Source organism: Chlorocebus sabaeus, chromosome 17, assembly GCF_047675955.1.
Source record: "Chlorocebus sabaeus isolate Y175 chromosome 17, mChlSab1.0.hap1, whole genome shotgun sequence".
In the NCBI taxonomy this organism is placed as follows: Eukaryota; Metazoa; Chordata; class Mammalia; order Primates; family Cercopithecidae; genus Chlorocebus; species Chlorocebus sabaeus.
In genome coordinates, this window is record NC_132920.1 from 320719 (window position 1) to 609076 (window position 288358).

The following is a 288358-nucleotide window of genomic DNA, read 5'->3' on the forward strand; positions in this document are numbered from 1 at the left end:
TTTTCTGTTCCTGTGTTTGCTGAGAATGATGGCTTCCAACTTCATCCACTTCCCTGCAAAGAAGGTGATCTCATTCTTTTTTATGGCTGCATAATATTCCATGGTGTATATGTGCCACATTTTCTTTATCGTGTCTATCTGATGGGTTTTTGGGTTGGTTCCAAGTCTTTGATATTGTGAACAGTGCTGCAATAAACACATGTGTGCATGTATCTTTATATTAGAATGATGTACACTCCTTTGGTTATATACCCAGTAATGGGATTGCTGGGTCAAACGGTATTTCTGGTTCTAGATCCTTGAGGAATTACCACACTGTCTTCCACCATCGTTGAACTAATTTACATTCCCACCAATGGTGTAAAAGCATTTGTATTTCTCCACAGCCTCGCCATCATCTATTGTTTCCTGATTTTTTAATAATCACCATTCTGATTGGCATGAAATGGTATCTCATTGTGGTTTTGATTTGCATTTCTCTAATGATCTGTGATAATGAGCTTTTCTTCATATGTTTTTGGCTGCATAAATGTCATCTTTTGAGAAGTGTCTGTTCATGTCCTTTGCCCACTTTTTGATGGCATTTTTTTTTTTTTTCTTAAAAACTTAAGTTCCTTGTAGATTCTGGATATTAGACCTTTGACAGACGGGTAGATTGCAATAACTTTCTGCCGTTCTGTAGGTTGCCTCTTCACTCTGATGATAGTTTCTTCTGCTGTGGAGAAGCTCTTTAATTTAATTAGATCCCATTTGTCAGTTTTGGTATTTGTTGCAATTGCTTTTGGCGTTTCAGTCATGAAGTCTTTCCCATGCCTATGTCCTGAATGCAACTAAAAATAAGAAAAATTCCTTTGATTATATATTTTCATTTTTACAATTTACAGTGTTCTTTGGTGTGTGTGTAGATACTGTTAAAATAACTTCCATGTAGTATTACATTCTAATGTAGGTCTGCTGTAATTCTCTCGGCCTCTGTTTGCTGAAAATAAATGGTCACGGGTTGAATGTATCTAAAGAAATCTGTATTTTATCTCATCTTTGAAAGATACATTTATTTGGTGTAGAATTCTAGGTAAGCAGTTTTTCTCTCAGTATACTATTCCCTTTTATCCACAGGAGATGCATTCTAAGACCCCGAGTAGATTCCTGCGAATGTGACTATTGCTGAATCCTATATAAACTAGTTTTGTATATACACGTGTGTGTGTGTGTGTGTGTATATACACATATATACGTGTATACACACACATATATATGTATATGTACATATGTATATATACACATACGTATATATGTAAACCAAAAAGTGAGCAAGGTAGATCTCAATCAGTTTAGTGGTTTATTTTGCAAAGGTTGAGGCTGCACCTAGTGGGGAAAACATAAGTTACAGTAGGGTCTGTGGGCTGTGCTTTCTCCAAAGAGAGTTTTGAGGACTTCAGTATTTAAGGGCAAAAAGCAAATCGAAGAAAGGGGAAAAAGGGCCATGAAGCAAGTGGTTCCATTCTTGTGAGGCTTTGTTTAGGACTGAGTGAGTCTACGTTTTACACATGAAAAGGAGAGGGTAGAGGAAATAATTAGGTACTTGCCTTGCACGCAGTAAATCTACATTTTTCATAAGACAAAGTAAGCATGTGAAATTACAGCAGTATTTTTGGGAACAAAAGGAAGGCAGTTTTTGCATGACCCAGTCCTCAAGCTTAGCTTTTCCCTTTGGTGTAGTGGCTGAGATTTTATTTTCCCTTCACACATGCACACCTATGATAAAGTTTAATTTTTAACCTTGGCAGAGTGACAGAGTAACAGCAATACCTCATAATAAAATAGAACAATTACATGATTGTGGCCTTTCTCTTTTACCCTCTCTTCTCAAAATATCCTTTTGTACTATACTCACCCTTCTCGTGATGAACAAAGGCTGGAGTGGGACGGCAAGAGATTTCATCACACTAGTCAGAATGGCATGCAATTTAAATCTTATAGGTTGTTTCTGGAATATTCCATGTAATATTTTCAGACTCTGATTGACTGCCAGACAGGGAAACCCCTACCGAACAAGTTTCACTCTATTGTCTTTGACATAATTTTAGATAAGAAATAATCTGCAACTCTATATATAATGTTTCTTTTTCTACAGCTGCCTTTTAAGATTTTTTTGTATATTTTTGCAAAATACTAGTTGGACTGTGTGCCATATGTGTGTGTGTGTGTTTATCGTGTGTGTGTATAAGTGAATTTGTATTATTGCCTATGGTTCTTAGAGTCTCTCAGATCTGTGGTTTGTTGTAGTTCATTAATTTTGGAAAATTTTCTGCTACTGTCTCTTCAAATACCTTCACTTCATTTTGTCTCTCTTCTTTTGGAGGTCCAAATAAGGATACGTTCGACCGTTTGATATTGTTCCACATTTCTAGGATGCTGTGTTCAGTTCCTGCCATCCGCCAACCCCTGGTCTTCTCTTTGATTTCCTTTGGATAGTTTCTACTGACTTCTTTACTACATTATATCCATTCTGCTAAAAGCTCATTGAAGGAATTCTTTGTATTTGTGACTATTTTTATTTCTAACATTTCCTTTCAACTCTTTTTCATTGTCTCCAACTTTCTGCTAAAATTTTCTACCTGTCCATACATGTTGTTCACTTTTTCCACTAGGTTCTTTCATAGATTAGTCATAGTTGTTTCAAAGTCCTATCTGACACTTCTAACATTTGGTCATCTGTGTGTGTGGTCTGTTGATTGCTTGATTTCTTGAAAATGTTTTTTTTTTTTTTTTTCTTAACTCTTCATTGTGTCTCGATTTTTGACTGAATGGCACAGATGTGTAGAAAAGAATTTACCGAGGTAAATACCATATACATTTGGAAATATGCAGGCTCTTCATTAGGATGGAGGGTAGAGTAAACTGAGTCAGCAGTGGAGCTGGGTTTGTTTTTTGCTTTCATTACCTTCAGTGGCCGTAAGACCCTCTAGAAGTGGGCTTCTGTCGATTTTGCTTGGTGGGAGCTCAGGTGGTAGAGAGTCCCATGCTCACCTTTCAGCAGTCTCTGGAGCCTCCCTCCGCCGCGTAGAGGGGCCTATATTTATGCTTGTTCCGCTCTCCTGAGTAGACTGATGTTGTTACTCAATGTTAGGCTCACATCAAGCCTCATATTAGTGATGCTGGGGACTTTTCAGTTCTCCAGGTCCAGCCTCAGTCTCAGGCGGGATCGATGCACCTGGGTCCTGAGAGTGGGGTCATTTCGTGTACTTTGCTCTCTCACTACTGCCTCTATTGATGTTCCAGGACCCATCTTTATTAAGGATTTAGTTAGCCCTTAGGATCACAGACTCTCAGAGCTGTTTTTAATAGTAGTTTCAGCTTTATTCACATTTAAAACTTGTATATATTCAATATGTCCAATGTGATGTTTTGATATACGTATGTTGTGAAATGAGTTCCACAATCAAGTTGGTTAACACATCCATCAGCTCACATGGTTACTCTTGTGGTGAGAATACTTAAGATCTACTCTCATAAAGAATTTCGAGTGTACAATTCGCTATTGTTAACTATGGTCACCATGCTGTACATTAGGTTTCGAGTATACAATTCACTATTGTTAACTACGGTCTCCATGCTGTACATTATTAGGTCTCCAGAATTTCTCATAACTGCAATTTGTATCCTTTGACCAATATCTACCCCTTTCCTCCACCCAACCTCAACCCATGGTAATCACCCTTCTTCTCTGTTTCTGAGTTTGACTTTAAGATTCCACACATCAGTGAACATGTGGAATTTGTCTTTCTCTTCCTGAGCCTGGCTTGTTTCACTTGGCATGACATCCTCAAGGTTAATCCATGTTGTTGCAAATGGTAGAATTTCCTTCTTTCTATGGCTGAATAGTATTCCATTGTGTAGATATACCACAGTCTCATTCCTCATTCACCCGTTGATGCACATTTGCGCTGTTTCCACATCCTGGCTGTTGTGGATAGTGCTGTAGTCAATATGAGAGTGCAGGCACCACTTAGAGATAGTAATCTATCTCCTTGGATAGATACCCAGTAGTGGGATTGTCAGATCAGATGGTGGTTCTATTTTTAATTTTTTTAGGAACCTCTATACTGTTCTCCATAATGGCTAAAGCAATTTTCATTCCCACCAACAGCGTACAAAGGTTCCTGAAGAAGAACTCCAAGGTCCAACCATTTACCCAAATTCTCTATTTGTCTGGCCTGTGTATTCATATCTCCCAGAGATAATGGGATTCTCCAACATTCAGGGCAGCCTATTTTGTCTCTGGGCAGCTCTGATTGCCAGAAGATCTCTCTCATGTTAAGTTTCAATTGGTCCTTTCATAATTTTCACTCATTAAACCTATCTCTTTAGGCTAAATGTAAGCTTATAACATGTTCTAATGACAGCTCTTAGAATATTAGAAGACAAATATTACTCACCCATATATTAATTTAAAAAGCTATTGAGTGTCAGTGTGCCAGATACTAGAATAGAAACCAGGGAGTCAGAGATGGAAAAAGCATAGTCTTGCTTTCCTGGATCTCAAAGTCTAGTTGTAAAAGCCCATAACTGCAATGCAATGTGGTAAGAGTAATGGCATACATTTTCAAAGAGCGTTTTGGGGACATGAAGAAAAGCATCTATTTGTGGAGACAAAAAAAAAGTTAGCAATGGCTGTCTGAGAGAGCTGAAACTTACGGAGAGGTCAAATTAGTCACATATACGAGAGAGGAAGGACATTCCAGGCAATCAACATTATTAGCAAAGGGTTGGAGGTGTGCATCATGGAAACCACAAAAATCCAGGTATGGATTCTGGTACGTAAAGGAAGCAGTGGTGAAAACTAAAGCAGGCAAGGTAGCCGAGAAGCACATCCTGCAGGGCTCTGTCTGCTGTATCCGGTGTGCAGTCAGAGCACTGGAAAGTCTTGGTGGAAGAGTAGCACAGGGTGTGGGATCCAGGATCCGGACGTAGAAATACAAATCGCACTGTGCCGCGGAGGTTGCGTCTGGGTCGGAAAAGGGTGGTGGGAAGCAGGGAGGCTGGTAGGTTTTCTGGTGGGAGATGGCCAGGGCTTGCATTAGCCAGGGCAGTGATGATGAAGTAGCCGCCCATTGGACAGATTGCTCCAGGGTGAAGTTGGTGATGGGTGGTGGTTGGCCAGGTGGAAGGTGTGAGGGAGAAGAACACAGGGGAACGGCCCAGTTTGTGGATTATGTGCTGGGTGGACAGCAGTGTACTCCCTGACACAGACAGCGCAGGGGAGCCCTGACTGAGGGGCAGGTGGTGAAATCTGCTTTGAGCCCAACGACTTTGAGATCCAGAAATGACACCAGTGGTGCTTAGCAGGCAGCTGGGCAGCTGAATTTGAAGTCTGAGAGAAGAAGGGGTCAAGGCATCTTAGTGGCCGCCCCACCGTACAGGCACAGTGAGTGGGGGGCGTAAGCAGACGAGTGATTTCTGGGGGAAAGCCTGGCGATTGTTGGAATTTATGGGCTGTATGGAGGAAAAGCAGCCTAAGAAGGAGATGGAAAGAGGAGGAGGAAGCGCTCAAAGGGAAACAGGAAGGTGTGGTTTCACTGAAGCCACGGACGGGGCAAGAGGAATCTCAGGAAGCAGGAAAGCCATGGGCTTCACGCTGAAGATGTCAATAGCCTTGCTTGCCAGACCTCTCACTAAAATGCTGACCCAGAGATAAAGTCTCACCACACCAGCAGCAAAGGCCTGCAGGGAACGTAATGCCCGAGGCAAGGAGAATGTGGTGATGGCCCGAGGCGGGAGGACAAGGTGGTGGCCCAGAGGCGGGAGGACGCGGTGGTGGCCCAGAGGCGGGAGGACGCGGTGGTGGCCCGAGGCGGGAGGACGCGGTGGTGGCCCGAGGCGGGAGGACGCGGTGGTGGCCCAGAGGCGGGAGGACGCGGTGGTGGCCCGAGGCGGGAGGACGCGGGAGAGACGCCCACTCAGCCTTCCACTTTGCTTTCCAGGCAGAGAAGTGCTGCCACCGTCTCTGGCACACGTGTCCAGTCCTAGCGCCCAGGCAGGCAGACAGATTTCCCTCCTTCATGGGGGAGTATGACGCCTGCAGCCACATCTCAGCTCTTCCTCCTTCCTTTTCTGCATTTAGGAAAAGGGTCCACTCCTAGGAAACAGCCATGCAGAATGGGGATGTGTGGGGGCTTTCACGTCTAGCAATTTTTTCCAAGAAAACAATGAGAGTGAATAGATATGAAGCACTAAGGAGTCCATTCATCACAAGGCCGTTCTCCAACAAGGAAAATGGGCAACAATCGACATTCCCAAAGGTAGGCAAAGGCCACGCCCTGCGGCCCAGTGCAGCCACTGAACCAAAGGTAGGCAAAGGCCACGCCCTGCGGCCCAGTGCAGCCACTGAACCAAAGGTAGGCAAAGGCCACGCCCTGCGGCCCAGTGCAGCCACTACAATGAACATCTTCATACTGTTAATAAGACAAGATGGTCATATTTTAAAGGTGGTTGCTACATGTTATGTATTATTAATTCCTCAACATAATCCATTTAATACACAAGCACAGAAGAGTCTGGAAGACTATACAGTAAAATGTTAATAGTGGTTGTCTCTAGGTAGTAGGACTATAAGAATTTTTTCTTTTTTTTGGCTTATCTTTATTTTAGCATTTTCTTCAACATTTACCAAAACTACTTGGGTTATGAAAAATGATTCAAAGGACCAATCAAAATGTCCAGAAGCCTCATTAGATAAGATCTGAAAAGGTGGATATGATCCGGCAGCTGGAAGCCACTGGTCATCTTAGTGAGGAGACTCATTAGTGAGCAGGGGGTGGAACTCAGGGGATTTCGAAACCAGTGGTAGGTGGTGACTGTGTGTGGGAGGTGTCTAATCCTTTTTATTTTTATTTACTTTAAGTTTTAGTTTATTATTATTATTTTTTGAGACAGAGTTTCTCTCTTGTTGCCCAGTCTAGAGTGCAGTGGCACGACCTCGGCTCACTGCAACCTCCGCCTCCTGGGTTCAAGTGATCCTCCTGCCTCAGCCTCTGGAGTAGCTGGGACTACAGGCCTGTGCCACCAAGCCCAGCTAATTTTTTTATTTTTAGCAGAGACAGGATTTCATCATGTTGGCCAGGCTACTCATGAACGCCTGACCTCAGGAAATCCACCTGCCTCAGCCTCCCAAAGTGCTGGGATTCCAGGCATGAGCCACCACACCCGGCCTCTAATCCTTTTTAAAACAAACTTAACTGAGGAGAGAATGGGCTAAACTCATCAGCGACTGGGGTGGTCAAGCTGCCCCTAATGCTTGTGCACCCCTAAAGCTGGGTTCGGAGGTTGGGCGGTGTCTAAGGATAAAGAAGATGAAGATTGAGCCGTGGCCTGAAGACAGAGGTGACGGCTGCTGTGGACACAGTGGGGGCAGTGCAGGAAGCAGGCTGGCCTGGACTTAAACACCCAGCTGGAAGCTGATGGGATCCAGGAATCCCAGGCAACATCCCAGCAGGAATCCATCCGATGGTACCCACAGGCTTGGAGAATTCAGCAATGGTTTAAAAAGGTGGCCGTTTACAGAGGTGAGAGAAAGTCCTGTGGAAACACAAGACGCAGCACGGGGGGCTGCAGGCTGCAGAGACCCTCCCACCTGAGGGCCTGGAGGAGGAAAATCAAGGGCAGACTCCCATCCAGTGCAGAGGGTACTGAAAGGACAGGTGGCCTTCCAACCAGGGGCACGGCTGCTCCCACCACCTGCCTCCTCCTCTTTCTCCTTTCTCCTGGCAGGTTCCTGTCGTTCACAGGCATCCAGGAGCCAGAGTGCTGGGTGCTGGTTCCCAGCACCCATTGTTGGCTGGTTTGCCAAGGCAGAGCTCCGAGCTCCCGGAGCCCAGTTTAGGATTCAGGACTGAAAACTGGGGTTGGTGATCTGGTATTGATGAGACCCAGGAATTTGGATCTTATATTGCTTGGTGGGACTTCAAAGGCATTCGAATGGCAAGGACTGGGGTAGAAAATGTGACAGTAACCTGTGGAAATCTAAGTCTAGTATCCTCTCAAGGAAGGAAGTGAGGCAAGCTTGGCGGTTTATGGAGAAGAGAGGAGGGCTTCTGTGTTTTACAAACTGCAGGAGTTGGCTGGGCTCACAGTCTATCACGTGCGTGGTGGGCACATGGCCAGACTCCATGTGCCCTGGACTTCCGTGTGGTCTTCAGTGTGGGGGCATGGGGCTGAGCTCGGCTGAAGGAATGTGAGCGGGAAGACCGTGTCCTGACCTGGCCCTCCCCAGGGAAGTCCTCCCGTGCAAGCCTCAGGTTTCCCATTTCCAGCTGAGGACTAGGTGGAGAGTGTGCCACAGGCCAGCCCGGCGTGGAGCCCTGGGAGGAAGGAGCTGCTACTGAAAGGAGAGCCTCCCAGGAGCGACCTGACCAGGAACACCACACCACGCTGGACTTCTATGGGAGCAGGTTATAAGCTTGTATTGTGTCAAAGTCACCACAATTTTCATGCTGGTAGAATAGTTGGACTTTCCTTCAGAATGGCATTCTTCCTGGGTCAGGTGAAGGGGACAGTGAGGAAAGGGCCGGATCCGAGAAGCCCCGTTGGAAGGCATGGGCAGGATAGGAGGCTGGCCAGGGAGGAGGCGCGGGATGGAGGCAAAATAATTCAAGGTTTGAGGGTGAGTGGGGGATCTTTGAAGGAGAATGCTATTCATGGCAACAGGAAAATGAGGAGTGAAATGAATCTGGGGCTGAAGAGCTTGACTTTGTCATTTGAGGCCACCACGTTCTGGCTGGCCACGCAGATAGCAGGCGGCATTTGCAGATGAGACCGAGGAGGTTAATTTGGTCTAACCTGTGTTCACTGCTTCCTGAGGACAACGAGTTCAGCGAGGCACAAACAGTTCTCTGAGCCACAGGGACATGCCTGTGGTCAGGAGATGGTGGGAAGGAATCAGAACGACACTCGGGCCTGCGCCAGCAGTCAGGGACCCGCTAGACACGGTGCGGCCACATGCTGGTTGTGGACCAACCCTCCGTTTCTGACTACCAGGGCACTTCACATACGGGAGGCAGGCAATACTAGTTGTTGGAAAAAATGGATGAAAAAAGGAATAGAAAAGAATCTGTTTCCTCAGAGGTTTTTTGAGATATTCCCTCTGGTAAAATTCGGACTCAGGGCACGAGGGCCGTCTGTACGTGGGAAACACACATCACCTGTCCTCAAGTCCGGAGATCCTGGTCCCACTGGAGACTGTCACACCAGGGACAGCGAAGAAGGATGAGGGCTCTGGGTGGGTTTAGTCGCACAACTGACACTGGCGAATGGGAACGGGGCACGCTCTTTTTGGCGAGGTTCCTAGAGCTAACTGGAGACCGGACCAGCCAATGTGCAGCTCTGACGGCCGCTCCAACCACTTCCCTGCTCTCATGCCTGCTCCAGACTGTCTGTGGCAAGGGCAAGCGCTGTGTAGGTGTTACTGGAACTTCTGACGGGTCTAGAAAATGGCCCTCAGGTTCCTCCCCAACTATTTATTTTGAAATAATTTCAGACTTAGAGAAGAGTTGCAAAGTCAGTACAGAGAGAGTCCATATACCCCTTCAGCTAGTTTCCCCAATGTTAACATTTTATAGAAACAGTACAATTAAGAAAACGATGACATCAACACTACTAAAATACAGACTTTTATTCAGATCTGAATGAAATTAAAATGGAAGCAATTCTTGCGCCACTGGGAGGGAGCCAGGCATTATCACAGCGGCCGGCAAGTGTGTCGGGCACCGAGCCTTCCTTGGGGACCACGGCGGCTTTCAGCTCCTGAAACTCCAGCTGCAGCTAAGCAGGGCGGAGGGAGAAGCAGAGGGGCTTGGTCCACCACACGCAATGGAGCCTGTAGCCGTTCAGGAAGGATAGGGTAGGCACAGGGAGTGCCCACCAGACACCTCTGTCCCCACCCCTCGCTCGGGTCCCCGCCCCGAGGGTGAAAGTGCCAGCACACAGTTCTATTGTGGCTTCTTGTGGGAAGGGACCAGCTGCCTGATACAGAGAGAGATAATGGTTGTGGGACACTTTACAGTTTACAAACTTTTTCACAAAATGACTAATGGGTGTCCGAATCCGAGCCTGGTAACCATAGGTTGGTGACAGAGCTGGGAGGAGCCTTGGGATGCCTGGCTTCTGCTCCAACTGCAGAGGGGAGGACAGCAGCTTCTGTTTGTCCTACCTGGCCGGTGGATGTTCCAACTCCAATCTCCAAGGCACCCTGCTCGTTGGTAAAACTCACTTCTGAATAAACAGAAATGTGATGGTCTGCTCTTCACTGTGCCTTTCCATTAGAGTATTAGGTAGCTGTAGTCCCAGCACTTTGGGAGGCCAATGGGGGTGGATCACTTGAGGTCAGGAGTTCGAGACCAGCCTGGCCAACATGGTGAAACCCTGTCTATTAAAAATACAAAAATTAGGCAGGCGTGGTAGTGCACACCTGTAATCCCAGCTACTAGGGAGGCTGAGGCAGGAGAATCACTTGAACCCAGGAGGCAGAGGTTGCTGTGAGCGGAGATCGCACCACTGCACTCCAGCCTGGGTGACAGAGCGAGACTCCGTCTCAAGAAAAAAAAAAAAAAGGGAGTATCAGGTAGGAGGCAAGGAAATTGGAGGCTTTACATCCAGCTGAGCTGGAGCAGACCAGTCCAAAGAGAAGGAGAAATTTTGTTTTGAGCCAAGAAGGAGGGCTTAGGCCTGGTTTTAGAATGTGGAATTTTAGTTTCTTACATTGACCTAAGGCCACGTGCTTGGAGACATTGACTTGGAGCATTTCATAAATTCTGCAATGCTTAGGAAGTTCCGAATGTCTAATGACTTTTCGGTCACTTGTTTTTTGTGTGTTCTTTAAATGAGTATCTTCATGTTTTAAAACATCCAAAATTACTTGAGTTTCATTTGCAAGATGAGTTATCAAAGATATTGTCTATTTTTATGAATAAACACTTTTTTTTAAATGAAAGCATTTATAGGATTTTCTTACAAATGAAAGGGTGTTGAGGGTTCCTGAAATGAAGTGTAACAGGGTCTCATTAGGGCCTGGCCTTGGTGAAGCCTGCAGGGAGTCTCTGTCTCTCTCTCTCCCCCTCCTCTCTCTCCGCCTCCTCTCTCTTTCCCTCCTCTCTCTCTTTTTCCCTCTCTCTCCCTCCTCTCTCTGTCTCTCTCTCTCTTTCTCTGTCTCTCTGTCTCTCTCTCTGTCTCTCTCTCTGTCTCTGTCTCTTTGTCTCTGTCTCCCTCCTCTCTCTCTCTCCTCTCTGTCTCTCTCTCTCTGTCTCTCTCTCTCCCTCCTCTCTCTGTCTCCCTGTCTCTGTCTGTCTCTCTCTCTGTTTCTCTCCCTGTCTCTGTCTCTCTGTATCTCCCTCCTCTCTCTATCTCCCTCCTCTCTCTCTCCCTCCTCTCTCTGTCTCTCTCCTTCTTCTCTCTCCCTCCTCTCTCTCTCTGTCGTGTGAAGGTCACAACATGGCCTCTGTAGAGGCTTCTCTCACAGGATCTGCCAGTGGGACATGGAAACTTTGGGGCCTGGGAGAGCAGTTTCATGGTGGCTCCCCTTATCAATAAGGGGATGTGCTTCCCAGGGGATGCCTGAAACCATGGAGAGTCCTAAACCCAGTCGCTGTCAATCAGGACACGTGTCTGTTCATGTTTTCCACCCATACATGTAATGCCATCTCCTTCTTAACGGAGCACTTACCGGGCACTGTGGCCATAACTTTTGCAGTTTGAGATGAGATAGCAACACGAGCACAAATTTCCTTTTCCTTCCTCACAGTTTCATGAATAGATTTGTTTTTACTGTAGATCTTAGCAACTTCAGCTTACACATTTTTTTTTTTTCTTTTGAGACAGGGTCTGGCTCTGTCGCCCAGGCTGGAGTGCACTGGAGCAATGAAGGCTCGTTGTAGCCTTGACCTGTGGGCCTCAATCATCCTCCAGCCTCAACCCCTGTACCTGGGACTACAGGCACACCGCCTTGCCTGGATACTTTTTGTGTTTCTGGTAGACACAGGGTTTTGCTGCGTTGCCCAGACTAGTCTCAAACTCCTGGGCTCAAGTGATCTGTCCACCTCAGCCTCCCAAAGCGCTGGGATGACAGTCGTGAGCCACTGCACCTGGCAGTTTTTGATTATTTTCTTAGTCAAGAACGTTCACCTTTTCACGTAAAGGAAGCACTTGATGGCCTCTCTCTGGCAATTTGAATTGCCAGCATCGCCACTCTCGCACCTCGGCGCCATTATTGCGGAAAAGACGGGTTCCTTGAACACAAGCACGGCCACCTGGAGAATCGGCCTCAAAAGGGACAGGGCTCCTCAGTGGCTGAGGGGCAGGGAGCACCTCCCTCGTGGATCCCCTGGGCAAAGCGATGAATCACATCCCAGCGCAAGATCTCATTATACTACTCAGAGCTGTACACCATTTAAAACCCAGGAATTACGTATTTCTAGAATTTTCCACTTAATAGATTTGGACCACAGTTAAGCGCGGGTCACTGAAACCGTGGAAAGTGAAAGCAGGGATAAGGGGGACTGCTGCAGATGCATTTCCTCTGGGTGTCAAGCAGCACCCCTCTCCCCCTGCCCCGCCAGGTGCCAAGGCTGGGCGGTGGCCTCCATATCGATGGGGGAGGGAGCGGCCAAACCACCCGCCTGTCCCTGTGGGGCGGCCAGCTCAAGGGCGGTGCACAGCCAGGGCGGCCTTCCACTGCTGGGGGTTTAACTGCACAGAGTCCTGACACAAAGACAGGGCAGGTGATGCTTACTGAACCGTGATTTTTAACAACAGTATCTTAGCCCTGGTGGGAGAGCCCTGGGGGGTGGGAGAGCGGGAGTGGGAAGGGGTGGGAGAGCCCCGGGGGGTGGAGACCGCGGGGGGGGGAGGGGGGCTCGAGGCTGCAGGTGGGCTTGCACACTCCCAGAGGCTGCCCCACCCCCAGCAATGGGGATGTCTGGGCTGCCAGTACCGCAGTTGCTGCTTATAAAAAGGAAACTTTAGTGTATGGTATTTTCCTGAATAGTGAGAAAAAAAACCCTGATAGCTTACACTAGAAAATCTCTTCCACACCTTAAAGAAATCCCTGAGGGTGGGGTGTGGGGGAGGGACACTCCCCTGCCTGATGCTTCCGTCTGCCTAGCCTGACAGATGCTTTGGTTATGTAGTTTCCAGTCACCGGCTGTGGCATTCTCTGCAACACTTTATTGTCCTGATTGTTCCCAGGCACACCTCTTAGCACCTCGCCCACTGCCGTGTGCTCAACAAGCCAGGCTTCACCTCTGCCTACCTGCCTCCACGTCCTCGTCTTCAGTGAGCTGCGCTGTCCCTGTCCCGCCAGGGGCCGTCTTTCCACCGTCGGGAGCCCGTCCTCAGTCCCATGCAGCCAGGCCCAGGCAGTGGGGTGGGTGGCAGAGAATCGCCCTGCTCTCTGTAGAATCTACACCTGAAGCCTGGTTGGAGACGCTTGGTTGCAGCCTTGGTCTAAGACTTGACCATGGAACTTAATAAAACAATTGAAGATCCTTGCACAGGAAGAAATCAAGCCGCCAGGTCCTAGTGTCAGGATTCACTGTCTTCCACATTCAACGTCTCCTGCGTCCAAGCTCGAAGCGGGAGTGCTGGGAGGCGACAAGCATGGGCCATGGCGCAGCTTTTCAGGGCCGACGTCGGGCAGGTGCTCAGACCTTCAGGGGGGATTCTCTAAAGCAATGTGACTCCACTTCTCCGGGGTTCACACGCTGGTTCTGAGGGCATTGCTGAAAATTCAGTAAATAGATAAACTCCCAGACGGAGTGTTCTGATGTCCAGGTGGCAGAGTTCTCATCTACTCTGAGGATGTGTAATTTAGCAGAACTCTCATCTACTGAGGATGTGTAATTCGCCGACATAAACGTAATGCTGCCATCCTGTTGCAGGAGTGCAGCCCAAATGCCACCTTGTTTCGAGTCTATGTACATCTCCAGGCAGCTTTAAAAACAAGGCCATTTTTCTCTCACAGGCCCAATACCATCCCCACACCTACCAACACTAACTTCTAAATCTCATCCAATACCCGGACCATGTTTAGGAGACCTCTGAATATCTTCAGGGTGATGTCTGCACAGTTGGTTTACCAACTATTGCATATTGAAATAAATTACATCGAGGGCAGAATTCATTTGGATGTATAAGTTTTTTTTTTTTAGATGGAGTCTCACTCTGTTGTCCAGGCTTTAGTGCAGGGCTTGAGCTCAGCTCACTGCAACCTCTGCCTCCCAGGCTCAAGCGATTCTCTTGCCTCACCCTCCTGAGTAGTTGGGATTACAGGTGTGCACCACCACACCCAGCTAATTTTTGTATTTTTAGTAGAGACAGGTTTCACTATGTTGGTCAGGCTGGTCTCGAACTCCTGACCTCAGATGATCTGCTTGCCTCGGCCTCTCAAAGTGCTGGGATTACAGGCGTGAGGAACCGCGTCCGGCTGGACGTGTAAGTTTTGGAATGAGTTTAAAACAAGACTCTCCGGAAAAAACCACTCCCTCTCTTTAGGGCAAGGCCCCGGCGTTTCCCGCCCATAGGTGGGCATTTACTTAGCACTCTGGAGCAAGAAGCTGGTCCCAGGAGACCTTTCCTGAGAAGACTGGCAGGAGCCGTGAGATTTCCTGAGGTCACACACTGTCTTCATCCCCACGACCAGCGGCGTTGGCACTGGGACTCGGTGCGTCTTGGTTTCCTTGCCTTCTGGCCACGAGCTTGTTTGTGATGATAAGTAATGCACTAAATGTCTCCTAACCTCAGCTTTCTCCTTAGTAAAATCCAGATGTAAAAATATTAATTCTGCTCACTTCACAGGAACTCAACAATCTTATACACGAAGGTTCTTGGAAAAGCACCGCATTCTATGCCTGTGAAAGGCGATGTCAGGTTTAGCAGGAACGGTTAAATATAGGCACACTTGTGCAGACACGTGGGGCAGGAGTTGAGGGCATCAGTGTGCATGATGATATCTGTTTTGTTATTGGCACAGCTGAATAATTAGCTTGTTACATAACAGCACATAGACATCACACCCCTGGTGTCTCCGTGAAGGCAGTATTTCTCTCATCAATACTAGGCGGCATATGAAGATACAGGGGCAGCGGGTAGAGAAACTGGTGTGTAGGATTTCCTTCTAAAACCTCTAGGACACGGGTTGGTTAAATGGCTAAGTTTGAAGACATTTTCTAAATAGCAAACTGTGATGTGTCTCTTTCCTTTTGCTTTTGGCCAGAGCCTCTCTCCCGGCTCCCTCCTGCAGCCCTGTCTTCTATGACCTGCCCTCAGCCCTGGTCCACCTCGTGGTTCTGTCCTAACCTCGTCTCATCCACCTTCTCCTGGCTTCAGTTAACATCTACAACCCCACCGTGGTTTCTTGCTGTCCTCACAGCCATGGGGGTCTCTGAGTAGCACACCTGGCACGTCCAATTTCTTCACACCCAAACAAGTCTCAGGGAGTGGGGAAAATAATCAAACTCATTCCATATTTGTCAGTCTAGCTTTCTTTGGTTAAATGCTTCCCACCTCTTTTGTGATAATAGATTTGCCCATGGCAAGTAAGCTGAGGGCCGAGAACAGCCCTTTCACTGCTTGGTGCCTGCACCTCGGCTTGGCGTGGAGCGCGTGGGGCACCCCTCGTTCCCCCAGCGAGCCTGCACACCCCCGAGAGCAGAACTACATGCGCTTCAGCTCCCCAGCCTCCTAGGCCTGGGACTTGCCCGCGCCCCGGGGCTGCTCTGTTCCCACTGTGGAGTGCCGCAGACTTGAGCATGTGCTTCTGCTGTGAGGCCCACTTTGACAGTGGGCTCCCACTCAGGAGTCTGCTGTGCAGACCAGTGCTAACTCTAGGCACGGTGTGAGGGGGACGGGTGCTGAGCACGACTCCGCGTTCCAATCTGAGTTCTGTCTCTACCTAGTTACGTGACCTTGGGCATTATTTGGCCTGTTCACTGCCGTTTCCGCCTGTGTAAAATGGGGATGGTTATGCAGATCTGAAAAGCTGTGGTGAGAGTAGCTGCTAATCCATGTAAACGAGGGACAGTGTCTGACAGTGCATGCCCAGTGTCCTCACATGCCCACAGGCACCGTGACCCAGCCTGGGAAGCGCAGATGCTGAAGCTGTTAGCCGTGGCATGCAAGCCTCGGTGCACCTCGGACCACCCAGAGTCAGGGATAAGTGCAGACTCCTGGGTCCCCATCCCAGGCTCGCTGTTACTTGACTGTGAGTCCAGCGGGTCACTCCAATGCACTGTAAGGCGGCAGAGCCACTCCTCAGACAAAATTAAGGATTATCCCCTCCACACACACACACACACAACTAAAAAGCAAGGCAAAACGCAAGTCGCCAAGGCACTCTTCCGTCACTGTCTTCCTCGGCGAGCCTGTGGAGAAGCTGTGGGGAGGCTGGCTCTGCACAGGTGTGGGCAGGGCATGGGCGCTGGGCTCCCGCATGGCGGGGACACCATCATTTGTGTGTCGGCCACAGCAGCAGTTTTATTCTCCAACAGTGGCATTTTCCAAACGTCTGATTAGGAACCTACATTTTCAAAACCTACTTGTCATTCAAAATGTCATCGTGGATAATATATAATCCATCAGCCTGTATACACAATGGGATTTCATATTGTGACTTGGTGTGTGAAACCTAGGATAATACACCTGAAAAAACTCTGTATCTTAGTGTGCCCACTCTCAAAATAATTTTGTTCTTTTCTGATGAGGATGTGTGTAAGTGTGTGTGAGTGACTGACAGGACTCAGGGCGCTGGGGGAGGGCTGGCTCCGTGCTGTTTCCTGTGTGGTCAGGATGGCAGTGAGAACTTGTGACGTTGCCAGAGGCTTTCTCTCTGGATGCTGCACGTCCCCCCCATCCTCCAGCTGAGGTCCCGGTCCCCAGGCTACTGTGTTCAGGAACTGTTTTATTATAGAAATGCCTTAATTTTCAAAAGCGGGTATAGGCTTACTTGTTTCCCTCCGTCTTTCTAATGTTTCTTCTGTATCTCCTCTTTTTCTCCTTTGATAGGATGTGACTGGGAAAAAGAAACAGAACCACAGGAACATCGGTGATCCACGCTTTCTCTAAAGAGGGCATCAAGGCTTCAAGAGTTAGAGGGAAACAATGGGCAGGAGAGGAAAGAGGAAAGAAAAAAAAGGGAGGATATGGTCACCTTTTTTGAAGCTCTGATTAGGGCTCCATAAATCCACGTGCTGCCTGTGAAAAGAAGGGGGCAGAGGGACAGTCAGCGAGTGTGCTTTTGACATGAGACAGAGTGGAGGGGCCAGTCACGCACGCGTTTGTCTCAGGTGAGGGAGAAATGACGTCCAGTCCGCCTCTGTCCTGATCCTGTGAAGGTAAGCGGTGAATTCACGTTGTCAGGGTGAAATTCAGCAGAACATTGTTTTGGGATAAAGACCTTGGGGCCCACAGGGAGGTACCTTGTGAGAAAATTGTGAGGGGGCCTCCTAGGGAGGTACGTGGCCTTCTATCTTTGCAGCTATCTACTTAGGGACAAAACAGGAGGCAGTTAACCCAAGGTTAACTTTTCCCAGTAACTTTATGAGTTTGGGGTCCCAAGATTTTGATTTTCAGTTCGCATGTTCTCAAAGAACCAGCTATTGGCCTTACTGATTTGACCATCTCCATTGCATCTTTGTGTTCTGTTTCATTGGTTTTTATTAGTTCTTTCCCTCTACCTTCTTTGAGCTTATTCTTTTTTTGAGTTTCATGCATAGCTCATGTTCAATCTCTTTTCCTCTTTAATACAGGCACTTAAACTCTACATTTACCTTGATGTGTTTCTTTAGCTGCATCCCACATTTTGATATAAAATTTTTCATTACTGTTCACATATCAATTTCTCTAATGTTTGTAATAGTTTCTTTTTTGACCTGTGTGGTTTTCAGAAGTCTGTTTTAAAACGTCCAGATGTCAGCCAGGCATGGCTCGCACCTGTAATCCAGCCACTTTGGGAGGCTGAGGCAGGAGGATTGCTTGAAGCCAAGTTCAAGACCAGTCTGGGCAACATAGTGAGACTCCATTTCTACAACAAATAAAAAATAAAATAATTTCCAAACATATGCAGGGTTTTAAAAGTTATCTTCTTGTTACTAATGTCTAATATAATTTTACTGTGGTCAGAGAATTCGATACTAATTTTTTATTTCTTGAGACTTGTTTGTGGCTAGAATGTGGTCAATCTTCCAACTAAAGTCAGAAGGTTCTACAAATTTCTGCCAGATTAATTAATCTTGCTAACTGTGCTTTTCAAATTTTCTATACATTTGATAATTATTTTGACTGCTTAACTCATCAATATTGAGAAAAGTGTGTTAAAAATCTAGTATGATTACGGATTGCAAATCCCAATAATTAAAAAATTATATATATTGAAGTTATTAATATATTATTTACTTTTTTTTCTTTTGGAGACGGAGTTTTGCTCCTTTTGCCCAAGCTGGAGTGCAATGGCATGATCTCAGCTCACTGCAACCTCTGCCTGCTGGGTTCAAGTGATTCTCCTGCCTCAGCCTCCCAAGTAGCTGGAACTACAAGCACCTGTCACCACACCTGGCTAATTCTTTTGTTTTTAATAGAGACAGGGTTTCAGCATGTTGGCCAGGTTGGTCTCGAACTCCTGACCTCAGGTGATCCTAATGCCTCAGCCTCCCAAAGTGCTGGGATTACAGGCTTGAGCCACTGCGCCCGACCTGAAGTTATTAATATATTATTAAATGTACCTAAGTTTAGAATCAGTTTATCTTCCTGGCAAATTATTACTTCCATCATTACACAATAGCCTTAATATATTCCTAAATAAAATGTTGCCATATTTTGTGTGATATCAACTTAGCACCATTAACTTTCTTTTCATGAATATTTCTCTAGCAAACATTTTTCTTGGTGGTGGGAGTGGGGTAGGGCTGGCATTCTTTTGCTTTCAATTTTTGACTCCTTTAATTTAGGATCCAGAAATAGCATGTATTTAGAAATACCATATAGATGAATTTTTTGGGGGGTGGGATCTAATCTGAGGATCTATTTTATCTGAAAACATTAGTTCATTGCTATTATTGTGCTAATCCATTAGAAAATATTTTTACCCTCTTAGTTTGAATTTTCTATTCACTGTCCTTTTTGTGTGCTTCACCAATCCCCCTTCCATGTTAGTTACTCCTACTGATTTTTTATTTTAATTCTTCACCAATATACACTGCTTTGAAAGTTTTCTAGTCTACATCTATTCTTTTTTAAAAATTAAAACACAGTATTTCATTTTAAAATAATTTGACATAAAAATGTTTCAAAAATAGAATGAAGAATTCCCATATTCCTTCTCTCTCGGCTTCTCCAAATATTAATATTTCAAATAGCCGCAACACAATGATTGAAAGCAGGAAATTAACTTTGATATAATATTATGAGCCGATTTACAGATCTTATCAAAATTTCACCAGTTGGCTCACTGACGTCCTTTTTCTGGTTCGAGATCCAATCCAGGACCACACGTTGCATTTAATTGTCATGTCTCCAATCTGGGGTATTTCCTCAAGTCTCTATCTTCTGTGACCTTGATAATTCTGAAGCGTATTGGTTGGGTATTTTGTAGAATGTGCCTCAATCTGTGTAGCGTTTTTTGGGATTAAATTCAAGTTATGAGCATCACTTCTCTGGTATTTTTGCCAAAAATGTAAGTTAACACTGCTTGTTCTAGAAGAGTGAAATATCAGCAAATTGGAGATGTCTCAGGTCCAATCTGCTTTTTCCTTCAGTACTAGGCTCACCACATCCTGTCCTCCTATTCACACTTCCTAATTCATGGCAGGAGGAGACTTAGATCCAGGATGCCTGACAGCTTCAAGAGGTAGTCCTAGACTGTGATGGCCACAGGTCAAGAGCAGACCTGCGACAGCTGCCGGGTGCGGCAGAGTGTGCCGACTCTCCAGACCTGGTCTGGAGAGCATCTCATTATGTCCAGCACTGCCTACAGGGAACAAGGGGCTTCTTTACTCCCTTTGAAGTGTAGGGTTTTAGTGTCGTGCTTCCTCCTGAACCTTAAAACCATTTTCTTAACTGTCACTTTAAGAATCCAAGTAACTTCAAGAAAGAAACCTGATTTAAAGACAGCTAAGGGGTAAATCAAGGATGGGCCCTAATGGCAGTCTTACCAGAACTTATTTTCATCAGGAAACAATTTGGCTTTGCTGAGTGTCTGATTAAGTCTTAAAAATAATGCAGATGGCCAGGTGTGGTGGCTCATACCTGTAATTCCAGCACTCTGGGAGGCCGAGGTGGGTGGATCACGAGGTCAGGAGTTCGAGACCAGCCTGGACAACATGGTGAAACCCCATCTCTACTAAAAATACAAAAATTAGCCAGGCGTGGTGCCACACGCCTGTAGTCCCAGATACTCGGGAGGCTGAGGCAGGAGAATTGCTTGAACTCAGGAAGCAAAGGTTGCAGTGAGCTGAGGTAGCGCCACCATACTCCAGCCTGGGTGACAGAGCAAGACTTTGTCTCAAAAAAAAAAAAGAAAAAAAAAAAAAAAAGACAACTCATGTGGGGAAACAGACCCACAGAACAAGGACAATTATTATCCAAAGGCCTCAGGAGACAGTCAAACAGATAACAAGCTTGGGACCTGTAACTTCTGGTTTGCAGAGTCTGAAACTCTTGCTTGATGCAGAACAACCCTGTTTCTGTGAGTTGTATCTGTGCCCATGGGATCCATTCCTCAAGTGTTAAAACAGAATGCAAAGTAATTGATGTTACAGACTGTGAAAATAAGTAGTTGGAGAAGTGATCACAGCCTTTAAGGCTTCATGTACTCATATGCTCAGCATGTTTACTAAGCAATGGCCAGAACACGCTTATTTTTAAAAATTCCATGATTACTCCTCTTCTACTTCTACAAGTACCATTTTAGAGCACTTTGTGTATCATGTAAGTCCAACCACCCTTATTACACACAAGGAAACAGATGCAGCCAAAGGCCACGTGACTTTGTCAGCACTGCACAGAGCTGATGACAACTGAAAGGAGAAACCAGCGCAGTGTCTTTCGATCTCATTTTCTCTATTGCTTATGCATTTTTCTATTTCCATGACTTCTGCCCTTTCCTTTATGATTTCTTTCATTCTGCTAACTTGCGGTGGGGGTTGAATTTGTTCTTCTTTGTTAAGATCTTAAGATGGAACCTTAGATCACTGAATGTAGATCTGTTTTATTTTCTAACATAGCATAAAATATTACAAATCGTTTCCTCTAAGCACCCTATAGCTGCATCCCTTAGATTTTGATATGTTTTATTTAACTTCATTCAGTTCAAATATTTTCTAATTTCTCTGTTGTTTTCCTCTTTGATTCCTGGGGTATTTGGAAGTGCACTGTTTAACTTCCAAATATTTAGGGCTTTTCTTGATATTTTATTGTTATTGATTTTCAGCTTAATTCCACTGTGGTCAGAGAACTAACTGCATAATTTGAAAATTTTAATTTTCTTCGAGATTTGTTTCATGACAGAGCATATCAATCATTATTCAGATCTTCTATGTCTTTGATGATTTTCTTCATCTAGTTCTATCAACTGCTAAGAGGAGCTCAAAACTTGCAATCTGAGAATGATGAAACTGCCTAGTTTTCCTTCAATCCTGTCAATTTTGTCTTACATATTTTAATGATCTGCATGGTTTGTTATTAGATACATACGTGATTGTTATATCTTTCTGAATGACCATTTTATAGTTATGAAAAGTCCTTATCTGTTATGATGTTTTATCTTAAAATCTCCATTACCTTATATCAACATAGCAACTCCAGCCTTCTTTATGCTATTTCCATAGTGTATTTTTTTTTCCATCCAGTTCCTTTCAACCTATCTGTGCCATTTTAAAATATAAAGTTCATCTCTTGTATACAGCATATAGTTGGGCCATGCTTCTTTATTCATCCTGAGAACCTCTGCCTTTTAATTGAAATTCTTAATCCATTAATGTTTAATGAAATTATTGCTATGGCTGTGTTTGGACATATCATTCTGTTGTTTTCTATCTGTTCTCTGTTCTCCCTTTTATGCCTTTTTAAAATTACACGACTATTTTAAAAACAATTATAATTTTCGGATTGGCTTTTTAGCTCTACGCCTCCACATTATTGTTTCAGTGATTGTTCTGGGGACTACAACATAAATCCTTAACTTTTCAGTCCCGTTACATTTAATATATTACCACTGCATGTAAAATGTAGAAATCATGCAACAATATAGGTCCATTTCCCCCTTTCCCTTATTTTACATCTGTATAGGCTATGAACGCACAGGATGATGCTATAGTACTTTAAACAGTCATATGTAAGTACCTCGTGCCAACTGATTGAGCGGCTGGAGCTCACAGTCATATATATTATCAAACCTTCGAGAAAAAAAAGCAAAAAGAAAGAATTCTGTATTTACCCATCGGTTTATCATCTCTATTGCTCTTCATTGCTTTTTGAGGATCTGCACTTCCATCAGATACCATTTCCTTTTCGTTTGAAGAACTTCGTTTAGCATTTCTTATAGTGCAGGTCTGCTGACAACAAACTCTCTTAGTTTTCTTTTATCTAAAAATGTCTTTATTTACCTGAAAGAATATCTTCACTTAGAAGGGAAGAACTCTGGATTGACAGCTTTTTTCTTCCATCACTTTAAAGATGCCTATTTCACTGTCTCTGGCCTCCATAATTTCTGATTTTAAGCCAGAAGTTGAGTCCAGTGTTGTTCTCCGGTATGTAGTAGGTGGTTGTTCAACTGCTGCTAACTAGACCTGTTTTTTAGCTTTGGCTTTAACAGTTTGTGGCAGTGTGGCATTTTTTGTCTTTATCTTTTTTGCTGTTTGTTGAGCATCATGTTTCTGTAAATTTGCATCTGCCATAAATTTGGGAAATCGCCAGCCATTATTTCTTCAAATATTTCCTCCTGCCTGATCCTCTCTTTGCTTGCCTTGTAGGACCACCATTATCCATGTGTTAAGACCACTTGACTATATCGAACAAGTCTCTGCAAAACTTGCCCAAACATTTCCCTCTCTATTCTTCATACTGAATAATATCCACTGATTTATCTTCAAGTTCCTCAGTTATCATCACTGTGCTATTTAAGCCCAGTCAGTAGTTTTCTTTTATTTCAGAAATTATGTTTTGGTTCTAAATTTTTCATTTTAAAAATTGTTTCTATGTCTCTGCTGCTATTTCCTATGAAATTGTTGCTAACATATTTTATTTTACTTCATTGTGGATAATTAGTTATAAGTGCATTAAAACCTTTGATAATTCAAACGTTTAGACAATCTCAGGGTTGGACTCAGTTGATTTTCTATTCTCTTGAAAATGTGTTCCATCTTCCTTGTTCTTCATACCTCAGGTAATTTTGGATTTTATCCTTGACATTATGAAGAACAAATTGTGGATAAACTGGATCCTGTTTTCTTTTCTTTTCTTTTTTATTTAGCAAGTAATTATCTGGCTTGGACTTGAACTGCAAACTCTGTTTTCTCCAGTGTTTCTTGAGTGGTAGCTTTAATCTCAGTTAAAATCTTTGTCTTCAGCCTAAGTTGGCTCATGCAAGTGTTCAGGGGCCAGCCAGTGATTTTTTTATTTTTATTTTTTAGTTTACTAAATGCCCTGTTTATTCTGTGAACAAGGCTCAGAAATGTAGACAGAATTTGTAGGTTGAGAAATCTGTGTAGTTGTGACTTCACAACTATACTTCACAAAAGCAGTAATGACAGCAGCTTCTGAACACATTAACCTAGCATTGTTTGGTTTAAAGCGAACACAGTGAGAATAGTTCCTAGTGGTATCTAAGTGATCATCACAGTTTGCTGCTCTAGTCTTTTTTTTTTTTTTTTTTTTTTTTTTTTTGCTGCTCTAGTCTTTAAGAACGAGTGGAGTCTTCACTTGAGCCACCACCTCCTTGCTGCTCAGGGCTTCAACAATCACAAGTGCAAACGCGAAGCTGGTCCCAGGCCCCGGGCTCATAAGAATCAGGTCATCCTTTTCTACATAATTCTCATAGTAGGTGTAATTACCTCCATTCATCATTTTTGTCTTCAGCAAGCAGTAACTTCAAAAGTAAAGTAACTTTATTTTCAAAAGCCTGTGTCATGAGCCTACAGAGCAGTGGGACCTGCACAGAAGGCGGCTATCAAGCCCTTCCGGTTTTCCTGCTCCTTCAGTATCTCCTTCATGGTAGCAGACTCAGATAAATTCTGTGAATCCAGATTACCTCCTGGTAGAACCATCGTGTCATATGGTCCTTCTTTTTTTGCATCTTCAAGACTGGCATCAGGAGAAATGACAACATCATGGCTACACTGTACTGGGTCTTTCCCAGCCAGACCTACAATGGTGACCTCAATTCCAGCTCACCTCATGACATCTACAGGGATGACTGTCTCCTCTGCTCCTTTAGCCAGGATGAGCAGAGCTCTTTTGGAAGCCATTTTTATGTTACATGTTTTAAAGGCCCACACCAGGCTGCGATTTTGGCAGAATTCAAGGATTTTTTTCTGGTTTTTTCTTTTCTAAAATCCTCCTCCTCTCACCAGTAGCTGCAATTTCCTGGATACAATCTTTTGGTTTCTTGGAGCAGAGGGGCACAGAGGATTCAAAAAAATAATTCAAGAAAACTTCCCAGAATCAACAGATTTTAGATTCATCACCAGGAACAAAAGGTCATCACACCCAGAACATTAAGAGCTTTCAGAAAACTAAGAAAAGATAATTTATAGAGAGAAGCAGGTGAAGAGACAGTGGAGGACAACAGCACAAAAGCCTCCGAATTCTGAGGAAAAATGATTTCCAACCTAGAATTCTATACTCAAGAAGCTATCAGTAAAGATTTTCTGCAGATAGTCAAAGTCTCAAAATATTTACCTCCAATATACTATTTTCTCAGGAAGCCACTATAGGGTGAGTTTTATCATGTGAGGGCGCAAACCAAAAAAGAAGACATGGGGTATAGAAGCAGCTGATCCAATCTAGGCAAACGGAACTTCCACGTTGGTGATTACAAAAGGACATGCCAAGTATGATGTCGACCCAGCAGGCATACAGCCTAGACTAGGACAGGCTAGAAATCTGTAGGGAAGTTGTTCAAGAAGACAAACTTGGTAAAATGTCTATGTTTGAATATATTGCAAGGACATTTGAACTTGGATGGAGGACATTTTGAGATGTGTGAAAATGATTAAAATACATAAAAAGATACAAAAAATACAGTAAGAAAAGAATATAGGGTATGGCTGGCTTAGAACTGCATGACGTCTACACAGGCCTCATAATGTGAGCACTGGATGCTGGTCTAATCAGAATGAACACACTGAGAAGACGGGTTAAGGGAGTATGTGTGTAGTAGAGAGGATGAAAGAGAAGACAGCTGAATTTTCATATTCTATTGTAGGAAGATGATAGAGCTCAAAACCACAGAATTAAGAAGTGGCAATACAAACCTGTGAAGGTTGGGACCACAAGGTAAATACCAAAAGACTCAGAGCGGCTAGGAGAATGCAAAGTGATGGCGGCTAGGAGAACGGAAGTGGATGGCCTAGGAGAACGGAAGTGGATGGCGGCTGGGAGAACGGAAGTGGATCACGGTTAGGAGAATGGAAAGTGATGGCGGCTAGAACAGAAGTGGATGGCGGCTAGAACGGAAGTGGATGGCAGCTAGGAGAACGGAAGTGGGTGGCAGCTAGAACGGAAGTGGATGGCGGCTAGGAGAACGGAAGTGGGTGGCAGCTAGAACGGAAGTGGATGGCGGCTAGGAGAATGGAAAGTGATGGCGGCTAGGAGAACGGAAGTGGATAGCGGCTAGGAGAACGGAAGTGGGTGGCGGCTAGGAGAACGAAGTGGATGGCTTTAGGGAGCAAGCAAAGGAAGGAGACACAGAGGGGTTGATCATTTTCATAATCAGCTCTGCGGAGCCATTTGACTTTTTATGTATTTGATTAAAAAATAATCTGACACATTTGCTAACGTTATTTCATCAACAGCTCTCAACAGTATTTCCTAAGGGGCTCTTTGGCACCAGCTCCTGGGCTAGCACTGCCGTCCCATCCCCAGGCTCCCTGATGGCTGAAGCTCCGGCTCACGGAAGGGCTTGGAGGTCAGTTGAGAGCAGGGCACAGGAAGAATGGCAGAGCAGAAAACAATTCCGAGGTCATCTGACATGTGCATCTACCCAGGCGAGGCCTGGTTTCAGGAGCCTGCATTGTCTAGGTAGAGAAACACAGTAAGCAGGAGAAAAGAAAGGGCTGGGTATAAATATTTTATAAGACAGTCCAATAGGCAAAGAAGCAGGGGCAGCAAGAATTGATCAGGCACCCAGGGAAGATAATTTTTTTTTTTTTTTTGAGACGGAGTCCTGCTCTATAGCCCAGGCTGGAGTGCAGTGGCGTGATCTCGGCTCATTGCAAGCTCCGCTTCCCGGGTTTGCGCCATTCTCCTGCCTCAGCCTCCCGAGTAGCTGGGACCATAGGTGCCACCACCACGCCTGGCTAGTTTTTTGTATTTTTTAGTAGAGACGGGGTTTCACCGTGTTGGCCAGGATGATCTCCATCTCCTGACCTCGTGACCTCGGCCTCCCAAAGTGTTGCGATTACAGGCATGAGCCACCGCGCCCAGCCAGGAATATAATTTAATAAGAAAGGTAGCAGAGAAGAGATCTTTAAAAAATAGTTTCACTTTTGTCCTTGAGGCCAGGATACTCTGTGATCTTCAAGGAGGAGGTCAGTTCTTGTCAGTTAAGAGAATGGGTTCACAGTATTATGTTTCTCTGATTCCTTCCTTATCATTCTCTACTTGGTCATTTCTGGTTTTCCAAATGCTAAGTTTAGCAACCATTTCTCAGTACTTACCCTTTTGACATCTGCGCTATTTGACCTTGCTGAAAATCTCTTTATTCTTATTATAATACTTGCTGTTCCCTTGATTTCTGTGACCGCATGACCCCATTCTTTCCAGGTTTTCCTCTTACTCTGTGATGAGTTCTTCTGGGCCCTTCTTTGACGGTTACAATTCAGGCAGTGGTCTTGGTTCTCAGGGATTTGTGTCTGGCTAGAGGGTTTGTGGGAAGGTGGTACAAGAATCTTTTTTTAAACATGTGAAGAGATAATAATGATAACAACCATGAAAATATCAATAATGACCACAAGAATAAAACCAATGGGTTCCAGTCATGGTAAAACACTGTTGAAGGCACAAGACAAGCTTAAGTGCCCAGTTTGTCTAGGATTTTATGTGCCTAGACAGGAGAAAGACACTCTGATATCCCATTGCCTTTCATTAGCCAAACTGCAAACAAGTTACCCAAAGACCCAGGTCTTGTCCATAAGATGTTTATTGTTATATATTTCTAACCTGGGCAGGTACAAAAGGCTTTCCAGTCATAGATGGACTAAACCTCAGTGCAATCAATCCTCCTGTGGGGAAGCAGAAACGAGATGAGATCAGCACACCAAAAACACAATGGCCCCGTGTACAGTGACATCGCCTGTGTTTGCAGCGAAGCTAAAATAATTACAGCTGCTGCTCTAATTGAGGTGTGATACATTAAATATACCTTTCAGAGCAGTTCACAAATCTATACGAAAATCTTTACAACAGAACCAACAGATACATGTTTAGTGACAAAAATGTATGCAAGTTCAGTGTATGCATAATTATTTTATGATTACATAAAATATATTTGACTTTATTTCAGAAACCTAATCTTGATGTAAAAACTAGTTAAAATTTGTAACTTTTCTGAAAACATATTACACAACACTCTTATGCAACTAATAGCAGAATATCCCATAGCACGTGATCAAAACAGAAACACACACTACCACCTTGTACCAAATCCAGAATAAAAATATAATCTTTTCTATTTCTTCCCTTTAAAAAAATCTATATGCAAAGATGACGGAGACAGGAGAATGAGTCAGAGTGCTGGGCCTAAGGCAATGATGCTTGTTTTGCAATGCCCAAATCATTTCTAGAACATGCCACTTTCATGGTACATTGATATAGAAAGTCTTAGTAAAACCAATTATTTCTAATAGCTCTTTACCATTTCAAGTGAGGCCAACTTAGCTAACTCACATGAAGCCATGCCGGCCCACAAAGAACACGGATGTGCTAAAAACGAAATGCCACCGGAGCATTAAAGTACACTGAACTCCCTCATTTGTTTTCTCAGCTGCCTCTTTAACTTGCTCCAGGGCCTGGTTTATCTCTCAGCTTTCATCTAACTTATTTCATATTCATCCATCTCCTCTTACCCACTAAACCAGTGTTCTGTAACTCAAGTAGCTCTTGAAATCCCCCTTTCTTCCAAGAAGTCCCCCCTGACTTGTTGGAATAGTAGTCCTTGAACTCCCTCATTTGGGTATGGGGTTTTTATGCCTTTACCTTCCACTCGGAGCCATAAAAGCACTACGGGTTCCCTTGTTGCTAAAGTTTATTAGCCTCTGGAATTAATGAACTTTCTCTGAGCTGTGACCCGGGTGGATGGATGTCAGAAGGCACGTCCCGCCGGAAGGAACTGCTGAGCAGCAGTGAAGTCAAGGACATATGGAGCCAGAGAGTGAACATGAGTCCTGCCACTTATCCTCCTTGCAGTCTTAGAGAAGTCACCAACCTCTCTCTGAGCCCTGATTCCTTCCTCTGCTAAACGGACATGGCAGTAACCTAGCCCACGTGTCACAAGGCTGTTGTGAGGATTAAACAAGACACTTCATGGTGTGCCTCACACGTGGTAAGTCCCTGCAAACAGAATTAGCAGGACCTGACAAACGGTTTCTGACAACGTGTCTGCCAATACAGGGTTAACCAGAACATAAGTATTTCGAGTGTTAACAGTAGAAATATAAAAGGTTACACAGCAAATGAAAATGTTGAAGTAAAGACACTTGGAGAAAAATGTCAAGCAAATTACAACTTAGATTAAAGACAGATTCTTTATTGGCTGAATGTGCTGCACTAGATATTTAAAACAACACAAACATTCATGGTCGCAGTTTTTAAATTTAGCTCATAGTTGAGTTATATACAACAGTTAACAGACTTAGGAAAGACAATCTTCTGTGTGTTTCTTAACAGCTTTATCAAGCACATTTGTAAAAGACTGAACTTTTATTTCCAGTTACTATGATTTCTCCATACACCAAATGAACCAACATATTCATTTATTTTAAATAATGGAAACTGTACATGGCTACACTGTGCTCTAAAATTACTTGCATTAATGAGGACATTAATTTTAGCATTTAAAAAAGGAGACTTCAAAATAACCTTAGACAATTTTGAAAACCCTGACAAGCCGACTACAAGTAGCGAATTCCTCAGTTTTCAGATGCAACGGTGTGATGACGTTGGGTGGGCGGCTGACTGTGAGAGGAGTCACGGTGACCTGAACCTGTTCCAGTAAAGCCAGTCAGCAGTGAACGTGGGGCAAGTGCACGTGGCTGGTCTACAGCTCCCACTGCCTGGTGACCAAGGAGCATCCTGAAGTTTCTGAAAAGAGACTGTGTGAGAGCAGCATTCTTCCAGCTACTGAGCAAGATCCTTTGCCGGGTAAGAGGTGGCAGACAGAAAGTCACCTGCTGAAGGAGGGGGCAACGGTGGGCAGGGAGCCTGGCCTTTCCTTTAGGGGACCCTGAAGTCTGCAGCTGCCCCGCCAGCACCTGTGAGTGTAACCCAGTGACCAGCACTCACACCCCATCACAGACAACACACAGGGCCTCAGGGACTGCAACACGTGGACATGAAGTGACGCACATCAAATTAAGAGTGAGTGAGAATGAAAAAAGCTAGTGCTTAGTCCTGTGAAAAATAAAAATCAGATAGCGAAATGCCAAGTTAAATCACAGACACCTGGACCACAAATAATCTACCCCAGTTGTAATATTTATTTTAATGGAGACCACAAATTTTTCCAAAAATCTGCTTGAATTAGAAAACTTAAGGCCATTTATACGAAATAAGGGTTTTAAGCACAGCTGCACAGGTTAGGACAGTAAGAGCTCCAAAGACGTCTACATATAACTTTCCAAATCTCCTCTTATCAATCAGTCTCTCCATGTGTCGCGGAAGCTGCCTGCACTTTCGTGAATGGGACACTGAGAAATGCTTCAATATGTACCATGCCATTCCAGAACATTCCCTCCAGAAGCAGCTCTTCCTGCTGCACTCAACCTTCTGCTGAGATGCAAAGTATATTTTAAAACGTATTTTAAAGTCATACAGGATCTGATCTAGTAAGAATGGCAAAACAAATAGTTCTTGGGCATTTCAAATGAGGTCATTTTAGTTGAAATGTATACCAACAATTTTTGAAATCAGAGGAAGGGAAAAAGAGAGAGATGGCAAACCCAGTGTTTAATACAGCAAATACCTTTAGGGTACTTAGAAAGTGAACAGTCTTATTACTTGTTATTTTCCTGGACTTCCTTTATTTGGCAGGTATTTATGTTTTCATCATGGTTGAAGAAGCTGCTTGGAAACAGGTGAGCTGCAAGTGCATGCTACTCTTGAACTTGTTCAGGAGCTCTTCCAGTAACCTGGAGGAAGGAGACACTTGGTTTTACAGCCTGACAGATGGGGTGGCCTAGCAACACAAGAAAACACCAGGGGAGCCAGCTGCCCGGCTCTGCCTATGCTTGCTGTGTTGAGAAGGCAGCTGGAAAGTTCTACCTGTGGATCCTTAACTCAGCAAAAGAAACACATCAATCAAAGAAGTTGGTCAAATAGGATATACTGATATATGTATTTATGTTTGTATAGAAACATCTCCTTCCTATCCCCTCCCAAGATTAATTAGATTCTTCCCTAAAACAGACTGATGCTTAGGCCTATTCTTTTTAGAAATTCAGCTCTAAAATAATTTACACACCTTCAAATTCACTTTTTGTTAAATGGTTCTATGAACATTGGCAAACCCATACCGGAGTGTAGCAGGCCACAGCACGGGGCGCCGCTGCACCCTCTCCCCTGCTGCCACTCCAGTCAGCCTCTTCCCTAACCCCATCCCCCAGCAGCCACTGGTGACTTTCCCTTCCTCTCATTTTGCATTTTGTCTTTAACAGCTAGTGGTGAGTGGGGAGCGAAAGCAGTGGGTTAATCACCAGGGCAAGCAGGGTTAGGGCTAATTCCACTAGGCAAATCGCTTTGCTACCTGATATCTCAATCTGTTTCCCCAACTGATCTGATATAGTCATCTAATTTCTTTTTCTTTTTCTTTTTTTTTTGAGATGGAGTTTTGCCCTTGCCACCCAGGCTGGAGTGCAGTGGCACGATCTTGGCTCACTGCAACCTCCACCTCCCGGGTTCAAGCTATTCTCCCACCCCAGTCTCCTGAGTAGCTGAAATTACAGGTGCACGCCACCACGCTTGGCTAATTTTCCTATTTTTAGTAGAGACGGGGTTTTACCATGTTGGCCAGAATGGTCTTGATTTCCTGAAGTTGTGATCCGCCCACCTTGGACTCCCAAAGTGTTGGGATTACAGGCATGAGCCACCAAGCCTGGCCCTAGTCATCTAATTTTAAAGCTAGAAAGGATCTTAGAGATTTCCTGGTTTGGATGAAGCAACCAAGAAGTGGGTTTAACAGTACTGAGGTCAAGAGACTATTTCATGGTTTAACAATGTTCGGTATTAGAATACTATTCCCACAGCAAACCTAAAATACAGTCCTGACCTGGGGCTACTTCAGGGTGTGTATTGTTCTTGACTCTCGAACACACTACCTTTTGAGCCCTGTTCCACATATGAAACGTAACAGTGATTGTTTTAATCTTTTATCATATTTATTTTAAAGAAATGAACAGGGTTTGGAACCAATTCAAATAGAGGCTGGAAGTTAGTGAGAGAAAGCAGCAGCAGGAAAAAGGAAGAAAGGGCTGACTGTGCAGTTACTGTCCGCACGGCCGCCATGTGCCCACGTGGGACGCGCACAGCAGGGGCGACTCGGGGATTGCAGGGTGGAAGGGCTGGTCTGCTGCCCGCTCTGTGCGTCAGTGCCATGTGACAGCTTCCCCCCATCGCCCAGCCTATGTGCTCTCTCTGCCCTGCACTGAGTCTGCTCTGCCTTCACGGTGCCAGCATTTCAGTCAGTGCACCAGACACGCCTGTCCATGGACCCGGCAGCCACGTGTGGAGGGCATGGTAAAGGAGTTACTGCAGAGTTTCTGCTGCCTCAGCACAGGGGAGCCTGGATATTTGTGAAATTTATCTGGCCTAGATTTTTCTCTTAGGTCTGTTTCCTGTTCTATGAGTAGTAAAGTTTGGAGTCAGGTTGAGATCATCAATGTGGTCTAACGAAATATGTACGTATATATAAAACTTTATTATGCTATATGTGCACATCTACTCTTTCATAACATTTTATATTTTATAGAACACAAAATGAACACTACTGAATTACTCAAAGATAAAAAAGTCACTGACTCCTGCATTTTACTATGCGGTCTTCTTTTTTCCATTACTTCTTAAGGATGTATGCTACTAATACAGTTTACTGAATAAGTCATAGTGAGCTTTCTTAAGACATTTTCTCTACCAGTCACTTGAAACGAGAGCCAACTTCTAAATTATCCTCAACCCAGAGGAAAGGTCTTACCTTATTCTGTCACTCTGAAGACATGCAAGTTACAGTGACGAGATGTACCTACTAACGGCTCTTATTCAGGTTCTTATTTGGATTCTGCTCTTCCTAGAATCCAAATCATTATTATTCCTTTTTAAAAGGTACTTTAGGTAACAAAACCTTGCTGAACACATGCAACTGGCTCCTGAGAGCAGCACACAGGACTCACTTTTTATCTGCTCCGCTGGAGAGCTGGGGCAGGGCTTCCAAAGCCTGCTTGAAACTTGACCTGGAACACAAACAGCCACACTGCAGTTGAAGCCTTGCACAGGAGAACTGCTGACAAATTCTTAAGCATCCCTTAATTATTGAGAAGCCAATAAAAGCCAGTGAAGCAAGGAAATACGAGAAAAAGTAAAAGTGAAAAACAATAGAAAAAGTAAAAGTAAAAGTGAAGGTGTAGCTACCAGGTGGAGGCTTTGTAGCAGCAGGGTCAGAAAAGCTCAAGTAGGAAATGAAACGCAACTTGAAAAGCTAAAGGAAAAACAGATCTTCTTTTAGAGGATGCTGCTGGTGACAGAGGAGAGCTTAATGTGAACATGTTTAATTTAAAAGGAGTCTTTTCAAAACAAACAACTGCAGATGGAGTAACTGGTAAGAAAGGTAAGAAACTAAGAAATGAAAGATGACACACAGCAGGGTGTTCACAGTATTTGGCACGCACGGGGCCTGAGCTTCAGCCAATGTCTTGTAATACTTAAATACAGCCTACTTAAAACTTGTTGAAAAATGGAGAGTCATATAGATGCTTTAAAAATTCAACATGATTTCCTTACACGAAGAAGGTAAAAGGAAAGAATTTTTAAAAAGACAACTTTGGGATGTTTAGCTTTTACAAGGAGAAAGTATTAGAAAAATTACCAAACCAAATGAAAAGCATCATAGGGGAGATTGTTTAGGAATAACTTGTACCATTCACAAAGGAACAGTTCTTAACTTTTATCTCTTCTTTTATGATTGGTTAAGGTGAAGAAATAAATGTAATTATTCTTGACTTTAGGGAGTCATTACTTCTACATTGTAAAAACATCCTCCTCAATCTACCAGGAAGTACGTTTTTGAGCAGTATTCCTCAAATTAGGGGCAAGTGTCACAGCAACAGAGAGGAAGACTGAAAAGTTCCAACAGAGTCATAAAACCTGGTGCTGGGCATCTCCAGCTGCTCCCGGGAGGGCGCAGTGGGGGCTGGGACGGGCGGCTGGGTGCACTCAGGTCCCTCCCCACATTCAGCGGGCTCTTTCCTGGTGTGGAAACCACTGCCTCTACCTCCACCATCAGCTTGTTTCTTACGAACCTCTTTTTGATTAATTGAAAGAAAAGTGATGGAATTGTTTTGACGGTATGACAATAATGATAAACACTATACCACCCGTTATTGTCAGGGTACTGAAAATTAAAAAGTGACTTGGCACATTTTCTCATTTAATCCCCTCAAAAGCTTGCCTAGAGTATTTTAATCTTCCTCTACAGATGAGTACCTTATACTCTGTAAAATTAAGTCAGCAGGAAGAAAGAGTAGGCATTTACATGAAGTGCGCACACATCCAGCACGGGCTGGGTGCTTTCCATCCTGTTAGCATGTTGTGCAAACAAACGATGGCTGGGAAAAGGTGTGGATAAACAATGAACATGGAGGCCCGCTAAAAATGGCTTCTGGTGAGCTGTGACGACAGGAATGAAAGGCTAACTTCATGTGTTAGGAAAAAATGGAAAAAGTCTTTTCAGTCGCAAAGCTGACAGTAAGAATGACAGCAAGCCATGTTATCAGATGCTGGAAATGAGTGAGTAAGCATATTACAGTGTCCTCAAGCATTCCATTTGCATACTACTTGGCCTCTCGGGGACATCAACGTATCACCCAGTATTTCCTAGGTAATGCTGCCCGTGTAGTAAACAATCTTGCACAGGCAAACAGTAGTTCTGTTTCACTTCACCTACTGAAATTTCAATGGTAGGAAATCCTGACTTTCATTCAAAACAGCTAAAAATTATCATCAAATTTCCACTACAAAATTTTGCAGACAAACCACAAGGCTTCCTCATACTGATATTTACAGCACTCGAGCTGCCCTTCAGAGTCTGCTATGAATAGACTACGACTCAGTTCTTATCCTCTTTTGCTTTAGGAAGTATGTCACACTCTGCTGTATTATTTTTAAGACTAAGATTTATTTGTCAGTAGTAAATGAAAAACAAAATTATATTAAACCCCTTTCCTTTACATTGTGTTACAAAGAAGTGGCCTTGACATAAACTTGATCACATCACAAATTGATGAGCATGTGCTCTGATCAGTCATCTTTACAGAGGATAGAATTCACCAGTAAGACAATCTGTATTTTTAATAGAGCACTCAGAACTAAAGAACACTGCAACTTACTTGCTTTCGGGTGTCAGGTAAACAGCCACAGTGTCCCTCAAAGCACAGATTTCAAGTCTTGCCTGAAAATGAGAAAAAGACAAAGTGACAACAGGAAAATTTATATTATCAAATATAAACAGGTACTGAGGTGAGGGGTCTCCGGCCTGCTCGTCGCAGGACGGGGCTTGGCGTAATACCACCGCGGTGACTGCCAGTCACAAGCAGAGTTTCTAAAACAGTCTGAAGAAATCTGCTACCACAAAATATTCGTTGACTGAAAATTAACTTGTAGTCAAGGATGACTATATGAGGGCAGGGAACTAGATATCTCAGTATGAAAAGCACAAACTGTGTTGTGATTTTCCAGCCATCTGTATTTACCCTCTAACCACCAATTTTTCTTTTAGTCTTGCAAGAGGAACACTGCCCTGAAAGGGCCTGAGCCCCACAGAGGTGGCTTGGCTTCCTGACACCTCTGCCCTTCCAGGCACACTGCCTTCATCTCAAAAACTAAACTATGGTCTACGGATTCAATGCAATCTCTATTAAAATCACAGCTGCTTTTATTTTTTTCCTTAATGGAAACTGGCAAGCTGATTCTAAAATTCATAAGGAAATGCAAGGCACTCAGAACAGCCAAAGCAATCTTAAAAAAGAGTAACACATTTAGAGGCCTCACACTTTCTGACTTCAAACATACTACAAAGCTAACATATATTTATATATTGTATACCCTTATATTCATGATCAACTGCTATTCAACAGGGTTGCCAAGACCACTCAGCGGGGAAAGAACAGCCTCTTCAACAAATGGTGCTAGGGCAACTGGATATCCACATGCTTAGAAGAATGAAGCTGAATCCTTTCCTTAACACAAACATTAACTCAACATGGATCACAGATCTAAATGTAAGAGATAAAATTATGAAACTATCAGAAGAAACCCAGTGTAAATCTTTGTGACCTTAGGCTAGGAAACCCTTCTTAGAAATCATGCCGAAAGTATAATCAACAACAAAAAAACAGATAAAGTGGACTTCATCAAAATTAAAAATCCAGTGCTACAAAGACACCATCCAGAATGTGAAAAGACAACCCCACAGAATGAGGCATCACTTCACACCCACTAGGATGGCTATAATCAATGAGAGAGACAATAACAAATACTGGTGAGGATGTAGAGAAATTGGAACCCTCAAAAATTGCTGGTAGGAATGTGCTGCCACTTTGCAGAACAGTCTGGCAGCTCCTCAGAAGATTAATTATAGAGTAACCATACGACCTAGCAATTCCGCTCCTTGGTATGCACCCACGAGACATGAACACAGATGTCCACACGAGAACTTGTACAGGAGTGTTCACAGAAGCATTCTGCATATTAATCAAAAGTGGGAAAAAAACAAACACCCATGAACTGATGAATGGATACATAAAATGTGGCATATTTAAAGTGGAATATTACTCATATGTAAAAAGGAGTGAAGCACTGGCACATGCTACAACATGGATGAACCTTGAAACATTATGCTACATGAAAGAAGCCAGTCACAAAGGGTTGTATTTGTATGCTTCCGTTTAGATGAAATTTTCAGAGTAGACAAATCGCAGAGATAGAAAGCCAACTGTCTGTAGGGACAAGGGGTATGGGAGGCAAATGATTAGACTTTCTGTTAATGGGTCAGGGGTTTCTTTTGGGATGAAATATTCTGAAATTGATTATGGTGATGACTGGACAGCTCTTTGAATACACTGAAAATCACTGAATTGTATATTCTTTTTCTATTGCAGACAGATCGTATGCTCTATGAAATATTTCATAAAAATTTTAAGAAAAAAGTTAACAAGATTTCACTTGTATGCGAGCATGAAGAAGTGTGGTCTGACAGACAAGTCAGGTTTCCTGGGAGCTCCCACAGACCCACTGATGATGATAAGTTGATTTTCTGAAGTAGGTGCCCACAGTGAGTGGGACACACAGGAGAACATTTAAAAGAAATATCCCTTATTCTCAAGGAGTGGACGAAACAGAAAACAATGACAAAAGACACAGCCAGCTCTTTACAGTTTATTAGAAATTCTGTAAGCCATCTAGATCAAAGCAGACATGTATGACACAGGATATTCAGTGACCTTTTTCTGTTTGGAAGGCAATTATTTGGTTTCACTTTTTCAGTCCCTTAGGAGCCTGAAAAACAGTATATAACTAGAAAGTTACAAATGCTAGAAAGTATGAAAATTTCTGTCTCTATTTTGTCTATATTCTAGTATAGGTAAAAACAGACCTACCATGAAAAAAGGTAGAACTTTCAGCTGACTGTTTTAGGAGAAAGATTAAATTACTACAAAACCAATCTTCTGGTAGAAATTTTATTCAATCAAGGTCATAGAGTGTTTTAATTAACCTATAACTTATGCCAATTATAAAAACTGTGGTTAGCTATATAATACCTACAAAATCGTAATTCAGAAAACATCATGCTAAAAGATCTGCCAAAATCACCAAACCATCACTCCCCTCTTCACCGAGCTCTCAGGACAGTCCTGGAGTTTAGCACTTTAGGTAATTGCCCATCCAAGTTAACCTGCTATCCCTCTTAGAGTTATGGCCCCAAGGAAGGAAGCTCTCAAAGTCATTCTCAGTGGGAGAGTGAAGTGGGGAGTTTAGACTAACGGCCTTTTTCAAAATACACGTCTGTACAGGCCCAAGGAGGTCTCAAAAACTGGAGGCTGGAACAGTTTGGTGGCCAGCAGTTTCTGGACATGTGTATGTGAAAAAAATTTCCAGCTAATTCTGAGATCACTTCTCAACCTCTCCCTGCTGGTTTTGAGAGTGGTTCAGCCATCAGATAAGCGGGTAACAGAGGTAATGTGTAGAGAGGGCAGATGCCTGTTAAAATTCCAAGACTGCAAGGCCCCCGGTAGCCACTGCAGCTGCCTGTTAATTCATTTGTAGTATTACACAATTTACACTACTGATCCCCTGTGATGGAACTATTATAATAACCACGACCTTTCAACTTAAACTATAATATCAAAGATCTGATAAATCAATTTTCAGAGAAAACTGGCGGCAAATGGAAATACAGCAGAAGCTTTTGTAACAGATTTTTTCCCCTAACCAAATTAACAAGTGCTCTCTGCTCTTCTTTTTTCCCAAATATGTATTTTATTTTGAACAAATTTCAAATGGATAGAGACTTGGAAAGAACTTTACAGTGAACGCCTGTTTACTCACAGGCTCTCCCAATAACACAGCCTCACACGACCACACGGCTTCCATCCGCCACTAGGTCCTACAGCTCTGATCCACTTCAGGGCACATGCCATTAACTGCAGTGGACTCTTTGCACCAGTTTTTTTTTTTTTAAATAGTTAGAATGTACATACTACACAATGGACAAATCTCAAAGTGTGGCATTTGATGAGTTTTGACTGATGTAGACACCTGTGTGATGGAAACCCAGATCACAATAACCAGCACCCTGTGATGATCCCTAAGGCCCCACCCTAGGAACCCCCACCACCCAGAGGAAGCCACTGTTCTGAGTTCTTCATCACAGTTAGTTTTATCTGTTCTAGAACTTCATGTAAATGAAAACTATACAGTATACGCATGTGTCTGTGTAAGGATCCCTTCATTCGGCGTAATGCTTCTGGGATTCACTGCATTGTGTAATTTGTTCTCTTTAATGTAGAATAGTATTTGATTGTATGAATGTATTACAGTTTATTTACTCTACTGATGGACGTCTGGGTTGTTTTCAGTTTTTGATTATGATAAAATGACTACGAACATTCTTAGTTATTTTATTTTTTTGAGAAAGGGTGTCACTCTGTCGCCCAGGCTGGAGTGCAGTAGCACGATCACAGTTCACTACAGCCTCGACTTCCTAGGGTCAAGCAAGCCTCCCACCTTAGCCTCCCAAGCAACTGGGACCACAGGCACACAGCATCACACCTGGATAATTAAAACAATTTTTTTTTTGGAGAGACAAGGTCTTACTATGTTGCCCAGGCTCGTCTCAAATCCATAGTGAACATTCTTATAAATATGTTTTGTGTCTCGAACCCATGGTGAACATTCTTATAAATATGTTTTGTGTCTCAAACCCATGGTGAACATTCTTATAAACATGTTTTGTGTCTTGAACCCATGGTGAACATGCTTATAAATATGTTTTGTAACCTATTTATACAACACATACAAAACTGAAAATATGTTTTCCGTTGTCTTGCTTAAATAACTGGGATCGGAATAGCTGGGTCACAGGGTGTGTATGTGTACGCTTAGCTTGAAAAGAAAGTGCAAGAGCTTTCCCCAAAGTAGCTGCACTAGATCACATTCTCAACGATGTGAGAGCTCCAGACCACCACATTCTCGCCAACACTTGGTATAGTCAGTCTTTCATTTTTATCCTGACGGACGTATCATGGCATTGTATTGTTGTGTTTTCATTTCCCTGCAAACTAACGATATTGTTCATCCTTCCATGTGGCTGACTGGTCATTCTTATGCTTTTGAAAATCTAATTACATGCATGCTGGATATTTTGAATTGTCCCATGGATCCCTGGAGCTCTGCTTACTTTTTTCCCCAATTACCCTTATTTCTATTGTCCACACTGGATAATTTCTATTGGTTTACAAGTTAACTGACTTTTTAAAAATTCTATTATTCTACTATTATCATCTAGTATATTTTTAAAAATTTATCTACTGTGTTTTTCCATTCCAGAAATTCCATTTAGTTCCTGTTTTAGGGTTTTTCTCTGCCGAGATTTCCCACCTACTGATTCATGAGGAGCAGAGCTTCCTTTACATCATCTGATGCAGCTGTGTGAAAATCCTTGCCTGTTAATTCCAATACCTGGGTCAGCTTAAGGTTGGCTTCAGGTGATCATTTCTTGTATTAGGATGAGTCATGTTTTCCTGCTTATTTGTGCATTTCAATTAAATTTTAACTCAATTAAATGTGGATCCCGGACACTCAATGTTACGCTGTGGAGACTCTGGATTCTGTAATATATCTCTAAGGACTGCTGATTTTTTATTTGTTTGTTTCAGCAAAAGCAATTAACTTATTTGGACTCCAACTAAGAACTCCTAGCTCTTGGGCAGCAGTCAATTCTTCCTTCAGTTCTTCCGGCCTCAGCTGGGCTGGCTGGAGCGCAGTCTGACCACGCACATGGCGAGACTCCTCTCTGGGACGCCCCTCACCTACCTGTAGTTGTGGCTGCTCCAAAGCCTGTTTTTCAAGCCAGAAAGCATGTTTTGTATTGGAGTTTTAGGCACTCCTGGACCTGCCTTTAGGTTAAAATCCATAAGAAATAAGAAATTCACCCAGGTGCCATTTCCTCTAGAATCTGCCCACCAATGGTCGTTCTCTGGTGTCTTCAGGGATGTTTTCAAAATTAAAAACATTTTTATTTTTTGATATTCAAGTTTACAGTTGTTATCTGTGGAAGGCTGGCTTGATAGGAGCTTCCTTAGCCATGACTGGAAGAAGAACGACACTGCTTTTTGAAACTCACTACCACGCGGCCAGAAGTGCACGCTTCCATCTGCACGCACGCCTCAGCAGCCACCAGCTGGTTACGTGCATGCCAAAGTCAACTGGTGTTTATGGCAGTTATCATTATGTAATTTAAACACAAGAGACAGTTATTTGTTGTTTCTATGCAAACTGCACTGAATGCTTTCAAAAGACTTATTAAAAGCAAGTTGTTAAAAATTTCCTGCGGAACTGAATGTCATGAAGATAGTTGGAAAATAAAAATAAAAATCACAAAACTTTTGAAGGATTCTGCATTCAGATACTTTGGCAGAAGTCTTTAAGGTCTTGCTCTGCTGTAAAGAAACAAACTCTGAAACTTGCAGACAATGCTTCATGGATATGGCTTATGCAAGAAAGAATAAGAACTTCTTCAATCATAGATCCATTAGAAGCCTGTCTTATATATCATAAGACTGATGACTAAAGACATTTTATATGGTATAAATAACAGCAGAAGTTCAATATGAAACTGAATGATTCTGTTACCTGTAAAGCTCCATTTCTGCTGAAGGAGGAAACACACTGCATCAGTCGGCTGAGCTCTTCAGAAACGGCTTCGACCACCTTGGAGAGCACCCGAGGGACCAGTTCTTTGGAAACAGTGAACACCTGGTTTGAAATAGGAAGACATGGTGCTTTGTGGGGCTTTCTGACTTCAATTTGTTAAAAACAAAGTAACTTTCAAAACAAAACAAAAGGAAGTCAATAGGACTTCTAAGTCATTTTTAAAAGACCAAAATTATAAATGAAAGGAAGATACAGACTTATATTTAAATTCTATTGACCGATTAACAACAACAAAAATTCTCTTAAAAATACAATATTGGCAAATATAATTTTGAAAGGCATTACTGATGCTGACAAAATAAAAACTGTTTTGAACACTTCTTTTTCCTCTTGCCCCTTTTACCAGAAAGAAATATCTCTAAAGAAGAAATTAGAGAAATAAAAACATACTGGGTCAATATTTTACCACAATTTAAACAAGTACTGTGTCAGACTCTCCTTAAACTCCGACAAACACCATTTCATATGGGGTACCCCGTTCTGTATTGGACAACAGGCCCCCCCCAAAATTTTACACATACTGTGCTAAATATGTATTTCCTTTTATTTGACTTACACTATTTTCAAACCTTAAAGTTTGATACTTTCAAACTGAGAGTTATTGTCTTTGGAGATTTACTGAAATCTGACTCTCCTGATTTATAAATGAAAGTAAATCATATTTTCCTTTTAAGCTTTTCCTTTTTTCAGATTGAGCCACCAGCATTAAATACTTGGATTAACGCACACATAACTTGAGTGTCCAAGGAAATTTTTGGCAATTTAAGATTATGTAGCAAATAGTAAATATTATGAATGAAATTCTACTTTCAGTCATTATCATCCCATGGCAGTTGATAATGGACATTAATAAAAGCTGTCTCACTAGGAATCAACACCATCACAGCAATTTCCACGCATCTCACAGTTCTGCCACCCACCAGAGAAATGCTTGCAACGACTGCACCTACATTTGCACTTCAGGCTCAAATTTTATAGGATGCTAACATAACAAAAACAGAATTTTTACGTTTTTTATAAGATCACAATTAAAAATACTGCTCATTATAAAAAGATCTATGTGGTAAATTCCTGCCTGAGTTAAATCATATAAAAACTCTATGGTGAGAGATGAATTTGTATGTTTCCCTTTCACTAAGAACTGAAAACTGTAACATTCTACAGTTTTCTTTCTGCTCTTGGTGCTTCGAACTTCTAGCCAAATTTAGGAACCAGGTAGTGTTATCTTTGTTTTCTCTGGTCATATTCGGGTTTCACTCTTAATTAACCATGTTTTTTCAGTTTACCTTGATGGCCTCAGATACTTTTGGATGCAGCAGGCAGCATATACCTAAAAACACCCTTCTTGGATGCCTGTTGCCTCAGAGGCGCCCAGGCAACAGTGGAAACGATTGAATGGTAGCCTCTTTGATCTGCCCCACTTTATCTGGTCCCCCATTAGTCTGTGAGCCCCAGCCTTTCTGAAAGTGTTGGAAGAGCAGTGAGTAACAAATCCTGAAATTACTGAATGAAACCAGGTAGTCATAGATCATGGTGGTAGCTCTGGTCTCTTCTTTCAATGTTCCTCAGAAGAGTCCTCCTAGCCAGGATGTTCATCGAGGATGCTAACACAAAGCTTAAGATGAAAGCGTGTCAAGTGAGTGCAAGTTTTCACATGGTCCAGAAGCAGCAGTACTGTCTGCAGGACCCTAAGTCAACCACGGACAGGAAACCACGCATCTGTTCCAGTGTCGGCCTGCCCCGAGCCTCTTTCTAAGCAGAGTCTGCCTTTCTGGACTCCCAGCCACTGCTATAGGAATCAGATACCAGTGCTTATTTGTACACTGGCTAAAAAGAAGTTAATGCATTTTCCAAGATAAGGGATTTACTATTCTTTGAAGGATAAACATTCTTGCAATCTATCTTCACCTTTCAAAAATTAATGAATTTAGCTGTAATTATTAAAGAAGACATACTTCAGAAAAAGACTCACAGGTAAACACACACACACACACACACACAGAGAGAAAGAGAGAGAGAGAGAGGGAGAGAGAGGGAGAGACAGTGCGAGTAAGAGCTGAGCTGCACCTTATTTATACCCAAGATACATTCTGAGGGAAAAAAAAGACCACCATATATTTTATCAAATTTGCATCTTTTTTATTTTTTGGTTATCCGTATCTCTTAGGAACATCTAATGATACCTTACCTCTGCATGCACGGCAATTATATTCACCAGTGCTTCTTTTAAATAGTTTCTGACACCTGAAATTGAAATAAAGGAGAGAAAGAGGCATTAATAATAACACAAGTTCCTTTCCCTTGCTGGCAGGCTGTACCCCATGCCTTAGAGTTTTCTGAGGAGAAACAGAAAGTGATGCCACCACTATCTACTTCCTTTTGAGAATCAAATGGTGAAAGGAGTATTTCCATACAGGCCAAAAAAAAAAAAAAAAAAAAAAAAGAAATGAGAAGTTTTCTTGCATTGTTTTTCATTTCTGTCACTGTTGATGCTCTCTATAACCGGCACTCAGTCGGCCTCAAAATGAAAACTTAAGAATGTTCTTCAATTTCTTCACATACAGAACATATATAGATATGTATCTATGTATACTGTAAAACATATATATACACACACTGTAAAACATACACACAGTATAAGCTGTAACAGACAAAATACAGAGGGTGTTTAACAATGCTTATAAAATGCACATTAAATATCAGTGATAGCATCTTACTGGCAAAGGTGAAAGTCAAGTTATTGAGCAGAAGGACCATTTTCATCTTAAGGAATCACTTTTAGGAAAAACTTCTTATAAAACCACACTGAATTTGATTCTGTAAAGCAAGTTAAAGGCTGGACAAAATAAAATATCAGATTTTAGGTGCAGGTTGAATGAGCCTCCGTTTGCTCAAAAGCAGGCACACACAAAATTTAAGAATGCGGGGTCTGAAGTCTGACTACTGGGGACCAAACCCCAGTTTCAACACCTGCTAGCTGTGACTTTCGGCAAGAAGGCTGTGAGCCTCGGTTTTCTCATCTACCACATGAGAATAATAATTGTCCCACGCTTGGGGGGCTGCAGTGAGGATTAAAGGGGACGCAGGCCCTGGGTCCTGGCATTCTCGGGGTTCACTAAGAGATTTCATTATTATCATTTTGCAGGAAAAAACCCCCATAAAAACAAAATACTGTTTTATTGTGTTTCCAAAACAATTTCTTTCCCTTGGACTGGGAGATTCCAGAATGGCTTCTAGAGCTGCACACACTGCGAACATCTTCTCTGTAGAACAGGGAACATGCTGCACTGGAAAAGCGTGGATGTTCACAGTAACAACAGGAAGGAAAATGTTCTCCCAGAGGCTCATCCACGTGACCGGTTAGTTGGGAAAGTTGAGATAGAGATCAAGAACTACAGCCAACCTTCTGAACAGGCATTTGCTTATTCTAAATATAGAATCAGGTTTTGATTCTGTCTCACAGACTATGGTATACAAATAAGCACACTGTTTTTCTTTTGAGAAGCCAATTTTGTATATGTATATTTATATATATACACACACACACACACACGTATATGAAGGTTCAGGTGTTACTAAGTCTATTTTGCTGAGACGGCTGAGTGAAGAGTAATTCAATATAATCCAGAAATTAACGGATTCTTCCTGAGAAAAAGGATAATTGCAGGGTAAGAAGTCTTATCTGGGAGGCAGGAGAGAACAGAAGGAGCCTGATGTACGTGAAAGTGAAATAAATGAACTCCTGCTGGAGACCAGGAAGCTTTCTTCCCGCAGGAGGAGAGCCACACCCCCAGGTGTGCCCAGACTGCTCCCGCTGCTGTCCTGCTGTCGGGGCACGGGGGCCTGGCCTGTGCTGCTCAAACCCCACCCGGGGCTGAGATCAACGTGCTCAGGCCTAGGGTCTCTAAGCCACAGCCATGGAGGACCAGCTCATGTAGACACACAGGTAACATATGTACTTCCTGAAAATCGAAGCACAATAGTCGGCTTCTATTTTCCATGCTCTAAGGAACAGAACAAAACTCACAGCCTCTGCCCTCAGTGAGAACCACGGTCCTGCCAACACTCCTGCAAGAACCAGCGTCGGGATCTGGGCTCTAACGTGCTACAGGGCAAGGATGACCGGAAACGCGAGGGCAGTGTTTTAACTTCTGAAATTCCTCAATGTAAAAGAAAAGAGTGGGGCCAGAGTGCTGACTAAAAAGCAGAAAATTATACTTAGAGTGAAGCCAGGCAGTGTCACATGCTCAGTGACAGCCTGCTGTGAACTCAACTCCCACTCGGACCCGACAGCATCAACACTTCCTGGCAAGGACCCACCAGCCTCAGCATTGCTAATAAGACACCCCGTAAAAGAGGTAAGTGTAAATTACTCATTGCATTGCTGAAGACAAAGCTATGAATGGGAAGAATAAAGGCACAGGACACTTTGAACCAAAAGAACCATATTTTTATGTACAGAAAATCTGAAAAAAAAAAAGAAAAAAGCAAGTTTCCTATCTTGGGTTGACCACAGGTTTCACATGGATAATATAAGGAGCTCAAAGACTTAACCTTGGACAAGAAAGAACTTTTGTATTTCTAGGAGATTTTATCTTTCTGAATGAAAAAAAAAAAAAAGGAAATAATTGCCTTCTTTCCCCTCGCACACAAAAACCCAAATGACTGCTTCATACAAATAGCTGGTAATGTTGGAAAAAGAGAAGGGAAAAACGTGTGGTCCTGGGCTGGACAGGAAATGGTGCCGCTAGTCAAACCACACATCAGGCCAGTGAGGTTCAACGAGGCGGCGACTGGACGTGTCGGAAAGGGCGGGCGTGAGGCGGAGCTCCATGCGCTGCTATCAGAACCTCCCAAGGCAGTGCCTGTGCTGGTGTAAGTTTTGGTAACACAAACTTTAATATAAAAATAATTCATTGATTGTCTCTCTCCAAAAAGCTAATCACTGAATTAAATACAGGAGCAAGTACTTTTTTTTATTACCGATTGGGCTAAAATTGTTAATTCTAAGGGAAAGGCTGCAAGTTCTCATTCATTCAACTAACATAAATTTCTTGAGATCCTACTAGATGGAGGATGCCACCAGGCACACGGCAGAGGCGCTCCAAGTAGAACACGTATGTATCTCCAATATATGTGAGACCCCAAGTGCTCAGTTATTACAAGTTTGACCTGCCAATACATGCAGGATGGTCATATGAAAGAATTTTAAGTTGTAAAAATCATCTTTGCCCCATTTACCCTGATGTGATTATTACACATTTGCAAGCCTGTATCAAAATCTCTCTTGTAACCCTTAAGTGTATACACCTACTATGAACCCACAAAAACCAAACATAAAAAAATGTATACTCCAATTTAAAATAACTTGTTAAATGTTTGGTTGCTATTTTTATTTTGTGAAGTCCTTAAATGGTTAGAGAATAGTACTGGATAGGAACGGAGAAAGGGCAAAGGGCCTAGAGACCAGACAGCGTCCGTGTCTGGGAAACCGGTGAGATCTCTGTGGTCTTCCTCGTTCAGAATTTCGCTTCCTTTCTCTCTTCGCTCCGGCCACAGCTGGGTGTTGGCCTAGGGAGAGACCAGCCAAGCAGCAGGCCTGCACCCTCGGCTTCCTCCCCAGCCTGTCTCATGGGCTCTTGGGTCCAAGTAAGACTTTTACTCCCAGAAAGCACTCACTTCCAATTGCTTGTTTTCCGTATGACTGTCGCTCAGCTGCTGCAGACCCCAGCTGTACATTAATCTTTTCAGTGGTACAAGGAATGGCTAACAGTGGAGTTTGCATATAGGAACACAACAACAGCAAAAACAAAACAAAAAAACATGGACACAACATGAAACATGACTGTGATGTGCTGGAACCAGAAACGTCTGTCCTTGACAGGACTCCTCATTTTGCTGGTTTCACAGAGTCCTTGGAAGTTAGAATTTCAGTTCAACTCTTTTGTCGCACTTTGCACTGGTGTTGAGGATGGCTCAGTGTCAAATGCCAGCGATGGCTGGGGAAGACTTTGCTTCTGTGGTGACATCTGAGCCATGGCTTGATTGAAGAGGACCAGGGGACACAGACAGAATTAGACTGGGCCTCACTCATGTGACTTACTGAGGAGTCACCTGGGGGCAAGTTTCTGAACTGCTCTGACTTGTAGCTTTTTCCATTTATTAAGTGGAAGAATGTTTTTAAGAGGCTAGGGAGGCATCTCCCAGACAGCAGGCAGTCAAAAAATGGGAGGTGTTAGGATGGCCCGGCCCCACTGCACTCTGCACCCCCAGGTGCTGCCCGGACCCACCGCTGTCCTGGCGGGCACTGTGTCCCTGGTCCCTCTGGGGCAGCCCTGCAGCCATCTGTGCGATCACTCAGTTAACATCTGTCTCCCCTATTGGACCGTGCACTCCGATCACTCAGTTAACAACTGTCTCCCCACTGGACCATGCACTCGATCATTCAGTTAACATCTGTCTCCCCTATTGGACCGTGCACTCCACAGCACGGGGACCATCTGCCATTCTCCTCATCGCAGCCTCAGCTCCCATCACAGAGGCTGGCACATAGATGGCACAAGGTGTTCAGAAGTATCCATGAATGACAAACAAAGGGAGGCAAAGGCCACGTCTGTGTTGCTTACTACGAAGTTCTGCAGACTTATGCAGCTGATAAGTGAATGAATGAGGGAACAAATACATCAGAGAAAAACCTCAATATATGTAGAATTCTATAGTGCTCAAGTCAGAAGATATCTGAGTCATCTACTAAAAGCAAGTGCCTCAGCATACACGGAAAGAAGGTATTCCTTGGGAAAGCATACAATCTCTTGCTTCTCGTAGGATTTCGGAAAACAAAGACAGTCCTTTTGAGTATCAGGATCCATTTGAAAAATATAATTTGAATAAAGTACAGTAGTATAGAATATTGCTGAGGCTTAATCTCTCTGCTTTCCAAAATATGCTTTATTTTTCCAGCAATATACTGAAATAATGCATTAGGTATTTACTGAATGCTCCTCATGTGCTGGATATTAGGAAGATGCCCAGATATATTAGGGCAGAGTGAACACATACGCGTGCAAGGAAACCTGAGTTTTAGTTTGTGCTCCAACAACAGTGGGCCATCAAATGCCCAATTTATGGTGCACACAGTATTAGGGAAGGGATCATCGATGTGGACAGTGTGCCAAGAAAAATAAGGCAAACTGATTTGCTCCTTAGAAATAAAGGCTACATTATTTTGTGCAGTAATAAGTATTGTTTTTAAAAAGGTTCCCCTTCAATAAACCCCCACAACTTTCCATGTTATTTAAGTGAGGGAATGAGAAACAGCTTCTAAGCATTTACAACATGTATCTCCTCCACTGTCTGAATATGAAATTAGAATGTGTCATGATATTTGACAAAAAGTGTCCCCACCCACACAGTGTCAACCTAGACTACCACTTAGCAATTAATCTAGTAGCCCAGTGTGGAAATTCCCCATGGAGAAAACAAGGCTCATCTCCACTGAGCAAGAACTTGTAGGCTGTTTCCTGTAAGCCAGCCGGTATAACCCAGCATGTTCTCCAACAGTGAAGATCTTGTTTTCACGCATCAGAACAGTAGAGCAGCCTTCTTTCTTGGTATATTTGTGAGTTTCCTCTTTTAATCATATAGGAAGGTCACTTGATTTTGGAACAGGCAACCTGGCACACTATTAAAAATATTTATTGAGGGTCCATTATCATTACATGCAGGACACTATTCCAGAGGCTGGGGATACAGCAGTGACCACACACACACACACACACACACACACACAGTGCTCCTCCACTCACAGGGCTTGCACTCTAGTAGGGACACACCCAGGTTTAATACGACAAATGACCATTTTGCACATGGGAGAGAAGAACTTTACACAGTCTTTAAACAGTGCAAGAAAGCAAATGCGTGAAATACAATTGTTCAGGCAAACAATAAGCTCACATGACGAAGAGACGGCTTTGGCTTGATGAGAATCCTCAGTGTCGTTCATGAAAAAATCATCCCCTTTGCATGTGGATGTCAGCGTTCCTTTGGTGCTGATCTCCTGGGAATAACGCCCAGCAGTAACTGATGCTACATGATGTTCAGCTGTGTACTGGGATGACCTGGATTTAAATCTCAGCTGGAAACTCAGTTAATCTGAGCTTCTGATTTTCTTTATGGGAAAATGCTTTGTAAAATAAAAAGTGTTCTACAGGCAGACGGGATTCTTCTTCTTCTTCTTAATGACGTGGAGAAACCTCAATCGAGAAGGTCCACATTAAAGAATAAAATACTGAACACCTTGGATTCACCAAGTCTTTACCCGTAATTTTTTATTTGGAAAATTAAGTAGTTAAATGCTTACTGTAAAGAACACAGTTTATTATTATTACATAATAATAAAAGCCCAATAAATTCCTCTTTCATCCTTCTTAGGAATAACCACTATTGACAGGTTAGTGAATGTTCTTCCAGATCTTTTCCTATGAATATATTTTTTTTCCTAAAAAACGAGATGTTACACATTCTCTTCTTGAATCTTGCTAAATTTCATTCTGTAATCTGTAACAATTTTTTAACTGACTATACTTTTTAGAGCAGTTTTAGTTTCAGAGCAAAACTGAGCAGACAGGGCAGAGATTTCACATGTGCCGTGCCGCCCGCGAGCACAGACACACGGCCTCCCCAACTGTCGACATCCCACCAGAGTGGGGCACTTGTTACAGTTGACAGACCTACGCTGACACGTGTCATTATTACCCAAATCCCACAGTTTACATTAGAGTCACTCTTGGTGGTGTACATGCTATCGGTTTAGACAAATATACAATGACAGGTACCAACCATTACGGTCAACACGCAGAGTAGTTTCACTGCCCTACAATTCCTCTGTGCTCCCTCCTTCCCCAATAACCCCTGACAACTGCTGATCCTTTTACTCTCTCCGTAGTTTCTCCTCTTCCAGAATGTCAGATAGTTGCTTCTCCTCTTCCAGAATGTCAGATAGTTGGAATCACACAATATGCAGCCTTTTCAGTTTATCTGATTTCACTTAGTAATATGCATTTAAGGTTCCTTCCATGTCTTGCTCATTTCATCTTAGTGCTGAGTAATATTCATTTTCTGGAGGGACCATAACACATTTATTCACCTACTGAAGGATTACTTGGTTGCTTCCAAGTTCTGGAAATTATGAATAAGATTGCTACAAGCATTGGTGTGCAGGTTTTTGTGTGGACGTAACTTTTCCGCTCTCCTGGCTAAATGCCAAATAGTGTCGTTCATGGATTATATGGTCAAGAGTATGTTTAGTTTCATAAGAGGCTGCCAAACTGTCTTCCAAAGTGGCTGGGTGATTCCGCAGTCCGACTAGCAGTGATGGTGGCAGTGCCAGTCCCATCTCCAAGTGTTGGAGAGGAAGGAGAGGTCCTGGTGCTCCCCATCCTCACCAGCATTTGGTGTTCTCAGTGGTCTGGATTCTGGCCATTCTAATAGGTGTGCAGTGGTATCTTCCTGTTGTTTTAATTTGCAATTCCCTAATGACACACAATGTTGAACATCTTTTCGTGTGCTTATTTTCCATCTACGTGTTTACTTTGGTAAGTTGTCTGTTAAGGTCTTTGACTTAAACAGTATGCACTGAAGAGCAAACAGGTTGTCTGTATCTACCTTATAATTCTTGATGGCTGCTTAGTATTCCTGCAGGGATGTATCATGATCTATTCGACCATTCGCCTACTATGGGGCACTTATGTTGCCTTTTAATTTACCACCATAAATGCTGCTGCAATGAACATAGATTCTTGGATTCTAATACAACAGTTTACGTACGATATCTTCCCAGAGGTGGAACTGCTGAGTGCAAAGGTATTCAAGCTATTCGGTTTTCATGGATTCTGCCAACTTATCACACAAAAGGCCACACAAAATTATACTCCAATTTATTTCCTCATGCCTTTTTATTCTCTTAACTTGGATTCTCTAATTACTGTAATTAATAGTATTCCTAAGATACGCTTCTCCTCAGCTATGACAGTCTATTTTAAAACATTCTTAAACAGCTATTTGACAAAACTTTTCATGAAAATAAAATTTTAATATAAAAATTGAAGGAAACTTACTAAAAGTTATACAAGATTTACTCTGACTGTATAGTGTCTGAAAAGTGTTGGAGAGGAAGAACGTGTTGTAATTACAGAAAACAACGGCTATGCCATCTTAACCTATACCAAGAATGCAAACTTTTCCATGAAGCATTTCCTGTCATAACTGGAAAGACGGCTCCTTTAAACACAGGCGGATTTCAAGGTACTCAGCCTAATGTTGTTTTGATGCATAACACTCTTCACACAACACTGTAAGAATCAGCCCTGGAAACTCTGGAGACATTACCTACTGTATAAACCACATTTCCTGTTTTTAACCCCTATGCCCCAATTCAGTTATCACTCCCAGTCTACTGGTAAAAATAGATTCAAAAATACTATAAATATCCCACAATGTACTTTTTTTTATTGTCAAACTGAAACACTACATGAAAAAACTTTGGTGTATTTTTTTCAAGTAAATTATCTATTCAATTATACTCTGAACACACATTATTGAAATTACTGCCTAATTAAAAAAAAAAAAAAGATAACCAGAAACTGTATCACTATTAGTAGAAGAGAGAGAAAGTCCTAATTATTCTGCAGCAAAATCAGCTCTTGGAATAAAGAAAGAGTTTCAAGTTCCAGGTCTTCTTCAGGTTTTCGTGCCCTCATTCCCAAACTGATGAATGTCTTTTGCCCTCCAGTGGATTTTTTCAAGGACGATTTGAGGAAAGGACACCTCTCCTATGAAGCACATGAATGGGCACCTTCACCCCCTTCTGCTTTCTATTTTCTATCCCAGGATTTTTTTTTTTTTCATTGCTTTCATCAGTAGGATCTCCTACTGATCAATATGGTCAATCTAAATAGGAAAACTCTTTCCTTGAGAAAAGAGAAAACGTTGCCAACAGTGAAAATAACAGTGAAATGGTTACACGGCTTATTTTTTTCCCATCTGTAAGAAAGACTTTATATTCATAAGACTTTAGATGCGTAAACTTCATAGATAAACAGCTTTCAAGACTCAAATATAAGCAAGTGGAAAAAACTCTCCCCTCTCATTTCAAGATTTAAAGTCTGATGCGTAAAACAGACCATGAATTATCCTAATATATTACAGAACTCATTATACATTTAGCATAGAACACGTTTCACAAACTTGATACAATGAATTTCAGACACAAAGGTAGAAAGTTAATTAACTTAATATAAACTGACAAATTAAACCATTTGTTTCAATTTAGTTTTTTGTCAGAAATTTTTTTTTCATTCCAGGGAAACTTCAGTTAGAAAAGTGGAAGTGACAAGAAAACGGGATTCATTCTACACATGCAGATGAATGTGCTTGTTTCATATTGTGGGGTGCTACTTTTGGACATCGACTTCATCAGCTGGCTTGGGTTAACTGTTCGATTTTCACAATTTCAAGAAGGCGTTTTGTTCTTTGTTTTTAAAGATTTTAATGACCTGAGATCAAAACCAATAAATGCTGCGAGAGAGGCAGGTCTGAAGCAGGCTGGGCTCCCGGCCCCTTGTTTTGCAGCGTGGTCCCCGTGACCAAATGCGTGAACACTGGGAAGGGCTCCTGCCATGGCCATGGCACGCGAGATGGTGCAAAATGCCAGGCAGCACCGTGACTGCTGCCGCGTGGCTACGGCATCCCTTTGACTGCAGTCGTTACCGTGGAGCACAGGAAAGAAGTAACAGGGTATAGTCCCTATTCTCAATGCAGGGTTCCATATGCAATTGAAGAAATAGCCATGAAACCTTCCAAAAAGAAAACACCTTGAAATTCAAAACAATTTTGAGTAACAATAAAATGGAAGGCAAAAAAAAAAAACAAAACAAAACTATGAAAACCCAATTGCTAAAAAGCCAATTGCTAACTGGGATTTTAAAGTCCCATTTACAGAGTAAGAAATCTAGGTAGAAATGCATATCTTTTCGAAGACTAATTTTTGAACATGCCACAAATCTGTTTAGATGACGGAACAACAAAGTACTGACTTTGCACCCTGTTGGGACTGATGACATTGAAGTGTGAGGCCAAGAGAGGGCTGGACGGGGGCATCTGCACTGAACCCAGCCTGAGCCGGGCAAGCCGCCCACTTGCAGGGGTGCAGAGGCCTGCGTTTCTGAAGCTGCAGTGCCAGCTTAGAGTGCACTCCAAGGACGCCACCAACGAGGCACACAGGCTCAGGGCAGCAAGGGCAGGAACAGTGCCTCACTTCATAGATTTGTTTCTTGTTCTAAGAAAATCTCATTCAAATACTGAATTCCACGTTGCTTATTATTTCTCGAGATTTTATTAGCAATTACTCATCTGTTCTTCCATCTTCAGCATCAATGCTTACTTGCTTCACTCCACCAAATCGACTGCTTAGTGCCTCGTACACTGCTGTGCAGATCCTTTATCCAAAAATAAGTGTGACCCCTTTTCTCTTCTCTTCCTGGGATCTTTCTCGTTCATTATAGTTTTGCCAAACTTGGAAACTCTCCCTCACGGGTCAGCGTTTGTCAGAAGGGCAAGGTGCACATACACACACCGTCTTCTTCCTCGGGGTGAAGCCACTGTCCTTTTGTCAGCAGGGGAGGGCCACCAGATCATGGTCCTTGAGCCCCTTCTTAGCTCTGTTCACAGCACCTGGGACTGAGGAAGGCCCACAGTACTTTGCAAACTCATTTCCAGTTGGTCCATGAACAATATGGGTTTGAACTGTGTGGGCCCACCCATATGTGGGTTTTCTCATGCCTCTGCTGCCCCTGACACAGCAAAACCAACCCCAATCCTCCTCTTCCTCCTCAGCCTACTCAAGGTGAAGGCGACGAGGATGAAAACCTTTATGATGATCCACTTCCACTTCATGAGTAGCAAATGTATTTTCCTTTCTTATGATTTTCTTAGTATTTTCTTTTCTCTAGCTTACCTTAAGAATACAGAATACAGTATATACATAAAATATGTAACAGACTGTTGATGCTATTAGTAAGTTGTCAGGGCAACAGCAGGCTACTCCTAGTTACATTTTGGGGGTGTCAAAAGTTAAACAAAGATTTTAGACTGTATGGGAGGTTGGCACCCCAACCATCTGTTGTACAAGGGTCTATTGTATTTACAGATATTAAGATACACAAAACGACACCGTATTGTAAGCCCTATGCTCTGACCCATGCCCTGTACATATGTTTCTGGGTAAGAGTGATAAAGTTAGAATTGGAGATGAAAAGTGGGGCCTGGCTCTCTTACTTGAGCAAGTTACACAGCCTTTCCTGATTCTCCAAATTTTAAAAATTTGCCACATGGGGAAAACGGTATCGAACCCCAACACGGTTGGTGTGAAGATAAAATACAAGAATGTATGTGAAAGCAGTAAGTAAACTGCAAAATATCTTCATTTGAAAATGGACCAAATGAAATACCCGAATCAATCCATCAGGTTTGCAATATGAACCAAAGCAAAATGTCATCTGGCATTTTATTTTCAACAATGGATGTTTAAGCCCCACAAAATAGGCCAGCTCCACGACTCTGTGTGTCCAGCTCCCATTTTCAGGCATTTCCAGCACAGCGGTTGGGAATACAGCTGCTGCTGTCTTTTGGTGGGTATAGACACACCCTCTCCTGGGTCCAGGCTGGAATGGAGCTGGGTCACTGCATGTGTGTTATCTTCAGCGTGCTCCAGTACCCGCGGGGAAGAGCCGGGCCACCCAGTGTCCACAAACATGCCGTAGCAAGGGCACGGCGCGGTCACCCACGGTTTACGCGCCGTGCTGCTGCCCACGGCCCGGTGTCCACAAACATGGAGAACCAAGGGCACGGCGTGGTCACCCACGGTTTACGCGCCGTGCTGCTGCCCACGGCCCGGTGTCCACAAGCAGCACAGCTCCAGTGAAACAAAACGATCTGCCGAACCTGTTTTTCTTATAGCAGAATATGAAAAAGGAACCCACAGCACAAACCAAGGAGGAAAAGGAGAAGGAAAAAAGTCCAAGCACACACACCAATTTTTCTTTTCATTAATGCAACCCAACCGTGGAGGACAAGAATATTCGTTTCTTTCATATCCATCATATTTAAAGTCCATGAAGGCAGCTTTTGTGATTTCATAAAACCTCTGATTAAATTCCTTCAGTACACAAACTAGATAAAAGTGATGTGCATTCTATGTAGAATTCTCCAAGTCCTTATTACTGTAATCACAGACTGTCATACCATTTGCAACCAGAAAGGACAGCAATTTCAAAAAAAGAAAAATGGGTTTTCAGATATATTATATTTATGAATTTACTCTGGTTGTCACTCAAACATTTTGATTATCACTATGTGATATTATGAGAAAATGGAAGTAAATTGATCCAAAAAGAATCTAAGTCCCCATTAAATATCCTCTGCAATAGAAAGATTTTAATAACATTGTCTTTAATTTGCTCCCATAGGCATAAACTGCTTTGTTGATGTTTCTTGCTCCACACACTTAAAAATCTAGCCACAAACTGAGCTTTTTACGCTAATTGTACTATTTTTAGACTCTTTATACAATGCAGAGTTTAAGCACATTGATGAGCTTGCTGAAAAATGATGTAGTTTTGAAAAGTGTTAGGAGGCAGAGGCAGAGGCAGAAGTCGCAGTTTTGTCAACCAAATGCTCTCTGACGGCTTAGATAATGTTTCACCTGGACCTCAGTTTCCGACTGTAAAAGAAAGGGGTGTGACAGGTCTTCTCAGCCTCTTTCAGGCCGATAAGACTGTGGTCTCTTAGGAAATGTTCAAGTCGATTTCAATAAACACTCAGAATTTTTCCACCTTGAAGGTGTAGAATAACTAGTAACTATTTACTACTACTAAGCTGCCCTGTAAGTATTTTGGGGTTCGTTTTTGCTGCTTACTAAGAGAAGGTGGTTAAGAAAATTGGAGACGATTACCCAACATTTACCAAGTACCTTTTATCTTCAAGGTTCTATCCTGGTTTTGGGAGAAAGTCACAGACATGGCATTTCTGACCTCAGAGCAGAAAACAGGAAACAGAGAGAGTTGCTCTGTGGTTTAACTTTCTTAACAAATTCTGTCGGGTAAATCCATGTGCTGCTCCCACCTTCCCATGCCCTGAGCACGTGGTCCGGAGCCCCCGGTGTGCACGTGAGGCTTTCCTGGAGCTGCAGGGTGAGGGCTGGGAAGACGCAGCTGCTCCGGGGCTCCAGGGAGGCCAAGGGGGTCGCACCTGGGGCAGACTCTATGAGAGAAGCAAGGGACGTAGAGGCCAGGGGAGGAGCACACACCACAGGCAGGTGTGGGGGGGAGGAGCCCAAAGGACAGAGAACCAGCAGGTGCCCTGGGTCAGGCCTGTGATGTCCCAGGAGGAGCGGAGGAGGGTGGACTCGGAGGGAGGAGGGAGCCAGGGAGGCAGGGCCCTCTGAGGGCAGAGGAGCTCTCAGTGAAGTTCCAGAAGCCAGGGACCAGATCAGTGCATGTAAACAGCTTAAAAGAAAACGTTAGGTACTGGTGGCTTCACTCTGAACGAACAGTTCTTAAAACTGCTTTCAGTTCTAGCCATAATAAAGGCATTCGAATTACGTTGCTCTTGATGAAACTATAAAGGTTTTGGCTTTTACAGAATATCATGCCAGAAACAAATTTGTAACATTATTACGGTGTAACAGCAGGAACACTCGGAAGGCACATGTTTCAGCTGAGCTCTAAGAATTACTTTTCCTTTGCCCCAGGTTGGCAATTAAGAAGTGTAACTCACTCACACCCCACTCCACCTCACCCTACCCCAGAAACAAAGAAAAACAGACACTGAAAAAACAAACAGGCAAACACAACCAGGAAGGTGGGTTGGAAACGTGGGCATTGAAGGTAAATGAAAATACATGAAAAAAAATTCAAGTCTTAACATCTTTCTGTCCTGTCCACACAGTCTTCTGTCCTCCCTGTCTGTCCCCTGGTCTTCCTGTCATCGCTGTTGCTCTCTTTACAGGCCTTAGAATGTCGGCGCCACAGCGGGAGGCAAGCTGAACCCGGGACTGATGCCCTGATGTCCCGAGCACAGGCAGCAGGTTCAGAGCTGAATGCAGCCCGTGTGGCTCCAGGGTGCCAGGGTGCCAGGGCACATCACAGTCCTGGGAGGGAGCAAGGAGCCAGAATGACTGTAACTATACGATTTCCAACAACAAAGGAGAGATACACACAGCTGGTGGTGTCTGCAGGGAGCACAGCGTGGCTCCCAGGGGTTTCCTTTAGGAAACTTGCCTGTCCTTAGGTTCACCATTGTGATTTAATCCCTCAGATTCTGTTAACTAGTGACTAAACCACCAAGGCATATGGTGACTTAGTTTGTTAGGAAGTCCAACTATAACATTTGGAAATCATCTGAGCCTCAGCTGTCTACTGTGATGCATGTTATAAATAACTGGGAAAGCACAACATTTTTCACAGTTTTCCAGTTCAAAGGAAAAATTTGGAACTGTCTATAACCCTCCACTAGTCCAGTGCACTCCACCCATCCAAATACCGAGACAATCCTGAAAGTGTTTCATTAAATCTCACCTTACTGCAGCGTGCAAATATATTAAAGTTAGTCAAGTGGTTTTGTTCCAGCAGGCCATCTTTGTTCCTAATGCGAGGAGAATACACATTTCTAACTGTGAACTAAGACTCTGGTCCTGGGGCGGCACTGAAGTGGAGGGAAGACAGCTGCTAGGTTACGCGTATATGAAGACCGTCCAAACGGCAGCGCTCACTGTCAGCTTTCAATGTTCCCGCGCACAGAGCTAGCTTGTCTAGTTCCATCACTGGACCCCTAGCCCCAGCCCAACAGAGCCGTGGGGCACAGCTGGCTGAGCTCTGTCATCATGTGTGCAGACACCAGAGGCTTCCCTGGCTCTGCAGGGCAGGCCTGAAGCCAAGGGATCAAAACAAAGGCAGGTTTTCCAATGCCTCAATTGTTTAAGAAAAGTAACAAATTCAGGGCTAACATTCACACCAAATGTAGCCAAGACCAGGAGGAAATAATAGCTGGGATGGGGGAAGAGGATGCCAAGACAGTAGCATCTATGCAAGTATCTGTCACTAGCTGTTTACCACAGGATGCACAGTTGTGAAGTGTGTAAATGAGTTTTGGAAAGAGTCCCTCTATAATGAGATAAACAAAACCAGGTCAAGTGAGAAAAAATCCCTAACGCTTTCCACAGCACCTTAGAAGAAGTCTAAATTCTCAGAGTTCCTAGTACAGATATAGAATATGACAGAAGAAACACGCACACCTTCCCCAATGCCTCACTGATGGAGAGACCACCGTTGGTTGAGGGTAGGGAGGCAGCTTTTCTCACCTGCCTGGCAGGAGCGGGTCCAGCTGGCAATGACTTCTGAATGGAGGTGATGGTGCTGCTGGAATATGAGAAGCACCAGGTACCATGACTGTTGCTGCTACAGCCCATCCAGCTGTAGAACTGACTTTGGGGTGAGACTGAACGAGATCTATGGGGTTAGAAAAAGCCAGGGGGTAGGAGTGGACAGAGACACAGTGTGGAAAGAAATAAAAGAGAGGAAGATGTTCATACTTCATATTCCGTCAATTCCTCCCAACGGCTGATTCTGCTGAGGCAAGAAAACCACCATAAGTGTGGAACATGGCACCCCACGGCAAGGCTGTACTGTCAGGACCCAGGGCCCACTTGAAGAGACTCCCCCAAAGGGGGCACAACTAAATTAAAAAAAAAAAAAACCTACTACAATGAATTGAAGCTTAGCAAATTTTGTTTACATCATGACTTCATAAAAGTAATCAAAAAATAAAAAATACCTTAGTAATGACCTTTGAGAAATACTAGGAAACCAACTCATTCTGAAAACTGCTAACTAATCAGGCATCTATCCTGCCCCTCCTGTGTACTTCAGAGCTTAATGAAAAAAATCTGTTTAGTGTTCCAGCTAACAATTATTATTTTCAATTTCTAATAAGAAATAGATTATGAAAACAATTACCAGTGGTGCTATAACCATTAGATGAAAAGTTTATGGTGAACTTTTAAAGGTATACCAAGCTGATAACACTTGAACTCAATTTTCAATCTTATCATCAAAAACAGAGACAAGCAAACATAAGGCATCTCCTGATGGAAGTAAACAACACAAAATCAAACCTCAAACTGATAGCTTCCTTATTAACCACAAATTTATAGGAAACACAAGGGATAGCGGAACAGGTTAAATGACACCATGAGGAAGCTATCTGAAAAATCTAGAATGTGAGAAAATCTACAAAGAACCCAATTTATTCAGCTAAAGATGGGTGGGTAACAGGGAAACAACCACTTCGCTGAGCACCAACAGTGACTCGAGAGAGGTTTGCTTTTCTTAATTAAGAGATATATCACCAAAAGTAATGTGTAGACCTTGACTGAATCCTGATATGAACAAACTGTCTAAAAAGCTTCTATGAGAATTTGAACATTGACTAAATATCTGATAAAATTAAGGAATTACTGTTAACTTTTTCCAGATCTAATAATGGTATTATGATTATGTTTCTTTAAAAAAAAAATCAATCCTTATCTTATGTGTGTATGGATGAAATGATCTAATATCTGGGATTTACTTCAAAATAACCGATCTCAGAGGTAGTGGGGAGCCCAGGGGCACAGCAAACAAGATTGGCCATGAGATGATTGCTGCTGAAGTTGGCCAACAGGTCAACTGGATTTGTCAGACTGTTCTGTTTGGATATATGTCTGAAAATTTCCATAACCGAAAGTTTTTAAATGACTTGGACTGTTTATTTGTACAATAGTATGTTAGTTCACCCTGATGCCAAACAGCATAGTTTATAGTTATCAATTTAATACATAATAAATACTTTAGCAGATAAGACATGCAATGAAGAAAATATGTAGGCCATGGGTCATCTTGAAGTTAATAAATTTCACATTTAAGACCATTTGAGCCAAAATCTAGCTTTATTGGAAAATGCTTGGCAGACCAAGAAACTATAACCAAATGTCTAAAGCATTGTACAAATGGTTTTATAGCACTGACTCTAATATATCAAACAGCTTATAAATGAGAAGAAAATGTCTGAAAACAAGGAAGTTTAATGAAACTGTGTTTTTTTTTTAAAAAAAAAGATGACTGATGAAAATTATACTCCTTTAGAAAATGTAAAATCGCTTTTTGCTTTAAATAGATTAAATACAAGACTATTAACGTCTACCTCTAAGCTTTTTAAATGTAATTAAGAGTAGTCCTAGGAACTGACAGTTTTCCATCAGAGTTCAGTAAAGAAAAAAAGATTATTGACTTAGGCTTCTTTCTTCAGAGATGAAGTCCACTCAGTTGGTATCCATTCTGATCACAGCAGAAGTCGGAAAGTGCCAAAGTACTCAATGACAAGGACACAGGAACCCCGTGAGGGATGGGTGGGTGACAGGGAAACCGCCGCCCACTGGGCACCAACACCCACAGTCCACACTCGGAGATGAAAACAGATTCTAAAGTGTCCCAACGAACAGCACTAGGAATATGATGCTCATGACGGCACCCTGAAAATTCTGTGGGGCTCAAAGAGTCTTTAGAATAAAGAAGAAAGGTAGAACTACATTTAGGAGATCTTTGGTGTTACAAGTATTTTATAATATTTGAATTCTTTTTTTTTTTTTGAGACATGGTCTCAGTGTGTCACCCAGGCTGGGGTGCAGTGATGGGATCTTGGCTCACCATATGCCTTCATCTCCCAGGCTCACGTGATCCTCCCACCTCAGCCTCCTGAGGAGCTGGGACCACAGGTATGCGCCACCATGCCCAGCTAATTTCTGTCTATGTTGCCCAGGCTGGTCTCTAACTCCTGGGGTGAAGTGATCCACCTACCTCAGCCTCCCAAAGTGCTGGGATTACAGATATGAGCCACCATGCCTGGCCTTGAATTCTCTGTAAATGGGCGGGAGGGGGTCCACATTATTTGTGGTTATTTATCCTAATTAATAATTAATAAACCAAAGTTCTCTTTTTGACATTTATTGAATAAAAAATAGTTGACTCAATTTGACTTTCTGTTGAAAATAACTATTCACTTACCAACGGTAAATTTGGTATTTTATTGATGTTATTTTCACCTACCATTATGGCTTGAGTAAGCCTTACCAAGGCATTCACCAATCAACTAATAACTGAATAAATCTATTACTGGATGCTTACTCCGAGCCAGGTGCCTTGCTAGTCACGGATACAGAGAGGAGACACCAGCAGGAGGGTTCACATCCAGACAGGTGGACCAGAGAACAGTGTGTGGGGAGTGCTGAGCTGGGCTGGGCTGGGCTCAGGTGAAGTGGTGGTGCAGCAAGTGTCTCCAGGCCTCAGGCAGGTCTGAGGGGATGAAAGGAAGGTCACGTGAAGGCAGCAGTGTGCTCGAGGGCATCTGGGAGAGGGAATGCTGGGTCTTTGACGACTAGCAATGGCCCAGTGTGGACTGAGTGTAGACGACCACGAACGGCTCGTATGAAGAGATGAGGCTTCAGAGCTAAGCAGGTCAGCACATGACCAGTACTAAAACTGTTTTCCTCCAAAGGCTAGGGACCATTACATGACTGTGAGGAAAGAAGAAACCTGAACAAAAATGAATTTTGAAAGAATATTTCAGCAGGATTTGAGGGTGTGAGGCTGGAGAGGAAGACATCAGATAGGGAAAAAAAAATCTGTTCTGATAGGTAATATCTGAAAATTTACATCTGACAGGTAAGATAAAGAAACCTGACAGGTAAGAGATGGGATGGAGCTATCCAGAAAGTGATATTTAGAGCCTCTGCTGGACAAGGGGGTGTGTCCAAGTGCTACCAGTTCGGTGTCTTTCAAATGGAGAACACTCAGGGCACACTCCTGAGATGAGCACCCTGGCTCCACGGACGCTGGAGGAGAACACGGGTGCTGACCATGCAACGCTTCCTCCTACATAGCACTGTCAGCTTCTCTATTTATGCTTCAAACCTGGAAATCAGAAACTGCTCTGTGAACAACTTGGAAAACTTGGAGACTGCCTTGTATAGAACAGACTTGGTAATATTTGCTGACTTTATGAATGAAAAACAAACGTCCTTTCTATCTGTACATGAAGTACTTTATAGACACTGAGTATACATATTAAGAGATTAATTTCACTTTATTCTACTCTTGCTGTTCCAAACATGTATATTTTCATATCTGTGAATTCAGGTTAGACTAAGTTTAAACAGGGCAATGAATATATGGTTGATTTTGGCAGGTGACAAAGTATAATTAGGTCTTTAAAAAAAATTGTTTTCTGAGACAGGGTCTCTCCCTGTTGCCCAGGCTAGAGTGCGGTGGTGCAATCATAGCTCACTGTAACCCCGAAGCCCTGGCCTCAAATGACCTTATTGGTGATATCACTAACTCATATGATTAAAATGCACCTTTCTAAATTCCTTGTAAAAATGTTCAATGGGGAATGGAAAACTACCTCTATTTTGTGCTGAACTGATAATGCGAATACAATGTTATTATTTGAAGGTGATGTCTGCGGTAGTATGAAGGTGTGGGTGGGGTGCAGAGCTGAACTAAGACATTACAATTTAAGTTTATCTAAATGCTTCAACCAAAACTGAAAAAAGCAGCAAAGGGAGGAGAACTTGAAGTTTAATGATGTTAAACAGAGGGCATAGCTCTGCTTATGGATTTATTTTTTTATTGATAGAAAAGTAACAGCAATATATGTTTAGTGGAAAGAAAAATGTCTTATAATCCTCGTTTGGTCATTCCTTAGGACATTTATTACGGGGAAGAACCACCAGACTCGGCAATGACTGTAATTACGCAGAGGTGTCATCTTGTGAAGAAGTCAGCGTGGCTCCTGCCTCTGGTCGTCCCATGACTACCAAATACCACGGCACACCTACATCTACGGAACAAACCTGCACGCTCTGCATATGTGTCCCAGAACTTAAAGGAAAATGAAATAAAATAAAACAAAAATTTCAAACATTAAAAAAGAAATAAACCCTACTTGGTCATAATGAATTAGTGTTCCACTGTATGGACAATAGTGCTTTGATCTGCTAAAAATAATTGTTAGAATTTTTTGTTTCAATGTTCATGAGGAACACTAGTCTGTAATTTTCTTTCGTTGTAATGTTCTTGTCATATTTTTGATTTGGGGTTTTGTAGGTTTCATAAAATGAGATTGAATATGCTTCCTCTTATATTTTCTGATAAAGTTTGTAGAAAATTGGTATTGTTTATTCCTTAAATGTTACATAGAACTTATCAGTAAAACCATTTGGACTTGGAATTTTCTACAAAGAAAGGTCTTTGTGAATTCAACTTAATAAATATAGACATTTTTCTACATTCAATCATCTTTTAAAAAACGAAAAACCAAAACCCAAAAAGTTTGTCTTTTCTATTTTTCCCACATATCAACCATTTCTGATACTTTTTTCTCCTTCCTTTATATTCAAGTTTCCACCTACTGTGTTTCTTCGGCTGCATCCCTCTGTGCCTTCTGCAGAAGTGCTGGGCACCTGCCGTGGCAGTCGTGGGCGGCCCTCAGATCTGGCTGGGCACCTGCCGTGGCAGTCGTGGGCGGCCCTCAGATCTGGCTGGGCACCTGCCGTGGCAGTCGTGGGCGGCCCTCAGATCTGGCTGGGCACCTGCCGTGGCAGTCGTGGGCGGCCCTCAGATCTGGCTGGGCACCTGCCGCGGCAGTCGTGGGCGGCCCTCAGATCTGGCTGGGCACCTGCCGCGGCAGTCGTGGGCGGCCCTCAGATCTGGCTGGGCACCTGCCGCGGCAGTCGTGGGCGGCCCTCAGATCTGGCTGGGCACCTGCCGCGGCAGTCGTGGGCGGCCCTCAGATCTGGCTGGGCACCTGCCGTGGCAGTCGTGGGCGGCCCTCAGATCTGGCTGGGCACCTGCCGCGGCAGTCGTGGGCGGCCCTCAGATCTGGCTGGGCACCTGCCGCGGCAGTCGTGGACGGCCCTCAGATCTGGCTGGGCACCTGCCGTGGCAGTCGTGGGCGGCCCTCAGATCTGGCTGGGCACCTGCCGCGGCAGTCGTGGGCGGCCCTCAGATCTGGCTGGTGCAAGCTCCCCTCCTGTAGGGGTTCAAGCGCCCCCTCCAGTCTGTCTGCTTTTGATGGCTCTCCAGTGCTTCTCACAGCTGGTTTCTATATTCTGTGTAGAGTTCAATTTTTAACTGTGGAAGGGTTAGTCTGATAAGTTCTTCCTCGATTACTGAAACCAAAATTCCTCTGAAGGTTGTACTTTTTATTCTGTGGCAGTTCTAATTAAGAAAACATGCTACATTTTGTCATTAATTTTAGGATAGTTCAATCACGGGCTTACATAAAGGCACTGTAGAAACTTTTTAAGTGTAAGACAGTGCTACTACTAAGCTAACTTTATTAGGTTTTTCTTCACAAATTTAGCCAAAGTGGAATGTATTCCATTTTCAAATGTCTAATATAATGTTGAACATCATTCAATGAGTGTTCTTGCAATGACTAAAGGCTTTCCTCTAGACTGACATGAAGACATGATGGCTATAAGTCAGCACCTGGGATTCCTGAAAATATCAGGAAGAACTGTCAAATGACTTGCTGAAACCTAAATTCAGCACGTACGCCATTTCTCTGTCACACCAAGTGTGTGTCCAAGAAGAAAACGAGTGAGTATTGTATGTGCCTGTTCTCTGTGGGCACTGTCTCCATGAAGTTTTCGTTTCTTTAAAATACAGAAATTTCTTTTTTAAAAATAAAAATACATCTATTCCTCCCCAATATTTTTAAAAACAAAATTTTAAAGTAGAAAATTAAAGTTTTCTAGCATGCTCCTTCCTACCCCCTTTAAAGATATGTTTATGCATGTCAAATTGTACATATGAAATTGACACATTGTCTTTTTCAATAAAAATGAGGAAAGAATGAATGCACGTTTCCTTAACCAACATTTTCTACCAATATATGGTCAGTCCCCCCATTATCCATCACATCCATTATAAAGAAAGCATAGTATTTGTTTAGATATATAATACATTATTTAGCCAATTCATTACTAATGGGCATTTAGGTAGTTTTTCAGATTCTGCATATATTAAAAAAATACTTCAATAAACATCACTGCACATAATTCTTTACTTACTTCTGTAAAACTTTCCTTAAGATAAATTCTTAGAAACAAAACTTCTAAGTAAATTCTATACATATATATGTGTGTATACACACACACACACACGTGCATGTGTACAGCTGGGCCAATTACATATATGTGTGTACACACACACACACGTGCATGTGTATAGCTGGGCCAATTACATATATGTGTGTACACACACACACACACGTGCATGTGCACAGCTGGGCCAATTACATATATGTGTGTACACACACACACACACGCATGTGTATAGCTGGGCCAATTACATATATGTGTGTACACACACACACGCACGCATGTGTATAGCTGGGCCAATTACATATATGTGTGTACACACACACACACACGTGCATGTGTACAGCTGGGCCAATTACATATATGTGTGTACACACACACACACACGCATGTGTATAGCTGGGCCAATTACATATATGTGTGTACACACACACACACGCATGTGCACAGCTGGGCCAATTACATATATGTGTGTACACACACACACACACGTGCATGTGTACAGCTGGGCCAATTACATATATGTGTGTACACACACACACACACGTGCATGTGTACAGCTGGGCCAATTACATATATGTGTGTACACACACACACGTGCATGTGTACAGCTGGGCCAATTACATATATGTGTGTACACACACACACACGCATGTGTATAGCTGGGCCAATTACATATATGTGTGTACACACACACACACACGTGCATGTGCACAGCTGGGCCAATTACATATATGTGTGTACACACACACACACACGCATGTGTACAGCTGGGCCAATTACATATATGTGTGTACACACACACACACGTGCATGTGCACAGCTGGGCCAATTACATATATGTGTGTACACACACACACACGCATGTGTATAGCTGGGCCAATTACATATATGTGTGTACACACACACACGCACGCATGTGTATAGCTGGGCCAATTACATATATGTGTGTACACACACACACACGCATGTGTACAGCTGGGCCAATTACATATATGTGTGTACACACACACACACGTGCATGTGCACAGCTGGGCCAATTACATATATGTGTGTACACACACACACGCATGTGTATAGCTGGGCCAATTACATATATGTGTGTACACACACACACACACGTGCATGTGCACAGCTGGGCCAATTACATATATGTGTGTACACACACACACACGCATGTGTACAGCTGGGCCAATTACATATATGTGTACACACACACACACACGTGCATGTGCACAGCTGGGCCAATTACATATATGTGTGTACACACACACACACGCATGTGTATAGCTGGGCCAATTACATATATGTGTGTACACACACACACACACGTGCATGTGTACAGCTGGGCCAATTACATATATGTGTGTACACACACACACACGCATGTGTATAGCTGGGCCAATTACATATATGTGTGTACACACACACACACACGCATGTGTATAGCTGGGCCAATTACATATATGTGTGTACACACACACACACGTGCATGTGCACAGCTGGGCCAATTACATATATGTGTACACACACACACACACACACGTGCATGTGCACAGCTGGGCCAATTTACACTCCTAGAAAGATGATGGAACAGTTTGTTTCTTTGTGCCTTTGCCAAAAAGCAGGTATTATCAAGCTTTACATTTGTCAATCCAGAGGGTTTTAACAAAATGATACCCTAACGGTATTTTAAATTACATTCTTTGAGAATTGATTAATTTTATCCTATTTTTATATTTTATTGGCTGTATTAGTTTTCTTGTGAATTTCATGAACTTGTGTCTATTCTGCCAGCATATCTGCCTTTTTCTTTGTGGATTTCTAATAGAGGCTGTTTGCTGTCTAGCAACACAGCACCATGCCTAAAATTAAGGGCTGCCTGGATTTGAACTTGGAACCCTACCCCACCACTTCTAGCTACATGACCTTGAGCAAGTCACTTAAGCTCTTTGTGCTCAATGGCTTCATCTATAAAATGAGAATAAAAATACTGCTTACTCCTTGAAGTGTTTGTTATACGGATTAAATCAGGTGATTCACGCAAAGCCCTCTGCCACGTACATGGTGTGTGTGCGATAAATGCTGACTACGTCACTAAACATGTACACAGTAACGTGTGTGTATAAACGCATGTGTAAGGCATATCTGCATGTATAAATTCACATATACATGTAACATACAACTTATTTTATAGGGACCCCAAAACATTTTAATGATCCATTTTCTCAGAGAGCTACATTAAACTTTGAGGTCTGTCTGTAGTTTCCGCATTTTTTGAAAATCAAACAAAAATTACAATTTCTCCTTATCTCCATTCTTGTAGCATTTTTCTTATTCTCTAGAAATTCTACACTGGGCCTGAGCTTTGAATGATTTAAGTTACAGGATGCAAGAGATAACCTGATTGCGCAATGTCTCTCATAAAATTCACTGAAAACATCTGCAAGACACATTCCAAAAGGCAGAGATCTTAAAATTCAACAAACATGGACTTGAGAAGAGCTGTGCTTCTGCCTCTGTCTCCATAATTAGATTTACATTTTCTTCCTCTTCAATTTGCTGGAATGTGCTGCTTGGCACACTGCTCGGACAACACACAAGCCTCGCTCGCTGACGGAACTAACTGTGCACCCCAAGCCTGTGCTCTGGCGCATCTGAGGGGTGGGAGGTCACTCTGCTCCAGGTTATACGCATCATACATGCAAGCACCCAGCCCTGCCGTTAGTTTTAGAACGGTCCTAGACATACTCATGTCACAAATTACGTCAAGTTTTCCCCTTCCCAATTTCAATTACTATAATTAATATAAGAGCACTTGAATTAAAAATCAGTTCACTATTTACCTATAGAAAATGATTAAGTTTAAATTCACTTAGTAAACACCTTTAAATAATATATATTAATTTAAATTTTTATGACTATTTGACAGAAAAAATAGTTAAAACCAGTATTTAAGAGAAACTTAAAGAAATATTTTTTTCTTATTTAATGTTTCAAAGACATGAACTTCAATGTGCATTTGTAAATAAAGACCAACAGTATTCTTAATTTATTTAACGTTTATAAAATTCAAATACTAAGAACTCTTAATAATTGTGGATAACAGAACAATTAAAATCTTAACAGCAGTTCTGTGACTCAGAACTAACCAGAATAATCTTTACTGACATATACACAAGTAAAGAGGTGACACCAATTTAAATATCCAACGGTAAGATTTTAAAAAACATAGCTATGGCTTTAACGGTATCTCTTCTTGAATCATGAAATTAATCAACTGGATTTTTTTTTAATCACGACATACAGTATCGGAAACTAAATTTATTGGTTACTACAGCAATAAGTAATCAGTTACCCATATGATTTGCAAAATTCAGTTTCTGAAGAAGAAAACTCTGAAGATAATACTAAAGTTGTTAATTGAAATTATTTTGGAAGATTAATAGTCAAACTATTTTGGTTGTTCACTTTACACCAGGTCTCAACTTAAGTCAGCTTTAAACAAACTAAAAATCACTATATGACTATGCAAGGCTGAGGTTCAGTTAGTAATCATGAAGTCAAAACTACACAAAGAACAGAACTAAATAGAGCTTATAAAAGTGAAACGAGCACCGACAACTTCTACGTGTTTTTGGCATCTGAGAAAGAGTCAATAAATTGCTGACAGTATGGTGTTATGTGTCATTTGCTTATGAAAGTTTATCTTAAGAAAAAAACAAAACCAAAAAACGAAGTTATGTTAAAAAAAAAAAAAAAAAAGCCTCACCACTCAATGTCGCACAGCCAGAAGAATCTTAATTTTGTATTGAAGATTACCTGAGGTTACAGACGCTTACTAAGATCAATCTCAGGATTACATTTAGGCTCTGATCCCAATTCACAACAGAGGCTTGCACTAGTTCAATGTGATGGCTGGAAAACATGAAGGTCATAGAGAAAGGACTCTGGGTACCTTAAATAAATCCAGTGAGGACTTGGAAATTCACTGGATGCAGCAGAAACCGAAGATCCCCGGGAGTCTGGCACTGCCTGCCGCTGACCGCCCCCCGCGCCCTGGTTACTACTGTGACCTAACGCCGCCCTTCAGGGAACGGCCTTCAGAGATGTCTATTTTCCCAAGACACCTTGGGGCGGGCGGATGGGAAAGGCCTGCCCTCCACCCGCAGACGTTCTCGACGGCCCTGCCGGTGTTCGGCAGACGCTAAAAAGCAGCAGGTCTGAGACAGGGAAATGATTTAATATTCTCAGAGAAATACCACAAATGATTTAATATTCTCAGAGAAATACCACAAATGATTTAATAGCCTTGAACACAACCAAATAAGATAAGAATGATTTCAGAGTGAACAGTTAATGTCCTTACATGCGAATCACAGGAAAAGATACGAACTTTAACAAAATTCATTTAAACTATTACCCAACAATAGTTCGGTAATAGTTTAAATAATTAGACAGATAGAATTGCTGATGTGTCAGATGTGTAAACAGTTAATGTACTTACACGCTAATCATAGGGGAAGATATGAACTTTAACAAATTCATCTGAACTATTACCGAACAGTGTCTTACTTTTTGCACGGTGATGCACATTGTTCGGTAAGAGTTTGACGAGTTGAACAGATGGAACTGATGATGTGTTGGATGTGCCTGACAGTTGCATTTTAATTGAAATGCACTTGCTGAAATTTAGAAAGTGCACACAACTACCATATGAGAATTCACAAAGGACAAGAAAATGAGTACTCTAACTCGTTTTAATTCGGCAAATATGAATATCCACTGTGGACTGTTTATTAAAAAGTGAATCAGAAGAACAGTGGAAACGAGCACACCGTATGACGCACTTTCCTACCGAAAAAAATTTTGAGAAAAATCAGGCAAAAGCATACGGCAAACACTTGGAAGAGAAGGAGCAGCCGGCACATTTAGAAAGATGGTAGCTTATTACAGAAAACTGCCAATCTTCATTCACTCCACAAACACACACGTGGCATCAGCTGAGTGCCAGAAACGGCTAAAATCTCTGAGAGCAAGAGACCCAAACGACGGCCTGTGCTGAGGGCTGAGGCAAAGGAGGGAGATAACGACAACACATGTCCTGTGGGCACAGGGAGTTGTAGGAACTGCTCTGCGAGCGCCATGGGTAGAGGTAGGCCAACATGACCTGGAGACATGCGGGGATGGGCTGGGTGAGCTCCCAGAGGACACAGGGCCTGGAAGGGCAGGAGAGGTTAGAAGAGGGGGCAGAGGTGAGAGGTACTAGGCACAGGGTTCACAGTGCATGAAGCACCCGGCCTGCCGGCTGCCTGGGGGAGCCCGTGGAGAGGGAGGTAACTCAGAGCAAGCACAGGGAGTACTGCTGGCCTTCTGCATCTGTGGCCTCTGCATTTGTGGCCTCCCCAGTGGTGGCTTCTGCATCTGTGGAGCCAACCAACCATGAATAGAAAATATTCCGAGGGAAAAACCGGTGGTTGCATCTGTACTGAACATGTATGAACTTTTTTCCTTGTCATCATTCCCTAAACAATACAGTATAACAACGATTCACAACGCACTGGCATTGCATTAGGTGTTAGATGCAATCTAGAAATGATTTAAAGCATACAGGAAGATGCGTGTAGGTTACATGCAAATATGACACCATTTCACACCAGGAACTTGAGCTTCTGTGGAATCTGGTAGCTGTGGGGACGCCACCTTGTCGAGAAGTCTGGGGTTAGCTTCCAGGAGAATGAGCCTCCCTGAAGGATTTTCAGCAGAGGATTGAAAGGGTTCAATTTATATTTTAGAAGGATGAGCTTTTCAAAAAGGCAGAGGTTGAGTCCAGCTGGAGAGGGGGTGTGGGGCGGAGCACTGGGGCTGTGGGCAGGCTGCCAGGGCAGAGGTTGGCACAGCACAGCTTCCCAGGTTTTACTATTATGAGAAGATACTGTAAGCATTTTAAGTAAGATACTGATAGAATCTGCCTTAGACTTTAAAAGGATGTACTTTGAGGGTATGAACTGAATGTGGTTTGGGCACAGAAAAGTGTGTGTACGGAAAAGCACAGGAGGAATAAAGGCTTGCATGACTGCCATGACTGTGAGCTCAGGAAATTCAGTAACTGTGGTCACATTAAGTAACTGTGGCTAATTTAATGATCCCGGTTTTTAGACTTTTGGCATCACTATATGTGAACACTATACAATAAAAACCACAGGTGTTTAAACAGTAAACAATTTTATCATCGTTTAGTGTAAGCACTATACAATACAAACAAAAGGAGGTTAAAGTGATGAGTTAAAACAATGAAGTTACCAAACCTGTTAGCAACTCACTGGTGCATCTGCATCTGTGCATCCACGAAGAACCCGTGTCCGATACCAGATGACCCGTTCTACACAAACCACTCCTCTAAAAAGTGCCAACCCGTGTCCGACACCAGCACGACCCCTTCTACACAAACCACTCCTCTAAAAAGTGCCAACCCGTGTCCGATACCCGCACGACCCCTTCTACACAAACCACTCCTCTAAAAAGTGCCAACCCGTGTCCGATACCCGCACGACCCCTTCTACACAAACCACTTCTCTACAAAAGTGCCAACAGGCAGCTTGGTTTTAGGTTTTCCGCATTTTTTCATACAAAGAAACAACTACTTGATCAATCAAAAGTTTGATTCAGAAAGCAATAGTTATTTTAAAAACATATATTTTAAGTGATTCAAGTGACTTTCATTTGAGATACAAAGATGATACTTGAACAGTGTCATTCATCCTTCTGGGGCTCCCTTCCCTTTGACAAATTCCTATAATAATCTTACTCCTACACACTTTTCTCCTATCCTTCACCTTTACAGCATCACTAATCAAGTCTTACATAGAAGTGACCAGATTTCTTCAATACGTTTTTTTGATGAGGTACACAAGGTCATTGCATGAAACTGTCACTCACAACCACTCTATTGTATCTATGTGAAAGACCGTAGGAAGCAGGAAAGCATGACTGAAACCATCAATTGTTATACGGTATAATTAATTTTTCTCTAGAATTTCAGAACAGCTTTAAGCCACTGAGTAATAATACAAAGTGTCCTAATTTCCAAACTATCCAAGAAATGGGTTTAAGTGAACAAAAAGTTAAAATCAAATTAATCTCTCATTCTCAGTAGATATGAGAAAAATGAGAATAAAATGAAAAGAATTCAAGCAGGTATCAATTGATAAAAGCATACCCACATATTACGCAAGAAACTTTGTTTACTTACCTGTTGGAGGTAGGCAGTCTTTCCAATCAAAATATCCCGCATAAATTCCAGGTTCTAAGGAGCCAACGATGGGATCTGCTTTCAACTCGATGTAATTTTCAAAGAGTCTTTGATCTAGTTCTTTCAGTGAGGCCATGCTAACCTAGAAACACGTAATGACGAGTATGAGTTGCCTATTTGAGGGTGATGGAAAAAGTAAAATAATGTTAACAATAAATACTTCAGACTATAATAAAAGCACTTATCAATCTTCCTACAAAAGATCGTGAATTTATTTTACATATTTTCAGTAACAAAGATCTCTTTTAGCATAGCTATTTTGCAGAAGAAAAAATAATCTCCATAGATGGACTATAGGTCATTGTATTCGTCTGTTTTCACACTGCTAGAAAGAACTGCCCGAGACGAGGTAATTTATAAAGGAAAGATGTTTAACTGACTCAATGATGTCATGCATGGCCGGGCTGGGGAGCCCTCAGGAAACTCACAGCCCTGGTGAAAGGCAAAGTGGAAGCAAGGCACCTTCTTCCCAAGAGGAAGGAGAAGGGCCCAGCGGAAGGGGAAGAGCCCCTTATAAAACCGTGAGGTCCCGCTAGAACTTACTACCACGAGAACAGCACGCGGGAAACTGCTACTGTGATTCAATTACCTCCAGCTGGTCTCTCCCTTGACACGTGGGGAATATGGAGATTACAGATCAAGATGAGATGTGGGTAGGACAGAAAGCCTAACCCTATCAGTCATTTTTGAAAATACTAACCTCTCATTTCTGTAAGCAGAGCAAGAGACATTATAGATACTAAATTGTAATAGCCAGTAAACTACAATTAAAAAGGAACCATTTAAAATTACGCTATGTTTCTTCATATTAACTAATTCATTTGAAAAGTGTTACCAATAGAAAATAATCCTGCTCTGACACTCTAGCAACCCCAGTGCAGCTCCCCTGGCTTCTCCCTCCAGTTACAGCTCTGCCTGTGTGGCCTGCAGGTCAGGCCTTAGATTCTAAGGCAACTCCATAGAGAGGCCAGACACAGGGCTCGCTGTCATGGGAAAAAAGAAACAGGAAGGACCCCTATTAGAAAGTCCTGTCCTTGGCGCAGTTCAGCTGCATGTGCTGTGGGCTCCTGATGGGAGCGGGAGCAGAAGAGGGTAAGGAGGCTGGCATCAGCCCTATATGAGTATGCCTGGTCTCACCAGCAGCCAGGAGGCCAGGAGTGGAAGACACGGGAGGCAGAGACCCAAGCATGGAGGATTGGGAAGTCTGGGGTGTGGAGAGTGTGTGGGCCCAGGTCACTGGTCTCACCAGCAGCCAGGAGGCCAGGAGTGGAAGACACGGGAGGCAGAGACCCAAGCATGGAGGGTTGGGAAGTCTGGGGTGTGGAGAGTGTGGGCCCAGGTCCCTCTGCAGGGGGCTGGTGGCTGTTCTGCTTCTGCAGCACTAGCCTAAGAGGGACAGGCTTCTCTCCAATGCCAGGCCTAAGCTGCAACAAACTGACAATGAAAAATGAACACACATCTAAGGGAGTCAGCTGCACAGGAACACCCATCGAGCAGTGAAATTCAGCGGCAGAAGAGACAAGCAACAACTTGAACAGAAAAAATAAAGAAAACCCTTATGGAGATTAAAGTATAATACAAAACAAGATTTCTAGAGGTGAAACATATGACTTCCAAAGGTAGCAAATGAGCAGATTAACAGAAGGAACTACTGGTCACTGTTGAGACTGATCTGAAGTACAAGAACTACTTCAAAGCACAGAATAAAAATGTAAAGAGATGAAAATTATGAAGAACAAGACTAGAAGATAAATTCAGGAGTTCTAACATGCAAAAAATAGAAATTCAAGTAAAGAAATATAAGCAGCTAGAGAAAAGGTATTAATTAAACAAGCAATAGGAGAAAATTTAACTGGATCTAAAGAAAGACCCAAGTTTGCAACTTGAGTAGGCTTGCAGAGTGCCAGGCTAGGCTGGTAAGACAGCCCACACATCTAGGCTGTTAAAGTTTCTAGTTTCTAATACATTTATTCTAAATAGAGAGAGAGAGAGAGAGAGAGAGAGAGAGAGAGAGCGCACGCGAGAGACTGACTTTCAAACTCCTAGATCAAAAGAATAATTTACTATTAAAGAAGAAAGAACTGGTCTGACATAAGATTTCTCACATGCAATACTTGGAGCTGAAATCACTGGATTAAAATTTACAGGAACGAAAGAACAGAACCCAAGAATCCTGTTAGCCAGCGTGTCATTCTCTTAACAGAGTCCAAGAAAGATATTTTTGGATATGCAAAGGTTCAAAGAGTATTGCACCCATGTAATGAGCAAGGGCTCCAACCTAAAATCAGATAAATCCGAACACAGAAGACGAACTACTGAGGAAACAGTGACCGGCAGTAACTCTGCCCTTCTTCATCTCTCTCTCTCTCTAGCGTCTGTAAACACAAACCGAAATAGACGATTAGACGCTCCCCAGGCATGTGAAATACAAGTGCTAAGTAACATTTCTTCAAAGGGAAGAGGCATCCAAAAGGGAGAGACTAGTAACACCCAGCAAAGGGACAGATCGAAATCTGTGAGAGGGAACCCGTGGCTAGACATTTATAGCTGAAAACGTCTTCAAAGAAAGGTTTAAAAGGAGAAAATCTTAAACCACTGCTCTAATTTTCTGCCCCAAGTATCTAAAAAAAGAGAAAATTAAACCCAAAGAAAATAGAAGGAAAAGATAAAGAACAGAAATAAATTTTTTAAAAAGGCAAATATTAAAGAAAACTACCAATGCTAAAAATAGGTTCTTTGAAGATAAAAATCAAAACGATTAGCCAGGCATATGGTGGTGCACATCTGTGGCCCCAGCTACCTGGTGAGAGAATCACTCTAGCCCAGGGGATCGAGGCTGCAGTGTGTTATGATTGAACTACTGCACTCCAGTCTGGGTAACACAGAAAGACCCTGCCTCTTAAAAAATTTGAAAATTTTTAAAAATTAAAAAGGAATAATAACAAAAATGATAAGCTCCTGGGCAAGACTGAAGAAGAAATAAAGATAAAAACTCATACGTCGCCAAGAACAGAAATGAAAAAAAAAATTCCTATAGATCCTGAAGATATTAAAAGGATAGTAAAAGGACATTATAGTTTTATGCCATCAAGTCTTGACAACAGAAAGGAAACTGCTAATCTCCTGAAAAACACAACCTTCAAAAACTGGCACAACTAGTCCTATATTTATTAAACTAATTGAATCCATTATAGGCAAGGGCTTGACAACGAAAACTTCCAGGTCCAGGTGGTTTCACTGGAGATGCTACCAAGGATGTAAGGAAGAAGTTACAGCACACACAAACATTTTCATAGAATAGAGGCTGAAAGCATTTCCTATTTTGTTTAATGAAGCCAGTATAACCCTAATATCCAACCTGAGCAAGATATTATGAGAAAAAAATTCACACCAATAGCCTTCATGAACAAAAACATAAAAATCCAAACAAACTATTTGCGAATAAAATAAATAAATTTTAAAAATATATCATGCAGAAGCGGTATTTTTTCAACAGATGAAGAAAAAGCACTTGAGAAAACTTTCATGATAAAAATTCTCAGTAAACTAAGACCAGAAAGAAAATCTGCTGTGTAAACGGCATCTGCAAAACGGTACAAATAGAGAATGCCTTCTCCAGAAGGTCAGGAATAATGCAAGGTTGTCCCCTTTCACCACTTATTTCAAGATTATACCCGAGGTCCTAGTCCATGAAATCTGGCAAGAAATAATACCAAAAAAAGAAGAAGCAAAACTGTCTTTATTAACAGAAGACATGATCATGTATTTAGAAATTATAATCAGGTTGACAAACTAATGGAATAAGCCAATTTACTGAAGTAGCAGGGTCAATAACAAAAATCAATTATATTTCTGTATAATAGACACAGAAGAAGTATAATACAATACCATAAAAAATAAAATACCTAGGAATAAACTTAACAAAAGACATGGAAAATCTCTACTGAAAACCATGAAACATTGCTGAAAGAAATTACAGATGGCCTGAGCAAATAAATAGGATGATCAATATTGGTAATTTTCTCCAAATTCAATGAACTCCTAAAAGGCCTTTTCTTGGTAAAAATTCACAGGCTAAAATTTATATATAAATGGAAAGGACCCAAAATAGCCCAAACAATTTAAAAAGAACAAAGTTGGAAGACTCACACTACATGATATCAACACTGACTATAAACCTGTAATAAATAACACAATGCAATATTGGCATAAGGATGGACATTGTAGACCTAAACATAAAAGTTAACGTTACAAAACTTCTGGGAAAAAATATTCAGGACATTGAAGCAGGTGAAGATTCTGACAACATATGAAAGGCATTAAACATTTTAAAAGCTTGATACAGTGGATCTCATCAAAATTAAACAGTTCTGCTCAAAAGATATTATAAAAACAAAACAGCAAGCCATGAACTGAAAAAATATGTATGTGTGACAGAGGACTTATATAGAGCCTTCTAAAAATCGTCAGTAGAAAGATGACTGATGGCCAATTTTAAAAACGAGCTGGGACTAAACAAGCACTTCAAGAAAGAAGCTGCCTGAATGTGAGTGTCTGAATATACCAGAGAAGGTGCTTGGCATCAGTATCAGGGAAAGCCAATTAAAACCACAATGAGACTGGCTAAAATAAACAAGACTGGTCGTATTAAGTGTTGGCTAGGATGCAGTTTATAACTGAGTTTATCACCGATGGAATGTACACTCTGGAAAACGACTCAGAGTTCCTAACTGGCTTGTGCCACTACCAGCAATTGCACTTCAAGGTATGTATCCAAGATCAGTGAGTACAAACGTCCACAAAGAGACTGACAAGAATATTCGCCGTAACTTTATCCATAAAGGCCTAAAACTGGAGACAACCCAATGTCCATCACCATGAGAATGATTAAACAAAATCTGGTTATCCAAACTCAGCAATAAAAGAAAATGAATCACTGGTACACACAACTTGGATGAATCTCAGAAAATTAATTTGGCGCAAAAGAAGCCAGATACAAAAGACTACAGACTTCATGGAACTCCACGTAAACTTCTGGGACAGACAAAATGATTCTCTGCAGATAGCAGTTGGAACGCTGTTGAGAAGGGAGCCTACTGAAACAGGGCACAAGGGAAGGCTTTGTATTTTCATCTGGTGGTGGATGCTGGAACGCATGCATATGCTGGACCGCGTGATGCTTAAGCATCAATCCGTAAGCTTAAGATTTGTACTTTTTACTGCAGGTAAATACCTCATTTTTTAAAAAGAGAAGGGAAAAGACAAGTTGAAAATAAATGGATGTGCAAATAGTTAATAGGCAGATGCTACAAAAAGAGAGTAGAATGGCCCAGTTAATGTGTGATAAGGCAGGACCAATGTCAGGAGTACATAGCTCATAACTTTTGTTGTGAGGATTTAAACAGATATTCAGGAAACTTGCACAGCACACTGAAAGTGAATACACAATAAATGTTAGCAGCTATTTCTATTGTCTCAACGGCTTCATTTTCACTAATGCCCTGTTCACACTGGCTGCTGAACATAGATGTTGACTGGGTCTGCTTGATTCCTGCTCAAAAAGCAAGGGTGAGCTCCATCTACCATTAATCACTACCTGAGAGTGAGGAAGAAAGATTAAATTTAAAAACATCCTGACACTAAGGAAATCAGTCTAAAAGGAAAGGAAGAAAAGAAAGCATTTATAAACCAGTATGTTTAAGGAATGCAGTGGTTAAACAGAGAAGCGTGCTTACGGGTCACTGGTGGGTGAGAAAGGGCAGAGCGGAGGTGCCTGAGAGTACAGTGGCCTTTTAGGGCAGGTGTCTCTAACAAAAACAGGGTGCCTTCTTTAAAAATGGTAACAATTTAATTGTGTAGAGACAGTCCCAACTTATGATAGTTCAACTCATGATTGTCCCACTTTACCATGGTGTGAAAGCAATACGCGTTCAGTATGCTCCCTGGCTTATGATGTGCTACATCAGGTTAAATCCCCTGTAAGTAGAAAATACCTCATCGGGCACAGTGGCTCACGCCTGTAATCCTAGCACACTGGGAGGCCAAGGCGGGTGGATCACGAGGTCAGGAGTTCAAGACCAGCCTGGCCAAGATGGTGAAAGCGTGTCTCTACTAAAAATACAAAAATCAGCCAGGTGTGGTGACGGGTGCCTGTAATCCCAGCTACTAAGGAGGTTGAGGCAGGGAACTGCTTGAACCCGGGAGGCGGAGGCTGCAGTGAGCCAAGATCTTACCACTGCACTCTAGCCTGGGTGACACAGCGAGACTCTGCCTCAAAAAAAAAAAAAAAAAAAAAAGAAAAGAAAAGAAAAGAAAGAAAGTATCATAAGTAGAAAATGCACTTACAATATTTTCGACTTTGGAAGGGTGTATCTGGAGGTAGCCTCGTCATCGTAAGTTCAGGAATCTCTATATTTGGAAATAGACTGACTCGCTGAATTCGTACTTATGAGCACTGAGGAGGGTCTTTTGAAGCATTAAAACCTGTTGGGAATGACCTTCAGAAGTAAAGGCACATGCTGGAGGCAGACTGTGGGTGTAGCAGTCGATACTCCCAGGTAAGCCCTGTCCTGCCTTTCTTAGCAGCAAATCACGTACATTCAACAACATTTTCCCCTCACGCACCAGGCGCTGACCCCGCCCAGGGCTCCCAATGGACAGTCCTGGAGAAGAGACGCCTGAGTCGATGTCATATTTCTCTAATTTCTTTACTGTTGTCTTCAACACAGGCAAAATGGTTTAAAAGGTAAAATCATTATTTCGATGTATTTTAATGTTTCCAATTTAAAATTTCCAATTTGTGATTTCAAAAATTTTTGGTAATAATGCTTTCTAAAAAGTGTGCTTCCCAGAAAGAAAATAAACAACAAACAATTATTTTCATTCCAAACATGACAGAAAGACTGCCTTTAACTTCGCCATCTGTATAGAAATAAGGTTGTCAAACTATCATCAGAACATCTATCCAAGTGAATCTGGATAACGAGGTTCAGACAAATTAATTTTTTTAGCTCTTTTCAAACGGATGGCAGGACAGGTGGCAAACTGACATTCCTTTATATTACTGAACCACAATTTGTCAAATGTGGGCAAAATAAATGCCAAGTAAATAACTAATTAAAAAAAAAAAAAAAACCTCTTAATTCCTAGGAGAGGTATTAACACAAAAAAGAGAACTATAGATGAAACACGATATACTGTCACCTGAAACAGAAGGACAGCCAGGTCTCCAGGACTTGTCAGTGAGGGCTTCCAGGCCTCACTTCTTTCACCCTCCTGCTGTTGCTCTAACCCAGTGTCTTACTAATCTTCAGCGCATCCAAAATGTGAGTGGTGTCTTTTTCTGTGAAATTTTTTTTTTTGAGATGGAGTCTCACTCCGTCACCCAGCTGGAGTGCAATGGTGCGTTCTCAGCTCACTGCAACCTCTGCTTCCCAGGTTCAAGCGATTCTTTCTTCTGCCTCAGCCTCCCAAGTAGCTAGGATTACACATGTGCACACCATGCCCGGCTAATTTTTTTATTTTTAGTAAAGATGGGGTTTCACCATGTTGGCCAGGCTCATCTCGAACTCCTGACCCTAGGTGATCCACTCACCTCAGCCTCCCAGAGTGCAGGGATTACAGGCAGGAGCCACCACACCCAGCCATGAATTTTTAATAATCACGTTAGTCACCTCACATTCTATATATTCAGCTTCACTTGTTTGCTCCACTATTCTCAGTAGGATAATCTTATACTTGACCATAGCTTGTATTTGATTTTCTATCTACATAGAATTATCAGAGAGACATTGGAAAGAACTCTACTGCTGCTACTATCTCCTTCCCTGATTTTTGAAATTATACCATTCCACAGTAAGTTAATAATTTCCCCTTACTTAGTAACAAAAAACAAAGAGTTTCTGGAGAAGAAACACAACTGAAATAACATTTCAATACACAGTAAATTTCAGCCAGATTAGACACAGCTGAAGAAACAAGGAACAAAAAGAGACAGCTGAGGAAATTACCCCAATCAGTTCAGAGAATTAAAGATGAGGAGAAAAAAAAAGAAAAAAATTAAGAGATGTGAGGAACAGAGTGAGAAGGTCTAACATACGTCCAATAGGAGATCTTGAAGGACAGAAAAGTGTGAATAGAGAAGAAAAAATATTTGAAGAGATAATGGCTTAGAAATTTCCAAAATTGATTAAAGACATCAATTAGAGCCAAAGGAACAAAAAGGCCAAAAAACATAATAATACCAAGACACATAACAAAAATACAGAATAGAAGAGGCAAAAAAATATATAAAAAGGAGCCAAGGAAAGACTTTACTACGTTCTTCTCAGTAATCAAGAGATCAAAGTCCAAACCAACCAAACAAAAGGAATGGATATACAAGACTGAACAACATAATCCACAAACCTGATCTAACAGGCATCTGTGGAATGTGGTATCCAAAACGGAAGGACACGATCTTTTCAACTGGGGCAGGGTTTCAGAAAACTGTCCACGTATCAGCTTACAAAGTAAGTCTCGGCAAACCTAAAAACATATTCTCTGACCTCAGAACAATTATGTTAGAAATCTCTAACAAAGAGAAAACTAATTCTAACTGCTGCTCTGCTCCCTTAGCTTGGAAATTTAAAATAATACTTCTAGCCAAGATTAAAATAGAATTAAAATTCAAAAACAGAAAACTGAAGAATAACTAAAATACCATTTGTTAAAATATGGGCAACACAGCTAAAAAGACACTCAGAGGGAAATTCGCAGCCTTAAGTGTTCATATTAGAAGACAGAAAGGTTTAGAATCAGCCGGGTGCGGTGGCTCAAGCCTGTAATCCCAGCACTGTGGGAGGCCGAGACGGGCGGATCACGAGGTCAGGAGATCGAGACCATCCTGGCTAACACGGTGAAACCCCGTCTCGGCTAAAAATACAAAAAAACTAGCCGGGCGTGGTGGCGGCGCCTGTAGTCCCAGCTACTCAGGAGGCTGAGGCAGGAGAATGGCGTAAACCCGGCTGGCAGAGCTTGCAGTGAGCTGAGATCCGGCCACTGCTCTCCAGCCTGGGCGGCAGAGCGAGACTCTGTCTCAAAAAAAAAAAAAAAAAAGAAAAAAAGAAAAAAAAGAAAGGTTTAGAATCAATGAACTATGTAAATAAAACAAGTTTAGAGTCCAAATTACTGCAAGAGAAAGCAAGGATATAATTAGCACTACTAAAGTCAAAAGTTGATTCTCTGAAAAAGACTCTGGCAAGAAAAAAAGAATAAAAATACAAACAAGCAATAGTAAGTACAAAAAAGGGCCACATAGCAGCTGAGGTTGAAGTAATAAAATAAAACTATTATAAAACAATTTTACACCAACAGATTTGAAAATTTAAGCAAAATGGGCAAAGTCCTAGAAAAAGTCCTAGAAAAAGTTGTAGTCCTAGATGACTACAACTAACACGAAGCAATAAAAAAGCTGAATGGTTCTGTAACCACTAAAGAAATTGGACCAGTCATTAGCAATCACCTCACAAAGAAAATACTGGGCCTAGAAAAAATACCATTACCAGAGCATTCTTCTAAATATTCAAAGAATATATAATTCCAACCTTATACAAACTCTTTCAAAGACGAAAAAGGAACATATTCTTTAATTCATGTTACAAACCAGCAGGACCTACATGCTGCAACATGGATACATCTCAAGATAATATGGAGTGGGAAAAGAAAGTCACAGAAAATACACACCGTATAATCTTATTGATGCTAATGTAAAAGTCAAAAAAGGTAATTTCAAACAAAATAATGTTTAGAAACCACACAATTCAGAAATAGTTCTCTATAGGGGAAGGTGCGTGGCATGGCTGTGCAGGGGCACGAGCGGGCACAAGGCCTCTGGGATGCTTTGTTCCTTCAGCTTGGTGGTGTGGGAGCACGTGGGTTCATTTTATCACGCTCTTACATCCTACATTATGTGATATCTATTCTATCATAGGGATAAAATATTTAACATAAAAACATTTTAAAAGAATTTACAATCTAGAAAAGAAGTGCATCTCCATTAAACTAATCATAATGCAATGTGTGAAATGCTGTTCTAGTGCCAAGAACAAAGCATCAAGGGAGAAGGAAGATGACATGCTGCACTTTGCACTTCGGGAAAGGATGAGGAGAGGCCCTACAGGCTTAACACAGGATGAGACCTCTGCATCTGAACTGGGCTTTGGTGGAGGATCAAGATTTCGTCAAGTACGGATTGACGGCGGAAAAGGCAATCCTAGAAAAATACAGATGACTACAACTAACAGGAAGCAATAAAAAAGCTGAATGGTTATATAACCATTAAAGAAACTGGACCAGTCATTAACAGTCATCTCATAAAGAAAATGCTGGGCTTAAAGAGTACAACACACGCTACAGATCAATGTTCCCACAATAGGCTGGCATTGAACGTTGATTCACTGAATGAGTGAATCAACAGACAAACTACATGAAATGTTCAAGGAAAGATGAGCAGGTGAGCAGGCTAAATGATGAGGTGTTGGAGTAGGGGACAAAAAGCCATGAGAGAAAGAGGCAAGGGAGCCAGATGAAAATCCTACACAAACGCCAGCCTATGGAGCTTAGCTCTTCAGGCATAAGGAGCCTGAAACACAAGAGGAGGAAGAACACCAAGAGCAGCTCTGGGTTCTGAAAGCCCGTCCTGGACACTGGATGGTAAGCTGGAGAGGGGAAACATTTAGACATTAAGCAAAGCACCGCGAGGAAGGTCCCTACCACACCACGGCTGTCAGATGACGCAGAAGGGCTGAGCCGGGACGGGAACAGCCAATTAGAGAGGTAGAGAGGGATTTGGAAGATGGTCCAGGGGCTGAGTTGAGAAGACAGACTGGCAAAAACCATCATGAGGAATCATGTCAAGAATAATTCCCAGTAATGGACGAACTGATTTTAAAAATGCGGTACATATATACATGAGAATACTGGACAGCCTTAAAGGAGGAAATTCTGCCACCTGCAACATGGATGGTGCTGGAGGACCTTATGCGAAGTGAAATAAACCAGGCATGGAAAGACAGATACTGTGATCTCACTTATACGTGGAATCTACAAAAGTCATTATCACAGAAACAGAGAGTAGAATGGCAGTTACCGGGGCTGAGGGGAGAGCGGGGCCAGGAAAGGGGAGGTGTCGATCAAAGAGCATGGCGTGGTAACCACAGTTAATAATAATGTATATTTCGAAATTGCTAAAAGATTTTTAATGTCCTCTACAAAATGTAAGCTGGTGAGGTGATGACCGACTCTTTCTACAATGCATACATAGATCAAACATCACATTGTGCACCACAAATATGCACAATTATTGTCAATTAAAATGAATAAACAAAACAGAAAAAAGGAGACATTCCCAAGTTGTGGCTCAGAGGTTCACAGTGGCTGCCGACTAAGTCGGTTAGTGCATTATAGATTATTTTATTTTATTTTTTAGACTTCCCAATACTTTTTCTTTTTAAAAATAACAGTTGGGTCTTACTTTTATAAGTTGAAAAAAAAATGCATGACTGGAAAAAGACATCTCCAGGACTTGAGCAAAAGCTAAACGGTACGGGCAACACTAATGAAAATGCATGCACATGGCAGGACGCTCCCTGTTGGCACGTACCGTCTGGATTCAGACAGCACCGAGTCCATCAAAGGTTTATAATGGGGCTTATTTTTAAGGAGGAACCTTGTGGAACATGATGATTTGGATACCCTGATCTCAAGAATTACCATTCGATGTGGTTTCATAAAGGCCAAAACAATGCTCACTAACCAGCCAGCTTCAGGTCCTGTTTTCATTTCTTTGGTGTGCAGTGGACCCTTGGCCAACACGGGTCTGAACCACATGGGCCCACTTGTACACCCATTTTCTTCCACCTCTGCCACCCCGACATAGCAAGACCGACCCTCCTCTTGCTCTTCCTCAGCCCATTCCACGTGAGGATGAGGGGGATGGAGACCTTCGTAAGATGATTCACTCCACTTCATGAATAGTGTTACTACACTTTCTCTTCCTAATAACTGTCTTAACATTCTCTGTTCTCCAGCTTACGACATTACAAGAATACAGTACGTAACAGATACACAAAATGCATGTTGATGCGCTGTTTTATTCATAAGGCTTCCAGCCAACAGGAGGCTACTAGTAGCTAGGTTTTGGGGTAGTCAAGGAGTTACACTCAGATTTTTGACTGCACAGGGGGTTGGCACCCCAACCTCTGAGTTATTTAAGGGTCAACTGCATTCTCAAGGGACCAGTTTTGTTCTTGAAGATGTGCGGTGCTGGACCAGAAAGCATCCCGGATTGAGAACGAGGAAATGTAACTTCGAGTCCTGCCTTGCTGTGCTGCTGACAGGTCAAGTCCTTGGCCTCTCTGGGTATGTTTCCCTGGGAAGATTATGGAGCTGATGATACCATCCCCGATTTCGTCCCAGGACTATGTGCACCAAATAAAAGTGTACGTATAAAATCATTCTAGCTTCGAGCATCACTGACCATTACATTTTAATAATCCCCTAAAAACATGCATTTGTCTCCTGTTCCTATATTAAGGCGAATTTATTTCCATGGTCCAAGGTGAGGAACAGGTGAAGGGAATGAAAAACTGGCCGTTTCGTGCTTCTCCTGGCGTAAGTACCATAAGAAAGCAGGAGGAAATATACCCAGAAGACACACTTGGCCAACCCTGGCTCACACCAGAGGAGTCTGAGAGAAGGTCCGACACCCAGTGACACGAGGTCCCCCTATGAGAGACCCTCATCTTCAAGTGCAGAAACAGAGAGAGAATGAACAAACCATCCACTGTGACCTCTGCCCTCTGACTTTTCCGGGATCGATGCCTCTAGAATTATTTGTCATTTGGAGGGAAAACTATAAAAAACAGTGGCAGTCAGCAGACCTTTCCCTTTGATGCCAGAAATAGATTTTACTTGGTTGGAATCATGAAAGTAACAGATTCACAAATTAATAAAATCAGTGCATACGTTATCATCTAAATCGAGTTTACTATCTATTCATTTTAAACACAACTGAATTTCAAAATATTCAAGATGGTCGATTAAAAAAAAAAATCCAAATTCTGAGTGGGAAAGAGCCTACCATTTATACTGCTACATCTCCAGACCATCTGTATTACCTTGGTCTCAAAATGATCTGGACAAAGACAAGGAAGGACATGAAAAAATATTTTAAAAAATTAATTTAATTATACTTCTTAATGATATAAAGTGAAGCAACAGTTCCTACTTAGTACTGCAAAAAACCTAGAGAAAACCAAACTTGTTGCTTCTTTTACACGCAATTCCTAATCATCTCACATATTTTAAAATAAATAAAAATCCTCCAATAAATATATTCATGTCATTATTGTTGTTACATAAAAACAAAGCAGCCACCTTCTACAAATAGCCACTTTTTTACTGCAAGATAGCACTTTGCAATTCTTAACACAAAAATTTCTGGAAATAAACTAGACATTTGGCCCCAAAGGCTTAAGTCACAACATTTCTCATCAGGATGATTAATCTTTACGAAAAGGCAGGAAAACAAGACAGGGCCGCCCACTTTGACATTTTCATTCTTTGACAAAAAAATCCCAATGTAGTTCATGAACTGGAACCACCATTTATAAAAAGTAGGTAATCCTGAGTGCATGTTGATTATAAGATTAACCAGATCATTATCGTTCTCATTCTTTGCATTGAGAAAACTGTACTGACATTAAAGAGTGGTACTAGCATAGTTTTACTGAGAAATCTGATAAACCTTTGCCCAGGAACCAATCAACCTTAATAACAAGGTCACTTCATTTTTTCCTTTTCTGCTTAGTTGAAAAATATATAAACAACAAAGTGTAACACTAAGAAAACTCACTCCATTAATTTCTACCAGTGTCCCTTTTGCCCAGCCTTTCTGCATGCCGTGACTGGAGAGTGGGGAGGCCACAGTTTTCAGGTAGGATGCAGAGCGTCCCGCAGCTGTTCCGAGCCAGCGGGTGTGTGTGCACGCGTGCACGCGCAAAGCAGCAAAGCAAAAGCATCCCTGAGGTCACACAGAAAGGGAGAGGCAGGAGGGGTGTGAAGAAGCAGGAAGAGGTTTTCTGCAGCCTCAGGGAGTTTGCTCGGGCTGTATCTAAAGCGTTCACCTAACACGAGTCAAACATGAGGTGATTCTGAAAGATCTGGGTTTGCTGCCCTTCCCTCCTCATTTTCTTCCCTCACTTTTCCACAGCTCAGGTGAGGAGTGAACCAGCTCTAACCTTGAGGGAGTTTTGCTCTAGAGAAAAGAAAAGAGTATCATATCAGCCATTCAAGGTGAACCACGGGAAGGAAGGGAACTGTCCAAAGATGGAGCAGGGGAAGCGGCAAGCCGTGTGGGCGTGGGCAGCACGCAGAGCGAATGGGCACTGACAGCAGAAGAACACAGGCGAGGAAACAACTTGAAAACTGAGCTGGTAAAACCACCAACTTGTGCATTGAACTCGCTTACCTGTGTTATTTTTTCTATTCCCTGGAAGTTGTGCTTTTCAAAGTGTTCTGCGATATTTAGGAAGGTGTGACGTTCTAGAAAGCAGCAATTACTTAGGACTATCAAAAGGCGCTGTTCCTAAAAGCAAAACACAGTTTTAGAAAATCACATTTATAGTGCTAGAGAGAAGAGCTGATTAACACTCGCCAAGTTTAGTTATAATCTCTGCTCTTTAACGTCAATATTCAATGCTTTGCTTTTCTTGGCTGCTTCTTTCCCAATATCATAACATAAAGAAAAACACAATAAAATCCTGCAACTTCACTCTTTGCTTAGAGTTACATGCAATATACTAAAGAATCAAATGTTCCCTTTAAAACTTAACTGCTCGTATGGAAAACCAGATTGATAAAATCCCATTGACTAGGATCAGTTGGGAACTGGGATCAGTGTTTCTTATGAAAAGTGCTCTACTATATTGGTTACTGAATACTTTGTATACAAGAAAAGGCTACGGGAATAAATATTTTTAATGATTAATTACATTTAAAATGTAGAAACTATTATAAAATAGTTCATACATTTTTTATAACTTGGAAGAGAATTATACTACCATGCATCTGTATGATGGGCTCCTTCAAACACCTTAGGCCATTAAGCATTGTGTTTGCAGAAGAAAACAAGGAACCATCTCCCTCTAATGGGGAGTGAGGGTCGCTGAGGGCGGAGGACTCCAGCTTAGGCTGCGGTCAGTGTAGCCAACAGGAAAGGGTACAAGCCAGTTACTTCTACGTTCTCCAGGGTTCTGTCCACCTAAAGTAATTTCTTACAAAAATTACCAGACACAAATGCTAATAAACACAGTATCCTTTCACAGTTCAAAACTACTTGGTAAATAAAATTCCAGGAACTGCCCTGATGCTGCTGGTGCGGTTCACCAGGGTGCCTGACCCATGCTCCCGCAGGCGGCGGCCTTCTCTGGAACAACTTTGACTAATCTAGAGCCTTGACTTAGATCCTTTGACTAAACCTTTGGCAAAAAAACCCCTTTCCATCACATACTCTGCATGCCCTTTCTGTGCATAACCAGAACAACTTATAGTGAAATAATTCGATATAGTAAATGTGGATATGTGAAAAAAAGGTAACATCGTTGAATTTAATTGCCAAGCATATTTTATATCTCCCAATACTTTCATTTAGCTCAACAGTTTCCAAAAACTTTCTAGATTCTTTCATTTCAAATGTTCCCATCTTTATTTCTGGCAGTGTACGGCCTATTCACTACCTGCTTTTGGTTAACAAATGTAAATAAAAGGCCTGGGGATTATTAAAGGATTGTCAAACAAGTGAATGGCCTTGAATTACCCTATAGATAGGAAATGGGGTATAAGACAAGGTAAACAGGGTTGTATTATGTATATTACTCCTCCACATTTCGTGAATAAACGGCCAGAAGGAAAACAGTGAATAAGCACTGGAAACCCGTCCAGGTGAGGTAGGGACGAGGACGCAGCATCCCCTCCAGTCCCTGGGCCTGAATTGCCATGACACAGTCCCTGCAAGGACAAGGAATAACTAAACGTGACATTTCATCAGCTGCCCTCAACATGCTGTTTGCCTCAAAAACCTCAGCTGGTTGCTCAGTTTTGAAAATCAATCCTTAATTACTTTTTCCTTCCAGAGTCAAGCCTCCTTATCTTGCAGACCTGAGCCAGCCACATCTCCGCCCTGTTAATTCTCTTTGTTTTTCCCATTGTAATTTGCACGGCTCTTGAAACACAGAAAAGCTATTTGAGTGATTTAAAGTCTGACTCCTACAAGCACACTGTTGCTCAAATCTAATCATTCAGACGCAGTAAAAGTGGAAAGAAAAACTGAACAGCGTAGACTCTCAACCCTGGATGACTAATCAGAAGCTTATTAACAGCTACGATGGAGACGTGTATTTGAAAACAGCAGCTCCACCTATCAAAGGCAGCACGTGCAGGTGACGAATACGGTCTCATGTTACTTCAGTGATTCCCCACAGCATCTCCATGACGCAGGCGTCACCACCACAGTTTTGTTCAGAACACGGGGCCTGCGCCCGCTCAGTGATGTGCCCGAGGTCACACAGGATGCGATCCAGTGTCTTCTGACTCCGAATCTAGATATCCTTCTTACCATAGCTGCTTCCCTTCTGGATAACAGAACAAGACCCTGAGAAGATCGCACCAAATCTAATGAGATAGCTTTCAATGGAGAATACAGAGGAATTGAATTTGGTCACAAAAAAACCCTGGAGAGTAAGGCAGGAGAGAGGAGGCCATGCAACCTGCAGAGACACATGTGAGGGGCCTGGGGGTCGTTGAGAATAGTCTCAGTGCGAGTCAGCAGAGAGCTGCAGCATCACGGGTCACAGGGAGCCCACGGCTGACTCCTGTGCTCCACCCACTGGAAGAGGCACAAGAGCCGGACCACCCTGTGCAGGGACGCAGCACACCAGGAGGGAGTGCCTGAGGATTCAGAGTGCCAGCAAGGGGAAGACTCCAGCAGTCTCCGGGTGTTCGGGAGGCCCTCTCCCGCAGCCCTGTCTCCACAGGACTCCCCTAGCCCGCTGCATTTCCGTCCTCCACAAGCCCCTCAGCCCTTGAGGCTGCCAAGCATTCCTCGGTTTAAATGTGATTTTCCATCCCTCTCAGGAGTGCTGTGCTGCTCTATCCGGATTTCCTTCTATCTCTCTGATGAACCCTTTTCAGGGCAAACTGAGGCCCTCTGCTACTGGTGAGCCCATAAATACTGGCACCCTCAACATTATTTTTATATATTTGGCCCTTCTCTCCTCCAACGAGTGTGGGGTTCCCCAGCTTCCCTCGCCTTCTCTCGGCGCCCTGTTGGAGGAGCACAGAGTGCGTTGGCGGCTCAGACTGGACCAGCTGGCTGCTTTCCCTACAGGCTTTCCCCCAGGTGGGGAGCCCGACCTCCCAGGCACTGATGACGCTCTTTAGGTTACAGCTGGAAAACACTGAAGGATCAACCATGTCGCTCCACAGCAGAAACCAGCCCCGCCCTGAGGCAATGCTTTAAAGCCTCCTGTCAAGTGCATACCCAGGCCCCGCATTGCCGACACACCAGGGCAGGACGTCTCTCCCTGCTCTTGCTTGTGAGGACTCAGGGCCGTCCCCTGCGTGTCGTCCCCTAATGCTCTGCACCGATCACCCTGCACTTCACACTTCTTTCTTTGGAACGCCAGCTGACCTCGCTTTGGGACGGCTCGGGATGGCTGCCACCACTCCTGAGGTGACTCCACCTGCAATTCTGGCTCAACAGAAGAACCGGCATTTTCTTTTTTGTTCAGCCAGAATTCTTAGTGTTCTTATCTACTCCCAGGCCTTATATATTGCTTACGTACTGCTGATTCACAAATCTGTATCTACATTTTTCTCCTGAGATCTAAACAAGGACATTCAATCACCCACTGGATAGCTCTACCTGTATGTCACCCATTCAACAACAAAAACAAAAAAGGGTTCTCTTGAACTTGTTTTTTCCCTGAATTCTCTATCTCAGTGAATGGTATCATTCTCTACCTAGTCATCCAAGGAATTGAATCTAGAATAATTTTTTAAATTACTTGGATCAAACCATATTTTTTCTAATATACCAAATTCCTTATTTAGGTGTTCATACTTCTATACATAGCAGAAAATTTGGGTCAAACCGTTTTCCCGTGAGACAGACAGACAGACACACACACACACACACACACACACACACACCCTTCAAACTCATCACAAACCAGGGAGGGTTATTTATTATTTTTTTGAGATGGCGTCTCACTCTGTCACCCAGGCTGGAGTACAGTGGAGCGATCCTGGCTCAGTGCAAGCTCCTCCTCTTCGGCTGAAGCGACTCTCCTGCCTCGGCCTCCTGAGTAGCTGGGATTACAGGCGCCTGACACCACACCAAACTAATTTTTGTACTTTTAGTAGAGATGAGGTTTTGCCATGTTGGCCAGGCTGGTCTCGAATTTCTGCCCTTAAGTGATCCACCTGCCTCGGCCTCCTACAGTGCTGGGCTTATAGGCGTGACCACCATGCCTGGCCAGAAAGGGTTATTTTATTTATGACAGCTAGAGTTTGAGTTTCAACAGATGAATTTATACACGTGATAATATATGTTTGTGAATCTTCTTGAATACATGTATACATTTTTAAAAGTATGTGTGTAGACATACATATGTATATGAGCAGTGTGTGCATACATCTGTTTGTGTGTAAGTGTGTGTGTGTGTAGAGTTGAGGCTGTGCTCAAATTAAAGGCTGAGGGAACTTACAGAAATAAAACAGAGAAAAGCAGAACTTCTCTGGCTGAAGAGGCAAGAGCCGTGAGGGGGATGGCACCCTTGTCCTCTGCCCCTCCCCAGTCCATCATGGCAACTCTCAAGCACCAGGAACTACAAGGGCACCCATTTAACACCCGGAAACTGCACAGACGCAGACAGTATGTGGGATGCCTGAAATGGCAACTTCAGCTGAAAATGTGAAGCGTGAAATTCACGTAAATTACACTTTCCTGACCATTTCACATAACAGAGCTCCAAAGCACAGCACAATGTCCTATACTGCATTGTCACACAGTTTAAAACGGTTACTTTCTAGTTATCGTCTGACTTACAGAGGTCAAGCTGAAGTCTTCATGGATACTTCCAAACAAATCGGGGGAAGAAACATCCACAGAGAGACTGAACATAGAAGCAAGTAGAAACAGTTACAAATAAACCACCCAAATTCAAAAACGCAATGAACTACACGCAAATTTAAAAATGCAGTGAACTATATGGAAAACATTTGGTGAAAGTCACATAACTTTTTTTTTTTTTTTTTTTTGAGATGAAGTCTTGTGCTTGTCCTCCAGGCTGGAGTGCAATGGCGCGTTCTGGGCTCACTGCAACCTCCTCCTCCCAGGTTCAACGGATTCTTCTGCCTCAGCCTCCTGAGCAGCTGGGATTACAGGCCCCTGCTACCATGCCTGGCTAATTTTTGTATTTCTAGTAGAGACAGGTTTTCACCATGTTGGCCAGGCTGGTCTCAAACTCCTGACCTCATGATCTGCCCGCCTTGGCCTCCCAAAGTGCTGGAATTACAGGCGTGAGCCACCGCGTCTGGCCAGAAACTTTTAATAAGTGTTTTAGACTTAACAGTTAACAGCTCAAAGAAGGTACTATGGATAACCCGTGAACACGGGCAACGTGAACTTTAATCCATAATATTAGGGATCTGACTGACAGCAAATTCCTGGTGAAATAATGAGCTAAAAATATGAAATCAAATAAAAGAAAACCTAGAAGAATTAAAAACTTATGGGATCTCTAGGGAGGTGATAGTTTTATATACTGAGAAGCAAAAGCCAAAACCAGTGAATAGACAAACGTGGATAAATTCCCAAATTGTCAACTGAAGATGTAAGAGGCATTTATTTCAGTATTATCTGTGTCAGAGCATAAAGTACACAGAAGTTACACATGCCAAGTATAATTCAGAAAGAACAGATCTCTTAAAAAAACACACACATAGCACTTTACAATGCTGTCCTATACAACAGCATCACGCAAGAATTACTACCTGGATTTGTAAACATCAAGAGTTAACACGTGTCCACTGCAGCTCCAGTAACTAAGCTTGACCCAGACATAATTCTACCAACATGCTTAGTCTCTAACAAGAGTAATGGTGCCTTCCCCTAACACCAGACTCATAAAAATAATCAACTAGGAGTTACATATTTACATTTAATACTTTATTGTTTATAAAACCTGTTCGTTGATAATAAGCTAATCATGTCTTCAATTTGCTTGATACATCTCTAATAAGGCAAAGATGAGTTGAAAAGATAAACTACAGAAAGAATATAGGTCAAATATTTAAAAAAAATATTACTTTAATATGAATAATCTTTCTTACTAGAAGTCTTAGGATATAAGACCAAGTATAAAATTTGAGCCTGTATTTTTAATTCTCCTAAATGCACTAATGAGATTAGTTTAATTTTTACTTACTGTGTAGTATCTATATCTGCATCAGGCTTGGTGCTCAACTGTTCCAGACAGTATATAAAAACCTAAGTGAAAAAACAAGTTTCAGAACTCTCAGAGGAATGAACTCCTAGATATTAATCTATTTGGACATTAAAGACAACTTTACATGAAGTAGAATTATAGATGTCATTAGTGGTGTGGTGTTGTGTGCATGCATGAATATGTGTATATACTGTACATGCCCCATTAACGACGAAATATATATCCCATCCATATCTATCACGTAAGTAATGGAAGATTAGAAGTGCCTATGTTTTGATCAATTATTAAGCTTGTGAAGATATTTTCGGAAAAAGACTTTCCCTCATTCACTCACCCACATTCTCAACTTTCTGTGCCTGCAAAGCACTGGCTCTAAGAACAATACTTTACACCCCAGACAGGACGTGAGCAACTAATTATCACTTAATTTACGTTGTGCTCTAACAGAATATACGTGAGGTACCAAGAGAAGACAAAAAAAGGGGAGCATAACGTAAATGAAACATTTGGGTATCGCTAAAACAAGTTGGAATTAATCTTACGTTAAACTTTGTTACCCACTTACCCTAAACTATTATGTCCACAGACAAGATGAAAAAAGAATACATATTTAGTGAACATCGTCTGCAGATTATGAATAGGAGAAGGGTTGACTGATACGTAGTATTATTTGAGGCTTTGGGCATTACTGCTTTCAATTATTACCTGCATTATATTAATGCTTAGTTGGCAAACCTCCTCCTGTGTTTTAGGTTGTTGAAAGACCTGCAAGGAAGAATTTTGATTAAACTTTCTGGACTTTGCTAAGAAAGCAAGGCTTTTTGTGTATGAAGTTAGATATAAACAGTTAAAACGTGGAACACTGCTTCAGGAGTGGTGCCTTCCTCTAAAAGAAGGACACGCGTGAAGAGTGGGCCGACTGGCTGGGTTTCCTCACTGTGGTGACTCGGGCTGGAGACCACAATGCAGTCCTGGGCTGATGGTCAAGAGCCAGGCCCATCCATCGCTGTCCACAAAGTGCTGTCACTGTAACTGCTCTACCTACAATACCTGCACTCACGCTTTAACCTGCATCAGCCTGTCTTGGAATCAGACATCAGCACACCTACGTAGTTAAACTAAATGGAACAAGCAAGCGAAGAGGGAGAAAAGATCTTGCAATACGATGAGTCAAAACTTTACAACTGTGATTCCCGAGGGCTCCTGGGAAACAAACTGTGGAGTCCGAGCGGAGCTGGAATACTTACACTGGCCTCTCCCGGCTTACATTCCAGGACCCCCTTCAGCGACTGCAGAGAGCACACGATGCACTGTTCAAACTGACATGGCTGAAGGGAAAACAGCATATCATAAAATTCAAAAACAAGCACTGGCTATGAAGACATATTTAACACAAGTGAATATGGCCCCAAGGTCAACATTTTCCAGATTAATGGAATGGAACAGAAACACAACGTGAAAAGTAAACTCCCAGTCATTGAGTTTTAGGTATGGCATATGTTTTGTACTTCATATTTTAGAATGAATCAATCTTGAGACTCCAAAGTATATCTAATTCAATTAAAATAAAACTCAGATTCGACTAAAAATTTTCTTCAAAATTCTACCCTTCTAAGAGGGCAGTACACGCTGAGAAGCAGGTATAGGGGTTTATATACTGAATGCGGATTCTGAGGTATGTTCTGGGACGAGCTCAGTCTCCCAGATCTTCCACATCTCTGGAACTGTTCAACAAAATTTAACGTTAATAATAATGACCTAGAGGATGTAGAGGATCTTTATATCAGATAGACTGTAAACAGTCATTTTCTAGCTACATTAAGTCAGAAAATGAAACTTGAAAATATGCCCAACCAATGGCATCTCAAGATAAGCTAGAATGAATCTTAGATCCTAAGGGTGTGCCAGGAACTACTCTAGGTAAGGAAGATACAGGAGTAAGGAAGACAGAATTCTCATTATGTGTACATTTCAGGCAGGAGACACGATCATGAAAGTCAAAGTTGGCAAAATGGTTTAAAAAAGTACAGAAATAACATAATTTAAAATAATAAGTGTCATGAATAAAAGAAGTAGAACTTGGCCAGGCGCGGTGGCTCACGTCTGTAATCCCAGCATTTTGGGAGGTGAGGCGGGCGGATCACGAGGTCAAGAGATCGAGACCATCCTGGCCAACATGGTGAAACCCCATCTCTACTAAAAATACAAACATTAGCTGGGTGTGGTGGTGCGCGCCTGTAGTCCCAGCTACTCAGGAGGCTGAGGCAGGAGAATCACCTGAACCCAGGAGGTGGAGGCTGCAGTGAACTGAGATTGCGCCACTGCACTCCAGCCTGGGTGACAGAGTGAGACCGTCTCAAAAAAAAAAAAAAGAAAAGAAAAGAAAAGAAGTAGAACTCAGAGACTCAGAGAACAATCATGATGGGGGATCTGCTTTAAATAGGATGGTCATAGAAGGTCCCCAAGACTCTGAAAACATTGACGCTGAGACGGGAAGAGCAAGGGGAACCAGCCCTTTGGAGGAACAGGGAAGGAGAGGAGCAAGTTCTCAGAGGAGGACTGTGTACACAGCCTGCAGAGTGGGCAAGAAACCACTGGGAAAGCAGGACCGCAGGAAGGTTGTGTGTGCCACAACCACCGAACCTGAGCACAGGTCTTGAGAGATGGGTGGGGCCGGGTTTCATCTGGAGCAAGACACGGAAGGTGCGAGGCTCAACCAAGCCAGCTGTGTGCAAAGCACTGGGAGTGAAAACCTCTCTTCAACACATGCATTAATTTTTAAAAGAGTTTGGGAAGAAAACTGAAGAGAAGAAAGGAAATGACATCTACATACATCTTTTAAAAGACAAGTTTATTTTCTTATGGAAAGGAATCCAGACTTCATGAAAGCTAAAACAGTGTGCCTCAGCTTTAACGTCATGTTATGACTGCACTTGGAAACCACCAGAGGGCATTATAAAGAATACTTAAAAGTGAAAGTACAAAAACAGTAATAAAATAAGAAGTAGAGGATGAAATACCAACTGCACAGAAAGCATTTAAAGAGGTAAAATGTTTGTTAGGTTACTGACCTTACTCATCTAACCTGCCCACCTCAGAAGGTAACTTAAGATGTTACAATGATAAATATTGCCATAATATTGACAATCGAATCTGAGATTCAACCACAGGCCATTACATGTTGATGTTTGGCCAGGTGTGGTGGCTCACGCCTGTAATCCCAGCACTTTGGGAGGCTGAGATGGGTGGATTGCTTGAGGTCACAAGTTCAAGACCAGCCTGGCCAACATGATGAAGCCCCCTCTCTACTAAAAATACAAGAAATTAGCTGGGTGTGGTGGTACGTGCCTGTGGTCCTAGGTACTCAGGAGGCTGAGGCAGGAGAATTGCTTGAACCAGGGAGGTGGATGTTGCAGTGAGCCGAGATCATGCCACTGCACTCCAGCCTGGGCAACAGAGCGAGACTCTGGCTCAAAAAAATTAAAAATTAAAAAAAAAAGTATGTTGATGTTCATGTGTGGTTGTTTAGATATCTTCTATTGTAATTTGGACTCAACTTTCTTATTAATTTTATTTTTATACCCATACTAATATAATAAGTAGAAACAGAATACTAGAAAGTTCAATGAGTGCTTTCGGTTGAACTGGGAGTAGGTGATAGTCTACACGTTCACTATTTCTTTTTTCTCAAAAGAAAGAAATAGTCCTATCTCTGTGTATTGTCAGTGAGTCATCCAATTTAGATGACTGTCAAAAGTTATCACAAATCATTCCAGTTCTTCTGAAAGAAGAAAATTCTTAGAATCTCAGAATTATCCAAATTGAAAAAAGGCAGAAACCATTTTCAACATGAGAAGAAAACAGGATGCTTTCGAGTGAGCTGTTTCAGAGCTCTGAAGCTCTGTTCAGAGAGTGCCTCAGCCGAGGGACAGTCATAGTGAGGCAGTGCTTGACCCTGGTGTACTTAATGGGATAAGCAGCATTTTCCTATTCCAGGCACAAGGAAAGAAAAAAAGTTTTCTCGTCTCAAACAAATAGGACCGGCACTATGGAAATCTTAAGAAAATATACATTTTCTTATATTGGTATGTGATAAGAGGTTAGGGTTATACAACTTAAGTCACTGTTCAAAGTCTAAGAATTTTATATACAAGCTGGGTTAAAATACTAATACTCCAAGCTGGAATCTAGACTTGTGCTCTAAGCATTGATTCACCTTTTTTCTTAAGAGGTCCACGCAGAATAGCTAAAACAGACTCAGTGTTATCAGGTCTGTCGTGGTAGGACATTTCTTCAAGGACCTCTGGCCAGACCATGTCTTGGCTGACTCTGGACATGCAATTTCCTAGGGCTCACTCATTCGCAGGGTGCACTGGGGGTCAGTTCTTTCGTCCCTGCAGATAGTCATGTGGCTTGTGTGAGAGACCAAATGTGAAATTAGTTATTTTATGGTTGCAGTTGCACTAGGATAAAGTTTAAAAATCAGCTACAAAGAAGCTTCTACAGTAACTATTTCAGAGCATCTTCACAGAAGCTGATGTACTACAACCAGGCAAACGAGGTCCCGAGGTCCAGGGAAGCACACGCTAGCGGACCACATGCACTGCCCTGAAGAAGGACCTGAAGCCAATCCCTGTTTTACGGCTCAGAGTTACTGAATTTATGGCAGATTTTAAGAATGAGGCATAGGACCTTGACAGCAGACTCTGCTTTCTCAAACTGAACACACAATCTTTTTCCATTTGCGCATAACTGACTTGAGGCAGGTGTGTCTAACCTGCCTGCACCTGTTTCCTCCTGGGCAAGTGATTCAGTGGACAGTGGTCCAATGATCCCTTTTGGCCTGTTTTCAAGCTTGCTATCATAATTAGGATAGGTTTATATAAAAGAGCTCTGAAAATAGTAAACTGAATGTATTATCATCACAGTAGCCCCAGTGATCATAAGTATTAATTTAACAAATAAAAATCCTTTATGTTTGTCCAGAGCTTTGCAGTTCACCAGGGGCTCTGGTCCACAGGACATCACCGTATCCCAGCCCACAGCACTGTGAAGACGGGTTCTGCTCCTTGTTTACAAACTAAGACTCTAGGGTCAGAGAGACCACATGGCTTCTTTAGGATTGAACTAGGTTCGATTCCAAATCAAGTGCAATAAATTTCCCCTTCATACCAGTGCTGCCCAATAGGTGTAGAATGTGAGCCACAAACATAAGCCATGTAAGAAATTTTAGATTTTCCAGTAATTACATTTTTAAAAGCTTTTTAAAAATAAACTCATAAAGTCAATTTTCATATAATCTATTTAATGCAACCTATCCAAATATTATTATTTCCCACGTAGTCAATATAAAAAGTGGAGATGGTTTACATTCTGTCTTTTTGTGCAGGTGGTGCAGGTCCATACCTTTCTCTAGAGATTTAGTGTGAGGGAGAATTAACTACAGACTAGTTGCTCTTTAAATACAAATAATTGTGACAAGTAGAAACCCAATCGATTAAAATTTTCTTTCTTTTATATTTTGAGATGGAAGTTTTGCTCTTGTCGCCCAGGCTGGAGTACAAGGGTACAGTCTTGGCTCACTGCAACCTCCGCCTCCTGGGTTCAAGTGATTCTCCTGCCTTAGCCTCCCGAGTAGCTGGGACTACAGGCATGTACTACCACGCCTGGCTAATTTTTGTATTTTTAGTAGAGACAGGGTTTCACCATGTTGGTCAGGCTGGTCTCGAACTCCTGACCTCAGGTGATCCACCTGCCTGAGCTTCCCAAAGTGCTGGGATTAGGCATGAGCCACAGAGCCTGACCTAATTAAAATATTTTTATAAAATATAAAGCATTTAAAATAGAATGATAATTGACTTATTAGAAATAATAAACTTCCCTAACTCATTTTAAGCATGATTTAATTTGCAAAAAATTGTTAGTAAGCATTGCTTTTCTAAATCACCTTGTCATATATAAAGTAAGGTACAATGATATGTTTATATTAACTTAGATAGGACCTTGAACTTTGGAGGAATAGAATAAGTCAAAAATTCCCCAGCCCCCAGAAGACGGTTCATGAGAAGTACAGTCGGCCCTTCATGCCCCAGGTTCTGCATCTGTGAATTTCACCAGTGGTGGAACTGACTGGATAGGGAGTCCAAGGATATTGAAAGCCAACTTCTAGGGGCTTGAGAATCCTCAGATCTTGGTATCATGAAGGGGTCTGGAACCAGCCTGTGCTGAGGATACCACGGGACGACTACACAGAAATTCAAGGGAATTTAAAAATACTATGCAGGATCATTGTTTCTTGACAACCTGACTCATCACTGGTTTGTAAATCTGGGCAAGTCAAGACCATTTCATTCTAGTTTCCTTATCTGAGGCAGAAACTGCCAGTTGCCTCCTAGAATTGCTATTTCTTCTTCTTCTTTTCTTCTTTTCTCCTTCTCCTTCTTCTTCTTGACACAGAGTCTCGCTCTGTCACCAGGCTGGAGAGCAGCGGCGTGATCTCAGCTCACTGTAACCTCCACGTCCTGGGTTCAAGCGATTCTCCTGCCTCGGCCTCCCGAGTAGCTAAGACTGTGGGCGTGCGCCACCACGCCCAGCAAAATTTTCTATTTTTAGTAGAGACGGGGTTTCAGCATGTTGGCCAGGATGGTCTCGATCTCTTGACCTCATGATCTGCCTGCCTCGGCCTCCCAAAGTGCTGGGATTACAGGCGTGAGCCACCGCGCCCGGCCTATCCTTTCTTCTTAATAAGGTACGACAGAAAACAGAGCAGCCACCTGCTCTCCCAGCCTCTGTTGTGACAGGGACAGGCATGGAATGTGTTCCGACCAATTAAACGGAGCGGCGTTGCAAGCTATGGCTCCTGGGAGAGGACTGGACTTTCTTCCTGACAGCAGCCAGGCCACGAGTGGCCACGAGGCCAGCCTGAGCAGGAGGCGGTGTGAAGGGTCATGGGGAAGAAGGACAGAGGCAGCCCCGGACACTGACTGCATGACCACGCTGCCGGGCTGCTGTGAAGGACAGAAGTCCCTCCCTGGTGAAAGCCACTGGGATGTTTCGGCCGCTGCCTGGCCATCGTCACGGGCACAGGTACCCACAGGACCGCGAGGAGCACCCGTGAGACAAGTGTGAAAACCCGTGAAATCATGAAGATGACTTTCAAACCTAAAAGTCCCAGCTGAAAAGAAGAAGATTCTAGAAACAGGCGACAGTTGGCTGCCTGGCCTGAGAATGTATCTACAGTGGTCTGTGGCGGTTGTTTTTGTTTGTTCGGTTTGTTTTGGCTTTGGAGCCAGCAGCATCACCTCTTCCATCCTGCTTTTCTGAAAAGCTCAAGTTGCTAAGTAATTCAGAATTAAGCATGCTCCGTTTTTAAAAAAGTAATTCAAACAAAAACAGTAAGTTATACAGGATGAAAAAGGTCGACTTTAAAAGAAACCCCACTGTTTTCATTAATTTTTTAATATTTATGGTTAGTGTTAAGCAAAAATGTCTCTGAGAAGAAAAACTTTAAGAAGTTTATATTTATTTCTATTTAGAGCTGCAACATATGGAGCACATGCTCCCTGTTAATATGATGAACCATTTATTCTAAATACACACTAATGACTAATAACTGAAAAGAATTTAAACTTACTAGAGAAGTCAGTCCTTCATTATCAACAATCCAGTCTTCTTTTTCAGCTAATCTCTTTATTTCTATATGAAAAGAAGCACACAAATACGTTTTATTAGAATAATCTCAGTACATTCTATACAGATTAAAAATTTATACAGGTTATGGTTTTTAATTGTTTTATATAATAGGTTTGTAAAAACTTGATGAAAGTAGGCAAAGAATATAATTTTGGTAGACTTGAGGATTTAAGTCCTTATTGTTCACTGGATTATTCTAACAAGATATTAATGTAAATAAAAGTTTGTACTGCATAGCCCAATTTGGGGAATTCTAGGTTAGATTTAATGACAACTTGAGACAATGATTTACTACTTATTCAGGATTCTTCACAACACTAGACATGTACAAAATAAGTCATACAGTACTTTTTTTCCTAAACTTTCTGATGAATAATTTGGATGTTTTTTGAATCCTACACATTCCTGATAGGGGCAATATGATTCTCAGTTGGCTAAGGGAATGTCACCTGCTCAAACCTTCAGCGCTGGGCAGGCTCAGGTTCCCAGGTGAGGAGGAGGGAATAAACCAAGAGGGGAACATCCAGCTTCTCACCTGGGTTCCATTCCCTTCCCGTTTACACAGTATCACCCACCAATTTTGCAGGGGTGTAAGCTTCCTACCTAAAAAGCCTGGTAGTAGACAGTAATGGCCTGTGCCATTTTAGCAATATTCTTGACTATTTTTGAAAATATTTAATAACCAAAAGGTTGCTTTGTAAAGAAAACCTTTATGTTTTTTATGATTTTATGTAGAAAAGCCTGAAAAATTTAAAAAGTATAAAGAAAACAAGACTCATCTATAATTTCTAGAATCCAGAGAACCAACACTAACAGGGTTTCCTTTGACTGGACATTGGTTTCTACAAATTAAAAGTTTAAAATATACATCCATATATTTTCAAAACTTAGATCAGACTTTATGTACATTTTAGACCCTATGTTTTCTACTTAAGATTTATCATCAGGATGTTATATCTTCAAACATTTTCAAGTGTATCCATCTTAGTTTCCGCACACTCTCAATTCTCAACTAAACTGATTTGAAAACACATCACAAAAAGAAAAACACTCCATTCAGCAGCTAGAAATGAGATGAATTAATACATTCAAATTTCCAGAAGAGTGATTTTCCCTAGTTTTCAAGGATTTGGAAACCGAAAGGTGGCACATGCAGGTGACTGCTGTACAGTAAACGTCACCAATTTATCTAAACACACCTTCCGCCGTGTGCTGCAACGTGACCATGACACAACGTACTCGGAGATCCAAAACGAGATCCTGGATGGTCTGTAACAGGTCATTAGGAATTTCAAGGGCAGTCAACGATTCATGAGTAAGTCTACGAACAAACACATCCAAACAAAAGTGAGCAGAGTGGGATTGCAAAGCAATTCCTAGCATCACGTTCACTGTATAATCATTCCTCATGGAGCTTACAAGCTACAGCATGAGGCTGAAAACAGAAACAGACCACAGCAGGGATTGTACTATAAGAATAATCCTGAGTTAAACAACAGAAGAACATTCTCGTCCAACAGAAAAACCAGGAACAGTGAGGAACTTAGCTGTCAGATGACGAACACGAAACAGTGGAGGCAAAAGGACACAGAGAAGGAAAAGAAGAATTTCTTCTTTACTGAACGTATTAAAAATATTCCACACTGAGTATTCTCTTTCCAAAAAGTTAAAAAAGGAAAAGTTCCCCTTTCTCTGAGAATGTGTCCGCATTCACCTTACGGTCTGGATGGCGTGAGCCAGCCACTGTCCGGAGAGCTCGCACTTCACCTCCCAGCCTCCGTACTGCTTGGCTTCCCCCTCCCGGATGCTAAGGGGCAGCAGAGCTCCACGGGCCAGCTTCACCAGCGAGTGCATGACTTCCTGAATCATTTTCTAGAAAACCAGGAACAAGCGTAACTGCATTCTAATGTAATTAATTGGGTTACATTAACTAAAAGATGCTTCCTGGGCAATAACGGATGTCTTGAATACAAAGTGAGAAAGGAAAAACCCTAACCTTTGAAGAAGCCGACACAGTTATTATCCCTTACTCACCTTAAAATCATTTTGTCTTTGCCTCACATTCTTTGATCTTTCAATCTGACCTGACTTCTCAGCAGTCTTAAAAATTAAAAAACAAAATAAAACGCATTAGAAATAATTTATAAGAATAAGAAATGCTTTAGCACTTGTACATAAAGAGAATGTTAAATATGGTTATAACTTGATTAAAAGAAATGCTTAAGACATAATCTATGTTTCTGATTAAAGAACGATTAATTAGAAAACCTTTCTTATCCCAATGAGAAGTTATTTATCTTTCTAAAACCTTTAAGTACAATTCCCATAAATTAATCTAAGAGTTAAGTTGAAACTACTAATTTTATAGGTGAATTTCATCTACCATTTTCATCAACAATGTCGTATGCTTAAACCATCAAGTATCGTAGCCATGATAACACTGTCAACATCATTTCTCATTAGCTAGTAAAGAAACCAAAGGAAGCCTAAACTCTGAAATCTGTCATTTTATTTTTAAATACTATAAACTATGGCTCTTCCTTCAGAGATTTTCAGTGTAATTTAGGATAAAATACATTCTATCATTCTAGAATTAATTTTTGTTGGCTTACTGATATAACTCATGTTTTTTCCAATGTCTCTTTCTCCTTAATCTATGGAAAACTATGGACTAAAAGAGAAACCTGTTCAATTGGATTTCAGTGAACTTTTTATTCACAAATTTTCTAACTAAATTATTATATAAAATACCCTAGAAGGATAAGCCTAGGAAGCCTTCTAAATAAAGAAGCATTAATACAATTATACAATGTAAAATAAAATTCTGACACTTCACTGACATAATGCAAAAGTTAATCTTTAAGGTGAAAACGCTCATCCATTATTGGTTAATGCACGACGAGCCAAGAGGCCTTTGAAGTCAAGAACACTTGCATTATAAATTATCATGATATTGACTTTAAGTTAATTTTAAAATGCAAGCAATGTTATGTGCATTGTATATATATTTATTTCTGTATAAGCTATAAAAACTGCATGTAGGGTTAGTTTATATAATGAACATCTCAGTGTAAGTAAAATATGGGTTAGGACTGTTGGGCGTTTTCAACAGAACTATCAGACACACCTGACAAAAAACTGGGCCGCACAGACACAGGCAAACATCCTTCAAACTCTAGTTTCCATTTTTAAATTTTATATTAAACTATGCAGCTTTCAACATTTTTTTCTTTGTAGAAATATATTTTTGTCTTGAAAGAATTAAAGGTATGTATAAAAACTAAACCTGTAATTCATCTCAATAATCATTCAAAAAGCTAACTCCTGAGTTCATTGGTCAATAACACTCACAATTCTTTGTACCCCAGGGCTTAACTTATACATTGATTTTTCCTTTATTTTTAAGACAAATCAGAAGGAGCTGAGGTGTTTTAAGCAGGGGAGTGCTGTGAGAAGAAGGAATGAGGGGCCAGTGTAGAGCATGACCAGCCAGCAGGAGGTTGCGGTGGCCCAGGTGAGCACAGCCACGCTGAGAGCGCAGCAGGTGGGCCCTGGTGGCTGAGACAGGCTACCTGAGGGAGAACCTTCTGCCCTGGGTGCTGCAGTGCGGAAGGAGGTGTGCCCAGAGGGACTCCCACCCAAGGCGCACCCGCCGGGCTGACACCAGTGGCTCTGAACGTCTGTTCAGCTGGTTTCTGTATGCCCAGTGTGACGACCGGAGTCAGAACACGGCGGGTGGTACGGGGTGTGGACACAGAGCAAATGAACGCCCTGCTCGCTGAGGGGACACCTGGCTTCTCTTCTGCACGTTGCAGCTTCTTAGGTCTTAGGCGTGGGCGCTTTTTATCTTTTCTGTCTAGACTGTCTAGTTTGTTCCCATGGCTTCAAATATCATTTCTACCGAATGCCTTCCAAACGCCTGTCTCCAGCCCAAATATCTCCTGTGTGACCCAGATGTGAATACTGAGTAACTCCCAGGAATCTCAGTCTACCACATTACCAATGGAAATCTGAAGCTTCCTCCAAGCATGCTCTTCCTTAGGTCTTTCTGGCTTGGCAAATGGCACTCCTGCTCACTCAGGAGCCCACTGGGAGCAATGTCAGAATCCGTGCTCTCCTCTCCCTCATCTGACCACCACTTCCCAAATGCAACCAAACCTACCAACTCCTCTCCACCTCCACTGACAAAACCTTCATCAAAACCACCACTGTTTCCTGCCCGGATGACCTCAGTGGTTTCCCCCACATTTGTCCCCACCAATTCACTGTGAACACACAACCAAAGTGGGTTTTTTAAAACTGGAAAGCTGGTCTGTTCCCCGCCCCATGGCCTGGGATGAAGCCGCCGCCAGCTAGGCCCGTCCCTGCCAGCCCTCCCGCTGCTCAGGATGCTTCTGTCCGTCGGGGCTTCCTTCCTTTTCTGATATGCTGAGCTGCCCTCCTGGTGCTGCAGGCATCCTTCTTGCTGCCTGGGACCTGCTGCCCTGCCGTCCTCTGTGTGGTTGTGTCCTTCTCTTGTGCCACACGTCAGTTTCAATATCACCTCCAGGGAGAGGCCTTCCCTGACCTCCATTCCACTGCTGATATTCTGTCTTACAACCCTATTTGTTTCTTTTATAACTGTTACCAGAATTTTTAAAATAATAACTTAAAAAAATTATTTGGGTTCTGTCGCTAGAAGAGGAAAGGTCATGCTTATTTTGGTGACTGTTTTATTCATATTGTAGATATGTATGTGTGTAAATGTATGTGTATGTCTACATATTGAGTGTACATGCATGCATTTACACACGTGTTATATTACGTTTACATACATGTAAACATGTGTACGTGACGCGTTGTGTCTGTTGTGTGTGTGCATGCATGTGTGTGCACGTGTATGTAATGTGTGCATGCATGCATGTGTGACTCAGTACCTGGTCCCTGGTGAATAAACGATCGCCTAGGGTTAAGGTTTTCCAAGACCTACTTGAATACACTTAAGAAAGTGTGAATGCCCCGAATACACTGGGTCTGCACATGAGAGTGGCCCTGCGAGGCAGATGTGCCAGGAGTGACCCTATGACATGCTCCTGAAAAACCTAACACGCCCAGTTCTTCTCCCGGAGGTGAAGATGTCGGGAAATTGGGTGAGCAGAGACTGGAGAGCTTTGTGTGGAGGTCGGGGGTTAGGACAACTGCTTTGCTTGTTGAATTCAGACACTGCTGCGGAGCCCAGCACCTGCTGGAATGTCAGGAGCTAAATCTTTGTCAAGGACCTTGTGAAGGTTAATTTTGTGTCATCTTGGCTGGGCCACAGGGTGCTAGACATTTGGTGACACATTACTCTGGGCGTGTCTGTGAGTTGTTTCTGGATAGATTAACACGCGCATCAATGCACTGTGCACGGCAGAACCTCTCCTGGATGTGGGTGGGCCTCACTCAATCAGTTGAAGGCCTGAACAGCACAAAAGAGCCGATCCTCCCACGAGTCAGAGGCACTCCTCCTGTCTGACTGCCTCCAAGCTGAGACACTGTGGGCTTTACGTACCTTCACAGCTGAACTGAAACATGCGCTCTCCTTAGGTCTTGAGCCAGCTGGCATTCAAACTGGAACTGACAGCATTGGCCATCCAGCTGGGCAGTGCATCCTGCAGACCCTTGGGGCTTGTCAGTCTTTGTAATGACATGTGCCAACCCCTTACAATAGACCTCTTCGCATATGTGTGTGTGTGAGTGCAGGTACAGCATAAGGACCCTATTGGTCCTGTGGCCCTGGGGCCCCTGACTCACGCGGACCGGCTCCACGGTGCCGAGGAGGGAGGCACAGGCCAGTATAAAACTGCGAGTGTCTGTCAAAGGGCATTTCCTCTGCTTGTATCCTCCACAGCACCTGATACCAAACTTTGTACATAGTAAGACTGTGCAATGGGAAGATTATTTCATAGTCATTTGTTCTATTAAACACTTTTAAATCAAAGAAAAGAGTGAAGATCTGTTGTTAAAAAATATATAAAAATTAAGGCTAAATTTTGCCACAACAATTGTGCCCAACAAACAAGTGTTCATGATGAAATCTACTGGACAGTAATTCTGCAAAATTCAAGGACTTGTCTCCAAATATATGAAAAGTAGGGGGGCTAGTTGTGTGTCAGACCCCTTTCAGTAGTTACTTACTGTTTTAATTTATTAAGAGTTGAATATCTCCAACACAATGGATTATGTAAAGTTTGCCCTATTTTTAAAAGAAAATCTAATTTTGGAATATGTAGGCATTTTAATTTACATATTATTGAGTTATGTAACTTTTTAAAATGTTGACTCTTAATATTTAACAATTATTTGGTTGTTTTTAAAGATTTTTATCTAAAAATACACTATATTTAAAATATATCTAAAGGTGAGATCTTTACCTCTATTAACCATTTCGCTAACTAGAAACCTGAACTCTTTCCTGCACACACAGACCAAAACTACTTTGTGGTGAGAGCAACGGATGGATTTCACTGTTTTGATTCACATTTGTTACTTCACATGGCCTTCACTGGTTTGAAGAACTGACTATTTTTTAAACTGTTGGAAACTTCATCTGAATTTTTAACGGACGGGCTCTTAATACAACAAGATAATTTTATCACAAGAAAAATAAGAAAATTCAAGTAAATTGTGTTTAAAAACTATCATGCTTTCTTGTGTGAGATTAAATAGCTATCAAAAGCCCCAGAACTCTTCCCAGAATTTAACCCAGCATCTGGGTTTCACTTGTAGACCGGCAAGGGGAGCAAGTGTCCCCAGCTCCTCTGCTCTTTCCTCCAGCTCTTCAGAAGACAGCACACGGTTTCAAACATGCCTACATCTGCAGAGCACATTACGTGTAATTAATAATTACTGCTATACGCTTTACGTTTATAAACATAGGTAGAAATATCACAGGCATATCCAATTCAGCACAACCAACCAAGAGTCATTTTTTCATGTCAACATTAATATTGTGCATGAGTTCTGAAGCAGATCATTTATTTTTCATCTACAACCAAATATTTCATTCATATGTTTGCTATATAATTAGGTATCATCTGTAAGAAAGCAAAACATACTCCCTTTTCACTAAAATATCCTAGATCAAAAATTCTTAGGAATCTTATGACTCAAAAAAACTGCAGGGAAGGCAACTACCGTCCATGTGTGGTGGGTCACCTGCAGGAACTGATGCGAACGAGGGAAAAACACGGCCGGAAATAAACACTATGGTTTAAAATCCATGTCCTAAAAGATTGATCCTTTTTTTTGGTTTTTTTTTTTTTGAGACGGAGTCTCGCTCTGTCACCCAGGCTGGAGCACAGTAGCGTGATCTCAGCTCACTGCAAGCTCCGCCTCCCGGGTTCACGCCATTCTCCTGCCTCAGCCTCCCGAGTAGCTGGGACTACAGGCGCCGCCACCTCGCCCGGCTAGTTTTTTGTATTTTTAGTAGAGACGGGGTTTCACCGTGTTAGCCAGGATGGTCTCGACCTCCTGATCTTGTGATCTGCCCACCTCGGCCTCCCAAAGTGTTGGGATTACAGGCGTGAGTCACAGCGCCCAGCCCTAAAAGACTAATTCTTTAGATGAGTTGATTCATCTTGACATTATTCAATTCTACTCCAGCAGTTCATCAGTCTACTATTTTCTAATGTTACAAAATTCTGTTCACCGAACACCTATTGTGTGCCAGGCCGATGAGATCTCAAATAGTGGAAATACTGGAAAAATTTTATTCCAAATAATAAGAGCAAACTCTTACTTATCTGTCAGACATTATTATAAGCACTTCACTTATGCCAACTCGCTGAATTCTCAAACCAGCCCTATGAAGTAGCTGCAGAGAAGTGATTTGCCTAAGGTGACAGCCTCTGGATGCCTCCATTATGCTCCCAGTGTTCCATGTGAAAACCTGTGAACGCCATCTGTCCAAAGGCGTGACAGGGAAGCATCTAATCTTTCCTGCCCATACGAACAATTTGGTTTAGGAACAGAGCAGACAAGGAGAGGAAGCCGGTGCCCGCGGTGCCACTACTGTCACTGTGCAGATGGCAAGGGACCCGACGCTCGACCTCGGCACGGTGAGCCCCACAGCTCACCCCGCGGACATTCGCAGAGGCACAAACTGATGGTGGTACACACAAAAGCAGAGTACTGGAAAAACGTTATCAGGACCAAACTGAAATTAAAGTATTATCTTCCTAAGCCAGCAATAGGCAACTCTCATGTACGGAGACCTGTGAAACCTGACATTTGTTTCATGGAAGAACTTCCTCTGCATAGTTAATAGAGTTCATGCATAACTAACAAAAAAAAGAAAGTTGTGTCCTGCTTTAATATTTGAATGTCCACTTATAAAGTAACCGGTTACTGAAACTAAAGAAACAAATGCATTGGTAAGTTGTGCTTACCAGACTGGTTTTTCTGCACTAAGGAGTGTGTATTCACGCATTACACATTTCTCTTTTTACGCACATAGTAAATTTTATAGGTTGGCAAACCAACCACTCATATAAAGAAGGCTGCAGGAATCCAGTGGGTTCACAACAGGGGTAGCAGGCACTTGGAGTTCAAATATACAAAGAAAAAAGTTCCAGAGCACATCTCTATTTTCTTAATAGCATGAATTTATGTTCATGGTCAAATGAGACTCCAAAGACACCTGAGGTACTCCAACACTTAGCCACTTCCGCCAAGGAGGAGAGGTCTTAAACCACAAAGGCTGCGCCTTTATGCAAAAAAACACAAATAGTTTTAGCCTTTGTCCATGTCCACTTTGTGTGTTGCCAAGTCAAAAAGAAGCAGAAAGCAGCCTTTACCCTCAGAAGCCCCCACCTCCCCCAGAGCTCCCGGCGTGCACAGTTCTCCCACAGACACGAAACACCTGTCTTCTCAGTCCCCCAGGTGCGGTGCCCTTGGCAGCCTGGGGCAAAGGGCGCTAGAATCTACATCCAGGAGCTGGAGGCCTTTCATGGCGCCTTGAGGTGAGGTTAGAAAGTGACTGACTTGCACGTGCCACACATAACACTCAGAGACACTCCTTTACGTCCTTCTCCGCTGCCAGTCATATGAAGATACTAAAGCATTAATAAATGTATGACTGCAGAAGATGGACGGGCTTATAAAAACCTCTGTGAGCTGATAGCAGTGGGGCTAGATTGCAGAATCCTTACATTCTTTCCAAAGGAAATTACACATTCTACGGATTACTCTGTTCTGGGTGCGGGCTGCTGAGGTGTTATCCTCGTTTCATCGTTTGTTCAGTCTACTGCATATCACCCAGAACAGGGCCTGACTGGCATTATCTCAATTCAGGGTCCCTGAAAAGAGTTCAGGCTTTCATTTTTCCGTAATTGCCTATCTCATTTAATCCCTACAAACACCTTTTGAGACAGATGCCCAGACTCTTCTCTTTTTGCACATGAGGAAAAGTGACTTGTTCAAGGTCATATAGCTACTAAGTGACGGGGCTTTGTAACACTTTAATCTTAAACTATGACGATGGCTAGAGATGTTGGGCCTCTACATTTAAAAAAAATCACTTCAATCTAACATTTTTAAGACCAGAAATGCACAGTGACTCAGCTCCACCTCTAATCGGGTCCATATACACACCTCACTGAAGAGGCTTCCGTTAACGTAGGAGATCCAGAGCTTCCAGAAGTTGGGCAGCTGGCTCAAGACGAGTTTGGTCAATTTTTCAACAAAGGCCACCCTGTGGGGAGTTTTGTATCTCCACGCTAAGGGGGAAAAGAATAAAATACTATGATTACACTTTTGAATCAAGAAACATCTTTGAGCATATTGGTGCACCCCCTCCACCCCCCACCAAAACTCAAACATGCACTAGGAACAGCCTGAGTCTGCGTGGAAGCTCGCAGCCCACTTGGCTCACACTGGCAGCGGTACGCTCGTCACCAGACACTCCCGCTTTCCTCCTTGCCCTCTGGCAAGGAAGAGCCCCCCCCATCACGGCTGACCAGCAGGCCAGGGCGAGGGACTGGGTGGCCATAGCCTCAGGACTGGGAGGGCTACCGAGAGGAGGTGGCTTTGACTTGTCAGCCTTGTCCTCTGGATAGTATATGTCTCTTCAAAAAGTCATGCCTTCCAACGGCAAAGGCAGGGGCTGCTCTGCAGTCAATTGTGAAATTCCAGCTAATACCAGCCTGTGAGAAATGCCATCATACACCCTAGAAGTGAGAACGCAGGAAAGCTCCAGTCGTCACAAAGAAACATTCAAGCACAATCACACACTAAATAACCCCGCCTACAATCAAGAAATTTAAGAAAAACTAGAAACGTTGAAACCTCTGGCTACACATCATTTAACACAGCTATTGTTGTAACTGGGAAATGAGGGCTTAGACTTCTTGTGGGAAGAATAGGTTCATAGGAATAAAGCAAGTGTAGAAATTCAGGACCCACTACCCATCTCCTCTGTCTCCCCTCTTTCTTTCTACCCCCAGGGCCAGGCCTTCGCCCTGCTCCCTCCCAGCTGCCTCCTGCCCCGCACTCCACTGGGTGGCCACGGCAGGGGCACTGCAGAGTCCACCCTGACCAGTCCACAGCACAGCGATGCCGCGGACCAGGCTCTGACTCCTGCCACCCTGACCAGTCCACAGCACAGCAATGCCGCGGACCAGGCTCTAACTCCTACTCAGCAGCTTCAGGGCCAGGTGGACTCCCACGAGAACTTTTATTCCCTCGGCCAGGCTAACTGCTAGCTTCCTTTCCAAATACCCTCAAGCAAAAGGATTTGCTGTTGTTAGTCCAGTGAAGGAGGGGCAAATTTTATAAACTATCTTAATAAAATTTATGTATATTTATTACTTTATATACTTATAAATTATTAATATATTTATTTATTTATTTATGTAATTATTTTATTAACGATTTAATAATTTAAATAGTTATTTGATCAGGTAATAATGGTTAGAAAATAACACTTGAAAGGTACACAGTGAAAAGTCTACCTCCTGCCCACCACTCCCACATGCCTAGTTCCCAGCCAGAAGAAACCAGTCACTAGTTACTTACGACTCTTTCTGAAATGCTTTGTATCTACACAAGCAAGTAGAAATGTGTCTTTCCCCCTCCCAACTGTTCTTTACACGTTTTTGGTTTTTACACAAATGAAAGCATGCCAAACACACTCTTTTGAAGCTTGGCTTTTTCCATTTAGCAAGATGGATCCTGGAGTTCTTCTGTATTCAAACATAAGGCAAAGGTTTCCTCTTTTTCTCCCCACAGTTACACTGCCTTTCACATTTTGGATGTATCGTAATTTAACAAGTTCCCTTCCAATGGACAAGACTGTCTTTGGTCTTTTGCAATTAAAATTAATGTTTCAACCAATAACTGTATACCTACATCATTTAGCACATGCTCAAGTGTAAGCGTAGAAAACTTCCAGAACAAGAACTGCTGGGACGAAGAGCACCTGGAGTTGTAATTTTGATAGATACTACTGAACTGCCCCCTAAAGGGGTTATGTACACTTCCACCAGTGTGACGTGTGCAAGTAGAGGCCTCATCAATGAACAAACAACATAGAAAACCCAAAACAAAATGATAAGCACTCAGAGTTTTTGCCAACCTCATATCCCATTGCAGTGTTACACTCCCTTTCTTCTTACTATTGTGAGGTGGAGTGTCTGTTCACACGTGTAAGGACCGATGACACTTCCTCTGTGTAGGTTCTAGAGCCTCCTATTTATTTATTAGGCATATTAGCCCTTTGTCTATGCTAGGAGTTGCAGGAAAAAGTTTTAAATTCATTTTCACAGGTGTGAAAGGAATGGTTCTTTACTTAAGGGCACACTGCACACTTTTGTTTGTTTATTCAGACAATATTTACTGAGGATGAACCATGTGCGTATCACGTGGCTCCACTCAAGAGCAAAACTCACTCTGAACAAGGCAGGCTCCTGAATGCTGAACTAGGCAGGCTCTGCCTTCACAGCTCAGGATCCAACAGAACAGTCAGTTAACCAATTGAATACAGCACGATGGTAATCTGAGGTGAACGAGTTTCATCTGGAGACAGCAGTTACGGTCTCTTCTTCCCAACAGTACTTGGTAACGCCTGTTTTCCAGATGGCAGGTGGCAAGACACAGGGCGAGGCCATGGCCGGCTGTGTCAAGGGTCCAATGACAAGGTGAAAAACAGGACAAGAAAATCTAAAAATGGAAGCACTGAAAGATTTGCCTTTGACTGATTTGGATGTCTGTCTCCACCAAATCTCATGTTGAAATGTGATCCCCAATGTTGGAGGAGGGTCATGGGGGTGGGTCCCTCACGAATAGCTTGCTATCCTCGCAGTAATGAGTGAGTTCTCGCTCTGTTAGTCCACACAAGATCCAGTTGTTTCACCCATTTCCCGTGTGCCCTGAGAACACTCTTGTCTCTAATCCTAATGGAATGCCACATAGATTTCTGTTACATCAGGATTAGAGACGCGTTCTGTTGAGAAATAATTCCAAGAACAGTTTTTATATTTTGTTTTCACATTGAAAATCAGCGAGATTTGCTTCAGCCTCACAGAGTGTGCTTATGTGAAATTAAGTGAGCATCAGCAGTGAGCTGCACCTTTTTCCCTAAACGGGAAACGGGTTAAAAGGGCCTGGTGTCTCCATCCTCTCCCTCGCTCCCTCTCCTGCCATGTGACACGCTGGCTCCCCTTTCGCCTTCTGCCATGACTGGAAGCTTCCTGAGGCCTCCCATAGCAGATGCCGGTGCAATGCTTCCTATACAGCCTGCAGAACCGTGAGCCAATAACCTTCTTTCCTTTTTTTTTTTTTGAGATGGAGTCTCGCTCTGTCACCCAGGCTGGAGTGCAGTGGCAAGATCTCGGCTCACTGCAAGCTCCGCCTCCCGGGTTCACGCCATTCTCCTGCCTCAGCCTCCAGAGTAGCTGGGACTACAGGCACCCGCCACCGTGCCCGGCTAGTTTTTTGTATTTTTTTTAGTAGAGACGGGGTTTCACCGTGTTAGCCAGGATGGTCTCGATCTCCTGACCTCGTGATCTGCCCGTCTCGGCCTCCCAAAGTGCTGGGATTACAGGCGTGAGCCACCGCGCCCGGCCCCTCTTTTCTTTACAAACTACCCAGCCTCAGTATTCCTACCCAGCCTCAGTGTTCCTTTACAGCAACACAGACTAACACAGCTTAATACTGCAGCAAATGGATTCTTATATGGTATCTTTCCCAAGAATAACGTTTCAAAAGATCTCAGCTCCTCTGTGCAATTACATTGAACATTATGTAATGTTAGCCGCTGTCCCACAGAATGTAGGAGCAAACAGTTCTGATCTAACATTGTTTATTCTAACGTTCGGTGAGCTGGGAGAGGAACGAGAATCAGATAAGAAGAAGGAATACCAACAGTTATGGAAGCCTTTCATTTAGTACAAATAAATCATCCAACTTTAAGGTGCTCTTATGATGAACATTCATTTATATTAATAAAACCTTAGAAAAATTCCCTACTGCAATGCTTGTAAGAATAAAACATGTTAAACAACTTTAGAGGTATCTGAATTTAATATAATGTAAGATATTTCTGTTAGTGTATTTAGGTTTCTCGTATCTGTTATTGAGATCACAACCGGCTCCTGACTAGTGGCTCTGATTGGGTGCATGAATGCCTGAAAGTCAATCATGTTGTATCTCAAATAGGGAAACGGTAAATATCCACTCCAGAAAGTTCAGAAATGCAACATACTTAAAATTCCAGATGCTTCATCTTAGGAAAAATTATTAACAATTATTTTATGGTTAATTAAGAGCCAATCCCTCTTTCCAAACCAAAGTTTAAATTTCATCAAAAACGGTATGCTGATACTACTTTTGTTGCAAATTCCATCTTAATGCAGTTCTCACAGAATTTTTTTCTGTGGCATTTTTAAAAAATTCAACCACAGAAAGAGTAAAATTAGACTTGAACTAAATATGTTTAATAAACACTGACCTGCACCCAATGACTTAAAAATCAAGTAGCATTTCTTTAAATGTAGTATACACTTTAATTATTAAATTACTGGTAGTTACTATAACAAGCAAAAGAGATGATGGCTGATAATGCTTAGCACTGGTAACAACACAAATTGGGGAACTCGCCAAGAGAGGAACGTTTGAAATTACACGAGTACAAATTTAAAGGACCCAGTGGCAGTAGAGGGAGATACTTACTGTCGTCTCGCCCAGACTGAAAGCTGCTGCCCCTCTTCAGGGACGCCGTCTGACTGAGATGGCCCAACACTGAGGGGCGTGTGCCGTTATCGAGATCCAGCATGGGGCTGTGCAGGCCTGGGCTAGCTGGGGAAGAAAGCAGAGATTTCTGTAGGCTCTATGTATTCTTGCTTAGTTGATTTAATGGACTGCTTCTCTGAGGCTATTTCTTGCTCAATTGCTCCACTCTTAAATAAAGCAGTTATTAAATAAAATTAAAAACTATTTTCTCTAAATAGATTTTAAAAATAATTCTCGGTTCGGCAAAACTGGGTGGTGGTGGGAGGATAAAGCTATAAACACAAAAAGTAGCACGAAAAAATCACATTTTGCAAAACAACTTTTGGCACTAGGAAAGAAAGTAATGGAGTTCGGACTCTTCTGTTCCTTTAAATGTAGCTGACTTACACATTTTTGTAGCATAAATCTCCTCTGACTTCTCCCTTAATGCCACACTTTACATTTAAATCCCCAAATTCCACTATTTGTTTCTTGGACACATGTGATTTCACTCCCTATTGCTATTCTTGACGCCAGTCATCTAGGGTGGATCCTTTTCACCTCACACTTCGTATTCCAGAAGCCAGAACATTCTACTGCTATCAGGAAATTGTCTTTATTGTCTCACACTCAAATACTGCTTTTCTGATTCTCTTCTCAGAGGTCTTCCAGAAAACCGGCAGGATAAAGTCTACCCCAACGTTTTCCAATCCAAATTAGGCTGAGAATTAGGAAACAGTTTTTCTAAAACGGATCACAAAAGCCATTAGGAATAGAATTCCATGTTGCCGAACCAGTTAGTAAGGACATTGGCCTGAAGTGGTAAAATTTACCTTGTTAGTCTACAACACCACTCTAAGCTCTTTAGCTGAGTATTCAAAGAGCTTTAAAATAAACTGAATTCAATGTACATTCACAGAGTATTTACAGTAGTGTGCACAGGACACTTAAATACTTAAATATTCTCCCTACAAAAATGCACCTTACATTTTCCTGCCTTATTTGCTATCCTCTCTATTGGAAAGGCCTCACTCATTTTTTCCCTCTTCATCCATTTAAACCCACATCCTGAAAGACACCACTTGAAACACAGCTATTACACAAGGTCAAGGTCACCTACCTAAAGTGCTACCTATATTTTCTGCCCTCTGACAGCAGTGAGAATGTATATAATTTAATTGACTTCACATTCTACCGTCTGTAGTTCATTAACAGCCACGTATTGCCTGTCTCCACCAAAGACTGCTGTTTTCTCAGGGATGAGAAGTAAATGGATCTCCATGTTCCCCACAGTCACTGGACCTTCCACAAATAACTCCTGCCACATGTAGTAGTGACCGACACTAAAAAATATATTTTTTATTTTATAACTGAATAGAATATTAAAAGCCTATGGATTTGTTTTCAGGTGCTAATATAAAACATATTTACAAATTAAAGTAGTATTTTTGTGCCTCTGATAATGCAAACTATTCAGTAACATTTAACAGGTATTTACTGAGCACCCTCTCACACGCGAGGAACTGCAGGCCCGGGGATAAAGTGATGAATAATATTTAAGGCCCTGCTCTCAAGATGTTTACATTCTGGTGGTAGAGGCAGAAAATAAACCAATAGATAATAAACAACAAAACTATAGCAAAAAACCACTGAGCAGAGGAGGTAAATAGTGACTGTGCGGTGAGAAAAGGCCTGATCTCAGTGAGGCCGCTGGACGCGGCACGATCGCCTCTGTCCGGATCCTCACAGTCTCGCTGGTGGGTCTTCAAAAGAAATTAAATCATTTGAACAAATTTTTTTAGTGCAACAGAAATTTTTTTGAAGACTTACTATGTTTTGGCCACTGTGCTAAATAAATGCTGTGCATACATTTGTATTTTGGAAAATATTACAGCCAAGATAAGAAGACTTATATAACCCATTATGTTACAAAAAAAATGTGATACAGAGTAAAAAAATACAGTGAAGAAAGTATTATTTTTCTAATTGACTTTTTTCATACAGGAATACATTTGTGTGTGGACGTTTTAGTGATTTATGACATTTTCCTTTGAAGTTTATACAGGTATCACTTCTATCAATTGTGGGATTCAGGAAATGAATATCAAAATATGAATTTTCTAACATACTTTAAAGAGAAAAATAAAGGGGCCCAAACTTAGCATCACATTAAAAATACATATAAAAACTTATAATTTATATTAAAATGTACATTTTTAAAGTATAAAAAACGCTTTAAAATTTCACTTACTCTTGAAGGTTTCAGGACTATGAATTTGTGATTAAGAAGGAAAACACTTCCTAGTTTCCTAAAAGTACACATATACCATTTCTGCAAAAATACAATTATTTCAGAAAAAGTTTTCTCCTCATAACTGGTATTTGTATAACTTTAAATTGTTTAATATTAAACCATTTGTAGAGTTTAAATACATCTTGAGTTTTGCAATGGTTAAAAGATTGATATATCTTTTCCTTTAATAACGGAAACTGTATTACTATGCTTTTGTTCTATTAGAAAGGACACCATCGGTTTTCTGGATCAGGAAAAGAAAGGTAACCAAGAAGGAATTTTCCAGTTGGCGCCCTGGCACTACCGTAAGTACGACACAGCAGCAGGCAGCTGGAACAGCACATGCCCCTCAGGACTAACCAGCATCTGGAATACCTTTGGAAGATGTATTTTTGCTGAGTGTCCAGAAGGTAGCGCTTCACAGCTGCACACAAATGCATCATATGCCCCGTCAACTAAACAGTGGGCACCAGCTCAGAAACGTATTTCTCTCCCTAACACTGGCATTTTTCTTACTGTCAAAAAATGATCTCAGAAAGAGTTATTTTATAGAGAATTAAAAAGCTTATGCTTTGAAAAGTAATACAAACGTTTTAAATATCAGCTGTCACAATTTATTTATGACCAAGTGTCCAAAAAAAAAGCTCGATAATTCTGACACTCGTCTTAAATTACATGACTTAATATTTCTAACTCACAAAATTATTACAAATATGAACTGGTTTCATGGTAAGCATCTCTATTAAAAACAGAAAAAAACATAGTTTCTATAAAATATTAAATCAGCAAAAGGCTTTAAATATTTCACGTATCAGTCCATTTTGTCTTGTTTCACCTACAATATGATAGCAATATCTCATTAAAAAAACTACACACACTACCTAAAGCATATGGTGGTCAGGTGCAGTTTTTTTTTTGTTTTTTTTTTTTGAGATGAAGTGTCGCTCTGTTGCCCAAGCTGGAGTGTAGTGGCATGATCTTGGCTCACTGCAACCTCCAACTCCCGGGTACAAGTGATTCTCCTGCCTCAGCCTCCCAAATAGCTGGGACTACAGGCATGCGCCACCACGCCCGGCTCATTTTTGTATTTTTAGTAGAGACAGGGTTTCACTATGTTGGCCAGGCTGGTCTTGAACTCCTGACCTTGTGATCTGCCCACGTCAGCCTCCCCAAGTGCTGGGACTACAGGTGTGAGCCACCGTGCCTGGCCCTGGGTGCAGTTTTTAACATCCCATAACAACATAAAATTGCGCTTGACTCTGCCCTTTTCAAACTAATGCTGTATTGATAGGAGTTTTGAGAGGTTACTTGTTTTCTTGGCAGTAAATTTTCTCTAGAAATTAACTGTTGCTAGAATTTTTTTTTTCTGGATGAAAAATTTTAAAAAGGCTTTTTTCAAGTAGGAAATTATTACCTTTGGCCCTGCTGAAAAGGTGATAACTATATTTTCATTTGGGCCAATACTACCAAATTGTTCCCCAAGTTTGAAATTGAGGCAGGGACTAATTGTATTGAGAATTTTCATGGTCATGCAGTTGGTATCAGGTTCTGTAGCAGCTCACGGAGCCGCTGACCTATCCTGTAAAATATACCTGTAAAGATTAGGGCTTCATACTATGCAATTTTAAAAGTCTTTTTAGCTATAAAATTCTGACTCTATGACTCATTTAAATCAGAAACCTTAAATCGCCACCGAAAACAACACAGACAAGACAATGATTCTGATCACTATTGGTACAATTTAGGACCCCGATCAGTGGTGGTATCATTTTAAATGTATAAAAAGTTTGCCTCTACACATAGAGCAAGTGTGAAAATTATGTCTTAAAATGGAAATTACATCCCCAAAATACTAAAAGCAATAAAAAAGTAACAGTGTGGCCGGGCGCAGTGACTCATGCCTATAATCCCAGCACTTTGGGAGGCCAAGGCGGGCGGATCACTTGAGGTCAGGAGTTCGAGACCAGCCTGACCAACATGGTGAAACTCCGTCTCTACTAAAAATACAAAGAGACTGGCCGGCGTGGTGGCACATGCCTGTAGTCCCAGCTACTCGGGAGGCTGAGGCAGGAGCATTGCTTGAACCTGGGAGACAGAGACTGCAGTATGCCCAGATCACCTCACTGCACTCCAGCCTGTGAGACTCTGTCTCAAAAAAAAAAAAAAAAAAAAAAAGAACAGTGAAAACTGTAACAGAATTTAATAATATTTGTTACAGACTTCAGTCTGGCTATTTTAAAGATAGTGACAGTAATAAACGCACTCAAATGAGTAAGTACTTGTAAGATCAAAAACATGTGGTTGTAATCTCTCAACGAGGAGTAACTACAGCTTACTCTGAATACAAAATCGCAAACAGGCACATCACCCTGTGGCATGGGAAACCATCACTGTAGTATTTCTAATTACAAAATTGTAATGTGATGTTTGCAGGAAAAATTATACAAAACAAAATTCTGGAAATAAATATTCTTAGGATCTAGCTATATCTTTTAACTTCCCCACACTAGTATTTGAGTTATTATTTTGTCAATTTATCAAAGAAAAGATACACATGTTATGACAGATGGTCTGAAATTAGTATCTTGGAAGCAAAAAATAAAACCCTTTAACCACTTACCATTAAAAAAAGACACAACGAAGATTTTAACTACTGGAAGTCAAAAGTTAGTATTTTATTTTTCCAGTTAAATAATGCTTCTATAACATATGCTTGCAACATCCTCAAAATCCTTTTTCTAATTTTAAGTATGCAGATACATTTAACAAATTATAAACTAACATAAAATGGAAAAAAATACCTCTGGAAATTTTAACAAGAGAAAAATACTTGGAAAATTTGTTTTCAGAAGTTGCAGAAATAATTTTCTTCAGAACACTAATGAAACAATCCTAGTCACTTCACTAGAAGTGTAAAAATAATCAAAAATTTAAAATTTATTACTTTTCTAAAAGAAAGTAAACAATCTTTGACAATTTGCCGTGAACAAGTTGAAACAGCTGCTATTTTTTCCAACAACTGTGAAATTTCTACCATAGTAAGACTTCAGTTTTATCTTAAACTATAGATCTGAAAAAATCTTCCAGAAAGCTCAGAAACTTAAAGGTTTATATTAAAACTCTAAAAATCCTACAACACTGCAAAAAACTGATAAGGACTTTAAGAAGACTCTATGGAAAATGCTTATTATACCTAGAATTCTGTAGGACTTCCAGGAAACCTTATCAGTCAAATCCTTTCCACTCAAAGCTGTGCAAGTCTTTCTGATTTTAAATAGTATTTTTTTAAAACACACTCTATACCACATAAAGGGCAGAAGAGACCCTTCTTAAGGGAAGCCTGCAGAGGCGGAGCCAGGTGAATAAGATTACTGTATTTTCTCATCCTTCATGCCTACTACAGCAAGTTTTCTCACAGTCTACAACAGTGTGGGGAACACTGATTTGCAGCCTCAGACTCTCAGAAGGGTGGCCGACTTCCTCACGGCCCTTAAACACCTTTGAACACATTTTCCTGTGCACAGCGGGCCCTTGTCCTGCACAGCGGCCCGACCACCCACTGTTGCTTGTTGACCAAACACGGGCCGGGAGCCTCCACAGACACAGGCGGGATGGGATTCCTTTCAAGCACACCACACACAGGAATTTCAATGCCAAAGCTGGGGGTGGGGGTGGGGAGGGCGTATCAAGGCAGATTACAAATTCCTCACGAATTAGACCTGTGTCAACAGATAAAAATGCTTTTTGATCTTCTGATTATACATGTATACATATATATGTATATATATAACATTTTAAAAATTCTGACAGGGGCATTTCCTTAATTTAAAGAGAATCATTGAATCCAAATTAAACAAAGGGAGGCACAGTTAAGAAGCCCCTGTTAACTCACTCACTCAGGACTGTCCTCCACAGGCTCCAGGCAGCATTTCGGATGTGCATTTCCATATCATTCAAAGCAAGAGTTCAAAAAAGGAAAAATGTAAATTAAAAGCAAAACTACAGGTATAAACTTTGAAGAAGCATTTATTAGCAACCATTGGCTAGTTACGCAAGAATCATATATTTGTAATAAGTAAGCTAGATAACTGAATAATCAAAACGAAATGTATGCTTTTGTTAAAGTCATATGTCTTTTAGTAGTTTCATATAGATTTACATGCAGAAAAATGCTTAGAATATATAAATAAAGGAATTACAAAACTGACAGAATACAGAACAAAAATACTCATAATAATCAGTATTTTTAAATTACCAAGCAAAGTTAGTATTCAATGTGTGTTTGACATTCATCATCAAACATTTTTTTCTGTGAAGGACGGGGACAAGTTTAGACATGAAATGACTTCCGGCTGCCAGAAGGTCCCCGTCCAGGTGCACAGTAAGCCAGGGCAGCAGAAAAGAACCAGCTGCTACAATCACAAATTGAAAAGGTCCTTTTCACATGGCCTTTTTGGCCTGTCTGATCTAAAAAAGATAGATTATTCATTGTAAGGTGAACAGAATCTACTATAAAACAGGAGAAACAGAAAAAAGAGACTTTAATCCAACTTTTTCCTGAGATATTCAACAGCTGTTACTTTACTACACGGGGATCTACAAATGAGTGCTATGCTATTCCAAAAGAAATCCAATTCTCAAATCCCAGGTTACTGACTTAAAAAAAAAACTGCTTAATTATTACAAGTATTAATTATTAGTCTTAATTTTAATTTGGAAGATAAATTGCTTTCAAATTAGAGTTTAAATCAAATCATTATGTAAAATGATTATGTAAACACTTGCTGGTCTGCACTCTGGTCATTACAACTGTTTACACAAACTTATGCTATTCACAAATAACAACAGCTTCTAATGATACGCGTCTATTCACAAATAACAGTAACAGTTTCTAATGATATGCGTTTCAAGTCTAAGTTGTGGCATATTAAATATTACCTGGGTTTTTTTCTTTCTCTGAAACAGTGACAAAAGGAAAAGGAAAGTCAGAGCACTGGCTTGCTGGAGGGAAGACCATTTTGATTGCAATCATAAACCGGTACTCTTCTTCCACTTCCCTCTCCTGAATCTACTTTCTCACTGTGTGCATATACACTGTAGACAGAGTATAGCTTATACATCTTAAAGCAGGTAAATAAAACCCCACTAAGCATTTCATCTTCTGAAGACAATTTTGAAAAGCTCTGTCATCGCAGCATGCAAACGAACAAGTGCACGGCAGAAGTCTCCCCTGGAGGTCCGTCCACTGGCAGCTGCACACAGCTCACAAAGACACCACCCAAGCGCTGAGCTGCAGGGAGGGAAGATGGACAGAAACCAGCATCTCGTATCTGTACTTGCTGCAGTTGTGCCTTTCCTTTTTTTAAACCAACCTCTCTCATCCTGGGTTCATGCTGTGATAAATATTCAGGAGAGAAACAATTTTTTAGATCTCTAGAAAACTGACTCCATAAAAAAAGAAGCTTCCTAACGTATAACTTCATTGTAACTTTAAAATTAAAATTATAATTTTGTTAAAAGATTTAGCATATATACAACAATACACTTATACTGACTTTTTAACTATGAACATATTTGTATGGTTCCATAGAAAATTCAATGAATCTGCTAATGGTTTCCTAACGGAGATTCTAATTTAATGTCACATACAGGAATATGCGAAGTTTAATTATACTATGTAAATTCAAAATCATAAATTGTAATAATATGATTTATGCACGTATGTTATGAGCTTGTGTTGAAAATACAGACTGTGTGTACCTTAAGGTTCTTGGAGTAACATAAATGTTTTTATTTCTTTCAGCAAGTAATTAATACTCCAGTGAGTGTTAGAAGTTACTAAGAGGGTAGATACTTAGCACAGCCTGTTCTTCAGTTTTCTTTCTGTAGTATCAATACTTAGCACAGCCTGTTCTTCAGTTTTCTTTCTGTAGTATCACAGCCCCACCACTGTGATAACTCAGACCGCTCAAGATGGGACATACCATGTCCACATTTATCAGAGAGAACCTGAGCCAGGTACAAATGTCTTTTCCTCTGCTCTGTGTCTGTTCTGGAGAACGTACTGCTTACCTAACACTCTGGCTCATATTCTAAATGTTGCCTATTGAACCCTAATTCTAATTATGTCCTTTTGAGAAGTTCTAATTAAGTACCTCTCTGAAAGAAGGGAACGCTTACTCTGAGTTGCCTGATGCCTTTTCCCTTATCAGACATAGCCAGCATATATTTTAACTCACATTCAGAACAAAGAAAAAAACACCTTTGAAGACCACCTTTAAAAATCCTGTTTGTGAATGTCAGTAGGGGGTTAACCAAAGGCTTTTCCTGGCAGGAAACCTCTGAAGACTCAGACTAATTTTGGACCTATTTCACAGGAATTCTAAGAGACGGGTGACACTCTTATAAGGTTGTAAAAGTTTAACATGTACAACAATTCAGAACACAAGGCTGCTTTGAACACAGGGGAAGAGAAGCAACATGGTTAACCTGTTCAGCCCGGAAAAACACAATAAACTCTTCCATCAGTATTCCAAAGGTTTCAAGATGAGTTTTTAACATTAACCTTAGTTTGCTCTTGTTTCTCCCATCTTTTTTCACCCTTAGAAAAACCTAAAAGATGCTATTTGGGCTACAGAGTTGCCCAGATATGATGGGCAGAGGCATGTGGAGCGTCTGGAGGTCAAGGCCCAGGGGTGTAAGGTGCGAGGGTAAGCTCCCGTCCTGTCTTCGTGCCACGCTCCGAAGGGCACCGTCTGCTGGCACCGGTGTATGTTGTCACTACAAAAACGAGTCCAGAGAACGATCTAACGCAGGTCTCACAGGAATATCGACCGCACGGCAAACTCTGCCACCAAATGCCTCATCTACAAAAGGATCTTTCTTGGAAAAAGGGAGCTTTGTATGTAGGACCTGCTGTCTCTGAAAATCTGCCACCATCTTTGCTCATAAAATTTTCTCCGAATACCACAGGGCTACATACAACTAACTTTTCTTTTTTTCCCAAACCACCAAAGTGAAAAGTAAAAGTCTTTGCTTTAAAAAAGCGGACTGAAAAAAATATCTATATGTTAGATTTCTTAGATTCATGCACAAAGACCACATTTACTTTAAAAAGACATCAAGAATTATTTTTCTGTTTAAAATATTTATAGTCTACCCATTTAAAACTGCATTTCATTTCACAAAGCTATTCTTGTTCTTATCCATTGTTCTGCTGGTGGATTTACTTAAACAAGTTTACAGTGTTAGTAGTCTAAGTACTGACATTATAATACAGGAACTACTTAAAACTTGCTTTCTTTATATTGGAATGTAGTAAGCTTTCATTTTAAAAGCTGGCTCCTGAGAAAACCCGCATAAAAACAACGTAGTTTTACAACAAAGTACCAGATAAAATGTAGGCAGTCCTTTTATGGCAAATCATTTCTAAGCTATGTCTTACTTTAGTAATTGCCTTTTCAAATGCTCCAGCGTTCAGGGGACAGCTATAATCAATTCAAGGAAACAGCAGGTGCCACGCAAACAAGTACTCTGTTACCAAGCACTGGGCATCAGAAAAGAACCAGACACACTCCCATCAAGAGAGAGGTTGGCATCCGCTGCAGGCTGCTGGCTCTGCAACTTTACATCCAACTTATTTGCCATGAGTTCCTCTGGCTCTGATGGGGGCACGGTGGGCCTTCCCAGGACGGCCTTGCATTTCCCAGGATCTCTCCTGGGGTACTGGATGCTCTCTCACTCATCTCCATTTTCTTAACTTGCTCATTCTCAGAGCATTTATTTACACTGCGTATATAATTTTAGGAGTGAGTGATGAGGTCTACGTAAAATTTCCTTAATAGAATTCACTTATGTATAGCAAAATAGCATAAAAGTAATAAAGACCAGAAGCACTTCATTTAGCTTGGCTAGTTTCAGGCGCAGCTCTTCACGAGTCCCCAAGTACCAGCCAGCTTTCCCTCGCCAGGGGAATGCTCCTCGGCTCTGACTCCAGTGAGAAATCCTGCTCGAGGCAGTATTTGCTCCAACAACGAAACAGAGGGAGGCGTTCAGTCACCTATTTCCCTAAAACTCACCGGTCTGGAGGGAGTGTGATCAGGTGAGAGGGGGAGATCTGGACACTCACTAGTCCCATCCCTAGGACGAGGGTCTGTCCCGAGGCTTCTATGAGACACCTTTTGTCACACGCGAAATAGATCTCAAGTCACCCACAAAACGACAGTTTCCCAGATTTCTTCCCCATCTAAAATGTCACAATTATGAGAGGATGCTCAAAAGAAATTCCAAATAATATTTAGTAGGCCTTCCCCCGTATTACCTTACATTTATGTTACATATAATTAGGACAATGATAAAATATCCACCAAGGGTCCCTCGTCAACAACAGTTGTACATTACATAAAAGAAAATTTGTGTGTATTCCCAGCAAATGTATAATTCAGGCAAATATTTTATATAAACACATGCACACACATACATACATAGATACAATGACATTACCTGTAGATGTAAATGTAGATATGTGGGTTTTTTTGTTTTTTTTTTTGAGACAGAGTCTCGCTCGGTCGCCCAGGCTGGAGTACAGTGGCCGGATCTCGGCTCACTGCAAGCTCCGCCTCCCGGGTTCACGCCATTCTCCTGCCTCAGCCTCCCGAGTAGCTGGGACTACGGGGGCCCGCCATCACGCCCGGCTAGTTTTTTCTATTTTTAGTAGAGACGGGGTTTCACTGTGTTAGCCAGGATGGCCTCGATCTCCTGACCTCGTGATCCGCCCGCCTCGGCCTCCCAAAGTGCTGGGATTACAGGCGTGAGCCACCGCACCCGGCTGTAGATATGTGTATATTAAAGTTAACATGTGTTCAATGACATACGCATATAAAAATGATAACAAACAGAAAAATACCGAAGTGCAAACTGGCCAAAGCACACTCTATTTCACTAATGGCAAATTCTCCTTCCATTCGAGGAAACATTCTGTCTGCATCTAGGCCTCATCTCACTTCCCATTTGCCTACGCACTGAGTATCAGCTCAAAGGCAATGGTATTGATGCACTCGGAAAGATACCGAAGAAATGAAACTTTCTGAATTTGAAATTGGAGAATTTCATATTTTGAGTAATGGTCATGGTGTTTTGGCTACAGTTTTTAAAAAGAATCCTTATTTCTAAGAATTATATACTGAATTAATTATGGATAAAATGCTGTGATCTGTTTTAGAATAATCCAGAGTGAGGAAGGGGAGAGAAGCAGGTAAGACTGGCTATGAGTTGGTAACTGCTGAAGTCAGGGTGAGTACGTGGGGTATTGTTACATTATCCTTTCTGCTTTTAAATATATGTGGGATTTTCCAAAATTTAATAGTGAAAATCACTTCTGACCTAAGTTCAAAAAACCACCCCAATTTTCCAGTTAAAAGACTCTCATGTGCTAGAATTACCTACATTTAGATTAGCAGTGTTTACTGACAATGACAGAGGGAACAGTTAAGCATGTTCTGAATGTCAAAAGAAAAAATAAAATGTGAATTTAAGACATTTATATTGTACTGACATTAAAATTGTAAAGTTTAAAGAGTTGTAAGGAATTGTTTCTCCTTTTCTTTTTTTTTGAGATGGGAGTCTTGCTCTGTTGCCCAGGCTGGAGTGTAGTGGTATGATCCTGGCTCACCATAACCTCTGCCTCCTGGGTTCAAGTGATTCTCCTGCCTCAGCCTCCTGAGTAGCTGGGACTATAGGCACGTGCCACCATGCCTGGCTAATTTTTGTATTTTCAGTAGAGATGGGGTTTCCCTACGTTGGCCAGGCTGGTCTCAAACTCCTGACCTTGTGATCCACCTGCCTCGGCCTACCAAAGTGTTGGGATTACAGGCGTGAGCCACGGCACCGGCCCTCCACTTTCTAATGAAAAGATGAAGTAAAGCAAGTAACCTGAGGCACTGCTCCCATTTCATGCACATTCTTTCGATTATTTCCCAAGTGATGAACAAGGTACACAACAAGCTTGCTCAGAGTAAGTGAATTACACAAAAGCTTCTGTCACCTTTTCTTTTTCCAAAATGCTGACTTCAAGCAATTTAGAATGAATATATATAGCAGTACATTAAGACATCAGGCAAGGGAAGATGAAGGCGTGTTTCCCTCTACCTCTGAGAAAGATTCAGACCTTTGGTGACGGATATTTAGGTAAAGAAATGACAAGATAGATGAAATTTTCTGGAATTTTTCCAATTATGTTGTCTTCATAAATTACACACATATTCCAGAAATTCAAATATTTTCATACCAAATTATGTATTCAGATTAAGTAGGAAAATCCTCGGTCAGACCACACATCCTACCTGTACCCAGTGAATATGGTGACTGCATTCATCACCGCCTTTGCTGGAGGGCAGTGACATTTGTTGGGCACCTGAAAGTGTCTGGAACGCTTCTCAGTGCCTATCTAGGGAAGTGACTGTCGTCGTTTAGGTTCAACTGAGATTTCACCTCCTCTAGGAGACTTCCCTGGACTTCCCTCAACCAGACCGCACCCTCCTGTCACACAAATTTTCATAAATTCTGTACTCCCCACTTCCTCACACTTTTCACTATCCCGACCGAATACATGCCTACGTGATTTTTTAGGTGGTGTGTTTCTCACTAGACGACGAGCTCCAAGAGGCCAGCTCGCACTGCACTTCCTGCTCCAGGCATGGCACCCAGCGCCCTGGTGATCAGCCCTGGCTGCACCTGAACCACCCAGGAGCTTGAAAATGCCTACGCCTGGGCTCCAGCCACAGGGACTAGAATGTGCTTGGCACGGAGAGAAGAGGCAAGGCCAGGAATTGAGAATTGGTTGTTAAAAGGCCCCAGTGGACTCTGATGGGTCCTTAAGGTTGCGAGCTCTGCCGAACAGAGTAGACTCAAAAATTATTAGTGGAATCAACACAGAAATAAATATGTAAGGTTCTCTAAATATTCCCAAAGACTACAGACTGTGTGTAACATTTGCTGTCATTTTCACTTGCTAAAAAATATAAAATAATTAACAACATTAATGGGGATGTTGACATGGGCTTCAGCAGAGATATTTGGGTTTTCTTAAATATCAAGCCTAGAAAAAATGGAATCAGAGCTGGAAAGTACTCAAACCCAAGCCAACTAATTCATGACAAAACTATGCTAGAAATAAACAATGGCGACCTCTCCATTGTACTTCCTTCTCTGCCAAGACTGCTCTCCTGTTACAGCTCCGAATCCTCCCAGGGACCTGATGAGGACCACTACCCTTTTTACGTCATCCAGTTAGGGGCTCAGGCCACTGACCCTGCATTTGCCAGAGTCACCACCAACAGCCTAAGCGCAATCACAAGGGCGTTTCTCTTTTACCTTCTGCTTCGTCTCAGGGATTTTGCTGACCACTCCCTTCTGTGTTTCTCTCCTGCCATGACCACCCTCCTTTGTTCCCCTCACAGGCTTCTCTTCCTCTACCAGTCCCTTAAACATTACTTGTCAGGACTCCTTCCTGGGTTTGCTTCTTTTCTCATCTTCCTGGGTAAATGCGTGAGTTCCAAGGGACCACCTGTACGCCCACCATGCTCAAATTTCTCAGGCTCTAAATCCAACTACTTTCATCTCTACTTCCGTGTCAGATAACCCCAAGTCAAGCTGTCCAAACAAAGGGGCAGAATCGCTTTTCTCTCCCATGTTCCCTAACTCAATGGCACCACCACCCTAACTAGCTGCCAGTCAGCCATCTGGATATCACTGCTCATCCCTTCCTCCTCTTCCTTCGTCCATCATCCAGCCCTATCAATTCTATTCCTGAACGGCCCTAGAGTCCATGCTCTTCCTCACATGCCCACCACCTCCACATTAGGTGGGGTGCCTGTCTCCTCACCAGCTTCGCTGCTCTGGACTTGCTCCCTCTCATCCACCCACCACGGACGGCCAGAATCGTCATCTTTCCAAAAGTAAGTCTGAGCTTGTCTTCCCCCAATCCACTGGCCGCCGCTTAAAATCCGTCACCGACTCCCCAACGCGCTCCGGGTGAAGTCTGAACTTGTCACAGGGGCCAAGAAAGTGCGTCTCCTCACTCCGCCTCCACGCTCTAAGCTCCAGGCACACGGGATTCAGAGGGCTTTTCTTGTAACCTGTGTATATTCTCCCTTCCTGAACAGTCTTAAATACCTTCCTCCTCTATTTCAACTGGCCAATGCAGAGAGCCTTCTGATCTCAAAAGAGATGTCACTTCCTTCAGCTCTCAGAATGTCACTCCCCTGACCTCAAAACCCGGGATCAGAGGCTCCTCCTAAGCACTCCAATGTCACTTGGAACTTCCCCAGTCATAGGAAACAGCACATCATATTCTAACAGCTGGCTAGTTCCCTGTCTCCCCTACTACTTTGTGAGCTTGCATAAGCCAGGCCCTTGTCTGTTGTCCTGACTACTGTGACTTTAGCACCCAACAGTGTCTGCAGCATAGCAGGCATTCAATATACTCAATATTCTTCAAATGATAGCATACAAACAAAAGCCAATAAACCTGCATGCAAATAGACCTTTGACTTCTCTCCCCCAGCTTCCCTCAGGGCCGCCACACAGGTGGCCCCTTTCTCAGGTGGAGGTGGCTAGTAGGCACTTTTCATCCTTCCAGTTCTAATACGGAGGCTTCTCTGAGACAGTCCCACACCAGCCATCTAAAGCATTCTCCTCAGTCACTCCCTTTTGGAACATCCTGATTTTCTTTTTTCTGTTCATCACCTGTCCCAGCATTTATTCGGTTAGTCACATGCCTCGTGGCTTTCCCCTCCTCCAGCAGTAACTCCGGGAGGCAGTGGCTCCGTCTTGCTAGCACTGGGCGCAGTGCCTGGCACACAGCAGGACTCAGCATACACGTGACGAAACGATGTGCAGACTGGCAGTTACCAAAGACCGATGTCACTTCCTCAGCATCACGCTGCCTGCCCCGAAATGTCAACGCTGCCCATCAACCACACATCACGCTGCCTGCCCCGAAACGCCAACACTGCCCATCAACCACAAAAACAGACATGATACAAAAGCGGTCCCTTTTCATCAGTACAATGCTAACCGGTGGCTAAAAAACCCACAAAACAAACAAAAGACGATTGGAAGTCATTGCCTTCATCATTAAAACATTCCCAAAACATATTTAAATGACATGAAGGAATCACATAATACACTGGAAGAGAAGTACTTGCCTTTCAGATCTTTCACGTAGCCCTCTTTGCAGCTGTGCATGAGCTGAAGGATCCACTTGTGCTGGGCTCCAATGCATTGCCACGCAGGGTCACCAGGGGTATGAAGGTCAGACAGGTACCTGAAAAAGCAAGTCCAAAGTTGAGGCCAAAGGGAAATGCTGGCATATTTTAAAATCATTACTTTTTAAAGGCTACAATTATATCAATTAGTCTTGTCCCCTGTCAAAGATTAGTCTTTAATTAGTTCTCAATGAAATATATTCAAATTTCTCAGCTAAGCGAGATGGCTCCTGCCTGTAATCCCAGCACTTTGGGAGGCTGAGGTGGGTGATCACCTGAGGTCAGGAGTTTGAGACCAGCCTGGCCAATGTGCTGAAACCCCGTCACTACTAAAAATACAAAAATTAGCAAAGGGTGGTGGTGTGTGCCTGTAATCCCAGCTACTCGGGCGGCTGAGGCGGGAGAATCGCTTGAACCCAAGAGGCAGAGGTTGCAGTGAGTGGAGATCTCACCACTGCACCGCAGCCTGGGCGACAGAGCGAGACGCCATCTCAAAACAAACAAACAAACAAACAAATAAACAAACAAGCAAACAAACAAAAAATAAATAAATAGCAGAGCTTAAAATTTTTTTTCATATAATAAATGAAAAAACTATTAAGAAGAGCTCTCTGTAAAAAGACAAGGACGATTTGCAGTGATCCATCTACTCGATGAGCATTTCTCTTTATATTTACATTTAGCTCACAGAGTTTTTCTACTGAGTTCAGAGTCATTACATTGGACACAGGTGGGAGCCAGCAGACACTGGGCAAATAGTTTTTAAACTGCAGCTTTTTAATTCCTTTCTGATATGAAACACGGCCACGAGATGGCAGTATGGCACCGCTTCTAGCGACATGAGGGCCAACCCAACTGTGAGGAGATTGGAGTCAACTCACCTCTAAAATCCACACTCATGACTGAGAAAATATTTCCCTAGAAAATACAGTATAGTTCGATGCTTTTCTTAGTTCCTAAATATTCTTAAAATATTTCAAGTCTTTGTATATAAAACACCTAAACCCATAGAGACCATTTAAATATATTTCAACAGAAAAACTTCTGTCAAATATTATTTAAGATTTGGCCCTCAGCCCTCACAAAATATAAAATACAGCAAGCTAAATCCAATTAAATCAACTCCAAGAGCATGTCAAATGAATTTATTGTCTTACAACTGTTGTTAAGCCATATGCCGTCCTTTGTCTCTGGTCTAGAGGTTTCTGTTCAGTGGCAAATGTCATCAATGGCTCCAGGCTGACCTGGGGCCAGACCTCAGTCCCTCAGGGGTGTGCCCATGCTTCCAGCCCATTCCTCCAGTGGTGAGCATGTGTTACTCAGGTATCTCAATCAGCAGCCAATCAGAGGAGAAACAAATCCACTTTGTAATATGTTAGCAACAAATAAAATGCTGAGAACACTGATATTCCCAGCTGACGGGCAGGGCCTGGGTGCTGTGGGGAGCTGGATATCCAGGCATCTGCAGAGAGGCCACACTCAGGCTGCCCAGAGGTGGCCAAGAAGTGCCATCTCCTCCCTGTGACCACCTGCAGCTGCAAACAGGATGTGTTTCTGTGCGGAGAAGGTGGCAGCTCAATTAGAAGGAAGAGCTTTGCTCAGATTAAGAAGTCACCAGGGCTCCTCCTCATAAATAGGAATAGCATCCTGAGGAAAAAACTACAGTCTAACCAGTTACATTTAGCTTGGCACAGGGGATTGATTTCAGATTCCAAAATCCAAAATCTGATTCTTTCTGTCACACAGACTTTCTTCTTTTATTACCTGAACGCTAAATACAACAAATAGTACATTGTGCCTCTTCTTCCCAAAGAAGTGATTCTATGCTTTCCTGCTGGGGATAATGCATTTCAGTTCTCCCTAAATAGGCTTGTTTTGCCTCCAAACACCTCTGCAATACTTTCTCCCAACACTTTCACTCACGTAGCCCTCAGATTCGGTATTAGCAGTAAAATATAGAGATATTCTTTTAGGGACGGTGTTCCTTTTAATGTTAAATTACTGAACAGGAATGTAGATAGTTCAGTACAAGGGTTCCTTTTCCAGGAGTACAGCTAGAGGAACCAATAAGCTTTGTTTAGTAACTTTTTACATTAGACGTCTCTTTAAAATGTTGACTGTGTCCTTGCAAAACTTACTAACAAAAGACTTTTTCTATCATCTTATTAACGTGCACTAAGGTAAAGGAGTTTATAAGAGTTTTACAAAGCAAGATAAAGTTGTTCTCTTAGAAATTCTAGACTCAGTTCAAAAGTATGACAACTTGTGCTGGGCTCTTCAAATAAGTTTCTTGTTTACTTTTAGGATGCAGCTAAAAATAAGTTCCATTTCAAAGCTCTTTGTTTAGAACGATACATGTTACTGTCATTTCTTTTAAAACTGCATATTAAGAACACTTTTTAAAAAGGCTTTTTAGATTAAAAAGCAATGTAAAGAATGTTAATTATGATGAACACAGGATCAGTATTTTAAAATTTAAGAATTAAGAAAGTTTTTAGTCACATTCTGACGTGATCTTCTCACAGCTACACTGCTGTGGAAAGGGATATGCAGACCTTTGCTTCCTGCCAGCATCAAGGCAGAAATAAGGAGAGGGAGAAGAACTGGGAAGGTTTAAATTAGACAAAATAGTGAACGATATTGGAAAAAATTGTGCACAATAGTAAGACAATATAGCGGTAATCTGATTTTCCCTTCTACTGTGCATAATTTGAACTATGTAAGAAAATGAATACATTTTTGTTCATGATAAAGCTATCTCTATTCCTACTTGATGTTCACAAATTTCAAAGTCCAACAGGTATTTGACCTGGTTCTGATCTTATTTTTCTATTTCTTAGTGACTAAACATTTAATTTAAAAAGGTAACGATTGCTCAGTATTTTCTCAAAGCATCATAAATAAAATAATCATTTAAAAATACATAAATTATTGTTGACTTGTCTATATTTTTGCTCTTTTGCCTTTAAGATGACAGGAAAAATGGTAGTTAAAAGGCTACTTAAAAGAATCCTTTTTGGCACCACCACCTTTTAAAGGATATCCAGTAAGTTACATAGTCATAAGAACTGCACGAGTTATCCATTCAGATGGTAACTCACAACATAAAGAATTTGTACACTCAGTAAGATTTAACACATTACTATAGGCAAGTTTAAAATAACAAGTGTAAACAGGCCAGAAATACGCAAAGCACACACAGCGAAGGAGCAGAGCAGGAAGCAGCAGCCTCAGGACGTCTGACGCTACCCAGCTGCGTGTCCTGGACACAACGCTCAGCCCCCCTGGAACTCTGGAGCTTTCTAGGTAGAAAATAAAGCAGTGGGATAACTAACGTGTGGTTTATTTCCAGCTTTAAATTTCGAGGATTCCACAAACCAGGAAAAACCCCACATACATTCTTTCTTATGAAGGCAGCTTAGAGAGAAGCAAGGGTGGGCTCTGAAGCCAAACAGGCATCGCATCCCCCCAGTCACTGTGTGTGCTGGGCAAGCTTCGGCGTTTTCACCTGTCCAATAGGCACCACACAAGCGTCCCCCCAGTCACTGTGTGTGCTGGGCAAGCTTCGGCGCTTTCACCTGTCCAACAGGCACCACACAAGCGTCCCCCCAGTCACTGTGTGTGCTGGGCAAGCTTCGGCGTTTTCACCTGTCCAATAGGCACCACACAAGCGTCCCCCCAGTCACTGTGTGTGCTGGGCAAGCTTCGGCGTTTTCACCTGTCCAATGGGCACCACACAAGCGTCCCCCCAGTCACTGTGTGTGCTGGGCAAGCTTCGGCGTTTTCACCTGTCCAATGGGCACCACACAAGCGTCCCCCCAGTCACTGTGTGTGCTGGGCAAGCTTCGGCGTTTTCACCTGTCCAATGGGCACCACACAAGCGTCCTTTCGTGGTGGTGATCAGGATTAGAGAGGACACGTAGAACACATCCCACAGGGTGCCTGAGCACGCCGCACACCTGCAGGGGTGGCAGCCTGCAATCACAGCGCCCTCTCTTTATCCCACCACCAGTGCCTCTGCTGGCTTCCTCCTGGGCAATACTAGTATGCTGCCAGGGACGACAGCTCGTACTCCCGCCGTACGCCTCGTTACTAGGTCACGGCTCCAGGTGTGGATCCTTTCCCTGTTCACAACTGCACACACAGCAGCTTTCAAGTCAGACCCTCTTTCCGAGACAGTCTTTTCTTTTCAGAGACAGGATCTTGCTGTCACCCAGGCTCGAGTGCAGTGGTACAATTACATCTCACTGCAGCGTCAAACTGCTGGGCTCCTCAAGAGATCCTACTGCCTCAGCCTCCTGAGTAGCTGGGACGACAGGCGCACATCCCCACATCTGGCTCATTGTTCATTTTTTTGCAGAGACCAGGTGCTGCTATGTTGCCCAGGCTAGTCTTGAACTCTTAGACTCAAGCAATCCTTCTACTTTGGCCTCCCAAAGTGCTGGGATCACAGGTCTGGGCCACCGTGCCTATTCCTGAGACATTATTTTCAAAGACCACACGGGACCACAGCTAAATTCATAAATACAGAGTCTACTGTCATTTTACAGCCACTGGATACTCAGACAACGTCACTAATTCACGGGGAAAAACCATTAAGTTTGGAAAATAACTTATTCTGAGAACAAAGGCCAAACTCAAAAACTCCTAGCAGAAAATGAGGTTAGTACTTTTAATCACAGATATAAAAACCTGAAAATTTATACGCTTTATCTCCAAATCCTGACATAAACTACACGTATATAAAATTTACGGACTACTTTGTATGTGCTGGGTGAGGTATTAAATCCTTAAATGTATTTCTGATTATCTCTGCAACTACCCTGAGACGCAGATTTGATTACCATGTCCACTTCACAGACGAAGAAACTGAAAAACAGAACTCCAGTCAGTTGCCCAAAGTTAACAGCTAGTTCCCATTATGTGATACTGCTTTGCTCTAAGGCCTTCTCTTCATATCTTGTGAAATTCACCTCTCTTAATATTACTGCAATTTTTTTTTTTTGAGACGGAGTCTCACTCTGTTGCCCAGGCTGGGAGTGCAGTGGCGTGAGATCTCGGCTCACTGCAACCTCCGCCTCCCAGGTTCAAGAGATTCTCCTGCCTCAGCCTCCTGAGTAGCTGGGATTACAGGCACACAGCACCATGCCCAGCTGGTTTTTGTATTTTTAGTAGAGATGGGGTTTCACCGCGTTGGTCAGACTGGTCTCGAACTCCTGACCCAGTGATTCGCCCGCCTCGACCTCCCAAAGTGCTGTGCTGGGATTACAGGCATGAGCCACCGTGCCTGGCCCAATATTACTACAATTTTTAAAAAAGTATGCTCACTTGGTGACTTTATTTCTCTCTCACTGACCACTAAAGGCTTGGAAATCAGAAAGCTATTCCAGGCGAAAACCTTCCAGAACTTACTCTACTGTTAAGCAGCAGCACATCTTGTGGCGTAACGCACTTCCCACCCAGCGTGTGGCAGTGTTCTGCTTTCAGCCACGCAGGGAGCCCCTCTTCACAGCATGCGGGCACCCACACCATCCCCCTAGGCGAGGTACCCCTTGCTCAGCAGGAGGAAGAGGTTGAGACTACTTTTCCTTTCCCGAAAATGGCAGAGTTGTCTTAAAAAGTAACTCCATAACTACTCCCAAATCTATTAGTATTCAAAAGAATTCTGATGTCCTACACCAGACACCTCTAAATGTCTGCTATTTGTCTTCCCCTTCACCATTTCATAATCTCCTAAAGTCCCTCAAGTTAGCCTTAAGGTTACATGATACATCCAGTACCAAACAGATACACATGATTCAGCAAAATGTTTGCAGAAGATTTACCTTATGTAACGCTTCTGGTCATGTAAGGTTGATGGTGTCTCAAGCAATTTATCCAAAAGTAATTCTCTTAAAGCTTCAATCCTTGTTTCTACTTCAGCATAATCTATTTAAAAAGAAAAGAATACACAAGATTTACAGAATGAAAATTTAAAATCAAATTTCAGAAAGCTGAATAGTAGTTGCTTTAGTGGGGTGAGGGCTGACTAACACAGAGGCACCAGGGCCCTGTCTACAGTCATCAGGACACTGTCTCAGGTGTAGGTTACAAGGGTGATTGTATTCGTCAAAACTCACTGACCTCTAACATGTAAGGTCTGCACACTTCACTGCATGTATATTTTACCACAATAAAAAACTAAATTTAGTTTTCTGAGTCCCTACAGATTTCATTTTTAAATTTAATAAAGCCCTGTGATAGTTCTCCTGGTGGATAAGGCTTTAACCAAAAAGCATTTTAAACTTTTATATTTTTCTGTAACTCTGGCATTGGAAATAATTTCAAAAGATGTTGAGTTTCCTTTAAATGAGTTAAGAATTCATAAGTCTATTGGTCTCTCTGAAGACGGGAAGATTAAAATGTAGGTTTCCATCTCTATAAAATACTTGTCATTGATTCTTTCCAGTAAACTAAGACTCCTTAATAGCATTGCGGTTAACAAATGGCAAAGAATGTCTCAGGTTAACAACCTAGTCATGGTTGCTCATTTTCACTACATATCAAATAAGAAAAGTCATCCTGTTATTTCTGAAGTAATTGTTTTACATTTTAAAGAGAGCCTCATATAAACAAAAACTAAAACTCATATAACATTCTTTGCAGAACACATTCCACATTCTTCCTATAAAAGGAAAGTAGAAGTTCTAAAAGTAATAAATGAATCTTACATTTCTTGAAAACTTGCACCTCCGTTTTCCCAAAAAGTGACTTGGCCTTTTCATAATCATTAATAACCACATCATAATCACCCTTTAAAATAAAGAAACATTTTGAAAACTGTCATTAAAGCAAAATGAAGACATTTGGTTAATATAAAAAACATCTTAAAAAATCTTAAAAATGTATGACATCTATAACCATATGTACATAAATAAATATGCACTCTACCTTTTGAATATTCCTTTCAATATTTAGAGGAAGGTTGAAAAGAAACTTAAATCGCTGAAGCACATTGAGCGCATTTCTAGTGGAATCTGCCTTGTCTTTCCGACCTAGGACTTCTTGGAACAATGTGTCTGCAGTATTACTTGCTCCTGTTTTAAAGGGAGGAAAGGAAACTGAGATGAAAGCTGATTTTCATCAGAAAATGTGTAACTGGGCACTAGAAACAAAATGTGAAGACTGCTATTGTAGTTTTACATGAAAACTCAACAGACTGTTTTAAGGTTAGGGTCTCTTTTATGGTTTGCTAAAATAAAATTTCCATTTTGCCTAAGTCTTCTCATATGTTAAGAATGGTATCCAATATAAAAAAACCATATTTACCATGCCCAAATAAATTCTCTACGGTGAACCTACATTTATTTTCGTTACTCTTCTAAACGTTGTAGCCATTATGGGCCCTGAGGTTATTTCAGAACTTCATCCAATAGGGTAAAACACATACATATGCATGTGTGTGCACACACATGTACATTAGCTAAACCCTGTGGACTCAATATCTACACATGGGATAATAAACAAAACAAGGAAATCATTTTCAGAAAAGTTGCTCAGAAGAAATATTTAAAACGAATTCTATTTCTTGGCAGAATTATCTCTACATAGCAGGCAAAGAAAATTACGTAAGCAATTTACAAATGACAAACGTGAAGGCAGCATCATATTTCTTAAATCAGTAATTCTTGTAAAAGTATACATGAGCTGCACATTTCCTAGGTTTTTTTTCTTTTTACCTAAAAGACCTCAAACTATATGAATTGCTGTAATGAAAGAGTTGCTTTATCTAAAGCAAAATTTGCTGTGTACAAAAATAGTTTAAATTTTGCAACTTGTGAATTAGTTTTAATTAACCACAACGAAAGGAGAGAAAAAAGATACACAGCTTTCGGTTGTTTGATCGCTGCTTGTAAAAAGTTTCTGCATTATCTGGTCTAGTGACTCTACTTTAAGCAAAGATGAAAAACTTGCCTCAGTCTCACTGGGTGGCTCACATGCAATATTCTCTAGTGCACACCGTGGGTGGCCTCATCCTGTTAAAAGTCATCTTTGTAACATGATTGTTTTATCTACATAACGTTTAAATTCTGTTGAAATTTTAAAGGCCTGATATAAAAACTTTGTTTTGTCAAGATAACTGTTGTCACCACACGCTATTTAATGTAGAATACTACATTTCTATTATAAGATGAGAAAAAATATATTTCCTTCTTGCCACCAAACCACATAATGGAGGCTAAATTAGTATTTCAAATCTGGTTAGGACTGAAACTTTCTGTGGTCAAAGAAAATTATTTTAAAGAATTTATCATTTAAAAAATACAAATTTCATGAATTGAGGCTCATAAATGAATAGGTATGTATAGGAGCCTGAATCTTTTTAAAAGGTTAATTACTTATATGTTAGATTTGGACGTTAAATCACCAAGCACTGTGTTTTTACATTTTTTATTAGTTTTTAGTATAATGAAATTTGAGGCTAAAAGTATGATTTCAAAATTAGATTTTTCTCATCTTATTTTTAAAGTTGTAAAATATTATCAACTAATAATTTTAACTCCTCTAAAAAGTATGAAAACAGGTACAGGAAGAAAACCCACTTATAATTAAATAAAACAGAGACAGAGAGAAAAATTTATATGTGAAAAATTATAAACTATAAAATTATAAGTTTATTTATGCCAAAATTTATGTACTTATATGTTGAGAATTTTAATTTATACTGAGAAATAAGTTACTGAGAAATTATAAGTTATGAGATTATAATATTTAATTTAGAGATAACTTCTGTCTATAAATTATTGTTCTGTTGTAAATTTTATTGTATTCACAATAAAACTGAGGTTCCTAACTCTGATTATTAGATAATATATTCAGTAATAAAATACATTTAGATAATATATTCAGTAATAAAATACATGAGGGCAGTGAAACCAAGATTTGTGCAAACAGAGAAAAATCACCAGTAGCTCACAAAATGCATTTTACGTCTTTCTTCTCTAGGGCTACTAATAAGACAACAAAATTATGAAAGAAAGGGGTGCTCTTCACACGTGAGGCTGATGTCACAGATAATGCCACCAGGAAGGCATCAACAAAGGTCATCCCATAAAAACCCCCGTGTGCTAATCCACACACACTCTCACACCAAGAACACCCAATTTTAAGGCAGCTGGTAGGGGTTTGAACATCAGTGTCCAGCCACAGAATAAGTCTAACTGGAGTGGATGGCCATGACTCTGGCCTCAGAGGCTGCAGAACAAATCCTGATCTACATTTGGCAGCCTTGGGCAAACTAAGGTCTGGAACTTGGTCCTTTCTCCTCACCCAAAGACGGTCTCCAACACCAGTGAATTTGGACAATGCCTGTCACTGTCTCAGTCACACAGGAACTGCAAGAACTAACAGCAATGCTGTTGTGAACACAGCGTGGCTGCCACCTGTGCAGTCGGGTCTGTAGAGCAGTAAAATTTTCCTACGGTGCAAGATGGGAAGTAAAGTCCAGCCAGCATTACACCTCAATCAGTGGAACTCATACCTGCCCAGTGATCTTACATCCTTAACAAGGGAACAAGCATTTTTATATGTGCCAGGAACTCCTGTCGTCTAGAAGACCTAGTCCTGTAATTCTAATGGTGTCTTATAATTTCAAGCATGTTTATTTAAAGTAAATATTACGCTTTCTCTTATTTCAAAGTGACCATTTGGTCCTTTCCTTGGTACTGACACTGGAGACAGACCACGGAAGTGATTTCTAATCTGCTCTCTGCTTGATGGGAATGGAGAGGTCAGAGGCAGGATAGAAGGAACGCCCCCTCACCTGCTGCCCCACCCACGACAGCACAACGTATCCCAGGAATAAGCAAGTTGAATGAGATTAGGAAGCCAATCATCAGGGCCGCCTGGAAAATTAGGGTAACTCTAAAATGTACAAATTCACAAAGAGACTTAACTACCTCAATTTCAACAGACTAGAAAATGACTAGATAGGCTGTTGGCTCTACCATAATGATGCTACATGGACAAGCACTGAAAGCCTGTTCTCAGCACCATGCCCAACCCTCTATGTGGAGTATCCGGAACTGGAACCTGGGGGATGAGGAAAGAGCTGACGTCAGCACAGGCCCTTCTCGAAAGCAACTGCCAGCATCTTGTCATCTCCAAGCTGAGTTGGCAGCTTGAAACCAACTCCAATGGGAGTATTTACACCTTAGAAATTGGGAAATGCTAATATTAGGGCTAATTTTCTTCCTTTCTTTCCTTTCTTTCTTTCTCTCTCTCTCTCTCTCTCTCTCACCACTTCTGCCTCCTCTTCTTTTTTTTTTTTTTTTTGGAATGCCCGTTGTGAAATATTTGCCAGCCAGCCACTGAGTAAATGTCAGTTTCTTTTCCACATCCTGGCCCTTCTGGATATTCCCTAGTGTTCCAAATCCTTAGCTTTCTTCTTTCATTTTGCACATAGTACTTGGGTTAAATCATTCAATCCTGTTTGTTCAACTACCATCTTCATGCTGGTGACCCCCAAATCTGTGTTTCAAGATGTGTCTGCGAGCGTAAGACCAATCCTTAAAAATATTTTCACTAGACATACAATAATGACAGCTAATAATGACATGAGGCACTGATGCTATGCCAGGTGCGATTCTAAAACCCTCCTGTGTATTAGTTGACCTGCACATGGCTACGTCGCTGTAAGACAGGCACTGTTTTTACCCCCGTTTTATGTTGGAGGCAACTGAGGCACAGGGGTTCTTCAACTTGCCCAGCGTGACGCAGTGGGACACAGGAAGAGCCAGCAAGAACGCCATCGGCACGCCCCTCAGGAATCTCAAATTCAACATGCTGTAAGTTGAACTGAATGTTCTCATCTCCATGCCTCTCCTTATGCCCCAAACATGCTCCTTCATCCATCTGAGGCCGGACATCTGTAAGTCACCAACGACTACTTCCTTTTCCCTGTGTAACATATCAAACCTTCCCTGTCCCTTCCCCTTTCTCACCTGCCACTTGCTCTACCTTCATTAGCAGCCACGTCACCCTTACATTACTTTATTCCATTACTACACACATGACTGCTGACATGGCGTAACATGCCTACCATCCACTGCTGGCTGCTCCCTTCTTGCCTCTGACGTACCTCCCTTCTCATCCATTCCCTACACAGATGGCAGACTGCTCTTTAAAGATCTCCTATCGTTCCGTTATTGAAACTCCTTCGATGGCTCACTATTTGTCCTCAGAATAAAGACAGGTTCCACACTACTGCACAGCAAGTTGGTCAGGGGCAGACCCCGTCTACCCTGAGGCCACACCTCTCCTATCTGCACATAGCCACACTGGACCCTGCTTCCTGGGCTACGGCCCATCTCCCCTCTGAACTCACGCGCTGGCCCTGCTGGGACATTCCTGCCTCCCTCCACTCAGCTGCCCACCGCCAGCCTCTGCTTGTCCGGCTACTTCCTGCTCCTCTCTTAAGGTTCCTGTAACCTCCCCCCTGGTATTCTCTGCACTCAACTGTTTGGCTGGCTTCCCCGTTTGTGGCTTTAGCCACAGCTGAGGACTCCCGCCAGAGCAGTGTTATCACACCATCATCTGGCCACCTGAATATGTGTGTGTGTCTTCCATTCAGTCATAATCTCCAGAGGTAAAGCACACGTTCTATTTTTATATCCCTAGGATAAAGCAAACGTGCTCGATAAATGCTTACAGAAGGAGGACTAAAAGTTGCTGCGTGAATCGATGACCCGTATCTTACTACTCAGAGAGGCGGGACAACACCCCACGGGCAGGCCTTGCTTTGCACAGCGTGCAGGCCTGTGACAGCGGCTGTGCGAGCTAAAACACAGCAAGAGCATCTGATCATCAATGGGAAGATTGCACTTGTTCTGTGATATCCAGAAATTTTTGTTCAAACATTAAAAACTCACTATTGTTGCTTATGAACGAATAACAAAAATTTTTAAAGTACAAAGAATATTTAATATACAATTTAAAACATCAGAAACATTTAAAATTAAAATGCTATATTTATTTGTAGAAAAACTGATCAAGAGTGTTTGCCTTCTTTTTTGTTGTAAAATTTACAATATGAATCAAGCCTCTTTTCTGTGCTCTGACAGATTATCCTGCTCCTTTCTAACTGTGAATCAACTTCTGATGTTTTTTCCTTTGCACCGTCCACATCATGAAACATCTCTGAGGTTCTCTGAGCATTACTTTGAGACATCTCTTGCTTTTCTTCACACTTTCTCACCTATGTTGGTAAGCTCCCCTCCACCAAGTTACTCTTGAGTCTCAAAGAGCAGCAGGGCCTACACCCCCACAGCCAGCTATTCCTTCTGTCACTCTCCATTTGTTGGATTTGCATTTCACTTCCAGTGTTGGAGCTTTCTGGTTTTGGACGCACTTTCATTTTTATCGACCAATCCCTTCCCGATCAACCATTTGTTGTAAAATGTCAGGAGGATTTGTCACTGGGAGATAAGGAGGCAGCACAACTGCGCACTTTGCTGTCTGCTGAGAACTGGTAACAGACGTACAGTGGCCATCTCCGGTGGCCTGGAAGGAGGCAGTGTGGCCGATCATCTACAGCACCTGTCATTACACAGCGACCTGTGAATTAAAGAGCTGGAGGGAACCGTACTTTATGCAGCTATGGTGACTGCCCTGTGGGAACTGCAGTTCTGCATGGTGTTGCTGGGGAATGGCTGTTCTCAACTGAACCGCGATGACTGAAACCTGTGCCTATCAAAACCACACACACAGCACGGCCTGCCTGCAGTTCAAAGCACAAGTCTGGAGCCAGAGTTCTGGCTATAAATTGCAGCTCTGCTGCTTCCTATTTATATAACCTTACGTGGCTCAATTAATCTTCTCGGCTTTAGTTTTGTCATCAATAAAGGTGAAGATAATAGCACAAACCTCAAAGGGTTGTTGAGAGGACTAAATATACGTAGATAGTTTCGAGCAACACCTGCCTTGCAGTAAGCCCTCCACAAGTGTGAGCCATGACTGCCACAGCTACTACTACGAATACTTACACAGCATGTCTACACCTGCACTGTCTAACACAGAACTACCAGCCACACGGGACTATTTCAATTTAAAGCTGAATTAATTAAAATTAAATAAGAATTTAAAATTCAGTTCCTCAGTTGTACCAGTCGCACTGCAAGCTCAGCAGCCACATGTTCATCACTGCAGAAATTCTACTGAACAATATGCTGTTCTATATACTCGAAACAGGTAAGAACACAGAGCTGAATATGTGAATGTGATGTAAATAAACTGATAGTCCTCACTGGCTTGAAATCAAGAAACAGTTATTAAGTTCAAACACAAACATGAGAAACACCATGAAAACAAAAAACAATTAAACAAAAAACAATTTGTTTTTTTAACAATTTCAAAAAAAGTGTCAAAACCGATAAACTCTGAAGAAATGACCTAAGTCTCTTGCAGCCAACAGTATCCTTTAGAAACTTATCTTAAAAGTCAGAAAGACTGCCCAATTTATAAAAAAAAAAACTTTTAAAAAAAGTAAAGAAGTATCCATAACTTTAGTATATAATTATACGTAAGGTGAAAAGCATTAGTAATAATTTAAGCGAACTGAGTTACGCTCGTACTCATTTATTCTTTCCTTCCTTTCTAAAATAAAATAAATTCGGTTCAACAGAACTGACTGAATTTTTGTGACTTTAATTCTGTGTTTTCGCCAGTTCTGCAGCACTGAAGTCCTCGATAACGACAAACCCGCCTGGGCAGGACTCTCTGGGGGCCAGAGCTGCGTCCCCTCCGGCTTTGCTCCCAGGCTGGCTTAGCACGAACCTGACACAACCGGAGTTAAATAAATGTTTGTCAAGTTGGCCTGAACTAGGAAAAACATATCCTAGGACAGCAAACATCAACATCATGTTGTTAAAAAATGTTTCTGGAAAAGGGGGAATTGTTATAAAGAAAGGTATTTTAGGGAAATTTTAATACCAAAAAGTCCTGACGAATGGTCTCATAAAGAAGTGACCATTTATATTAAGCTGAACTTTATCCAAAAAGAGCAAACTTCAATAGAAAGTTAATACGACGCTTTTCTGGAAAAAAATGCATGGCTATAAAGGAATATATGGAAAAAGGCAATTTTTAATACCCCAAGTCCCAAGGGACGATTTCTCAAACTACTCCTTTAAAGAAAAAAAAATCGCATTACCACACGATGCTAAGCCTAACACATGAAACAGACCCTAGAATTTCCCAAACCTGACACGGGTCTCCTCTGACACCATGATATACTTACTATGTCAACTGGTCCCATAAGCCACCTTTAAAAATTACTGAAGTAAACGTGTTTTTTATACAGATATCACAGTGTGATAACTTCTCCAGGGCAAACAACATCCTTGAGTAGAAAAGATCCTTTCAAGACCTTAAAACGTCTAACGATGCTAACACGGAAACAGCTTCAATAAGCTTTCGAGTTGAATTCAGAATATCTTCATTTTAACAAAATTGGTGACTTGGTTCTCAAAGATAAAAACAAGGGAAAATCTCAAGGCAATTAAGTAATAATAATCAGTGGGAAAAAAATTAAGTGCTGTTAAATTCCTAAATTTAGAATGATATCCAAGTACTCAAACGCTACTACCAAGAGAACACTTCTTTCTAGAAAATGCTTTATCTTAGGGATCACTCAGGTTTGTGAAAAGATATTCACATAAAGGCTCAGAACGTTTCACCCATGGGACTAACTTAAGCTGGAAGCGCAAAACTAGCTTCACATCACAGCCTTACATTCACAGAATCTTTAAAGATCTGGTGTGAGGCTTCTTCATTTTTCCAATTAATCTTAACTCTACTTCATGATGAAATCATATGTTGTATTTAAAAATAAGGAGATTCCTATGGGCATTCCTATCAAATGTAAACTATAGGTGTGAAAAGATTTATTTTAAATGATTTATTTTTAAGCCACTAATGTCATAGTAAGGATTAATTCATCTGATCAGTTTCTTCTGGGCTGGGACCTAGGATGTCAGAAAACGGATAGACCAGGGAGGTGGACAGAACTCAAAACTTTGCACATAGCCATTTTCCCTGGGCCTATAATTTTTACAAAATATCTCAGATTTAGACACATTCTTAAATAGCCAGCAGCCTTAAATTCTTTTTCGGAAAAAGGCAAGGTATACACAAATAAATGGTCCCTAAGAATCTGTTACTCTCACGGCTGAGGTTATTTGCATATCCATCAGGAGACACCTGATGGCGGCTCCTCCAGGTTGCTGGTCAGTGACACTCCTGGCTACTGCGTCAGTGCTTTCCTAACTTTGAAGATGCTGTTTATATGCTGGTCGATTTTATGGTAGGAAACTTTATTTCTCAAGAAGTGGATTGTTTTCAAATTATGATTTCTCGTAAATAAAATGCAAGCAGAAACAGAACATTCATTTTCAATGTTTCTATTCCCCTTTGTGTTCATTAAATCATTACCATTTAGAAATAAATACTAAAATGCAACTTACTGCCTTATCCCGTGATATCAGGTCCAAGAACTAATTTTAAAGCATGTTGTAAAGTCCATAAATAGTTATGGGTAGTAGTACAAAACTTACTGTTCAGAACATTCTCCAGTTTCTGCGTCATGGATCCTTCTACTTTTTCTGTTCCATCTGCTTCTAGTTTTTGATGGATGGCTAGGAAAAAAAAAAAAATCTAGTTAAAATGTAGGCCATTTTAATGGGTGGAGATACATTAAATCAAAATGATATTTTTAAACAGCTTTTTAAAATGGTCACAGTATTTTCACTGCTGAAAAGGAGTAAAACCATGCTGCCCTGTGCCAGGCACCCAGCAGACACCAGTCTGTTATTCACAGTTCACCACCATTAAAATAGTACCTAACACAATCATCTGTGTTCGAGACCAAGAGGTAAAAACAGCTGAACTGAAAAAGAAAACGGAGACTTGAGGCATCCTGGGTCTCACTACTACAGGTTGAATATCTCCAATCCGAAAATCAAAAATGCTCCAAAATCTGAAACTTGAAGCACTCACATGACAGTCAAAGGAAATGTTCATTGGAGCACTTCCCATTTCAGATGTTCAGATTTGGGATGTCCAACCAATAACTATGTCATGCGAATATTTAAAAATCTGAAACACTGCTGGGTCCCAGGCATTTCAGGTAATTGGTCAGAAAACTCTGAGTAAATTCGGTACTCAAATGCACTACGAACACACACTCAATGTCTGCTAACATCTCTCTCTCTGCTCCTTTTAATTAGTTTTTAATTATGATCTTGTTATTTTTCATCTTTTTTTTTCTTTCAGTAAGCCACCTCAAATTTTCTTTGAAATTCTAAAATAAACAGACTGCTCCTCTATCAAAGAAACACATTCAGAGAAAAAAGGAATACATTTGGGGAAAACCCAGCTACTGTAGTTGAATTAGTTGGGCTGACTCAGAGGGAGGAGAAAGTAATTTCTGTCATGTTTCAGAATTTGAACTGTGTGGTAACGGTGACATAAAATGTTTCTACATACCAAAGCGGAAACTGGGGTTCAACTCACTAAGTGAAATGGAAAGGAACTTCCTTCCCTATCTATATGTAAGGAAAGGAGTCAGGCTATGCCTAAGTACTAGAAAGCGAAACTGGAAAGACTTCCATGCTGTGTGTGTGCAGATCCGCTCTCCCTCCTGTGTGTGTGTGCAGATCTGCTCTCCCTCCTGTGTGTGTGCGGATCCGCTCCTGTGTGTGTGCAGATCCGCTCTCCCTCCTGTGTGTGTGCAGATCCGCTGTGTGTGTGCAGATCCGCTCTCCCTCCTGTGTGTGTGCAGATCCGCTGTGTGTGTGCAGATCCGCTCTCCCTCCTGTGTGTGTGCAGATCCGCTGTGTGTGTGCAGATCCGCTCTCCCTCCTGTGTGTGTGCAGATCCGCTCTCCCTCCTGTGTGTGTGCAGATCCGCTCTCCCTCCTGTGTGTGTGCGGATCCGCTCCTGTGTGTGTGCAGATCCGCTCTCCCTCCTGTGTGTGTGCAGATCCGCTCTCCCTCCTGTGTGTGTGCAGATCCGCTCTCCCTCCTGTGTGTGTGCAGATCCGCTCTCCCTCCTGTGTGTGTGCAGATCCGCTCCTGTGTGTGTGCAGATCCGCTCTCCCTCCTGTGTGTGTGCGGATCCGCTCCTGTGTGTGTGCAGATCCGCTCTCCCTCCTGTGTGTGTGCAGATCCGCTCGTGTGTGTGTGTGCAGATCCGCTCTCCCTCCTGTGTGTGTGCGGATCCGCTCCTGTGTGTGTGCAGATCCGCTCTCCCTCCTGTGTGTGTGCAGATCCGCTCTCCCTCCTGTGTGTGTGCAGATCCGCTCTCCCTCCTGTGTGTGTGCAGATCCGCTCTCCCTCCTGTGTGTGTGCAGATCCGCTCTCCCTCCTGTGTGTGTGCAGATCCGCTCCTGTGTGTGTGCAGATCCGCTCTCCCTCCTGTGTGTGTGCAGATCTGCTCCTGTGTGTGTGCAGATCCTCTCCTGTGTGTGTGTGCAGATCCGCTCTCCCTCTTGGTTTAAAGGCTGCTGTGATGCTCTGCCAGTCCTGGCGAGGAGGACACCGGGACCCACTGAGCAGGCACCGTGCTGAGATGTCACACCCCACAGCAGCTCCACGGGTTGCTGTCTGAGTCAAAATCAGCATTAAAGGGAATCATGTAGCCACATTTTCTGATGCTGACAAAACCCATCACTGACGAGCAGGTCAAGGTGAGGTGACCCCGGACCCCTGGCTCAGTTTACAGCCCTTTTTGCTGACAGGCTAACCTCCTCCACCCGTCTCCCCCACAGCAGAGTCACTGTCAAACTGTCAGCCAAGCATGAGGACTGAGAGACACTGGCATCTGATAAAGGCAATCCTATTTTCCAGAAAATTAAACCAAATAACCCAATGTCTGGTTCACTTGACCTTTTATTTTCTCTGAAAACAGTTTTAAGTAGAATAACTCAATAAGCAACTTGGTACATGATCATAGGTTTGTTATTGTTTCTAATCTATTAAAACTTAAATATGTGAAGCAGTTGAACATTATAAGTTTGTACTTGAGAAAACAAAAAAAGTATGTATAACAGCACTTCTTAAAGAAAAATCAAGGTTATAGAAAGACTGTCTATTAGTTCACTACGATTATTTGATCATTTTAATGCTCAAATAAGATGTAGATGTCAAATTTGCAATTGAAATAAAAAATTCATAATACCCATCCATGCATTTATGTAAATGCCGTTGTTAAACGAGGCACTAAGGAATAATGTCTGCGTAGGGCAGTATCTAAAGGATCCAGGTTGGGCACAGAAGCACGCACGTGCTCTAAGCATTCTATGTTAACACTAGCCCGTGTGAGACAGGAATACTCAAGCCAGATCACAGATGAGCAAACTATTGCTATGAAGAACCAAACAGTAAACACTTCAGGCTTCGTGGGCCACATACGGCCTCTATCACATATTCTTCTTGTTTTGTTTTTAGCATGGGAAAACACAGCCATGCTTAGCTCCCGGCCTGTACAAAGGCTGCAGCCTAATTTGGCTCACATGCTGACCTCTGAGGAGGACTATACTTACTGAAGTAGGAGAAGAGGAAGGGTTAGTGTAAGATGCATTAATATTTTAAATGGACAAAGAGCCCTTCAAACATTTAGTTTCTATTTCTTATTTTACCAAACTTTTATCAGAGTAGACAAATCATATATAAATTATATTTAAACTGGTTAAGTATTCTGTGGTTCCTTCTCTTCCCAAATTATACTGAAGAAAATCAATAAATAAAAAAATAATTGCAACTAGAAGACTAACAGGAATAATTCTCACTTAGATAACTGAGTCCTTGAAAATGATACTTACCCGAATTATCTTCATACATCAACAGACACTAACAACAGAATGCATCAAAAAATCAATTATGGCTCAAGCCACCCAGAGTTACGCAGCAGCAATAAAAGGAACAGGGGAAGGAAGACAAATAAGACAAATAGTGCCGGGAGTAACACGTGTCATTTGCTCTGCTCAGGCTTTTCACGCTAGGGTGCCATAACCGAAACTCATTCATATAGTTTTCACGCTAGGGTGCCATAACCGAAACTCATTCCTATAGTTTTCACGCTAGGGTGCCATAACCGAAACTCATTCCTATAGTTTTCACGCTAGGGTGCCATAACCGAAACTCATTCCTATAGTTTTCACGCTAGGGTGCCATAACCGAAACTCATTCATATAGTTTTCACGCTAGGGTGCCATAACCGAAACTCATTCATATAGTTTTCACGCTAGGGTGCCATAACCGAAACTCATTCATATAGTTTTCACGCTAGGGTGCCATAACCGAAATTCATTCATATAGTTTTCACGCTAGGGTGCCATAACCGAACTTCATTCATATAGTTTTCACGCTAGGGTGCCATAACCGAAATTCATTCATATAGTTTTCACGCTAGGGTGCCATAACCAAAACTCATTCATATAGTTTTCACGCTAGGGTGCCATAACCGAAACTCATTCATATAGTTTTCACGCTAGGGTGCCATAACCGAAACTCATTCATATAGTTTTCACGCTAGGGCGCCATAACCGAAACTCATTCATATAGTTTTCACGCTAGGGTGCCATAACCGAAACTCATTCATATAGTTTTCACGCTAGGGTGCCATAACCGAAACTCATTCCTATAGTTTTCACGCTAGGGTGCCATAACCGAAACTCATTCCTATAGTTTTCACGCTAGGGTGCCATAACCGAAACTCATTCCTATAGTTTTCACGCTAGGGTGCCATAACCGAAACTCATTCCTATAGTTTTCACGCTAGGGTGCCATAACCGAAACTCATTCCTATAGTTTTCACGCTAGGGTGCCATAACCGAAACTCATTCATATAGTTTTCACGCTAGGGTGCCATAACCGAAACTCATTCATATAGTTTTCACGCTAGGGTGCCATAACCAAAACTCATTCATATAGTTTTCACGCTAGGGTGCCATAACCGAAATTCATTCATATAGTTTTCACGCTAGGGTGCCATAACCGAAATTCATTCATATAGTTTTCACGCTAGGGTGCCATAACCGAAACTCATTCATATAGTTTTCACGCTAGGGTGCCATAACCGAAACTCATTCATATAGTTTTCACGCTAGGGTGCCATAACCGAAACTCATTCATATAGTTTTCACGCTAGGGTGCCATAACCAAAACTCATTCATATAGTTTTCACGCTAGGGTGCCATAACCGAAACTCATTCATATAGTTTTCACGCTAGGGTGCCATAACCGAAATTCATTCATATAGTTTTCACGCTAGGGTGCCATAACCAAACTTCATTCATATAGTTTTCACGCTAGGGTGCCATAACCGAAACTCATTCATATAGTTTTCACGCTAGGGTGCCATAACCGAACTTCATTCATATAGTTTTCACGCTAGGGTGCCATAACCGAAACTCATTCATATAGTTTTCACGCTAGGGTGCCATAACCAAAACTCATTCATATAGTTTTCACGCTAGGGTGCCATAACCGAAATTCATTCATATAGTTTTCACGCTAGGGTGCCATAACCGAAACTCATTCATATAGTTTTCACGCTAGGGTGCCATAACCGAAACTCATTCCTATAGTTTTCACGCTAGGGTGCCATAACCGAAACTCATTCATATAGTTTTCACGCTAGGGTGCCATAACCGAAACTCATTCCTATAGTTTTCACGCTAGGGTGCCATAACCGAAACTCATTCATATAGTTTTCACGCTAGGGTGCCATAACCGAAACTCATTCATATAGTTTTCACGCTAGGGTGCCAAGTTTTCACGCTAGGGTGCCATAACCGAAATTCATTCATATAGTTTTCACGCTAGGGTGCCATAACCGAAACTCATTCATATAGTTTTCACGCTAGGGTGCCATAACCGAAATTCATTCATATAGTTTTCACGCTAGGGTGCCATAACCGAAACTCATTCATATAGTTTTCACGCTAGGGTGCCATAACCGAAATTCATTCATATAGTTTTCACGCTAGGGTGCCATAACCGAAACTCATTCATATAGTTTTCACGCTAGGGTGCCATAACCGAAACTCATTCATATAGTTTTCACGCTAGGGTGCCATAACCGAAACTCATTCATATAGTTTTCACGCTAGGGTGCCATAACCGAAACTCATTCATATAGTTTTCACGCTAGGGTGCCATAACCGAAACTCATTCATATAGTTTTCACGCTAGGGTGCCATAACCGAAACTCATTCATATAGTTTTCACGCTAGGGTGCCATAACCGAAACTCATTCATATAGTTTTCACGCTAGGGTGCCATAACCGAAACTCATTCATATAGTTTTCACGCTAGGGTGCCATAACCGAAATTCATTCATATAGTTTTCACGCTAGGGTGCCATAAAACCGAAATTCATTCATATAGTTTTCACGCTAGGGTGCCATAACCAAAACTCATTCATATAGTTTTCACGCTAGGGTGCCATAACCGAAACTCATTCATATAGTTTTCACGCTAGGGTACCATAACCAAAACTCATTCATATAGTTTTCACGCTAGGGTGCCATAACCAAAATTCATTCATATAGTTTTCACGCTAGGGTACCATAACCAAAATTCATTCATATAGTTTTCACGCTAGGGTACCATAACCAAACTTCATTCATATAGTTTTGACCCTCAGGTGTTCTTGAAAGGAGCAAGTGATAATGGTGGACTTGTCACTAAAAACAAGAGATTACACAGGTCATTAAATGCACAAGCTTGGGGCATTCAGGGAAATCGCTACCAAAACAAAGGTGGTGCTCAGAGGCACTGAGGAGCTCGGGAAGGCCTTTCACCCTCTGCCAACAGCTCCACCAACCTCACTGCCACCCCGGAGGGCCAGTGTGAGCAGCATCTGCTAACAACCCACAGGTCACTCCCACTTCAAGGGAACACAAGGGAATGACAGAGGGAAGGCCATGGCAAAATGAAGTCTCGTGCTAGAAACATTTTTGCAGAATAAAGAAAAAACTGTACTAAAGATACCAAGGTTGCTATTGGCAGGTGTTATGCCAGACACATTTCTTCTCAAGTTCTAATTAAAATACCTGTGGGGACCCACAGGAAGAAACAAAACTGACAATGGCATAAAAACTTAAGGATGAGTAAAGGCTGCTAACGGTATACCGGGTTGGGTGGACTGAAAAAAAGCATACTTGGACTGGGTATGAAACAGTTCACTGGATGGAACTGAAGCATGCAGATGATGTTAAAAAAAAAAAAAATGCAGAGAAAAGCTCTGATTCGTACCTATCCCCTATGCCCAACTCTGGAACACAAGGATGGTACAGACCAGAAACATCTTCCAATGTTTCCATAACTATCTTCAGGACTACAGTTCTGTTCCCCCATTTTTCTTAACCACACAGCTCCTTTCCTTCGATAACCGTTTACAGAACAATTTCCCCACATCCCAGAATGGCAGGAAAACAGAGGGAAATCAGGAGGCATCCACTGCTGGTCAGCGGAGCAGCCGCTGAGAAACAGAAGTCTGCTGGGCAGCACGCAGGGGGCAGAAGCAAGAGAACGACGTGTTAATCCAAGACCATTCAGAGGAAAACCATGAGTTCTATCTAACGTAAAAACAAGAAAAGCTCTGAGAATTGAAGATGGGAGTCTCTAGATTCGGAAGGCTTATCAAGTGTTGGCTAAAATGAATGAAAACAGAACCTGTATTCCAGTATATCCTGCAAAGGTGTTTTTTCGTTTCTAAAAAAATCCAAGGCTAAACAAATACATCTTTTAAACATTTAGATAGGGAGAAAAACAAACAATTTACAAGTAATGAAGAATTACGTCGGCTCAGGATTTTGTCTCTGCAACACTAAAAGTCATTGGATCAATGCCTTCAGAAAATAATTCCCTTACAGTCAAGTGTGTTCATGCATACAGGCAAGAGGTACTTCCAGACACACCAGAATTCAAAAGGTATAGCATAAAAGATATAACACATTGTTCAAGACAAAAAATTTCAAAGATAAGGATAGGAAAGATGAAATATAAAACATAGGCAATAAAGATCAAAGCCAATTAAGTTTACGTGTATATGTACTGTATATGTTTGTGTGTATATATACACACACATATTCACACAGACACACATAGATATGTACACACACAATATATATACATATTTACTGTATAACTGTGGTAAATATAAAATTAAATGTAAGAGACAAAAAATAAATCTAAAACTGGAAAAGGTAAAATAAGCTGGGTCCATAATTTCAAATTAAATTGAGGCAAAAAAAAAAAAAAAAAAAGGGAAAGGTATGGGAAATAAAGACATGCTAAACTGTTGTCACATGTAACAGAAGTCGAGACAACTATAATAAAATCTTAAAACATTTCTCTCAAATCTGCAAATAATATGGTCTACATTGCCAAGAAGAAAAAAGGAATCACAAAAGGTAACAAAACAAGACAAAAGAAAAAGACATCAGGACAAAAATTTCAATTATGAGAAACGTAAATGGCTTCCATTCTTTTATTTAAAAGCAAAGGCTCTCAGAATAGTGTTTAAAAAATCAAAATCCTACCACATGTAGCAACACAAGACACGTGTCAAAAGAAAAATCTCTAAAAGGTTACAAAGAATATTACAAATAATATGCCAAGCAAACGCATACAAAAGGAAAGGTATAAAACGCTAACATGACGTTATTGTGCATCAAATAATCTAATCTTGCCCCCCAAAAGGTGTGGCCTTTGCCCTCAGGTCCTGGGAGGTAATCTCTAAACTCTTGAAATGTTCTGCCTGATAAGAGTGTCTTTGTTTGCCTGTGGACCACGGGCCGCACTAGATAATCTAACAGTGGAACTGACGGTGAGGACTTAGGGTCACTCAATATCAGCCTGATCTGCCTTGACCACGTCCACGTGACGGGGCCCTACTAGAGACTCTGGATCTGGACAACAAGGTTCGCGTAGCTTCCTTGGACGGAAGTACTCCACGTGCGTTGTCCGCACTGTTACCAGGAAAGTCAGTGCTGCCTGGAGTTCCACTGGGAGACTACTGGAAGCTCCATGGATGAAAATTGCCTAGATCTGCTCCATGAATCTCTCTCCCTGGCTGACTGTAATCTGTAATTTCCCGGTAATGAACCGTAACTCAGTACAACGGCTTTCCCTGAGTTCTGTGAGTCCATCTAGCAAAACACCAAACCAAGGGAAATCTCGGGGACTACTTAAGAATACATTCTCATCAAGAGAATCTAAGAACCAGAAGTTACGAAGCAAACACATGCTTTACACACAAAGAAAAGCTGACAGAATCAAAATTAAAGATGGAGATTTGTCTGCCATGTTTAATATAAAGAAGCTAGATTTAAATAATATAATTAATCAGGCATCGATATTATATCAGATAGTGGACCCTGAAGAAAACATGTCTGTCCATCCTTTTTAATTTTTGGCATACTTACAAAAACTTAATATATATTAATAAACATTTTCTCTGTTCACAGTACTATAAGAACAGACTACGAAAACAAAAATTTACTAAAAACTACCAAGTCAAGGAGGAAAATTAAAATTACACATTTTAAAAACACAAAAAAGATATCCCTAAAAAATCAATGTTAAAAAAAATCACATAGAACATACAAATAAAACAGATAATGAAAGGGCCTATAACATGAATTTTAAATAATTTAAAAATTAGAATGCAATGCTAATAAAACATGAAAATCTTGATAAAATAGAGAATTTCAGGGAAAACAAAATCAAAATAAAGCAGAGATAGCAAAGGGTTGAAAAGCATACGTGTGTGTGCGTGTGCATGTGTGTGTGTGTGTACACACACTTATCTGTCTCACCTGCTGGCTCCCAATCCTCCCTTGAAGCTACTGATTCAGTCCTCAGGAGAGGCCCCAGACGCCAATGCACTCCTGCCTGGTGTGATGAACCAGGAAACACAGCACTATCCGTGCCTGAAAATGCTGAAAGTGAATCTATCTAACACCCAATTAGGTAAGTCCAAGCAATGTAATGGCAAGAAAAATAAGTTAAATGACACCATGAGGAAGTCATCGGTCAAATTCAGAGTGGGGGATACCTTCCAGGACAAATGACCTTGTTTCTTCAACAAATCAGTGGCATGAAAAACCAGAAACAGGCTGGGTGTGGAAATCAGCTGGGCGTGGTGGTGGCGCCTGTAATCCCAGCTACTCGAGAGGCTGAGGCAGGAGAATCGCTTGAACCCAGGAGGCAGAGGTTGCAGTGAGCCGAGATCGCGCCACTGAACTCCAGCCTGGGCAACAGAGTGAGACTCCATTTAAAAAAAAAAAAAAAAAAAAAAAACCAGAAACAGGGTAAGAAAGGTGAGGGGATGGTTTTAGTTTAAAAGAGGATTAAGAGATTTAAAAATTAAGTGAAATGCCTGAATTTTATTTGAATCTTGATTTGGACATATCAACTATAAAAAAACAAGTTTGGGGATAATTTGAGAAATCTGAACTGGGAATGAGATGATATTTAAAAATTATTGCTAATGTGGTTAACTATGATAATATCATTGTGATTATGCACATAAATGTCCTTACCCTTACTTGGGAGACTGACACTCAGGTACTTAGGAGGAAACCATGCTGCTTGAGGTTTGCTTTAAAATACATCAGCAAGATGCAAACCAACCAACCTCAAAAGTGAGTATAAAAAAAGAGCAATAATTGTTAAATCTAAGTGACAGGTACACAGAAGTTGATTATACTTTCATCTCCGCTTTTCACATGTTCGAAAATATTCATAATAGAAAAGTAAAACCAAATTACCTGAGCAACTACATACCAGCTCTGTCAAATTTGAACCATGTAACTCCTATTCTACATGGCCACTGACAGCACACAGAGCAACACATGGAGATCCGCACGTTACCACGTAACAGTAACACTCAAACCTGACCAAAAAAGCCTTTTACAAAACTACACATCAATTTCATTTAAGACTACAGTTAGAAAAAGTTATAAAAAGCTAATAGGCCGGGTGCAGTGGCTGTCGCCTGTAATCCCAGCACTTTGGGAGGCCGAGGCGGGCAGATCACGAGGTCAGGAGATCAAAACCATCCTGTCCAACATGGTGAAACTCTGTCTCTACTAAAATACAAAAAAACAGCTGGGTGTGGTGGTGTGCACCTGTAGTTCCAGCTACTCCAGAGGCTGAGGCAGGGGAATCGCTTGAAACTGGGAGGCAGAGGTTGCAGTGAGCCGAGGTTGCGCCACTGCACTCAAGCCTGGCAACAGAGCAAGACTCCTTCTCAAAAAAAAAAAAAAAAAAGGTATGAATCCTATAGTAAATTAACATAATCACTTAGAGGCGTGCAACAGGTTTTACCTAAAGAATAAAAGGTTTCTAGCACACACAATTCTACATACAATATAAACCCAACTTTGTAATAGATACTCATATAAGCTAAGAAAAGAAGATAAAAGGAAATACATTAAAATGTTAATGTGATTATATCTACAATAGACACTCTTGCTAATTATCTATTTAGTATTTTCTATAATATGCATTTCCTTTATTTCAAAAAACATAAAAGCTAAATACATGTGTCTAAAGTACAAATTTACTATTATAATCACTTCCTATATGCTATAAGTTCATGTGTTCATTAGTAGCTGGTCAGCATCATCTTTATTAAATTTAAAGTTGCTAACATACGTCTAGGGTGAATGACTAATAAATGTGACTACATAAATCTGGTGTAACAAATAAAACTTCTTAAGATCTGCCAAGAGTGAAGCCATTTACAGAAGCAAAAAGCATAAACACAAATATATATGCATATGTAAATATGTTTTTTAAAAAGGGTGGAAACACCAAACTTGTCTTGTTGCTAAGATAAATCATTTTAATTACAGTAATTTGTGGGAAGCATTTGTGCAGCTACTGGGCATATGAATAACCACGTTATCTGATTAATGCCAAACTCTGTTCACACATGCTCAGGTTTTCTTCCTGACATGCTAAGACTCACTATCGGTGACTTAGAGAGAACAGCAATGAGCACAAAGAGAGAACGGCAACCACCAAGAAACGTAAGGCACATGTACTTATCAAGGAAGAGCACCAACCTCCTCTGTTCCCCCAGGCATTCACATTTTACCCCTCCTGCAAGGAAGAAGCTGCATCACTTACACATTTAATGTGTCGGAGATCAATTAAGCACATACGGCACAGGAAGAGGGGGGCTGATTTATTTACTTATTTAGAGACAGAGTCTCACTCTGTCACCCAGGCTGGAGTGCAGTGGCGCGATCGCGGCTCACTGCAACCTCCGCCTCCCAAGTTCAAGCAATTCTCTGGCCTCAGCCTCCCGAGGAGCTAGGACTACAGGCACCCACTATGCCTGGCTAATTTTTTGTATTTTTAGTAGAGATGGGGGAGGGGGACTTTTAAAACAGTAAAAGAATGTCTATACTTCAGGAATACAAAATAATTTTTTAAAATTTACCTTCCCGAACTGAAGAAGATGTGGCCTCAATGTACGGTTACAGTAATGGATGCTTAAGCTATACGGGTACTTAGTTTTAAGTATCTTAGCTATTAAAAAGAACTGAGTTAACTTTTATTAATATAGATTGCTTTTTACTAAATAGCAATAATTAAACTTTTATTAATTAAAGGCAATTTTATTAAAAAAAAAAAAACTCTCTCAACATCTTGCATTAACATGTCTAAAGCTATGACATCTGTACTCCACACAACGTCCCTCTCATACACAGATGATGGCACAGTGAGAGCTGCCTGCGTGCACGTGTGGGGGCCTGGGCGAGAAGGGCTGAAGAGACCGGTGTCCTGTCATCCGCCTTTCTAAAGTGAACACACAGTGGGTGGCATTTACAGAATTAGTCACATCTGTAAGATATTGATGGTTGAGAGAGGATTTTTTAAATCCTCAAATTTTACGCATTGGGATTTAATTTCTTATCAGCCCTGGAGTGTGGGCATCACAGAGAGTTAAAGCAGTCTCCCATTTCACACATGTAAGATGGGTTAACAAAAGCCTCAGAGATAAATTTTTAAAGTACCAAGTCTTCAAAGAGATGCCAGCCTACTCTGCAACAAGTATTTATGGCACATTTTAGATCTCTACTTTGATAAAAACAGACCCAATTCACACCCTGTAAACACCCTGCAGGCAGAGTCAAGTTTCCACGGAGGAAGCTGCCGGCAGATGGCTCTGAGGATCGCCTTACCTGAGAGGGCATCCTGTGCCTCAAAGAAGGTACTGAGACCGCCTTTCACGTAGGCCAGGCTGCCCTCGCTCTTCTTGTTCGCCTGTCTCTTGAGGTTGGCGACTGCCATTTTGAGCTGCTCAAAACTGAAAGAAAATAAATCAAACGTTTGACACTCCTAACACGCAAAAAAGAAAACAAAACTCCTTCGGTGGAAAACACTTCACATGCTAAAACCGATGCTAAGCAGCATACAGATTAATACCACATGAAGCCAGATGAAAACAAAAAGCTTTCAAATTGTTCCGTAGACCTAAACCTTTTATTACGAATGCCTAAATTACAACAGCTATACGAGTGTTGGGGCCCTCAATGGTAATTCCAAATACATTAGACCCCTAAGAAGTAAATGTGTAATGTTTTTATAACCTATATATAATATATACAACTTACCAGATAAAGAGTTTTGAACATCCTGTACCAGATAAGAAGACACAGATCATCCAGTGATAGACAATATTTCAAAGGTGTAACTGCTTTGTACATTCATTGAAGCACTGTGGAACACTGAGCATAATGTTCTACTCATCAATACTCAGTCCTCTGTCCTTAATAATAAAATTATGTAAATCCTGTGGGTCAATTCACAACTTAAATAACTAGGAAGACCACAGTATCTTATCTCAATATCTAAAGCAGAGAAAAGTGAAGGCAGGCCTCTGTATTTCTGAAGTTGTATGTCCATTTGAGCTAAGAAAATCTGGCTATAAAACTTTAAACGTATTCTTGATAGACCTACACAAGAAACGGATCTCAATTCTGACTTATAACAATATAAATTTTACATCTGTAATATAAAATTAGAATCATCTTCTACAATGAAAAAATTCACCTTGGACATTTGCTTTAAAAAGCAATCAGGTTAAATTTACCCTACGTATTAAAATGCCAACTTTTCTTCATGTTTTCTAGTAATGCTTTTCATCCTAATAAGTGAATGAAACATTTATATTAAGGTATATTTTAGCACACTGATTTATCAATAGTTTAAGTTTTAAGCAATAAACCATTGATTTATCCAAACGTTTTTGTGGAATATAATTATTTTAAATCAATCTTGCAAATAAGCTACAAACCTGCTCTTGTAGAGAGTAAAATGTAATTAGAAGACAAAAGGGAACCTTCAAATTTGATATATGACTTTGTCTACTTTTTTGCTAATTTTAAGGCAGGTCCTTACACGATGATAAACCAACTCATCTTCCTTTGCCCTATGGTCAGAGAAGGCAGCGCGTTCCACGTTCTACACCAGAACTTAAAATCCGCATGTTATTGAGTAGGGAGACATCACACTCACACGTGTCAGTTGAAGTCCCCAGCTAAGACTCCATAAATTTTTAATAACCTGCACCAATAATGAAATATATTGAACATAAAATGACAGTGGGAAATGAAAGGCCTCTAAAGAATCATCTCATTGTACAAATAAGGAAACAGACATCCTGAGATGTTCACGGGCAAACCCGAAGTCAAAGAGCTCGTAGACCTAAAACTATGTAACTGTAGCCAGAGCCAGACCTAAAACTCAAGTTATCGAGTAATTCAATTTTTAGCACCTGAGTGAAACCCTTTACAGCTGACAGTCCCATATCCACTAACCTGGTGTTTGAGTGATTCTCTATAAGATACCAGGCAGCTGAAAAATTCTCACTTGTGAAATCGGCACTCATTCCATGGAACAGCATTTCTAAGTCCTTCTGGGAAAATTTACTTCTGAGGGGAAAAAAGGTTTAAAAATAGATTTCAGTGGTTATTATGACAAAAATGGAACAGATATCACTGAGTATCCAGTGTAACACATACGAATACAAACGATTACAACAATACATATTAATCATACATTACCCAGAATATGTTTGTATATATGTACAAAATACACTTCCCACATCATGGCTGATTTTTCTAACATGTAAACTTTGATTACATATAGAAAAGATAGGAAACTAGTTGAAATACAGAAATTACATCAATAAAAGAATATAAGGTTTAAAGAGGATTAAGATATCAGGCTGAGTTGACGGTTTTATTAAACCTATCGAAATATGACATCAATCCCCACTCAATGTATAAAAATCAAAATTTGAATACAGTGAAATTTTAAAATATTAAATCACTTTGTTAAAATGATTTTTGTTAAAACCTATATGAAAGTTGTTTTAAGATGTACTGCCTAAGAAATCACCAAAGTACTAATAAAACCACATCTAATCACAAAGCAGCCACATTTGCATCCATGTCTAGCATGACTTGAAGAAAAGCTTGTGGTAACAACAGGGTATACACATAATCTGCTGCTCCCTCATCTTGCCGACATGCTTAAGACTGACTTCTGGATCAATTCATTTACATATTCATCCGAACACTCATCAAGTATCTGCTATAGGTCAGGTTCCATGCTGGGATGCCAGATGTGCCCACCGAGGCCCACAAGCTGGCAGCCTTTGCTGCCCCCGCCGCCCGTTTGCAGGATGAAATCAAAGCACGTCCAGGAACCGAACCTGCTTGTCTCTCAGAGCTCATCTCTGCCGCTCGAGGCCTGAAACCTGACGCTTCAGCAGCCTCCAAGGGACTACATGGTCCGCATGCTGGTTTCCACCACGTGGGTATGTACTTTGCTCGTCTGACTTGCCGTCCCCCACCCCGAAACACTGGACAAGCCCAACTCATAAGGTATAAACCAGACACACATTATTTGATAGGGCAGCATCTCTTTAACACTTACGCAGCGGGGAAATGACTCTGGCCCCAAAAGAATTTTTAATGTGGGTAGGTCCGGTGACTGTGGTACTTACTCTTCTCTGGGAGAGTCCTGCTGTCTCATTACAAACACAGCCTCAATTCAGAAATGAGGCAGCTTAGCCCGTGGTCAACACTCCAACTTCACCCAAAGGTAACATGTTTTTCTTCCCTCTTCCCGGCCAAGGTCAATGGTTAACAGGCTGCTTGCTGGTTTGGGGGAAACATGGCAGCTCTGTCGTACAGGTTAAGGGTGGGATGGATAAAGAAGTAAGAATGGAATGTCCTTTGGGGCCTGTGCTGTCTGCCTGCCAGGTATTCAAACCCACTTGAGTCTTGTGGGCTTTTCACAGGTTCCCTAAAGGGCTCTGGAGGACCCTCCAGCCATGACTCACGGATGCATCTGCTTCCTCCTGCCACTCCGCAGCCTCCAGGGGTCTCTCAGTCTTACCACAGACACTCCCTGCTGGAACCTCTCCACGTTCAGGTGACCAGTGCCCACAGGCACAACTTCCAACGGCCTGGAGCCCACTCTCTCTAGCACGTTGCTTGCTCACCTGAGCATGGAGAACACCCCTAAAATGCAGCCACCTCTACTGTCCACGCAGGCTCTGTGTCTCACAGCTGCAGGGAGCACTGTCACCTGGAGGTCCCACTCACCAGGCCTAACTGACGACGGTCACACACTCTGCATCCTCCCACTTCACAGCCTAGCCCGGCGCTCCCCATAGATCTCTCTGCACAAATCCTCCTCGCCTCTCCACACATCCTCTCCCTCTGTGGTCCCTAGAAGAACAGGGGACGTGAGCTGCAAAACCAGATCTCAAGGAGTTCCCCTATCAACCCTGCACCGCGAGACGCCCCTCACTCTACAGTCAAATGCCTACTGCACGAGCATCTCAGCCAGGACAGGACAGCCCGTTCACATTCCGTAACACGGCCCTGCTTCACTGTGTTCCTTTTCTGATTGGGTGGGGGATGCCTTGCTTAGAATTATGATAACAGAAGAGAAGACAGATGAGATTTTAGGAGGTGGCACCACTTCCACTTAGACTGAGTGGACCTTGCATCTTTCCTCACCAGCTTCACAAGTTAAAAGATTTACAGCCTGAATCCTCCTGATGCATGCGTGTGGCATTCATTAGCTTGCTGGTCGTTTTCACCAGTCAGCAGCTCTGGGAGGGAGGTGGAGAACTTTGAGTTTTTAGAAGTTTATTTTGCTTTGGATTCTTCATGCTGGTTCTCATACTTTACTTAGTAAGAAAATCCTTTCACCTCTGGAAGTTTTTCTCACTTTATTTATTTGTACCCCATGCCTCCAAGTTAGAGCTTTGGGGGAATATAGCGACTGAGTGGAGGCTTAGGCTAAGCTGTGACATGCGGAACCCCGGCTAAGTGACCCAGAAGTGCCTCCTCTGCAGTCCTGCTCTCACCGGCAAGCAGCATCTGCCTGGAAGACGGCGTGCGGGATCACAGGCTTCGTCTCCACTCGGCTAGAAAGAACGACATGACCAATCAGTAGGGCGTGTCATCGTGGGCAGGAGAAGTCATGGTGGCTGCAGACCATGTTTCTGTCAACCTTCCTTCTAGACACGGCCATTCAATGTGGTGTCTCATGCTTCACTTGGTCAGAGAGTTAAATGGTCTGAACAGAATCAAAATGCACTACTGATATCAACTAAATTCCTACTAACAACAGTCTTCACACATAATTTAAGTACAAGAAAGCCTCATGTAGCAGGAATGAATTCCAAGTAACATAAGGACGCAGCTGAGAAAAAAGAAACAAAAGAAGGCTGAGAAGTCAGACAGCTTCTGTGCCCCTCCCCGACGCCTCTGGAACTTCCCCGTGCCTTGGTGTTTCTCTGCCCAAAAGTAAACAGGGAAGGAACATGAACGGAGGTTGCTAGTGTTAAGAGCTGACAACGTGAAGAAAGGATCTGTGACACAATGGCAGCAAGTAGGGCAAGAAAGTATAAAATGCAGACACAAAACTCAAAAATACAGCAGCTGCACGCCCTGGAGAAACAGTTAAGAACACAGAGTCCCCGTGGGTCTGGCAGCTAAATCATACTCCACGTGTTTAGCCAAAATAAATTAAAAAAAAAAAAAAATAGAATGCACACAGCACACAGAGAAAAGGGCTCTGTCCTAAACAGTTACAACACTCACGCTGGTGGTACTGACGGTGCTGCACAACGTGAACCAGCAGCTCAGAGCTTTCCATTCAGTACTCCGTCTTTAAAATTCCCCTGACACTTAAAACTCTGGTAACATCTCACTTACAATGCATTATCAATTGTTATTTTTACAAATCTAAACTGCTCTCAGCTATATCATAATATAAAGGCCTGACGTCTAGCGGAGGGCTCCAGGAGAGGGATTAAGATTTTAAGAAACTCTCCCACCCCCAGGAGTCCCCACCTCCCTCATCCTCAGAAGGAGCAGGGATGGGTCTAGTCAGTCCCCAGCAGTGGGGCCCCTGGCGAGAAAGCAGTGGGTCTGGCGAGGTCCCCACTGGCCCCGCGCTCCCAGCTCTTCAGCCACGAACATGCCATGCACCACGGGCTGCTGGGAGGACACGGGAGGCAGAGCCTGAGACTCGGCTTCCGCACTGGAGTGAGCAGGGAGGCCCAAGATCCCGGAGCTGGACGCTGAGACTCGAGCCCCGTCCATCCGCCAGCCACCCCCCGCACGTGTCGTTCCTTAAGGCCCCTAAAGCGGGCCAGGTAGAATTTGAGAAGCACTACGTCTCTTGGTCAAAATACCACCTCCCCTAAGACGGAGCTGATTGTTCTGAGAGTTCTTACTGAAGACATTAAAACTCTTTGGCTGATCTTAACGGGAAGACATGTATTGAGACTTACAGCAGAAATCAGACTTACAAGAACAAGACAGACATTATTTTCAAGATGGTGAAATTCTAACACAGAGATGTCAAATAATCTTCCCCGAATCACACAATTAAGGCCAGGATGAACCTTGCCCGGACACACAGAGCCCGTGTAGAGTGGACACCGCTGGCTGTGACCCACCAATCACCCTGGACCCTCTCTGCTGGAACACAGCCCCCACCTGCCCCTTAACTGGGGGAGATGAACCACCCTAAGCCAGCCACATTTGTCTATTTCCCCGCTCCTGACTGGGCGACCTTGTTTTTGAACAGTGATGCCTGAGGAATGGTCTGCCGGAGCACGTCTGGGAAAGGTCTCCGTACTTTCAAGAAGGGAAACCAAGAAGAGAGAGCATCTTTCTGCCTGAGAACGTCATTATGTCCAGCTCCAACCACAGGAATTGCTAAGGAAACGTGTTTTATGCTAAGGGCAACAGAACAGCCAGCAAACTCAGGCTCCTCACATCTTGGTGACATGACTGAGTTACTGACTCAACCAACCTTTGGAGTCCACCATCAGTGAATATTGTGTATTATGAAAAAGTAGATTGCATTTTTGTTTAAATCAAATGTCTTCATTTTCTCTTACTTGCAGGTGAAGGCATTCTGATTCAATATTCTATTGCAAAATACATGCCTAAATATACTGATCTTTTATGCAAACACCTCAAAAATGTGAAATAGATGACTTGGAAAAAACAAAAAATGAATACCAATGCCAGAGTCCATGAAGCTCCACGGGTAACACAGCTGCAAAAGTACAGGCAGCTCATCTCAGTACTCCCAACGGAGGCAGCAGTTGTAAGCAGCGGCTGAGGGCACAGGCTCTGGGTTCAGTCTCAATGTTTGCTCGATCCGCCTGAATAATCTCCAGAAGTTATTCCATTACTAACGGATCACAATCCATTCCTCTCAGGAATGTTCTGAAGATCAGAGTAGATAATGCTTGTGGAAGCCGTAGCAGTTTCTGACACATGATAAATGCTCAACAATGTTATTTGCTATTATTTTTATTATTTATACTTATTTATATCTTACAGACTAATTTCCTAAGTATTATTTGATTCTCATGACAATAACTGAGTTAAATATTTCCATATTCCGGATGAGGAAATGGCCTCTGATAGGTTACATGTACACAGTCGAGATTTGAACCTGGTACTTCTATTGTCAAACAGAGAACCAGAGGGTCTTAGACAGGAAATACAATCATAACTACAAATCCGTAAAGACGACAATGCAGGAGAGTGTGAAAGGGGAGCTGCTTTCAAATGGAGAGAATTGCTAATGTCCTTAATAACAGCAATAGGAAAGGGAGAAGTAGCACGTCAACACAGCTAATGAAGCATGGTAAAAACTCGTATGTTTGTTCAGAATAACTGGATTTTGGACTCTCAATTTCCAAGTGAAGTGCTGGCTCAAACACATCAGGAAAAGCAAAATATGCTCTGAGTAATTCAAACCAAGCCTGCATTTTAAATCCACTAGCACAGAGTTAGACTGAAAGTGACATAGACCCCACGTATAAACTCACAAAATGTTTTCATCGAGGAATCAAAACACACAGCTTCAGTCACTGACAATTCCTGCCACCCTGAACAGACACGTTTTCCATTAGACGGCAGTGTAAGGTCAGATTTAAACCTTCTAAAAAACAGCTAGCCCCAAGCCAGGGGAAGACCCGGGCCTGTGCACTGAGCGAAGAGACACAACTGACACGTTCTTCACACCTCAGCACTTGCTTTCCAGTATGAGGACTGTCTGCAGCAATGACCATGCAGCATGCAGATCAACGGGGCTCCTTCTGAGACCGCCCTCGCCGCCCCCACAGTGAGGCTCTGAGACCGCCCTCGCCGCCCCCACAGTGAGGCTCTGAGACCGCCCTCGCCGCCCCCACAGTGAGGCTCTGAGTCCGCCCTCGCCGCCCCCACAGTGAGGCTCTGAGACCGCCCTCGCCGCCCCCAGAGTGAGGCCTGGCTGCAGTCGTCTTATTCCGCGTGTGCATCGAAGAGAACACACTTTCTTGATTTGGTGGATGGAAGACGGAGCGGGGAGGCGACAATGAAAGTGGGCATTGCTAGTTCTCTGTGTGCATGCTACACATATTTTTTGTAGCTTTAACTTTTTAGCAATATAGTTTACACTCTGTTGTATTAAGTAACGTAAGTTTGTTTCCATTTTTTTTTTTTTTTTTTTGTCTGACCCAGTTTCTGGACTTGCAGGCACTCTTACTGCCCACCCATTTTTACACAAGTTCTAAAGGTAAAGTCACCTAAGGCTCTTTTCTTCTGCACTCATATTAAGAATTAATTTGCTGTCAGTTTTCCTGTTTTAAAATGCAGTCTTCTAAATTTGGTGGGAAAATTGAAATTGGTCTTTTCTGTCTGAAAGCCAAGCCGATTAGAAGAAAATCAGGTTTGCATTGCCCATAAAACCCATGTAGAAATAAAACAGATACTAGTGGTGCAACAACTGACTATTCTAGACAGCCATTCCCAGGTAATAATTCACAAAAACAGTTGGAGATCATATAAAAACAGCACAAAGCTCCTGTTTTCTGTCCCCGCTCCCATATACAGACTGTCTCCTACACATTACCCATAAACACCCTCGTTAGGCAACTGAGTATTGATTTCAAGAAACAAAGCCTAGCAAAGGTTTTTACTTAACATGAACCTGTTTCTACCTTCCTTTTTGGTTTAAATAGTTTGTCATCATTACAACTGAAGTCATGCAAAGGCCACATATATTTGTGACAACTGCCATTGTAAATCAGAAATATAGACCTTTTACAAGCAAATCCTAGTCTCAATTCAAAGTGGTTATTTTTTCTGAGCAATTAGTAACATTTTTATAAGTATCATGACACCCTGTGTGCAAAAACATCAATTACAAATTTAGGAATATGAAGGGTCTTAACAGCCAAAGACAGCCAATAAATGCCAAGTTGTTACACTTGTAGGCTGAAAGAAAAAAGTATGCATGCTGGGTCCACCGGTAAAATATTTATTAAATTCTGACTCACCCCAAAGAGCCACAAGGCAACTGTACTGTGTTACTCTCACTGGCTTTGCCAGGTTCAGCTGAACCGGCCACCACACTGCAGGGCCCCTCAGGTTCCCAGTTTGCACACTAGACCGTCAGCTGTCGAGACTTTATCACCAAAAACGGACTTATCTCCTGAAGGCCGCCTCCCCACCGCAATCTGATAACTCACTGGAACCACAGCGGAGCATTTAATGACCAGCACTCACAATTCTTCAAACCCTTTTTTTTTTTTTTTTTGAGACAGACACTGTCGCCCAGGCTGGAGTGCAGTGGCGCGATCTCGGCTCACTGCAACTTCCACCTCCTGAGTTCAAGCAATTCTCGTGCCTCAGCCTCCCAAGTAGCTGAGATTACAGGCACCTGCCACCACGCCCAGCTGATTTTGTAGTTTTAGTAGAGACGGGGTTTCACCACATTGGCCGGGCTGGTCTAGAACTTCTGACCGCAAGTGATCCACCTGCCTTACAGGCACGAGCCACCACGCCCACGCCCATACTCAAACCTTTTTAAATATGTTTCCACAAACAAATAATACTAAAACCCTATTATTCCTTCCATACTGACATTTTCAAAAAGTAGGTGCTCTCTAGGTTTTTAATTATTTTTTAAAAACTGCAAATGACATTAATAAACAGAACTAAAAGATAGTATGGATCCTGACCTGAGTACCATACCATCCTCTACAAAGACCAAAGCCTTCATCTGAAAAATAGTAAGTAAACCAGCAAAATAAAACCCACATCAATATTTTACAATCTGCCTTTCCTTCCTTTTATCTTTCTCTAAAATAAGATTTCTCTAACGGAAGTCAAAGAATTCAATAAAATAAACACAGCTTTCTTGACAGTATCTAAAAAGAAAAGAAGGAACCTGGAAAAGCATTTTTCTGGTCAAAGGCATTTTCTTCTTTGTTTCTATACCTATTCTTACTTTCATCTTTCATTTTCTTGCCTCCTGGAATCTCTGTATCTAGCCTCTCTTTCTTTTGAAAGTCTTTTGCCAAACACTTTCAGATGGACAGAAGGATGACTGGATGTCTGTTCACGGCCTACAGGTCCCTCCCCGTGTTCCCTGATGCTACAGGATCTGCGCCTTTCTGTTCATTGGCTATTCTGAGTCTCTGTTAGAAAGACAGAGCTGGCTTGTGGAGGGCTAACAGCGATGCCAGGGATTCCTGCCCACAGAAATGCACGTCAGGTGAGGACACCACTGGCCCCTCCAGAAAGACAGAGCTGGCTTGTGGAGGGCTAATGGCGATGCCAGGGATTCCTGCCCACAGAAATGCACGTCAGGTGAGGACGCCACTGGCCCGTCCGAGACGGAGTGATGGTCGTGCATCTTTAGGCATTTCTCGTTGCGTATGTCTCCCCTCTGGACTTTCCTTTGGGCTGGATTTAACATTAAATCTTATTGGTTCTTTCCTTAATTATGAGTTAAATAAAAGCTCTGACATCTATTCATTTTATATTTATGTAAGAATCGTGATTTTCTCTTTTTCAAAACTTATCCTTTAATATTTTACTTTATCCCATGGCTGAGCAAATATTTCTGAAACTTAAGTAACCATCTGTACAGTAACAGGCGAAATCTGTTAATTTTATTCCCACTGAAGTACTTATTGAATAAACGTACACAATGTTATTTTAAAATTTTAAAACACTTTAGTACCTAGAATCCTAAGTCATTAAAAAATCTTTTCCTGTGTGGCAGAACAATGAATAGTATATATCCAAGAAGAGCAAAAGAATCCTGTAAGGAAGGACACTTCTCAGGCGCTTGCTATGCTCTTCGGACGTTGTTTACCTCCTCACTCCCTGATTCCTCACATCGACCCTAAGGAACAGGTGCTGCATTGTACACCTGAGGAAACTGAGGCAAAAGGAAGCTAAGTAACTTACTCAATGTCATATTGCTAGTAAGTGGCAGAGCCCAAGTTCAAATTGAGAGAGTTTTGCCCCACACAAAACCCAACGACCTCTCAGAGAAGAAAAGAAAATTTTAAGAAAGCTAAGTTCTTTCAGTGCCATTATTCTTCACTGCCATTACCAATGTTATCAAATAATTAACCTGGAACTTATTAAGAACACTGCTGTTAGAGGCAGTTCAGGCCAAACCACTTTGTGGGTAGCAGCAACAGGAATAATAAAGATAGTCAAAGGCTCAGAAGGTGTGAGGAGGCAGAGAGAACAGGAGTGAGGGGCATACACCAAAACAAAAGTGGAAGAAATCATGTTTATGATAGTAAATATCCGAATGAATCCTAACTTTGATAACTTTGTCCAAGTCTCATACAAAATATATTCTGTATATCTCCATATTCCTTTTGCCCATGTATAAAACTGGCGCTTGGTTATGACGAACAGCTCAGAGGGCCTCCAGCTCCACACTTCTGCGGCAGGTTGGAAAGAGACTGGCTTTCCAGAGCCTTGAAGCAGCCCATAAAGGGGCTTTCTATCAACTGCAAGTCTATTCACGCTTAAAACTACGCTCAAATAAACACTCAAATGTTACCATTCTTTTCTAAACCTTCCCAATCTTTAAACTCTTAATTTTGGAGGCATGGAATCCTTAACCAGCTCTAGAATGGCCCCTACTGCCAAAACGTTTCGAAGACGTACCTAGAACAGTCCAAGTCCACCCAAAGCTGCTAAGCCCCAGACTTTCTCAACTCTTTCAACTTCCCCCTCGGCCAGGGGCAAACCCCAGCCGGTGGAAATGAAGTGTGCTATCTGAATTACTAACGATCTTCAACCACAGAGAGAGCTGATTGGAGAACAGCCGGTGGAAATGAAGTGTGCTGTCTGAATTACTAATGATCTTCAACCATAGAGAGAGACGATTGGAGAACAGCCGGTGGAAATGAAGTGTGCTGTCTGAATTACTAATGATCTTCAACCACAGAGAGAGCGATTGGAGAATTTTCCCCATTCCTAGAAAACCCTAAACTAAAACCATGGTTAAAGTATTAACCGTGCTAATCTGTCACTTTTGGTGAGAGTTTACAGAGCAATACTCAGTACACAATTCCATAAGCAGAATCACTAAGGCCAGAAGATAAATCAGCTGCGATTAATATGTCAGGTGAATTGTTTAAGTAGAAAGGCACTACTTAGAAAAGCTACTAAAACACTGTACTAGGAATTTGGGAAAAAAAACTCTAGATTCAGTTATAAGGATTCTTGAAAGATATCATTTACCTGGCAGAATTCTGATGATTAAAGTTAAATAAGTCTGGATTAAGCAAGAATGAGAGGTAGACATTATAGACAAAATTAAAGACCAGATTAGACCTGGCTAGTCTAAAATACTTCTAGAAAAATCAAGAAAACAGTAGATTATGTATTCTATTTTGACTTCAGGTGCCATCTACCCATTTAAACTTAACCATCTCTAGATAACATACTAAAGACTTTTCTTTTTCACAAAATGCAAAATCAAAACACTAAAGACGTAAAAGTAGTTTTAGCCAGAAGTTTTAACTAATTGCAAAGTTTACTTGCAGCAAAGCTAAACAGACCTCATAAATAACACCCATCTCCAAACAACTGAGATGTCTTCAGTTGTGCTTCCTGGGATGTTTCTGGAGTTTGAGTCCCTTTCCTGTAAGTACATAAAACTTTTCAGGAACTGAAAAATAAAGAAGACTGAAAGCAAGATGGTACTCACTTTTCAATCTCAATGCCAAGCGGGTTAGCAGGACGTAAGGACAAGGGCGGAATTCCTTTGTTCCTGTCAGTACGCATATCATAGTAATTCATTTCATCAACCCACACAGCAGACTGATCCAAAATGCCTACAGAAATGAGGAGCATGTGCTTAATAAAGTGAAGGCTGCCCCAGGCACCTTCTAAGTCTGGCCTATTGCCTTACTTCTTAAAGACCTAATACAAAATGCCTGCTGGATAATTTTTAAGAGATTTGAGGACATAACAGCTAAATTTTTTTAAAATGACTACTGGTTTAATTATAAGCACTAAAAAAATCTATAAAAAGGCAAAAATAACACCTCTTGGCTTATGGTTTCATTGTACATTACTCAACAGAGAAGACAAATTAAGCTGCTTAGAAAAAGTTTTGCAATAACAAACGTATTTTACAAATAATAAACTCTACAATTAAACATTGTTAAATGTAGCTGATTAAATCTGTACAAAAATTCAGAAAGTTAGTAAGATGAAATATGACCTATACTATCTGTTTATTCAAGAGAATATTCTGAAATCATGTAAACTCTTGGAAAACGTCTGGGAGACACCCAAGCACAAAACATTTGAATTCAATGTTAGCTCAGTGGAAAGCTTCTGGTTCATGACAAGTGCCAAAAAACCGTTATGCATATACGATTTTATGTTTAATACTGTGAGTTTCTGCTTCTGGGTTCCATAAGCTACCTAAGGACACTTCACTACAAATGAAAACCAAATGTTTTTTAAATGGTTCTCGAAAGCTCTCAAGAAACATCTTTTATTTTCTTTTCCTCTACAAACACTGGCATGTTTTCAAGAATAGTTATGCAAAAATACTATGCTACTTGCTATTTCTCATTCTTTCTACTGTTATCAGTGCTGGAAATGTCGTAGATGGCAGAAACAGCAGGTCTTCTTTTCCATTTAGGCTGAAATCAATTTGGCAGATTCAATAAAATATCAAACACCTTTCAAGGAACGCAGGGCTTGTATAATGGAAATGACCAGGTTACTCAGGGAAAACTGACTGGTTGCGGACCCTGTGAACAAGACAACATAAGCTCTAAAAACAGCATCTTCCTTTACAGGACTGAACTCCTTATCATTCAACCTAGCACAGGTCTTACCAGCTAGGCCTCCAGGGCCCTGGGGGACAACAGAAAAAGAGCTGAGTGCCAGGGAGCACAGACAAAGCGTGCCCGCCTCCCCAGGCGAGGGTCAGAAAGCTTCATGGGAGAAAGCTGCCTGAATACCAGGCAACCTGTAGCGGCAAGCTATGAACCCCTCATTCCCTCAGCACTTGTGGTTCTGCCAGCATGCAACAGCGGCTTTGTCAGAGGGTCTGCTCGAGTCCAGGCACTCTTGAGCTCAGTTCAAGAAAGCTTTACTGGCCAGGCGCAGTGGCTCACACCTGTAATCCCAGCACTTTGGCAGGCCGAGGTGGGCAAATCACAAGGTCATGAATTCAAGACCAGCCTGACCAACACGGTGAAACCCTGTCTCTACTAAAAATACAAAAATTAGCTGGACGTGGTGGCGCACACCTGTTCCCAGCTACTACAGAGGTTGAGGCAGGAGAATCACTTGAACCTGGGAGGCGGAAGTTGCAGTGAGCCGAGATCAAGATCCTGCCAATGCACTCCAGCCTGCGCAACACAGTAAGACTCTGTCACAAAACAAAAAGAAAAATAAAAAAAGAAACCTTTACTAAGCCTACTATGTGCCAGGTCCTGAGCTGAGTGTTCTAGAATAATAAAATTACCACTTTTACCTAAGTTTTCTTTATCTGCTATGTAGATTATAAGATACTAGATTTTTATCAAAATGTTTAAGTTCCTCTAGAAAACTGTGCAACAAGTTCCTGCTGTAGTTTCACAGGTTAGTTTTTGAAGACACTAAAGAAAGTGAACAAAATGGAAATGTTATATATGTATATATGTACACATGCACGTACATGTACATACATAAAGTCCACTCTGAATTTTCCCTGAAATTCCTCAAATTTTTATTTATAAAAACAATCTAGGAATTTGTGGAGAACAATGCTGCAGAAAGCCTCTATGCTCTAAGATTAAAAAAAAAAAAACAATTTGCAAAATTACTTATTTTCTTCATAAAGAGAAGTACTGGCTGGGTTTAATTATGCCTCAGATATTCCTACATTATACAAATATTTATCAAATGCTGACCATGTGCAAGACATTACAGGACCACAAAGATGAATCTGACATTACTCTTATTCTAAAAAGGGAAAGAGACATGCACAGAAATAGCTACAAGAAAGATGATTAGAAATTATTAATTTGTTGGGTAAGGGACTGGGCTAAGCACTTGACGTTTGTGTTCTAACTCACCTAATCCTATGAGGTAGCCAGTATTATTCCACTTTCGCTCATGGAGAAACAAGGCATTAAAGTTACATACTTAGTCATGGTAAGACAGCCCAGGTTAGAATTCGAAGAGCATGACTTCTCAGACCAAGTTCCTAACACTGCTAACAGAAGGCAGCAAGTGGTCAGTGCATAAAGAAGGAAAACGTCAAGTGCTATGTGGTTCAAAGAAGAGTGAGTATCACTCACTTGGGGTTAGAAGCAGCCAAGCCAGGAAATGTATCATCTGGGCCTTGAAGGATGGATAAAATGAAGGAAAAGGGAATGTTGTTTAGATATATTATTACTAATTTGGCCAAATCAGGATTTTCCACCTCAAACCTTGTTTAAGAGTTTCAAAGCAATGTCATTATATTCAAGATCAAGGAACCAAAACCGGTATATCGAATGAACGAACAGATTTTAAGAACTTAGAAAAGTAGTTCTCATATGATCAGCATCCTTAGGCTTCACTGACTGTTATTTCAGCACATTGCCTTCCCGAAAGTAATACTAAATATTAACCAACATTTCACTCCTGTCAAAATAAACATAAACTAAATCTAAGTTGAGATATGCAAGTAGGTAAGTTTTACACGAACCCACCAGTTTTACATCTTAAAAGACAAACTCAGGTTTATCTTCTTCTTTAGAATAAACCTATGAGAGACTTTACCTATTTTCTCAGGTTTCAGAAGCTTGAAAGAGACTGTTGAGGTTCCTCTGCCACCTGACTTAGTGGTGACAATGATGTCTCCTTTGTCATTTTTGGCTTGTCCCACTCGACATACTATTTTACTTGCAGACATCCATTCTGCCGTCAGGAGGCAATTATGTCCACAAATTGTCAAGCCTGAAAATAAACACATGTGCATTAAAAAATCCAAAGACAAGAACAATAAGACCTTAATCATGTAGATTACATTTTTAAACTCTAGCAATAATTTTCTTGTTCAATAATTACATTTATTATTGAATATACCCAATATTATTTGCAGATATACTGTTATCTCTATTGACTTTTCCTCTTATCTGTTTTGTTCTCTAATATTTAAGACTTATTTTAGGCTACATTTAAGTTTCTTCTAACATCAGTAGAATTAGAAAATGAACAATCACAGTAACTATGTTCTAGGCATTCCAGATTACTTAGATTACGAGAATCTTAAAATGCTTTCAGAAGTAATAAAAGGGAAACTATTGCTATTATTTGAAGTCTCAGTTATTAACGTAGAATTTTAAAGTATATTAATAAATTTCTGTATCATTTTTTAAAAACATTCTATATTCACCCATCTTCCTGAAAAAACTTCACGTACTTTTTCTAGTGTTCACTTACACATGGTATTACAGAATGAACTCAAGTAGGTTTTTTATTTAAGCATAACCAAGAGTATGGTAATCTAGTGAAGTGTGCTCAGGCATTATTGGATTACTATCTCACTTTTACGTCGGTGTATCAGCTGCTAGAAGCTAGTTCCTCCGCCCGAGTGTTTTCCTGATGCAACTGTCGCTGCACTACCTTCTGCTCTTACAGAGCCTCTACTGCCAAAACATCAACTCAGGTCACCTCCCTCATACCACGTCAAACACAATTTAGGTAATAACCAAACCGAGAGGCACCGAAAGACGGAGTGAATAAGGCACACACCCCGGGGGATACCAGCACGGCACCACAGGGCCAGCCGGCCTTCCAACATACACCCCGGGGGGTACCAGCACGGCACCACAGGGCCAGCCGGCCTTCCAACTCACACCCGGGGGTACCAGCACGGCACCACAGGGCCAGCCGGCCTTCCAACATACACCCCGGGGGGTACCAGCACGGCACCACAGGGCCAGCCGGCCTTCCAACTCACACCCGGGGGTACCAGCACGGCACCACAGGGCCAGCCGGCCTTCCAACATACACCCCGGGGGGTACCAGCACGGCACCACAGGGCCAGCCGGCCTTCCAACTCACACCCGGGGGTACCAGCACGGCACCACAGGGCCAGCCGGCCTTCCAACTCACACCCGGGGGTACCAGCACGGCACCACAGGGCCAGCCGGCCTTCCAACGCACACCCCGGGGGATACCAGCACGGCACCACAGGGCCAGCCAGCCGGCCTTCCAACTCACACCCGGGGGGATACCAGCATGGCACCACAGGCCAGCCAGCCGGCCTTCCAACATACACCCCGGGGGGTACCAGCACGGCACCACAGGGCCAGCCGGCCTTCCAACGCACACCCGGGGGATACCAGCACGGCACCACAGGGCCAGCCGGCCTTCCAACTCACACCCCGGGGGGTACCAGCACGGCACCACAGGGCCAGCCGGCCTTCCAACTCACACCCGGGGGGTACCAGCACGGCACCACAGGGCCAGCCAGCCGGCCTTCCAACTCACACCCGGGGGGTACCAGCATGGCACCACAGGCCAGCCAGCCGGCCTTCCAACTCACACCCGGGGGGTACCAGCACGGCACCACAGGGTCAGCCGGCCTTCCAACGCACACCCAGGGGGTACCAGCATGGCATCACAGGGCCAGCCAGCCTTCCAACTCACTTCCTTTAAATTTTCCATTTCCACAAAGCAGAGACCACTGGAATTAATATTTATGGAGGAAGAAACCAGAATGTCTGTGGCACAGACACAGACACTTGACGTTTTCTTTTTTTTTTTTTTGAGACAGGGTCTTGCTCTGTTGCCCAGGCTGGAATGCAGTGGTGTGATCTTGGCTCAATGCAACCTCCACCTCCCACGCTCAAGCCATTGTCCAGCCTCAGCCTCTCAAGGAGCTGGGACTACAGGTAAGCGCCACCACCACGACTGGCTAGTTTTTTGTTTTGTTGTGTTTTTGTTTTTATATATTTTTTGAGACACGGTTTCGTCATGTTGGTCAGGCTGGTCTCGAACCCCTGCCCTCAAGTGATCCACCTGCCTTGGCCTCCCAAAGTGCCGGGATTACAGGCGTGAGCCACCGTGCCCCACAGACACTTCACACTTTCTTTTCTCATTATCTAATTTTCAATAATGCTCAGCAGTAAGGTTTAGCAACTGCAACGTTTTCTTTTGGCTTTTCTTCAGATACCAGAAATACCTCGAGTAATGCCAAATCTGACTTTTAAAACGGAGGGACAAAGTCAAACCATCTTTCGTTCTGATGTAAAGAACTATTTAGTAAAGGCTGTTAAACCACAAAGGGATAAAAGCAGCTATGCTTTAAAGATACATTGCTTGAAATAATGAATTTTAGGGGTTTCTCTAAAATACCTGTAATTCACAAATGTCTGCAACTTTGTTTTTCTAATAATGGCATTTAATGGTTTCTTTGGGACTATGGTTTCTATTGGTATATTTTAATTATAATAACACATTTTTAAATGTATTCATTATTCAAAATTATTGTTTTCAAAATAATTGGTTGGCATGTCTTTGATATTTTTTCTAATAATTTTTGTTATGAAAAACTTAAATAACTTAAGAGACTAAAAGCCTCTCCAAACGCCACCTCGCAAAAGAAATACTGCTAACATGTCAACGTTCACTTGGTCAAGTGATTTTGTGCACATAAAAACCAGTCTATATGTTTTTCAAACAAATGTTTTAATTTGTAACCTGCTTAATTCTCAACAGTAGATATTTTGGTATCATTCCAGGTCAACAGAAAACTTAATATTTTTAAGTATTTTAATATCAGATTTTTGTGATTTTTAAACATTAACTCACTTCAGAATGAAGAATAACCCAACAATTAATGTCAGGGAGCAATGTAAAAATACAAATAGTATCTTCATTAAAAGAAAAAAGTCATCCCTAATGAAATTTCCTTGCTAGAGAACTACCTTATGACTAAAACTGAGGAATAAGAGCAAACTTCAGATATAAAGTATTAAAAAACGTTCACATGAGCAAACCTGAATGATATGCATGAAAGTACACGTGGGCACAGAAGTGCCCCTAGAACAATAGTTTATTCCTTGGGTCTCAGCTGCTTTCACGATTCCTCTGATTTAATATCTGTTATGCATTTTTACTCCAAAAAAATGAATAATCAGTAAATAATTTAAACATAGATCCAAGTAGATCATTTTAAATGTTATGAAAAAAGATCACAAGACCTATTTCTTGATTTATTAAGCACATTTTTCCTAAGTTATGCAAGAAATCTGCTTCATGAAATATAATAGCACCTTTTAGGGAAAAAAAAGTAACTCATAGAATCCCAAGTAAAGTACTTTTTATAGTGCTTTGCCTGGCTAGTGTAGATATCATCTGAGCTAAAAACACTTAAATTATTTAGCAAGTTAAGTTTGCTTTTTTAAAAAATGGTTTCTTGGCAATATATAAGGCAGGTTGAAAGCTTAACTAGCATGGTTTAGAAAAGTAATACATGGGTCAGGCAAGGTGGTGCATGCCTGTAATCCCAGCATTTTGAGAGGCCAAGGCAGGCAGATCACTAGGTCAAGAGACTGCGACCATCCTGGTCAACATGGTAAAACCCCAACTCTACTAAAAATACAAAAATTAGCTGGGTGTGGTCGCGGGTGCTTGTAGTCCCAGCTACTCGGGAGGCTTAGGCAGGAGAATTGCTTGAACCCAGGAGGTGGAGGTTGCAGTCAGCCAAGATCACACCACTGCACTCTAGCCTGGTGACAGAGCGAGACTCCATCTCAAAACGAAAAACAACAAAAAAGAAAAGTAATACATGCTTAGTCAAATAAGAACAGCATTGCCTGAAGCTAAAACAAGATTAAAATTTACCTAGACCATTGTCATGTTTGGAGCTCACAATGACTGCCAGCAAAAATCCTGGACAGAACCCCCACCCGTACGAGTAGATTTCCAAACATTTTGGGGATTTTTCCACTTAGGTAAAGAAACATCTGGAATGAGCTTTATCAAAAACCAAGGCATAGGATTAGATAAGACTACTTTTGCAGGAATAAATTGAAGTGATGTTTACTAAACAATCAAAAACTACCCAGGTTTTCTCCCCTGATTGTGACCTTTGTCCATGGGATCACTTCATTTGGAGATGCCGGTCACAGTTAAGAGAAAACAATATCAAATGAGATATAACATCAGCAAAAAGAATTGGCGAGGCAGTGCAAAACTCAGTCACTACACACAGTGCTGAGCTCTCGTTCACTTCTTTTTAAAGAGCTTTCTGGATGGCCAAAAACCATCCGTCAACCAGCAGTCATAATGCAGGAAAAGCAAGTTCCAACTCGTGATTTCAGGACCTTACCACCAAGTCCGTCATCAGTGCGGAAAAGATTAGAGAGAATGTCTGAGTCTAGAAGAAATTTATATGGGAAGCCAGAAGATACATTCCGTAGCACGTAGAGAGGTCTTTGCCTTCCTCGTTCGGAACGCATCTGTATACCCACCTGAGCAGTTCACAGGCCGGTAACCATAACTGACCATAAAATTGTATTTAAAACTCTCTACCCTGGCTGTCCCTAATACCCATGTATATTTTAAAAAATAATGTTTAGGCTCCATCTTTAGAGACTGAAACTTAATAGGCCAAATAATTTAAAGTTCTAGGGAGATTCAGAAAAGCCAGGGCTGAGAAGCACTGCAGACCTGAGTGCTTCAAGAACAGGCCATCAGTAAAGGCCTCCACATCACGGAAGGGGGAAGGGTGCCATGCAAGCCAACATCCAAAAATGCTTACACCACACCAACTGGATGTGTGGTGTTCTAACCATTCATGACCTTGAGCTTAAACTCCGCTAGAAAAGATAGAAAACATAAACTGACCCTAAAAACTAAACTTTGGCTTGCTGCAGACAGGATCCACAGAGCACAGCGAGGACGCACGCCCGCAGGGGAGTGAAGACAGCCAGCTGCTGCCTGTGCCACTGGGAGATGGGGCTGAGACTTGCTCTGAAGAGCAACAAGGAACAGAAAAGGTGTAACTCACAGAGCCCCTGAGAAGCAACAGACAAGGCAGACAAGGGAAGGAAAACCAATGAGAGCAAAATATAAAAGCAGCTCTTTGGGCAATCAAGGCATCAAAGCTGCGGAAAATTCGGAGGCAAATGAAGGATGTGAAAGACAATATAAGGCAAGACTTGACAAAATAATGATTTTCACACAAAAATCAGAAAGCCAGATAATTCTTTCATCTTTTTGGAGCGTTCTGTGGAGACTACAAAGATGTTTGTCCTGTCACCTTCACTATTTGAAAATTACATCTCTGGTCTCCGTCGTCCACATAAGAATCCGAGTAGCAGGGTGCGTCGCAGGGCCACTGCCCTTACCTATGAGGTCAGTGGGGCCAGTCCCCAGGTTTTCTCCCCTGATTGTGACCTTTGTCCATGGGATCCCTTCATTTGGAGAGATACCGGTCACAAGCGGGGGTTGTCGTGATCGAGACATCGTGCCTTGCGGAGCAAACTGGTGATCCTGTTACAGAAGTAATCTGTTAAAAGAGAAAGAAAAAAGGATTAGAGCCAACTGAGATAAGCACTGACTAAAAATATAAGAATGCTAGACAGTTAGTACCAAATATAAAAAGTATTCTTAAACACAGCGTTTTGAAGTTTTTAGGGGTCATTTAGCCCATCAGCTAATATCTACTGAACATTAAGTTCCTAAGGACACTCTGGTTAGTATTGCAAGAAAGACGTGAGAATAACAGAAAGCTAAGCCCTGGGTTCTAAAACTTTCCAGCACAGGGGCAGAGAGAAAGTAATGTCACTATGTAGCTCCATGACTACCTCTGCTGAATCCTAAATTGATACTAGGAACTGTTCTACTGTTCTATCCCCAGGGCTGTTTAAAGGAGAACTATACTCACAAAAATAAAAACACATTTTACATTCCCACAGGTGTATTGGATTTCACTTTACTTTTGTATTTATATGGTGTGCAGCTGTTTTTTAATATGCTCAAATCAATGCAATATACTGACATTTCTACAAAACCTAGAACGTAGATACAGGCAGAAGCATTACTTTGCTAACTGTTGTGAGTATAACAGAGGAGGGAAAAGTGTAGTTTCTGAGACCAGGTAGACTTGTGTTCAAATTCTGTTGCTCCCATTTACTAAATCTGTTCTAAATCTCCCTCTTCTTGTATGCAAAATGGAGCTAGTAACAGAAAGCATTTCATAAGGTTATTGTAAAGAATATATAGGATAATCCTTGGAAAGCACAGTACCTGGCATACAGGAGGCAAGCAATAAATAATGAAATTTTGCCGGGCGCAGTGGCTCACGCCTGTAATCTCAGCACTTTGGGAGGCCAAGGAGGGCGGATCACGAGGTCAGGAGATCGAGACCAGCCTGACCAATGTGGTGAAACCCCGTCTTTACTAAAAATACAAAAATTAACTGGGCGTGGTGGTGCATGGCTGTAATCCCAGCTACTCAGGAGGCTGAGGCAGGAGAACTGCTTGAACCTGGGAGGCGGAGCTTGCAGTGAGCCGAGATTGCGCCACTGCCCTCCAGCCTGGGCGACAGAGTGAGACTCCGTCTCAAGTAATAACAATAATAATAATAATAATAATAATAATGATATTTTACTAATAAACCCCTGAGAACTCAAGCGCTCAGGGCTTCAGATGCCCCAGAAGGTGGGGTGAGACTCAGAGCAGAACAGTGAGACTTGCTGGTGGCCTGTATCTTTATGGACTAAACAGTGAGACTCCCGGGCCCCTGCCTCCATCCTTCACAGTCAGGAGAACAGAAGTTTAGTCTTTTAAGAAACCAAGCAAGAGCACCAGGACTTAGAGACCCCCAGCACAGCAGAGGTGTGGGAAACTGGGGGCAGGCTGACCAGGGATTTGGGGTGAACCTGTGCAGCAAGGCGTGGGACTCCTCGGGCTGCCTCCCTTCTCCTGCCCTCGCCACTGTGAGGTGTGTAAGCCCCTCCTGCCAATCCCACCCTGTCCACACAACTCAAGCATTATTCTCTGCAGAAACCGAAGAGTCCTAGGAAAGTAAGACCCAAAGATCCTGACACCTGAGTGTCTTCCCTGCAAAAAGGGAAGGGCCGCTTGTCCTCCTACCACCTGACGGAAAAGCCACTCACTGTAAACTGCCCACACACAAACTCAATCAAATCGGCTGTTAACAGCCTCACTCTAAAACACGGGAGCTACAGAGGCCGTGAGCAAAGCCTCCCCTCTGCCCTCTCAAGGGCTGCTGGAGATGAACGAGGCTGGTAACAGGAGCAAAGGGCAGACACGTTTCTTTAATGTGCATCAGCACAGGGGACTCGCAGGAGCATGGTCACCTCTCAAACCGGTGGGGCCCAGATGCTCACAGACCCTTCTTCAAAGGGAAAGGGAGGAGGGGTGAAATGTGGCCATTTGGAGGGGCAGTAAATAATTTTTAGGGGGAATAAATGGGTTCAATGCTCAGATGGCAGTTAATAAATAATTCTGAGAATTAAATAGGACCTGAGAACTGACAAAGTCCATCTGGGCTCCAGGTGCAGCGTTTGATTTTCAGTCTCTTTTTCTATGATGTGAGTTTTAATCTTCTCTGATTAATGAAATTTCAGGGAGGAAACTGAAGGCAAACGTGTTCTTCTTCGGTCAGTCTAGCTTCTCCGCAGGTAAGGGAACTTCAGACGCACAGCCTCACCCTGTGCTTCGGGGGAGAGAGGAGGGCTGCGGGGAGGGCTTGAGGCTGCTTCCTTCGTGCAGAATGTCAAAGCAACATATTTCAGGGTATCGTTTTCTGACCCCCAACACTGGACAGCCAAAGGCTATGAAGAAAGATATGTAAGACAAAGATGGAAGAAAGACAAGCAAGAAAAAAACACAGAACAAACATATTGCAGGTGTTGTACGGCCTGAATTATGCCCACCCACCTCACTCCAACACAGCCAAATTTCGTATTTTAAGCCTAGCCCCAGTACCCCAGAACGTGGCTGTATTCAAAAAGGGGGTCTTTAAAGAGGCAATCAAGGTGAAATGAGGTCCCATGGGTGGGTCCGAATCCAGTGTGACTGGTGTCCTTATGAGAAGTGTCCTTATTAGAAGAATTTGGACAGACACACAGAGGGAAGGACATATGAAGACTCGGGAGAAGACGCCGTCTACAAGCCAAGGAGAGAGGCCTAACACAGATCACTCCCTCACGGCCCTCAAAAGAAAACAACCCCATTGACTCCCTCATTTCAGACTTCTAGCTTCCAAAAGGGTGAGAAAATAAATGTACGTTGTTTAAGCCACTTAGTCTACCATACTTTGTTATAACAGCCCTAGCAAACTAACAACAGCAGGCACAGAAAAAAAAAACAAAACTTCAAAATCATTCTAAAGTTTGATCTTAAATTAATATCTAGAATTTTTTTTACCCCTAAAAGAACTAGATGCCATGAAAATAAATCAATCCAAGAATAAAAGCTCTTGAAATTTTCAAAAAGGTCCAAAGAAACATGACTTATATAGTAATGTAGTAACTGACCACCAGTTTAAACAAAATTGAAATAAGGCACAAAAGATGGGTGTGTGTTTGGGGGCAGGAAAGACAGGTAAACCAGGGAGTGACCATCTTTTATCTCACATAATGGGAGGCTGACAGCCAATGTCTAAAACCGACCAGCAAGAAATGGCAGATTAGAAGAATCCGGAAATGTTGCCGTGGATGGTAGGAGACATCGGAATGAGTCTGGGGTGTGTTATTTAATAGAGTATTTGACCTCTGTCCCTGGTTTCTGGGAACGAGAGTCTTAAATCCTTGGTGTTTTCCTGGCAATAGGAGTGTCTTTGTTATTCATGATCCTCTCAAACCACGCCATAGTACAGGCCAACAAGATGAATCAACAGCAGGATTGGCCATTCCAGAAAGACCACGGGATGAGAGGGTTAGGGTTTTGAGCAAAGCACCAGCAAACCAACCTCCTGTGGAGAGGCAGGGCTGGAGATTAAGTTCAATCCAACAAGATTTAATCAATCATGCCTACGTAACTTATTTAATACAAATAAAATGGTGAAACAACAAAAAAGGAAGTCCAGAAAAACATCATTCATCCAATAAACCCAATGAGACAACTCAAAGTTACTTTGAGTTCCTCTCCTGGCCTCTGGCACCACCTGAATCACATACTCAGAATCTTTTGTCTGAATCAAAAATCAACTATTCCTCTCAATCCTACTGTTCCCTCCTGTTGCTCTCCCACTTAAGACCTTCGTCTTCTCCCCTCAATGCTGCAACAGACGTATAGCTGGTAACTCTGCCCCATTATCTCTCCATTGCATTCCACCCTCAGCAAATGCCAGAGTTAGTTCTCTAAAATGTGGAGCTAATCAATATCCTCCCTACCTTTAAAATAATCTTCTATGAAATCCACTGCTCTGTGGTCTGCACAGCCCACAACCTCCTCCACATCGGTTCAAAGCCTGTCACAGCTAGACTTGTCAACATTGCCTACTTCATCTCCACCACTCCTCTCCTCTGACATTCCCCACAGGAGCCCATTCACCTCTTATGAACCTGCCACGTGCCTGTATTCATGTCATTCACCCTCTTTCCACTAAAGAGAAATCTCCAAGTTTATTAAATCTGTACCAATATTTCAAGTCAGTTTAGTCTCCCTGATCGCTCCTTCTATTAAACTTCTACTCCATAATTTTCACATTCACTGCGTTAAATTTCAGATGTTTTGTTTGTTTCTTCTTTGAAAACACATGTTTGATCAATTTTATATCCCCGCTCCTCAAGCTGTGGGATCTGACATGATCATGTCAGGACTGAACTGAGTTAGAGGATCCCTAGCTGGTGTCTGCTGGAGAGCTGCTTGCTTGGAGTGTGGGGAAAACTTCACACACACCTGGTATCAGGACTGTGTACTGAGTTAGTGGCTGTGTGAAAGCAGAAAGTAGGAAAAGCACTGGGATTTTTTCCTATCTCTTTATAAGCAAATAAGCAGATAACCGAAACGGACTCCAAGATGAACCAGACAGAAGAATTAGTAGATAAGAACTTAAAAGAGTCTATAACAAATGTTATTAAAATATATGTAATCATAATGAATAAATAGACGGCTATTCTAAACAGAGGAATTAAAATTATAAAATTATTTTTTAAAAAGAAACGCAATGCAAATTCTAGAACTGAAAGGTATACTATCTGAAATGAAAACTACACTGATTAGGCTGCACAGTAGGTGTAAGATATTTGAAGAAACAGTGAACATGATTATAGATCAATATAGTTATAGAAATACATTTATCTAAAGATATACAGTTCTTTAAAAGTACTGAAAGAAAAAAACTCCAAAATTAAAGTTGTAAAAGGCATTTTCAAGTTAAAAAAAAAAAGTTCATTGCAAACAAATCTGTACGACAAGAAATGCTGAAAGAAGTTCTTCAATCTGAAGGGGAAGTGATACCACAAAGCAATTTGGTAGGAGAGTTTGTAATTATGAATGGACAAATTCATCAGAAAGACATAACAATCAAAACTGCATGCATCTAATACAAGAGCTTCAAAACACATTAAATAAAAACTGATTGATAGGGAGAGATAAATATACAATCATAGTTTGAGGTTTTAATATTCCCTTTCAATATGAATAACAACTAGATTAAAAAAACAAACAAAAAACATAGAAGATATGAACAGTACTGTTGGTCATCCTGACCTGACATTTATAAAACTCCTTTTCAGGTGTCCCTGGAATGTTCACCAAGGTAGACCAGATGCTGGACCATAAAATAAGTCACAGGCAATTCCAAAGATGGAAATTCCAAAGACTACAAAGGAATTAAGTTAGCAATAGCAATACAATTAATATCCAGAAAAGTATCCAAGTATTTGGAAATTAATATACTTCTAAATAACCCAACATTCAAAGTAGAAATTAAGAGGGAAACAAAATATTTTGAAATGAATAAGAAACATACATCAAAATTTGTGGAATGCCACCAAAGCAGTAACTTAAAATCTTACATTAGAGAAAAAATATTTAAAATTAAGAATCTATGTTTCCACATTTAAAAAAAAAACTAGAAAAATAAGGGCTAAATAAACTCAAAGTAAAGAGGAGGGAAAGCAGGAAAAGGAAGCAGAATGACAGAAATAGGAAAAAAATAAACAGTGGAAAGCAATAACATAAGTAAAAAGAATCTGAAAAAAATTAAAGCCGAAAGTTCTTCACCAATAATTAATAAATTGATGTCTCAAAAAAACTCTCTAGAAATGAAACAAAAATTATCAATTTCAGTAATGAAAGAAGAGATAACCACAGATACTACAGACATTTAAATAGTAATAAAGAAAAAATTTATTAAATAGTAATAAAATAAATAAAGTAAGAAAGAAATAATGAACAGCTTTATGCCGATACATTTTACAACTTAGATGAACTAAATTCCTTGAAAGACAAGTTACCAAAACTAAACAAGATGAAATAGAAAATCTCAGTATCTTCAGAAAGATTAAATTAAATTCATTATCAAAACTTTCCTACAAAGAAAACTCAAACCTAGATGGCTTCACAGATGGATTCCATAAAACATTTAAGGAAGCAGAAATATCAAGCCTATATGAATTATTTCAAAAAGCAAAAGAGGAATACATCATGATCAAGCAGGGTTTATTCCAACCAAGCAAGGCCAGTTTTTCAAACATCAATCACTGTGAATTACCATATTAAAAGTAAAAGAAAAACCGTGTATTACCCTAAATAGATGTCAAAGAAGCCTTTGACAAAGTTCATGATTAAAAACTATTCATGATTACAAATTCTTAACAAACTAGGAGTAGAGAACATCTCCTCAATCTAATAAAGAACTATCTGAGTGGGGAGGATCACCTAACATCCCACTTAATGGTGAAATACAGAATGCTTTCCCCCTTTTGAACAGTAATATAGAAAAGATATCCCTCTTTCCTTGCCTATTCAACACTGTTCTAGAAGTTCTAGTGGTGCAATAGGGCGAATTAAAGAAATCAAAAGCAGAAAGACGGCAAATGATGAAGGAGATATCTATTTGCAGATAACATGATTGCTTATATAGAAAATCCTAAGAAATGTACTAAGCAACTAATAGCACTAATAGCTGAATTTAGCAAAGTCTTAGTATTCATGGTCAATATATAAAAATCAATTTTTATATATTTTAGTAGGACATGATTAGAAAATAAAATTTTTAAAATTCATTTTGAAAATACCACTATAAAACCAAATACCTAAAAATACACTTAACAAATGAAATGTACAAGACTTCTACATTAAAAACTACATATACTACAGAAATAAAATAAAGACCTAAATAAGTGAAGATCTATATCATGACCATGGATCAGAAGCCTCAATGTTGTTAAAGTATCAATTCTCCCCAAACTGATTTATAAACTCATGCAAACTTATATAGAGATACTGTCAAGGTCATTCTAAAATTCCAGTAGATATTCAAAGGATCTAGAAGAGCCAAACCAATTTTAGGAGGAGGAAAAAAGTTTTAACACAGTACATGACTTCGAGACTTATAACAAATCTACAGTAATCAAGGCAGTGTTGTTGACATTAGGAAAAACTAATGGATGAATGAAATAGACTAGAATCCAGAAACAAACACATACGACTATATGAGTTTTGACACGGCACCAAAGTAATTCAATGGGAAAGAAAAATATTTTAAATGGTGTTGGAAAAACTGGATAGCTACATAGAAAAAAAAAAAAGGAATGTTAACTGCAACCTCACATCACTTACAAAAAATTATTTCAAAATGGCTCATACACATAAAAACTAAAATTATAAACTCTAAAGAAGGTAACATAGGAGAGTATCTCCATTACCGGGGTGTAGCTAAAGACTTGTGTTCAATATGACAAACACAAGTACAATGAAAAATACTAAATTTTCTCACTTCATCCAAATTAAAATCTTCTGCTTATCAAGATAAAATAAATAGGCAACTACTGCCTGGAAGGAAATATTCACAATAGATACAAATGACAAAGGACTTTGTACAAACAACACATAAAGAACTTTTGAAATTTGATAACGAAGGAAGCAACCCATTTTTGTTTGTTTTTTTGAGCAAAAGATCTGAGGAGACTTAACAAAGGCAGATATACGAACTCAGTTTTTAACACGGTATGTGACAAAGAGGTGCACTGGTAGATTTCTGTGTGTGTGCAAGTGTGTATTTTCTAGCTTTGTACACTGAGAGAAGCTAGAAGCAACACTACAACAGTAGCAATTAGCATACCTAACTCCCAAATACCATTTTTCAGTAAAAGGAACCAGTGACCTTGGAGAAATGGCTGACTGCAGGCCAAGGACAAGACAAGCCTGAAGGATTCTGCTGGGCCAGTAAGGAAGTACGTGTCAAAAGGCCACAGAGCCGACTGAAGCGGTGCCCACTGTCCAGACCACACAATCTGAGCACTACAAATTAGTCTTTTCTTGACCTTGACATTTTCAAAGAGGGCAGGGGATTTTACGGAGCGCCTGTCAATCCATCCGGCTTTGTCGGCCGGTCCCTGCTGATGTGATCTGGGGTCTGTATTTTTCGCGGGGACCTCACAGATCCTGCTCGGTGATTCGTATCAAGAAACGCTCCTCATGTCTGTCTGTTTCAACTTTGGATTCGACAGTACGGTACCAGTATTTGATTTCCTGATTTTGGTAACTGTACTGTAATGTAAGAGAATGTCTTTATTTATTTATTTATTTGAGACGGAGTCTCGCTCTGTGGCCCAGGCTGGAGTGAGTGGCGCCATCTTGGCTCCCTGCAAGCTCCGCCCCCCGGGTTCCCGCCATTCTCCCGCCTCAGCCTCCCGAGGAGCTGGGCCCACAGGCGCCGCCACCGCGCCCGGCTAGTTTTTTGTGTTTTTAGTAGAGACGGGGTTTCACCGTGTTAGCCAGGATGGTCTCCATCTCCTGACCTCGTGATCCGCCCGCCTCGGCCTCCCAAAGTGCTGGGATTACAGGCGTGAGCCACCGCGCCCGGCCGAGAATGTCTTTATTCTTAATAACTACATACTAAAGTATTTAGGAGTCAAGGAATGATGCCACATCCCACTTTCAAGTGGTTCACAAAAACGTATGCAGACGGAGGGACAGAACGATACAGACATGGGGAAAAGGAAACAACTGGTGGGTGCGGTTAAAGGGCTTCCTGGAGCTGCTGTTCACCAGAATGAAGGAAGGAGGGGGTTTATAGGAGGTACTTTTGCTATTCTGGAAAGTTTTCTGTAAGTTTGAAGTTACAGTAAAATAAAAAGTTATCAAATATAATGCTTTGGTAATATTTTGAAATTAAACACAAACACATCCCATTAATATTATCCTGCTAAACAACCTATTAGGCTCATTGTTCCTGAAAGTTGAAAGATAAATATTTATTTTCACATTTGACAACAGCAAGATGCACTAATAAGCAATAAATAAACTGATACTACATGAACATACTAGGTAATTTAATAGTTTATATAAAATTATATGTTTTGGCAGTATTATTTTACTGGAATACACTATTCCTACCTCTTTAAACATGCTTCTAAACACAGACAAAAGTATGGAAAGCTTTTTTGCCAATGTGCTAGAAAACTATTATAAATTGATAAACATGAGATTTAGTATGGTAACATATTAATAAAAAATTATAGGAGAGCAAAGGCATATTTCAACACAAAGTTCTTTAACAACAGCTTCAATAAACAGACATCATGTTGCCCCAAGATACTAAAACACTGCAGGGAAAGCAAATATTAAGCAAAATGTGGGTAATCAACCCACCTCATTAATTAATGCTTACAAACCAATTTGTGAGAGGAAAATACTTTCCTCAATTGGCATGGAACATGAAGCTGCCACTGAGTGGTGATTTAATTATCTTCTTGACACGATTAAGCTATGTCCTCAGTATTATAGCACAAATTAAATAAGCATGTGGTTACAAGAGAGTACTTTCAGATTCTGGTCTAGATCACATAAAGAACCAAATTTTTCAGTAGAAATACACTGCTCTCCTTGTTTCCAGAAAAAGAGTAGTATGAAAACCTAATAAAAATAATTACCATTGACATTAATATTACTGAAAAGATGATTAGTAGAAATATCAGACTGTCAGAGATCCTTGGTGGTTTTGATTATCAGTAGGGCTGGCATTTCACAGAATCAGAGCTAAAGGAGACCTAACCCAGCTGGCATCTAGTCTCTTCACCTGAAGACACTGTAACCTAGAGATGTTGAGTGTCTTTTTCAAGAGCACACACCTGACGAGTTGTCAAACAGACCAGATCTTTGGTGTCCTGATTTGTAAGAGTCTAGTATCCTCTTCCTTCTATAACCACCATGTGTCCTATGAGGTCATTTGTGAATGTGACCGCTCACATTCTAAGAACCTTCATTGTTTCCCCAGTGACTGGGGCTCTGGCTCACTCTGGTGTGAAACATAACTGCAATTAGAATACCTCTGGTCTCAAAGAAAGCAAAACTAAAAAACTAGGGCAGGGCAATTCCAGTTTACTCCCACTATTTCAAATCCATTTTGAGGTCATTTACACAGGGCTCTTAATCTTAACTATGTTACCCTCAAAATCTGTCCAACTAAAAGTAATGTCTGGTAATAAAAGGTAAAGTCTGGGCCACCATGGATAGTCCTGAATCAAAAAGTCTGATCTATTTTCTTACTTATGACTCAAGAGTACATGTAGGTGTCTTCCAGACGCACAAAGCAGAGACAACTGAAAAGCCAGCATGCATTACACTGGTTCATTTGCAACAATCCTATTTCCTTCCCATGAAGAATTACCTACACATACCCAAACCAGAACAGACCATTATGCCAGGAAGACCTGTCATTTAATTTACAAATATAAGAACATACCTGCCTTTCACACTGCACTATGCATAGCACATACAGCAGTTCTTGCGACACAATATACACTCAGTAATTTGTGAACGAACTACAGGAAGAGATGTCTCCTCTCAACCTGCCTTCAGTTAAAGACATACTACATGGTAGTACGTTATGTTTGTTGATATGTTCTTATCAATAGGTAATGCTCTTATGTTTAAAATCACAAATGAATGAAACAATTTATTATCACTTTCAGGAAAGAGTCTAAGGCTTTAAGGAAACAGAATGCAGTTCCTGAATATTTTCAGTCTGACAACCCATGCCAGACGCCTTTGAGTTTAAAGGAACGCTCTAGTCTACAGCTGTCATTGTCTACAAATTTTCCTCACAAATATTCCAATTGTCATGAAACAATGACATAAAACATTTGTCCTAAGGTCTTTCTTATATAAATACGCTAAACAGAGGCCAACCAAAGTCTGACTTTGCCTGTCATAAACCTCATTTGTTTAACTAAAGCAATATACAGTCTTTTAACTTCATAGCCATTTAAGACAATTAAGAAAACACTAAGGAATAAAGTGAATAAGCCTATTCCAAAAGCACCTACCACAAACTTTTAAAAACTCTTCTTTTCTGTTTTTTTGAGACAAAGTATGGTTCTGTCAACCGGGCTGGAGTGCGGTGGTGTGACCACGGCTCACTGCAGCCTCAAATTCCTGGGCTCAAGCAAGCCTTCCACCTCAGACTTACAAGTAGCTGGGGCAACGGGCATGCACCACCATGCCTGCCTAATTTTTATATTTTCTTTTACAGAGGTAGGGTCTTGCTCTGTTGCCCAGGCTGGTCTTGAACTCCTAGGCTCAAGCAATCTGCCCGCTTCAGCCTCCCAACGTGCTGGGATTACAGGCATGAGCCACTGCACCAGGCCCTAACTCTTTTTTTTTAAGAGATGGAGCCTCATTGTGTTTCCCATGCTGGAGTGCCGTGGAAATTCACAGGTGCGATCGGGGTGCATTACTGCCTCCAACTTCTGGTTTCCAGTGATCCTCCTTCCTCAGCCTCCAGAGTAGCTGGAACTACAGGCCCGCACCACTATGCCTGGCCACAAACTAATTTTATCTTTGGAAAGCAGAGGGATAAAGAGGCAAAACAGCTATTATTACTCATGTAAGGAAAGTTAATGCAGATAATCAGGAACTTTTATTAGGTCAGACTCTGGCACAAGAAAACTAACAATATACAAAATACTAAATAATGCAAATGGGAAAATAATAAAGGCTGGGAGAATGGGAGTACTTACTGGGAATTTCACATATATACATAGGTATATAAGATGGGGTACAAATTATTACATACTGACTCCTAGCCTAAGAACCACAATACACACTTATGTACTATCCACTACCAAAGAGAGTTACGGGTTTGCTTGAAAACAAAAAATCATAATGCTGATGTGTTTCCAGACTCATGTTAATTCACCAAGTATTTCTCAAATGCCTGGACCCAAATGGGGACAACCGGAACCAGGAGGGTCCTTATAGAAATTAACGAGGGTAAGAGACACTTGTCTGATTTATTTTGATAGCAGCAATATATTCACTGAATAAATATACACTCAAGAGTAATTTGTTTTCAGCAGCAAAATTTTTAAAAAGTACAAGTCTGTCATATGAATAAGTCAGTTTAGCTTTCAGCAAATGGTATCTACTGGGACAATAAATTCTGGGTATAAGAAAGCACTTTAATACATTTTCCAATCATTTATTTTCTACAGATACAGTGAAACATAAAAGGCCTAGTGTTTTCTTGCTTCTCAGTAGTCTCCCTGTGAGAAACAATGGAAGATGCTTCAATGATTTGTAAACTTGAGGCTTTGACTTTTTTTAATGTAAGACTTTATTTTCACTGAATATCATTTTGTGTAGCAAATAAATTCCTTCCTGCCTACAAGAGCAAAGGACATCTTCAAACAAGGACAAAATGACAACACCCTTCCAAAAGGTTTGAGTTTTTTAAATTTAAATTTTATCTTTATAAATTAAGTTAAACATTCATATGGTACTCTAGATTTATTGTAATGAACAAAAGTATATCCAAGCTGTAAGTCTCTTGAAACATTTATGAAGAGTCTGGAGACTGGGGTCTAAACCGAGTTCTGGCATTAGGAAATAAAAACGCTTGTTGACTTTTACGCACTGTGAAACTTTTCTCATCTATCAACAAGATGATTGGATGAGATCAGCTCTAAGGCACTTCTGAGCTCTTGTTCCTATGAGAGTCCCTTACAAAGCTTTTAAATTCAGCAACTAATGCATGCCTATAGAAATAGGCACTCTCTAGTTTTTCATAATTAAACTAAAAACGATAATAATAGCATGCTATTCATTTTAAAATTTCTGTATTGTAAAATGTTTTTATTGTATAATTATACAATATTAGTTAAAACATTATATTTAGATCGTCTATTGATTTTTAATATTATAGGCAACATATCTCTGCAGATTAGGAAATAACCTAAGTAGAAGAATAAATTATCTTTTCCATTTTCAAAAGCTACATTACAAAACTAGGCTATAAAACTTTTGATAGATATTCCTTGTTAATGAATTACTAAAAGTAAACCATAATAATTCATCAAAGATTAAACTGTAAAATTATTTATGTTCTAAAACCATAAGATTTTTCATTTCTCTTGGTTTTATTAAGTATATAAAGACAAAGCAACAGAACTAGAGACAGACAACTGGAGGAAAGAAGAAGAGGAGAGAGTATGAAACCAGTAAAAAATATTTTTTATTATAGCTTGAAAATTTTCATTTAATTTTTCTAAAAAGGGAAAAAATTTGGAAGAGATGCCTGAAACAAACACGATAAGGAATTTCCGTTATATCAAAACCTGTAGATCTTACAACTTCCTCACTGTAGTAAGGCATGTGTTCTGCATTCTTTTCTTGCATTTAAAGTCTACAAAAGGCCAGGCGCAGTGGCTCATGCCTGTAATCCCAACACTTTGAGAGGCTGAGGTGGGCAGATAACTTGAGGTCAGGAGTTTGAGACCAGCCTGGCCAACATGGCGAAACCCCATCTCTAATAAAAATACAAAAATTATCCAGGCGTGATGGCGGGTGTCTGTAATCCCAGCTACTCGGGAAGCTGAAGCACGAGAATCACTTGAACCCGGGAGACTGAGGTTAGGGTCAGCTGAGATTGTGCCACTGTACTCCAGCCTGGGCAACAGAGCAAGACTCTGTCTCAAAAAAATAAATAAATAAAAATAATATAAAGTCTACAGAAGTGCTCATGAGGGCAGATTTTTTAAATGAACCAAAAAATGGCTTGATTAAAAATCTTCATGGCCGGGTGCGGTGGCTCACGCCTGTAATCCCAGCACTTTGGGAGGCCGAGGCAGGCGGATCACAAGGTCAGGAGCTCGAGACCATCCTGATGAACACGGGGAAACCCCGTCTCTACCAAAAAATACAAAAATTAGCTGGGTGTGGTGGTGCACACCTGAATCCCAGCTACTCAGGAGGCTGAGGCAGGAGAATTGCTTGAACCCAGGAGGCGGAGGTTGCAGTGAGCCAAGATCTGTACTGCACTCGGTCCTGGACGACAGAGTGAGACTCCATCTCAAAAAAAAATAAAAATAAAAAAAAACTTCGCAAACAGCTCTGAAAATGCTCACCAAATAAAATATTCACACATTTTTATATGTAACTCAGAAGATACAGTTTCAAAGAGCATACACTGTATCTCCAAAGTGGTTATTAATAATTTTTAAAGACTACTTCAGAAATACTTTCGAAAACAACTGTTTAAACTTCCCATAACTTTAATAGCATTAAATCAGAATCTAGTCCAAAAGAAACAGATCTTAATAAGCCAGAGGGTTCAAGTGACTTGCCTGGGTCTAACGTTTGTGTGTTCTTTCCACACCACCACAGGTGGAATTTAGAAATCATCAAAACAAAATAAATTAACACGTTTAAGAGTTTTATCACCAAATCTAGCAGGAAACTTTTCATTACTGATAAAATGTAGTCATGGGAATTTACTAACTATGCAAATATAAAAGTTGCCAAGTTAATGGCTTATCTTACTGCATAAGCCACCAAAAAAACTAAACTAAAATTTAGTATAAAAGAATATGAGCTACTCCTCTCCCTGAGACTGTTCATTACTATACCATCCTTTTATAACCCCTCTCTTCCTTTTTCTCAAAACAATGAAACATTAAGAATTATTTTCTAAGTAAAGTACTGGAATACTGGTGGGGCTGGGGATGGGGAAGGGAAGAGGATGAATGGAAACCTGATTTATCCAAAAATTACCCTTAAAGCAACATTTTGGTTAACATGAACTTGACTACAGTTTACCTCCTTTTATTGTGCTTCACTTTACTGTACTACTCAGATACTGCACTTTTCACAAATTGAAGGTTTGTGGCAACCCTGCATCAAGCAAGCCTATCAGTGACATTTTTCTAAAAGCATGTGCCACTCCATGTCTCTGTGTCACATTTGGTAATTCTGCATTATCTCAAACGTATTCATTATCACTCTGTCTGTCATGGTGATCTGTGATCATCTCTGTGTCACATTTGGTAATCCTGCATTATCTCAAACGTATTCATTATCACTCTGTCTGTCACGGTGATCTGTGATCATCTCTGTGTCACATTCTGGTAATCCTGCATTATCTCAAACGGATTCATTATCATTCTGTCTGTCACGGTGATCTGTGATCATGTCTGTGTCACATTTGGTAATCCTGCATTATCTCAAATGCATTCATTATCATTCTGTCTGTCACGGTGATATGTGATCATCTCTGTGTCACATTTGGTAATCCTGCATTATCTCAAACGCATTCATTATCACTCTGTCTGTCACGGTGATCTGTGATCATGTCTGTGTCACATTTGGTAATCCTGCACTATCTCAAACGTATTCATTATCATTCTGTCTGTCACGGTGATCTGTGATCATCTCTGTGTCACATTTGGTAATCCTGCATTATCTCAAACGTATTCATTATCATTCTGTCACAGTGATCTGTGATCATGTCTGTGTCACATTTGGTAATCCTGCATCATCTCAAACGTATTCATTATCATTCTGTCTGTCACGGTGATCTGTGATCATCTCTGTGTCACATTTGGTAATCCTGCATTATCTCAAACGTATTCATTATCATTCTGTCTGTCACGGTGATCTGTGATCATCTCTGTGTCACATTTGGTAATCCTGCATTATCTCAAATGCATTCATTATCATTCTGTCTGTCACGGTGATCTGTGATCATCTCTGTGTCACATTTGGTAATCCTGCATTATCTCAAACGTATTCATTATCACTCTGTCACGGTGATCTGTGATCATCTCTGTGTCACATCTGGTAATCCTGCATTATCTCAAACGGATTCATTATCACTCTGTCTGTCACGGTGATCTGTGATCATCTCTGTGTCACATTTGGTAATCCTGCATTATCTCAAACGTATTCATTATCACTCTGTCTGTCACGGTGATCTGTGATCATCTCTGTGTCACATTTGGTAATCCTGCATTATCTCAAACGGATTCATTATCATTCTGTCTGTCACGGTGATCTGTGATCATGTCTGTGTCACATTTGGTAATCCTGCATCATCTCAAACGTATTCATTATCATTCTGTCTGTCACGGTGATCTGTGATCATCTCTGTGTCACATTTGGTAATCCTGCATTATCTCAAACGCATTCATTATCACTCTGTCTGTCACGGTGATCTGTGATCATGTCTGTGTCACATTTGGTAATCCTGCATCATCTCAAACGTATTCATTATCATTCTGTCTGTCACGGTGATCTGTGATCATGTCTGTGTCACATTTGGTAATCCTGCATCATCTCAAACGTATTCATTATCATTCTGTCTGTCACGGTGATCTGTGATCATCTCTGTGTCACATTTGGTAATCCTGCATTATCTCAAATGTATTCATTATCATTCTGTCACAGTGATCTGTGATCATGTCTGTGTCACATTTGGTAATCCTGCACTATCTCAAACGTATTCATTATCATTCTGTCTGTCACGGTGATCTGTGATCATCTCTGTGTCACATTTGGTAATCCTGCATTATCTCAAATGTATTCATTATCATTCTGTCACAGTGATCTGTGATCATGTCTGTGTCACATTTGGTAATCCTGCATCATCTCAAACGTATTCATTATCATTCTGTCACGGTGATCTGTGATCATGTCTGTGTCACATTTGGTAATCCTGCATTATCTCAAACGTATTCATTATCATTCTGTCACGGTGATCTGTGATCATCTCTGTGTCACATTTGGTAATCCTGCATTATCTCAAACGTATTCATTATCACTCTGTCACGGTGATCTGTGATCATCTCTGTGTCACATTTGGTAATCCTGCATTATCTCAAATGCATTCATTATCATTCTGTCTGTCACGGTGATCTGTGATCATCTCTGTGTCACATTTGGTAATCCTGCATTATCTCAAACGTATTCATTATCACTCTGTCTGTCACGGTGATCTGTGATCATCTCTGTGTCACATTCTGGTAATCCTGCATTATCTCAAACGGATTCATTATCATTCTGTCTGTCACGGTGATCTGTGATCATGTCTGTGTCACATTTGGTAATCCTGCATTATCTCAAACGTATTCATTATCATTCTGTCTGTCACGGTGATCTGTGATCATCTCTGTGTCACATTTGGTAATCCTGCATTATCTCAAACGTATTCATTATCACTCTGTCTGTCACGGTGATCTGTGATCATCTCTGTGTCACATCTGGTAATCCTGCATTATCTCAAACGTATTCATTATCACTCTGTCTGTCACGGTGATCTGTGATCATCTCTGTGTCACATTTGGTAATGCTGCATTATCTCAAACGGATTCATTATCACTCTGTCTGTCACGGTGATCTGTGATCATCTCTGTGTCACATTTGGTAATCCTGCATTATCTCAAACGTATTCATTATCATTCTGTCTGTCACGGTGATCTGTGATCATCTCTGTGTCACATTTGGTAATCCTGCATTATCTCAAACGTATTCATTATCACTCTGTCTGTCACAGTGATCTGTGATCATCTCTGTGTCACATTCTGGTAATCCTGCATTATCTCAAACGGATTCATTATCATTCTGTCTGTCATGGTGATCTGTGATCATGTCTGTGTCACATTTGGTAATCCTGCATTATCTCAAACGTATTCATTATCATTCTGTCTGTCACGGTGATCTGTGATCATCTCTGTGTCACATTTGGTAATCCTGCATTATCTCAAATGCATTCATTATCACTCTGTCTGTCACGGTGATCTGTGATCATCTCTGTGTCACATTTGGTAATCCTGCATTATCTCAAACGTATTCATTATCACTCTGTCTGTCACGGTGATCTGTGATCATCTCTGTGTCACATCTGGTAATCCTGCATTATCTCAAACGTATTCATTATCACTCTGTCTGTCACGGTGATCTGTGATCATCTCTGTGTCACATTTGGTAATGCTGCATTATCTCAAACAGATTCATTATCACTCTGTCTGTCACGGTGATCTGTGATCATCTCTGTGTCACATTTGGTAATCCTGCATTATCTCAAACGTATTCATTATCATTCTGTCTGTCACGGTGATCTGTGATCATCTCTGTGTCACATTTGGTAATCCTGCATTATCTCAAACGTATTCATTATCACTCTGTCTGTCACAGTGATCTGTGATCATCTCTGTGTCACATTCTGGTAATCCTGCATTATCTCAAACGGATTCATTATCATTCTGTCTGTCATGGTGATCTGTGATCATGTCTGTGTCACATTTGGTAATCCTGCATTATCTCAAACGTATTCATTATCATTCTGTCTGTCACGGTGATCTGTGATCATCTCTGTGTCACATTTGGTAATCCTGCATTATCTCAAATGCATTCATTATCACTCTGTCTGTCACGGTGATCTGTGATCATCTCTGTGTCACATTTGGTAATCCTGCATTATCTCAAACGTATTCATTATCACTCTGTCTGTCACGGTGATCTGTGATCACCTCTGTGTCACATTTGGTAATCCTGCATCATCTCAAACGTATTCATTATCACTGTCTGTCACGGTGATCTGTGATCATCTCTGTGTCACATTTGGTAATCCTGCATTATCTCAAACGGATTCATTATCATTCTGTCTGTCACGGTGATCTGTGATCATCTCTGTGTCACATTTGGTAATCCTGCATCATCTCAAACGTATTCATTATCACTCTGTCTGTCATGGTGATCTGTGATCAGTGTTCTTTGATGTTACTACTCTAACTGTTTTGGGGCACCACAAACCAGGCTCATATGACAGAGGGAACTTAATTGATAAATGTGTGTGTGACTGCTCCACCAACCAGCATTCTCTCTCCCTCTCCTCAAGCCTCCCTATTCCCTGAGATATAACAATATTAAAGTAGGCCAATTCGTAACCCTACAATGGCCTCTAAGGGCTCAAGTGAAAGCAAGAGTTTCAAGTCTCTCACTTTAAATCAAAAGCTAGAAATAATTAAGCTTAGTAAGGAAGCCATGTCTAACGACCTGACAGCCTCAAGTCAGGCCTTCTTGTGGCAAACTATTAGCCAAGTTGTGAACGCAAAGGAAAAATTCTTGATAGAAATCAAAAGTTACTCCAGTGAACACATGAATAATAACAAACTGAAACAGCCTTATTGCTCATACGGAGAAATTATGAGTGATCTAAATTGAAGACAAACCAGCCACAACATTCCCTTAAGCCAAAACCTAACCCAGTGTAAAGCCCTAACTCTCTTCAATGCTATGAAGGCTTAGAGAAGCGAGGAAGCTGCAGAAGAAAAGGCTGTAGTTAGAGGATGGTTCATAAGGTTTACAAAAGAAGCTATTTCCAGAACATAAAAATGCAAGGTGAAGCAGCAAGTACTTATGCAGAAGCTGCCGCAAATTATCCAGAAGATCTAGCTATTATAAGATCACTGATGAAAATGGCTACACTCAATGACACATTTTCAATGAAGACAAACAGCTGGGAAGAAGATGCTATCTAGGACTTTCATAGCTAGAGAGGAGAAGTCAACACCTGGCTTCAAAGCTTCAAGGCCACGCTGACTCTCTTGTTAGGAGCTAATGTAGCTGGTGATTTTCAGTGGAAGCCAATGCTCACTTACCATTCTGAAAATCCTAGGGCCCTTAAGAATTATGATAAATCTATTCTGACTGTGTTCTATCAATAGAACAACAGAGCCTAGATGACAGCACATCTGTTTACAGCACATGGTTTAGTGAATAATTTAAGACCACTGTTGAAACCTGATCCTCAGAAAAAAAGATTTCTTTCAGAATATTACTGCTCATTGACAATGCACTTGCTCACTCAAGAGTTCTGGTGGAGACACAAAAGGAGATGAATGTTTTCATGACTGCTAACACAATCTCCATTCCACAGTCCACGGATCAAGGAGTAATTTCATCTTGCAAGTCTTATTATTTCAGAAATAAATTTTGTACGTTTATAGCTGCCATGGATACCGATTCTCTAATGGATCTTGGCAAAGTAAATGGAAAACCTTCTGGAAAGGATTCATCATTCTAGATGGCATTAAGAACACTGATGATTCATGGGAGGAGGTCAAAATATCAACATTAACAGGAATGTGAAGATTCCTGAAGATGATTCCAACCATCACGGATGACTTTAAGGAGTTCAAGACTTTGGTGGAGGATGTCACCTTTGGTGGAGGATGTCACTGCAAGTGTGATGGAAGTAGCGGGAGAACTAGAATTAGAAGTGGAGGTTGGGCATGGTGGCTCACACCTATAATCCTAGCACTATGGAAGGCCAAGGTGGGAGGATCGCTTGAGGACAGAAGTTCAAAACCAGCCTGGTCAACATAGTGAGACTCCCTTTCTACAAAAAAAAAAATTAAAAAGTTAGCTGGGCATGGTGGCATGCACCTATAGTCCCAGCTATGAGGGAGACTGTGGAAGGAGGATTGTTTGAGCTCAGAAGTTTGAAGCTGTAGTGAGCCATGATTGTGCCACTGCATTCCAGCCTGGGTGACAGAGTAAGACCCTGATTTAAAAAAAAAAAAAAGAAAAAAAAAGTAGAGCCTTAAGGAATTGCTACACTCTTAAGATAAAACAAACAGATGAAGAGTTGCTTCTTATAGATAAGCAAAGAAAGTGATTTTTTTTGAGATGGAATCTACTCCTGGTGAAGATACTGTGAATACTGTTGAAATAACAACTAAAGATTTAGTACAATGTATAAACTTGGTTGATAAACCAGTAGCAGGGTTTGAGAGGACTATTTTGAAAGAAGTTCTACTGTGGACAAAATACCCAAAGCATCCCATGCTAAAGAGAAATCTTTCACAAAAGTCAATCGATCCAGCAAGTTCACTACCTTATTTTAAAAAACTGCCACAGCTACCTGAGCTTTCAACCACCACCACTAGAATCGGTCAGCAGCTATCAAGAGGGAGATAAAGACCTCCCACCAGCAAAAAGATTATGACTTGCTGAGGGCTCAGATGATGAGTAGCATTTTTTACCAATGAAGTATTTTAAAATTAAGATGTGTACATTTTTTAGATATAGTACTATTGTACTCTCAACAGACTACAGTATAATACAAACATAATGTTTACATGTACTGAAAATCCAAAAACTCATCTGTCTTTATTGCAATATTTGCTTTTTGCAGTGGTCTGGAACCAAACTTGGAATATCTCTGAGATATGCCTATATTTCCTTGATTCCTAATGTGAATATGATACATGTGAAAAATGAATCTAATAAATAAGCAATTCAAACTATGTGGATAATAAATCTCAAAACCATGTATACTGATACGTTCTTTGATATATCCTATGACAAAATACAGCTTAACAAAGAATATGTAATGCGCACACACGCTAAATACCTTTCATCTTGCAGATACATTCAGCTCTCTACATAAGAAATACCCTCGGAAAACATTCATGCGTATTTTAAAACGAGAACTTTCCGGCTTTACACAGCAGCATTTTATAATAAAATACTGATGCAATTGTTTCAGGATTCAAAAATATTTATTTCATTACAACCCTGTTTTTCCCCCCGAAAAAAAGAGTTGAAGAATAATTTTCTTGTTAGAATCTTAAGCAGGAAAAAAACTGACAAACCCAACAAACAAAAACATAAACTACCCAACTGTTATATCAATGCTTTAATATAAATTTTGCAAAGGAGGAAGGGCTCCACAAAATATACGCCCTGTGTAAGTCAGAGAAGGTGCAAACTTTCAACCCAATTAACTCAGGGTCTGTTTCAGTTTTGAAAAGATCGTAAGCTTAAAAAAAAGAAATCTACGCTGGCTGAACTTTTACAAAGCAGGAATGAAATACTGGAGAGACACATCTTCTTGAACCAAAACAAGCTGAAGAAGACTATTGTCCCAAATATTGCATAAGGCCATCGTGGGATTTATTTGCTGTCCCTCCAAAAACTGCAGGAGCTTCCGATTATCCACCCGCACTTGCGCCATGCTCTCCAGGTCTCCGTGTGGAGGCACGCCAGCCGGCTCCGGAGGGTTTCCAAGATTTTTAAAGTAACTTTTAATGGACACCACCTCCGTCTCTATGCTCAGGGTCATCCTGCCCCTGCGGTTTGCTTCCACCAGCACGTGATCGCCCACGTTCGCCATCCTCTCCACGATGCTCCTCAGCGTCCTCCAGCGCGGCAGGTAGATGCTCGCGTCGGCGGCGCGCAGGCTGGGCGGCGGGCAGCCTCGCCACGCCCTCCGGGGAAGCACCTGCACGGGCAGATCGTGCACCACGCTGCGAGCGCGGCCCAGGGACGAGGCCAGCGCCACCGCCACCGTGAGGCAGGGGCGGCGCCTGTGGGTCAGCTGCAGCTTCAGGGAGGACGCGCCCGCGGCGCTTCTGGCCGCCCTGCACAGGTGCTCCGCCGTCAGCTCCAGGTGGATCTCATCGAGGTCTTCCGAGACACCTTCCATGCGGAACTGCTGGAAGGCCCCCCGCCGCACCTCGCACCACAGCCCGGCCTCGCACCACAGCCCGGCCTCACGGAGGCCGCGGAAGCCCGCGGGGCCGAAGCACAGGCTGTCAGGGCGCACGCGGAGCACGCAGACCTTCGCCAGCCTCGCGACGGTGCAGCTGACGTGGATGAACAGCTCTAGACGGCCCTTGCCGGTGATCTTGGCGCGAAACTTCATGGCGCCACAGCGAAGGCAGCTCCGGGCCTCTGAGGGGGATGCCGCGTGCCACAAGTCCTTCCGGTCCGCCGGGGTCCCCGGTGCCGCCCTCCCCCCGGGCCCGAGCAGGGCAGGCACTCGGGTTCCGGGCTCTGTTCTGGCTTCCGCAGCCCCAGGCCTGGAGCCACGGCAGGGCGCGCCCACGCCTTTCTCACCTGCCCTCCAGCCCTCTCACAAAACGCTTCCGTTTCCGCTTCGGTTATGAGAAGAGCAGGCATTCCACTGCTGACACTCCTCAGTATTCTCACCACTATGAAGACAAAGTCATCACTCAGATAAATAACCACTTTTGATCTCTATGGCATACACACTGACACCATCTTCAATCGTACATGAAGATACAGTTCCACGGGTCTTACGAAATTATAGCATACTAGGCACACATTTTACAACCTCGTCTTCACACGTAAAATATGTAACAGGCATCTCTCCATGTTGGTGAAACAAATCTACATCATTTTCATGGCTGCTCAGTTTTCCAATGTATAGAGTTAGAACACAAGTGACATTGAGATGATTTCCAATTTTTTGCTATTATGAACACAATGAATATTTTTGTACAAAATAGTTTTGCCCATTTACCCAAGTATTTCCTTGAATTGTTAAATTCAGAAGTGAAGTGCTGGTCAATGAATGCACTTTTAAAATCCTAGTAAATATTCTCAAACTGGTCTGCAGAAAGCTGCGTGAACACACTAGCCCACCAGCAACACTGGGTATTAGCAATCTGTTTCATCTGTAGCACTCTGGAAGGCAAAAAAAAAAAAAAAAAAAAAAAGAAATTCAACTTGCACTGTGTGTGAATTCCATTTTATGGCCTTCACATCTTTTTATTGAGTTTATTTTTCTTGATTTCAAGATATCTAGCAAGAACATTAACCCTCTGTCCATTACATGTACTGTAAATATCTTCCCCAGTTTATCATGTGACTTTTCACACTGTTTTTGGTACTCTTTGCTCTTGGGAAATATTGAATCTTTTTTTATATCAAACCTATTGACCTTTTCTCTACTACTTCTAGGGTCATGCTTTCAAAGTCCTGTTTCTGGTACTTTAATGTTATCTGTTTTTATGACTTAGTTGTTTGACTCAGTTGAAATCTTGTAGTACCGAATACCTAGCTGATACACACAATTCACTAAACAATCCACTTCTCCACTAATCTGAAATGTCAATTTTATTTTAGACAAAAAATTCTCATTTTTGCCTCAATGTTTCCTGGCCCTCTCTATATTTTCTCCCACTGCCCTATCTTGCACCTGTACCAGTGATTTAATTTCCATATTATATTTCAATATCGAATAGGACAATCTTTCAGAACTTCTCTCATTCTCTCACAGATACTGCTCCAGATGAACTTCAAAATATTTTGTCAGAGTCTAAAAATAATCTTCCTGGAATTTTACTGGGAATTATCACCACCCTGATATAGTACATACTTACACTTCTTTGTTTGCTATCTAGCTCTAACCACAATTATGTAACTTAGAGGAGTTCTTATTTGTTCCATATACCACTGGACAGCCAGCATTTAGAACAGTATCTGCCATGCAACTGGTGTTCAACACAAATTTTTACATGAATGTATGAAATGCATAAATTGCAAAGTAATTTCAGGATATTTTGTATATATATATATATATATATATTTTTTTTTTTTTTTGAGACAAAGTCTCACTCTCATCGCCCAGGCTAGAGTGCAATGATGAGATCTCAGCTCACTGCAACCTCTGCCTCCCGGGTTCAACCGATTCTCTTGCCTCAGCCTCCTGAGTAGCTGGGATTACAGGTGCCTGCCACCACGCCCAGCTAATTTTTGTATTTTTAGTAAAGACGAGGTTTTATCATGCTGGCCAGGCTGGTCTCCAACTCCCGATCTCAAGTGATCTGCCCGCCTTGGCCTCTCAAAGTGCTGGGATTACAGATGTGTGCCACCGCGCCTAGCCAGGATATTTAAAATATTTACATTAAATCCTCCCACTTATTCAAACCATTTTTTTGACTGTCAATGAATTATTCAGTTCTGTTCTTGGGGAGTTCACATAATATATAGTATCTTGAAGTCAGTCAAGTCACTGAGCTCTCCTGAAATAATTTTTCAATTGATCTTTTATGTTTCTTATGTAGAAAATCTTACTATCTTCATGTACTATAATTATGGCTTTTACTCTTCAAGGTTTATGTCATTTATTTAACTGACATTGTGTTTGATGTAATTTTCAAAACACTGCTGAATAACAGTGGTACTAGCAAGCATCTCTGTCTTATTTGTAACTAATGAGGAATCCTCTAGAGCAGTGTTTCCCAAATTGTCATGAGTGCCCCCAAGAGTCTTTTTAGGTTTTTTTCCTAATTGCCCTCCATGAAATTTTAGTAATAATACCATTAATATAATACATATCTGTATTATATACTATATGTATATCTTTATGTCAAGATTTTGTCCCCTCAAGAATTATTCCTCCTGTTGATAATCCATGCTTTAACATTTCACCATTAACATGATGTTTGCTATTAATACTTTATTATGTACACAAAGTATTTATCTAGTCTTAATTTCTTGGGGTTCTACTTTTTAAATTAGGAATGGATATTAAATTTTATCAAATAGTTTTTCATCATCCTTCAAGATAATTTTTCACCTAATATAGCAAATTAAAGTAATAGATTTCCAATTACTGAATTACTCTATAATCTAGGAATAAACAGTACTTGGTTCCATGTTCTAGTCCTTTAAACACTCCTGGATTTGATTTGCTAACATTTTATTTAGGAGTTCTACATCTTTAATTTTACTTGTAATTGGTCTAGAATTATCTTCTCTTGTACTATTAATTTGCTTTTGGTATCCAGACACATTCAACATTTCAATATTATTGGGCAGTTCTATATCCACAGCAGCTCTGTTTCACTTACAGAAAGAACGTGAAGTTTCCCATACTTGTCACCTTATAGTAGCTTAAATAGCATAGGAATAATCTATTCCTTGTAGGTTTCCTATAAGTAGCTTCTAAAACCATCTATTTCTAGTGCCTTGCTGGGTATGAGTATTTGGGAATTTCTTTCATGCTTCTATGTCCGTATGTCTTAAGACAATTTTACTGTATTGTGAGAAAGTCAGAAATGTCATTTTGATTTTCAAATTTAATATGCTTTTATATGTAAAAATCTATTTTCTCAGAGTTAGATGTGCCAATCAATGACTGTTTTACTAATTTTTATAGTCTTTGATGTAAGTTGTCAATTCTATTTTCTTTTTTCAGAAGAAAATTCATGATCAAATTTCATCACTTTCCACTTCAGTATTAACTCCTTTTTGCATTTTGCTATTTCCTTCCTACCTTTCTGGACTGAACACTTAGTCCATTTGTTTTCATTCTCTTTGCCTAATAACATTTAGAGCCACTATTTTTCCTACGTGTAGCTTTGATCATATAGCGTTATTAAATAAAATTATGAAAAGCCACTGATTTGAACTGAGTTGCTGCACTACACCCAACAGAGCAACTCAAAATGGAGTCACTCATGCTAGGTTTCCAAATCACAAACCAAAATCTAAACTGTTTACCTGTAATATCTGACCTTGCAGGAAATCTTGAAGAATGCACTAAAGTTTCTTTTGTCGAATCTCTTTATATACTTATTTAGTGAGCTTCCCTGATGCACATTTTAGATCAAGAGTCAGGAAATGGATTTAGGGGGACAGATTATTGTGTCAACAGGAGGCAGGACTAGATCGCAGGTCCAAACAGAGCAGCATGGGAAGGCTCGCATTGTGAATTTTAGCCCCAGATTGACTGCAAGAACAGTACCAGTAATCTCAGACCCTCTGAAGGAAGTAAACTGCTCTTGCAGGACCCAGAAGACAATCCAAATACTGTGACTGCCCCAGCTGTGGAAGTGGGAAAGGGAGACCTTCCTCTCCCGAACACACACTCCCACTGGAGACGCTGAAGGTCTGTGTGTGGAGAAGTTTCCGACTTTCCCTGGAGCTGAGTCAATGTGGAGAGGCGAGTGAAATACAGGGGTAGAGGAAGCAGCAGAAAGGCCCTGGGAGCTCACTGTGTCCCCTTGCAGGTCATTCCTGCCTGGCACCACAGGGATTCATCTGGAAGGTGGCCTGAGGAGCAGGGGGTGCAACTCCACAGGGAGAAGGAAATCTCTAACTGAACTTTGTAACAATCTGAACAGTGAGAAGCCTCCTGGCCAGAACTTGGGAGAGGACGCAAATCCGCAAATCCGGTGTGCAGACTCCACAGGCAGGGAGAGAACCCAGCCTTTTTAGTTCACAGCTGGGAGGCAGGTAGCCTGGGGCATATTTTTAAGCCCATCTTGCCACTCGGGGCTGTTGTGGGGGGGCATGGTGGTTGTGAGACGGGCCCTTCAGTTTTGTGTGGGAACTGGGTGAGGCCTGTGACTGCAGGCTTTCTCCCACTTCACTGACAACCTGCATGACTCAGCAGAGACAGCCATAATACCCCTAGGTACACAACTCCACCCCCATCCCCCAAGACTCACCCATCCCCACCCCCCACCCCTTCCCCCCACGACCTGATTGTCCTTCCCTACCCAACCTGGTAGCCCAAGACAAAGGACACACAACCTTGGGAGTTCTAGGGCCCCACCCACCACCTGTCCCTCTCTACACTACTACAGCTGAAAAGCACCACCTGGCAGAAGGCCAACCAGCACAAAAATAGAGCATTAAACCACCAAAGCTAAGGACCCTCCTCATGCAGTCCACTGCACCTTCTGCCACCTCCACTGGAACAAGCGCTGATATTCACGGCTGAGAGACCATAGATGGTTCACATCACAGGACTCTGTGCAGGCAACCCCCAGTACCAGTGCAGAGCCAGGCAGACTCGCTAGGTGGCTAGACCCGGAAGAGAGACAGCAATCATGCAGTTCGGCTCACAGGAAGCCACATCCACAGGAAAAGGGGGAGAGTACTACATCAAGGGAACACTTTGTGGGACAAAAGAATCTGAACAGCAGCCTTCAGCCCTAGACTTTCCTTCTGACGAAGGCTACCCAAATGAGAAGGAACCAGAAAACCAACCCTGGTAATATGACAAAACAAGTCTCTTTAGCATCCCCGCAAAATCGCACTAGTTCACCAGCAATGGATCCAAACCATGAAGAAATCCCTGATTTACCTGAAAAAAAATTCAGAAGGTTATTAAGCTAATCAAGGAGGGATCAGGGAAAGGCAGAGCCAACGCAAATAAATCAAATAAATACAAAAAGTGAAGGGAAAAATATTCAAGGAAATAGATAGCTTAAATAAAAAACAATCAAAAATTCAGGAAACTTTGGACACATTTTTAGAAATGTAAAATGCTCTGGAAAGTCTCAGCAATAGAATCGAACAAGCAGAAGGAAGAAATTCAGAGCTCGAAGGTCTACAAATTAACCAATCGAACAATGACAAAGTAAAAAGAAGAAAATATGAACAAAGTCTCCAAGGAGTCTGGGGTTATGTTAAATGACCAAACCTAATAATCAGTATTCCTGAAGACGACAATTCTAAAAGCTTGGAAAAAAAACTTCCTCAGTCCTGCTGGAGACTCACACATCCAAATACAAGAAGCACAAAGAACACCCAGGAAATTCACTGCAAAAAGATCATCACCTAGGCACACTGTCATCGGGTTATACCCAGTTCTGACTAAGGAAAGAGCTAAGACTAAGAGCTGTGAGACAGAAGCACCAAGTAATCTACAAAGGAAAACCTATCAGAATAACAGCAGATTTCTCAGCAGAAACCCTACAAGCTAGAAGGGATTGAGGTCCTATCTTCAGCGCCCTCAAACAGAACAATTATCAACCAAGAATTCTGTATCCACTGAAACTATGCATCACATATGAAGGAAAGATACAGTCTTTCAGACAAACATGCTGAGAGAATTCGCCATTACCAAGCCAGCACTACAAGAACTGCTAAAAGGAGCTCTAACTCTCGAAACAAATTCTGGAAACACAACAAAACAGAACCTCTTTAAAGCATAAATCACACAGGACCTATAACAAAAATACACGTTACAAAGCAAAAACAAACAAAAAAACAAAAAAAACACAAAGTACACAGGCAACAGCATGATGAATGCAACAGTACCTCACATTTCAATATTAACATCGAGTGTAAATGGCCTAAATGCTCCACTTAAAAGATACCGAACCACACAATGGATAAGACTCACCAACCAATGATCTACTGCCTTCAGGAGACTCAGCTAACACACAAGGACTCACATAAAGTAAAGGGGTGGAAAAAGGCATTTCATGCAAATGGACACCAGAAGCCAGCAGGGGTAGCTATTCTTGTATCAGACAAAACAAACTTTAAAGCAACAGCAGTTAAAAGAGACAAAGGGGGAATTACGTAATGGTAAAAGGCCTTATTCAACAGGAAAATATCACAATCCTAAACATATATGCACCTAAAACTGGAGTTCCCAAATTTATAAAACAATTACTAATAGACCTAAGCAATGAGACAGACAGAAACACAATAATAGTGGGGACTTCAATACTTCAATACAGCACTAGACTGGTCATCAAGACAGAAAGTTAACAGAAACAATGGATTTAAATGATACCTTGGAACAAATGGACTTAACAGATATATACAAAACACTTCATCCAACAACTGCAAAATACGTATTCTAATCAGCAGCACACGGAACCTTCTCCATGATAGATTATATGATAGGCCATAAAATGAGCCTCAATAAATTTAAGAAAATTGAAATTATATCAAGCACTCTCTCAGACCACAGTGGAATAAAACTGGGAATCAACTCCAAACGGAACCTTCAAAACCATGCAAATACATGGAAATTAAATAACCTGCTCCTGAATGAGCATTGGGTAAAAAACAAGCTGTCTATTATAATTTTGGAAAATTTTCAGGCATTAATGCTTTCAGTCATTCCCAGGAAGAGACTCAGCCATGCTGTGCCTCCATCACGTCTCCCCTACAGTCCCCTCATTGTTTCCCACGCTCTCTTCTGGGTGACGCATGATTGCTCCCTCTGTTGGCCTCCAGCATTCCAGAACTTAATTCCTCTGCCCTACCTTTTCAGGTGAAAGAAGTGCTCTTCTCATTGCCTGTATAGCCCTGTGCTCACTGCTGAAATCTGCATTCTGCTGTCATCCTCAGCATCAGGTCTCTCAACACCCATCCCACCTGCTCCTTAGCCAACTAACTTCCACCATTCACTCATTCAGTCATCACTTTCTGTAGGAAGCTACACCTTCCCTCACCTCACTCCCCACCAACCTAACCTCCCTCAGCCCCAGGCTGGATTAATCGCACCCCCTCTATACTAATCTCTACCATTCAACCAGTAAAAGTAGAGATAAGAGTGGTCTCTTGGGATCTACAAGTAATCGGTCCTGGGACATTCTGTGGTTACCAAAATCTGGGGATTCTCAGGTTCCGTACATAAAATTGCATAGTATTTGCATATAACCCACGCGCATTCACCAGCATACTCTAGATTACTAATCACCTCTAGATCACTTATAATACATAATACAACGTAAATTGTTATCAAACTGTACTGTTTTTGTTATTTTTTATTGCTGCATTGTTTTTTTCTGAATATTTTCCATCCGTGGTTGGTTGAATCTGTCCATGTAGAACCCATGGATATGGAGAGCTCACTGTATTTCTTTGTTACCTACGTGGTGCGAGGCACATGAAGGTGCTGAATAAATGCTTAGGAATGAACCTCTAACTGGTATGTCTGCTCCTCAAGGACAAGTATTACCACCTGCAACTGTCTGCATCCCGCACCTGTCTGCATCCCGCACCCGGCTGATCTCCCGCACCCGGCTGATCTCCCGCACCCGGCTGATCTCCCGCACCATGTCCTTGGACTCCAGGGAGCTCAGGATCTTCCTGCTTCATGTGAAATGCAGCAAGCACAGCTTGAACCCCCCACATTCCAGCTACATGCCAGATCTTTCCAGCCAACCTGAACACAGGTGTCTGTGGAGGAAGATAAGGAACCTCCTGTGGTCCCCTGCCAGCCCTGAACGTTGCTAGAGGCAATGGCTGAGGTTGTACATTCTGGCAAATTCTGCTGGTCCTAACCAAAGCTTCCCAGTATGAAGGGAGTCTCCTTTGGAGGACACACCCTAGGAACAGCTGATTCTGTCTGGGGTTCCACCACTGCTGCTAGTGCTGTGGGTGGAGCGGAGGCCACAAGGCCATGCTGGAGGCTGTGCGGGGCCGGTCTTCATCTCAAGGGGAGGCAGAGGACTGGCAGGCACTTTGACTGTTCTGCTGGTCTTTCAACCTGACTCCTGATCCTCCTCAAGCCACTGACTTTCTGTTAGAGGAAAAAGAAAATGTGGGAAGAGCAGGCTCGCTGCTTCGGGCTGGCAGAGACCCTAGGCTCTACCTGGAAGGATGGAGAAGGACTGCAACAGCTGGTGGGATCAGCTAAGGAAAGGACTTCACAGTGATGGTGTGGCCCTCCAGCTGACGTGTCCGGTAGCCCATTAATGAGTCCAGAATTTCCCTTACATGTAGCCCAAGGACAGCATTAACTCAGTGTGCCAGGGGCCCTTGGAGTCAGGGAGTGGCTGGATGTAGTTTCAGTTCCTCTTCATAGCCCACATTTACCCATGGGTCCCTCATGATTTCCTCTGAAGTGCCTCTCTTACTGGGGTTTGGGAGCAGGAATTTCTTTAGGTGTTCATATTCCATAGACATGTAAAGGGAATGTGGTATATACCTGCTTTGGAAGCTCTGCAATAGTTCTGTCCATTGTAAGACAGAAACCTGATGACCACCGACCACTGCATAGAGAGTGACTCCCAGGCTGCCCACATCCACCGCAGAGCCATCGTACTTTTGCATATGTTGCTTACAAGAGTTCCCGGACAGTGTAAGAAGCACTGACACAGAAGTTATCTACCCTGTTGCCAAAGGTGAGCTCGTCGTTAAAGCCAAAGTCTGCAAACGTGAAGTTCGGTTCAGCGTCCACACAAGCAGGTTCTTTGGCTGTATGTCCCTGTGCAGGATCCCCTCTGGGGGCAGTACTATCTGTTGGATTCTGCCTTGGGCTAAAAACTTAGGCAGAGCCAGGGACTAAAACAGGTGCTTGGCATTTTACAATAATGACTCCTACTGAGGTCACAGCAAGAAATGGACCAATCACAGCTGAGGATAATCCACTGTGGTTTTCTCATTTTTGGTCTGAAGAACTCTTTTTTAATTTAAAAAAAAAAGGCAGGGAGGAGGACTTCAAAGGGCTTTCTGTTCACACAGGTGAAAGTGATCAATACTTTTCAATGTGGCAAATTAAATCCATAGAATGCTTCCCTCCAGTCTGAAAATCTGTCATTTTGACTTTTAAAAACTCATAGTGTCCACACTGAAAATCTTCCTTTTCTCTTTAATCTCCGAACGATTGGTCTCAAAATGATGCCACAACTTGCATCACATAAGAAAATGTTCTGTTGCATAAGACACAATAAGGTAACTATTAACATCTATAGAGCTGAGGGTAAGACACATTTTCATTTCTTATTTAGAGTTTTGCCAAGTCTCTGGAATAAATTCCTCTTTTCCATGAGCCAGGGAACTTGCTATGTCCATTGGGGTATCTTTAAATGTAGAAGTTGCAACTGTAGGTCAAGAAAGTAAGTCTTTTTCAGCCAGGCACAGTGGTGCACACCTGTAGTCCCAGCTACTTAGGAGGCTGAGGCAGAAGGACCACCTGAGCCCAGGAGTTCAAGACCAGCCTAGGTAACATCACGAGACTCCATCTCAAAAAAAAAAAAAAAAAAAAAATTAAGCCTGGGCACGGTGGCTCATGCCTGTAATCCTAACACTTTGCGAGGCCAAGACAGGCAGATCACTTGAGGTCAGGAGTAGAGACCAGTCTGGCCAACATGGCGAAATCCCGTCTCTACTAAAAGTACAAAAACTAGCCAGGCGTGGTGATGCACTCCTGTAATCCCAGCTACTCGGGAGGCTGAGGCAGGAGAATCACTTGAACCTGGGAGGTGGAGGTTGCAGTGAGCCGAGTCTGGGTGACAGAGGGAGGCTGTCTCAAAACAACAACAACAACAACAACAAACACCATTTGTTTTTTAAGCCAACAATTCATTACATTCCACATCCATATCATTCAGCATCAATGGGGGGTGTAGGTGCTAGGCACGGTGCCAGGTGCCAGGACCTGAGGGGAAGGAACCCAGAAGCCACTTCATTTATTCCTTCTCTAAAACTCATCCTTGAATTTTTCACATTCAAGTATTTGACCTATATAATTTTGCTTCTCTCTAAAGAACAAGTTTTAACATTTTAACTTCTTTTAATAGTTAAGGCAAATCTAATGGCAATAAATCTCCTCAATTTTGTCTGGAAAAATGTTTATTTCTCCTTCATGTTTGAAGGATAATTTCACTGGATGAGGAATTCTATGTAGGTGGGTCTTTTTTCCTTACTTGCTTGCATGGTTGCTGAAAAAAAATCTGATGTAATTTCCATTCTTGTCTCTCTTTATGTAAGGTGTCCATTTCATCCCTAACCCCAGCTTCCTTCAGTATCCTTCAGTATTTTGTTTTTTATTTTTCTACAGTTTGAATACAATATGCTAAGTGTAGATTTTTTTATTTTATTTATTTATTTATTTATTGGTACTTTCTTGCCTACTGTTCTCTGAGCTTTCCAGATCTGGGACTATCATTAATTACGAAAAACTCTCAGCCATTATTATGGCAAATATTTCTTCTGTTCTTTTCTTCCTTCCCCTTCTTGGTTCCCACTACACATATATTATACTTTGTGTAACTGTCCCACAATTATTGGATGTTCCATTCCATTTTCTTCAACCTTTTTTCTCTATTATAGTTTCTGAAGACTCTACTGACATTTCTTCCAGTTCACTGATTCTTTCCTCAGCCATGTCTGGTCTACTGATGTGCCCATCAAAGGCACTCTTCTCTTCCATGAGTTATTTCTACCATTTCTTTTCTATTCCTTCTTCAAGTTTCCATCTCTCTATTCACATTACTGATCTGCTGCGTGTTATCCACTTTTCCCATCAGGGCCCTCTGCACATAATCACAGCCGTTTTAAATTACTGGTTTGATCATCCTAACGTCCTCACCACACCTCAATCTGGTTCTAATGCTCGCTCTGTTTCTTCAAAATGTGGTTGTTGTCTTTAGTTTTTGCCTTGTCATTTTTTGAAAGCTGGATATGCTGTATTGGTTAAAGCAACTCAATACTGGTTTCCCACAGAAATTTTCATCCCAACTAAGAAGTTGGGATGCTCTGTATCTGCCTGTTGTCTCTCTTATTTGGGGGACAGTAGTTTATTCTGTGACCTTAATTTTCTGATGGACATAAGAAAAGTGGGTGATTTTCAGTTTGTTTAGCTTTTTCCTTATTGTGAGGATTAGAGTGGTGACCTCCAAGCTCCTTACGTCTCAGACCAGAAACTGCAAGAGTTTTGTTTTCAGTATTTACATAAGTTGCATTCTTATAAAATTAAAGTACATTTTACAATTTACTAAGAGCTTTAGTGTATGTGATCTAAATGATAAGGTAAATTTCATTAAGTTTGTAGACTCTGTTTTAAAATTCACGACCGGGCGCGGTGGCTCACCCCTGTAATCCCAGCACTTTGGGGGGCCAAGGCAGGCAGATCACTTGAGGTCAGTAGTTTAAGACCAGCCTGGCCAACATGGTGAAAACCATCTGTACTAAAAATACAAAAAAATTAGCCGGGCGTGGTGGCGGGCGCCTGTGATACCAGCTACTCAGGAGGCTGAGGTAGGAGAATCACTTGAATCTGGGAGGCAGAGGTTGCAGTGAGGCAAGATTGTGCCACTGCACTCCAGCCTGGGTGACAAAAGTGAGACTCTATCTCAAAAAAAATTCACATTTATCAAAGAGAAAAGATAACAATACAATTGTCTTTTATTTGCACTGGTTAGTGTTCCATTAAATTAGTACCACTGAAGCCTCAACAGTATTTGGCTCAGAAGTTAAGCCATGAAACTGCAGCAGTCATATTTTATTTATTCAGAAATATAAAGTGCACTTTTTAAACTATCTGGAAATAGAAAAGATCTCTATTTCTTGGAATAACAGATTCCTTAGGGTGAGGAGGAGCAAAAACTTTTCTAATAGTACAGATATTTTGAGATCTATGTTTTCAAAAGTACAGCATAATGCACCAAGGCCTCATTTACTAGACGCCACCAGTAACGAGGGGTTCTGCCTTGAGGAAATCTCCAAACAAATCAGACTTACACTTCAAAACTCAAAAAACATATATAAATTTTTACTATGTTGGCAGGGATCTTTCTCATCTGTATTTGCTTTCCCAATATGAAACACAACTGAACTTGAAAATATGATAATTAAAAAGTATGAAATATTGCAAGAAATACCAAAATGTGACACAGAGACATGAAGTGGGCACACGCTGTTGGAAAAATGATGCTGAGACACTTGCTTAAATACAGGGTTACCACAAACTTCATTTTGTTTTTTTTAAAACAAGCATTATCTGTGAAATGCAGTATCTACAAGGCACAATAAGGCAAACTGCAATCAAGCGAGGTGTGACTGCAAACTCCCCAAACTCCTCATAATCCAAAAATGAGAAACTGAGAACTACCAACACATTTAATCAAATTTTATATTACTATGCTTGGTTCAAAGAACAACAGAACAAACTCTGAGCTAGAAATTAAGCGAAAATACCAAATTGATCATAATTCACATGCAATTAGCCAAATTTGAATCATTATACCAAAATAGATAAGGCCAAAATGAGTTTTTTATTGCCATGATAATTACAGAACAAGTGGTTCCAAATGAATGATAAAGACTGCTGACATGATTGCTTCCTTTCCCTCAATAATTCTATAAAAAAATAATAAAGACAGAATTTGCTGAGCCTTGGAAATGACTTATTTATTTATTCTTTTAGCTAGCTAGCCTTTGGGTCATGTTTCCTCAAAAAAGTTCACGTACTCGGTTAAAAAAAAATTACCTTGTACTAAATATGAACTGTGAACACTTATCAAAGCCTTGCAGTAATAATGAGGGTAAGCTATAGTGGAAAAAAGGAAAATGTGCAAAACACAAAAATTTCAAAAACTGCTGGGAGAAATGAGTAAGCTGCTGTAAAGGCTTCTCTCATACTCTTACCAGATCAAATTCATGCCTCTTCTCCTTGGCAATGAGAAGCTACCATACCGATCTCTTCTCCTCTCTGCTGCCAACTCCGGAAGCTGTGGTACAAAAACGCCTGGCCCTTGTGTTAACCATGTTTGTTTGTTTGTTTGTTTTCAGTGCTTTATGATGCTCTGACATTTTGGAGCCTGTGGACCAGGGAAGGGACTGCCCCTCTGAGAACTGGCTAATTCCCCGAGGTCACAAACTACTTGCCTGGACTGAGTACCCGTCTTCAATTAGGCTCCTCCAGTCAGGGGCACTGCCCCCAGCCCTACATACCCTGGGTGCCAGCCAACTAGGGACCATTCCTACAGCCCAGAGCCCTCCAAAAAATTACTCAAATGATCCAATCCTAAACTCGCTCAGCTTGCCTACCCTGCCTAGCCATTCCTTCCTGTGAAAACCACAACAAAGCGTTTGGCCCATGCTTTCCCCTCGCTCCCTCTGCCTCCTGACCTACCCCCAGGGCTTCCTGTGGGACAGGGCTTGCCCATCCTCCTGGAATTGTAACACAGTTTTCAACAACAATCTTATCCTACTCTGTTGGCCTCACCCTACCCAGATGATAATAAAACCTACATTTTAAAAGTCTTCCCTTTTCAACCTTTCCGAGCCACTGAGACTCAATACTAATTCTCCCTCTTCACCAAAAAAAGAGACTCTCAGGCTGGGGGTGGAGGAAACAAAGCAAAAAACATTTCGAAATTCTCAACTCCTTTAAGTACTTTAGGGGGAACTGGTCATGGTAATAGCATTGTTTTTTGCTTTTCTTTTTGTTCATTTATTCAAATCATCAAGGAAGGTCAGTGAATGTGTGCAGACATTCAGGAGTGCTTGAACAGACGTGTTCTCCATTCTAAAAGAAATGGGTGCCACGTCAACCCACTGCTTTAAACCTCTTCAACATCATGGAGAGGACAGGTTCCTCTGGTGACTCTGTGGTCCCATATTATACTTTATGGGGATTCTGACCCCTTCATTAGTGGGTTAAAGTTTTTGTGTTTAGTGCACAGTTAGCATTTGAGGTGGTGTATGTAGGAATACACATGGCTCTTGCCTTTATTTAAAATATTTTTCAATATAAAATCAGAAACAATACAAATTACATGAGGACACAACTAGCCATCCATCAACAGATAATATAACTTAGATATTAAGCAAACATTGATGACTTATCCAGGCCCTTTTTTTTTTTTTTTTTTTGAGACGGAGTCTGCCTCCCGGGTTCAAGCAGTTCTCCTGCCTCAGCCTCCTGAGTAGCTGGAATAACAGGCATGTGCCACCACACCCGACTATTCTCCTGCCTCAGCCTCCTGAGTAGCTGGAATAACAGGTGTGTGCCACCACGCCCGACTAATTTTTGTATTTTTAGTAGAGACAGGGTTTCACCATGTTAGTCAGGCTGGTCTCAAATTCCTGACCTCGTGATCTGCCTGCCTTGGCCTCCCACAGTGCTGGAATTACAGGCGTGAGCCACTGTGCCTGGCCTTATCCAGGTACTTTTCTATGTTCTTGCCATGTAATAACTTTTAATCCTCAAAACTCCCCTATGAGGATGGCTCATTAAATACTTTGTCCAATACTCCACAACCAATAACTATCACAGCAGGAATCACACCCAGGCAGTTTGCCTCAGGGGCTGTGCTTACAATCTCTCTCTCTCTCACACACACATACACTCTTCACCCTCAGGGGCTGTGCTTACAATCTCTCTCTCTCTCACACTCACACACACACACACTCTTCACCCTCAGGGGCTGTGCTTACAATCTCTCTCTCTCTCTCTCTCACACACACACACACACACACACACACACACACACTCTTCACCCTCAGGGGCTGTGCTTACAATCTCTCTCTCTCTCACACTCACACACACACACACACACACTCTCTTCACCCTCAGGGGCTGTGCTTACAATCTCTCTCTCTCTCTCTCACACACACACACACACACACACACTCTTCACCCTCAGGGGCTGTGCTTACAATCTCTCTCTCTCTCTCTCACACACACACACACACACTCTTCAGCCTCAGGGGCTGTGCTTACAATCTCTCTCTCTCTCTCTCACACACACACACACACACTCTTCACCCTCAGGGGCTGTGCTTACAATCTCTCTCTCTCTCACACTCACACACACACACACACACACACACACACACTCTTCACCCTCAGGGGCTGTGCTTACAATCTCTCTCTCTCTCACACTCACACACACACACACACACACACACACACACTCTTCACCCTCAGGGGCTGTGCTTACAATCTCTCTCTCTCTCTCTCTCACACACACACACACACACACACACTCTTCACCCTCAGGGGCTGTGCTTACAATCTCTCTCTCTCACACACACACACACACACACACTCTTCAGCCTCAGGGGCTGTGCTTACAATCTCTCTCTCTCTCTCTCACACACACACACACACACACACACACTCTTCACCCTCAGGGGCTGTGCTTACAATCTCTCTCTCACACTCACTCACACACACACACACACACTCTTCACCCTCAGGGGCTGTGCTTACAATCTCTCTCTCTCTCACACACACACACACACACACACACTCTTCACGTTGTCCTTCACATATGAAAAGGGCCCCCCAAAAGAACTGTTTTCCCTGAAGTGCCTGCCTCCCTGACCAGTTCTTCAGTTTGACCATGAGCATGTAATGAGAGATGCTACCTGGCACGAAGGACGTGACCAACAGTGTTTAATCAGTGCCAAGTGGCCTGACCAATATGGGGTAAAGAACGCCGGTGTCATTAACACCACGCTTTTGCCAGACAAATCAAATTGTTCAGCTATGGAGAGGTAGAAAAGACATTTAACCAAGAGTCAGACAGCAGAAATTCAAATCCTAACTATATGATTTATTCAGGTCCCTTTAATTTCTATCAGTTTTCTCATCTTAAAATAGGAATAATAACTAAATTCACAGGAATCCTGTAAGGATTAAATTGAATCATGTGTACCAAAGATCTCTGCAAACTTTAAAACCCAAAATAAAAGTAACATAGTATTGCTACCATTCACGCGTCAAAAACGAACTATAAGTGAATTGGTGGGCCGGGGGGTCATCAGCTGTGCTGCCATGCCAGAGACTGGGCCAGCAAGGAGGAGAATGGCCTTCAATTGTTTTAAGATAGAAAGTATTTTAGTCAGAGAAAATAGAAAACCTGTTTAAGATCTGTGCTGCGTAACTTAAGAAAGATGAAAGCAGCAGGCAGAGAGGCCTGCACAAAATAGTAACAGTACACAACCGTGATGATCTCCCAGAGGCAGGGCACAGGGCTCCAGGGCAAGTGGGGAAAGCGCTTCTTTAAAGCCACAGCACTGCAGTACGTAACACGGTGGGAAAATTCCAAACACTGAAGATGGGCCGTAGTCAGGACAGCCAAAGATTAAGCTGAATTTTATTCTAAACAAACAACTGCTTTATTTTCTTGCCTCTTAATTTTTAGCATATTAACTCCAATCCCAGAAATGTTTCAGTCACAGTCCAAAAGCATAATGTTCTTGCTTACATAACTTCAAACATCTATATAGTTAAAGAATTTCTGGTGATTTAAAAAGCCAAATATACATATAATTTTAATTATATATATATTAAAAAAACTAGAAGAACATAAAGTGTATATTACAGCTGTTGGGGTGGAACGACAACATTTGGACTTGACAGAAAAATCACAACGGTGAATACACTAAGTTCTTGGCCATAAAGAAACATACGTCTTCTATAAGTTACTAAATAAAAGACAACAACTCTAAAACCCAAACAGGAAGTCTGCAAAAATATTCAAAATGTCAAAATACAAATAACTTTATTATATAAACAGCTCACAAAAATCAATCCAGAAAACACCAAGAGCTTCAAAAAAAAAAAAAAAAAGAGAGAAGGTATAAGCTTACAGTTCACAACAGAGGAGATGCAACCAACCAACAAACGTATGGACAAAACCCAACCTCAGAGAAATGCCAACTGAAACGGAGGTTCCACTGCCGGCCTATTAACAACACAAGCTATTTAAGATTATCTGAAAGGATCATCGTTCTCAGCTGAATCTGCACACAGCTCGCACGCATCGCCGGCAGCAGCACAAACGGTTCCAATACTCCGAAAAATAATTCGACCACGTGCGTCAAAGCCTTCGCTGTGCTTCCACACTTTGACTCAAAACGTATTCTTGAAAAGTGAACGACGACTAAAATAATTCATACTATGGGGATTGTTATTAGGCATGAAGATTCCCATAACTGCAAAAATGTATTACAGCAAGAGGGGGAAAAAATGGAAACATCCGCCAAAACATCCAGTAAAATGTGAAGGTTCAGTCAAGGAAATATTACGCAGCCAGCGAAACATTATGCAAAACATGCAAGACCAAGAGAACGCTTACAACAAATTAGTAAAATAGACATACGTCTAAATAAACAGGCAGATAGGTATGAACAGACAGATGTACAGAAAAAGTTCCTAGAAGGAAGTATTCTAAAAGGCCAAACAGTTTTATTAACAAGGGTAGGATTATTAGAGATTAAACAGCTTGTCAAAAATCACAGCGATTAAGTGAAAGAAGTGGGATGCAAAACCAGGCCCTTGCTCTGTGCTATTTTCTGGATGACTTTTTTTTTTTTTTTTTTTAGTATTTATTATGGAAATCTTAAACATACATAAAAGAAGAGAGACTAGCATAAGGAACCTCCAAGTTCCCATCACCCAGCTTCAACATTCTATCTCTTGTTTTAGCTGCCTCGCCTCCTCAACATACTTTTATGTTGTTTGTTGAGGGAGCTCTTTCAAGCGTTGTATCGTTTCACCCATAAATGATTTAGTTTGTATCTCTACAAATGATATTGCGCCCAGTCCCAGCTCAACTTTTCCATATGGTCTAAAACTTATTTTGGAGTTGATGTGTTAGAATCAGGACCCAATCAATGTTTCTATTTAAAAAAAGAAGAAAAGCTACCTTTATACAAACAAGGGCCTATGCTTACAGGAATACAGAGAAAGGGCTAGAAGGATGCACACCAGGGGTTAATTATCCTGAGAATGAGATTGGAGAAGGGTGAAGGGGCCAGGGAAATTGTGTTTTTAAATATTTTTTATATTGCCTTCCCTGTGGCAATAAGCATGTATATACATGTTTTAGAAATGTAGGTAGGCCTTAGACCACACAGAAAAGCCCATTTCCAGAGCACTGCAGGGCAGCTGCTGGCTGGAGATCCAGGCAGCCGAGGGCCTCCTTAAGAACGCTGACCACATGAGGCTTCCTCTGGCAGCTCTGAGTTATATGCATTTTTCTGGGCTGGAGGGTTGCCCATTTCTCCTGTAAATTAACTATCTTAAGAAAGTGACTTCTTTCTTAAGATCCTTTACATTAAAGAAAATCCTTTACATTACATGTAACAGTATCCTTTACATTAAAGAAAAAGGGAAGAAAAAAAAACTACTGTGCCAAGCTCTCTGACACTAATCTTCCGTGGGCTTGCCTCAGCTTGTCGTCATATTCTTTCTTCACTCCTTGTGTCTAGTCCAGTGCCAGACGCTCAGTGAAACGGTGGCTGGGCTGACCGGACCCGGGGATGCATGGGCTCTCTGGAAGGGCTTTTCTTTCTTCTCCTCAACAACGGCAGCTGAGACCTCAAAGGCTGTGTGAAATTCCTGCCATAAGAAGCTATAAGATGCAGCTTCTGAGAGGGGTGTCAGTTAGATTTGTTTCACAGGCAGATGCCACTCCTTGAGTCTGTACTATGTGCCATGCACTGTCTTTTAAACCAATAAATCTGGTCACAATAGCAACTGCCAAAACCACTGTAAAAACTGAGCACCCTAACTACATCCTAAAAGGTCACAATCAACCCGTGACAGTTCCTCTTGATCTTCAGTACAATTCACGCCAAGGAAAACAATGAGATAAATCCAAATTAACTAAACATCGGAGCAGAACAACTCCTTTCCTATGGGTCACGTTGGGTGACAAGAGGCCCAGTTCAAAACTGACCTTTAACTGAAAGGCCCAAGAGGTGAAAAGTGTGATATTCTATTGCTGCTTCCACACAGAACTACACGAAATCCAGAGACTCTAATTTGTAGGCGCAGACCTTTCATGCTGTGTCTCCTTTCCACCCTCACCAAAAAAGTATTTTAAATGTTTAAACCAAAATGAATTTTGCCCCTAATAAATTTTAAAATATTACTAAGATATTCATAACAAAAGTTACCAGAAAAACTTGTTTTTCAACTATCCTTTAGTCCCACAAAAACTAGGCCAAAACTCATTTAATTTAAGGTTGACTTTTCCATTTAAAAAATCCAGCCATAAAAGAGAATGGGGTAGTACTGAGAACAAATAAAACAATTCTGACTTTTCAGTTCTAAAGAAAAGCCCAAATAAAGGTAGCAATCTTTTTCTTAAAGATACACCTGTTTTCAACAGAAACGCATTCGGAAATATGATTTTTAAAGTGCTGTCCAGGCACTGGGGTTCTCCAGACACTCTGCTTCTCGGCGTCAGCAAGAGAATCAACTGCTCTTGAGGCCAGCTCCCACTTCAGTTACCAGAGAGCAAAACCCTGGTCCTTTTCCTGCTCACTGTTAACTCCTGGAGGATTCTGCCCGTAAAAGCTAAGGTAGAAACGGAGGGAATCTGTTCCATCAGGATTTATTCATTGAGAGTTCCACATTGAATTTTAAACAACCAATTAGCACTGGCACTGGTGAAACTTCAGAAGGGGTGGGAACAGGAACCTGCACGACAGAGCACTGCAGGAAAGTGCCGATGACTAACAGCCAGTCACACACAGGGCACTTCTCTCCAACACAAGCCTTGAGCGTTCCACAGTTCCTAGTAAATATTTCTGAGTTTCTTTTTTTTTTTCTGAGACGGAGTCTCGCTCTATCGCCCGGGCTGGAGTGCGGTGGCGCGGTCTCGGCTCACTGCAAGCTCTGCCTTCCGGGTTCACGCCATTCTCCTGCCTCAGCCTCCTGAATAGCTGGAACTACAGGCGCCCGCTGCCACGCCCAGCTAATTTTTTTGTATTTTTAGTAGAGACAGGGTTTCTCCATGTTAGCCAGCATGGTCTAGATCCCCTGACCTCGTGATCCCCCCGCCTCGGCCTCCCAAAGTGCTGGGATTACAGGTGTGAGCCACCGCGCCCGGCCCCGAGTTTCTAAAATACAAGTTCATTTCCACACATGATTACTTGACTATAACCATCATTTATCAGTATTTTTTCCTCTCTCTCTCTCCAAAGAATTTTCACTTCCTAGGTAAAAGTCATAGGGTAATGACTAATAATACTATGCATGTATTTTGCCATAATTGACATAAAAAGCCACATATATGATTCCACTTATATGAAAGTTCGGAATAGGTAAATCCATGGAGGCAGAAAGTGGGAAAGGATTGATAATGGATTCAGGGTTTTCCTTGGGTGTGATGAAACTGTTCTGGACTTATGGTGATGGTTGTTCAACTTTGTGAATAACTGTGCTTCAGAACTCCTCTGAACATTAGTTTAACATCATCAGCACCATAAACACAGAACCCAAAAAATGTAACACAAAAGGAAATACAAGATGATACCATTTTTAAAAAAGTACCCAACATGACTCCATTCCTGAAGTCTGATTCCAGATCAGTTGAGGCTAAAGTAAACCAGGGCCAGGAGTGAAAAGGTACAAGGGGGGTAGGAGAAAGCTTTACCCTCATAGTGATGAGAACAGAGCTCAGGTATTGAAACCCAGGGTGCAGAGTAGCAAAAAAAGCAGCAGAACAACTCCAAGCTAAATAGGTTGACCTTGTGGGAAGATGTGAGTGGCCTAGACTTTCTAATCCTTGACAAACATCAACACCACCAACTCCCTTCCAACAAGACTGCCAGGAAGACATGAAAATAAAGAAGCTAAACAATGCAAAATCCCAAGTGATATCAAGAGTCTACATATGTTTACTCAAATAACAAAATACTTGACCATCTCAACAAGAATGTTCAGGAATGAGACAGGAACAAAATTAAGAAAATATTACTAAGCTATTCATAATGAAAGGACTGGATAAAAAGATATTCTCCTAAATTTATACTATTACATAAAAACAAAGTTTCATTTGTCTCAACTTGTCAAATCTTTAGGATGAAATAAACCAATATCACTGCTGACAAATATAATAACTATGGTAAACAGGCATGCCAAAATCAATGCAGAGTTCCAGAAAAGGTCAAGAAACCAACCGTCAGCTTAAATTGGCTAATTTCATTAAAATTGTTAAACATGACAGGATGTCACTAACTCCCAGGTTCTTTTACATGAGCAAAGTTGGATTAATTTGACCCAAATTTTGTATAATAGCTTTTCCAATTTCCAAAAACACATCAACTTTGTCACTGATCTTGCAAATTCTGCTTTACTTCTCCAGCTCTATCTCAAAAGAAACTTCTCGAAGGCCATAAATCTTGACATAGTGAAAGCAAAATAATCACAGCACTCAGCAGTGCCGTTAACATTTCTGAGCCGCGAGGGATTAAGCAAGCAGATGCTATGGAAAGTGCCTGTCAGGAGAGGACAGCCCAGAGTTCAGAACGCACCACAGCTGCGAGGGATTGAAGCTGCTCGCTACGGAATCAAGCTTAGGAGAAACTCTGGGCACAATTCCGGCATCCGAAATAAATTAAAGTAAACAGTATTGCTCTCGCTCTCATCCACCCTGTTAGCAGCCTCTCGGCTGAGCGGGAGACCACACACTCAGACCACACAGGCCAGCTGGACTCACTCGCACGCAATGTCTACGAGCTGTCACTCCGCAGCAGCCCAGGCAGGGAGAAGGATGAGGTTGGGGGGAGACAGCACGGCAGGAAGGGGGAGGGCGACAGGAGAGTCTTCCCTGTGTGCAGCTGGAGAGAGTGATGTGTGGTTTGGAGAAGGGGGCGGGTGGAATCCATAAACCTCCCTGAGAAAACAAGCTGGTCATGGCCTTGTGTAGTCTTGACCTGTACTCCCCCATACCAATTTAGTAGCTGATGAAGGATTAACAAAGCATCCATTTAACATCAATTAACCTCCTATCCATCACAGGGCAAAAGAGAAAATTACTATTACAAAAGCATTTCACTAAAATCAAGACAAAAGGCCACATTTTCCTATAATTTATACTGTACACTTAAGTAAATACATTTTCCTTATAGATGTACTATATTAATTTTAAACCATCTGCCTCTTTTCCTTTAATGAAGCACACAGGGATGGATTTGAAGTGTTTTCTGCAATAGAAGTCAGAAAATGTTAATTCTGTAATGTTCCCATATTTAATATCTCAAATTAAAACTGTGGCACAATTTTAATTTTCCAAAATATTTACTACTAGAACAAAAGACAGCAAGTTGTTATTTTTCACAGAACTTCAGACTAAAAATACATAGAAAAAAAAGCAGTAATAATATAAAGAAAAAAATCAGAAAATGAAACCACAACTGAAAGTAGTTTTAGAATCATAAAAGCAGTACTTTTTACTATTTTAGTAAAGAACAGTTTCACTAATTTCAATAGCAGACAAGAAATCTGAACAAATGAGTGATCACGGTCTCACCTTGTCATGCTCCCAGATGCTCTTCTCAGCTAGAGAAGGCCAGAAACCGGAAAAATACAGAAGTTCTGACTCACTGAAGACCAGGATAACCTCTACTCAACAGGCCACGGAAGGCCTCATGATGTTAAAACACTATTTCCCTAACAGATCAGACTATAGAAAGGTGATTTTCCCCACAATCATTTAAAAAAAAAAAAAAAAAAAAGAAACCCTCCCAAACGTCCACCCTTCCCCACATATGACTCAACCTGGCAGCACTGGCATCACCAGGGAACAAATTGAGCAGAATCTCAGTAGCTTTACCTGTCCAGAACCATCTTGGGCCCAGAGGACCCCAGAAGAATCCTGTTGCAGAGTTGCCTAGTGAGTTTCAACAGTAAAATTAGACTCAGCCAGACTCTCAGGGCACCCTAAAATATAATCGAAGTAGAGAACTCACCAAATCGTTCTAGAATCAGGCTCAACCTACCCTAAGACAGACTCATCCCCGCTGGGCTGGGCTGGACCCAAAGGGATGGCCCAGAGATACTGAGAAAAGGGTTTGGGAAAATGGTGATTTTCTTCCCCAGTTCTCCATAAACACAGATTCCACTCTTCCTGAGTGAGATCAAGAGCAAGTTACATCAGCACTGCCACAAATTCTACCATATAACAGCACACCCTGGGACAAGTCTCAGAGACAGGGTCATGAACTCTGCAATCCAGTTTTCCAAATTAATCATCTTGTTCCTCCTGCTCCATCCCCAAATCATGGTTAACAAAAATACAATCGTGCACAGATCTGAAAGAACCCATGGGGTCCACACTGTACAGAGTTAGGGCCTGAGAAGAGGCCGAAGACTCGCTGGGCCTCAGAAGGGCCATCTGCGGAAGAGAAGGACTAAGCAGGTAAGAGGTCATATGTCCTGCTTTCCTGGACCTCTTTGTTTGAGGTGGAGTCTTGCTCTGTCACCAGGCTGAAGTGCAGAGGGGCTCACTGGAACCTCTGACTCCTTGGTTCAAGCAATTCTCCTGCCTCAGCCTCCCACGTAGCTGGGATTACAGGCATGTGCCACCATGCCCGGCTGATTTTTTTGTACTTTTAGTAGAGACAGGGTTTCATCATGTTGGCCAGGATGGTCTCAAACTCCTGACCTCGAGATCCACCCTCCTCGGCCTCCCAAAGAGCTGGGGTTACAGGTGTGGGCCACCGTGCCTGGCCTCCTGGACCTCTTTTTATACTTTTTTCCCTTCTCTACCTCTGCAAACAAAAATAAATGAACTACTATCTACGGTTTCAAATGAAAGCGTATTTGATTATATTTTAATTCTTTTGGGAAAATAATCCAACAATTTAAACCATATAACTGATAAATGACACTTGCTTTGTATTTATTTATTTTGGGAATGGGAATAAAGACCTTCCCTCCCACTACAATGTTTGGAGGTAACGGATTAAGGGGACGAGAATGTGCTTGAGATGACCAGGAAGCAATAGTGGAAGCCAGACAAGCACACAGTGAACGGCTGACCACTTCGCTCTCAGAGCCCCCAAATAAAAGACACGCTACATAAATACTGGATTACTCGGCTATTCTCATAAAACAAGCACTGGATTCTGTCTTAATTGGAAGAGTTACTCAGAGGTCTCCTTTATTCCCCAGGAACCACAAAGTTCTCTGCCTTAGCATGCCAAGTCTCCTCCTAGAGGACAAGGGCTGTCACGATGTTGCACAGGGAAAGGCTGCAGGTCTAAAGGTGGCTGGACTTCCAACTGATGCCACTGGACACTGATGGCATGTCAGAACTGAACCAGGTCAGTGCAAATTCATCCCTCTCCCCCGGCCCCCAACAAATACATGAAGACAGAAACTTCAAAGAAGATACACTGCTTAATAGGAAAACAAAAGAGTTTCACACGAGAGCATAGCATTATTTATTCACAAATCTATTGCCAGTAGTACCCAATGTCCTACTAGTCTATTAAATCTACATGGATAGATAAAAACATTAATTCTTAGCATTTTAGGAAGTATTGTTTTTCAGAAAAAATCATGTCAGGGTTTTGTTTTCCCAGAAAGACAGACTGCCTGAACAAGATTGAAGAAATCATTATCAAATAATATTCTGTTTTGTTGTTGTTGAGACAGGGTCTCACTCAGTCACCCAGGCTGCTGGAGTGCAGTGGTGCAATCATGGCTCACTGCAGCCTCAGATGATCCAGGCTCAAGTGACCCTTCCACCTCAGCCTCCTGAGTAACTGGGACCACAGACGTGTGCCACCACTCGGCTAAATTTTTTGTAATTTTTATAGAAAACGGGTCTCACTATGTTGCCCAGGCTGGTCTCAAACTCCTGGGCTCAAGCTATCCTTCCACCTTGGCCTCTCAAAGTGCTGGGATTACAGGCATTGAGCTACTGAACTTACCCTCAAATAACATTTATTTCTATCTTTACCTAGTCCATCAAGAAGATTTGTGATGCAATGACTAGTCACCCAGATCCTCAAAAGATGACAGTGTTGGACTCCTATACCCCAGAAAAACAGATCCACTAGGGCTGTGAAAAGGAAACATCCTTGGATTTATTCAGTCAAATAAATGTTTACTATACACTTGCTATGTCCCAGGCACTACCCTGAGGAAATGACAGGAACAAGATTTTGTGACCAGGAGCTCAAGAATGACTTTGGCCTTCAGTAGAGTGACTGTAGCTGAAACCAGACAGCACTGGGATGGGTGAGAACTTGGCTACAAACAACTATTTTAAGAAATGTGGCCGGAAAGGGAAAAACAGAGGAATTTTAAAAGGGCAATGTGAAATCAAGGGAGGATTCTACTTTTTCTGTTTTGCTTGATTGTTGTCTGTCTCTAAGCATGTTTCAAGGCCAACAGAAGGAAGCCTTCAGTAAGACATGCACACCTGAGTGAAGTCCTCACAGAGGCAGGAGTAGATGGGATCCAGTCTGGGTGGAGGATTAGTCTTAGCATAAATACAGCCTCTTCCACTGTGACTGGGGGAAGAGAAACAGTTTTTGGCAGAAGCTCCTGGGATTCTCCACTTACGTCTCTTTTATTTATGATGTAGGTGGCAAGACCACTTGCTAAGAGTGTGTGTAAATGATGTGAAAGGATGAGAGGTTTGAAAAGCGTGAAAATGCTGGAAGTACATTCTGCAGAGGTCAGAAGCAGGTGCTGACGAGGAAAACTCTGGAAGATTCCGTGATGGCCCCGCTGAGCTGGTGACCATGGATTTACAGGGGCACAGATCTGGACACTGATTTCCCCAGCTGGCCCCCGCAACTCGGGTCAAGCATTACAGGAGGCAGAGAGTTGAGACTGCCCAAGGCTGAAAACCCACCGGGTGGATGCTGCAGAAGAACGACGACACAACCGAGCGCACTGGCATGACAGTGACTGCAGACCACAGAAGCTCCTGATAGGTGCAGTGGGGGTGAGTGAGACCGAGAAAGCGGAGAGACCAGAAGCAAACAGTGGGAGGCCTGCACTTTGGATTTCAGAAGTGGACCAACTCCAACACTGAGAGATTTTGGTGTTACCCTCCCAGCCCCCAGCACTACTTCTCTGGCAATAGTCGGACCCTCCTCCAGACAGCTCTACTTTCTCCTTCTGTCCTTTCCAGCTACTGTTAGCCTCCTGTTGTTCCTCACCACTCCCTGTATAGTCCCTTATCCCCTCTGCACCTTTCTTCATTTGACCTATCTGGCACGACTTCTGATTCCTGCTGAGACACACATCACATCACTCACATAGGGTTTTCATTAAAATTAAACCAAAGCCAAACATGGCCTTTTGTCTCATTTTGTCTTTTGCTAAAATTATAATACAATGAAAGTTAAATCATATACCCTCCAAAATCACAAATCTTTAAAACAAAAAAAGGCCTTTAAAAATTCATCCATGCTTACAAATGAAACTAAGGGGCAGCCTTGTGGAAAGAGGCACTGTTAGCAAGCAGCAAAGGGATAAACGGCCTTTGACACTGCACTTGTCTCTGAGCGCTTAACATGTGCCCGGCACTAGTCTCGAAGCTCTCTGGATCCAGCCTGAGCAGCCCACCTTCTCATAAACTGAAATCCAGTCTTCCCCAGTCCTGTGTCCAGTGTTCCTTCCATTATTGGCACCAAGATTTACTGTGGAAAATGTCACATAGAAAAACTGATAAACCCAAAAACAAAAATAAAGCAAACTGGATGCTGTATTTTTAATCTGAAATGCTACCAAGGGAATTAAGGTAATGGATGTTCAGGAAGCTTTTGAGCTGGCCTAATAGAATTTTCCAGGGAAAAAAAACAAAAACAAAAACACTGTCTAACAAATCAGTTCCAAACTCTTCTGCCTGTCAGTCAAGGCATAATAGGCACCCATAATCCAAAATGCACTCACTTACCAGCCTCTGGGCCTTTGCTCCTGGCGTGCAGCCCAGGTGGTCACACACCTTCCTTCATCAGGCCCTTATCATCAAAGCTTCCCAATTACTCTAGCCCCAAAGGATCCTTCCCACCTCTCAGCTTCTGCTGGACTTACACTCAATATTACAGAGTTTAGTTCTTAGCTATTCTTTAATTGAGAGGGCAAAAAATATCCCTTATGAATCCAGGCTAATATTATTTGATTTTTAATATATGTGTCAGGCACACAGTAAGAGTGGAAGATACAAAAATAATTAAAACAAATCCCGATCCAGAATGAGCTTAGTCTTTTACTAAGGCAGGAGTAAAAGACTAAGGCTGAGGCAGGAGAATGGCGTGAACCCAGGAGGTGGAGCTTGCAGTGAGTGGAGATCACACCACTGCACTTCAGCCTGGGCGACAGAGTGAGACTCCATCTCAAAAAAAAAAAAAAAAAAAAAAAAAATTCATCATAATTTCCCTACAATTCCTTTTAAGTTTGTGTATTTGTATCAATAATAATTTTAAACTAATATAAACATACTCTAAAGCACATGATTAGAAGTCAACACTACCACCATGTGATTTCAGCAGGCAGTCCAGTGTGTTCAAGAACATATTCCCCAGGATCTGAGAACAATGAACATCCTAGCACACTGCTTAGCAGGGTGGTCAATGAATGTTATTTCCCAGTTTCAAAACCCTCTCAACAGTGACCTGAAATTCATCCATTCGATAAACACTTAAACACTTAAGGCAGATGCTGGACTAGGAACCCCGGCTAGATTCAGATGGGTAAACTGGAGAATGAGTGGAAAAGTAACTGAGAGAGCACCTCTGTAACTAGCATTTCCTGTACAGCCTAATCTACCTGCTGCTTGACACCAGAAATTATTAAAAGTTCTTTGCTAGAAGACTATCCATGCAAAATTGTTTCATTACCAACTTCATTTCCCATGATTCTTACATAATGGCCTCCCAAGAACTTAGCAAGTTAATAATAATCTTTTAGAAAAGTAATACAGTTGACCCTTAAGCAACATGGGTTTGAATGAGGCAGGTCCACTTATACACGGATTTTTTCAACAAAAGTTGCACTGAGTGTGCCTGCATCTCCCACTTCCCCTTCACTTCCTCCATCTCTTCCACCTCTGCCACTCCTGAGACAATCCCTCCTCTTCTTCCTCCTCCACAACCTATTCATGAAGACGATGGGGATAATAATCTTCATGATGCTCCACTTCCATTTCTCTTCCTTGTGATTTTCTTAACATTGTCCTCCCTCTAGCTTACTTTATTATAAGAATACAGTATATAATACATATGCAAAATACATCTAAGTCAACTGTTTATGTATCACTAAGGCTTCTGGTCAACAGTAGGCTATTAGTAGTTCAGTCCTGGGAAAGTCAAAAGTTACATGGAAATTTTTGACAGCGTGGGCACCCCAACCCCAGGGTTGTTCATGGGTCAACTGTAGTTAAAAATGCCATTCAGTACAGGAAATTAAATACTTGACAAGAAAAAAAAGATCACTTTCTAAAACTTCCAAGAGCTGTTCCAAGTCACACTGGGGGAACTCTGCTTCTCTGCTTAACTTCATTAAGTTTCTACTTAGGCAAACAAGTGAGCATGAAAGTACTAAGCACACATCACCCTCTTTCTATTACTAGTCTGAGCATCACCAACTTTAGCACAGAAAAAATCATCTTTGGGAAGATTCTGGCTTTCAGTTGATTTGTCATTAAAGGAGTCGGTTACACAAAGCATGGGCCAGTACGTACTAACATTCATAAAACATTATTATGCATTAGAAGACAGATCCACATAAGCTCAGAACCTTTCAATATTGCATAGTGCACACAAATGATTTAATTAAAGTGTGACTAACTTAGAAAAAAATATTTTTAAGTGTTCCTTGTAAGTTTACTTGCTGATTCATACAGGCATCAAACTTAAAATTTCCCAGACTTATTAGTATGTTGACCTTTGGCAGATTAAAAATGACTTACTCCCATTCAGTGACGAGTTCTTTCAAGAACTATTTCTTGGAATTACTAAAATGTTTGTTTAACAATCTTGGGATACAGGGTTAGGCATCACCAGGCGTCCAGGCTGCCGGTGTGCGGACCCGGGGCCGTCGCGCGAGGCCTCAGCGGCGGCCACCACCGGACCGAGGCCCTTCGCCCAAGCACTCGCAGCCGCCGCTCCCCATCTGTACACTGGGCTCACACGGCAGCGCCGGCCCGCGCGGGGAACAAGTCCGTGCACGCAACGCCGGCAACAGCGGCGGCCCCTCTCCAGAGCCCAGGACGGCCGGAGCGCGACGCTCTCCCCGGCAGACACAGGCCAAAGCGGCCCCGCGTTCACTTTCCGGAGACATTCTCCCAGCTCCCCGGCGGCGACTGCGCAAGGGCGAGGGGCGGGGCCCGGAGTCCGGAGTCAGCGCTCGGCGCCCACGCCCCGCACCGGCACAGGTGGGGACCGCGGGGGTGGGGATCGCGGGGGGGGGAAATGCGGGGTGGGCACTGCGGGGGTGGGGACCGCGGGGGGGGGGAAATGCGGGGTGGGCACTGCGGGGGGTGGGGACCGCGGGGGGGGGGAAATGCGGGGTGGGCACTGCGGGGGTGGGGGACCGCGGGGGGTGGGGACCGCGGGGGGGGGGGGAATGCGGGGTGGGCACTGCGGGGGGTGGGGACCGCGGGGGTGGGCACTGCGGGGGTGGGGACCGCGGGGGGGGGAAATGCGGGGTGGGCACCGGCGCAGGTGGGGACCGCGGGGGTGGGGACTGCGGGGGTGGGCACTGCGGGGGTGGGGACCGCGGGGGGGGAAATGCGGGGCTGGGAAATGCGGGGTGGGGACCGCGGGGGGTGGGCACTGCGGGGGTGGGGACCGCGGGGCTGGGAAATGCGGGGTGGGGACCGCGGGGGTGGGCGCTGCGGGGGGTGGAGACTGCGGAGTGGGCACTGCCGGGTGTGGGCACCGCGGGGGTGGGGACCGCGGGGGTGGGCGGCTGCGGGGGTGGGGACCGCGGGGGGTGGGGACCGCGGGGCTGGGAAATGCGGGGGCTGGGCACTGCGGGGTGGGCACTGCCGGGTGTGGGCACCGCGGGGGTGGGAAATGCGGGGTGGGCACCGCGGGACTGGGGAATGCGGGGCTGGGAAATGCGGGGGTGGGAAATGCGGGGATGGGCACTACGGGGTGGATGCGGAGCCCAGCAGGCGGCTGGCGAGGAGGGCGGCGGCGGGCTGGGAACCGCGGGGGGTCGCGGGACCCGCAGGTGACCGATGGCGCGGGTGGGCGCGGCTGTCCCTTCACAACTGAGGCCTGGACGGACGCCGCCGGCGGCCACCTCCGCGCAGCTGACGTCCGTGTCCCGCTGGCCTTCGGCCAAGCCCTCCACCTCCCACACGTACCTCCAGCCGCCTGCCGCCGCCCACGGCCGGCCCGGACCGGGCCCGATCGGTCTCGCGGAAGACGCCGCGGCCGCCCGCTGCCGGCTCCTCACTTCCGCCCGCCGCGAGTGCCGAGTGCGTCGATCCGCCGGGCAGTCGAGCGCCGAGTCCTCGATGGGCGGCGCCCGCGGGGGAGGCTGGGAGGAGGGGAGCCGGCCGGCGCGGAGGCGGGAGGTCAGCACGGGCCGTGGGCGGTGGACGTCGGCGTGTCTTGGGTTCCGAGGGACCCAGCGGTCGGAATGGACACGCGCAGGAGGTTTTGCTGGCGTCTTTGCGGCGGCGGGAAGGGGGGGAGCGGTGAGGGAGGAGAAGGGTACAAGCTCGGGGGGCGGGCCGGTGCGCCATCCGTCCGCGTGCCCTCGGGTCATCTCAGAGACTGAGGGATGATAGTGCGTTTGTGGGACCACAGTTCACCGCGATGGCCCCGCACCGGGTCGGAGGACCGCTCCGGGACAGGGGGATGCACCAGGTCCAGAGAACGCGTGGGATCACAGGGCTGCACCGAGTCAGGGGGCTGCACCGAGACCGGAAGAAGCATCAGACAGGAGGAGGCCCTGGAGTGCGCATCCCCGGGGGGCCACACTGGGTAAGGAGGAGGCGCCAGGTCCGGAGGCAGCACTGAGTCAGAAGGAGGCACTGGAGTCAGGGGACTGTACCAGGTCAGGGGGCTGCATCAGGTCAGGACGAGGCACTGGGGCCAGGGGGCAACACTGAGTCAGGGGCAGCCCTGGGTCAGGAGGATGCATGGGGTCAGGGGGCTGTAGGGGTTTAAGGGCTGCACTAGGTCAGGGCGCCGCACCAGGTCAGGGGATGCGCAGGATCGGGGTGATGCTCGGGGTCGGGGGGAAGGTCGGGGTCGGGGTCGAGGGGTTCTCGGGGTCGGGGGGCTCTCGATGTCGGGGGGGATGCTCGGGGTCAGGGGGATGCTCCGGATCGGGGGGATGCTCGGGGTCGAGGGGTTCTTGGGGTCGGGGGGATGCTCGGGGTCGGGGGGGATGCTCGGGGTCGGGGGGTTCTCGAGGTTGGGGGGATGCTCGGGGTCGGGGGGATGCTCGGGGTCGGGGGGCTCTCGATGTCGGGGGAATGCTCGGGGTCGGGGGAATGCTCGGGGTCGGGGGGATGCTCGGGGTCGGGGGGATGCTCGGGGTCGGGGGGTTCTCGGGGTCGGGGGATGCTCGGGGTCGGGGGGTTCTCGAGGTTGGGGGGATGCTCGGGGTCGGGGGGATGCTCGGGGTCGGGGGGTTCTCGAGGTTGGGGGGATGCTCGGGGTCGGGGGGATGCTCAGGGTCAGGGGATGCTCCAGGTCGGGGGGGATGCTGGGGGTCAGGGGACTGTGGTCAGGGAGGAAGGACAACCAGGAAAGTGGGGGTAGTGGATTCTGGAAGCTAAACAGTTTCAGGAAGGAGGAATTGTTAGACAATATTCAGAAGCACTGTGAGGCCAAGACTCCAGAGAAAACTGAGTTTGGCATATGCCAGTCATTGACATCCTTGACAAAAGCAGTTTCAAAGGAGTGTGGGGAACCTACATCTCTTCAGAGTGGACTGTGAAAAGAATATTAAGTGAAGTAGAAAAAAGTAAGTTTTGACAACCTAGGTTGGCAGATTTAGCAAAAAAAATACAAATACCCAGTAGAGTTGAATTTCAGATAAACAACAAGTAATTTTTAGTGTAGATATATCACTAAAGTAATGTTGCATGGATATACTTCTACTAAAACATTGTTCTAGTATTTGTTAGTGTGAGTACGACCCAAATATTGCACGCGACATAGGTATACTAAATAATTATTCATTATTTATCTGAAATTCACATTTAACTGGATGTTCTGTATTTTCATCTGGCTACTTTGACAACCACTCTGAGGAGTTTTGTGATAAAGGAAACAGAGATACCGGGTGGTTGCTAGAGGGGCATGGCATCAAGAAAAAGGTCTGTTTTAAGATGGGAGCTGTTAACAAAACGGGTAAAGAGGGAGCAACTGCAGAGGAAAGTCTTTGAGAAAGGTAAGAGAGGGTACGGCCTATTGCACGAGGGCAGACGTTGTTCTTAGAAAGGAGCCAACAGAGTTGAGCTGTGTAGTAGGAGAGTGAGCAGAATGTGAAGCTACAGTTGTGGTGGGTTGGTAGACATGGTGAGGAGAAAGTGAGAAAATACTCTTCCTGTTGCTTCTGTGTTATTAGCAAAGGAACCAACAAGATCATCTGTGAGGAGGGAATGGGGGCAAGGGAGAACTGAGAAGGGGTGAGACTGTTGTCTTAGACACTGTAAGACCAATTACTGAGGATATGTAGTCAGATTGCCAGGGAGGGCAGAATGCCCACTTGGGATGTGTGGTCTTAAGTCTCAAATGGAACCAGTCAGCCTGCTTGTATGTGTGTTGGCTGCTCTAGTGCAGGCAGGGAGTTAGTAGAAAATTAATTGTAGCTGAGATTAGAGTTTGACACAGAAGAAAGAGCCGGGAGCAGAGGAGTTCGGGGTCTATGCAGAGAAATGACATTAGACAGGATCATGGGGTTTAAGTTGGTATGACAGGGTATTTAGATGGATTTTTCTGGTTCTCCTGGAGTTGGCCACTTGCACTGGGAAAGAAGGCAGATAACTAAGGTGACCACATGTTCCGCTTTGCCTGGGATGACTCTGATTATTGTCTGTTATGATGGCTTAATTATTGAGTGCCCTTTTTACTGTCAGAAGCGTTCCTTTTAGACACTATATGGTCACCCTGAAGCCTCCCCATGCTATGAAGAAAGCCCCCAGGCCGGGCCCGGAGGCTCAGCCTGGAATCCCAGCACTCTGGGAGGCTAAGGCGGGTGGACCATGAGGTCAGGAGGTTGAGACCATCCTGGCTAACACGGTGAAACCCCGTCTCTACTAAAAATACAAAAAATTAGCCAGGCGCAGTGGTGCTTGCCTGTAGTCCCAGCTACTTGGGAGGCTGAGGCAGGAGAATTGCTTGAACCCTGGAGGCGGAGGTTGAAGTGAGCCAAGATCACGCCACTGTGCTCCAGCCTAGGCTACAGAGCGAGACGCTGTCTCAAAAAAAAAAAAAAAAAAAAAAAACAGAAAGAAAGAAAGGGAAAGGGAGGGGAGGGGAAGGAAGGAGAAGGGAGGAAGGGAGGAAAGAAAGAACAGAAAGACAGTCCCCAAGCAATTGGGTAAGACACCTCTTGGAGCTTATGAGGAAGAGCTCATGGAACAGCTTCACTCAGCAGTTCTAATGTGGGTTAGTACTTGCTGGCCCTAGGCACCCATGAGCCTGTGCTTGCTGCTGTCAGAGTGGAGCTGAGCATCAGTGTGGAGTTCTTGGCAGAGTTGGGTTGCCCTCAGGACTGTATGTGACCAAGAGTATGTGTCTGCTTTTGGTGCAGAAATTCCCTAAGGTAGGAGACTTGCTGGAAAAACATATAACAGCTGGATGGAGAGGAGGGTGGCCGGGAAGCAGCTGCGCAACCATGCTGTGGATATTGCAGCCTCTCAGCTCGATAACACACATGCTCCTCACACAGACTTAGTCTTTGGCCCATCCATGTGTGTTACACGAATGCCCGCCCGGCAGACAGCATCCACAGCAAGGCATGGAGCAAATGGGATGATTCAGCTAGGGCGGGTCAGGCAGTCTCTGCACAGCGGGCCTGTGAAAATGGAATGGCCATTCACAGGGTCGGAGGCTACAGGGACCCACTGAACAAAGCAAATCTAGACATTGCCTCTGCCCTCTCCCGCCGCGAGGCCAATGGGCAGCCCATGGTGTGGTGGCTGCTGTCCCTCAAGAAGACCGAGCAGCCAGTTGGTGGCAAGTTGATTTCCAGATGCATATTCTGGGTTTGGGTTTGTCTTCCTTGCTGATAGAGCCTTGGCAGGCATGACTACCCAGTTTCTTACAGAATGTCTTGCCTTATCATCACAGGATTTCCCATAAGACCACCTTGGACCAAGCACCCTGTAAGAGCGAAAGAGGCAGACAAAGGGGATGTGACCGCGAGCGCCACTGGTTCCACCATAGATCGCACACCCCGAACTGCCACCCTGATAGGACATCAGCATGGCCCCACAAAGGCACAGCGAACGCTCCAGTGGGGTTGGAAGCTGTGCTGTGGGATGCCGTTTATATTCAGAACCTAATATCAGGATATGGTGCTGCATCCCCAGTAGCTGGAGTCCTGGCCCCTGGGATGTGCAGAAGATGCTCTCCTGGGTGGCACAAGGTTCACTAACTCTAAAAGCCTCTCCTTATTTGGGATCCTCATGGATCCCAGGCAACAAAATTTGGTCCTGGTTATGAGTAGGACACAGGAGGGAGGATTATTTCTGGAATGCAGGGGACTCACTGGGCATCTTTTCCTTGCCTGGTGATACCAGTAGACGGGCAATGCAGCAACCCTGGCCTGACGAGGAATGATAACCAAAGGCCAGACCTCACAGGGAAGAAGGTCTGGGTCACTTTGTCGAGGAAGCAGCCTGGGACACAGAAGTGCTAGCTGCAGGTGAAGAGACCCGAGCCGGGCGATTAAGGAAGATGATGAAAATCACTATAGCCTGAGAACTAACTGCAGCAGTGGGCAGTATAGCCCGACCTGCTGACCCTCCTGAGGTGGGTTTTCTCCCCCAGTAAAGTATGACTGGACACCATGATGAGGAATCAGGGCCAGGACACAGATCTATAGCAGTGGATCTGCCTTGCAAGGCAGGACAGTGGCAGAGGCCATCAGTGCCCATCCAGATTCCCCCAACTGAAGGCTGCTTTCTGGGAACACCTGCATCTCTGTCTGTGCTTGAGGAATTTCTTTCTGGAGCAGAGCAAGCCGGAAGCCCTGGAGAGTTAATTCAGAAGAAGGCCTCGGCCAATGGCAGGCAAACAGTTGGTGGGCAAATGCCCTGTTGTGGCTGCCCCTGGCGGGGGTAGCTTGGCTGGTTGCACATGCTCCATTGCATGGCAGAGTCCCAGGGAGGCTGCCTCAGTCTCCCTCGGGGAAGTGCCCCGCAGCACACCTTTATTGGCCTCCCCACTCCCCTCCTGCTCTTTCCTGCTGTCACCTCCCAAGTGAAATGCTAGCCCTGGGTCAGCTTCTGGGGGAATCCAGTCAAGGCTGTTATTATCACAGACTAAAAACAACCTATACGTATTACAATTCAAATATATATATATTTGTTATTAGAGACAGGGTCTCACTCTGTCACCCAGGCCAGGTTGCAATTGTGAGATCCTAGCTCACTGTAGCCTGGAACTCCTGGGCTTAAGAGATGCTCCTCCTCAGCCTCCAGGGTAACTAGGACTACAGATGTGTGCCACCATGCCTCGTTATTTTTGCTGCTGTCTTTGTAGAAACGGGATCTCGCTATGCTGCCCAGGCCAGTCCCGAACTCCTGTGCTCAAGCAGTCCTCCCATGGCATGAGCCACCACACCCAGCCTCAAATATCTATGTGCTGAATTGCATGCTTTTTAGGGAAATACATCCTGGAACAAAAAAGTGATGTGGAATCTAGCATGACTTCATTGTTCTCTCCTTTTTATCAGAGGATGTGTTGAAGTACGGCCCCCGTACGCAATCACTTGACTGTCCCAGCATCATCAATTATAAAGAGCGAGGGGGAAACTAGGAAATGTGAATCCGAGGCTTGGCAGCAGCATTTGAAAAAAAATAAAGTGAGAAATCCCTGGCAGCGGCGCCCCCTTCGCAGTGAAACCAAACCCTGTCGGTCTCAGTGACGCCGTTTCCCAGGTTAGGTGATCCTGCCATTAAGCCAGGATGTATGGGCCTTGAGAACACACAGATTTTTCCTGGTTTAGAAAAATAACAAATAACACTGTATTCCAGAAACAAAAGCACTCAGAAGAGGAAAGAGACTCTTTTGTTAATATAAAGAGTACTGGTGTTGTTTTCTTTCTTTTTTCTTACATTTCTGGTCCTAATTCCAAAACCAACTAGCAAACATTAGTGCAGTATATGCAGAAGTTGGCAGCAAATAAAATCATTAAACCTAAAATTGCAGTGGTAGCTGTTGGAGCAATTGAATGTCATTGCATAGCATTGTGTTTTCAATTCTGTCTCAGGTTTTGTTTGACCTGGAGAGAAAGAATAACTTTGAAGCATGAAATCCCTTTGGAAACAGTCTTTAGAAGTACTAGGAGAGACACAATTCCCTGTTCTTAGATTTTTTTTAAATCAACACCTTTTGTGTTCTGTATTGTACGGCACATCAGCGTGTGGTAAACCATAATTAGTACAGAACCTAACCCTCAAAACTACTATAATTTGCTGTATCTTAGAGATCCTTTTTACCAAAGACTAATGATTATTTGGCCTTCTGTTATTCACAGGCTCTCAATTCCATGCTTGCAGATTCCTGCCTTATTCACTGTTGTAGATACCCCAGAGCTTCCTAGCCCAGTTATTCAGTACATCAGGCTGACCATGCAGGAACAGCACTCACCACAACCTGCAAATACAGTATTATCTGTTTGTTTTCTAAAAGTATTTCTCTCCCCTCACTAGAATATAAATGTAAGAGGAGGGATGCTGTAATGCTCATCCATGCCTTACACATAATAGATGCTCAATAAATATGTGTTGCCTCAAAAACAAAAATAAAATAAGAATACAGTACATTACGATAGTAGCAGAGTTGGAGGAGATGCCTATTTCCAGTTGTCTAGTTCAAAATATGCTGAGTGGCCACTTAAAGACACAAAATTATCAGCAAAATTTGGTATATACACATCTTGACAATAAACGAACGATGGAGATGTTTCACCACATACCACCCAGCATTGCCACGCTTTGCTGGAGCCTTTTGTGTTTTAGGATCACAGGACAATTTGAAATTCTGCAGGACTGCAACAGTTTCAACTCTTTTAGCAGTTCCTGGATTGGACCTATTGATTAAGGAAGCCCCTTACATCCTTTTGTTTTATCCTTCATCTTACTATGGTCGTGCTCCTAGCAAATGCCTTTAAGTGGACTTAACCAGCTGCTTTTATGTCGGCTTCAGAGCTTTTTATATTCATAGCTCTGTATATCAAAAGTCCTGAAAAGAGTCAAATGTCTCCAATCAGTTTTACAGCAAAACAGAGCTCTGTGGTTTTCTATTTACTTGCTATTTGCATATTTTAATAAGAAAATTGTAAATAAAGCTAGTTCTACAGCAGGGATATGGCGTTACAATAGTGTTACTCCAGCCATTTGGTCCTGCTGCCGCGCAGCACAATAATGCAGATGTGTTTTGCACCTGTGTTTATAGCTGGGCGTCTCTGGCAGTGGGTTGTGTCTGTAGGTGGTCCAGAAGGAAAGGAGACATTGAGGAGAGGCACATGCTGCCAGAGATAGGAGAGCCCAGGACCTGGAGAGAGGGAACAACTCGGTCTGAATGTGAAATGTCTCTGCTTAGCAAGGACCTGGGTTCTCTCCCGGCCCTGCCAGCCCTGCCCTGAGCTGCAGAGGGCAGGAATAACCTAATTATGTGATTTTCTGTGAATAAGACTTTAGATCTCTTTATGTTCTAAATGAAGGATTTCTAACGGACCGCATGATAGCATTTTAACTGAAATTGCTAGCTGGGAGTGGGTGGTTGATTTTTGGGGGGAGTGGTTTGTTTTGTCTTGTCTTTTGGAATTCTCCATTTGAAGGTCTTTATTCAGTGGGAACAAGGCCAATTTGCATTTTGTCAGTGATGTCAGCAGTCATAGAAAAGACATGGGAAAGGCACCATCTTCCCGATTTCACCCACTGATGGGTGGTGCACCGTGTGGACTGCGTGTTAGGGCAGCCGGTGGCTTGCCACTCTGCACCTCCGCTGTCCAGGCACAGCGCCCCACCCGGAGCAGAAGCACCAGCTACAGCCGCACATCGGAGGGAGGCGCGGTGCCGGCCTCTGGCCTCTGCTGCAGAATCTGAGCTCACTGCTGAAGGCTTCCCACTGCCCCGGAGCACCAGGGTTGCCTGGCATATGAAACGAGGTACAGAGCCTGTCATCACACCTCATTTCTTTTCATCTAACATGACACGAATTTTATCTGAGTTTTTCATTGCTCAGCGAGTACCTTGGTTTCACACAAACCCAATAAAATATTTTTTACTCCTTAACAGCAGGTTTCTCACCCTCCATGTTTGGTAGGTTTCCCTTAAGACGTTACCTGAGCTGCGTTCCCCTCGCAGGCAGGCGCTATAATTTCTGAAGGCGATGGCATGCACTGGTGTGCAGGACGTGAGCTCCAAGTGCCCACCAGTTGTGTCCTGGCCACTCTCCAGTGGAGGTCTCCGGATATCTGTCCTGTCCCCTGCAGGTAGTTGCCTCCTGTGAGCTCCTCTTTGTACTCCCTGTGGTGCTGAAGGACGAGGCGTACATGCAGGATTAAAGATAATTTTCAGGACATACTTTAGCCAACAGTCTGAACCTTTGTTCTTCCTGACTGAGCCCTTGTAACAAAGATGAGAACATAGAACATAGTCAGTTAATTTGAGTATAAATTTACGTTTTCACACCTGGTAAAGAAAATAATAAAAATATTTAGCAGTGAGAAACTAAAAATGAAGAAACAAAAACATCCACAGCCCTTGAAAAAACATCCACAGCCCTTGAAAAATCAAGTCTTATAGTCAATATAAGACTGTTGGTTTAAAAAAAAAAAAAAATTACATCGAAAATTTCAAGACTTACGTTCTGGATCCCGTCTGATATTGACCCTGATTGTCTGACCTCTTGAGAATTCCAGTTATCTCATTTGCAAAATAAGATGGTTGGATAGGAGAAACTCAAAAGTCCCTGTAAGCTCAAAAGTCCCATCACTGCACTTTTCTTTTTCTTTCTTTCTTTTTTGTCTTTGGTTTTTTTTTTTTTTTTTTTTTTTTTGTGAGAGAGTCTGGCTCTTGTCGCCCAGGCTGGAGTGCTGTGGCCGGATCTCGGCTCACTGCAAGCTCCGCCTCCCGGGTTCAAACTATTCTCCTGCCTCAGCCTCCTGAGTAGCTGGGACTACAGGCACCTGCCACCACGCCCGGCAAATTTTTTGTATTTTTAGTAGAGACGGGTTTCACCATGTTAACCAGGAGGGTCTTGATCTCCTGACCTTGTAATCTGCCCGCTTCGGCTTCCTGAAGTGCTGGGATTACAGGCAGGAGCCACCGTGCCCGGCTGCACTTTTCAATAAACAACGATTCTGCAGCAAGTCTTGGCTGAACCGTGTGGCCTTCTCTTCTGGCGACTCTATCTAGCCATCTGTGTAGAACAGGACATGTGGGGGGCAGTAGTGGAGCTTTTCCAAATAACTCTGTATGCCAGCAGTGGTCGTGGATCACACTAATTGTTCTGCTATTCAATTAAAGGATTTTTTTTCTTCCAGATGCTTCCTTCTTTAAATGTGTTAGCTATAGGGCAATCCATTTTAAACTGGGAACTTGGTTGCTTTCTCTGATCTTAAAGCAGATTGCTGGTACTTGTCTGTTTCTATCACTTTTTGCTCCTCTGTCCTTTCCACTTCCACACTTCCCCAACGGCCTCGGCTCCGAGAACTAATAACGTTGCTTTTTAGTCCCTGGCTAGATCATGGACATAGAAAGCCAAACCACAATAGGTTAGATGTGAAGTGTAGTGATAAAGAGGAAAACAGTATGATGGTAAATATGTGGGTTGCATTTTCAATTTTGCATTTTTATTGAATTCCTGTTTTTTCATTAAGTAATTCTCCCTGAGCTTGGCCACATTTTTTCTGACGCCGGATATGTGGGTTTGTTGATTTGCAGTATTGTGTGATGCTTTATGTATACGTTTGACAGGATGCATATTCATCCCACTAACATTCATTAGAACCCAAATGAATGCACAGACGTGAATGATAGATTTAAGCACACGTGTCTGCTTTCCTTCTGATAAACAGTAGCTTTTCAGGACTGTCAACTAGTGAGGATTCTCAACAGAGCTTTATTTGAGAACAAATGGAGAATCTCTCTTCAATTACATAATTAGAATTAAATCCTAGAAAGGCACCTCAGTGGCTGGTAAACCTTTCTGCAGACTTCGTTTTGTGAAAGAAAATGCTAGTCACCGCTGCTTGTTCCTGCACATTGTTTTGTTTTGGATATGTTCAAGTATAATTGTTTCTGCTGTTCAGTGGCCTGTTTGCAAGCATGTATTTGTTAAAACACATTGAGAAGGAAATTTTCAGTTTTTAGGAAAATCAGTTTTGAACTAGAATTCATAGACCATGCTTTCCGTGGTGACGATGCTGGATTGCTTCACAGCACTGGTCCTCTCGCGCTGCCGAGTGGAACGATGACTAGGCACTGTGTGACGAGGCACGATGCTGATTAGTATCCAGAAAAAAAGTCCTCAGCGCCATGTAGCTTTCTAAGCTCTTGCTTTACATAAATATGCTGGTAACTACTGACTCTTACGTTTTGGCAGTGATTTTGCTAGTAAACATATTTTCAGGGCAGAAACTCTACAATGTAAAGGAAGATATTGCCCCCACTCCCCAGCCAAGAAAAAAAAAAAAAAAAGGGAATGAAATGTGTGGCTGTATCAGCCCTTGCCCCTCAAATGGGTTTTGGCAGACTTTAAGAGAAGTAAAATATAAATTAATTCTCCAAGAATTTAGGATGCTCTTCCAGAAAGAGACGAGTCAGCTTCCCACATCGAACAGAGGGGAATCTTTCGCATATTTAGTCCATCTTCTGTATTTACAGAATTTTCGCATTACTTTCTTTTCTTGGTTTACAACAATTCAACAATTCTTTTCTTTAAAGCTGTCTAAGAAATGTGTGTTTCACTGATCCCAGAGGCGGTGCAATTCTGGACAGCACAACGAAGGTTTATGTTCACACAAATTGTCTAGCTACTAATTCAGAGAGGTCTTCTGTGGATGGACATTGGAGTAATTTAAGCTCAACTGTTTTTCAAGTCAACAAATATTGACATTTGCCTGTTACCCTCCAGGCATTGTTCTTTTTTCTTCACATTCTTTCTTGCTTTCTACAAGTTAGGCTAATCCACTATTAAAGTAGAGACACGATAACACGAATTATTATTGCAGTATTAATTTTCGAAAAACAAAATAAGGAAAGCATATTTTGAATGGCGGGAGGTGTGGACAATCGGTGGAAAATCCAGGTTTGTCTTTTTATTTTTTGTGCCAGGTCTTGTTCGCTCAGTGTTTACAGTTGGGACCGATACAAGTCAGTTACCTGAGAAAATCTGTTGGAGAAAATAGCTACTGAAACTCTGAAGAATCTGTCTTTCCTGCTTATTTTTCAAGCATACTCTAACATACTTAAATCAGCAAATTTCTAGTGGAACTGAAAAAAGCTCTGTCCTGTTGGTCAGGCTTACGTAAACACAGTAATGTAAGCAGTACTTGAGGGCAGAAATTGTCCCAGGCACAAGCTATTGTCACGACTAAGCTTTTTACAAGGCAAGGATGAATAAACTCACGACTTTAGTTGTGCCCCATAGTCTGTTAATCTTTCCATCTTTTAATGCAAACTTATTCATACTCGAAAAATATATATTATAATTCACATTATATGTGTACATTCACATACATATTATTGAGACTTCTATTGGAAATATGTAGAAATACTATGTAGGCACTTGTAAGCTTCAGGTGATAAGTATACAATTAAATACACATCATGATGACTATTTTTGTAAAATGATTATAGCTAATTATTGAAAAGTGCTTGAAATCTGTATGTACCTCCTGATTAGGAATCTAATAACTACATATTAAAATTTAAAGTTACTAGAAATGTTATGTTTCACAACATTTAATGAACCTAAATAATTTGGAATACTAACCTTATAAAACATAATTATAGAATGCAGGTAGTTTTTAATGGAATCAAGTCTTTCTAGTTTATTCAATGAAATTTCATGTTTTCTTAGCTTACAAACTAATAGGAATATCAATTTAATTTTTACAAACCTAACCCCTTTACATCTTAAAGTAGAAATTAGAGTATTTCCCATTGTAGAAGCTTTTTGTGATATAAAAACATAGCATTTAGTGAAGTACTTCCACGAAGTCTTAGCAATCTGCTTATTTCAATGTGAAATAACTGAATATAAAAACATTTAGCAATTTTGATCAATGAACTTATGCTGACATCCTTTTGGCGTATCTATAATATATTATTGATAAATTGCTAATAATATTTATAATTTAAAATAGTTTCCAATTGCTGAGGAGCACTTAGAGATGAAAGCCTTCTTCCATGGATAGAAATTATGGGAGTCCCAGATGTGAAAATTGCCGTGTATTTTTGGTTACGGACACACCCCCAGTTCTCCTCAGGCCGTGGTACACGTACTGCACAGAGATCCTAATGGCCAGTCCAGGAATGCCCGTGTCCGGAAGCACTGAGTGGATGATGGCCCCCAGAACATTCCACAGGGTTGGAGCGAGCACTTCAGTCTGCACATGAGGGTGGTGACAGACGTCAATTAGGAAACTGATGTCAATTACAAAATTCCTTTTGCATGAAAAATTCATCTTCAGTTTATAAGGGTTGATTATTACTCCTGTGCCTTTTTATTTCCTGAAAGTCACACTTGAATATTAAGAAGAAATAATTTTACAAAACCAAAAATGGCTGACAGCAGGCAAGTGAGAACTATTAGTTAACTGATCAAAAAAAAAAAAAAAAAAAAGAGTGGAAGTGGACAGAGAAGAAAACTGGCAATAAACTGATTATAAGTTCCTCTGTCCCTTCTTCCTTTCTTCCTTCTAGCCCGCCTTTATATTATTTTTTAGCAGAACAAATTTTCCTGGGAAAACTGGAAGTTTTTTATTCTGAAGCAGTAACAAGTAACTTCCGTGACTTTGCCATTTCAGCTTTCACTCTTGGTGAAGGTCAAGGCAGTGGCAGATGAAGGCAGGCCTCCTGCAACTACAAGTCACTTTTCCCTGCTCAAAGGGCCTCCCACCTCATCTTTGGGCAAGGCTCACCTGGCAGGTAGCCCAAGGGAGGGCTGTGGGTCACTGCCCACCACTGTCCTCTAGCACATCCGTACATGTAGGCATGTACATATGCACACCCCACCCCTGCATACGCAGACCTACATTCACGTGCATGGATACACACATGCACGTATGCAGGCTCACATGCACACATGCACACACCACCCCCCACAAACACACACCTACACTCAGGTACACACAGATACAGACATGCACACCATGCCTGCACATACACGTGCAAACACTCCTACATCCACATGCCCACGCTCACAGGCACATAGGCACAGGTGCGTACACATACCCACACACATGCACACATCCACGTCCACATCCACACCCACACACACTATTAAGAAAAAATCAAAAACTTAAACTGAATTTGGAGGTAAGCAGCTACCAATAAGAGTTGCAGTGAGCTAACTGGGGACAGGTCCCACCGGAAATCATAACGGTGGGTGTCAGGAACTGGGGGGAAGAGGCTGTAGGGGCTCCAGGCCTTTAGGATGTTTAGATTCCATTGGTCTTAGCCTCGTTTTAACCCACCTTGCATCATTCTCTCTCATCAATCATAATTTAAATATTTGTTTTCTCTACATCTCTTTGATCTTTTCTGTAAATTGAGGTCTTCGACAGAATTTTATGTAAAAAGAATGCTGACAGCGGCATTCGAATTTTTAAAAACATTCTTTCTGATTAACACATTTCTCTTTTGTGGCTGAACCACTCATCATAGGAGGATTGTTCACTAGTCCTTTGCTTTCAACAGGCCTTAAGATCGTCTGTGGATTGTGTAACTGGAGAATTGTGTTTGGGAGGGTTTGGGCTTCCTGGCCACGAGGCATCTTCTCTCCCATCTTGCAGTAAGTTGACCGTCGCTGTGCTGGCCGATCCACAGGCCTGGTGGTCTGAGAGGTACCTTGCTCTCTTATAGTACCTCTTTCTGCATCTGTTACAAGAAAGTGTTTAGAAGAACCAATGTATTTTCCCAAGAAAAAGAAATCAGGAACCTGGTGTATTGTGCCTGATGCTTTAGATAAACTAATCCAAATCAGGTGAGTTGTCTGTTGTTTACAGCTGAACGTCAAACAGAGAAAGCTGATACATAGATCCAATAACTCTGTTATCCCACATTGTACATAGACTCCAACGTTCTGTCTAAGTCGTTAAGTTTCAAGGGAAAGCAAAGATGGGAGGGTAGTTCATACTTACGCTTTCCTGTTTTGTTTTGTTTTGTTTTTGTGTGTGTACCATTCAGCAACCTTGTCCCTCCTTGGTGTGCTCTGCAGGTGGTGGCCCCACCCTCTGTCATATAAATTCTCCCGCCTAGACTTCGCATTTTTGTGAGGCATGATTTTGAAATTTCAGAAATTAATTTCTTTTGGACGATGCCTAGATTCAGCTGTGAATGAGTCTGTGCACAGATTGTGAAACATGCTCTGGCCTCGTTCGTCTCTGTTGAAAGGAAATGGCAGCCCCTTGCCATACCAGGAAAGGGTAAGTCACAAAAAGTGATTTTGCTCTTGTTTATTCTGTGACGTACATTCCTTTGAAAACATTTTAGTTTTTCAACCCCAGAAGGAAAACCATCAGCCTTGCTAAAATGTATTGTTAAGCCTAGCAAAGTGGAAATGATAGTGGAAAACATTGAAGAGGTATAATTTTTACTTTTTGAGACTTTGTACAAATAGTAAAACATGCCTTTCCCCGTATCTGTTCAGACTTATCTACAAAAGCCCAAGTAGCCAAACGGACTGTAACAACCCAGGTGTCATTTATTTTCTTAAGATGTAATTTAATGTAACAAGACAGAAACATCCAGAGGTTCACGACCGGGAAAAAAATAATATGGCCACGAATAGTGTGATTTGCGTTTAACTTTTCATTTTAGAAAGGCTAAATGAAAAGAAAAAATGCTAAATATATTTTAATCTACCAAGGGAATGAATGCTTTCTAGCTTGTTTTCTAAACTGCTCAGAAAAGTGGAATTGCTGCAGGAACCCTCCTCTGTACTGGATTAAATATTCTGCAGGGCCATCCAAGGTTAAGTCTCTTCTTTATTTAAACTGCAACACATTTCCTATTTTTCATCCTCGGTTCTATTACTGTGTGTATATTTTTAATAAACAAACTTATTTTCCTTTATCTTTTTCTTATTTAGTTTAATATATTTTTAAACAAGTGAGCTTCAGAGAATCATTGTGAATCTCAATTGCATATGTAAAAATACTTTCATAGTCTATGAAGAGCTATAAAAACAAAGTATTGCCATTATATGTGCAGCATATCTTATAATTCTGCATTTCAAATGCATGAGCAGTATCATGTGAAAAACCCTAATTATCTTATTTAGCTCACACGGGTACATTCAAAATAAGTGCTTCAGCTTGGCAATATTGACAAAGTCCAAGCAGATTTTTTCCCCTCTTTGACACCTTTAATTTTTGGGCAAAATATGCATGGAAAAAATTCTATTTATGAATTACAGTAAGGCCTTAATAAGTTATTTCAGCCAAGAAGTCAGGTACCTTTACATGTTTTGTTAAATGTAAAGATAGAATTTGATTGTTTGACAATTTAGTGCTATCACCAATTTATAAAAAGTGACTAAAAATAGCAAGTTTATACCATTAATTTTTTGATTAATATGTACAGATGAAGTTTCTTTTCTTTCTTAAATCGGTTGCCCACATATGTTTTTCCAGGTTTTACTTTCAGCTCACAGACACGGCCACCTTTTGCTCCACAGAAAGTTCTTATGATTTTCCATTTCGAGGTAGATTGATGTACAATTACCAAGCTCATCAATTACGCCAATAACAGAAATGCGTATCAACCAAGAAAAAGTAGCTCTGGAGATTAAGAAAATGACCTAGGTTCAGTCTCATTTTAAAGATAGAAAAATGGAAATGTCTTTGTCTTTCGTGAACACACTTTCAGGGTATTGAATTAAAGTAATCGTCTTTGATAATGAAGTCTACTAAACGTGTACATATTTTCAACCATTCTAAATCTTTTAAAAAATATATATCGTGCAAAATGCATCGGATGTTAACAATTTATTCTCTCTGTATTAGTTTAGAAATTAAAGATGCATACGTCCAAGGTGAAATCAAAAGTCAGTTTTAAGGTGTAAATTATCTAAGCCAGGTATATAAATTTAATTTTTGCCAAAGTTGTGTTTGTACATGAATCCACTGAACTAGAGCCTCCTGTGAATGTCAGGCAATACGGAATTTATAGTGGTGGTAGATTATTAGAGCGACATGGTGTAGCACCTTCAGAAATAAAATATTTCACCGTCGACCTTCATATTCCTAACAAAAAATGCTGGTGCAACATGCACATTTTGAAATTAGTGTGAAACCCCAGTGCTACAGTGATGAAGCAAGCTCCTTTTTAATTTTAGTTTTTTTATATTAACCCGACCAAAATTTAGAGCCAGTCCATTTTATGATGATTTTAGACACTCGGTGTTTAAAATGGTTGTTCAATGGTACAACTAACTTTTCATATCACCGCTTTCTCCTTTCCCTGAAGAAGTGAACTTGTCTTTTTAGCTTCCTGAAAAAAGCAGGTGACTCTGGTGGCTTATATTTAGTTACAATTCATAAAGGCAGGACTGCGAGTCAAACCCGGGACTTCTTTCTTTTCTGTTGTGTGTTTGCGTGCTGACGGGGACTGGCTTTTCTTCTTGTTGTTGTAGTTTGAAATGGAGACGCTGCACTGCTGAGAAAATACCATGAAAATGTAACCCACTGCATTCCAGGAAAATAAATAAGCAAGGCCACCCAAATTTTCAATCAGTGCTCCGGCAGAGAATGCAGGAAATGGCAAGAGATCCGTCCAAGGCACCCTAGGCCGGGTCGTGGGTAGAGAGCAGGGACGAAGGCTGGGAGGGGACACAGGCACAGTGTGAAGATGGCCCGTCTCCAAGGAAAACTGCGTGCTGTTAGGCTGGGCTGGCTTCCTGGATCAGCCCGGCCGGGCTGTACGTTCTGACTGAGGGTGCAGCTGTGCTTCGTTCAGGGCAGGATGCTGCCTGGTGAAGTGACACTCGAGAGTTCCAGGGGCACTTCCCATCTTATACGATAAGCTTAACCAACGTTCTCCATAACCCCCTCCCTGCCATGGGAAGCGTCAGCCTCCTGAAACAGCAGTATTCTGGTCCGTTGTAAAAAGGATCAAACGCTTTTGATTTAAAGCGTTAGGCCTAAGAATCGCTGTTTCCTCCTTGGTGGGCATGCCTTGCTAACATGCCCCAGCCGACCGGGGAAGCCACTGGCCATAAGGGAGAGAGGCACAGGGATATCTCCGCTACGCAGAGCGAATGTCAGGGAAGAAGCCAGGTCTTCTAAGGGGCTGACAAGGCCGGGCATACAGGCTCCTTCGCTCCATTGTGTTTCTCTGCAATGTTCAAATCACTGGTGTGACGGGAGCACTTGGAAGCCGAAAAAGGAAAGATGAAAACAAAGGGTTCTTCAGGGAATGTGTATACAGACTCCTGCTTCCCCTCACTTGCTTTCTGTTTCGCTTCTCAGATCGTCACGACAGCGTCTGCAGCTTTCCAGCTCCTCAGGGTGAACTTAAGACGAGGGGACAACGAGGTTGGGTGTTTCGGCAGCATGGTGGTGTCCCAGCTTACAAAACAGACAACTATGATTATTTGGGATACATTTTATCTGTTGTGAGCCTAAACCTTTTTTACTTCTAAAACCTTCAGGTTGCATTGGTAAACAAGAAGTAAATATACACATTCTATTTATTCTTAGAACCAAGAAATGAACTAATTGAGTAGCGAGTGTGGACCACAGTTGCAAAGGAAGGAAACTCACAAGCAAGCTCTCCAAGCTGATTTTGTGGGCAGGAAAAATGGCCTGGGTGAAGAGAAGATGAAGAGCCATCACTCCAGCCAAACAGCAAATATGAAATTCAAATTATGCTTTGTACTTTTTCAGTTAGCAGTGCTGTGTATCTGTGGAAATCATGGGAGAGATTAAGAAAAATTCTTATCACCTCACAAAGGTGGAATGAATGGGAACAAAAGCACTGACTGTATATTTCTTCTTAGCCAGCTTCTTCCAGTTGAGCACATTTTCTTGGCAAATCGACTATTTTGTTAGGTTAAAAAGGCTGTCGTTTCCTTTTCAGAGTAAAATCAGGAATTTCATTTTTGTACAATACTACAGCATTTCCTATCATTGAATTTTAATGATTTGAGAGTGTGTTTTTTATCTAGGTTTCAAATACAAAGCAAGGAACAGAAAAAAAAAAAAAAAAAACAAAAAACCTCTTTCCATTTACAGTAGTTTCAAAATATACATGGCTTGAGATTTTGTAAGTTAAGGAATTTCCAGCCACAGAGAAATCAAGAACTGTGACCAATCCCAGGGCAGCTCTGGGAGGAGCAGCCTGTGGAGCGTGGATAGCCGTGGCCTTCCAGCCGGCCCCTCTGGCCCTCAGGTGCCGCTCTCTGCTTCTCTTCTTGTCTTCTGTCTTTTCACCACCATACCTGCAGCTCTTGGCGTTTGTTAGGACCTTCCGTCCATCCAGCGGCTTCCAGAAAATTATCTAATGAATTCATACCCATGTAAGTTATTCATGGGGTTTAACTGATTTATTCAGCAAATGTGCAGATGTTTCCAAGCACCCTACTTGTTGAGGTCTCTGAGAAATATAGAAATGATACTGGCACTTGATAAAATACCAAAATAAATCACCACCCTGTAAGGCTTTGGACTCGGTGTCAGAACTGGAAAGGATCTTGACACCACACAGACCAAACCTCTGATTTCATAGATGAGAACGTTAAGGCCTAGAACCAGCCAATGACATGAGCGGATTTCCACTAAAACTCCAAAGAAATCTGCTGGTCTCTCCGGTGCTCTTTCTGGATTGCGTCAATATCCAAATCTTTCTCACATGTTGTGGTAGATGAAATTGCTGTTAAAATATTGACTGCCCCTCTGACAGGCTTCTCCCACTGCGAGAATGACACACCCTCATCCCACTAACGTCAGCCTTGGCCCTGACTTGCTTTGAGAGTGGAATGAGAGCAGAAGTGACCTGTGCCGTGGTGCGACAGAAGCTGTCTGCCTTTTCTTTTTTTCCTTCCAGGGCATCCACGTTCATCTGAATGAAGACTGCCTCTTCAGCCACAGCTAAGATGCTTGTAATAGGACTGAGAGCCGCCTCTGTTGCAGGAAGCCCCTGGGATTTCAGAGCTGCTTGTAACTGCAGCCTAACACAGCCTCAGCAGACTGATACGTCATCGTGTCACCAAAACAGAGCAGGTATTGTTCCGTTCTGTGCAGTTTCACCTTACTTAGGACCCTCATGTGCGCTGGGATCCTAGTTTGGGTTCATGGACGGAAGACGCCCGTGTGCCGTGTGCTCCCGGGCTCCGTGGATGGACTGGTCTTTTCCCAGGCGGGGTGCGGACACAGAAGGGCGCACCTGGAAAGCCGTGGACCCTGCTGTCCTGCCGTGGCCGGGTGTACCCACGCCTTGAGGGGCTTTCATTTGAAATTCAGGGCCCCAACTTAGCTGTCCAGGTGGGAGAGGCTCTCCAGAAAAAAAGGATGCAGATGTGCTTTCTCTCTTTCTGTTTTTGGTAACTTCAGATAGCCTCAACCTGAGCCATGTGTTCCTAAAGAAAAAATCAGAAAACGTAGCCATGACATAGGCCAGAAGGGCACGTACTTATGAGAAAGCAGGCCCAGGGCGTGCAGAGCTTATCTGGAGAGGCGGCTTTTCTACTGGACTTTGAAGAATGAATAAGAATTTGACTTTCAGAGATAGCGGGAAACAGCCATTTGTGGTAAAAGCCCATTGTGATCAGAGACATTAGAACAGAAAGGCCTGGGATGTTTCAGAAAGTTGGTAGTGCAGTTTTTATTACTTCTTACAGGAACATGTTCCTCTTAACAGCAGAAAAAGCCTTAACCCAAAGAATTGAATGCTAGCTATATAATTATGTTTACTAGGTTAGGCCAGGTATTTTGTTTTCTGTTTTTGTTTTATGAAGGAGAGGAGGTTGCTCTGGGTCACCACACCTGTGTCTACCTAGTCTTTGATGGCTTGTAGCATTTTACTGATACGTTGGCACTAATCGTGTGTAAGGATAACTCATCCACGTTTGTCCGTGTTCTCTGTCCTGGACACTGAGCTACTCAAAGGCAGGGTGAGGGTCTTGCTGAACTGTTACCCTGAAGCTGAGCACAGTTCCTGACACAAATGGGAATGCAACAAATGTTTATTGAGGAATAAATCAATAAATATGGCCAGCCTGCCTCAATCTTAAAATGTAGAAAATATGCCCGTTTTCCAAAATGAAGGAATTATATGCCTGTCTTCAACACGCAGAAAAATCAAAATCATCATCATGATTCACCCAAAATGTGTAATGGCCTCCCCTGAACAGCGAGTCGAATGCTTTCCTTTGGAAGAGGGTTCACAGCTGTGCTGTGCATTTTCCTGTTTTATTTGTGACGTGGGTGCCTTTGCAGATCCATGTGTGACTAAATTCACAAAAATTTAGTCACAAAAAAATGAGAAGAAGCAACATGTAATTATCCTTTGAAATTGATTTGCAAACCCTTGTTTATTTCAGCTCAGTTTTAAAATGATATTCACAATAATGTGAATGTGTCTTCCCGCCCCAGCTCCTTCTACGGTCTGTGCATGTTTCTGAATCGTACGGCTGAGCTTTAAACCTCAGAAACCAGGGGCAGCTGTCCGTGGACAGCGTGCTTTTCTGGAAGGATCTCTCCACTGGACCACTTACAGCTGGTGGGAATTACCTGAGCCATGGTGGTGGAAAAACCCAAATCGGTCAGGATGCTATGACTAATATAGTCTAATATAGCTTTTAAAGAGAGGTAATTAATTTATAAGCACAAAATGGCCAGAATGATTTATAGAAATAAAATAAATAGACACTGCATATAAAAAGTATCTACTGTCAACGTCGTCACTGGAGGCAGTGTAGACATGCGTAAACAGATGGAAAATGGGGCTGTGGATTAGCTACTAGTTCTGCCCTCTATTGCCTTGGGAAAATTAACCACTCTAAGCTTCAGTTTTTAAGGTGCTTGATGGAGATAATGTTTTCTGCTCGTCTGCAACGTGGTGCATGGCACAAGCAGGTGCCTTAAATATTGGTTTCCTTTCCTTTTTCCATCATAAATAAGTATTTATTATGTGCTAGAAGAAATTATTCTTCATGATGATGAGTTAATTATTATTATTATTATTTTTTTTTTTTTTTTTTTTTTTTTTTTTTTGAGACGGAGTCTTGCGCTGTCGCCCAGGCTGGAGTGCAGTGGCCGGATCTCAGCTCACTGCAAGCTCCGCCTCCCGGGTTTACGTCATTCTCCTGCCTCAGCCTCCCGAGTAGCTGGGACGACAGGCACCCGCCACTTCGCCCGGCTAGTTTTTGTATTTTTAGTAGAGACGGGGTTTCACCGTGTTAGCCAGGATGGTCTCGATGTCCTGACCTCGTGATCCGCCCGTCTTAGCCTCCCAAAGTGCAGGGATTACAGGCTTGAGCCACCGCGCCCGGCCTAATTATTTTTTATTGACTTGGCTTTTATTTGATTTTTGACGATATTTTAAGTTGTTACATAGTTGCCCTTGATCATGACTGTATTTGGTAAATACAAAATAGTTACTGTTCCTTCTGCGAGCAGCACAGTCGGCTCCGTGCTCAGTGCTCATGTTCGCGGGTACCATGCTCACCCAGGGCTTTCCTCTTTCCTTCCCAGCCCTTGAATCTCCCCCTCCCACCATCCTCCTGATGAAACACAGTCCGAAACCATAGCCTGTTTAGAGGTTGCGGCACATGGCCATCTTCAATATAGCAGTCCACTCTGAATTTAAATTTGTCACCATTTTCCTTAGAGGGAATGAGAAGGAAAATGAATTTAATTTAGTATAAAAAATAAACATTTCTGGGCACTGGAAACGTCTGTGGTGTTTTAAGAGCTGTTATCATTAATCAGTCAAGCATGTTTACCCAGACCCAGGATTGCTTATGAAACTGAACCGCACGCCCTGGAGCCCTTCAATGAGAGATGGCCACCAAAAGCTGAGGCAGAGAGTGCGTGTTCCCGGTCACTATCACAGGCCCCAGCTGCTCATGGGGCTGGTGTCTTTCAGAGCATGCTCCTCATGGCTGAAAGGAGGTGACACAAAGCAGTAGTTGGAAGTATCGGAAAGCACCGTGTGTCCTATTGTTACCCTGTGGTTCTCCAGTTCTGGCTCTAGTATTTTCTTGTGGTTATGCTTTTAATAGTTTATCCTGTTATAATGTTCAAAGACAACATCGTCTGCATGAATTCTTTTTATGCCAGTTGTAAAACAGCCATGATAATTATTATCATTAGGTAATTCTCACCACAGAAAAGGGAGCATGGCATCTGCCTGGCGGGGAAGGTTTTTAGGGGCCGACGAAGCCAGGAGGTGGGCAGGCAGCACTTGCAGTCTGCACTGGAATGAGTGGAGTCTGGGTGGGGAGAGCCGGTGCACATGTCACTTGAGTGCGCGCCTCCACTGCCTACGAGACGCTTCCCTTAGAAATGAAGGCAGAAAGGAAGCCCAACATGGAAAACGTGAAACCAGAAGACAGCAGATTCATTCATTCAATACACGTGGATCGAGCTCTAATTACGTGCTTGACGCAGGTCTAGGCTCTAGTGAGGAACCTGAAACGAGGCAGCACTCTTCCCTGCCCAGGTAGCACAGGCGTTCCGGAGGGAGAGAGCGATAATGAGCACACGCATAGTTAATATGACGCCCGATGGGGGAGCATTCCACTGAGAAAGCAGAGAGCGAGGGGAGGAGACAAAGGCTCACCGGAGGGCAGGGGGCCTACTTCACATGGAGGTCGTGCGAAACATCTGAGGGAGATGACATTTGGGAAGAGACCTAATGAAGTGAGAAAATCGTGAGAATTTAGGGAAGGAGGGAAGTGTTCTAAGTGGAAAGGACCAGCAAGAGCAAAGGCCCCGAGGGATCCATGAATGTGATCGGGAAGAGCAAAGTGGTCCTCCAGGCAATCACAGGAAGAGAGGGCAAGAGCAATGGGGTGGAGGTGGATGAGCTATACAGGAAGCAGGTCAGGCCGGATCCCACAGGCTGCACATGAGGAGTTTGCATGGAATTCTGGGATTGTGGTGGGCAGGGGAGAAGATGATGATTTGTGTGTATAGAGATCGGCTATAGGGTTGCAAGAGTCTGAAACAGGGAGAAGAATTCACAGGCATTTGCATTAGCCTAGGCCTGCAACAGTGATGGCTCGGAAAGGAGTGGAGGCAGATGTGAGGAGCAGGTGCATTTGAGCTGTGCTTTGCAGGTAGAACTGGGGACCTTGCTGATGGAGTGAATGTGGGGAGGGTGAGAAAAAAGATAAACTATTCTAGCATAGTGCTTACAAGCAAAGACTAACCCTAACCCTAGCGTTAGGAGATGATAAGAGCCTATGTTGTTCAAGTCCTGTCTTTGCTCCTTACTCGCTGTGTAAATTTGGGCAAGGTGTTTAACCTGTCTGTGCTCGTCTGTCAAATGGGGATGATCATAGTATCTCCTTCAACAGGGGATTGTGAGTGTGCACGGGACACACACACACACACGTGTTTAGAACAGAACCTGGCCTCCAATAAGAATATATGTATTAGTAATTATTATTGGTGAATTAAGCAATTAGGTGAATTTGGTGACATTTACTGAGATGGAGAAGACTGGAGGAGGAGTGAATTTTGGGGAAAATCTTAGCAATTCTGTTTTGGAAGTGTTCAGTTTACGATGTTTATCAGACTTACACACAGAGGTGTTGAGCCAGACATAGGAATCTGAAGGTCCCAGGGAAAAAGGAACTGGAAATATAGATGTGATCTTTAAAGTACACGACTCCTGAAAGGGATCAGGAACATTGAGAGCTTGGGGAAAGTAGGAAGAGTCAGCAAAGGGAGTTAAAAGAGAGGGCCAACAATGTTGAAGGGAATAAAGTGTTCATTTTCTAAGAGAAATAGTGCTTCAAGAAAGAGGCAAGGTCGACTCACGAAGTCCAGTAAAGTTTGGAGGCTTGGCCATGGATGCTGCCAACTTGTACAAGAGGGTTCAGTGTTGTGTGAGGTCAGAAGCCTTTGCGGAGTGGGCGTGGAGAGCAGGCAGGTGAGGAAGTGCAGACGGTGTATTGTAAAGGCAGCCACCAGGGTGCTTCGCCTGGATGCGTGCAAGCGTGAGCTTTCCAAACTCTTCATTTTCATGTTGGCACTGCGGTAAGGCCCATGGTTTTCTTGTTCCCTCCCTGTTCTTTCAGGAAGGAATCAGAGTCAGCAGTGATGGTTCTGTTGGTTAACACTAGTGACACTGAGTGGCACACTCACCTGAATGGTGCATGAGTTGGCACAAACGGATTTGTGGATGTGATTTGGAAATGGAGAGATTCTGTGTCCTAAAACCAATCTACAGATGATGACCTCCAGGTAACAGAAAGTGTTCCTCTAAAATGATCCCATGTGTTTAACATGAACGTGCACAATAAATACATCTGCAGTAGCAATGAAAAGCAATCAGACAAATCGTGTAATTTGGAACTCCTCACTAATGCTTCTTTTTTGTTTTGTTTTGTTTTGTTTTGTTTGAGACAGAGTTTCACTCTTGTTGCCCAGGCTGGAGTGCAATGGCATGATCTCAGCTCACTGCAACCTCTGCCTCCTGGGTTCAAGAGATTGTCCTGTCTCAGCCTCCTGAGTAGCTGGGACTACAGGCACCCACCACTGTGCCCAGCTAACTTTTTGTATTTTTAATAGAGATGGGGTTTCACCATGTTGGCCAGGCTGGTCTCGAACTCCTGACCTCAGGTGATCTGCCTGCCTCGGCTTCCCAAAGTGCTGGGGTTACAGGCATTTGGTACCGTGCCTGGCCCACTAATGCTTCTTAACCTGTCCCTTCCTTTATGGACTTAATTATGTCTCCCAAACATTCACATGTTGAAGTGAGTCTTTGTGGAGATGGGACCTATAAGGAGGTAACCGAGGTTAAATGAGGTTGGAAGGGTATGGCCTTGATCCAACAGGACTGATGTTGTTATAAGAAGAGAGAGAGGCATGAGGGCCATGGGAGGACACAGCAAGGGGTGCCATCTGCAAGACAAGGAGAGGTCTCAGAAGAAACTAGGCGTGCCTACCTTGATCTCGATCTCTGACTTGCAGCCTCTGGAACGGAAAAACGTGTTGTAGCCAACCTGTCTTTGGTACTTTACTACAGCAGCTGGAGCTGACTAATACACTTCACGTCACATACCTATTTGAATGATGTGACCTCCATGACACCTCTTTAATCTCTTCCCTCTCCAGCAACCCCACTGCTGGTGCCCTCATTTAGGCGCTCACTACCTTCTTCCTGCACCGTGGCAAAAGTCTTCATACTGGTTTCATGTCTGCCCCAATCAGCCCGCTCCCTACACTCTTTCCAAGTCGTCTGTCTTAGGACCAGAGCCAGGAACAGGATTAACTGGAGTCAGAGCTTCCCTCCAAGGCCCTTCACCTGTTGGAGAACTGGAGAAAATTGGAAGAAGATGCTCATTGTGGGTGCAGGTTCTTAAACACCACAGGAGTATTGAAAGACAGAAACAAGCTGTAAACCCAGAGACAGGCTGGGAAGAGTGAGCCCTGGCAGCCACAGTGGCCATTTGGCACAGGGAGTGGAATTTATTCATTCATTGATTTGCTCAATAATGTTGCATAAGCACAAATATGTCTCTGACTTTGTTGAGCTTCTATCCCGCTGGGTGGAGACACTTAACACAGGCACAAGTCAATGAGACGATTTAGGATAGAGAGGGGTGCTGTGAAGATTCTGAAAAGGGCAGTGGGATGGTGGGAAGGGGTGCTGCTGGTAGCACCGTCAGATAAGTGCACAGAGGAAGTGACAGGACTCCTGTCCTGTCAGGTGAGGACTCCTCTCCCGAAAGATGAGAGGGAGCTGGCCATGCAGGGGAATAACATCCCATGTAGAGGAAACTGCTCCTGCAAAAGTGGATAAGATGGATGGAGCCTACAGGCAGGGTCAGAGGGATTTCAGGTGTAGTGACTAAGAAGCGCTAGATATAGCATCTTCTTGGCCATGGGAGGTGCGTTTTATCCTAATTAGACTGGTGGCCTCTGGGAAATTGTGAACTGGGAGATGATGAGATTTTATCTCTATTTTAAGGTGGTCCTGGCTGCTGAGGGCGGAGGTGTGGCTGCTACACTGGGGTGTCAGCAGTAGGAATCGGCAGGGGATGGAAGGCTCAGAGTTTATTTGGGCAGTTAAGCTGCTGGGATTTGCTGTTAGGTGGAAGATGTTTGTGAGTGAAAGAGGGGCCTTAAGTGTCGAGGAGGACAGTGGTACCATGAACTGAGAGAAGCAGGTTTGGGTGTGTCGTTTTAGAGCTACAGTTTAGCTTGGATGGGTTGCAGATACAGTCGTGCGTTACCTCGTGATGGGGACACACTCCAGGAAATTCATCATGCACATGGTTTGTTGTTGTGTGAACATCAGAGTGAACTTTCACAAACCTGACACAGCCCTAGCTTGCCCAGCCTGCTGACTGCAGCTGCTCGTGGCCCAGGATGGTTTTGAATGCAAGCCTAACACACATTTGTAAACTTTCTTAACACATTATTTTTTTTACGATTTTTTTTTTAGCTCTCCAGCTATCATTAGTGTTCGTGTATTTCATGTAGGACCCAAGACAGTTCCTCCAGTGTAGCCCAGGGAAGCCGAAAGATCGGACATTCTAGTGCAGCCTATTGCTTCTGGGCTGCAAACCTGCACAGCATGTGCAATTGCGACACAATGGTATTTGTGTATCTTGACATAGAAAGGCAGAGTGAAAATATGGTATCTTGTTATCTTATGGGCCCCCATCATAGATGCAGTCTGTCATTGACTAAAGTTTTGTTATGTGTCACATGATGTTAGCACTAGATGTTACAGAAAGGGAGATCGGCCAGTGCGTTCACAGATACCGCTTAGGAAGTAAGTAAAGGGCCCAGATGGAGCACTGGATTTGGCCGGAAGAAAGTCGCTGGTGCTTTTGAAAAGCGCCATTTTCGCTGAGCCATGAAGATGAAAACTGCTTTCACCAGAGCATGTTCAAGAGAGAAGGTGAGGCCAGAGGTGGAAAGTTTTGTGGAGAAGAGTAGAGACGTGGGGGTAGGGAATCTCCAAGGGATGTGGGGTGAAAAGAGGAGTTATTGATGCTGAACTAGAGCAAGGCTTGCTTATCTCCTGCCGGGAATGAAGCCTTCCAACTGGTGGTGCAGGAGACGGGGCCTGTCAGGAGAGCTGGGCTGTCCCCGGCTGGGTGAGGTGGGGCACGGAGCACACGTGCTAGTGCTGAAAAAGCTAACGCCGGGGAATGGAGGTTTTCTCCATTAGCAGAAATTGTTCTCCTAATGCTATCAGGAGGATTTTTCCTCCTAATATCACTATCTGATACTTTTATCTTTTATGCTGTGAATATTAAATGCCGTTTGACTTTGGTGGTACTATATAAACATGAGGTATAATGCAAGTACTAACATTATGTTTGTAATTTTAAAGAATAATTTAATGAATGTAATGACTATTCAAATATGGCACTAAAAATTTACCACAAAGTAACAGCCTTTCACTATATTTATAGCAGATTGAGAAAAATGTCCCTTTTGGGGAGAATAGCAATAGACCGAGTTTTGGGTTTGAAAATCAGCGTCCATTTCCACTGCAGACTTTGGAAATGACCCTCTGCTTATGAGCTCCAAGCACCCACTAGGGGGCGCGTGCAAAGGCCTTTCCAGGCGCGCAAAGGAAGCTCCAGAGCCCTTTCCTCAGGAGGCCAGCCTGAAACCAAACGTCAACAGTTTTGCTTCCTAACAATGATTACTTACTTGTTGCTATTTCCTAGGCAGCGAATTTAAGGGTAATGATCAGAAAGCTAAAGTTAGACCACTGAAGTTTTCTCCTTACTTGAACATTTCTTTTGTAAAAGCACATCTGTTAAACAAAAAAGATGAATATTGTTAAGCTTTAGCAGAGGTGTGTAAGTTCCTGAAGTCTTTTGAGGTGAAAAAATGAAATCAAAATGCAAAATGCAATAATGATGTATTCTGAAAGAAACTCCTCTTTGGTATTCTGCTATCGAGCAGCGTTAGTGGGAAGGGAATACGTAGAATCCGACTGCCATTTCTCTATGGAAAAAAAGCCAATGAGGTCTTTCCTTTCTTACCCACTGCATTCACTGATTTTAAACATTCAATAAGTTCCAAGCCAAGAAATGCATTTTTCTTTCTTTTGATGATTTTCTGTGGTTCCTTAGGATGGTTTGTAGAATATATTGTGGCTCTGTTGACCTCTGCAGGCAGTTTCCAGATCTTCGTGGTTTCCTTTTACAGCTGTGGGTATTTCTCTTGTGAAACCACAGGTCAGTTCAGAACCACAGAACTTATCCTGACAATTAGAATTTTAGCCACTGTCCTGTGGGATTTTCAGAGCTACAAGGACTCCATACTTTCAATCCTTATCCTTAAATTAGAACCATTTGATGCCTGAAACATTCATGGATTATCCAAGGGTCCGAGGTCAACCTTTCTCAGTTTTTTATTGAAAGTTAGCATGTGCCCATCTCCTACATGTCCCCACAAATACCCTCCCTAGAATGCAAGATGATGAGCATGAGGATTTGGCCTTCCTATGTGTTCTTGTGCCTGCCGCCTTGCCCAGTACCTTGCCTTTGTAGCATGGCTGAGTCCTTCCTTAGGTCTCATTTAGAGCAGTGGGCTTCAAACATTAGATTGCATTAGAATCTGCTAGAGGGCTCAATAAAACACGATTTCTGGGCCCCATCCCAGAGTTTCTGATTCATAAAGTCTGGGGAGTGGAAGAAAATCTGTATTCTAACAAGTTTCCAAGTGATGCTCTTGATGTGAGAACTAAGTTTTGAGTCCCACAGGGTTTAGAACATGATGAGTTCCATCAGAAAGAAGAAAAGGACATGCCTGATGCTGCAAAGTTCAGTTTAGACTGAGGGAGCGAACACGGCTAGTCTTCAATGGAAAGATGACCCTCGATAAGGGCATCACTGATCTTTGAGCCACGTGAAACGTGTAACGCCTGTCAATTGAATGGGACCTATGGGCATGGAAAGAGGATGGTATGGCTTCAGACCCCACTTTTCCACTGAAACTCCTAATCAGTAGCTTCTGAATCTCCCTATCCATGAGTATGGACATTTTTTCCATTTGTCTGTGTCCTCCCTGGTTTCTTTGAAGAGTGCTTTGCATTCTTATTGCAGGGATCTTTCACCTCCCTGGTTGGCTGTGTTCTTAGGTATTTTATTCTTTTTGTGGCAGTTGTGAATGGTATTGCCTTCCTGATTTGGCTCTGAGCTTGGCTGTTGTTGGTGTACAGAAATGCTACTGATTTTTGTCCACTGGTTTTGTATACGGAAACTTTGCTGAAGTTGTTTATCCGCTGAGGGAGCTCTTGGTTTGAGACAGTGGGATTTTCTAGATATAGAATCATATTGTCTGCAAACAGAGATAATTTGACTTCCTTTCCTCCTGTTAGGATGCCCTTTATTTCTTTCTCTTGTCTGATTGCCCTGGCCAGGACTTTCAATAGTATGGTGAATAGGAGTGGTGAGAGAGGGCATCCTTGCCTAGTGCCAGTTTTCAAGGGGAATGCTTTCAGCTTTTGCCCATTCAGTATGATACTGGCTGTGGTTTGCCATAGATGGCTCTTATTATATTGAGGGCAACCTAGGCAGTACCATTCAGGACATAGGAACTGGCGAAGATTTCATTATGAAGATGCCAAAAGCAGTCACAACAAAAGCAAAAGTTGATAAATGGGGTATAATTAAACTAAAGAGCTTCTGCACAGCAAAAGAAACCATCAACGGAGTACACAGACAACCTAAAGAATGGGAGAAAATTTTTGCAAAGTATGTATTTGACAAAGGCCTGATATCTAGCATGTATAAGGAACTTAAACAAATTTGCAAGAAAAAAACAACCCCAATAAAAAGTGGGCAAAGGACATCAACAGACACTTTTTGAAAGAAGACATACATATGGCCAACCAGCATATGAAAAAAATCTAAGTATCAGTAATCATTAGAGAAATGCAAATCAAAACTATGATGAAATACCAGTCAGAATAGCTGTTACAAAAAAGTAAAAAACTAACAGATGCTGGTGAGGTTGCAAAGAAAAGGAAACGCTTATACATTGTTGGTGGGAGTGTAAATTAGTTCACCCATTGTGGAAAGCAGTGTGGGGCTTCTTGAAAGAGCTAAAAATGGAACTATTTAACCCAACAATCTCTTTACCGGGTATATACCCAAAGGACTATAAATCATTCTGTCATAAAGACATGCACACGTGTGTTCATTGCATCACTATTCACAATAGCAAAGACATGAAGTCAACTTAAATGCCCATGAATGGCAGATTGGATTAAAAAAATGTGGTAGGTATACACCATGGAATACTATGCAGCCATTAAAAAGAATGAAATCATATGCTTTGCAGGAACATGGATGGAGTTGGAGGTCATTATTCTTCACAAACTAATGCAGGAACAGAAAACCGAATGCTACATGTTCTCACCGGTAAGTGAGAGCTGAATAACAAGAACCAATGGAAACAAAGAGGAGAAGAGCACACCCTGGGGCCTACTTGAGGGTGGAGGGTGAGAGGAGTGAGAGAAGCAGAAAAAAATATCTGTTGGGTATTAGGCTTAATACTGGCATGATGAAATAATCTGTACCACAAACCCTCGTACCACAGGTTTACCTGTGTAACAAACCTCTACATATACTCCTGGACCTAAAATAAAAGTTAGAAAAGAAAATTAGCCAGGGATGGTGGCACATACCAGCTACTTGTGAGGCTGAGGTGGGGGGATCAGTTAAACCTGGAGGCTGAGACTGCAATGAGTCTCATGGTCTGTGATCATGCCACTGCACTCCAGCCTGGGTGAGAGAGCAAAACCTTGTCTTTAAAAAACAAAAATTGTTCTAAAGTAATCAGAGAGATCCCCATATTTTCTATCTATAATTTACCTGTCATAGGCAAGGCAACCTTCTTCTTTTTTTGTTTTGAGATAAGGTCTTGCTCTGTTGCTCAGGCTGGCGTGCAGTGGTTCCATCTAGGCTCACTGCAGCCTCAGCCTCCTGGGCTCAAGCAACGTTCCCACTTCGGCCTTCCCAGTAGCTGAGACCACCAGTGGTGTCACCGTGTCTGGCTACCTAAAAAAACAAATATTTTGTAGAGAGGATGTCTCATTATGTTGCCCAGGCTGGTCTCAAAACTCCTGGGCTGAAGCAATCCTCCTGCTTCAGCCTCCCTAAGTGTTGGGATTATAGGCATGAGCCACCATGCCTGGGCTCATTTTTCAGAAGCAAAGTCACGATTATTTTACCTGTGCTTTTCTTTCTCTATGAGCTGGTGACTCCCTCTCCTCTCTTCTACCCTCCTCCTTCCCTCTTCCCCTTTCCTTGTCTCTCCTTGCAACTCTGAGTGCTCAAACGCTTGTATCAGTGAGCTGTTCGGACTCTTCCTTCTTATAAACATCGTGCTTTTCTCTTTAGCTCATGGCCGAGTTTCTTAGCAAAGTGCTTTATGGAAGTGTAGGGAATAGAAATGTCACATAAAAATGGAATGAGTTGTGAAAACAGGCAGTTCCCATCTCCCCCAAGATAGGCAAATCTTTTAATGACCTCCCTGGGAGGGGGGAGCCAAGGGCATATTCAGATTTTATAGCACCGTGGTTCAGGATATTGAATGAATACAGTTATTTCGTGATTAGAAATAAAATGCACTTCAGAAAATCTTTAAAATGCCCAACTGTGCAAAGATAAATTTTACTATATTCATGACTATTCATTTTAATAGTTCTTTTTCCCGTTACTTACCATAGGTCTCATGTAATACTTTTGGCAGAATAAAACAAAGCACCATTTCTGCTTTCCAAACAGATCAGTGAATACATTCAAAGCTATTGTCTTTTCCCTCGTCAAAGATGGCATTGTTAGAGGCAGCATATATAAACTTTCTTCCCTGCTGCGTAGACCACGTGGAGAAACGCTTATTTTTTCTTATAAGAATAAAATTGCAATCTTTCAACAGAACATGTTGATTATGCCATCTGGCACATAATTTCTTTGCTTAAATTAAGCTGAGAAATCAATTCAGTGTTGAAAGATATTATCCGTTTAGCTTTTTTTTTTTTTTTTTTACCTCCAGGCAACGTGAGAGAGGGAAAAAAATAAGCTGTTTTCTTTTCTAAGTATGTGAATTATATAGGTCTTGAATATTTTCTTCTACATAGGGGAAAATTATAATTTATAAGTAGATAGCTACGATCCACTGGGATTTCTTGTTCTGAAGTTATGCTAAAGCTATACTGCATTACCGGAACCTGCCCTGGAAGACCAGGTGACTGTCAGTTGAAGATTAGCGTCAGTTGATGGATGGTGTGATCAAATGATAGTAAAGGCCTGTTGTAAGAGTTGTCTACATTTTGCCCAGACTTTTCTTTGTTAAGTAGTTTTTGGATTCAGGTTGTTGCCAACAGTAAAGACACACAAAAAATGAGCTTAATACACAAATCTGGCTGCCCCCTAGGGCTACCTAGCAAAATTAAGGAACTAAGAGGTGGTGGGAACTCGTAAGAACGGAGTGGAAATGACCACTTCTTAACTGCACAGTGGAGGACTGCTCCAGCAGGATTCCCCGTCAGTTTCTTCCTTGCCTCTCTCCTACCACACGTCTGTGGAGGTGTAAATCAACACTCGGTCACCAAAGACCTTCCAGGTGAATATCTGAAGCCATGACTAGCCCTTGACCATGAACTGATCATGAGAGATGCTCTTGGGAAGCTCAACAGATGTGACAAATGCCAGAGAAAAAATGAGCCTTGAACTGGAAGTTGATCATATGGTAGAAAAGTGGGGAAAAGATACAAATTAGTTGGAAGTTTTGCCGTCATCTGTTTGAGTTGTTTTACAAAGTCATCTTTAAAATAATGATTGAATGTTAAGTTTTGTTATTTAAATAGTGATTTATTAAAATTAAGAAATAAAGAATGGGAAATTCACATTTATGGAGAGGTATCATACAGAAATCAACCATCTGGGGTTTCACAAAAACACACCTATCCTGGGTCTTTGATGGCCACCTGCCTGTTGATGTCATTATCCACCTGTCAACTGCCTGGGGCATTTGGGAGAAAAGAAACCCTAAGTGTGTTCATACCCAGGGAAGTTTATGAAGTAAGAGCAAGCATCACAGATGGAGTTTCGAGAAAGCCTAGATCTGAACTCCAGCTCAGCAATAGGTTCACGATATATTTGGAAAAAGGATAATGTAATTTTTGCTGCAAGGACTTTGCATAATAAATAGTAATAATAATACTTTTCATCACACTTAGCTTTCAAAGCCTATTCATGTGAATTATATGCTGTGCTTCTCATTAACCTCCCGCGAATCTAATATAATGGAGACACAGAACATAATAGTGGATGCTGAGTTGGAGTGAGATCCAAGGTTTTGGAACTGAGGAAGCTGAAGTTATTGAAAAATGGCTTGTAATACTTGGCATGTATGCTTAAGACATGCTCGTTCACCATGGTACCAATTTAAAGTCATAGCTAATTGCATGGATTTATAAAAATGAGAGCAGTGGATCCCGGAATCTGGCAGTGACAACTTTCTCTCAGGGTGATCCCTATGTCACACCGTCTGAGATACAGGATTAAAGAGCAGAAGCCACTCTCCTGATTGATGGTGGAGTGCCCCGTTCCGAGGCAGGGCTCCCACGCTGCAGCTCTGCCTGGCCAGCTCCCTGTAACACTCAAAGACGTGTCCCTGCATTTTGTGGGAATCTGATTCCGTACTCCTGCACCTCAGCAAATGAGAGAGAGAGAGAGAGAGAGAGAGAGCAGGCAAGAAAGTAGAAAAGAGCAAAGGCACATTGGCAAGAATGATTTCAAAGTCTCACCACTCCTGCTGGAAAACCCCAGTTCCTGAAACATTTTGGAAGAATCTGTACATAAGTGCCCCTGGGAAATAATTTCTCTGATTGGCACCTTAGCTTTTCGATTCTTTTAGCAGTGAATCAGCAAGTCAATTTGTGGAAAGAAGAAAGCTAATATAACGAGACATTAAACCACAGCCCGTGAGAGTCCACCTACTTACGTTAGAGAAGCCAGCCCCACCTTCCCTGACCTGGCCGACCATTTATCTCAAGAGTCTAGAATCACCGGAGCTACCAGGGGGCTCCCTCAGTTTGTCTATTTGTTCAACAGAAACGTGGAGAATTCCTCAGGGCAAGAACTTAATTTTAAATAGTGAATTAGAAGACTATTAAGTCCAAACTCAATCTGTTCCATCTCTTCACCATGGCTTATGGTCCTACCAATGCCCCGGGCTCTCCTGACCACCTTTGTTGACTATTGCCAAACACTATGAGGCACAAAAAAGAAACGATATAGTAGAAAATGGATTGCCCATATTTTCAAGGCTGGGGAAAGGCAAGAGCTGAAGAATTTCTAATAAAATTGTGACTCTCACACAATTTGAACTTCCTACATTTGCAATATGAAATGTGCATTTTATATACAATTTCCATGCCAATTTACAGGTGTTAAATTGGGAACAGGAGTAGAGTACAGACAAAGGGGGATAATCTAATCTAACAGCTACAGAGTTCAAACAAAGTTGGTTTCCTTTTTTTAATATCATCTGGATGTCTGCAACATTTCATGCAAATCAATCTTAATTTACTATGTGTTTCGGCTCTTTCATAAAATAGTCTGACCATGCTATTTCTACATTTTAGCTGTAAAATTATCCATAAATATCCGTAACTTATTACATTTTTAATATGTGGGTTGATTCACTTAGTATAAGAGTTGAGAGGAAGAAAGAGTCTAGGTAGAGAAATCTAGCCTTTCACCAATTCCCCAAAGCATTTCTGACACCAGCGTGTCATTTAGACTCAGGAGACCAGGTTGGAAAGACTGCGTCCTTGGACTTTCTCTAGTATTTTTTACTACCACAAGCCTAGGTTAACTTTGGCTTAACTGCAGATCTACACATGGTCAACCTAAGTGAGAACTTTGCAAGAACTCTCAGGTAAATTTGGGCTGCAGTGAACGATTTTATCAGTGACCTTGGTAACCCACTCTCTGGGCTCAGCTTGACTCTGAAAGTCTGTCTTTTGACGGAATTTCAATTGATGGAATTTCCTGTTGGAGAATCAATGAAGTGGGGCCATCCGCGTGTCAATGACTAGAAGAAGTGCAGCATTCGGCCCGGGGAGGCGGCCCTCCCATGGTGGTCAATTGGTTGGTCAAGTGAGTCTCAAGTCAGGAAAGCACAGGAAGCCCAATACTTGCTATTTCTTCGTGAAAGTCTGGAAACGTAGCTCTTCCATTGTAGTTGGAGGGATTGGAGGTGGCGGTGCAGAGATTCCTTGGAAGGCCTCCTCTGAGAAGATTGTATAAGCTGTGTGTGTATATGCCCTGGTTTTTACAGGACCACATCCTCCAGACCACCCATCCATCTCACGCAGGCACAGCGTGTCACTGTGCCCGTCTCCTGACGGCGAGTCTGACATTATTGGGGCTTTTGCTGTTGTATTGACTTGTGGCTGAGAGAGATCAGCATTGTGTTACTTGGATTTAGTATGCTGAAACTCATTTCTTTTCCACATTCCAAGGGGATTTCTTCCCTGAAAATAAAAGGGGGCACAGGAAAGCAAGTTCCAAAGTTTCTATTCAAATGTAATCCCTCATATCCTCTCTGGGCACCCCCCAAAAGGACAGTTGTTTTTAAAAGGAAAATATCAGTTAAGACCTACCATGTCACTAAAGGAACCTTTAACAAGTCGTTTGGCCTCCTGGCAGGACCACACTCTGAGCAGAGATCACAATCTATCCCTTTCTTTAAATCTCCAAAGCGTTTTTGAAACGGTTAATAATAATAAACGAGATAAGGGAATCCAGGTGGCATGGTCATGCGGACACCAGCAGCGGTGCCTCTACGTTAGGTGTCAGCCAATTTGCAGAACAAAGCTGGCCACGTTTTATAAGTAGTATTCTGAGAAGCAAAGTATTATGGACCTTTCAGAACATGTGCTTCTATTTATTCTTTGTCAGCATGCTGGGGCACCTGTGTTAGTTTTATGCCACTGCATGCAGACTCTTTGAGGAGGAGAATTCTGGTAAGTTCCAGCTGTTATTTCACCTGCGAGAGAGAGAGAGAGAGAGAGAGAAAAAAAAAAAAACGAAAAAAAAAAGCCGTCCTGGAACTTTCAACCTGAAGCACTAAAATTATTTGGAAACCAATACCACCACCAACTGAGATGCGAAAACAGTTAGTATTTCAATATATGAATTCCGTTTATTAAATGCCCAGCATAAAAAAGAAAAACATTGGTTCTTCTTAGGGCTAACAACAGCAGTAACTAAAAATTAACACCTATATTTACAAGATTAACGTAGTGCTGTTTGTGTTATTGTGAGAAGAACTGGGTGTCACCATTAGTTATATTGCTTACAGTTATTCAGGGGTTACTAGTTGTGATTTATGAGGTACTCTGCTAAGTACTACATATATATACATTGTCCCACTAAATACAATAGCCCCCATGAGTGAACTATCAGCATCCTGCTTATCTAGACAAAGAAATCGAAACTTTGAAAGGTGAAGTGATTTGCAAAAGCTCTGTCAGGTAACAAGCTGGGTAACTGGGAGTCACACCCAAGCATCTGGTTCCAGAGCCTGGGTTCAAAGCACTGAACTAACGTCTCACACACGCGGGGTCCCTGAACACTGTGTGCGATCCTTACAGATAGAATGTGGAGGACTTCACGTGTGCGGGAATGTCATGTATTTATTTGTTTTTTGACTCTCCTCTCCATTAAAATGTAGCCTCTGTGAGGCGGGGCCTTCGTCTGGCCTGTTCACGGCTCTATTTCCAGCTCCCCAGAATGTGCCTCACAAAGTAGATGCTCAGATAAATACTTGCGAAATGAACCAATGACTAAAACTGATGGTTTTTATTACTTGGAATGAAGACAAAAGTAGGTTTGTAAAGACAATTATTGAGGGAATGTGAAGGGAACTGTTAAACAATGAAAGTACTGATGATGTGATGTAGATGACGAGAACCCCGGGAGGGGAATGAGAAGACCTCAATGTGGGCAGCATGTTGTACAGCGTGTTCCCTTCTACATGCAATTAGTTAAAAGTGAGGCTACAGCACTTTCTGTGCACTCTAAGTCATGAGCAAGATTCATATGTAAAATAAGTCCCATCCGTCAGGGATATGGACGTGTCTGTGTAGATTTAGGAGATTTCTGTAGGTGATTAGTTTTGCATCTAGAGTTTGAGTAATTAGCACTATTGAATAAACTGAAAAAATGTTATATTTTCTTTTGAATTCCCCAGCACAAATGACAGTAACCATCACACACTGATCTGCAGATAAAGAGGGAAGCTATTTTTTTTTTTTCACCATTTCTGTCTGATTTGGAAACCAAGCAGTGGCTGGTTAGTAATATCATTTTGTTTCTATTCCACTGTGTATGATTGTCATCCAATACCTGTGTACTCTCAGCTTCCATAAATTCGGTAAATTGTATTGGATTAATAGCTGGATGGAACACGGCCAAGAAACCAGTGTGTTAAAGGAGAAAATGTTGGTTATTCTATTTATATTCATTTTACCGTTGAGCCAGCCAATGAAACTGAGTTATGGATGGATGTCAGAGTACAAGGAACTAATTTTCAGTTTGAACAATTCCACTTTATTTCTTCAGAAGTAGCACACAGAGGAGGAAAAACACAGTTAACAGCAATTGGCTTTTCAACGCTGCATGTTTGCACTAAGATTTTATCATTGAGCATTTTAAGAGAGGATCGTGCTGAAAATGAAATCGTCTGATACTTTGGGGGATTCTGAGCTGATGGATGACGGTGTGGGCTGGGGGTCTCCTGCCTGGGTGATGGGTGCTGCTGCACGCAGCCCCCAGCCCCACGCGTTTCCACCATCACCACTGCCTGCTCACAGCTCTCAGGAAGGGTTCCAGGCGCCTTTCATCGTTCCTGTAGTGAACATGCACCACTTAAAATACCAGTAATTAAATCTCTCATCAGAAGAAATGCACAGGACTTGAAGGCTTAAGCATTTTACATGGGGAGAGAAGAACAGACATGGAAAGCAACCTGAGAAAGACAGCTGTGTGAAGAAGCCGTCTTCGGAGGGTTGGTGTTGAAACATCCTTTGGGTGGTTTTGGCAAGATCGAGAGGAATAAGGGACGTTTCTATAATGCCTGTTTGATTCAGAGTGGACAAAGGGAGAAGCTCTGCGCGAATGTGCCCTGCTCACTGATTCGGATTGGGCAGCACAGCTGGGAAGCCAGGCGGTGCCTGGGAATACTGCCGTCGCCGTGCTGCTGGACCCTCATAGCCAAGGTGACTGGAAGGCTGGGCTCACTTTCAAAGATCCTTACCTGTAAGCTTCCCCGTTAGAATTGTTTGACATAGGTGGGCACAGGCAGCCTCCTTTCACTCATTCATTCAAGTCCATTTAGTGCAGATTGACACACGCCAGGTGCACTTCCTAGCGGCCGGACATGAACACACAGTGTGACCAAAATCACAAAATCCCTGCACCCACACGGCTTACCTTCCAGTGAGAGAGAGACAGAAAATAAAAACATACACAAAAGCACAGTATATCGACGTGACCATAGTAGGGAGAAATAAAGAAAGACTGGGGTATTGAGAATCCTGGAGGAAGGGGTTCAGTGGTGAACAGCATAGTAGGGATGGTTCACAGAAAAAAAGAAGACAGTTTGCAAAAGAGCTAAACAGCCAAGTGGATGAGCCGTTGAGCTCTGTGGGTACCAGGCTGAAGGGTGATTCAGGCAAAAGGAACAGGAGGTACAAACATCCTGAGGTGGAATATGCCTGATGTTGTTTGGGAAGAGCCAAGAGGCCAGTGAAATTGGATTGGAGGTCTTCCTTTAGGATTACAGCCGGTGGGGAGTGGGGTCGAGTCTGAGTTTAGGTTATACCCTGGGATGCTAGGTCTCAAGACTACAGCTTGTATTTTAAAATAATCTAATTAAAATTGCAAATGGCAAGTTTTTTAAAATTTCTTCAAATACTCGTAAAAAGAATTAACTTCAATATTGTAATAGCTGGCATTTTCTCTAACTAGTTTGTGGATTGCCAGAGACAATTTTTCATTAATAAAACATCGTTTGGGTGTAACAACTTGAAACCAATTCTTTAGAAACATACCACAAGGTTTCTGATGTTCTAGTGAATATTGGCCTTTTTGGAGTTGTCCTTTGGGAAACTGAACACATATTCTGGTAACAGGGTATTGCTAAAAATATTTTTGCATTTCCTACTTTGGATTTCTTTTTTTGTTTTTCTGGTTTTTTTTTTTTTTTTTTCGGAGTTTGACTCTTGTCGCCCAGGCTGGAGTGCAATGGTGTGATCCCAGCTCACTGCAACCTCTGCCTCCTGGGCTCACGCCATTCTCCTGCCTCAGCCTCCCGAGTAGCTGCGACTACAGGCGCCCGCCACCTCGCCCAGCTAATTTTTTGTATTTTTTAGTAGAGACGGGGTTTCACCGTGTTAGCCAGGATGGTCTCGATCTCCTGACCTCGTGATCCGCCCGCCTCGGCCTCCCGAAGTGCTGGGATTACAGGCGTGAGCCACCGCGCCCGGCCCAGCTGTGCTTTTTATGGGCAACAAAGATTGCTTTCTGAACTGAAATTGCCCTTGATATTTTGACATAGGTTTGATGTCTGCAAAGTTATTTCATATTACAAAAAAAATATCATGGAAAGAATATGCGCCAGGTACCCACCACACAACTGAGCAGTGAAACGGCACGGGTAGCATGGGGGCTCCAGTTTGTTCCTCCACCACCGTGTTTCCGCCTCACTGGAAGGAGCCGCTGCTCCCCAGTGTATCTGTCTATGCTCTGATCGAATCTTCTAGCCTGTCCAGGTCCCAGCTTTGCCTCCTCTCTTCTGGTGCGTGGTCCCTTACGATCCAGGAGCTCGGCCACCAGCATTGGGCATAGATGCCAAGGCACAGCCCGGCTCTGGTGACCACCTGCTCACTTCCTGGGATAAGGACTTTCTGTTCGGAGCTCCCTTCCCTTCTGCCAGCTCAGTCACACGTTGTACTAGAACTTCCTACGTCTTCTCTTTTAATTGTGTTGTACCAGGAGTGGTTTCTGTGAACATTCAGTTTACCCTATCTTATCTTAGATTTTCAAATCACATGCTTTAAGAATAATAACCAGTTCTGAAAAGAAAACCTTGTCATAGCTTTGGCCTCTTCTTACCCAGTGTGCACGTTTTTAGGCCACATGACTTCAGTAATTCATGATGAGGGAAAAAATGAGCTTCAGGGCATCAGCATCAGAGGAATGTTCTTGTTCTGTAACAGGGAAAAACAAGAGATCTTTTAAAGATGCTACAATGTGGCAAGGGGAATGAGAGCAAGAATTTAGGTGCTGTTGAGACCAGATCGCTTTAAAAGTCACATGTTTCTTTCTAGTGCCAATTTCATGACAGCATCAAAGCAAGACAATTATTTGTTCTTCCTGATATAACATATTAGAAAGAGTCTAGGAAGTTTCTAGTGGGAAAAAATTCTATATCAATTTTCACCTCATATTAAAACTTTAGTACCTGGGTACTTTTAAAATGTATCTCCAGCTTGTGAAACTTAGCTGGTAGGGAACAATCTTTTTACACTTAAGCCTAGAAAAGTGAGTTGATTCACACAATTCTTTCACTGGGTTTGAAGTTCTGGCAGAAGTATATTAATTACTGCATTTGATTACAGTGCATTTGATAAGCTGTAGGACTGTCAACTAAAGTTTGTAATGATTTAAAATTGTAATTAGCAAAGAAATGATCTAATAAAGTATTTACCTCCTTATCAGCAAGTGGAGACCAGGTTAAAGAGAAGAGCACATTATCACAACTGTACGGAATCAGGGGAAATGCATGGTTTCTTCAGCATCTATAATTTGGGCCTTTGCATGTGTGTATAATTCCTTATCTAAAGAGAAGTTTGACCACGGTTGTGAATTTCTTGTTTAACTTTGAGTGAACTCCTCTATATTCTGAATATTTTTCAAAACCATTTTTCCTACTTCTGTACCTGAAATGAAGCTTGGTTTTCGCTGGGGAAAATCTGGTCACTCCAAGACATTCGCAGAGAGAGTCACATCTATTCCTCGTTACACTGGTGGATGTGCTGCTTTTCCCTCCCAAACCTGAGCAGGAGATTAAACTCTGTTTGATACAAATAATAGTATCTTGCCTGGCATCCCACCAATGAGATTGGTTCATTCATTCTTTAATTTTTAAAATTATAATTTTATATAATATTTGATATTAAAGAATATATGCAACACATATGGAAACTGAAGTATAATGGTAGAATATAAACCCACACAGAAACCAGTGGTGTTTCCACTAACTGGCATTTTCCCACACGTGCCTCTTAGGTGCTAGAAGTGAATGCTATCTCAATTTTTAAATTTTTATCATCTTCTTACCTTAAAAAATATAATCTTGTTTGTCTGTATTTCTAAACAATTGTTCAGCTTTTTGGGGCTTGATAATTGTAATTTTAAGTGGTCTGAGACTTGCTTTTTACACTCCATGTTATATTTCTGAGTCGTCCATGTCATGTAGAATTAATTATTTTAAACTGTTGTACAATAGTCCATTGTCTAAACAGAAAGAAAATCAATGAACCAATTTTCCTTCCACTGGATATTTGGGCTGTTTTTAGTTTTTTGCTCTTATGAACAGTATTGCTGTAAACATTCTTCTACGTGCCTCATGGTGTACATGTGTGAGGCTTTGTCTATGGTATATAGGTAGTCACTGGGTAAATGTTACATATTATAAATGATGCCAAATTGGTTTCCAAAGTGACTTTCACTTCCATTGGTAGTCTGTAAGAATTCTCATTGCTCCCCTTATCTGCAACATTTGGTATTGTCAGATTTCTCTCTTTCTCTCTTTCTCTCTTTCTCTCTTTCTTTCTTTCTTTCTTTCTCTTTCTCTCTCTCTCTTTCTCTCTCTCTCTCTCTTTCTCTCTCTCTCTCTCTCTCTCTCTCTTCCTCCCTTCCTCCCTTCCTCTCTCTCTCTCTCTCTCTCTCTCTCTCTTTCTTCTTTCGACAGAGTTTCGGTCTTGTCACCCAGGCTGGAGTGCAATGGCGTAATCTATGCTCACTGCAACCTCCGCCTCTTGGGTTCAAATGATTCTCCTGCCTTGGACTTCCAAGTAGCTGAGATTACAGGCGCTGCCACCACACCCAGCTAATTTTTGTATTTTTAGTAGAGATGGGGTTTCACCATGGTGGCCAGACTGGTCTCAAACTCCTAACCTCAGGTGATCCACCCACCTCGGCCTCCCACAGTGCTGAGATTACAGGCGTGAGCCACCTCGCCCAGCCCAGATTTCTTAACTCTTGCCAGGTTTTGCCTCTTACCGTGGTCCTAGTTTACACTCCCACGATTGCTGAGGCTGAGGACACGTCCATGTGTATTTCCTCCTCTGTGGAGCACCTGTTTTAATCTTTTACTCGTCATTCTAGTGGGTCATTTGTCCTCATCTAGAGTTTTAGAATTTCTGCATGTATTCTAGATATGAGCCATTCGTCAGTGTTACCAGCATACCTTGATATTGCAGGTTTGGTTCCAGAACCCACAATAAAGCGAATCTCACAATACAACCGAGAATTTTGGGGTTTTTCAGTGCATAGAAATGTTATGTTTACCTTATACTATAGTCTATTAGGTGTGAAGTAGCATATGTTTAAATGCTGTATATATAAAAATGTGTATATATATAAAATATATGTTGTACACTTAAAGATTATATATTTATACATAAATATGTATTTTATATATATACACCCACATACTGTAATTATTGCCAAAAACGCTAACAATCATTTGCGCCTTCAGCAAATCGTAATTTTTCTGCTGGCGGAGGGTTTCACCTCAACGTCCACGGCTGGTGACCAGTCAGGGTGGTGGTTGCTGAAGGCTTGGCCGGTGGTAATTTCTAAAAATAAGACAGCAATAAAGTTTGCTGTATCAATTGACTCTTCCTTTATTTATTTATTTATCTATCTATCTGAGACGGAGTCTCACTCTGTCCTCTAGGCAAGAGTGCAGTGGTACAGTCTCGGCGCACTGCAACCTCCCCGCCTCCCGGGTCCAAGCAATTCTCCTGCCTCAGCCTCCTGATGAGTTGGGATTACAGGCACCCACCACCACACCCAGCTAATTTTTTGTAGTTTTTTATTTTAGTAGAGATGGGGTTTCACCATGTTGGCCAAGCTAGTCTCGAACTCCTGACCTCAGATGATCCATTTACCTCGGCCTCCCACAGTGCTGGGAGGCATGAGCCACCACACCGGGCCAACTCGTACTTTGATAAAAGATTTCTCTGTAGCATGTGATGCTGTTTGACAGCACTTTTGCCACAGTAGAACTTTCAAAATTGGAGTCAATCCTCACAAACCCTGCTGTTGCTTTATCAACTAAGTTGACTTAATATTCTAAATCCTTTGTTGTCTTTTCAACAATGTTCAGATCATCTTCTCCAGAAGTAGATTTCACCTCAAGGAACCATGTTCTTTGTTCCTCCATAAGAAGCATCTCTTCATCCATTCAAGTTTGATCACGAGATTGCAGCAATTCAGTCATGTTTTCAGGCTCCACTTCTAATTCTAGTTATCTTGCTATTTCCATCACATCTGCAGTTCCCTTTTCTACTAAAGTCTTGAACCCTTCAAAGTCATCCATAGTGGCTGGAATCAGCTTCTTCCAAATTCCTGTTAATGTTGATATTCTGACCCTCCTCCCATGAATCACAATGCTTTTAATGGCATTCAGAACAGTGAATTCTTTCCAGGACTTCAATCACTTTGACCGAATCCATTAGAAGAATTACTATCTGTGGCAGCAATAGCCTTTATAAAATGTGTTTCTGAGATTGTAGGACTTGAAAGTTGAGACTACTACTTGATACATGGACTGCAGAATGGATGTTGTGTTAGCAGGTGTAGAAACAACATTCATATTCCTGTATATCTCCATCAGAACTCTTGGGTGATTAGGTGCCTTATTACTGAGTGGTAATATTTTGAAAGAAATTTTTTTTTTTTCCTGAGCAGTCACTCTCAAGAGTGGGATTAAAATATTCTGTAAACCATGCTGTAAACAGATATGCTGTCACCTGGCTTTGTTTTTCCAAAGCACAGGCAGAGTAGTTTTAATATAATTCTCAAGCATTCTAGGATTCTCAGAACAGTAACTAATCACTGGCTTCAACTGAAAGTCACTGGATACATTGGCCCCTAACGGGAGAGTCAGCCTGTGGTTTGAAGCTTTGAAGCAGATGTTGACTTCTCTCTAACTGTGAAAGTCCTGGATGACATCTTCTTCCAAAAGAAGCCTGGTTCATCTACACTGAAAATGTGTTGTTTCACATAGCCACATTCATCAGTGATCTTAGCTAGATCTTCTGCATAACTTGCTGCAGCTTCTGCGTAAGCGCTTGCTGCTTCATTTGTAATTGTACATTCTAGAAACAACTTCTTTCCATAAACCTCATGAACCAACCTCTGCTAGCTTCAACCTTTTTTTCTGCAGCTCCTCTCAGTCTTCAAAAGATTGAAGAGAGTTTAAGTTTTGTTCTGGATTAGGCTTTGGCCTAAGAGAATGTCGTAGCTGGTTTATTGTGGTCTGGTCCACCTAGACTACTCACACTTTCTCCGTATCAGCAATAGGGTTCTCTTGCTTTGTTATCATTTAAATGTTCACTGGAGTAGCATTTTTAATTTTGATCGAGAACTTTTCCTTTGCGTTCAGAACTTGGCTAACTGTTTGCCACAAGAGGCCTGATTTAAAATGAGAGATGACTCTTCTTTCGCTTGAGCACTTAGAGGCCGTTGTAGGGTTATGAATTGGCCTACTTTCAATATTATTGTTCTCAGAGAATAGGGAGGCCTGAGGAGAGGGAGGGAGATGGGGAAATCCAGCTGATGGAGCGGTCACAACAACACAACACTCATCAAGTAAGTTCACCTTCTTCCATGGCTCAGTCTGTGGCACCATTAAAATAGTGACAACAACTGCCACTGGTCACAGATTACCGTAACAGATGCAATAACAACTGAAAAGTTTGAACCATTGTGTGAATTACCAAAATGTGACAGAAGGACACAAGGTGAGCACATGGTGCTGGTAGACTTTCTGGATGCAGCATTGCCACAGACCTTTAATTTGTAAAAAAAAAAAAAAACAAAAAAAAAAAAACAGTACCTGCAAAGTGCAATATAGTGAAACACAATGAAATAAGGTATGCCTGTATGGATTGCAAATAATTTCTCCTAGTTTACCAACATAATTTCCCTGTTAAGGAGTGCCATTTGATTAATAGAAATATTTAATTTTAGCATATATTATGTTTTATATTTATGGTTCTAAAAATTGTAGAGAATTGTTTCATATATTTATGCCCTTCATTTTTGTATATGGTGGGATGTAGGGAGCCAATTTTATTTTTTTTCCATATTGATAATTAATTGCCCGGCATCATTTATTATTTAGCCCTCAGTTTTCCCACTGGCTGATTTTAAATGCCACCTCCAACAACTATCATAGTTCCTCAAATGCACAAACCTCTTTCAGGCTCTCTTTTCTGTTATTTTTTTCAATGTTTTTATCTCTATATAAATCCTGCGTTTTCTTAATTTAAGTAACTTTATATTTTCTATATAAATACTATGTTTTCTTAATTTCAGGAGCTTTATATTTTCTATATAAATACTACGTTTTCTTAATTTCAGGAGCTTTATATTTTCTATATAAATACTATGTTTTCTTAATTTCAGGAGCTTTATATTTTTTATATAAATACTACATTTTCTTAATTTCAGTAGCTTTATATTTTCTGTATAAATACTATGTTTTCTTAATTTCAAGTAGCTTTATATTTTCTATATAAATACTACATTTTCTTAATTTCAATAGCTTTATATTTATATTTATTCTTGACGCCTGATGGGATATATTCCTCCACTTTCTTCATTTCCTTCATTAGAAATATTTTACCTGTTTCTGGTCTTTGGTTATGTTATATAAATTTAAGAATTATTTTATCAAATTCCACAGAAGCCCTGTTGAGATTTTGGGTGGAATTTCTTAGCATGCGTTTGTTAAATAAGGATCATGTTCAATTTTCTCCTAAATTTTTCATTCATTTTCAACATTTAATAATCATTCATTGAGTCACTATAGTGGGTCCTGCGAATAAGACAGAGAAGGAACATGACCTTCAAACTCAGTTAAGTAGCAGTAAAGTAGGAGTGGGGCATCCAGACATAACTACAATACAACAATCATAGCAAACTTTTTATTGGATGTATCATGTGTCAGACACATTTTCAAGCAGTTTACGTATATTGTCTTATTTAACCCATAAAAACATATAAAGTAGATAGTATTATATTCTCTAGTTGAGGAAGTTGAGGTCCCAAAGTAGAAACAGCCCAAATATTTATTGATGATAAAATGGATAAATAGGTTTTTTAAAAAAATGTTGACACATCAAAATATGATGCAATGGCTGAAAGTGAGTGAAGCATACACAATAACAGGAAAGACTCAGAAACATAATAAATTTGAGCAGTCAACACATTAGAAGAGGGAACAAGTTATAGTGCAGTTTTTAATAAGGATTAAGTAAGTTGGAGGAGCCTAGATTCCCTCATTAGCAGGGGTAAGCAAAACCATAACGCTTGGTGCGAATCTGATCTGCCGCCTGTTTTTATGAATAAAGTTTTATTGGAATACGGCCATGGTTGTTCACTTATGCGTTATCTGTGGTTGCTTTTGCACTGTGAGAGGCAGAGTTGAGTGACGGCGACCATCCGGGCTGCAGAACCTCAACTGTTTACTGTATGAGTCTTTACAGAAAAACTTTGCCAATCCCTGACTCTGGCTTGGGTAACTGGGTGAATGAAAGTCACTAAGTTTGGAAATCCACAAGGTAAGTAGTTTACCTTGGGACAAGATAAATTGGCAGTGTCGATGTGAACATTTGACTCTTGATTCTCAAGTGAGTGTGTAGGCTTCTCTACTTTGGGCATTTATTATGATATTTGCATAGATCATTTGATGTCAACTCCAATATTGTACTCTGATTTTAGTGTCCTTTTTAATTTAGGGTACAAAGGATTTTTAAAATTCTTACTTTTGAGGTTGGCTATAGGTTTAAAATGTCAAGAAGAGAAGATTTTAAGTGCTCCCAACTCAAATAAATGATAAATTTTGAGGTGATGGGTATCCTAAATACCATGATTTGATCACTGCACATTATATGCATATATCAAACTATTACATGTACCCCATAAATATGTATAATTATTATGTATAAATAAAAAAATTAAAATGTGTTTAAATGACCAAATCCAACTGTCTTTGGTTTTGAGTAAGCTGAAAGGTCCTTCAGCTGTCTGTCATAACAATGAGAAATTCTCACTCTTCTTATGTCTATTTCTTATATGTATTTTTAATGAAATACAATGAGATATTCTTTGGGGTATCAAAAACAGTATAATAAACGCAAGCATTTCTGGTGCTTTAGCTTGAAACGAGGTCTGCACTTAATGACCAAGGAGAATAAGAAGTTGGCATGGTTCATTTATTATTCCAATATAATATTAATTCTGTCCACACTAGTATAGAAATAAATGGTGTATAAGTCATGATTAAATTTTCTGCTGGTGGAAGCATACATGTGTGCAGCCACTTTAGAAAATTGTTTTACAGTATATCCAAAACTACACATACACCTACCCATTGTAGGTAATATCCAAGTGAAAGAAGTGTTTATGTCTACCAAAAGATATGCACCAGAATGTTTGTGGCAGCTTTTCATAGAGCCAGAAACTGGAAGCAGCTCAGATGTCCATCAAAGGAAAATGAATTCACAAACTGCGGTATATTTATACAATGGAATACCACACAACAGTAAGAAGGGACAAGCTCCTGACACATGCAACAACATGGATGAATCTCAAAAACAACGTGTCGGACAAAAGAAGCCAGATAAGAAAGATACTGTGTGATTCCACTTGCATTTCCAGAACAGGCAAAGTGACTCTGTGACAACAGAGGTCAGAACAGTGTTTATCTGTAGCGTCCAGGTCAGTGGTTACCGGGTAAATCCATGGGGAATATTTTTAGATGTTGAAAATGTTCTGTCTTGCCCTGGTGATTGCACGGGTGTATACACACGTAAGAGTTCACATGTAAGTGATGCACATCTAGGTTTGTGCATTTTATGTAAGTTACACCTCATTAAACAAAGAAAACATTGAGCAGTTTTCTGAGGTGCCTGGGGTGCATATATTCTGTGTGTGTGAGACAGAAGAGTTCCCATGGACATCAGATACTGATATAGGAATCTTAAAGTTTATGATCTCTTATGAAAACAGCAGATCCTACAACAGACACCAGGGCCTACTTGAGAGTAAAGGGTGGGAGGAGGGTGAAGACTGAAAAGCTACCTATTGTGTACTATGCGTCTTACCTGGGTGATGAATTAAATCTGAATACCAAACCTCATGACATGCAATTTATTTATATAACAAACCTGCACATGTACCACTGAACCTAAAAGTTAAAAAAGAAAATGACAGGTCCTGACTTTTATTCTTTCCCGAGGAGGTTCCACTTCACTTCCCAATGGAAGTTAGCTATAGAGAAAAAAAAAAAAAAAGTTAACTTTTTTCCCTAAAGAAAGTTTTTTATTTGCTCATGTATTTCAGCAATTATTATTTGAGATCCTGGGATTCCATTCACAGAAAATGGAAAATCCTAGGGGTAGAGTTAGTTGCCCCAACTGTAGATGGACCTGAGGATACGTCTCTTGTGCAGCTGTTTTGTAACAGGTCTGCCAAGATGAGCTGGCTGCGGAGATATTTCCGTGAAGCTGAAGAGTTAACCTGGCTTTACTCTGTGTTCCTTAGTATCTCCCATTTGAATGTAATTTAGATTTTGGCATAGTTAATATTGAGCTATACTTCCTTGTGGTAACTTGGCTGTTTAAAGTCATCGTTAGTTCATGATAGTCAAACTATGTCATCAATACCGTTCAGTTCTACTTTTAAATGCATTTTATTCTATACTAACTTTGAAATGTATGCTCCACATATGAGCTGGACGGCGATTATTACTTAAGATATTTACCTACTGAATCTGTAATATCCAGTCCAGCTGCGTATCAATTTTCTAAAATGAACACGTGTTATTTTAATCAAATAATTTATACATATGCATATATATGTGTATATATACATTATGCATTCTCTCTCTCTCTCTCTGTAGTTATCTTTCATGAATTTCACTGGGGATTCCACTGCACAGCTTCATAAGAAGCTCTGGTGTATCATATCTCAAACCAAACTCCTTCATCTTCTTCCTCCAATTTAAGACTAGCATCTTCATGGAGACAGTGACTGAAACCACAGAGGTGCTCTCCATCTCCATCCTCATTCTATCACACAAGGAGGCCTGTGTGTGCTAACTTTGCAGGATTTCTCCTCTCCATATTGTTCTTCATCCTTATGTTATTATCCCTCCAATCCATTCTTCTAAAATCATAGGGGTGATCGTTCTAAAACACAAAGCTAATCATATTATACCCTTGTCAAAAGTACCATTGCCTCTCGGATTAAATTCAAATTTCACAGCCTGCCAGGGACGTGATTACCTGACTCCTGCCTACTTAATTTCTTTATTGCTGGTTAAATCTCTTCTTATTCAAGATCTGTGCTCCAGCCATGCCAAGTTTCTTGCAGTCGTCTTCACTCGCCAGGTTAACGTAAGCCGTTGTACGTGTGGTTCTCTTATGTTACTCGCTTCCACCCTCCACCTACACAATACTCAAGACTGAACACAACCCCTGCTCTGACTTGCTTCAGCTACTCATTTTTCACCACCCTGTGAACAGCAACACGTGCGTTCATATGCTGTTCCCCAACTTGAATGTCCCTATCAATTCTCTTCATCTTTCCCGGCCTATTTTAACAGACAGTGGAGATTCCGAGGCTATTTTAATAGATAGTGGCGATAGTTTAGATTCAGAACCTGTTCAGGGACTATAGAATTTGGATCTTCCCTGTTGCCAGGGCCTTCCTGACAAACTAGAACAGCCTTTGTGTGCATGAGCGGAAGAGCAGGAGCGAGACCTCTGGTCACATCTTGTCACGCCATGGTTGTATGGGAGGAAGCAACTAAAGCAAACAGGAAGCTGAGAAATTGGCCAACTGGGGACATTCCTGATAACCACTCTGGATATTTCAGAGGAACGAAAGCCTTCAGAGCTGGGCTTGGACGAAGGGAACTGGGCTGCCAACTGTTGCTTTGCTGTGTAGATACAGCTGGTCTTAGACATTTGCATTTGATTATATTTTACTTGTTCTGATGTCTAAATCTATCTTTTGACAGGAATACCTAAAAGAACAAAAGTTCTGCATTGAAGATTCCTTGTGAAACACTCGGGGTTGTAGGTAACTTCTTTTTCCCTATGAATCAAAATCTTTCCATTAAATTAATAAAGAGTTCTCGGGTTGCAGGAGAGCCAAGTTTCTGTCATTCTCCGTTACACATTGGGAAATGGGAAAGAGAAGAAAGAAACGTGCTGGAACGCGGAGAGCCAGCCGCTCTGCTGAGCCTCTTCCAGTCACTTTATGAGAGTCAGTCATGCCGTGGATCAAATGAGGAGATTCCTAAAACCGAGACATTCTGTGTAGGGAAGAAGCCCCTTGGCAAGCGGAAGAGTATCACCTCGGTATTAATTTCTTACCTGTTTGTGGTGTCTTAGAGGCCAAATAAATCTGTTACATAAAATATGAAGCTTCTTGTAATGTTATGGCAAATGGCCATTGTATTCCATCTATTTTTAAAATTATTTTTTCCTTTTTACTCTCATGATAGTTTGAAGTGAACCAAACAGCCGGCTCATTGTTTGAGAAACAGTTGTTTCACGGGTGAATCGACTCCTCTTCGGCAGCCACTGGTTTGCTGAGGATTTACTTTGAACATTTCGATGGTAAGTGACAGAGTCCTCAGGTTTAAATATATTCTGATGTGAGTCACATCCAGAAAACTTGGGAAAGGGAAAAAGGAAAAAAAAGGAACACACTGGTCAAGGTTTTTGTTTGTTTGTTTCAACATTCCACATAAGGCTGGTGCCAGATGTTCACATTTCATCTTGCCTGAATAAAAATCTTTCTTATTCAAGAATGTCAATATCATTTAACAGCAAAAGCAATATAATTACACTACTCAATAAACATTTAACAAGACACAGACATTTTCAGCTAAAAGAGGACTTACCAGAATGTACCTTTTAGCAATTTAGTAGTTAAATTAGTTTCAAAAAAATCTATATTTTTAAACAACATCTGGTGAACAGTCTCTAATTTCTGCAGTTTTGGAATGAAAAGGCGCTGCCCCAGTTCATTGCTACGAACAATTTGCTGGTTGTTTACCTTAATGCCAATCTCACGCCCCCGCCAGACACATATATTTCAAATGTGTTTTCTATATTTGAAAAAACCCAGCAAATTCAGATTCCTGGGGACGAAGTTAATGCCATTGAGTTCACCAACTGTCACCTGCTTTAAGATGTCGTGCTTCTCTTGGCACAGAGGAATCAGCCACATTGTAAAGAAAAATGATGTACTGGCTATGCCTTCGCGTCAGTTTGCCACAGTACCCTGATAGGCAAAGTGCCGGGAGGAGGGAGGGAGGAGGTGACACTGTAATCCCCTTGATCTCACTTGATCTCAGCTGGTAGTTTCCATTTCCTCCTCTTCTTTGAGCTGATGCAGTTTGAGATACATTAACACGAATGATCTGAAAGGATTGAACATGGCTGCGAACCCATAGCAGAGTCACTAGTCCCACTCAGGCTTGTCAATGTCATGACAGTGGCATACAGGATGGCAGTGAGGAGCACCAACAGCCTGAAACACTTATGTGGTTCCATATTTTAATCTAGTTGCTAAAGCCCCCTCCTTTAATTTTTTAAAGGTTTTATGGCTGAGTTAATTTACATGCCTGGCTCACCAGGACAATATTGGGCTGTATTTTGCTTTGAAATGTATGACAACAGTCATTGACATGTATCAGAGGTCAAAACGTAGATCGTTGTTAGAGCAACACCTTGTACTGATTAAATGTGTTTCCTCTATGAAACACAAAGTGTGCACACATTCACAGTGTGGATCTTTGTACAGTTTTCAAGGGCAATGTGCAGCTTCAGTTTATGGATGAGAAAATAAAGATTAAGGGCCTAATGCAAAAGCAGAAACGTTGGTCCTTGCTGGGAGGCAGAGCTCCTTAGTGGGAAGAAAGTTGGGCTGTAAGTCAGAGGACTAGGTTATGGTATAAATTTTGCCATTAGCTATGGCATATTGGATAATTCCTCTCTTTTTTCAGTGCCCTTGTTTTGGCATCTGTAAGTTCAATGCATTTTTGTATCTTCAGAACTGTAGATGTATAGTTGAAAGGAGTATTTAGTCATATGACTTCCATAAAACCCCTTGGAAACAAGTTCAACTGTGTGTGCACAGAATGGGAAAAGATCTTTTCTCCATCTCGCAGGGAGGTGTGTTGTGAGAGGCTGCTCGTCCTGGGAGATAAGATCCCTAAGGGCACTGCTAGTGAGACGATGGTAGATTGCCACTGGAAGGTTGGCTGTGGGGTTTTGTTCTCCTGAGCGGGTTTTGCAAAGCGAGGACAAGAGCTTAATATTTGGATTAGGTCTTATTAGGGAAGAGAAGACAAGGGTTGAGATAGTCGTCAGGCAAGAGAAACTTTAAGGGAGAGAACAAAACTGCTTAATTGGGTTTTGGATTCAATTTCCTCTGGGAAACGCGACTTAGTCTTTTACCCACAAATCTTAAGTGAACCATCCCATGTGTGCCCATGCATTGCCTCGTTGGACTGTTTTGAAAACAGGTAGAAGTGCTGAGTGTGGTTTTCAGATCACATTGCATTTCAGATAGGGCCGTCCCATTTCGGGGGCTTGCCTACACGTTAACAAATAGTCCTGGAGAGGAAATGTCGTGTCAGACATCTGAAGGATATGGCAAGGTGAGCTACAAGGAGAGTGTCCTGTTACTGTATACGGCTTTAAAAATAGTCCCAGGATTATTTAAGTTCTTCATAATTTAGGTTTCATGCCACTGGGAGCATACAAAATAGATAGCTTTCCATCCTGCTTCGTCCTCCTTTTGCATGTGGACAGGTTCAATGTCTTCCATTTTGTTCCCCAAATTAAACATAACCAAGTGAATGGATTTTATCTTCTCAAAGAGCAAGAGGAATTAGTTACACATGAAGAAGCTGAGAATGTAGCTCCGTGTAAAGAAGATGATGTTTTCTTACATCTTCTATTGGATGGCAGGCACTGTGCGAGTAATAGGTATTATTACTGTCGTTAGCATTTTTCTGTGAAAGGCGAGCTTGTCAAAAATATGAAGTAATCAGGCGCGGTGGCTCACGCCTGTAATCCCAGCACCTTGGGAGGCTGAGTCAGGCAGATCACAAGGCCAGGAGTTCAAGACCAACCTGGCCAACATGGTGAAACCCCATCTCTACTAAAAATACAAGTGTGTGTGTGTGTGTGTGTGTGTGTGTGTGTGTGTGTGTGTGTGTATCTGGGCATGGTGGCTGGTACCTGTAATCCCAGCTACTTGGGAGGCTGAGGCAGAAGAATTGCTTGAATCCAGGAGACGGAGGTTGCAGTGAGCTGAGATCGTGCCCTGCACTCCAGCCTGGACGACAGAGCAAGACTCTCTCGGAGAAAAAAAAGAAAAAAAATGAAATAGGAGAAATGCATCTTCCAGTGGTAATTATCCTCTTAAGTAAACTAACCTCAAAATCCTCCAAGGATTCTGATTTTACTGGCAGGACATCATTATTATTATTATTATCTTTATTTCGAGATGGAGTCTCGCTCTGTCGCCCGGGCTGGAGTGCAGTGGCGCGATCTCGGCTCACTGCAAGCTCTGCCTCCCGGGTTCACCCCATTCTCCTGCCTCAGCCTCCCGAGTAGCTGGGACTACAGGCACCTGCCACCTCGCCCGGCTAAACTTTTGTATTTTTAGTAGAGACGGGGTTTCACCGTGTTAGCCAGGATGGTCTCCATCTCCTGACCTCATGATCCACCTGCCTCGGCCTCCCAAAGTGCTGGGATTACAGGCGTGAACTACCGCGCCCGGCCTGGCAGGACATTTTCAGAGCTCCCAGGTGATCTAAGGCACAGTCGAGAATAAAGAACCACATCTTCAGAAAAGAAAACAACTATATATATAAAAAATATTCTACAAATATATATATATTTTCTACATATATATGAAATTTGTAACAGTTTTATTTGTAGCATATTTTCACTGTGATACTGATGATTGACAGATAGGGCTTTGATTATATTTAGTAGGGCAAATGACAATTAAAATACAATTAAAATTAGTCGTGGATGTCAAAGTATTTTATTCCCTTTAGTTAATACTCGGGTCTTCTTCTCATCGCTTTTTCCTTATCTTGCCAGCAGTTTGGTTCGTCTGCTCTTCAGTTTGGATTGTACTGTTCTCAGTAGATAGACAATCTCCCCCGGGCTGTCTGGAAAAATCATGCTTTTTTGAAACAGCTTATGAAAGTTCACAGCCATTTTTACTCTACAGATAAATGACTGAAATCC

General features: G+C 42.1%; 2 protein-coding genes and 1 pseudogene across 6 annotated transcripts; all 3 read right to left on the bottom strand.

Annotated features, from left to right (window-relative positions):
- Positions 1-23899: 23899 nt before the first annotated feature.
- On the bottom strand, positions 23900-28879 carry LOC140708810 (Parkinson disease protein 7 homolog; annotated as a pseudogene).
- A 102-nt stretch (positions 28880-28981) lies between these two features.
- Positions 28982-233588, bottom strand: EXOC2 (exocyst complex component 2). Of its 5 annotated transcripts, XM_073005611.1 has the most exons (29): positions 233483-233588; positions 180032-180192; positions 174450-174626; positions 171385-171511; positions 160641-160754; positions 159003-159127; positions 146350-146430; positions 137690-137835; positions 137470-137551; positions 136585-136687; positions 130700-130818; positions 115163-115288; positions 110588-110712; positions 103010-103075; positions 102690-102847; positions 102175-102296; positions 100917-100978; positions 94531-94611; positions 93989-94048; positions 93263-93324; positions 91882-91948; positions 87244-87360; positions 72675-72816; positions 43358-43413; positions 41089-41211; positions 35067-35128; positions 32856-32915; positions 30472-30602; positions 28982-29556 (listed from the first exon to the last, which is right to left on the bottom strand). In XM_073005611.1, the coding sequence occupies exons 2-28, from the start codon at positions 180147-180149 to the stop codon at positions 30509-30511; spliced, it is 2775 nt and encodes a 924-aa protein (XP_072861712.1). In that variant the 5' UTR covers positions 180150-180192; positions 233483-233588; the 3' UTR covers positions 28982-29556; positions 30472-30508. The 5 variants fall into 5 exon arrangements, with proteins under 5 accessions (XP_072861712.1, XP_007972065.1, XP_072861711.1 ...); XM_007973874.3 differs by lacking the exon at positions 28982-29556 and having other exon boundaries at positions 29929-30602; XM_073005610.1 differs by lacking the exons at positions 28982-29556; positions 233483-233588 and adding an exon at positions 232079-232188 and having other exon boundaries at positions 29929-30602.
- Positions 198798-204442, bottom strand: HUS1B (HUS1 checkpoint clamp component B). The gene has a single exon (XM_007973878.3). The coding sequence runs from the start codon at positions 202810-202812 to the stop codon at positions 201961-201963; it is 852 nt and encodes a 283-aa protein (XP_007972069.3). The 5' UTR covers positions 202813-204442; the 3' UTR covers positions 198798-201960.
- Positions 233589-288358: the final 54770 nt, after the last annotated feature.

Excerpts from the sequence above, each read along its gene's own strand:
- HUS1B (XM_007973878.3), bottom strand. The coding sequence starts at position 202,812 with ATGAAGTTTCGCGCCAAGATCACCGGCAAGGGCCGTCTAGAGCTGTTC.
- EXOC2 (XM_073005611.1), bottom strand. The coding sequence starts at position 180,149 with ATGTCTCGATCACGACAACCCCCGCTTGTGACCGGTATCTCTCCAAAT. Across the intron at positions 137,836-146,349 it reads ACTGGAGAATGTTCTGAACA|GAGCAAGTAATACTGCAGAC; the intron begins GTAAGTTTTGTA and ends CCTTTAAAACAG. Across the intron at positions 94,612-100,916 it reads ATGAAGGACTGACTTCTCTA|CCATGTCAGTTTGAACAGTG; the intron begins GTAAGTTTAAAT and ends TTTTCCCTTCAG.